We start from the raw sequence: 277,608 nt of genomic DNA, 5'->3' as shown, positions 1-277,608 counted from the left end.
TCGCTGTGGATGTCGAGGTGGGGCAGGAGAGTGAGGAGAAAACGTGAAGAGGGAGGTAGGGCCAGCGAGGGACAAAAGGGGAGGGAAATTTAGAAGGGAAGTGGATGGGTCTGAGGAATTTGAACAAACATTGAGAATGAAGGAGAGTGACCTGAGCAAGTAGTAGTGGGGTAAATGGAATTAGACAAAACGGGAATCAGCAAAGATGTGGAGGACAGACTACAATGAGGGGGCCCTGACCGTCAGTAGCAGAGGGGGCAACAGAAGCCTAATTCCCAAATTCTTTAGATGGTTTTCTGATTTCCGAATTAGTTTCCCTTTTAAATTTGTTGTGTCAGGTTCAGTTTATGAGGCCGCAATAGTTTTCAGTCTTAATTATGTATTGAAAATACTTTTTGTTTAGTAAATACTTTTACATTAATTCAGTGTGCACTTCGTAAGAATATTGATGATTTGAGTTAGTTTAGTTTTCAACATCTTCCTCTATTCCTTTGTATGATCTCTGTATTTAATGACTGTAGGATAAAATTTCCAACTAAGTATAAGTATCAAGTTTTCTTTGTGCTGTTTTCTGCAATTATTGAAGGATGGGCTGAATTGTCCTAGAACTTTGTTCCAACAGATTCCATGTGTCCATAATGAATAAATTGCTCAAAGATATTTAGAAAGCTCACCTTTTATGTTTTTCATTGCCAATAATTACATCGTTTTAATTTTTATATTTTTGGATGACTTAATGTGATGTTCTGGAAAAGACAAATGCTTTTAATCAATATGATTAAAACCGTGAAAGACAAATTGCTGTTACTTAAGAGTGTGAAATTTGATCTCAAATCTTTAGGGGACAGGGATGTTAAGGGAAAACTGCCACTATCGCATCCAGATCATGTCATTCCTGTGAAGCTGGTGTTGGTTACTCTACTGCCTTCTGTTCACCTTTCCACCTGCCCCAAGACATACACATGGTGACATAAGGCAGTGGATAGGGAAAGAGCAAGACTTTTTAAAGTAAGCACAGAACAAAGGTGTCTTTCTAATGAGGAGGAGGTGTTGGTTCCGGGAAGGAAGCTTGGAGGCGAAAGGGCAATAAGATTTGGGTATTCAGGATCCAGAAGTGAGAGAGAGCCTGGGAAGCTCAGGAACCGGAGAAAGAAGAAGCATTGCCCATTCTCCCCCATGACCCTGTGCTCAGCAGGTACTAGCAGAGACTTCAGGCTCTGTGACTAAAAGGGGTCAGACCAGTTCATATACCCACAGCTGCCGTGTAAGAATGTGTGTGGACTTTACTAGGGACGAAGGGTGTTATGAAGGAAGGGGCAGAAAAACTCACCTGTTGGTCTCCTCGTAGAAGTTTATTGTCCCGAATTCCTGGAGGTTCAGTGAAAAGCAGAAGATTGTCTTTTACACATGTTGAGTTATGCCCCCATATATGTGGTTGTGGTAAAGAAAGAGGGTATGTCGATGGGAAGTCCTGAAATGCATGTTCCTAACATTCAGCAAGGACTTCTCAAGACACATCTTGCCTTAGAAAGAAGCTCAGAGAAGAAAAATGGAGAACAATTAGATATGACACTTTCACTGGAAAAAGTCATATCATTCATTGATTGTTTTGTCATCTCCCTCCTTAAATGTTGTTTTTAGGATTTCGTAATCTCTGACCCTGCCTAACACGTTTCCTAACTCACCCATAGCCTTCCCTTAACTTCATCCCATCTTCACAGTATCACACTGTGACCCAGTGATTTCGAACTTGTGAAGTTCCATTCGGGGGATCATATGGGAAGGCCTTCACACCCAGACATGGATTATAGATGGGAAGTGGGCCACATAATGGCAGTGAGGCAAGTATGGATCGTTTAGGGATGACGCACTGTCAGATCTTGTTGACCATGATTAGAAACACTGTGTATATTAGCAGTGAATTAATGCTGGGAATACCTGACAAATCCTGGAATAAAAGAAGATTAATGAGAGGAAATTTGTTCTGCCCAATTGTATAATGCATTTGAAGCCTAAAACAATGAATCAGTGTTGATCTAGCCTCAAAATATTAATGATTTGGATTAGAAGGAAGAGTTTAGAAAATGGTAGCTATGACAAATTAAGGTAGCATTTCATCCACACGATGGAGTGTGTTTTATTCAGTAATTGCTTTAAGAATGGAATCAACCTAAGTGTCTTAACAGGAGGGAGTTTTAGAAATTGTTCACAGCACGTCTGTTCCAAGGAGACTTTGATGTTCATAGATTTGTAAAGAATCTGCAAATGTCTGAGGGTTCCTCCACTTGGGGTAACTTGGGGATTTGATCGCAGAGTAAATAAATGGTACATTTTATATTGTAATATATTATAGCAAGATGCAGCCCACAAACTGTGTAGATACTCTTAACTACCACATAAAGTTCATCTACAGCTTTAACCAGAACTTGATACTGTATGTATGTTTTTTGTAGATTTGGATAAAATGACAATTCATTATTATTTCCAGTTCACAAAGTAATTGTGAGGCTGAATACATTTTATTATTTTATAGATGTATGTGTAAAATGAATTTTTCTGCGTGACTCATTTTTGATGTATTTTAGATGCTATTTTATATTCTGTAGTTTACTTGTATGTACACACACACAAATACACGCTTAGGTGTCTTATTATGTTTCTGCAGCGAAACCAAAATCCTTCCTTCATGCCCTTTGATTTTATGTTTTCCTCAGGAAGGCAGGACATATTTTATATGATAAAATATTATGTTTTATTGAGTCCACTTATGATACTGTTTAATATTATGAATATTTATATGACTTATTTTAAATTTCCAAATAACATAGATTTACATGAAATTTGACATCTTTATTTTTTTCTTTTCACAACTATTTTGACTATATCCTCACCAAAAATCAAAATTGAGACAAAATTGGCTTTTAGACTAATTCTCATTTTTTACATGTGAAAGACTATATGTGACTTTTAAGTCTAGGTTGCCCTGAGTCTGCAGTCACTGGGGTTTTATGTCACTATGTCCTCCAATCTAATAATATTATTTTCAGGCTTTATTCATGTCATTTTAATGTCCTCATTAAGTTTTAAAATTTCTTTACATGGGCCTACAAATTTATTTCAAATGTTCCTCATAATATTTTGCTATTGTAAGTAGATACTGATTTTGTGTGTTTGCTTTGTTTAAAGATTAGTATTACTAAACAGGAAATACTGATTTCAGCATATTCAGAATAGTTTTGCCCACTTTTTAAATGTTCTTATTAGTATTCATAATTAGAATTGATTCTACTTTTTCAGGTTTACAGTCACATCATCTGAGAATAACTACAGTTTCATGTCTTTGACTCCATTTTTGTAGTCCCTCTCCTTTTCCCTCTTGTTTTGGTCCCACCTCATGCATCATGTGCAGTGGTGAATGGCATCAGCCCCAGCCAGCCTCCTTATTCCAGCCTTACCTTTAGTGGAAATGGTCCTTTTGTTAACTCCTGAATATATAGTTGAGATTTTATTGATTAAGAATAATTAGTCCCCACAATTTGATAGGATTTTTAAAGATTTTAAATTATTTTTAAAGATTTAAAATATTTGAAAATGTTTTTTCAAACGTTGGTTGATGTGATTGTTTTTAATCTTTAAAATTACTATGTGAAAGTATTACATTTTCTAGTATGGAATTATCCTTTTATTATTGCAATTAACTCCACTTTACAATGCTCTGGCATTATTTAACCATATTAGTGATGGCCAGGTGACCAAAATAAATAGCTAAATGGCTAAAAGTATATTAATGATTTTTGCAAATATAATTAATGAAAATTGTTGGTTAAAATTCTAGTTATTGTTGCATTTATGTTCATTTTGATTAGCATAATAAACTAATGAGGACAGGCTTATTTTTCTCCTTCAAAAGCATTTACATTACAAAGGAGGTAGAAGTGATTTGACATGTGATAACTCTCACAAGTCACTTTTACAATTAAACTCTGATGTATAACTTAAATATTAAAATTAGCTAATCATATTTTTCTGCTGATTACTGAGGGAAAGTTTTAACTCTATTTTCATGGAAATTAAACAATGTATCATATATTCGTGTTAGAATACAATTGTTCTGATTTCTTAGATTTTAAATTACTACTTTTAAATAAATACAATGTCTTTTATTTACCTGTGTTTTTTCTTTCCACCATGGGTCTTTTCAGTTTCATGATCTTGTTCTCAAAACTTTTTAATTATTGATTTCTGTCAAATCTGTTCATTCATTACAATATTTTATTATTTATTAAATTCTTTTAACTTTCTAACTTTTATTAATATGTACTGCATTTGTACCAATTTGGAAAGTCAAGTAACTCCTGTTTTATTTTTCTTTATCTTGGTTTATGAGTGTTTTTAAAGTTTTACATTCCTTGAAGATCACGGCTGTAGCCCCAATTCTATGCTTCTGGCTACTTTTATTTATCATACTTAACTAATATCATGAATGTAATTGGAATACTCCTTTGATTTTACTGGTGACATATACCCACTAGTGTACTGAGATGGAAAAAAACAAGTCTTTAGAACTCAGATAAATATACAGTTTATATTTATAATTTATGTAAGTATGATCTTGTTATTAAATTCCTCTATCATATTTATGGAATTAGCAATTTCTCTTTGAGTCTAGATGTTTCTAGTTATGTGTATTTCCAACATATGTTTTTAGCCACATACACTTTTTTGAATATCATATTTGGTGTTTAATTTTTGCTAGGATTATAGGCTGGACTCCAGATCCAAACTCAACATGTAGTAGACCCACTAAAAACATACATTAAGCCCCTAGCACTGTTTTAATCTCCGTGGCCTGGCTGAGCTTCTGCCATCTGTCCTCCTAGGCACTGTGAGGTCTGGACATCTCATTTGGCATAACTCAGCTGTGGCCATTGGTGGATCTCATCCTTAGTACTACTCCCTCCTGGCAGGGGTGGCCCAGGCGCACATAAGCCATTGCTGGGCTCCTTGGAGGACTTAGAGAATCCTGAGATTGCCCATGAGGATGGGCATGCCTTACAGTCTAGCACCCCACCTTTACTGATGCCTGTAGAGATTTAGAAGGTCACAGGGGTCTTGGATGTGTTTCTTATACCTCCATTGTCTGCAGTGTGACTCCCATACTCCTAAGCCAAGGTAGAGAATTTTGAGGAAGCTTGTATGGAGGTTTATGGTGACCCCCATGGTTCTGTGAGACTGGTAGAAGGCACAGACCCCTTAGACTTCTCCCCCAGGAGAATATGTGAGACTAGTGGAGGAAAGGAGAGTAATGAAGTATGCATTTAGTGTCCCAGGCTATCAGAGCACAGCTCTAAGGAGAAATACAGGGCATGTTATGGCAACTGGCACAGCTCTGTGAGACTGGGAGATATTGCACAACCTTAAAAAATCAAGGAGAGTGACCCTACTGAAGGAACAAAATAAATCTACATTAATTGACCATAAAGAAATACAGGTTTTTGGCTGGGTGCAGTGGCTCACATTTGTAATCAAAGCACTTTGGGAGGATGAGGTAGGCAGATCACTTGAGGCTAGGAGTTCAAAATCAGCTTTGCCAACATGGTGAAACTCCAGCTCCACTAAAAATACAAGAAAAAAAAATTAGCTGGGCATGGTGACGGGCACCTATAATGCCAGCTGCTCAGGAGGCTGAAGCAGGAGAATTGCTTGAACCCAGGAGATGGAGGTTGCAGTGAGCTGGTATTGTGCTATTGCACTACAGCCTGGACAACAAGAGTGAAACTCTGCTAAAAAAAAAAAAAAAAAAAAGAAAAAAAGAAAAAGAAATGGAGGTTTCTGAATTTCCTGATAAGAATTAAAGATAAATTGCCTTAAAGGAGCTCAATGAGCTGTGAGACAACACTGATAGACAAGTAAAATCTGGAAAAGAATACATGAACAACATGAGAATATCAACAAAGAGAAACCATAATAAAAGAAATGTAGATTCTGGGGCTGAAGAACACAGTAACTGAACTAGATCAATACAGGGTTTCAAGAGCTGACTTGATCACGCAGAAGGAATATCCAGTGAACTCAAAGACTGGTTATTTGAAATTATTCAATCAGAAGAGCAAAAAGAAAAAGAATCTTTTAAAAAGTGAAGAACCTCTGTCTGACTTTGCTAAAAATTTGAGGTTCCTAAGAACTCCTTTCCCGCCCCCCCGCAAGGCAGAGTCTTGCTCTATCACCCAGACTGGAGTGCAGTGTTGTGATCTCGGCTCACTGCACCCTCCACCTCCCAGTTTCAAGCGATTCTCATACCTCAGCTTCCCAAATAGCTGGGATTACAGGTGACTGCCACCACGCCCAGCTAACTTTCATATTTTTAGTAGAGAGGGGGTTTCACTCTGTTGGCCAGGCTGGTTTTGAACTTCTGACGTCAGGTGATCCTCCCGCCTTGGCCTCCCAAAGTGCTGGGATTACAGGCATGAGCCACCATGCCCGGCAAGTACTCCTTTTTATGTTAGATTTGCTAGGGTTTAGCAGCTCACAGAACCGAGGAAAACAGTTTACTTAGCTGATTTATTACAAAGGACATTTTAAATATTACAAATGAACAGCCAGCTAAAGAGTTACATACAGCAAGTTTTGGAAGGGTCTTAGTTTTAGGAGGTCTGTCTCCAAGCAGTTGGGATGTACCATTCTTTCAGCATGTGGATGGCTCTTCACTCATCCAGAAGCTCTTTGAATCCCATCATTCAGGGATTTTTACAAAGTGTTCATCTAGTAGGCATAATTGTTATCAACTCGATCTCCAGCCTCTGCCCTTTACCAGAGGATAGGGGGTGGGACTGTATGTTCCAAGCTTATAATCATGTCTTGGTCTTTCAGGTAATCACCCCCTATCCTAGAGCCCAATAATAATTGTTTTGTTAGAACAAAAGACACTCCTATCACCCATGAAGTTCCAATGCATTACGAGCTCTGTATTGAGAACCAGGGTCAAGGACCAAAAAGAACAAAAGCTTCTCCTAGCAACTTTATTACTTAGGAAATCACAGGGGTTTGGGGGCTGTGTGCTAGGAACTGGGGATGAAAACCAAACTATTTCTTATAAATAACAATGTCACATACATGTTCATATATTCATGTTGTTAGTGTTCTTTCATTTCAACTTGAGGAACTCCCTTTAGCATTTCTTGTAAGGTATGTCACTTGTAAAGTGTGTCTTGTAAGGTATCCACCATCATAAAATGAAATTTGAAGCTGCTTGGTAGATAAATTCATGCTGAATTTATCTAAAGGTCAGACTTGAGGAAGTGGTATTTCTAGAAGCCTCACGTGGAAGAGACAGAATCATTCAATAGAAGTGTATACAGAGAACCAGCGGAAGGGAGAAGGAATGGAGGGAGGCTCATGAGGGCTGAGATGCGTGGAGAAAGCCTGCAAGCACACAAACCAAGAATAATTAAATCTGAGAAATTCCAGGATTGATCTGTAGGTGGAGACCACATCTACATGATTCAGGGATTCTTAGAATTTGGAATCATAGAGGGAATTGAACATTTCAGAATTCCATGGACTAGGTAGCATATGGAACTCCATGATTTTCACATTTCTAGGTCTAAAATCAAAATATTTATATCTTTATTAGCAACAATAGTCATTCTCTTCTTCTGACCCTGGAAGAGGAGAACCACCAACCCAACCCATCCCCCACCCACTGCATGTCCTTGTTGGTTGGGCTGGGGCTAATGGCTTTGGGACAGATGTTAGAAGCAAAACTAGAGTGTCATGGTTTTTTTGTTTTATTTTTTGTTTTTCTCAGAATTGTCTTCTTACTGCTTGGATGGTGTGAGTGAAAACCCAGAGGAGTACATTTGGTGGCTGAGCTAGTACAATGCCATCACTGGTGAGTGGGAAATTCTTCTTTCTACTGAAATTTGTACCCCTGCCACCAGCCTAAGGGCAGATTCATCCTATTAACATGGATGTTCTAAGTGCATTCAAGGATCCAAGCTCCAATTAAGATTTCCCAGGGCTTGGAATGGTTACATTGGCTCAAAGAGTCATCAAGAAGTAATCTCCTTTCAACAGTACAGTCATTCCAGCCTCTACTAAGGCTATGTATTCTTAGAAAAGACGTGAGAGGATTTTGTTTCTCTCATCCAGTCTCGGGGAAATCATTCATTCATTACCAGCCTCTCATGGCCTTGTTGGGGAAATAAATTCACTCATTACCCATGTTATTGGCAGGAGTGGGCTTGGGAGTATATGCGGGTAGGCGGTGAAGATAAGTGAGAGCAGAAGATTATAGCCCTTACAAAGGCAGATGTTTTCCCAGGCAAGCTCAGTTAGTCTGGTGTTTCAGGTGTTAGGGGAGGGCTGTTTAACGTGAAGGGAAAGCAGATAGGTTTAGGACAGAGGAGACAATGAGGAATTATTCATTTATTTTTCCTTTCTAAAAATCTTAATGTCTTGAGAGAATGTATGCTTTTGAAAACTTAGAAAACAAAATTAAAATTCTTATTACCCTTGTCCCCAAATGAACCTCTGATCAAATTTGATAACTGGAAGCAACTGGAGTGTTGTTTCTTTAATTTTGGTTGTGCATTAAGTGGTGGAATATAGGAAACAGTAAATTTAAAACTCTGAGGAAATTTTTGAAGTGGAGAGACCAGGACAATCAAAGGATTTTTTTTAACCCCTAAATCTAGAGACAACATGAAGAAACAAAAGAGAATCATACCTAGTACATAATAGTCGGTTTTCACACCACTATAAAGAACTACCTGAGAGTGGGTAATTCATGAAGAAAAGAAGTTTAACTGACTGACAGTTCTGCAGGCTTAACAGGAAGCATGACTGGGAGGCCTCCAGAAACTTACAATCATGGTGGAAGGGGAAGCAAGCACCGTCTTCATAAGGCAGCAGGAGAGAGATACCAAATCAGGAAATGCCACACACTGTTAAATCAGCAGATCTTCTGAGATCTTACTAGCATGAGAACAGCAAGGGGAAGTTCACCCCCATTATTCAATCACCTCCCACCAGGCCCTTCCCCCAACATGTGGGGATTACAATACAAGATGTGATTTGGGTGGGGTCGCAGAGCCAAATGATATCACCTGGTGTTTGGAGGTCCCAGATAAAACTGAGAAAGGAAGTCCTCAGACCATGAGAAATGGCAGGATGAGACCATCTTTCAGTACTGAAGTCTTAGAGCCCCTGGCTTGTGCTGCTGACCCATTCATCCTTATCCATTAACAGTGAATACCTGAGTTGTGTAGAGATAAGAGGCTGCATCTGCTGATAACAAGTTCTGTATGAAAGTTGTTCACTCAACTGAGTGTTCTCAGTCATTTCATAAATAATGTATTTGTAGCTTGTATCTAAAAAATGATAGATAGGAACCACTTTACATATTACCTCATTGGATCTTTTTGAACTCATAACAGGTCTTTATTCTTGAGGACACTGAGGTCCTGTAGTGGAATATCTACTTAAAGTATTGATTAAAATGTGACAAATTGTGGATACTGCCTCCTTTGTAGTGAGTCTATGGATTTTCTTGAAGGTGGTGGAGAGGAGAATTTTAGTTCTAAATTTACAAGTCCAGATTTCATAATTAGTATCTGGAAGTTATACTTAGAAGTCTATTGGGAAATCTTCAGGTTATATCATGTGATATTTCTCTATGTGAAGTTTTATGTCTTGAGTGTATCTGAAAGCCAGATTCCCAGTTCAGATTTAAAGCAATGTGACAGGAACCCCAAACCCTGTTTGAGTTTTCTTTCATACCACCCACACTTCCTTAGGACAGTCACTTTGATCTTGCTCCACTGAACACTGGCAGAGATAGCCCTGTTTGCAGTAGAATGTCCATAATGTTTTCGGATTCCATGACCTTCGAGGATATAGTTGTAGACTTCACTCGGGAAGAGTGGGCCCTGCTGGACACATCCCAGAGAAAGCTGTTTCAAGATGTGATGTTGGAGAACATCAGTCATCTGGTCTCTATTGGTGAGTCTCTTTATATTTATTATGTATGTAGGTATTTATTCATTCATTCTACATGTTTCTAGAACAGCTTTCTCATCTGTCACTTCAACCTCTGCCTTGATCCTTTCATAACTCTCACAATTACCTGACAGCCATTTATTTCCTTTTCACTTATATTGATTTGTCTTCTCTCTAGAATGTCATCTTTCTGACCACAATTTCACATCCTTCTTGCTCTTCAATCTCCCAAACTCAGAAAAGTTACGAAAATTCACTGCTTTTGAATGCATAAATAAATGTATTGATTTCTTCAAAGTAATTGTTCTATCATAGGGACTGTTCTGCACAGAACCTAGATTGTTCTGGTGGAGCCAGTATTTATTGCATTATTTTTTAATATAATGTCAAACACTATGACAACTTGTAATTTCTCACTGTGAGAAAATACAGTGAAAATACTGAGTGAAAATACTGAGGATTCTGCAATCAGTATTTGAAGTGAGGCATGACCATCAGCAATTATTGGTCTTTGATGTCTGGGAACAAGTTCAAGAGTTTTCCTTTTGCTCATAAAGGACTGTCAGTGTTGTCTTCAAGGTACTCTTCCCAGGCTGACCTTCAGTGGCTAACTTATCCTTCCCAGTAGCCTACCCTGTACCTGATAACCTTGTACATTTGTCAGCACAGAACTCAAAATCCATGTATCTTTTTCCCAAAAACAGGCAAACAGCTCTGCAAATCAGTTGTGCTTTCCCATTTGGAGCAAGTAGAGAAACTTTCAACACAAGGAATAAGCTTACTGCAAGGTGAGCTCTAAGAAGCAGTGCTCAATAGGAGGAGGAGAAACATGGCCAGTGAGTGAGTAGGCCAACAGTTGCCAAAAGAAGATTTCTTCTTTCCCTTTTTTTAGACAGAATCTTGTTCTGTCACCCAGACTGGAGTGCAGTGGCACGATCTCGGCTCACTGCAACCTCTGCCTCCCAGATTCAAGTGATTCTCCTGCCTCAGCCTCCTGAGTAGCTAGGACTACAGGTGTACGCCACCATGCCCAGCTAATTTTTTTCTATTTTTAGTAGAGACAGGGTTTCAATGTGTTGGCCAGGCTGGTCTCAAACTCCTGACCTCAAGAAATCCTCCCACCTCAGCCTCCCAGAGTGCTGGGATTACAGGCATGAGCTACCATGCCTAGCTGGAAGGTTTCTTAAATTTGCAGTGTTTCTGAAATGTAGGCAAAATCCTGAGGGAAACATTTCTCGGATATTGACATTATACTTTGTAGGTATCAATTTTTATTCAAGTATATCTCTGTCATTGTCTTTGGCTTTTGTAAAGGGGATATTTGTGTACTTATTTGAGTTAAACTATTACATAGTAGTCCTTTGTAATGGTCCTCTTCATTGAAAATTTTTCTTTCCTTTACTTCCTTAACTTGCCTTCTTTATTTTTTTTATATGCTGAAAATGTCAGTAGTCAATTTCCTATAATACTCTTCTTCTTAAAGTATCATTAATTTAACATGCCTTCCCTGTCTGTGTGTATTTGAAACACACTCAAATGGGCATTGGAGATATTTAACATTTTCATTCCCCTAATGCCTATATAGCGTCTTTTTTTAAAAATTTATTTCAGGTAGAGAAGGTGACATTAAACATCAAGAGATACCATTCATTCAACATACCTATCAGAAGGGCACATCCACCATCAGCACAATGGTAGGTAAGCTTTATGGATGCAAACCCTGTTCTTCCATATAGAAACCTGGACATTGAACAACTTTGGAATTTGGTACAGGTACCTGACTGTACTTAAAGCCCTCCCAGCAGAGTTTTAGTTAGTTTGGATGTAGTGAAGACATTAACTTCAAATCAAAACCATAACATGAGGCCTTATAACAGGACAATTGTATAAATTTTACTATGTGCTGAAACTTTCAAACAGGATAAAGTCTTAATAACTAGTCAGATAGCTCTTCAGTTGGGATGCTACAACAGAAAAACTCTCTACATACAGTTAGATAATACACTATGTTTATATAACTGATACAGGAACAATTGTAACTGGAATCTACTACTGAATGATTACTCTAGAATTAATATGTAGAGAAATGAATGAAGTAATGAATGAATGAGTGTGGATAAACTTTTAATAGTCTTTCATTTCCTTCCAAAAATCAGAGATCTCATACTCAAGAGGATCCTTTTCTATGTAATGATTTAGGAGAAGATTTCACTCAACATACAGCATTGACTCAAAATGTGATTACTTACATGAGAAAGAAACACTTTGTAAGCAAAAAGTTTGGGAAAACCTTCAGTGACTGGTTATCCTTTAATCAACACAAGGAAATTCACACCAGATGTAAATCAGATGAAGGTCATCTATTTGATTATGCCTTTATCCAAAGCTCTGCCCTTAGACCACACAATGTGACTCATACTAGGGTGATAACATTGGAATGTCATGTGTGTGGGAAAACCTTCAGCAAAAATTCTAATCTTAGGCGACATGAGATGATTCACACTGGAGAGAAACCACACGGATGTCATCTATGTGGGAAAGCCTTTACTCATTGCTCTGATCTTCGAAAACATGAGAGAACTCACACTGGAGAGAAGCCATATGGATGTCATCTATGTGGGAAAGCCTTCAGTAAAAGTTCTAACCTTAGACGACATGAGATGATTCACACTAGAGAGAAAGCACAGGTATGCCATCTATGTGGGAAAGCCTTCACTCATTGCTCTGACCTTAGAAAACATGAGAGAACTCACTTAGGAGATAAACCATATGGATGCCATCTATGTGGGAAGGCTTTCAGTAAATGTTCTTACCTTAGACAACATGAAAGAACTCACAATGGAGAGAAACCATATGAATGTCATCTATGTGGAAAAGCCTTCTCTCATTGTTCTCACCTTAGACAACATGAGCGAAGTCACAATGGAGAGAAACCACATGGATGTCATCTATGTGGGAAAGCCTTCACTGAATCTTCTGTGCTTAAACGACATGAGAGAATTCACACTGGAGAGAAACCATATGAGTGTCATGTATGTGGGAAAGCCTTCACTGAATCTTCTGACCTTAGACGACATGAGAGAACTCACACTGGAGAAAAACCATATGAATGCCACCTATGCGGAAAGGCCTTCAATCACTCTTCTGTCCTTAGACGACATGAGAGAACTCACACAGGAGAGAAACCATATGAATGCAATATATGTGGTAAAGCCTTCAATAGAAGTTATAACTTTAGACTTCATAAAAGAGTTCACACTGGAGAGAAACCATATGTTTGTCCTCTATGTGGAAAAGCCTTTAGTAAATTTTTTAACCTTAGACAACATGAGAGAACTCACACTAAAAAAGTAATGAATATGTAAGAGTCGTCAACCATAGTGTTAACACTAAATACACCCAAGGACTGACATACTACAGGAACATTTTGTCTGTAATCAGTGTGGAAAAGCCTTTATTTGTAATTACCACTTTGCTCAACCTAAATGAATCCAAAGTAGGGAGAATCCATATGTATTTAAGCTGTATGGCACAAACTATGAGAGAATGAAACTATAGATCAAAGGAATGTGGAGGAGTCTTCATCCAAAGCTCTAACTGTTAAACAAACAGGAGAAATCACATCACAAAAATTCTGTACCTGTCATCAATGTGAAAATGCCATCCTTTAAACAAATGAGTAAAATTGACAGGCGAGCAACCATACGTCTGTAATTGCTGTGCACTGTCATTCAGCTAAGCACCAGTTTTGGTGTCTGCAAGAAAATTCATTATCAGGTAACTGATAAAAACAGGAAATTTGTGAAAATATTTTTATTAGGTGGATGAGGCCTTTTGCACAATTCCAGAAATTCATAGTAGAGAAATTATTCAGTGAGAAATCCTTTTCTTAATACAGCAGCACTTCTATAATAGATCAGAATTCACATGGTGTAGAACGCTCAGTGACATGAATGGAGGGCAGTCCTCAGTAAATTACTCATTCCTTAGTCAATACCAGCATTTTTCCACTAAGAAAACAATCTTGACATGATAGTAGAAGAACCTTCAAGCAGCTTTCATGTCAAAAAAGACAGGAAAGAAAACTCTAAAAAGCCATTGAGATGTATAGCTGGGGGACAAGACATAAAGCCATCAAGCACATGCTTGAGAAAAAAAAAGTATAGTTTTGAGCAAAGACTTTCTACTTAAAATACGTGGGATGAAATGTACAACTCTGAAATAACCTGGGAATATTGAATGCAGAATTGTGTAAGAAGTAATAAGATTAAATTAGTACTGTCAAAAATGCAAGCATTAAATGTTGTTGCTGAATAATCTAATAGGTTGATTAAACTCTTATGTTTTTTGTTTGTTTGTTTTTTGACACAGTCTCGTTCTGTTGCCCAGGCTGGAGTGCAGTGGCGTGATCTTGGCTCACTGCAAGCTCCTCCTCCTGGGTTCACGCCATTCTTCTGCCTCAGCCTCCAGAGTAGCTGAGACTACAGGCACCCACCACCACACCTGGCTAATTTTTTGTATTTTTAGTAGAGATGGGGTTTCACTGTATTAGCCAGGATGGTCTCAATCTCCTGACCTTGTGATCTGCCCGCCTTGGCCTCCCAAAGTGCTGGGATTACAGGCATGAGCCACCGTGCCCAGCCCAAACTCTATGTTTTTAATTCAGTTTTAAACACATAGATTTGGGTCAGTTAGAAAATGGGGACGGGCATGGTGGGTCACACCTGTAATCCCAGCACTTTGGGAGGCTGATATGGGTGGATCACTTGAGGTCAGGAGTTCGACACCAGCCTGGCCAACATGGTGAAACCCCATGTCTACTAAAAATACAAAATTAGTTGGGCATGATGGTGTATGCCTGTAGTCTTAGCTATTCAGGAGGCTGAGGCAGGAGAATCACTTGAACCCAGGAGGCAGAGGTTGCAGTGAGCCAAGATCATGCTACTGCACTCCAGCCTGGGCAAAAAAGTGAGACTCTGGCTCAAAACAAAAGGACAGTGACATTCAATGGAACTAATATATGTAGAACATAAAATTACATGTCCTAACTATATTAGTGGTATATATGTACATGGTAATGATTAAATCAAACATGGATTATGAAAGACTCACTTTAAAAGTACAGTCTTATGGTGCATACATTTGCCTTTTTGTTTTTAAACCACTTTATCAAAGTGAATTGACAAAAGCTGTTATTTAATGTATACAACTTAATAAGTTTAGAGATAAGGATAAGCCCATGAAGCCGTCACCACCATCTTTGCCACATTCATCCTCTCCAAAGGTTGCTTCCCTCATTTGTCATTGTTTTCTTTATGATAAAACCACTTACATAACATCAACCTGTAGCAAATTTTTAAGTATATAATATAGTATTGATAACTGTAGGCAATATATTACAAAATTTAACACTGCAAAAACTAATTACAAATGAATCTATTTAAATAAAAATTGGCAGTGCTGGATAATTGCGGTTAAATTTGCATGAATATCTCCCAGAATCAGGTACAAGTGTTGTAACATAGAGATTTTTGTTGCCATGGGCTTTTTTTTCTTTAAGAACCTTTCTGTTCTGTGTGTAAATGTTTAATATTCTCACTTCTCCTAACAAGGACTCTTTTACTTTTGGAATCTTAGCTTATGTCTTCCTCTCTGGCCTTTAAAGCTTACAATTTAAATGAGTCCGGTTTTTTTTTTTTCTATATTTGTTTCATCTTTATTCACTGCATCCTACCCAGAAGCAGAAGCCCCACTATTTTGCACAAAACAAAAATTTCAGCTTATTTTTCCTCAGCCTAGATAGGCTATCTTTCTTCTGGGGCTTTATGTTCCCTTGATGCTAATTTTCAAGTGCTTGAGAAAAACCAGCGTGATACATCATTGACTCTCCCCTTTCTCATGAATTCGACCTCAGAAAATCCTGTCTGAACAGGCTACCCTCATGTCTTAAAGCAGCTGTTTCATGTATTTCATTTCAGTTTTGTTACTGTTAATGGTGGGTTGGTCCAATGAAAGCCACAAAGTCATGATGGGAACAAAAATGTTTGACTCAAATATTTTAAGCCAAGTAATGGTTCAACTATTTTTATGGGTGAAATATTTAAATCAGAATTTTCACAATAATGACTATTTCTATAGGAAAATGTTCTCCACAGTTCACAGCTTAAAATCACATTAAATCCATTGGTGTCACCTACCTCATTTACCACATGCCACCATAAGGCCCTGCTCTTTTGGGCTGTGACAGAAGTCAGTATATTTTCTCCCTGTGCCACATGTGTCCCTGCTCCCAGTCCTGGGTTTCTGTGTTGATGCCAAGGTATCAGATACCCATAGTAAGAGCACACACATGCACAGCCAGATTTCCTTTGATATCAGATTAGTGATTCATGCAGAACTTTTTAGGTCAGGGGTAGTAAGTTTTGAGTCATCAGGTCATTGCCATGGAAAGGGAGGTAACCCCCAGGTGTTGCCATGGCCGTGGTAAATAGATATGGCACACTGGTGGGTATGTCTGGAAAGTTGCTTTTGCTCTGGCTTTGTTTTAGCTAATCCTCGATCTGGTCCAGTGTCTGAGCCCTGCCTCTGGAGTGAAGTTCCACCTCCTACCTCATCCTTTCCTCAGAGATTAGGTATTCCTCCTTAATCTTAAGGGTGCTGTAGAAGGGCAGAGGTCTGTATTCTGTAACTTTCCTGCTGAGCTTATGGGCATAGGCCCTGCCTAGCACTGGAGGAGTAAAAATCCCTGGGTAACTCAACTAAGGGACCCAGAGGCAGGACACTTTTTCATTATCTGGGTCAGTAGACAGGGTGGGTTGGAATTCTTCTGCCAGCATTGTCTTTACCTGGAAGTTTTGTAATCCAGAAGACGCAAACTTTACCAAGAGGTTAAACAAGGAAGTGACAATAGTAATGCGATAGCTATCAAAGGTCCTAGGAGACGTAAAAACCAGGTGAGACTCGGAAGGTGCTTTTGATAGTTGACCAGATATAGTTGGGAGTCAGTGCCCTGATTATGTAACCAGGTAACTTGCTCATAGATCTTTTAAATGTTAATCTCAACTTGTCCAGATTTGTTAATATATGTGCAGCAGGTTTTACTAATAACTTCACAGACTCCTTGTTCAGCTAGTAAATAATTCAATGCTAGTCTCTTATAGAGAATTACATTTGCCAGAATCTAAGGACTTGAATTCCCTTTCATGCCTGACCTGTGATGGTGGCTAGGGTTTCTAAGGGTTTGAGTCAAGTTCCTTAGGGATTATGAGCTTCAATCCTTAAGTGGATTATGAGCTTCAAATGGGCAGTTGGATTTTGAACCTAAATGCCACAGAGAGCAGTGGTTGGTAGAGAGGTGGGCTAAACAAATGGAAGGGAGGGACTGTGGAAGGGAGAAACGGAAGAGGTAAACAGTGCTGCCCAAGGGGAGACCTCAGAGGCCCTGACCTGCTGGAGAACCTATCCAGTAGCAGAGACACTGAAAAAACTACTCACGTGGCCAATTTTCTACCATTGTAGGTGGTTCTCCATTATGCCAGGGGCCTGAGAACTCCCAATTCCTTTGACCAAGAGTGGCTTGAGCAAGCTAGTTGGAAGACAGCACACAGGAAGAGGTTAGCAACTTGCTATTAAAATGCTTCTAACTTATAGGGCAGAAAAGGGCAAGACCAATACTCCCCTAAGGAGAGGGCTATAACTCATATATCCCTCAGAATCCTAGAGGGAATGTCAACACAAATACCCCAGAGCATCCGGAGGGCGGCCAAAATACCAATGCTGAAAACTCAGAAGGGCCACGTTTCAACCAAAAAGGTGAATGCTGGACCAAATGCTGAAAACCCCAGGGCACCCAGAGAGTGGCCAACAGTCAATCCAAGACCAAATTGGGGTCACCGAACAACCTGACTCTAGCACCCCAGAGTGAAAACAGTGGGGACCTCTCACAACCAAGTGCCCTGCCTTAATTGCCCCCAAACAATTAACAGAAAGTTAAAACCAAACATAAGACTGCACACATTTTAGGACTGAAAATAAAATAACTAATGGAACAATACAATGGAGTCTGAAGAGAAAGCACTCAGGGAAGGGGTGACAAGGACGTGGTCTAGCCAAAGGCTTTTATTTCCTAGTTCTCCTGATACTATGGGGTGGGGGCAGAAGGGACACTCACCTGTCCAGCAGGACAGATGTGGTGCTGACTGATTTTCCCCATGGGACCCAGGTGAAGCTCTCCCCAGGATACCTCAGCTGGGGTGGACTTAACTGCCACAGTGGGCGGGGCCTTCACAGGGGGTCCAGTAACCCACTGGTCTGCCAGTCAGAGAGGTGGGTGTCACATAAGGTGGTGACACTATGGCTGCCCTGCCAGTGGGCTCAGCTGCTGCAGTGGGAGGGGCCTGCACTGTGTCAGTGACCCACCAGGCTGCTGGTGGGAGTGGTAGGCCCCACATGAGGCAGTGTCACTATGGCTGCTTGCCCATCTGAATGGCTCCACTGCCTGCCAGGGAAAATGATGGTTCTGAAAAGAGCCTTTGGTTCGTGTTACAGCTCAGATGTTACAGCTAGGCTTTGACGCCTTTCCACTCCTCATCCCACCAACTGCCATCCCGCTGATCACTGTCCTGCTGACCAGCATCCCGCTGATCACTGACTGCCTAGCCTATTGTCAACTGCTGCATCGCAGACTGCTGCTGGCCAATCACCGATTCACAGACTGCTGCTGGCTGCTGATGGCAGATTGCCACTCCTCAATTACCAATTGCCATCTCCCATGACACTGTCTTTTCTTCATGCCATGTTGGGTGCCAAGCTGATGCAAGGTGAGCCCCACAGTGGGGCTTAGCCCAGAGGGTGCTTGGCTCTGCCCAGGAAATAATTCAAGGGCAAACTAGAGGTCAAAGAAAACAACTTTATTGAAGAGCAATGTTACAGCTCCAGCAGGGTTACAGCTCTGTGACTGCTCCTGCAGAGCAGGGCTACTCCATAGGCAGACAGTAGCAGCTCGGGGCAGTTTTGCAGTCAACTTTATATCTACTTTTAATTACATGCAGATTAAGGGGCTGTTTATGCAGAAAACTCTAGGGAAAGGATAGTGACTTTCGGGTCATTAGGGCATTCCCATGGAAAGGTGTGGTAACCCCTGGGTGTTGCCTTGGTAATGGTAAATTGACATGGCACATTGGTGGGCATGTCTGATTGGAAAGCTGCTTCTGCTCCAGTCCCTTTTTAGCTGCTCCTCAACCTGGTCCAGTGTCCCAGCCCCACCTCCTACCTCGATAAGAGGATACAGTAAAGAAACCAGCCTAAATCAACTACAAGAAAGATGGTTAGAACAGCAACCTTCACTGCTCATTATATGCGAATTATAATGCATTAGCATGCTAGAAAACACCCCCAGCAGTGTCATCAGTTTACAAGTGCCATGGCAATGTCTGGAATTTATTCTAAATGGTCTGTGGGGGAGACACCTGATTCCAGGCATTCCCTGCCCCTTTCCTAGAAGACTCATGAATAATCCACCCCTTATTTAGCATATAATCAAGAAATAGCTATAAAATACCCATCTAGCAGCCTGTAAGGTAGCCCTGCTTTGCCTATGGAGCAGCCGCAGTTGTATTCCTTTACTTTTTAATAAATTTGCTTTCACTCTACTGTGGTGGCTCATTCTTAAATTCTTTCCTGCTTAAAGCCAAGAACCCACCTGATCTCCTGTGCTGAGCCTAAATTTTGGGGATAGAGATGGCCCTGCATATCACTAATCATGAACAGAAATAAATGTAGTTAAATCCTTGCCTTTTGTGATATCCATGAATAAACATGGTATGCAAGTGCTAAGTATAAAATTGGAAAACATGAAAACATTCTTTAGAAAATTTAGAATAAAATTTAATTATATCAAAAATCTGAGAGAAAACAAAAAAATAAAAATAAATATAATCAGGCAATTCACAGGTTGGTAACAATATATGGCCCAAAACACTGGCCAAAACAAAGGGGCTACAGGACCCATGCAAGTCCAAAATCCAGCGAGACAATCAAATCCTAAGCTCCAAAATGATCTCCTTTGACTCCATGTCTCATATCCAGGTCATGCTGATGAAAGAGATGGGCTCCCATGGTCTTGGGCAGCTCTGCCACTGTGGCTTTTCAGGATATAGCTGCCCTCCCAGCTGCTTTCATGGACTGGCATTGAGTGTCTGCAGCTTTTCCAGATGCACAGTGCAAACTGTTGGTGGATCTACCATTCTGGGGTCTGGAGGATGGTGGGCATCTTCTCACAGCTCCACTAGGTGGTGCTCCAGTAGGGACTCTGTGTGGGAGCTCCAACCCTACATTTCCCTGCCACACTGCCCTAGCAGAGGTTTTCCATGAGGGCCTCACCCCTGCAGCAAACTTCTGCCTGGGCACCCAGGCATTTCCATGCATTGTTTGAAATCTAGGTAGAGGTTCCCAAACCCCAATTCCTGACTTCCATGTACTCGTGGGCTCAACACTATGTGGAAGTTGCCAAGACTTGGGGCTTGCACTCTTTGAAGCCACAGCCCGAACTCTACATTGACCCCCTTCAGCCATGGCTGGAGTGGCTGGGATGCAGGGCACAAAGTCCCTAGGCTGCACATAGCACAGGGACCCCGTGCCTCGCCCGTGAAACCACTTTTGCTCCTAGGCCTCCAGGCCTGTGATAGGCAGGGATGCTGTGAAAATCTTTGACAAGGCCTGGAGATATTTTCCCCATTGTCTTGGGGATTAACATTTGGCTCCTCATTACTTACACAAATTTCTGCAGCTGGCTTGAATTTCTCCTCCGAAAATGGGATTTTCTTTTCTATCACATTGTTAGGCTGCAAATATTCTGAACTTTTATGCTCTGCTTCCCTTATAAAACTCAATGCCTTTAACACCACCCAAGTCACATCTTGAACATTTTACTGCTTAGAAATTTCTTCTGCCAGATACCCTAAATCATCTCTCTCAAGTTCAAAGTTCCACATATCTCTAGGGCAGGGGCAAAATACTGGTGGTCTCTTTGCTAAAACATAACAAGGGTCACCTTTGCTCCAGTTCCTAACAAGTTCCTCATCTGCATCTGAGACCACCTCAGCCTGGATTTCATTGTCCATATCATTATCCGCATTTTGGTTAAAGCCATTCAACAAGTCTCTAGGAAGATCTGAACTTTCTCATATTTTCTTGTCTTCATCTAAGCCCTCCCAAGTGTTAGAACCTCTGCCTGTTACCCAGTTCCAAAGTCGCTTCCACATTTTTGGCTAGTTTTTCAGCAGCACCCAACTCTACTGGTACCAGTTTATAATATTAGTCTAATTTTAATGCTGCTGATAAAGACATACCCGAGGATGGGCAATTTGAAAAAAAAAACAAAGGTTTAATGGACTTACAGTCTCACATTGCTGGGGAGGCCTCACAATCATGGCAGAAGGCAAGGAGAAGCAAGTCACATCTTAGGTGGATGGCATCAGGCAAAGACAGAGCTTGTGCAGAGAAGCTCCTTCTTATAATATCAGATCTCCTGAGACTTATTCGCTATCACGAGAACAGCACGGGAAAGACTTGCCTCCATTATTCAATTACCTCTCACCTGGTTCGTCCCACAACACCAACCATGCTTGGCTAAGTTTTTATTTTTAGTTTCATAGAGATGGGGTCTCACTATGTTCTAGCCTGATGTCAAATTCCTGGGTAAAGAGACCATCCCACCTCAGCGTCCCAAAGTGCTGGGATTACAGGCGTGAGCCACCAAAGCTGGCCCGTTTTTCTTGATATATCAAAATTATTCCATAAGTCCAGATAACTTTTCATGTGGTTACTAGGAGCCATGGATTTCCCTGTCCAAGGTACCAGTTTTTCGGTTACGTTTCTCTATAACACAGAGTACACTCACAGCCCCGGACACTCTCCACCTGTCTGATGAAATTCAAGTAACCTTTTCACTAGGTTTAACTTCCAGATAATCTAAATGGGCTTCTTATAAACAAAAGCAATCGCACTACAGGAAATTTTTCTTTACCTTTCTCATAACTAGCCTAAAAGACAAAAATAAAGATTGTACATGTTTTCAAGGCAACTCCTGTCTTGTCTTAATAAGGTTTTAGATTACTTAGGAAAACAGAGCTATAAAAGGGTTAATGTTTTTACATCCAAGTAACTTTCTGTATTGCTATTATTTAACGATGACCCCTGATTCTGTTTGAGTGTTTCGAGTCTTCTGACATCTTTGGCAGGTTTCTTCAAGATTAAAAACCTACATTAATTCTTTTTGGCCTAAAACTAACTTGGGGATTTTGAAGGTTGACACCTGGAAACCCTCAAAAATATTGCTTCTTACCTTATAGAGATTAAATGGTTAGACTTATTTGATAAAATATATGGGAGACATTGTCAAGTGCTAAGTGATGGAAGATCTTTCAGTTACACTTATAGGCATGCTATTTTGACATAAATGTTCCAAAAATTATATAAATTCATGAAAATCTGTTATCAGTCATACTTTTGTTTTGTTAAATATCTTCTAAAGTAATATTCATATAAATATGTTATAAATGTAAGTATTCTAATTTTATATACCACTTATAAAGATCTCAGGGACCTGATGTGAAGCTGTAAGACATGATTCTGGTTGTTATAAAATGCTACATGTAATAAATATAACCAAATTTTCTTGTCAATTGGGAACTTTTGTCAGATTTTAACCATGGTTAGGATCAGCACAGTGGCTCATACCTGAAATCCAAGGACTTTGGGAGGTTGAGGTGGGACAACCTCTTGAGCCCAGGAGTTCAAGGCCAGCCTGGGCAACATAGTGCGACCATGGCTCTACAACAGATAACGAAGTTAGCTGAATGTGGTGGCATGCGCCTGTAGTCCCAAGTACTCAGGAGGCTGAGATGTGAGGATGGCTTGAGACCAGGAAGCCATGATTGTGCCACTGCACTCGTCTGGGTGACATAGTGAGAATCTGTCTCAAAAAGATTAAAAAACAAAATTTATAACAGTATTACTGTTCCTTCAAAAGCTACTCCTACAGGAGTGGCACAAGAGATATCAGGGAAAAAAATACCTCTTAAGTGCTATTCCCATTGTCTTCCCACAAAAAATTGCCTGGTTCATTATCCAGTCATGAAAACAAACAAAAAGGATAAACCAGTTCCTTATTACAGACCTGGACTAAACTCTTATGTATAAAATCATTCTAGGCTTAAAATACATAATGGAACAACTGAAGTGCTTTACAGTCTTTTAAATGAATAAACTCTTAACAGAGCTTGGTGACCAGATTAAAAAATATAAGATTGGATAGAAAGTCATTGATATGACCCAACTGGTCACTACGAGTAAGCTCTTTGAAAGACATTTAGAGCAATAAAAAATGCTAAAAGAAAGAATGAACAGGCTAATAAACTAATATCTTTACAAGTACAACAGCTATAGGAACAGACCTCCTTGTATATATTATAACTCAAAACTGAGCTGTCCTAAACAAAGGAACCCTGGGTGAGGTCTGTATCTCGAGATGGCTGCATTCATTGCAAACAATGAGGTCTCTGGAAGACATGTCATCCACTCTTGAAGTAGTCCTCTAATAGGCTGGCTCCCTTTGGGCCACACTGTTTTCCCATCAGAGAAAGTCCTTGAGGGTTTGACAATAATCCACTCTGCAGAGGTGGAGGACCTGAGTAATTATCTGGTGAGGTACTTCCTGTAATACCTTTTTTTGAAGTTAAAAAAAAATGTAGGTACATAGTAGGTATATATATTTATGGGGCACATGAGATGTTATGATACAGATATGCAATGTAAAATAAGCACATCATAGAGAATGGGGTAATGCATCCCCTCAACCATTTATCCTTTGAGTTACAAACAATCCAGTTACACTCTTCTAGTTATTTTTTTTTTTTTTTTTTTGAGACGGAGTCTCGCTCTGTCACCCAAGCTGGAGTGCACTGGCCAGATCTCAGCTCACTGCAAGCTCCGCCTCCCGGGTTCACGCCATTCTCCTGCCTCAGCCTCCCAAGTAGCTGGGACTACAGGCGCCCGCCACCTCGCCTGGCTAGTTTTTTGTATTTTTTAGTAGAGACGGGGTTTCACTGTGTTAGCCAGGATGGTCTCGATCTCCTGACCTTGTGATCCGCCCGCCTCGGCCTCCCAAAGTGCTGGGATTACAGGCTTGAGCCACCGCGCCCGGCCTCTTCTAGTTATTTTTAAATGTACAATTAAGTTATTATTGACTATAGTCACCCTACTGTGCTATCAAATAGTAGGTTTTATTTATTCTATTTTTTGTACCCATTAACCATTCCCACCTCCCCACTGCCAGCTCCCCCACCCACTACCCTTCCCAACCTCTGGTAACCATCCTTCTACTCTATATGTCCATGCGTTGAATTATTTTCTTTTCCATTTGTTTGTTTTTTGTGTTTTGTTTTTTTGAGACAGAGTCTCACCCTGTTGCCTAGGCTGGAGTACCATGGCATGAACTTGCCTCACTGCAGCATCTGCCTCCTGGGTTCAAATAATTCTCCGTCCTCAGCCTCCCGAGTGACTGGGATTACAGGTGCCCATCACCATGCCCAGCTAATTTTTTTATTTTTAGTAGAGATGGGGTTTCACCATGTTGGCCACGCTAGTCTCGAACTCCTGACCTCGTGATCCGCCCCCTCTTAGCCTCCCAAAATGCTGGGATTACAGGTGTGCACCACTGCGTCCAGCCCAATTGTTTTCATTTTTAGATCTCACAAATACGTGAGAACATGTGATGTTTGTCTTTCTGTGCCTGGTTGAATTCACTTAATATAATGATCTTCAGTTCCATCCATATTGTTGCAAGTGACTGGATCTCTTTGTTTTTTATGGCTGAATAGTACTCCACTGTGTATACATAACACATTTTCTTTATTCATTCATTTGTTGATGGACACAGGTTGCTTCCAAATCTTAGCTATTAACTAATATTAAGATGATGAAGATTCTTGTACACTATTTGTGGTTACTGGAGTCACTGTATTCACTTTAATAACAACTCTAATAAATCAAAATATCCCTCTGAGTAAAAAAATATTTCTGTGGTGGGTGTTTCAAATCATATCCAGGGAATCCTCATGTCTCAACCTGTCCAAATCATGCTTGGACCGTTTTAGAAAAACATGCTTTCCTCCTATGTGATATTGCCCCAGGAAATTTGATGGAATGAGATTTACTTTCTCAGTTGAGAGAACACATAACATTCTCTTTCAAGGGAGAAATCATCTTGGAGTTTCCAGATTCGCCAGAACACAAAGTTCTCTGTTCTCTACAGGCAGGAATTGATAACATTGACACTCAGATGTACACAAACCCTCACCTTTCTAAAGTACTCAAATCTTGTGGGTGTTCTCCTCAAATGACATAAGAAAAATTAAAAGTATTAAACCTATAAAATATCAAATAGACTATTCTAAACCATTGCCTAAATTTTCCCAATATCCACTAAAATTGGAGGCAGTTCAGAGACTTTCAACAATTATAGAGGAATTAATTAAATGAGGATTTATAATCTCTTGCCTAGTCCCTACAACATTCCAATCCTACCAGTCAAAAATCTAATGGACAAGTTGGAGATTTGTTCAAGGTTTATGTGCAGCAAACAAAGTTGTAATCCCAAGATTTCCTGTGGCCCTAAATCCAGAAACCAAACAGAGGAAAATTTAATGGTGCCAGGTCTTTATGGAGGTCACTGTCACCACACATGAATAACCTGGATGCAAAATCCGGGGACATAATCAACCTTCCTTAACTGGATATACGCAATTTGCCTGAGGAGAAATGTTTTGCTAAAGAGGCTAGGCTTGATTAGATTTGGCTTAACAGGACCCAAGTTATTCAGCTGGGTCCTTTGGATTATATGGTTGATGAGATGATAGGACTGATTAGCACATATAATTGATGAGGCTATCAACTGCATAAAAAGAGGGTTCACCACTCAAATGGTGCTTTCCTGGGAGAGTGGAAGAAGCTCTGAGCACCGGAGTGTGGTGACGGCGACCTCCATAAAGACCTGGCTCCATTGGATATTCCTCTGTTTGGTTTCTAGTGAGTACTGGAGAAATTTTCGCCAGGGCAGACACACCCCATTTATTTTGGTCAATAAATTTTAATGTGAAAATTATTATTGTTTAATTGGACTACAGGTATTTGGTGGCAAGCTCTCTGAGGGGAGTTTAGGTTACTGTGGACATGTAATTTTTCTCAAATTCTGGTTCATATGTAACGGTCAGAGGAAAACTTATCTAATCTTGGCACACAGGAGTTGATTTTTCTGGGCTGGGCTTGTTGGTTAATGCCTGTAATCCCACCACTTTAGAAGGCTGAGTCGGGAGGATCACTTGAGGCCAGAAGTTGGATATCAGCATGGCAAACATACTGAGGTCCCATCTCTACAAAAAAATTTAAAGTTACCTGGGCATGGTGGTGGCTCATGCCTATAGTCCTAGCTGCTCAGAAGGCTGAGGCAGGAGGACCATCCTGAGCCCAGGAATTGGAGGTTACACAGACCTGTGGTCATACCACTGCACTCCAGCCTGGGGGGACAGAGAGAGACCCTGTCTCGAAAAAAAAAAAAAAAAGTTGATTTTCTGTAATTAGATTAGTGGAAGTATGCAGTACACAAATAAGTACAATAGGCTGAGATCCAGAGAATAGTTCTCTGAGGAGTGACATATATGTTTAGACTGTGGGAAGGAAGAATGAAGAAAAAAATGTGTGTGGATTGGGGTGGATGCACATGTGGATGAAGGGTGATAGTAAACAGGGAACAGATAAAGTCATGCTTAATTGTGATTGTCCACTTCTTAGGAGCCCTGTAAAAGATTGGTTCATGGATGCCTGGTGTTGTCATTAACAAATATTGGCGACTAGGGGGTGTATTTTTATATGGTTTTGTAGGGGAGGTAATGTCCGCAGACATTTCATTGTCTGCAACTATGCAAGTGGAAATGATCTCAGAAGTAGAATCCAGACAAGAATCTGTCACTGTCAGTTTGGAGATAGCAACGGAAGAAATGGAAGCAATTGAATTAAGAGTTCCAAGATAGTGTGCAAAAAGAAGAGAGAAGAGAGTCTAGGATGGAATTCTGGGTCATTTTCATAGTATGATTTGCAGAGAACTCAGGGGAATAGAGACTACAGAGTAATTTTAAAACAGTAGTATGAAAAGGAGATAATAGTTCAGTTCTTTTTTGTTCCAAGTAAAAGACTAAGGATCACCCATTAGGTATTTTATGGAACAATTATTGGTGGTGCTAGCAAGACATATTAATGAACAGACCATTGGTGGTCTTAGTAAGTCAAACGGTGAGAGGGGATGAGGAAATACTACCATTTTCACTTTCAATTTTCAGTTCAACTGTGAGGGAAAGCAAAGGAAAGCAGATACTAGAGAGAAAATAGGTTTAAATGAGGTTTTTATTTCAAAAGTTTCATGATGATAGATTGGGAAGAGTAGGAGAGGGAGCTGGTAAAGGAGATTTATCGTATAAGTGGTAACATGAAGCTCCCAAGGGCAGGAGATAAAGTTTGAGTTTGAATCCATTAAACATGACAAGGGAAGAAAATACTTCAGTTTTATGGGCAAGAAGTAGTAATGGATGGGTATGGATTAAAGTATAACTGTAGACTTCATGGCAGAGAGCTAAGGTAATTGGTGAGAAAATTTAATTCATCTTTGTAGGAGAAGGAAATTCCATCTGTGTAAAGTATGATAAAGATAAGTATGTGCATGATGCAAAAGCCATGGAGTAGATCTGCAGTATTTATGGAGCTACAAGAATAATTTAGATAGCAAGATGCAGTGGGATTGCCAGATACATTTGAGAGTTACTGGGTATTGTGTGTCCATATTAGGCCAGGATCAATCTCCTAGTCATGTTCTCTGTCAGAACTGGCTGCCGAATAGGAAAAAATATGAAGCCACTAAGATTGGTGTTTAGATCCAGAGTAAGATCAGATAGTACGAGGTAGTAAGAGGTCAAATGGACAGATAATTTTTGATGCTGCTGGTCAATATTGAAGAGCATCATGGTGATTAAGCTAAGCAGTGAAAATGATGAACTTCGAAAGCCAATGGAAAGAAACTAGGTTCTACTAACTCTAGGGTCCCTGCAGTAGAAAAATGTGGGCATTGGAAATGATTCTGTGAACATGCCCAAAGGAGAGAAGGTTATGATCATGGGGTGTAGCCTCTGATTTTTTAAAATTTGAAATCAACGGTAAAACCTAGGTATAGGATGTACTTCTCAAGGTGACCATATTTAGATATGTGAGTGTGTGAGTAGTGTTACAGTTAGACGAGAATTAAAATCTTACCAGACATGTGGCACATGTCTATAGTCCCAGCTGCTGGGGAGACTGAGACGGGAGTGTTGTCTGAACTCAAGAGTTGGAGGCTGCAGCAAGATATTGCACCACTGCACTCCAGCCTGAGCAACAGAGGGAGACCCCCTATAAAAAAACAAACAAAAAGAAAAAGATGTACTGGACCCAGTTTGGAGCTGTGAAATTTTGTCATGTTACTAAAGCCTTCTGAGCCCACATTCAGCTCACTTGTTACACTGATAAAGAACCCCAACAGCAGGGTTGTTAGGAGTTATTTAGACAAATAGATACATATATAACTAGGTAAACCTATATCTATATCTATGATCTTCAAGGAGAGGGTCACATGTAATTAAAGTTTAAATAATTTACTTTTTATTTTTGTCTGAACCTTAGGTGAAAGGAGTGAGTTAAGGCTACGTGAAGAACTCTGTCAGAGAGTGCATTGATCACCCACCCGAACCTGGGAAGACGGGAAACTGACTGAGACGCACCACCTCAGATGACACTGACAGGGCAGGATCTTAGGCCCCCACTGCCACATCTGAAACAAGCTCCAGGTCCAGTCTATCACCCAGCACCTGGCCAGTCTCTATTAGCAAAACTGCTGACTGAAGAAGAACAAGTTAGAATAGCTCAAAGACTAAGCCTTCTACAGTGTCTGCCTAAAGAAGTTTATGGCCCTGGAAGAGATAAATCAGAAGAGGAGATGCCAGAGTCTGTGGTTTGTTTACTGGAATTTGTTTGATGTCTGCCATGCAAGCACTCCTTTCACCTTGACTGCATAGACTTGGCTGCTGTGATCTTCCACATGTCCCTGCTGCTGGGGGCCAGTGGATGCAGCGCTGTCTTCCCTGAGACCAACTTGGTGACTTCAAGAGAAACATATTTTTTGATGGTTTTGGTTTTTTGCCACTAAACCAAACAGCCAGGGAATAAAAATTATGATGATGCACAAAAAGTTTTCTAAAATTTTTTAAATAACTATAGATGCTGGGATACAGTAAATGACATTTTAGAAACTTAGAGGAAAAAATAGGGTGATTTTTCTTATGGACAGCTTGACCAAAGTTTTGTAAATACAAATGCATTTAGATTTTGTTTTGGCTCTAGTACATAAGAATTGTATAGTGTTGCAGCAGCTGTATTTGTTTTAATTGTGTGTGAAGATAAGGAAAAAGATTGTGGTCATTTTCACTAAATGAAATAACTTCTCCCAAGTGCAAACCCTTAACTAAAGTTACTGTCATTTACCTTAAGGTTTTTTTAAAGAGCTGCATTTAAATGTTCAAATAAACTCTCACAAGGCCCTTATTTTTTTTCTCCATCATTTTATGAGAGGTTTAACTTTTTAAATGTCTCATAAATCCAATCAAAGTTTTAAAAGGGGAGCATCCCACACAAGAAGCCCAGATAAGTTTGATACCTATGTAATCAGGATATGTCCCCAGGAATGTAGTACTAATTAAGCTTATTTTCTGTGTTCCCTGCTTAAGGAGAGCTTTCCTGTGTAACCTGCCTCTGTGTGTGTGTGTTTCTTTTCTTTCTTTCTTTTTTTTGGTAAAGGGGTCTCACTATATTAACCAGGCTGGTCTTGAACCCCTGAGCTCAAGTAATTCACCTACCTTGGCATCCCAAAGTGCTGGGATTATAGGCATGAGCCACCCTGCCCAGCCTCTGAAATCTGCCTCTGAATCTAATTGGCTCCTGTCTCCAGTTTTGAGTCTTCCACTAAACTAGAAGTGAGCCAGCCTCATTTCATTTCCATTTATTTTATAAATGGCTATATAATTTTGAAACCATTTTTCTACTGTTAAAAAACTATGAGGTCTGTGGGAAGAAAAGGGAGAACTTTATTTTATATTTAAAAAAAAAAAAAACTGGCACGGTGTGATAGCTCAAGCTCTGAGCCCAGGAGTTCGATACAAGACTGGGCAACACAGTGAGACATGCGGCCAGGTTACTTTGGAATCTATTTAATGGTAGGTGGAGCAAGAGACTTTCAACATGCAAATCTAGCACCAAAATCCACTGTGCAAGAAACACGAGCACATGTAATAATGCTACTGTTGTGTCCCACGTCTCCCAAAGGGCAGGTCAGCACATGAATTATAGGGCAAGGGAGTCAGATGTGGAGGAAATTCAGCTGACTCCAGATATCTTTGTGAAATCTAGAGTTTTGCTTTAGTAATTATCATTAGCAGTAATATCCCTTAATTTTCTAATTTATGGATATAAAAAGCATTTGTCAAATTTAAGCACCATATAAGACAACATTAATAACTACAGCATGGGCAAATAACCATGTATCATGTGTATCATGAAGGGTTAGGATTACCACCCTTTAAGTCTGAAGTGCCAGAAAAAGAAGAAAAATTCTAGTACTAGTAATCGAGATCTGGTGACTGTGATTTGCATACATCTGATTTTTTAATACTCACAATAACCTTGCTATTTACAGATCAGTGTCCCATTTATATGAACCAGGTTCAGAAAGCTTTATTAATATGACAAAATTACATGGCTAGAAAATGACAGAGCTAGAATTGTAACGAAGGTCTGTCTCTGAATCTCAAATTTCTAAAAGGGGTTATTTTGAGGAATAGATATCAGACCCAGCTTTATCACCTGTCAGATAAATTATCAGAGACCCTCTCCTTATCACAACCCTTCTCCTTTCATCCAGTTCGCATGATGAGCCCTCATGCCCTCCCACATGGTAAACTCCACTGCGCTGACCCTACTTCCCAAACGTCAGGCCCCAGCTCTCCTGACTGTACTCACACTTACCCATTTCAGCACATACACACCAGACAAATGATTCCCACATCCCTCCGGTATTTCACCACATCTGCTGATCAAGAGCCGAGTCCAAGACGACTCTGAATAGCTCTTCTTTCCGAGGCTTCCTTTCCCAATTTAGAGTTATCATAAAGTCAACATAGCTAGTCACGGAGCTAATGATAAAAAGGGATCTGTGCCTTATTTGTGTAATAAAATCCAAAAGGAATTTTTAATGTTCCTGGGAAATCATGCTACCCCTGAAATGCAACTAAGAATATCAGAAGGAAAATGTTTTCTTACCTTTTAATTGTACACCAGAATTAGCTGACAATGTTTATTTATTTATTTATTTATTTTTATTTTTTTGAGACAGAGTCTTGCTGTGTCACCCAGGCTGGAGTGCAGTGGCACAATCCCGGCTCATAGAAACCTCCGCCTCCCGGGCTCAAGCAATTCTTGTGCCTCAGCCTCCTGAGTAGGTGGGACTACAGGTGCGTGCCACCACGCCCAGCTTTTTTTTTTTTTTTTTTGTATTTTTAGTAGAGATGGGGTTTCACCATGTTGGCCAGGCTGCTTTCAAACTCCTGACCTCAGGTGATCCTCCCGCCTTGGCCTTCCGAAGTGCTGGGATTACAGGCGTGAGCCACCACACCCAGCCCTAGCTGACAATGTTTAATATGAACATATCATAAAGTATGTTCATATTAAATATACAGTTATAGCAGTGGAAGAAAGCTTTATTGAAATAAAATAATTGATATGGTCTAGTTTAAGAAATTATTAATAAATTAAAAACAGATAATGACATAAAAATGCTTTTGGCCAGAGATATAATAATGGACAATTATGACAGCTGCAAAAATGGGTAGAAGCCATCATTTCCCATTTCCAAATTATTAAGCTAAATCTTCCTTGCTCAGCTCATAATTTAATACGTAAAACTTGTTTCTATGCACACAAATATGATAACCACTTAAAATAGGCTACAAAGTGTCTACATTTTTTTGCTAATTCCCTAAGCACATGGGGAATAGACCATGCAAAGATATGATGAGTCTTAAATGCATATTTCTTAATGAAAGCAGCCAATCTGAAGAGATCACATACTGTTTGATGTCACTTATATGACATCCTGGAAACGGCAAAACTACAGAGCTGTAAACAGAGCAGTGGTTGTTAGTGGCTTGTTGGGGTTGGAGTGCTGCAGAGGAGATCCAATGGACAGGCTGAGTCGACCTCCCTTGGTTGACACAATCACGCTGGGCATGTGTGGGAAAGCTGGGATGTGCAGTGCCAGGATGAAAAAGAAGGCCACTTCCCGTGCTATCAGAGGAAGGTCTTCTTCCATCACACATGTAAGGCTGTCAAGGCCAGTTCTGAGAAGATATTTTGCAGATATTTTGTATGATTCCATAAATGATTCTGTACATGGGGACAACTTCACTCTCTGGTATTCAGTTTTTCCTGCGCTGGGCAGGGAAGTTCCTTTATTTCATTCTCTGTGTTCAACTCAATTCCTTTGGTCTCTGTTTCCCGCAATTCAACCATCTTAGGAAATTTGTTCTAGCAGCTCAAGAATGGTCCATGGGCCTTAACCTCCTCTGAGAGGTTTTTGTCCCGACAGGGGACACTTTGCATTTATCCCTGAAGCAGTTCCACTCCTCAAGGCAGACTTCTGTGGCTCCCTGGACTGTGCTCCTTTGGAAGAAGACCTCCAGACCTCAGCTTCTTCCTGTCTGAGATGAGGGAGGCTGGTACTTACATACTCATTAAAAATTCATATTCTAAAGCATTTTCCAGCCAATCCACCCCCAAAAGATAACATTTTTTTTGAGTCTCCCAAACCAATTATTCAGTAATGCGCTGTGATACCCACCCAGTGCAGGCTTGAGTCAAGATGGGATGTGGACTCTCGGGAGGTGGCGGCTCCAGGCGTCCACCAGAGCGGGGCTTGGGGTCCCTGAGACGGCGCGGCTGAAGAGTTGGTTTAGGTTTAATTAGAAATAACTTGGCAAATCTGAAAAACATAATTGGGAAAAGTGTTTAAAAAAGACGAAGCCCAGGAGCAAGAGACAAACTCTGGCAGTTCCCTCTCGCGGCCGCCAGGGGTCAGTGCGCACCTGCTGAGGGGGCGGCCATGGTCAGTGCGCACCTGCGGAGGTGGGGACGGCCGGGGATCAGTGTACACCTGCGGAGGGGACGGGCTGGGGGTCAGTGCGCATTTGCGGAAGGGGCGGTCCGGGCGTCAGTGCCCCCCTGCGGAGGGGGTGGCCGGGGGGGTCAGTGCGCACCGCAGGAGGGTGCGGTCCCGGGGTCAGTGCTCACCTGGGGAGGTGGCAGTCGGAGGCCGGTGTGCACCTGGGGACGGGGCAGTCCAGGGGTCAGTGCACACCTGGAGAGGCAGCAGTCGCGAAGTCAGTGCGCACCTGCGGCGGGGGCAGCCGGGGGTCCGTGCACACCTTGGGAGGGGGCGGCCAGGGGTCAGTGCGCACCGGGGAGGGGGCGGTTGGGGGTCAGTGAGCACCTGAGGAGGGGACGGTCGGGGTCAGGGCGCACCTGCGGAGATGGGGGCGGCCGGGGGTCAGTGCGCATTTGCGGAAGGGGCGGTCCGGGCGTCAGTGCCCTCCTGCGGAGGGGGTGGCCGGGGGTCAGTGCGCATCTACAGAGGGTGCAGTCCGGGGGTCAGTGATCACCTGGGGAGGTGGCAGTCGGGGGCCGGTGTGCACCTGGGGACGGGACAGTCCAGTAGTCAGTGCGCACCTGGAGAGGGGGCAGTCTGGGTGTCAGTGCGCACCTGAGGCGGGGGCAGCCGGGGGCCAGTGCTCACCTGGGGACGGGGTGGTCCAGGGATCAGTGCGCACCTGCCGAGGGGGCAGTTGGGGACCGGTGTGCACCTGGGGACCGGGCAGTCGAGGGTCAGTGCACATCTGGGGAGGGGGCAGTCTCGGGGTCAGTGCGCACTTGCGGAGGTGGGGGCGGCCGGAGATCAGTGAGCAGCTGAGGAGGGGGCAGCCGGGGGTCAGTGAGCACCTGCGGAGGAGGCGGCGGGAGTGGAGAGAGGGGACCAGAAGAGGCGTGTGGGGAGATGGGAGAGGAGCTTGGGGGGGACCCTGGAGTGAGATTTGGGGGGGCAGGGAGTGGGGTCTGAGGGGACAGGGGAGTGTTAGGAGGATCCTGCAGTGGAATGTGAAGGGACGGAGACGGGGGGTGTGGGGGGACCAGCAGGGGATATGGAGGCATGAGGGGTTGGGAGGGTTAGGGGGACCCTGGAGTGGGATGTAGGGCGACCAGGAAGGGATGTCTGGGGAACAGGGGCGGTGGGGTCTGTGGGGAGATGGGGGAGGGGATTGGGTGGGACCTGGAGTGGGACGTGGGAGGATTGGCAGGTGGACTTTGGGGACAAGCGTGGCTAAGGGACCCTGGAGGGGGATGTAGGGGGAACTCTCTGTGGGATGTTGGGAACAACCTGGCTGGGGGCTGGACAGAGTGGGGCAGACTTCCTGTGCTCTTGTGAAAATGCAGCCTGCATAATCTCTAGACCAGAAGACCACAGCACAGAGCAATTTTAGTTGACAGAGCCCATAATGTGATGCTAAATCCATATGGACGTGCTTAGATAGACATGAGATTTTTCTGGAGGGATTCTTCAACTGCTAAGAGTGGGAGTAGAAATAGAAGAGTGGGGAAGGGCACAAAACCTTATTTTTCATTTCTTAACCTCTTAATTTTTTTCTGTTGTGCATGTATTACCATGTAATAAAAATAAAAAATAAAAATTAATTTAAATAAAAATAAAAATTAATTTAAAATACATATAATAAGAGTGTAGAGGCATGAAGGACTAAGGTAAGGCATGAATAAATTACAGTGTGCTTGAAGTCTTCGCCATAGGATGAAAGGACAAATAGAACTAGTGTTGTTTTCCACATCAAAATATCATGACTTGGCTGAAGAAATATATCTAACTGTATCTGAAATCAAAGTTAATGTTATCAAATAATTCAGACTTAGAATTTTCAATAAATGTATAGAAATTGTTTTATTCAAAGACTAAGGGGGAAAGGGTGAGAAATTAAGTCTGGCAGTACAATTATAGAACCTCTGGTGTATTCTTATTGGAAAATTAATGTTTTAGGTAAAATGGAGAGGACAGTAGTTACGATAAATACTATGAAATTACTGACTTTGGTAGTCCAGCCAAACATTTGCTTCAGGAAAAGCATCCAGAAATATAATAATTTAGGGACATCAAGGTATACTATATAAAGCATTGTTGTATGTATTATTTCCTCTTTTCCCTTGAGAGGTAGGATCTGAATTATTATCAGACTCCTAATGAGGAAACACTCTGAGAAGTGAGAAGCCTGCCTTGTGTCAGAGTGGGCAAATCAGAGAGACAAAGGTGTTAGGGCTTGAACTCAGGTCCTCTGACTTTGCAGGGCTGTTCTGAAGTGGCCGCCTTGCCTGAGGCCATAAGGCTGAAGGGGTGGACAGGGCAATCAATACACTGTGGTCATTCACATCTTAAATTATCATCTTACCAAGGAACTACCTTTCCCGATTAGGTGACCAATTCACTATTTATCCTTTTACTATTTCTTAGAAAGCCCGAAGTCAATATATATGCTATCCCTTAGTATAAATTATAAGGTCGGTAATTTATTTAAAAAAATTTATAATTTATAAAGGTACATTGAGTACAGCGTAAACCTAAAACAGCTTGGGTTGGGAGACTTTTCAAAGATTTCGGTGCCAATTTATGTTTTCCCCATTGCTACCCTCATATTCTCTTTGCTTTTAGGCATTTTTTCCTTCAGATATATAGGTTTTATGCACAAATGTTAGTGAAACAGACTGTGAAATGGGAAGTGAAATTTTTATCCAGCAAATTTTAGTTTCCACATGAAATGTTTCACTGAATATGGATAATTTGAAAACAAGAATATATTATTTTATAAATTGTTAACTGTTTTAAATTTGGTTAGGGAAGACAGTGTGGTGATTCCTCGAAGACCTAGAACCAGAAATACCATTTGACCCAGCAATCCCATTACTGTGTCTATACTCAAAGGAATATGAAACATTCTATTAAAAAGATACATGCACTTGTATGTTCACTGCAGCACTATTCACATTGGGAAAGACATGGAATCAACCCAAATGCCCATCAGTGACAGACTCTGGATAAAGAAAACATGGTACATACACACCATGGAATACTACGCAGCCATAAAAAAGAATGTGATCACATCCTTTGCAAGGATATGGATGGAGCTGGAAGCCATTATCCTCAGTAAACTAACGCAGAAACAGAAAACTCAACACTGCATGTTCTCACTTATAAGTGTGAAGTGAACAATGAGAACACACGGACACAGGGATGGAAACAACACACACTGGGACCTGTTGCGGGGTGGAGCAGGGAGAGGGAGAGCATCAGGAAAAATAGCTAATGGATGCACGATTTAATACCTAGGTGATGGGTTGATAGGTGCAGCAAACCACCATGGCACATGTTTACCTATGCAACAAACCTGCACATCTTATACAAGTATCCCATAACTGAAAATAAAATAAAAATACAATTCAGAAATAACCACCCTCCCCCAAGAAAAAAAGAAGGAAGGATGAGAAAAGTAAGAGGTTTGTTTCTGTGCCACCCTGTTCCAGAAAAGATTTGAAATGGTTTACAATGAAATATTTAATAACATAAAACCAAATGAAGATAGAAAATAATTATAAAGTAAAAATGGAATATCAAGACAGGAATATTAGGAGACGGGTAAGTGATGGGCATTGTCACAGATCTTATTAGAGGTCGAGCTCCTATGCAGAACCCATGAATAACTGGACCTAAACTCTATGCAGCTACCTGATAGATGTCATATGCTTAAAAAGATGTCAGCAAGCGGTGGATAGTGGTTGAATCTGAGCCTGAGTGTATGTTGTATAAAGACGATGTATAAGGAGTAATGTGTTCCCTTATCCACATAACACTGTCACTGAACAAAAAGCAAAAAGAAAGAGAGGGAGGGAGGGAAAGTATCTGTCCTATATGTTGACTATAAGGTTACATTGTTTGAATACCAATGTAAGGAGCTCTGGCACCACATTTACAGACTGCCTTGAGTTCACACATTCTCAACCTTAACAACAATGTAATTTTTGCAACTGGAGACTTTTAAAAAATTAGGGCGGACAACTACATTCAAAACAGCAGGCTCTGTCACTTCAAGATCTGCTTTGAGAAAGGCACTGACAATTGAGAGAGTCTCTGCCAAGGTGACTAAAAAAATGAACACAAAGGGTTTTTTTCTGTGAACTGAAATGAGCACTGTCATTTTGAACTTTCATAATTTTAGGAACACATAGTTGGTTTTCATTAAGCTGAGGATGGCTTTGACCACTCGGTAAAGACTACAATCTCACAGAGGTCGAAACCATGGCAGATGCTTTAGACGTAGACATAGTCATGTAAATTATAATGCTTCGTTGAAGTGAGAAGAAATCACACTTACATAGTTTAAAAATATCTCGCTGGATTTTGCTCAAATTTGTATCAAATATTGTACTGAAGCACTATTCAAGATCAGAGCCCCATGGATAAGCTCAGGAGTTATCAAGAAAAATAGGAACAGATGTGTTGATTTTCAGATACATAGAACTCTAGAGAAAGGATGCGATCAAGCAAAAAACCTAACATTTCCAAGTGTCAAAACCAAGGCCCAGAGTGGGGAGGGGACTTACCCAGATTCACAGTGAGCAGTGCCAAAGCTGGGCCAGACACACATCCCCCTGGAGCCAGCCAGCTCCCCGACATAGGACAGATCAGAGAAGGGTATGAGAGAGGAAGCTCCAAGGAGACTAAATCCAGAGATCAGCAACCTGGTACACTGCAGGGAACAAAGAGGACCCTTGGGTAATACTTGAAAATTTACAGTTCACTATGTAGGATTTGTGTTCCTGGAGAAGCAAGTCGGTCGGTGGCGACGGGGAAGGTGGGCAAGTGAAATGTACAAATGAATACTGTGATCCCTAAATACCCGAGGACATGAGGGAACCCAGAGCTAGTGATGTCAGGGGAGTCAGAGATGGCGCCGTGACAGGCTTGAGTAAGGAGGTGGAGCAGATCAGAGTTCCTGGACAGGACAGTGGGTGGGGTGGACACCTGGGTAAATGGGAAAGCAGGAACCAGAGGCCTGGGGGAATTCATGCTGGACTAGGTCACCTTAGGCCATGTGGGCGAAGGGGATCAAATGATTAATTTTAAAAAAGAAACAGATTGTACATCTCCTCCAGATTTAGCACCAGAGATATACAAAGTAATAAGACACAGTTCCAGCCCCTCAGCCTCACCACACAGAGCAGACAACAAAGCCTAAACTGATCAATGCATGCAATGAGAGGAACGTCGCACCAGGAACTCAACAGGGCACTGGGGACTCAACAGGGCACTGGGGAACTCCACAGGGCATGGAAGACCTGTGCAAACTGTTAAGAAAATGAGACGAATTATCTGGGAAAGTGTGGCAGGTTCTGAAGAGCAGCAACCCAAGAGCGGCCATGCGGGCTCTGAGAATGGAGTGAGGGGAGGGCAATGAGAAGCACTGCTGACCAAATCCCACACTGGAGCCTGCAGGCTCCCCAGCTCCAGCTCTAGGCCTGTGTCCACCTCCCACCAAACGTGTCTCCCCCACCCGCCTCTGTCCCACATTCTCACTCTGCAGTCATGACACCAGTTTGCTCTTTCCAGAAACATCTGTAATTCCAAAGGAAAAAATCTAAAAGAATATCTAATGATGAACTTTCTCATTAAAATACCTTTTTGATGTTATTTGCCTTCTAGTGAAAATCATACCATTTTTGAATTAATTTTTTAAATTTTTGAAATATCAAAAGAATATTACATTTTCTAAATTGGTCAGTTGGGTTAAACACACACCAATAGAGACACACACAAAAGAAGCAATACCTGAGGCTTATAGTCAACCGTTACCCAAAATGGACACTCAGAAATTGTTGTGTTACTTATTTTTTACTGCATCCTATCTCCTTTGAATAGTAGTATCTGAGATTGGAGAAGGCAATGAGTTGCCGTTCTTTGAGAGCACTGCATTCCTACAGATATATTTGTTTTGTTCGTTTTCTCACTTACCTTTTTCATTCTTGTTCATCAAAGCCATGACGTAACAGGTCCACAGATCTGGAAAACACCTTATTACATAAGGGGGAAATCGGATTCACACACTGCCTTGACCGTAGTCCAAGCCCAGATGGCAGAGTCTCCTCCAGGGTGGGAAAGTAGCCGTGAGCATCCGTTTTGGTCGCCTCACGTGTGTAATCACTCCACGTGTGTAGTCGCCCCATGTGTGTAATCACTCCACGTGTGTAGTCGCCCCATGTGTGTAATCACTCCACGTGTGTAGTCGCCCCATGTGTGTAATCACTCCACGTGTGTAGTTGCCCCATGTGTGTAATCACTCCACGTGTGTAATCACTCCACGTGTAATCGCTCCACATGTGTAATCGCCCCACGTGTAATCGCTCCACGTGTGTAGTCGCCCCACGTGTGTAATCGCTCCATGTGTAATTGCTCCACGTGTGTAATCGCTCCACGTGTGTAATCACTCCACGTGTGTAATCACTCCACATGTGTAGTCGCCCCACGTGTGTAATTGCTCCACGTATGTAGTCGCTCCACGTGTGTAATCGCCCAATGTGCAATCGCTCCACGTGTGTAGTCACCCCACGTGTGTAATCGCTCCATGTGTAATCGCTCCACATGTGTAATCGCCCCACATGTGTAATCACTCCACGTGTGTCATCGCTCCACGTGTGTAATCACCTCACGTGTGTAGTCGTCCCACGTGTGTAATCACTCCACGTATGTAATCACTCCACGTGTAATCGCTCCATGTGTGTAATTGCTCCACGTGTAATCGTTCGTGTGTAGCCATTCCACGTGTAGTCACTCCACGTGTAATCTCTCCATGTGTGTAATCGCTCCACGTGTGTAATCACTCCACGTGTATTCACATAAGCTGCGGGGGGCCCCAGAGGCCAGGTGGCCACTGGTTCTGGGGCGTGTTTTACAAGAGCAAACACACCAAGTGCCAGGTTTTAGAAAGCTTTTCACACCCTGGCCATCATGTTTCCCCTAAAGCAGACCCCAAAACCCAGCAACGCTGAGCACCCAGGACCGTTTATATCTGTGTTATTGCCTGTTAGAGAATATATGGCATGCAAAGACATTATTAAAGTTGGTAGTGCAAGAACACACAGGAATTCACATCCTGTAGTCTAGATAAAATATTATAGTCTCTGCCACATTTGTGTCACCCAAGGCAAGGACACAGGGACTCTCATTATGATGCATCTGTGCCGTCTGCACACACAGGGCCATTCAAATGCAGCGACAAGCAGGATGGTGGAGTCATTGCCCAGGAAGGGTGCGCCCTCACGTGACCAGGGAGATGGCGCCAACAAATCGTCTGCACACAGGCTTGGAGCTACAGATTCCCCACACTTAGAAGCCATATGCCCCTTCCCAAGGCTGTGAGTGCCTTGGGGCAGGGGGTTTTACCTTATTTATTTATTACCTTTTAAAATTCTGGTAAACTATATATAACATACAATTTACCATCCTAACCATTTTCACGTGTACAATTCCAGCATCTTACTTTCTCAGCCTTGTCACCTTAGTGTCTAGTGTGCGGTCACCTAGCAGGCACTGATTCAATGTGCAATTAACTAACTTTACACATTAAGAAAAGCTGAGAGACCACATGTGCAGAGACCAAGACCAAAGAGTACACATTTAGAGTAAGGACAGGCACACGCTTTATCTGTGACTTCTTGCCAGTTGCCTTGGGTAGCCTTATTTTCCAGGACCCAGGGTGCTTCCTTGTGGACAGCCAGCTTCTGCTGTTTTTTGCAAGCACACAGCTGTTGAGCCTGAGAGGGTTCCCTCCTCTGTGTGTCCTGAGCTGCTTGTGCCACACCGTGGGGCCTCCCAAGAGGAATCCCTGTCTGCTGACTCTAGAACCAGGAAGAGCAGCACATTCCCTGAGTAAGGGCTTGTTGTAATCTTGTGGACTCTGAATCAAGGCTGGCTCATGATGACCCCCTTTTGGCAAATACTTCCAGAAAGCTTGGAACCAGAAGTGCAGCAAACTCACATGTCTATGTCGATGTCATCTCCATTTGAGTTTTATTGCTTTTCTTGCTTAATTACTGTCTACCTTTTTCCCCTTCTTTCATCTTAATTATGATTCAGGCTGCTTTATTCTACTTTTGGGGTGACCAACAAAATCTTTTATGCAGGTGGGCAGAGGGGCAGAGTGCTTCCAGTGCCAGCCCCTTCACTGCTCCTGCACACAAAGGGCATGGGCTCTGATTGCAGGTGCACAACGTCCATTGTCAGAATGCTGTGGCCGGGGACAACTAAAGTCCAAGGGAAGCTGTTGACCTCAGCCTCTCTTCCCTTCCCCAACCTCCTGGTAGCTTTACTCACTGGGGCCTGTGACCCCAGCATCCTGGGAGCTCCACGTAGCCCACCTTAGCGTTGGGGTCCAAAGCACTTATCCAACCCACACCTCGCACTGCTGCCGCTCACAGAAGAGACTGAGCTGCTGGGAGCGTGGAGCCATGCTGACTTTCCTTGTCACTGCCCTGGCTTGAACACAGGACATCCTGCATGGAGCATGGGGAGGGGTGTGGTGGGTATTCCTTGGCTTCCTGCTGCATGTCCCCAGTCATCACATCCTCCTGAGCAGGTGCTTCCTCAGTGAGTGGGATGCTCCATCTGTAGTGAGGACAATTGCATCCTGCAGGCAGGGTGGTAAAGAGGTTGAGAATAGGGGAAGGCTGCCCAAGGGGGAGCTTTGAAGCTGTTTACTCTGAGGCCTTTTGTGGAGCCCGACCACCTCACCCTCTCTCGCAGAAGGAGGCAATTGAGAAGTTGTGGCCCAGTGCAGGCTGGGCTGCTTGCCGTGTGCAAACTCAACAGCAAGAGCAGTGAATGGAAAGCCACTTTATTTCCATGGCTACAGGGGAAGTGGCCAGGTTTACACCTAGAGAAACTGCTTTGAAGGTTGGGCTGAGGGCAGGGGTTTAAGAAGGAAAGCTTGATGTGGGAGGTATTTCACTTTGTAATGGTAAGTGAGTGATGTGGGGTGTGAGATCTGTGTCTCTTGTTTCAGCGGCTATCTCGGGTCACAGTCCTCCTGGAGCATGGACTGATGGACTGGCATAATCACAACAATGACCAGGTTGTGGACTAACGGCTTCAAGGGGATCTCTGGAATTTTGCAGCTGGGTCTCCAGGTTTGGTCTGTCTCAAGGTTGACCCCTGTAACTTCTAAGTAAGCATACAGTTAGATACTGTGGAAAGGGTTTACCGTGGGAGAGGGAGGGATGTGGAGTCTATTTTAAGGTTAAGGGGAAAAGGCTTCTGCAGTCGGCTTGAGACTAGTAAGAAAAGAGAAAGAAAAAGAAAATTTCCGACTGCATTTTGAAGCCAAACTGCTCAGTTACAAGGTTAAGGGTTATGAGCCAAGGGGATCCCCTCACCTCTGCATCAGCATGAAAGTCAACATCATCCACACAGACGTGTGAAGAAACGAGTTCAGAAAGATGGGATATGGCATCCAGGGAGCCCCAAATGGCAGGGCCGGGATTCACTCCCAGGTTTAGTTTAGGCTAAAGACCATGCTTCTTCCAGGGCCATGGACTTCCTTAGCACTGCCCCGCGCCCAGCGCTCTAGGGCCCGGGATCCTGAAGATAGGCGGCGTCCCTGGGTCAGATTTGTCCCATGCCACCCTCCTGGGTGAGGCCTGCAGTAAATAAACCAGGGCCCAGGAAGGCCAAAGGCAGGGCCCTGCCCCGCAGTAAGGAAGAAGGAAAGAAACGCAGGAGCCAGAAGTGGGAGGCACACAGGAGGGAGGTGGTGAGTGTGGGAGTGGGGGGTTGGGGGACTGAGGGGTGGGGGTGGGAACAGGGGTTGGGGTGCAGATGAGGGGTGGGGGAAGGGGGTGTGGGGTGGTATGTGTAGGGTGGGGATGGGGGTGAGGGGTGAGGGGTGGGAGGTGGAGAGTGGAAGGTATAGGATGGGGATGGGGGTGAGGAGTGGGAGGTGGGGGTTGGGAGTAGGGGATGGGAGGTGGGGGTTGGGGTACAGGTGAGGGGTTGGGGCATGGGGCTTGGGGTGGAGGGGGTAGAAGGTATAGTGTGGGGACTGTGAGGTGAGAGGTGGGAGGTGGTGGGTGGGGGTAAAGGTGGGGGTTGTGGGATAGGGGGCTGGGGACTGTAGGGTAGGGTGGGAGTAGAGGGTAGGGTTGGGGTGAAGATTGTGGGACGGGGTGGAGGTGGGGGGCAGGAGATGTGGGGTGTGGGGTGCAAGATGGGAGGTATGGGTGGGGTTGGGGGTGTCAGGTGGGAGGTCTGCCCTCCCCTTGGCTCCCACAGGACCAGCTTGAAAACACATTTCCAGTGCCCTCCCAGGAACCGATGTGATTCAAAGAAGTGAAACAGACTCTCAGAAAGGCTAAGCGGGTTTAGCATGCAGTCTCGGCGAACGCTGGGATTAATCCAGCTGCTGTGAAGTGTGCATGCTTGGGTTTGGTTCCTTTTCAAAGTCAGGTGCTTCTTATCTATCAACTGGGGGTCCCAAAAGGCAAGCTCACCTGGTTAAATAGGGATTAAATGCCCTTTCTATGCAGACTTGAGGCTTTTCCCAGCATGTAATCTGTCAAGGGCCTGAGATAACAAGGGGGTGGAGCCCTGTAGGAAGGCGGCTCTGGGAAGATACTCTGGGCACCAGCAGCTGCCAGCAGAATGGCCGGTCTGCTGCTTGTTTACCCAGCAAATTACACTTTCCAATAACATATCATAACAGATTAAGCCTGAAAAACACATTCTTTCCAGGCCAGCAAGTGCTTCAGAGGATTCCTCAGCCCACAGGGCTCCTGACCTCCCTGCTCTCAAGGTCAGGGGAGCGCAGGTTCCCATCTGCCGCCTCCAGGGCCCAGTCTGAATCTGGAACGCAGCTGACGTCCACATGGAGCTGCCCTGCGGTCACCACACCTGAGAGCTGGAACTCACAGAGGCCACTGAGAGTTACTTTCTCCTAGGAGACGCAGCCAGCTCTTATTTTAAAGCACATAGCATCCACTTAAATGAATGAGCACTTTAAAAAAATTAGTTTGGAATGACTACAGGGGCTAATTAAAGGCCACTTCTTGGGGCTTGGTTTTCCGTCGAAGGAATGCTTGATCGCTTCAGCAGCTGATCCTGGGGAACTACTATATTCCTGCTGATAAAAAAGTAAATCCATTCCCAGGGGAGGTACCCTTGGGGTCCAGTTGCCCCAGGATCCAGGAGAGCTGGTCTTTCATGGAGAGGTCAGGAGAAGCAGGGATAACATGCTGTTCCATGGGTCATGAATCTTGGTGGCAGAGGCTGCCCATGAGTGGCCCATGAAAATTTGGGGTGTTTGTTCCTGAAAGTGATAGTGTGCCTCACTCTACGGCTCTGACTTAACACAACTACTGGACCCCACAGCTCGAACCCAGTCCTGCCCCCTCACTACTGGGGCTCTTGTTATGTCATTGACTGGGTGCCCTCTGTGGGGCAGAGGCTTGCAGAGAGGCCTGCCCGCTTCCCAGTGCCTGTTCTCGTGGCCTGCACATGCGTAAAACCCACACTGCGGGAGTCATTCCTCTGTCCAGGAAGGCACTGCAGCCTCTTCCTCCCTTCACAAAGGCTGCCAAACTCTCACGTAAGAGAGGAACTCATGAAGCCTGCTCCACTGAGACACCGGTGGCAGAATCGGGCCATGTCAGATTTGGGATCATTCAGCAAACACTTACAGAACACTAACCCTGGCCACGGGGCCCAGGGCTCTAGGAGTGTGGCAAACAGGACAGGCAAGGGTCTGGCTTTCAGGAAAATGTATATGAGTGGCAAGAAAGAGCACATGTGGTGACTTGGTGACTACATAGACCAGAAAAGCTCACGGAGCGATGAGCCTGTGTCACACAGTGCATCGTGCGGGGGCTTCCTCCTCCCAGCCCGTTAGAGTCACGGGGAGCCTGGGAAAGTGGGAAGGTCGGGGTGAGGCAGAGCGAAAAGCAAGGAGACGCAGCGGGGAGGGTGCTCGCCCCATCAAAGTTCAGAAAGAAACCCTGAGGGGCTGCCCTGAGAGCCAGGGGGCCAGCGGGACCCAAAGCTGCAGGGAAGGGTTTGGCTTCTTTTCATCTTTCAATGTGGATGCGACTGGCCTCGATCTCCCTCCTTAGGGCTCATTTCCTCTGTACTGCGGAGAGTGAGAGGCCAGTCGGAAGGTTCCGTTGAGAGATGACTTTGGCAAAAGAATCAACAGGACTGCTTTGAGACTGGATACTGGGGATAGGGAAGGAGGAAGGGAAGTGGAGGAGGCAGATTCCACCGCCTGTAGGAGGAACACCCACGCGCAGAGCTTTCCTAGCTCCCTGGTGCTTCTGTCAGCAGCGGACAGCCTAGGCCAGAAGCAAGCCTGGTTTCAGTGATGTCTGGAAGAGGATGTGGGTAACCCCACCTGCTCTTTTGCTGCAAAATTTCCCCAGGGATTTACCCTTAGCTGGAGTAAAGGTCAGACTCTCTCTGATCTTCAGTGAGTGTGGGGAGAGGAGTGGAGTGGGTCAGAGAATGGGCACAGAACAGACGGGAAGAAGCATGAGAGGGAAGAGGCCGCTGGGCCTAGAGGCAGCAGCGTTGCCCACACAGCTGCAGGAGCCGTTAGCTCTGTGTATGGTTACTGTGTGACGGACTCCAGATGCCCCCTGGGAGACCACAAGCCACTGCCCCCAAGGGGGGAATAGAATAGCTGCCCTCTCACCAGAAGCATTTTGCTGAAATGGACTCTCAGGCTCTTCCATATTTAAAATCAAAATAGATAAAGCACCGTGGATGTGATAAAGCATGCAGAAAATGCACATACCTTTGGTAGCTCAGCTTCTGGCTAGGGTTGAGCCAGGAAGACAACCTCTTTGGTGAGGTTTTGGTACAATTCAGATCGCTTTTGTTGCTGCAGAGTGGCACACAAACCCAGTGTCACAGTACGCACATCCAGTTCTGGTCTACAAGTGAGGTTGCTTAGGATTCTGCAGCACTCACAGCCCTGTAGGATGGGGTCCATTCCTGTTCCCTTCCAGATGTGTATGTATGTTTGGCTTTGTACTTATTTATTTTGCTTTTTATTTTTATTATGGAAATTTACCAATATGTACAAAAGACAATAAAATGTACAAGTTCCTGGCTCACAGAATTGTAAGCAAATAAAATGGGTGTTATTTTAGGCCACTGTGTTTTGGGGTGGCATGTTACACAGCAACAGACAAATAAAATATCCACATTTCCTCAAATGCCTGCCAATCATACTCAGAGTTTGTTGGTTTGAATCAGAGGGTCTCAGCCATGATTAATTGGTGTGTCTCTTGCATTTCTTGTAACCTTAGAGTTGACCCTTCCTCTCCTTTTTTGTCCAAGACATAGAATTGTCTGATTTCCCACAGCGTTCCCATGAGCCATTTAACATATTTCTCCACCTCCGGTACTCGGAACTAGAGGTTGGACCAGTGTCAGGCCCACTTTCTCGTTTTATTTCTTGCCGAATGATGGAAGATGCATGTGGATGCAGCAGCTCCTTTCCTCCTTTTGGGAGCTCAGCAATGAGCAATCTCAGCTGGACCCGGCTGCCCTCAGGAGCCTCAGGGTCTTTGGGTGGTGTTGGCATCCCAGGTGGGCACAGCTGTCCGGGCTCCGTCATGGACCAAATGTTTGTGTCTGCCCCACAAATTTCTGTGTTGAAGCCCTAACCCCAGTGGGATGGTACGAGGAGGAGCCCTAACCCCAGTGGGATGGTATGAGGAGGAGCCCTAACCCCAGTGGGATGGTATGAGGAGGTGGGGCCTCTGGGAGGTCTCTAGGGTTAGATGAGGTCCTGTAATGGGATTGGTGTCAAAAGAAGAGGAGGAGACCAGAGCCCTCCGTCCTCCTGGTGAGGACACAGGCAGAAGGGCCGTCTATGAACCCAGTACCACCAGAACCCAACCTGCTGGCACCTTCCTTCGTCTCAGACTTGCGGCCCACAGGATGGTGAGAAAGCAGCCCAGGTGGTGGTGAGCAAACCCTCCTTCCAGATGTCTGCTCCCTCTCCGGGCTCCTGGCCTGGAGCTCCCTGGACAGATCACTCATGATGCAGAGAAACTCGCCGTCCCCACCTCTGAGCTGGCTCTGCCCTGCAAGGGTGTTGGCACACACAAGCCTGACAGCCAGGCCCCCTCCCAAACCTGGTGCACCCGAAACTTCTGCATCCAGCCCATGCTGTGGAAGAGTGAGCATCCGTCACTTCTGTGTGACAAGTTTTGCACATGAAGCCCTATGTTGTATCTGCACATGTGGCAAGAGTGGCTGTTCCTGAGCTCCTCCCACGGGGCAAGCAAGGTCCACCTGCAGCACATGGTGTCTGGTGGCCTTTCCCTGTGGTGTCCACAGCCACTGAAGACCATTGCCTAGATTTACTGATTCATTAGGAGCTATGAAATGATGATATTTCAATTCCAAATTTTTATTAAAGAAAAAATTCCTGATTGACTAGTTGTTTACCTTGAGGCCAAGTTCATATTTTGGGCTTTTTATTTTACTTTGTTTTAGTATCACCATTAACTCATAAATTAATTGTGCTTCAATGCAGTGTTTATTTTTCTTATTGATGCTCACATTCTTACATCATTGGCCAATGGGGGCTTATTTGGGTGAGCCTTTGGAGATAAGTTCGGCGGGCTCTGGTAAGTCTGTTCCTTTGGGTGTGGTGTGCTGTTGCAGGTGCAGCTGGAACGTGCTTGGCTCAGGCCTGGAACTCTGCATTTCTCCAGAAGCCACAGCTCATTTGCTGAGAGAGGCCACGAGCGACCACAGTCTACTCACAAGGTGTTCACTGACCTGGATTTCATGCCTGTTTTAAGTTTTTTTTTTTTTTTTTTTTTTTGGTTGAACTAGTCATTTCATATTGCATGATTCAAATTCAGGAATACAGTGTTTTGAGTTAACCTCATCCGTTGCACAATGATTGCCTTTCAATCATATCAAAAACTTTGATTCTCAATGATATGAAAGTAATACTCAAATTACGCAGCATATAAACGCCCACCTTGCCTCCAGGGGTCTAACTTAACGTTTTTATTTTAACTTGTTTGCTTTCATCATTATTGTTATAGTTGTTAACATAGTGATTTATTTTTAATATTCAGGAAATCTATATTTTCCTGACTTGCTTTTATGGTGGCTGGGATTTGACAATGCTTGTGTGGATTTTCCCGCGGTGGTTTTGTGCTATCCTGAGCGAGTGAGACACGGCAGGAGACTGGGACAGCTCCCCGAGTGCCGCGGCTCCAGAATTTCTATTGTCTCCACAGCAACATCTTGGCCTTGTGCGTTCAGAAACCAGCCTTCCCCGCTCCCCAGTCTGGTGTGAAGTTTCCTCCCTTTGCTGTGTTGCGCTGGTCCTGCTCCTGCTCAACTTGGATCTGAGTCTGCTCCTGGCAGCTTTCCTGCAGGGCAGGGATGTGCTCCATACAGGAGTTTGTAGCGAGCAGATGGCTCCATGACTGTGGGATCCTGTTCCATTCATGCTCCCTGTGGCTCAGCTGCAAATTGTGTCCTTTAAGAGCTCCTGGGCTGGGCTCCCTGTTCATACCTCACTTCCCCATGAATTCCTTTTGGCACCTTGAGGTGCTTCTGCTTGTGGGGCCATCGGAAGCATACTTCCCTTCCCAACTTCCTTCAACACAGAGCTTTGAGCCGTGGTGTTTGTCTCTGCCCTGCCATACGTGGGGGCCTTTGTTTCGCTGTAAAATCTAGTACGTGTATGTTTCTGGGAGAATTTGGGGACATACAAAAGCAACAGAACATTGCTGCCACCTTCACAGAATTCCTCTTAAATGTGCTTTTAATTCTCTGAGGAAACTTAGGACAGGGTTAATAGTAGAAAAGATCAGGTGCATGTTATGTTTAGCTCTACAAAACTCTATGATGTACAGATTCCCATGCATTAAATAGAAATGAATACATCATTGTAAATTGTGTCCAATATAGGCATTCCTCCGACTCAAATTCAGTGTGACTTTCTGGTACCCAGAATTCTCTAGAAATCTCATCTTCTCCAAAAGTTCTTGACTGTACTGTACTTTTGATATTATTTTGCCACCAAAATTATGAAATAACTCTTCTAACCACAAAGCAAATACGTTCACTATATGCCTCCTCCCTCACAGGAGTACTGTGCATGGTATCGGCCATGGAACCCTGAAAGCAGGGATGCTGGAGAGCAGCTCGGAAGAGGAAAGACAGGGGTTCTGGGTTAGTTCCTGCAGCTGCTGTAAAAAGTCGCCACACACTTAGTGGCTTAAACAATTTAATTTTCTTACAGTTCTGGAGGCCCAAAGTCCTGAAATCAAGGTGTGAGCAGGGCTGTGTTCCTCTGGAGCCTCTGGGGGGAAATCTGTTCCCAGCCTTTTCCAGCTTTCAGAGGGGTCCGTCTTTCTGGGCTTGTGCCCATCCTCCATCCTCAAGGCCAGCAGGGCAGCACCTTCAGTCGCCAACGGTGACCTCTGCTTGCATCCTCACACCTTTCTCCTGCCTCCCCCTGTATGGACCTGTGACAAACCCAGATAACCAGATCATCTCCATCTCAAGATCCTTAACCTAGTCACATCTGCAAAGCCCCTGTTCCAGGTGAGATAGAGTATCCACAGACTCTGGGGACTAGGATGTAGGGGCATTTGGGACCTTTGGGGCCGTTATTCTGTGCACTGGCATTCTAGGAAAAACGACCAAGATTCGGGCACTGTTCTGACAGGTGAAGCCAAGACGAAACGTTTCTGAACATCATGATGAACAGCATAAGAAGGAGGAACAAGGCTGCTCCTGAGGCCCCTTCACCAGTGCAGTCACCCCCATTCCCCAGCCTTGCATCTTCAGGGTGCACCCAGGGTCCTCAGTGAACTGCAGGGTGAGAAGAGTGGCCCTGGCCAGAGGATTCCTCAGCCGAGGAAAGCAGATGAATAAATGACTCATTGTAATTTTAGATTGAAAATCAATCATAGGTACACACAATGTGGCCAAGGAGTGCCAGAGAGGAAAAGGCAAACCCTGCCTGGGGAAGTGGGGAATGCTGAAATAAGTTCTGATGCCTACTCAGTGTAGAAAAGAAGACAAGAATTCTAGGCTGAAAAATCCCGGTAAACGCACAAGGACAAATGGGAGAACATGATTTTTGAGAGATCTGTGAGTGGCTGGGTGTGGCTAAAACCTAAAGGGTCCTGACTGTAGGTGAGGAGAAAACAGAGGACGGAGAAGGAAAATGGATTCTGATGGCGAATGTCTCTGTAGGAAGTTGTACGGGGTTAGGTCTTCTCCTGCAGACAATGCGGAGACCTTGGACATTCATAATCAGAGCTACTTTGGAAAGACGCCCCCTCAGAATACCCTGACAAACATTGTCCGCATCATGGCCTTCTGTGCACAAGTATTTCTTCCTCTACTAATTTGTAAACTCGTTGCAAGTCAAGGCTGCGTTTGTCTTAGTTTTCCTTCCCTGTAACTTAAGTTTTCAAAACAATTTTTATAGTTAAATTAAGTTGGACTGAATTGAGACCACCAAATACTATGAAATGATGGAACTTTTATATAATAGGTATATTTATATTAAAGACATATTTAAGACAAATACAATAAAATGTTAATTTACATATTCTATTATGGAATTTAAATAAGCATGTCTTCATTCTAATACCTCATATGCACATGCTTTTTAGAACGCCATACTCAGGCACTCAAAAGCAACCTGAATTTGAAGGTGTGTTCTCATGTGATGGTTAATTTTATGTGTCAACTTAACTGGGCCATGAGATGCCCAGACAGCTGTTAAAACATGGTTTCTGGGTGTGTCTGCGAGGATGGTTCTAGAAGAGATGAGCATTTGAATCAGTGGACTGAGTGAAGATCATGGGCTGGACTCTTCCAATCCTCTGCAGGCCTGAATAGAGCAAAAGGCGGAGGAATGTTGAATTTCCTCTCTGCCTGATGGTGGGGCTGGAACACCAGTCTTCTCTTGCCCTTGACTTTCTGGCTCTCAGGCCTTTGCACAAAGCCACCGGCTTTCCCTGATCTCTGCCTTGCAGATGACAGGCTGTGGACTTTGCAGCTTCCATGATCACGTGAACCAGTACCTCACAGGAAAGCGCACTGTCGCTCTTTCTCCAGTCTTCAGACAGAAGGTTCTCTGTTAGACACAAGAACAAGCTGTCCCAGCTGTACTGTCTGTGCTGGAAAGGGCCTTATTGGAGACGCTCTGTGTTGGAGTCCATACTCCACGTTCAAGCGCAGGCCATGTGTCCTCTTCCCTGTTGCCCCAACACCTCCCCTCAACCCCCAGTCCAATTCTGAGGCTGTGGGGGTCTGGGTGGGGTCACACTGGTGTTGAGTGGGGTGTGAGGTCACTAGCCAGGGGCCCTGCAGCTGTAGGGGAAGCACCTTGCCTGAGGAGCCGTGCTTTTCAGTTTCCGGTTTCTAGGGATCTCCAAACTCTGTACCTTCCAAACAGGCTGCGCATCAGGCATTTTCCAATTTTCTTTGTCCTGCAATCTTCCTTTCATCTCAGACTTCACAGTGGAAAGTGGTCTGCAGAGATTGCCCTGTGAATCTCAGTTCCTGCATCAAACTGAACGTAAGATCAAATTTCTAATCAGTTTGGCAACTGACCACTTTCTCCCAGGACTAACCTGCCTCCTGCATCCCTCTGTTCTCAACTCTCTGCCACCAGGGACCTCGGTCATGTCTCCTGCAGAACCACAGAGCAAGAAAGTGCTGAAAGCTGGATCTGCAGCAGCAATTAAAGGCAGTGCGGTCACAGCATTCTTTATACAGGTGGCATGGGGTCGGGGCATGCATTTATACAGTGAGGCAGCGGATTTTGTAAAACTTTTCCATCTGAGAAGACAGCGGCCTTGAGAAGTAGCAACAGGACTAACCAGTACAACTTTTTACATGCCAATCATGTCTCAGTAAAGTGGTCTTATAAAAGACTGAGGCTTATGACAAAAATAAAGCAAGAAAGCAAAAAAGAAAGAAAAGAAAAAAAAGAACGCAGGTCTGAGGTGGATTCCAGGCAGCAGCAACCGTGGTGGATGGGCTCAGACCAACCCTCGGCAGGGGGGACTGGGGAAGACCCCACAGCTGCCCCGCTAGGGAATGACTGTGGGAAGCTGGCCTAATCCCAGAGTTCCCAGTGCCCTCACGATTGTTAACACAGGACATCCCTAACACACCAGTCTCATAAAAAGAGGCAGGTTCCTAAAGAGCACCCAGGTCCCTCCAGGCCACCCAGGCCCGGGGTCCGTCTGGACCTCCCGTCTCCTGCTTGTCCCCTCCAGGACCTGCCTCTGACACCAGCTGAGTGTGGCCTTTGATGTTTCAGGGCCTCCATGTCATCAGCTGTGAGGTCATCTCTTGTCTTTCTTTCCCTCAGAGTTGGACACTTTCAAATAACATCGCACTCAGAACTCAACTTGCAACACTCCCATAGGGACACCTTTGGTGACGCCGGCCAGCAGCTGCACCCCTCATCCTGTCTGGGCTGCTTCTAGTCCTTTCTTGGTATCTGAATTTTACCCCTAAACTCTGTGCCAGGGGTAGAGGCCACGGTGCATGCTGGATGATGTCCCGAAACTGCACTCAAGAACAGCTCAAGATGGCGAGGCACAGACCAAATGCTGCCTCAGACGGAAGGAGCCACTCAGACTTTAGACAAACCCGGAGAGAACCCCAGAGGTGAGGATGCCTGGTGCTGGCTGGGACCTGTGCCCTTCCCCACGGCCGACACAGCAGGGCCTCAGATACAGGGCAGACACGCCCAGCCCTGCAGGGAGCAGCCAACAGGCTTCTGGCGGGGACGTGGAATCCTGGAATCCGCTGCAGAGTTGTCTGTGTCCTGGGGCACTGTGTTCACTAAATGGTTCACTGAAGTGCTGTCCTGGAAAGATTTTTCAGCTTAGGCATATTTCTCAGTTGCCTTTTAGGAGAAATATCTGGTAGTGATCAAGAAAGCACAGTGGTCATAAATCAATAACTTTTTTAATGGATTTTTTTCTTTTAAATAGACTTTAGTTTTTAGAACAGTAACATTAAGTGGAAAGTACAGAAAGTTCCCATCACTCCTCCCCTCACATGGCCTCCGCACCCTCAATGTCCCCCACAGAGAGCTGCATTTGTGACAGTCAATGGGGCCGAGTAGATTCTTGTCACCCAGAGTCCATGGTTTACATCAGGGTTCACTCTGGGTGTTGTTATTCTATAGGTTCAAACAAGTACAGTGATGTATATCCCCCATCACAGCATCATGCAGGGTGGTTTCACTGCCCTAAGAATCCTCTGCGTTCCCACTGTTCATCCCTCCCTCACTCTAACCCCTGACTACCGCAGGTGCTTTACTCCCCTCTAACCCCTGACCACCATGGGTGCTTTACTGTTTCCATAATTTTGCCTGTTCCAGAACGTCGTATAGTTGGAATCATACAGGTATGTACCCTTTCCAGGTTGACTTCTTTCACTTGAGACCATGCATTTAAGCTTCTTTCACGTCTTTTCATGACCTGACAGCTCACTTCTGCTTAGCTGTGAGTCATACTCCGTTGTCTGATGTACCACAGTTTATCCATTCCACTGGAGGGCATCTTGGTTGCTTGCAAGTGTTGGCAGTTATGAATAAAGCTGCTGTAAACCTCTGTGTGCAGGTTTTTGCGTGGACATATGTTTTCAGTTTATTTGGGTAAATACCAGGGAGCATGATTGCCGGATTTCGTGGTAAAATGTTTTGTTTTATAAGAAACTGCCAAACGGTCTTCCAAAGTGGGCTGTGCTGTTTTGCATGCGCACTTTGGAATGGATGAGAGTTCCTGTTGCTCCACCTCCTCGTCAGCATTGGGTGCTGTCAGGGTCTGGATGTTGGCCCCTCTCACAGGGGTGTGGCGGTGTCTTGCTGACATTTTAATTGCATTTCCCTGGTAACATACCATGTGGAGCATCTTTTTCATACGCTCCTTTGTCATCTTTATGAATTTTACTTCAGTTTCCAACATTCTTAGAGGAAAAAAGAAGATTTTCAGGTAAAGTTTTCTGGTAAATTGAAGATGTAACACATATCTATTCATATGGAAAGTGATGTCACCTCTGAAACATTGGTAATTCTCAAGGAGAAGTTTCCACAGAGGACACAGCACAGCAAGCTCTAAGTATTCTAGCTTTGGCCAATTGTGAGAGGCTCTTTAGGTTAAAGACAGAACAAGGTTATTAAAACCACAGGGAAAAGGGGGCATTCTCCAGTCTCTTCATAAAGAAATTGGAATCTGGAATAAAATGTGCCCCTTTGTTAACAAAATATTATTGCTCAAGAAGTAGAAATATATAAAATGTATATATCATATATATAAGACACACACACACAGAGAGCAAAGAAAAGATGGTTCCAAATTCTTTCAAACTGGTTCCGTACTGTGCGCGCTTCCATTCTCATGTCAGATGCCGGGTTGGAAGGATTTTGGGTGTCGTGTAATCTGAAGCCTAATGATCCAAACAGATTGGATGTGAAGTCAGTAAGAATTTCTTATTGCTTTTTATAGGATGTTTACTGATTTGAAAACAGAATGTTTTTTAAGAGAAAGACGTTAAGTGCCACACATTTCAATTTAAAATGTGAGATGAAGTACATTTCCTTGCCAACAGACACAAAAACATGTAGCTTTTTCTTTTTCCACAGACTTTATAGAGCAGATCCATTATTTCTGTGGAAACCCCTGGTGTGCCTGTTGATGGAATAAACAGTGAGCTTGGGGCACCTCGCGGCTCCCCGGCCACAGGCCTTCCACAGCTTCCCCTGGCTCTGGGGTGTGTCCGGGTCCCGTAGCCCCTGACGGACGCCTTCCACTCCTCAGGCCCCACGCTCGGCATACTGTGTTCCAACTCTGGAACACATGAAAAGCTCGTCTCCTCTTAATTCCACTGACCATGTTTGTCTCTTTCCTCTTCACATTTGTTGCTGGTTCCCCGCACATGAATGCCGGCCCCTTTTTCTCCAACAGTTAACAGATGCCCAAGCTTCCCAGCCACCACAAAGGAGCCCTGCGTGAGGCAGGCAGTGCGTCTACGCTGCCTTGGAATCAGATGACCTGGGCTCAAATTCAGCCACTCAGGAGAACCGTGGAAGCACTTACATTACTTCAGTTCTTCAAGCTTCAATCTACCCTGACAGTGGAGTGGACATAATTTAAGAGACGGCACGTGCCTGGTGCCTGCTCCATGCTGGACACGGTCTCAGCTGCGAGGGATGGCAGAGAGGAAGGTGGAGCTCACCCAGGAGGCCAGGCCATGCAGGACTGTGGGCCACAGTGAGGGGCAGGGGCTTTATTCTGAGGGTGACAGGATTTCACTGCTGGGTTTTGAGCAAGGGAATGCTGTGATGGTATTTACCTTTCACAAAGGGCTCCGGCTGCAGTGTGGAGAGTGGAGGAGGGAGGCAGCTGGAGGCCAGGTCGCACGGGGCTGCCAAGCTCCCGTGGAAGGGACAGTGGCGCTTGGACCCAGTGTAGAATGAGGCGGCCGACAACCTGTCCAGTTTGGAATGTGTGTTGAGTGTAGAGGCATCAAGGCTCACTGGATGGCAGGAGGTGTGGGTTTAAAGACAGTTCCAAAGTCTGGGCCGCGAGCAGCCCGGTAAATGGGGTGTCACTTTCTACAGCGAGGGACAGAGCAGGGAGAGAAGTCAAAAGTTCCGTTTTGAACCAGACTTCCAAGTGGAGATGTCCCACAAGAAGTTGGATATGTGAGCCCAGAGATCAGGGCTGAGGATATAAATCTGTGAATCCACCAGCATCATGACTCCTGGGACGGCGGGGCATGGCCTGGGGAGGAACAGAGGAAAGGCAGGACCGTACCCTGGAGCTTTACAAAATGGACAGGCTGGGAGAGAAGGGTCCAACTGTGTAGCAAGGAGACAGAAGGAAAGTCACACAGGTGGTGCCTTGGAAGCCAAGTGAAAAAACTGTTCACAGAAAAATATTTCGAATGTTGCTTTCTAAAAGGTTAGCAAAAGTGTCCAAGTGAGACCTCATCTCTAAAAAAAAAAAAAAAAAAAAAAAAGCTGGGCGTTGGGGCACATGCCTGTAGTCCCAACTACTCAGAAAGCTGAGATGGGAGGATTGCTTGAGACGGGGAGGTAGAGGTTGCAGTGAGCCACGATCACACCACTGCACTGCCTGCAGCCTGGGTGTTAGAGCAAGACTCTCACAATGATAATAATAAAAAAGTGTCCAAACACTATTGAGAGGACAAAGAAGGTGAAGAGTGAGGCTTTTTATTGGATTTTGCAAAATGGACATTAATGGAAACTTGGTTAAGAGCAGTTCCTTTTGAACCCTAGAGTTGGAGGCAACAGAGAGAGGGAGAAGTGGCTGAACGGAGAAAGGAGGACGGGCGGCTCTTTTGGGGGTTTACAGTGACAGAGGATGGGCTGGTGTCTGGAGGTGGAGGCATGAGCACCAGAGAGGGAAGTCAGGGTTTCTGCTGCTTTTTGTTTGCTTTAGTTTTGGATGGAGAGTAGCGTATTTGCATATTGATGGGTTGATAACTCTGGGTTATGAAAAGATCTCATTAATGAATATGGAATACCTAGTCATGCAAGACGTTTAGTAAATGCTAGCTGTTATTTTCATCACTGTCACCTTTTTCTAAGCCTCTCTTCACACGTTCTGGCTGATCCCGGTTTGAGTTAGAGCACTGAGTATGAGCCACACTTCTGGTTTTATCAAACACTACCTCATTCTACGTATTTCTCACATGGGCCTTTGCTTCTCCGGTTTGGTACAAACTCATGGATGGCAAATTCTGTGCCTTGTCCACTGTCCACCCTGCACTGTGCCGGCTCACAGAGCTTCAAAACTGCGTCCAAGACTCATCTGCGTCCAAGACTCATCTGTTTCTTCTCTCGGGGCGTGCAGACCCAACCTGAGGGAGCAGATGCTCTGTCTTCACCTCCCTCTGTCCCGAGGCCGGGCAGGAGGAGGAGTGGCACAGGCAGCTGTTGTACCTCCCTGTGAACAGGAACCCCAGTGGCGGAGTTCAGATTTCTGTGGCTGGACACGTTCTTGGCCTCAAACTGCACACAAATCACAGTAATTTGGCTCCAAGTTCTGAAAGGGTGGCTTGTGAAAAAAGAACTCTGGAGAAAAATTAAAGCTCAACTTCCAAGGAATTTCTGGTCTGTGTAGTTGTGTTTTGTCCCCAGTTGATGACATCTAGAAGCCCAAAAGGAAGGCAGCTTCACGTCTGAGAGTAAGCACCAACTTGGAAGTCTAAAAGGCACCATGCATGAGCCCGGTCTCCCGTCCTCAAACGCTTGAGGCTCCTGCACGTGGCACCTGACAGCGTCCCCTTCTCAGGAGGAGAAACCACCACATGATGTGCAGACATGGAACACACTTCCCCCAAGTGCGTGCAACGGAGGTCAGAGCACTAAAGCCATAACATTAGAGGCAGAGGTGTTAACAAGACAATGTGAGACCAAAGCCTTCCTAGTCTGCTTTTTCATCTAGTGCTAAATAAAGGAGAATAGAGTTCAGTGCAAGAGAAACTTTGAAGCCAATAAAATAGCAGGAAAAATGGAAAATAACAGCGGGGCAGCCAGGTGATTTAGGATGTATTTTAAGTTTTACGGCAGAAACAGACACAAAAACCTGAGAAAGACAAGTACAAATTTAAATGACAAAATGAAAAGCACATTGTTTGTTTTCAGGATACATAAGACAATGACACAAGCATGCAAATGAGTTCATTTCACAACGAGAACACCTGGACACAGGAAGGGGAACATCACACACTGGGGCCTGCTGTGGGGTGGGGTGCGGGGAGGGATAGCATTAGAGACACACCTAATGTAAATGACAAGTTGATGGGTGCAGCACACCAACATGGCACATGTATACGTATGTAACAAACCTGCGTGTTGTGCACAGGTACCCTAGAACTTAAAGTATAATAAAAAAGAAAAAGAAAAAGAGGAAAATGAGTTCATTTCTACAATTACATGAATCATCCAAATGGGCATTTTTTAATGTCTGCATATTACACATCTTGACTCTTCTGCAGTTCTGTCCTCATTTCTCCACCCTCCTTCAGAGTCTCCATTATTTTCCTCTGGAGATTGGCCTTCAAGGCCAATGGCGGCTCCACGTCAACTCTCTGAAGGGAGTTTGTTTCCATCCTCATTTTTCCTGCCTTATCTTTCAAGAGGCTTCCTTTACCTTCCCTTCTGTGGTTTGTTTCTAAATACGGAGAAGGAATGCAGGCAAGGGAGTACCAAGCCGTCTTTTTAAAAGACAAAAAGGGCACATTCTTCTTCCTTCCTGAGCAACCCATACACCAAATATGTACAGAACACCTGTAAATGGTAGAGGATTCAGATATTTTTAAAGCACAAAACCTACTCTTGAAGAACATACAACTGCTGAGTGGTAACAAAGTTTTGGCTGCTATAGCTGCTAAAAATAAAGTTGTTATATCCTAAAATTAAAAATACAGAAATACATCAATGATCAAACACACTCGATGGCCTTCATTTGCATACGCTCATGACAAGCCTGGTGGGAGGTGTAAGAATGCCTGGGTGTTAGCCCCACCCCCGGGGAACTCACGATGACGATGTTCACAGCATGCTGTGTGTTGCTCACATTGTCGTTCGTAACGCGTTTTCTCACATGCACCTAAACTCTTCTGCAGTGCAGCTGGGGAAGGCACCGCCTTTCTATTTCTCAGGTGTCAAAACTGAGGGTCTCAAAGAGGCAAGCACTTGCCAAACTCATGCAGCAAGCAAGGACAAATGAGAGGGAGGCGTCTCCAACCAGGTGCAGGCTGGCAGACGTGGGCCCGTGAGCGCCACCTACCCTCAGATCGCCACAGGGGTCAGATGAGTGAGAGCCACGTGAGAGGCCGTCCTCTTGGGGTTGAGGAGAAAGGCCACACTCCTCTGGGGGGTCTTGAAGGATGTCTCTGTACAGGGTGGGCAGAGAGGAGAGGGGGACCTTCTCAGAGCAGGGAGGTGCACGCCGTCACCAGGAGCCGGCCAAGAGGCTCGCCAGAGCTGTGGTGGAGGCCGTGCCGACTGTGCGGCAGGGCTGGAAGCTGGTTTCATACAAACAACAGGGAAAACACAGAGTTCTGAGCTGGAGAGGTGCATGGCTGGATGAGCCGCACAGGTGGGTGATGGAGCAAAGGCCACAGTGGTCAGGAAACGCTGTGAGGGGACAGTGAGGAAAGGGGATGTCCCAGGGCCTTCATGCCTGTGACCACAAAGAGGAGATGGCTGGGCCAGGCTCCCCCTTAGCAGGCCTCGTAGCAGTTATGCAGGTGTGATCATCAGTTAATTGAAGAGCTCTCAGGTGAAAAGACACAGAATACTTCCCATGTCGTTGGTGCCAGGGTGGGTTTTTATCTCAAAGAAGGCCCATGCCCTGCAGCTGGGAAATGCCACTCCCTTCACCGCTGCTTCTGCATTTAAAAGTCCTATCAGTGCTAATGGAACTCACAAATGCCTCATGCAGGGGAAAACACACTGCATGAATAGGGATAGCAATTTATAGGACTGATTGAACTCAAAGGCACTGAGATTACATCCTGCAGAAAGAGGCTGGCATACAATCCAAACACTGGCCAAGTCAGGTGGCATTCAGAATGAACGTCAGAAATAGCCTCTATTTTTGCCTCAATCAGCCTCTGCATATTCTTTTTCTTAAAAGCTTAAAGCAAACAGAAGGACACACTCAGTCCTAAAGGTTCTTTGTAGCCCAAGGTATTCTGGCATGAAAACTGCCCTATGCCAGGAGGGAAGTGTTCCAGGAAAGGAGGTGTGGATGGTTTTCAGCCACAGGAACGAGATCCTTGTGACACCCAATCCTGGGGAATTAACTCTGTGACACCAGAGTAAGTATCCAAGGACCGAATGTCTCTTGGGTAACGCAAACCAGTTCTCCAACTTTCGAACACACCTTCCCTTTTCCAGCCTCAGCCAAAGGAGGCTGGAGCTCCGGTCAGGCTCTAGCATGTGCATGGCCTGTCATGGATGCCCACGTGTGCCTGGGCAACAGACAAGGAGGGTGTGTCTTGCTGGCCCCTTTTGTGGTGCCCTGGCTAGCCCAACACCCGTTGTAAGAGGAGGGTGCTGAGGCCTGTGGAAGCTGCTGCAAGGTCACCAGCGCTTGCCTCTGGGGAAATCCGTGTGGTCCCCACTCTCAATCTGCACATGTCATATCTCCTCCTTCGGGGAGGCTTCCCATCCCCTCTGAACACAGTGAAAAGTGAGTGTGGTTGAAAGCACTGGCCTCAGTCCATGTTCCCTGATAGACACAGCCGAGTCTGTTCAATGTTTTTTTTCCTGTCAATCTAACCTTTGGCCACAGCACCTGCAGGAACCCAAGGCCCAGGCTGCAAAGAAAGGACGCGACGGAGCCTGCACACCACGGCCTTCACGGGAGCCTGCGTGAGGGGGTGATACAGATGTGGCTCCTCACGACCTGTGGGTGAAGCTGGAACTCTGAGGCTTCTCCATCACTGGTTCCCCACTACCCCAGTTTCAACGCTCTCCTCTATCCCCACCCCTGCAAACACATCCTATCATCTAATTTAGCATTTTTCAATGTATTCACAAAAGTCATTCATTGCTCACGAAGGGATCAAGGTCCGTTCTCACAAGCATTATTCCGGTTGACACAGCATCTTCTCGCTTCTGTGACAGACTCACTTAGGCTTGTGCGCCTTCTCAGATCGTGTTTCCTTCGGCACACAACGTCCAAACACCACTTCTCTATCTGGTGAGCTCCTAGTCATACGTCAAAGGCCAATCCAAATGCTATCAACTCTGAAACTTTCACTACCCAACCCTGCAAGCAGAGCTGCTGATTCCGCAGCCATTTGCTGTATAACTGATTTTATTTGTATTTTTGTATTATATTTGTATCTTCCAGATATCTGCTCACATCTTTCTCCCACAGTAGGTAGTGTTGCCACAGCACCAGCACCAAGTGTGGCTGGTGATGTGCTTGCCCTTTATCCAAGGAAAGAGACATGAGAGAGGCACAACACTAATGAGCGAAGTATTTCCAGTGGACTGTGTAGTAAAACCTAACTACAGCTGTCCTAGGGAACAAGCCAGGGGAATCTGCCCTCCCTTCCCTCACTTCCAAACAGAACTGGCAACGGTAGGTGCACCCCTTCCTCTTCTTCATAAGAGCCCTTGGTTTTTCTTTGGAAGTCACTCCTCCCTGACAGTCTGAGCATTAATTTGGATGGGGAGGCTCCGACCTTGTGTTTTCAGGGGAGGCACGGAACCTGGGACTACCCTAGGTGAGTTCTCCATCCCCTGGCCTCTGAGATTGGTGAAAGACGGGCCCCTGACCCCAGCAAGACCAGCATGTTACACCCAAATTTGGCCAGAAGTCTTGAGGGAAAGTCCTCTCTGGTGCACTGGCTGCAAAGCATCATGCAGGCCCTGAGCTTTGTTACAGCTGTGCAGAGAAAACCATGTTAGAAATGAAGCCCACACAGAGACAGCAGAGTCAGAGAGGGAGACAGATTTCCAGATGGTGCTGAGCACCTGGATCCAGCCATGCCTGACGCTCACACTGGGACTTTTTGTTACTTATAAGCCGTTTTGAACGGGGCTTCAGCCCCCATTGCCACATAAAATGTCCTGGTCATTCCCCATGAATCTCCATATCAGAGGGGAGCCAGCACCACAGTCAGGCAGCATGGAAGATGGTGCTCAGGGAAAAGAGAGAGGAGTTTCTGCTGCGGGGTCCTTGTCATCCTGCAGACCCAGACACCCAGCACAGTCAGGGCATTCTGGGCAAGGAACCGATCATTAGCCCCTCAGCCACCGCAGAGGGAACGAGTAACAGTCACCAAACAGGAGAAGCAAGAAAGCATCACGTGCCTTTGCCTTCACAAGGCCCAGCCTCCACTCACTGTGACAACGATAATACCGACCTAGAGGAGATGTGGAGAGGACTCTGGCTCCCCTTCTGCTGCTCTGTGCCCATGCTGAGAGGTGCAGCTTCTGGAAGAGCTGCTATTTCCATGCCCCCTTGTTTATCTTTTGTTGTCAGATTACAGTATTTCTGATCGCTGGCAGAAATTGGATGTTTCAGTCTGCTGACTTTTGAATCCAACTGGTAGCTTTCAGTGAAGTTATGATGCTCAGTCTATCATCCTTCTCTTTCTCTCCATCTCTCTGTCAATCATCTATCATCCATCCATCTATCATCTAGCTACTATCTACCATCTATCAACTATCTATCATCCATCCATCTATCATCCATCTATTTATCTACCATCTCTACCTACTATCTACCTATCTACCATCTATCAATCATCTATCATCCATCCATCTATCATCATCTCTATCTACTATCTACCTATCACATTATCTACTATCTACCTATCAATCAATTATCCATCATCATCTATCATCCATCTATCATCTCTATCTACTATCTACCTATCTACCATCTATCAATCATTTATCATCCACCTATCTATTTATAATCTACTATCTACCTATCATCTATCAATCAAGTATCTATCATCCATCTATTTATCTATCTATAATCTATCTACTATCTACCTATCATCTATCAATGATCTATCATCCATCTATGAATCATCTATATACTATCAACCTATCTACTATCTATCAATTAATTACCAATATCTGTCATTTACCTATCCATAAATCACCTATGTTTCTATCATCTATCCGTCTTCACGTGCACACGTGTGCACATACACACATCTGTGTACATGATGTATGTGTGTATATTCACACTCACATATATAAGGGCAATTCTTATTTCTTATTTTCAGTATCTCCTCCCTGATCAGTCCTCGAGCTGTCCAGGAGATGCATGGCTGCTCGATGGGTCTCAGAGCCAGTCTGACTGCCCCTACACTCCGTTCTCTCCACACTGTAATGTAACATGACAGGAGAAAATAGTCATTTATTTTAATGAATTCTCCTCAGCAAAATGAAAGATTACTTCAAAATCGAAGCAGCCAGGGCCAACACCCTGGGTGAAAATAATTACACCAATTGCTATGGGGATGTTAGAAACTCTTACAGAGGGCTGAGAAGAAAGTCAGCTTAGAACGTCCACATTCAAAAGTGAAGTTAGTGCTTACAAAGGTCAGGGAACGGTCTAAGGCCGCGAACCCAAGCCCAGGGGGCCTCTGGGCATCAGCGCCAGGCGAGGGAGTAGAGAAGTCCAGCTCGGAGAGTACAAAACAGGCGAGATGTCTGAAGTGCATCACGCCACTGAGGAGAGAGGCCATTTCTCTTACTGTCTCCTTTCTGAAGAGAAGGAGGAAGTAAAAGTTGAAAAACAACAGGAATGAAGTCAGCGGCAAGACCAGCTGGTGCCACTGATGACCAGGCCTGAGGTTAAAAGATTAACCCCCACTCTAACCACGTATGCTCTCGATCTATCACGACCCTTCCACATGGAACCCCTTAGAGTTGTAAACCCTTAAAAAGGCCTTAAAAAACTCTGTCTTCGGAGAGTGCTGTTCTTGCGACGTGAGTCTGCTGAAGCTCCCGGCCGAATAAAACCAAATCATTCCTTAACCCAGCGTCTGAGGGGTTTTGTCCGCGGCTCGTCCTGCTACACCACCAAGAAGGGCCAAGAAGGAAAAAGGCCTCTGGCCCATGGTTGTTGGGCGGAGTCAGAGAAGGTGGGCAGGAGAACCAGAGGGCCCGTGGCACTGACATTAGCAGGCACAGGGACGGTGTCTCGCTCCTGGAGCCTAGAATAGGAAGGATGATGGTGGGAGCTGGGAGGGATGGAGGGAGGGCATTTGATGTGGACAGGACTTCTGCCTTCAAAGAAGGGCATGTCTTTAAGTTCCCTGATAAGTTAAACTTCTCCTGGGCTCAGCCTCCAGCAAAAAGAAGGTGGGGCCAGGTGCAGTGGCTCCTGCCTGGAATCCCAGCCTTTTGGGAGGCCAAGGCACGAGGATTGTCTGAGCCCAGGAGTCCAAGACCAGCCTGGGCAACATAGGGAGACCTTGTCTCTACAAAAACGTTTAAAAATTAGCTGGGCACAGTGGCGTGTGCCTGTGGTCCCAGTTACTCAGGAGGCTGAGGTGGGAGGATCGCTTGAGCCCCTGGAGATGGAGGTTGTAGTGAGCCAAGGTTGTACCACTGCACTCCAGCCTGGGCGAAGAGCAAGACCCTGTCTCCAAAAAAAAAAAAAAAAAAGATGGTACTGGTGATTCTAGCACCTTCCTCAGGTTTCTTTAGATTCCTGGTTCTACCTGCATGAAGCATTTTGTATGGCAGGAATTTTTTCTTCTTGTAATAAACAGTACACAGGAAATTGTGCAATGAAATGAAGCCCAAGTCATTCTGTTGACAAAGGCAGTGTTTTAGTTAATTTTCAGATAAGATTTCTCAGCACTCTGCTGTGAATTTGCCTTTCTGATTGTTGCAGATAATGAAAGAGGTCATAAAACCTTCTTTATGGGTATTATTTGTCTTCAATGTCATGCAATTCTAGAAATCAAAGCTGAAAAGAAACTAAGACAATTTGTAGGTAATTTCACAGGTGTAGTAGAGGTGTGTTTAATAATTCAGGTCTGCAGTTCTGAAGTGAAGCTAAGATGCCTCCAATAAGAGCCCACACTGCTGGAGGTGTGCGGCAAGGGGTACTTGCAAACACTAGTCGTGGGTTAATTGATGAAAGCTTCATGGAAATCAGTATGTCAATCAAGAACTGTGATACACACTGACCTTTAGATGTAGGAATTTTAGTTTTTAGGAAACTAGACTAAGGAAATAATTAGAAATATAAATATTCTTGTACAAATATATGCACGACAGTATTATTATAATGGAAATTATTGAAAATATGTGAATCCAAAATGATGAAGTAGTTAAATAACAAATGATATATAAATGCAATGAAATGCTATATCGTCATTAAAATCACTGTTTTGACAAATTTTTATCTGCTGGAAAAATGTTTATAAAGAAATATTAAGTGAAATGTTGAGAAATGTATAGAACTTTACGTAAAATATATTAGCCATGCAAATACATGAGTGTACGCTTTTTGTGGATAGATATAAATATTGCATAGAGAAAAAAATAGAAAAGAATCCATCAAGGCATTAACTACACATTTTTCTAAGTTACATGTGTCTTAGTGTTATAGGTGCAGGTTATTAAAATTTCCTTCTCTGTACTTTCTAAAATTTTAATAAAAAGAATGTACTTTTTATTTTATTTTATTTTATTTATTTATTTTGAGATGGAGTCTCGCTCTGTCACCCAGGCTGGAATGTAGTGGCCGGATCTCAGCTCACTGCAAGCTCCGCCTCCCGGGTTTATGCCATTCTCCTGCCTCAGGTTCCCGAAAGAATGTACTTTTTAAATAATTTTTTTTAACTGGAATAAAAAAATTATTCAGGTTATTCACATGATCACCTGAAGTCCCCATTTTCTCAACTTAATAGGGAACTTAACTGACCTCTTCTTACTCCTTTTTTTCTATCCTGGTTCACGCAGTGGATGGAAGATGGCACTGAAGGAGCTCTCAAGTCCTCTCCAAGCCTCACTGTTTACGACGTGATCATGGCAGCGAAGGTACCCGTCTCGTGCTGGGCTCCATTTGATCTGTACTCAGCCACCAGTCTGGATAGGGTTTGGAATGCTGCCTCGGGCCTGCCTTCTCTCCCACGGGAAGGACATTTGGCCCCAAACTAGGAGCTGAAGGGTTTGGCAGAAGCACCCTACGTCTGGCCTATAGCACAGCACGGTGCCCTGGGCGGCTCCCCACTCACCTGGCTCAACACCACCCTCTTCCTTCCTTCCCGCTGGACTGCCCTCTCGCCTGCATTTCTTGTTGTCTATGGAACTGAAACTACATAGCAGCATTTTAGGGCATCTCCCTTAAAACCCGCTCCTCTGTTCTCATCCACATGGCTTGTTACTACTTTCCAATGTCATCTCCTGCGGTGATGACCACCTTCCAGGCCAGCGGCCTCGTGGGGTGGCATCCCCAGCCCCGCCGTTCCCATCCCCAACCCGGAGCACCCTTCCCCTGGCCACACAGTGAAAGGCTGGGCTGTGAGAGCTTCGGTAGAAACCAGGTCTTCACTACTTCGTCTCCCTTTACGCCACACACAGCTTTTGCAAGTTCTGGATACCTGTAATTTTTTAAAAAATAAATTGCCATTTGAGTCAATATCTGAACAATGTATGAAAACAATTAGTTTTTAGACCCACTTATTTTTAAGCCCAAATGACATCACTCACCCTCAACCACTCTCCTTATTCAGGATACTCAGATTGGAACCGTTCAGCTCCTTAGAAAATAAAACACACTCTTCAATGATCAAGTTTTGCCACCAGAGAGTAGATCTTACACCATTGATTATGGAGGCTGTTTCAAAACAAAGAGTTCAAAGAAAGCTTGAACAGCGGTAAGATCACTGCCACCAGTAGGTGGCCTCCAAGAAGCTCCATTTTCAGTTCTCATTTAAAGGCAGATATTTCTATATTTAAAAAAACCAACCTGTGCTGTATAGTCATATCTTATGCACCTGTCTCCCAATTCTAAAACTGACCCCTTAAGAAAAAAAAAAAAAAAAAAAGAAAGAAAGAAAGAAAAAGGAATTGAATCAGCACAAATCACCGGCAAGACAAAGCTCAACTAACATCATATATGGACATTTTCTCTTTGATATTTAAGTTCCAGAAAATCACTAGGGTTTTAAAATTAAACTGACGTTAGTTTTTATATGCTGCTTGTCACAAGCCATGTACTCGGGAATAGTCACAACTAAAATTTTGGGATGGTGAGGGGGAGAGAAAAAAATCAAACAGTGCTTCAAAAACCTTCACTGGGAAGCTGCTCAGGCCTCTCATTTCCCCCCCATGCACCTTTCCTGATCCCCGTGAGTCCTGCCCACTCGGTCACTGCTTCTCATAATTCCTCTCCTTCTTTGGTGATTAGGCCTTTCCAAACGAGTGAACAGTCAGCTTGTTCTCTGTTCATCTTTGCTTCTTGGGCTTTCTCCTGGTAATTCTCCTCAGCCCATAAATAATTCTATTTATTATCTCCCTATTCTTGACCATTTGTTCTGCATTTTCTCCATCGTCCTTTTGATTAGAAACCTCAAACGGAATGTTGGTCATTGGACTCCCAGGCATTTCCTTTGCCTCTAAAATAGGCAGAGCTCCACTCCTGTGGGTCCTAATTGTAATCAAATCGGTCCTTTTTTTCCCAGCCTCATCAGCTTTGGGCTTCCACTAACGGAGTTTTAGGTTGCATGTCTCTATGTGGACTATTGTTGCTGCTGGACAGAGCTGATCGGGAAGGAAACTTATTTTATAAGAATGGGAAGAAATTATCAAGTTAACTGATGTGTAAGGGAGGTGTACCTGGAAGAGACTCTTTAACAGGCAATGCATGTGTGGGGATATTTTAAAATTTTATTGGTAGAAATAAAATACATTGAACACAAATCGAGCAAATATGACTTGGTGGTTAACAACCTCCCTCTGATGAAGCAGGAGTGCTGCTGTGAGAAAGGGTTGTGCCATTCTTCAAGCACACGAAGGTCGCTGGGTTTTAGGGTAGTCTCTATGGAGAATGGTGACTGGACCACATGAGAGAGGGGCTTGAGGCAGGAAGGGGGGCAGACTCCAGAGTTCAAGAGGTGTTTGCACACAGTACCCTCTCGTTCTCCTTACGGTATGGCTGTGGCCAGCATTGAGAACCAAGGGTTCAGCAACCCATGCTGGCCTGCCAGTCCCACCTGACCTGAGAGTGGAGGGCACTCCGCGTTTCAGCAAGCTGCTTCCTTGACGATGCCTTTGGTCTCTTATTGTTGCCGGGGAGGCAGGAGTCCACCCAAATCGAGTGGAAAGTGCTGTCAGCTGCTACCTCACTTACCTAGGAGCTTTAGAGGCTCAAGGGCATGACCGGAACAGACTGGAACCCAATGGAAGAGTTTGGATGCAGTGTCTGTCCTGCTCCACTGAGCCCCAGGAAGGAAGCCTTGGCCACTGGCTGCACTGAAGAAGGTCCAATCTGAGTGTGAGGCAGAGGAGCAGAGGCGTCCTCGAAGAGAAGGCCAGGGCTGCAAACCACAGGAGCAGGGCATCCTGAGAAGCAATGGGAGCAAAATCAAGATGCTCAGAGTCTTGGGGCTGTTTCAGAAACCCCAAAAGCAAGAACACGGGGTGTCCGGTAGGTGGAGTCAGCAGTCCCAGCGCCACTTGGAGTTCAGTCACAGGAAGAACTTGCAAATGGGCAGCACAGCGCCGGGCACTTGACCAGTGGGGGACCCTGCACCCCTGAGGTGGCTCAGGGGACAGGACAGAGGCAGGACCTTGGATCCGGGGATGGGGAGCAGAGCACAGCAGGACAAACCCAAACTCGTCTCCATCGTTCAGAAAATCCCCAGCAGCTGGGGAAGGAAGAGAGCGAAGGCGAGAGCCAGGCAAAGCTGGCAGCACCTGGTGCACGGGCTGCCTCTTCACCCCGGCTTGTTTGGGATGGAATTTAAAACACTTTTTGCAAGATCGATTGTGAGCTTTAGAGTGAGAAAAGTATTTCACAAGAACTTTACTTCATTTATAAAGGAGTAGACACGGAGACAAGGCGTCCGTGGCCTGCAGTATTTAATGCACTCGAAACACATTTAACTTCCAGGGTAGATCTGATGTCCTCCCTCCACCCGTAACTCCCCTGAAATCTCCCTTGTGTTTAGTGGTGCTGTGCGTGCTTTCTCTCACACACACTGCTCAGCCCTTGTGACTCATCTCACACACGCATCTCAATTCTCAGCCTCCCCACAGCCCGGACTTCTGTTCTAACCTCACGGCTGCCCAGCATGATGGCTGTGTCCAGCCCCGCTGATAGACTGACCGTTTCAGTGTGAATCCCAGGCGTGTCCTGGGTCGTCCAGAGCAACAGCTGTTCACAACGACAGGTCAAGTCACCTCCAGAGTGAATATTATCACTAATGTAAACTATTTGAGAAAGAAAGAAGGGTTTATGTTTTTTGAGAATATTTCCATTAGACGCTTAGACAATGTAGATACTTAAAGAGTTTAACATCTAGAAGACCACAGAACTATTAGAGAATCTTCTACTGAAAATTAACCTGTCATTTTATGGCAGGATACTGACAGAGTATTTTCTCAGGACTGCAACATGGCTGCATTTTTTCCTCATTACACAAGATGTATCCAAGACATTTTCCCTGTTTCAGGCCATTACTCATCGTGCGCAGCCACTGAGCAAAGCAGGTTGCAGCGTCCTCAACTGTGAAGTGGCGACGTGAGACACACGACCTCCTGTAACCCTCAGTCTCCAAGAGTCTGGGATTCAGTAGACACAGACTCACTGTGAAGGGTGAGGCCACTCACACAGAGGTGCGCTGCCCGCCTCACCCTCTGAGGGCGACTTTCCACGGCTGGGACTGGAGGAGCCTGGGGCAGATGTAAAAACTACGATCCCAGACGCACAGACCCAGAATAACCGCAGCCTAGCTTGTGTTGCTCGGGGGGTGACAAGCGGCACTGGGCATCCCTGCTGGCTGAGACTCGCCCCAGCCACCTCCCAAGGTTCTAGAATGTTCCAGAACCAAAACGAGAAGCAGACGGCTGCAAGTGAGGGAAATACTATTTCTCAGTAATCATTTACAACCAGCAGCTCCTAAATGCTTTTTTAAAATGTTGATGACGTCACTAACTCAAAGAGACACAGTCCTTCCTGGAGGCAGGGAGAGCAGGAAGAGCTGGCAGGGTGCAGCAGCAGTCCTTGAAATAGCAGGAAAATCCCACTTGCACACTTTGTCTGTGCAGATCCACATCTCCATGGAGAAGAAGCCTAACTCCTATGTTTAGATCTGCCTCTGTTTAGCATTCCCTGCACAGCGTGACGTGAATGCAGAGGGGGATGACATTTGCTGACTGGTGCTTCTAAAGACCTATTAAGGAAAAATGGGACTTGCCCTTAGGCGGAGAAGGCCTAGATACATACATCATCCCTGGCCAGCTCTTGCTCTTGGTGTGCCCACTGAGCAGCATGAGGGCAGCCTCAAAGACTCACTTGCCGAGCAAACACTGCCAAATGTCACTGCTCTGCACCAACTACCGAGTCAGGGTCCTTCTCTGAAGGCTTCTCCGCCTACTGGGCACATAGAAACAAGTTTAAAATCTGCAGACAATTGAGTTCAAGTGAATCTGGCTGGTGCTGAAGTGATCCCAAAGCAGTGAGTTTGGGCAGCCTGACCAGCTGCTGCCATGGGGGGCTACACAGAGCTGCCTGCCCTGAGGGCCGTGCCTGGCACAGTGAGACCTCTTCATAACCATTCTTGGGAATGCCCGGCTCCTCTCGCAGCACTCCATTTTTATGAACCATTTTGAAGTCAGTGGAAATGTGTTTCTCAGGGCCCTTGCTATGGTTTGAACACGTCCCCAAAGTTCATGTGTTATAAATTTAACCCCCAGTACAACCATGCTGAGAGGGAGCCTTTAAGAGGTAATGGGGTCACGAAGGCTCTGCCCTGCTGAATGGATTAATTATCATGGGAGTGGATCTGTTGTGAAAGTGAAACCAGCCCTCTCTCACTGTCTCACACGTGATGCCTTCTGCCATGTTATAAGGCAGCAAGAAGCCCTTGCCAGATGCGGCCCCTTAATCTGGGACTTCCCAGCCTCCAGGAGCATAAGCCAAATAAACTTCTATTGTTTATAAATTACCAAGTCTGTGGTATTCTGTTACAGCAGCAAAAATCAGACTAAGACAGTTGGTCTTCAGAGAGCAGACCTTTTCATATTTGAGGATATTTCATCCTTCAGGGATGATATTTCTCTTATTTTCTCTAAAAATAAGAAAAATAAAAGTCAGATAGAAAGAACAATGAGTGAACACCATGCTTTTTCTCACTCCCCAAGTGGAAAATATATCTGTCTTAAATAAGTGAGTGAACAGTCCTGGATGGCTTCACAACAGCATGTTGTAGAATCAATGCATTCTTCTTAAAACTGCCTACAAAAAGAAAAAACTCTATTCAACAGCCACAATGCTATACTCTTTTATTCCATCCCAATGCCGGAAGTACAAGCACGATTCTCCCTTTGCATCCCTCTTGCATCGACCAAAAGTTGAGTTGTGAAGTGGAGTGAAAACCATTAAATAATCCCTATATATATTTTCGTTTTTGAATATTCACTTTATCTTTAGTTAATCTCCTCTAAAGAAGGTGAACAATAGTCCATGGGAAGTACATGATGAGGCCTCAAAGCGAAGATGCTGATAAACCTCAATCCTTTCTGGTTCAGTGTAAACCTTTCCCTCTTGAACTATATGTGTTAACAAACAATTGAAGTTTTTTGTTTTTGCTGTGAGTTCAGGAGACAGAGAGAGATGGGAACCCCACAGCCTCATGCCGGGCAGAGTGGAAGGGCTGGTTCCTGGTTCGCTGACGTTCTCGGTGTCTGCAGGTCCCTATGTGCAGAGCAGCCTGCTCCCCAACGTCCTCTTTCAAGAGCTGCTTGGACCTGAGCTTTCCCAGGCTCTGACCTCCCTCATGCTTGAACGGATACTACAGCCACTTAGACCAGTGTCATCCCATTTAAGAAGTCACACTCCTCAAAGACCCCAAAGACCTGAGACCTGAGAAATCCTTACCTGAGGGACCAACGTGTAGTTCGCTAAAAAAACACTTTTAAACTGTGAATTAACAGTACAAAAGAGAAGCATTTTCTTTACAGCATTTAACTTGAAAAGAATTCATCATAAGTGCCATGATGGATTTGAGGTGACTGTCAGTTTGGCACCAGAAATGTGTTTCTCAAACACACACAGTTCCCAAGAATATATCAGTGAACCTCATGGGTTCTGAAGACCCCAGTTTAAGAAACACATTTTGATATGGTCACTCTTATATCCAGGTTCATTTTCTCCAAACAACTATACCTTCATTCATTAATGTGTCATTTCTTTCAGGAACTGTTTTCTGAGTCCCAAACATATTTCACAGCACTGTCAAGCTTGAGGTCTGCCTGAACACACCTCTCCTCATTTTCTTTTGTGACTCTTCATTTTATATGGAATTAAACCTGAACTCCTATACATGGCTTTCATAATTATCCAAGAGTGTTTTCTAGACATTTCCAATTCTGACCCATTGCTATAGTCCCAAGAGCACCTCACTAGCACACAGCTCTGCCCATTTACTTGATTTATTCATTTCTTTAGTAACCACTGGCTGCATTCTAATTTCTGCAGAGAACTGTGCCAGGCACTTGTTGGGGTTCAAAGAAAAATTCAGCAGAGGCCTCCTTCACGACGGACCCTTCCATCAACACTGGGAATCTCCCTGCACAGGGCTTATAGTCTAATGTAACACTGTGCTTAGGGCCACAGGGTTTGGAATCAGATCTGTGTGAATTTGAGTCCCAGTTCTGCCACTCAACAAGGAGTCACACAATGACTTACCCACACCTGAGCCCCAATGTCTCCATCTATCCAAGAGTGGGCGAACCCCATGGCATTGTTGCAAGCATCGTCTGGGAACCAAGGTAACGAACTGACTGCCGACCCAGGGCAGGCACTCAACCGCAGGATTTTAAGGGCCACAGATAGGGGAATGAAGAACTCCACAGAAGATAATGATGGAAACTGATAGAAGTGAGTGAGACGTTCGTTCGGAGGGAAAGGAAACCTTCATAACACCCTGTCTTAGCAGGATCACCCTTCCTTCTTTCCAGCCATTCAAATTCCGTGAGGGCCCAGCCCAGGCTGTTCATGTCCTGGGATCCCTCCTGAACATTTCAGACCTGGGCGCATCCTGCACTCACTCTGAGTTCCTACCTTGCGCCAGGTCCTGTCATCAGCCCAGACAGCCATGGTAAGATTCACCATTTCCTTGGAAAGTCTTGTGGGCTGTCTTCCTGTCCTCTCACCTCAGCCTCTGACCTCCCAGATTCAGCCCATGTGCCAGGACTTCTCAGCCCGCTCTGTGGGTAGTGGAGAAACACGTGCCCTTCTCCACCTCACCATCTTGGGAACACAGTCCTTTCTCCTGGCCTCTTTCACTCTGGGGCCATAATCCAAATAGTCTATGAATCTCTATCACTCCCTCAGTGTATTTCAAGGAGCACCAATCTTACAAGATGTTCCCAGAAGAAACTGTTTCTGGGGCCAACTGGTTATGGGAAACATGACTCTCTGTATCATCCTCTTAGAGATTTAAAGTGTGTATTGACTATGAGAAATCTTGCAGTAAGGAAGCCTGTTGATATTTGCCTAACCCAGCATTTCCCAAACTCACTCGTCCATGGAAGCCTCCTGCAAGTGACAGCCGTGCACAATCAACAGGGCCAGGGCTCCACCGGGCATGTTCTGGGAAATGTGCCTGTATGTATCGTTGTTCTGTTTCCACTTTTGTTAGCTTTGATGGCAGCAAGATTGAAGGTGCCTTGAGAGAAGTGACCTTGTTTTGAATTGTTTAGTAACAATAATAGCTAATAGGAAATTTTAAGCAACAGACGGGCATATAGTAGGTTCTTAATAAGTGTCCCTCGACAGCTCAGCCTCCCTGGAGTGATCATTTTTCAGGACTCAGATTTACCTGACTCATACAAATATCACTGGCTTTGGCTGTATGCACGCCCGGCCTCATTGCTTTGGTGTATTTTTAAATAAACTATTTTTAGAGCAGTTTTAGATTCAGAGCAAAACCGAGCAGCAAGTATGGAGATTTCCCACATACCCACCTCCCCACATGCATGGCCTCCCCCATTATCAACATCTCCCACCAGAGTGATGCATTTGTTCCAGTCCATGAACCTCCATTGACACACTGTTGTCACCCAGAGTCCACAGTTCACATCGGGGTTCACCGCTGGCGTTGTACATGCTGTGGGTTTGGTAAAGGGTCTGGTGGCATGAACTCATCATTGCAGTATCACACAGAGTAGACTGGCTGCCTTAAAACTCCCCTGTGCTCACCCATTCACCCTTCCCCACACCACCAGTCCTTATCTCACACAGAGTAGACTGGCTGCCTCAAAACTCCCCTGTGCTCACCCATTCACCCTTCCCCACACCACCAGTCCTTATCTCACACAGAGTAGACTGGCTGCCTCAAAACTCCCCTGTGCTCACCCATTCATCCTTCCCCACACCACCAGTCCTTATCTTCCACTGCGTCCGTAATTCTGCTGTTTCCAGGATGTCCTATAGTTGGAAGCATACGGGGTGTAGCCTCTTCAGACTGGCTTCTTTCACTCAGTAATCTGCATTTAAAGTTCCCCTGTATTTTTTCATGGCTTGATAGCTCATTTCTTTTTGCATTGAATAATATTCCGCTGCCTGGACATGCACCGTTTATCCGTTCGTCTACTGAAGGACATCTTGGTTGATTCTGAGTTTGGGCGATCATGAATAAAAATAAATAAGCTTCCATAAACATCCAAGTGCAGGTGTTTGCAATGGATGTACGCTTTGGTGCATTTTTGGTGTGTGCGCTTGAAAACTGGGCTGACAGTTACCTGAACCAAGCCTGGAGAGCAGGACGAGCCCTGGCTGGCTCCTCACCTGGTTCTGAACAAAGAGAGGCACTTTGACCCCCTACACCTCAGGAATGTGACTTCTAGAGTGAGGCTCAGCCTGGCCTGAGGCTGACTGAATTACCTAGCTCTTAATTTAGCAGTGTCTGAAGGCAAAGAGAGCTAGGAATAGGCAAATAGCACTTTGCTTCTTAACAAGAAATTGCAGCAGGTAAGTTTGGAGTACAGAAAGAGGAAAGATGGTTTTATATATATATATATATATATATATATATATATATATATATATATATTTTATTATACTTTAAGTTCTAGGGTACATGTGCATAACGTGCAGGTTTGTTACATATGTATATTTGTGCCATGTTGGTGTGCTGCACCCATCAACTCGTCAGCACCCATCCATTCATCATTTATATCATGTATAACTCCCCAATGCAATCCCTCCCCCCTCCCCCCTCCCCATGATAGGCCCCAGTGTGTGATGTTCCCCTTCCCGAGTCCAAGTGATCTCATTGTTCAGTTCCCACCTATGAGTGAGAACATGCGGTGTTTGGTTTTCTCTTCTTGTGATAGTTTGCTAAGAATGATGGTTTCCAGCTGCATCCATGTCCCTGAAAGATGGTTTTATGTGTTTCTTTAAGCAACTCTCCAAAGATTACAAACTTTCATGAGAGTAAGTGAATTTTCTGGTTCAGAGATTGCAGTTCAAATCTGTTCTACCTCGTAGGCAATTTGATCCATGCCAAACAGAAATGTAATAGAGGAATGGAAGGGCGCTAGCTTACGTCACGACTTGGATTAAATGGAGAAATTCAGGTCTTGTTGTTAGAAAGTGTGGTTCCCATGTCATAAACCATTCTGAATCTGCAGCCTGCAAACCCCAACCCGGGCCTGTCCTTAAATGAGTTTGTTCCCATCGGAGACTCATTGCAAAGCTTTTGGGGGACATAGCACTTGTGTTCCAAGCGGGCTCTGAGGTAACTTACTGGGTTCCACCAGTACCTTGTGGGCCATTGCTATTCCTGCTCTGTGAGGACCTCACCCTGGGCTAAGGGGGAAAAGCGGCAGGGCCCCATGGACCTATCCAAAAGGAGATTAATCCAGGGTACTCAGGAAAATCTGTGTTGGAAATCCCTGAAAAAATAGGGAAGCAGCATGATGTGTGATTCAGTACAAACTATAAAAGACCTGGAGAAACAAGGCTTCCATGTGAGATTCTTCGGAGCTCTGTGACCTTAGGCCACAAGCTCTAAGCCAGCATTGCCTCACATGTCTGCATACACTTAGTGATAATACTCATTGTAATTTAAATTAATTAAAATAGAATAAAATGAAAACTTCAGGTCCCCAGCCTCGAAGGCTGCCATATCCCACATACGGTGAGGAAGACCCTGCCGGAGAAAGCTCCCCTGGCAGCTGTGGAGAGCCGTGCCTTACAGGAACGCTCTGACACTTGCTACATGAACTGGTGACTGCAGAAAGGAACAGGCTCACGTGGCACACAGGAGGGTTGCTCCAGCCCTTTTCGGCTTTCTTGGTAGCAGGACGCTGATCAAGGTACAGAGAAACCTGTCGGTTCGAATCCACACTGGCAGAACCACCACAGCCCATGCAAGGCAAGGGCCTGAAAGGGGCAAGAGTGTGGGAGAATCAGCCCCACCCTACTCCCCGCAGACCCAGCTTCCTGCTTGACAAACGTATACAGAAGCTGCTATTGCTCTTTGAGATACTCCATGTAGATTTCATTTTTTTTTTTAAACTCAAAACTCACAAGATTCCCACTTACTTAAAGATCACTGTCATAACCTGTTAAGCATAATCACACACAGCATCTGGCCTGCAAAGGGACCAACATCTGCTCAGAGTGAGGGAGCCTGGCCTAGCTCCACTGGCGCAGACACTGAGGGAGCCCTGAACTGCTGAGAGAGGAAAAGTGTTTTAGGGTTCACCTGCTGGGAGGCTCCGAGTTTCCATCTACAGCTAAAGAAACACTTGGAGTTTGCAGAGGGGCTATGGTGCACTCACCTGCACACACGTCTCCAGCACTGGACACCCTTGGGCTGTGGCTGCCGGTAGACGCTGGGCTGTCCCTGTCCTCAGGCTTCACACATCAGCCACCACAGGTGATAGGAGGGCTGGACAGGTGGGATCACTGGAGGCCACATGAAGCCAGTCCGGAAAATGGGAAACTTTGAAGGGAAAGGAGATGAGGGAGGCCAGGAGAGGGGCAGGTGCTCAGGACAAAGGCAGGAGGTGAGACAAAGCAGCTGGGCAATGGGGCCACAGGGCCATGGGGACAGAGAAGGCCACATTCCCCAGGAGCAGGCCCCAGGTAAGACCACCAACGCTGTGATGGGAGAGTGATGCAAGGACACCGTAACCACTGTAGATAGAGAGCAGATTATAAATCTAACACACAAGGTACACACCATGTATCACATGCAGATAATATCTGAAAATATAAACATGGGTGCTGCATACTGTATTTATATAACCATAAATATACATAGACTACAAGTAGATAAATAACCAGAGGCTGAAAAGCAGAGAAGTTAACACTTTGTGACATATTTATCCATGTGGGGCTGGACCAACCCCCAGTGGGATTTCAACTCCTGGGTGTTAGCACAGTTCTTAGGGCACTTTCTTGGTGGAAGGATCCTAGAATCAGACTGAAGCAGTTGAAGCATCACTTTAGATCCTAGGTTAGCTTGCTGGCGCTGCCACAACCAAGCACCATAGACTGCGTGGCTTAAACAACAGACGCTTCTCTCTCACAGCCCTGGAGTCTGGACGTCCCAGATCAAGGTGTGGGCAGGGCTGGTTCCTCCTGAGGCCTCTCTCCTTGGCGCACAGATGCCATCCTCTCCCTGTGTCCTCACACAATCCTCCCTCTGTATGTGTCTGTGTCCTCATGTCCTCTTAGGAGGATGCCAGATTGCATCAGAGCCCACCTGGTGATCTCATTTTATGTTAATCACCTCCCTAAAAAGCCCTGTCTCCAAATCTAGTCCCACTGGGGGTAAGGACTTCAACATAAGAATTTGGACAGGACAAAATTCAACCCATAACAGATCCACACCGAGATGTTCGAATCACCTGGGCAAAATTGGGACATCGTTCTCTCTCACAGCAGGTGTCACAGGGTTCATTTGTTCAGATGCTGGGACGTTCTTCAAGCCCTGTCTCAGAATCTCAGAGTAGGGGCTTCAGAGGGGCCCTCAGTGACATTGCCTGCTTGAGGGCTGCACCTGAGCTGCTGCCATGGGGGTGACAGCCTGGAACTCGCCCCAGAGTCACCCACTTGTCGCTGATGGTGCCTTGAGCGCGGCCTCCCCAGGTAGAGCTAATTTGATCACGAGCATTGACTCCTGTGATCGGCCTTGGACATTTTTCTTACCTTTGCGTTATTTTCCTATTCCTATTTGGTATTCTCTAGTGATTCAAGTAAGAAGGTAACTAAGTTTCCTGTTTTAATGATAAGTTTAGGAAATTCTGATGTCATTTCAAGTGTCTTTAAAAACAATCTACTTAATTGTCAACAACCAAGTGTATGGAAAGTTACATAAAATCCTCTTTATAGATGAGAGAAGGCGGCTGCTGTGGTGACAGCACAGTCAGCAAAGAGGTCCAGAGGATGATGTGCAGAGCTCTCGGTGGCCTGGAGAGCTCCCAGGTCTCATCCCATCTCGTTTTCATCTCAAGGCCCTGGGCACCCGCCTCTTGCAGACCTGCTTCTATTTTCTGGGTAGTTTGGGAAAATCACACTCTTTAATCCTGAACACTTCGGATCACTTCAAAAAAAGATGCTCAGAAAAAGGAAACTCTAATCCGTCAACCAGGGAAAGAAAGTAGCTGTCTAATTGCACAGCATCCCCACGGTGAGCAGCCGCTGGGCCGGGACAGAGCAGACCTGCGTCCAGGTGCCTAGACTGCCCCGCGTCCAAGTGCCTAGACTGCCCCCACCTTCGAATTCAGAGGAAAACAGTCCCCGTTCGCTGCAGCAGCGTTTCTAGGAATAAGGGGAGGGCGTGTGCCCTGATCACTCCTGGTGTGAGCACGGAGAGGGGTCGACTGGTCGGCGCTGCTGAAGGCCGCCCTGCACTTGTTCTGTCCAACATACCCGCATCGGGCAGCAGACTTTGGGCACCCAGAGGGCTGGTAATGGTGAGTGAGAAAGACACACAGAGGCTGTCGGGTGCGGCCGAGGAGGGTGACTGAATCACGGGCGGTCGGAACAGGCAGCAGGAGGTGTTGCAGGAGAGGCGGAGACCTGTGGCTCTGGGAGCCCTTAGGTGGGAGGAAGGATCAGTGTCTCTTCCAGTTAGGTTTGAAGGAGGGTGCAGGACTCCCCAGTGAGCCCGGTGGACATGAACTCCAGCTGCTGGGCCTGTTGCCTGGGATGCATCCCAAGGCACACTGCAGGACCTAACCAGTGTCTTCAGCCTCTGCTAGGAGCTTCCAGTCAGAGTCCACCTGCACATTCAAATGTGTGACAAGCGTTCTCGATGCTTCGCCAATGCCCAGGATTTGACTCCAGCCAATCTTTGCACAGTTGTCCACCTCCCTGTTCACTTTCCTTTAAGTCGTGGATAACAAAGGGTGGAGATTTGATGGTGTTGCTTTCTTCCACCGAGTGTGGTATAGCCCACCAGGGCCTCTGAGCACTTCACCATCCGTTCTTCAGCCATTTCTCTCCGTCCCAGACCCCTCGCCCTTTGATCTGCCGCCAGACAAGAAGACGTGGAACTGATTTTGCAGATCAGGACCAAACACCTTCGGTGGGTGGAACTGCTGGGTGCACGCGCTTCCTCTCCCTCCCCTACTGTCCGGGCCCTGAAGCTGGAGCTGGTGAAGCACTAGGGCTGGTGAGAGGAGGGAAGTTCCTCCTGGGAGGACAGGCGCCCCTACTCGCCTTCACCGAGGCTTTCTTCAGCTCCCAGTGGGTTAGCAGGAGTTCCAGGAAAGAGACGACAGAGGCCATCATATACACAGATGACATTTTTAAGTGAAAGGAAATACAGTCCAAAACTTTCATTTTAGAAACGAAAGAAGCGAGGTCCCGAGAGACCCACGGTCGCGCAGCGTGGGCTGCCGATGGCTGCCCGGGCCTGGTGCGTGTGGTTTCTTGTCTGCTGTGCACTGAGCACAATCTACATACCAGGCTCTGCCCTGTGCTTCTAAGACATTATTTTTCAATATTCGTGGCAAACTTATGACGTAGATATTGATGCCTCCTTTTCAGAGTAGAAAACAGGCTCGCGATGCTGAGAGCTTTGCCCGAGGCAACACAGGACGCTAACCTGTGCTTCCCAGACCCGTGTGCCCTGGGGGTCTTACCACAATGAAGCTTTGGATTCAGTTCGTCTGGGTTGGGGCCTGAGACTCTGAATTTCTAATGAGTTCCAGGTAATGTGGATACGGGAGGCCCCTGGACTGCCCTGTGAGTAGCAAGTCTCTAAACCCTTTGCTTGTCATCACAGAACTGCACAGGCTGATTCTGCAGCCCTCTCCTGGCTGCCGCTGGCCTCGGCGCCCACTTGCAGAGAAAACTGGTCCTGGCTGTGGAGGTTCAGGGCCTCACCGGAGTGTGATTCTCGAGGCCACGACCATCACAGCGGCCCGTGGGTGGGGCCCCCACACACCTTCCAGGTCACCCTTTCTCTGCCCAGGGTCTGGCTTTAACCCTGAGGCACTGAATACTCACAGCTTTTCACAAACGCCTGTCACTGGTGAGATTCCTACAAAACAAGAGGCATCGTTTTTCCTGAAACTGATACCATCACATCATAGACAAAAAAGCAAAAACGCTGAGCATTCTGACACTGTCTTGTTGCTTGTTATTTGAAGAGGCAATAAATGGATTAATAAGACATTTAGGACATGTCAGCTGACAAACTCAAATATTATTCAGCCATTGTTATCAAAAGTCAGATTGCACTTAGCCCATAAAATACTGAAGAAAAAAACTGCGATGAATAATATTTTAAAATTTCTTGGCAAGGGTTTGATATGTACCTACACAGCATCACAAAGTGTGCCTCTGCCTGTGATTCCACCACACCTCACCAATGCGTTCATGAAAACAGTCTGCATGGGCTGTAAATGCTGAGGCCAAGGGAACAAGTAAAAAGGGAAGCTCTATTACCCGGGGAAATGGTTTTACTTGACATGACTGAAACAGATGCTGAACAAAACACATCACCTAGAATCAAGAGTATTGGGATTCATAAGTAAATTCATCATAGAAACGTTTCAGAGTCTTTCAAGGTATTGTGTCCTTGAGTTACTCAATAATTTGTTGTTAAGGCAGGTGGAAGAAAAGAAACTTTAGATTCACACAGACCTGGGTTTGGATTCTGTCTCTGATGAATATTTGCTGTGGATGAATATTTCTGGGGAAGTTATGTAGCTAATTTTGAGTTTCTGGATAACAGCCCTCCACTAAAGACTGGTTTTACAATTATGTACACAAAATTCTATTCTTCTTTTCTTTTGTTCTTTTTTTAACACTTCAATGGTTGTTAGTACATTCACAGAGCTGTGAAATCATCACATTTTTGTCATTCCCTAAGGGAAACATATGCCCATTAATACTCATTTCCTTCTTTCTTGCACCCACATCGCAAGCCCAGGCGACTGTAAATCTACTTTCTACCTCTATGGATTTGCTATTCTGGACATTTCATGTAAATGGGATTATGCAGTATGTGGCCATTTCCTTAATCCATTACAGTTTTTTCCATTTGCCTCCTTTGTACTGTTATTGTAACATATATTACATTTCTGTATGTTATGGGTCCAATAATACAATTCCATACTTATTGTTCTATGCAGTTGCTTTTCAAAACAAGAGAAAACAGGAGAAAATATATGCATTTATACTTTTTAAAAAAATTACATATTTACCTTTACTAGTGCTCTTTGTTTGTTTGTGTGGATTTGAAAATCGTTTGAGTTCACTTGGTTTCAGCCTGAAGAATTCCTTTAGCATCTCATAAGGCAGTTCGGCTAGCAGCAAATTCTCTTGGTGTTTGCTTATCTTGAAATTTCTTCATTTCACCTTCATGTCTGACAGATGGCCTTGCTGGATGTAGGATTGTTGATTAATAGTTTCTTCCCTTGAGCACTTTGAGTGTGTCATCCCACTGCCTTCTGGCCTCCAGTGTTTTACAGAAAGGTCAAGTGTTAATCTTACTGGGTTCCCTTCTTTGTGGCGAGCTGTTTTATTCTTGTTCATTCACGATTTCTCCTTGCCTTTGTCTTTCAACATTTTGATTAGGATGTGTCTAGGTATGTATCTCTTTGTGTAGAGTTTGTTGGGCTTCTTGGATGTGTAGGTTAACATTTTTCAGCAAGTTTGGGAGCTTTCCAGCTATTATTTCTTGGACATTTTTTCTGCTTGGAATGTTTTTTTTTTTTCTGCTTCTTTCTCTCTCACATCTCCTCTGGTACTCTCATTAAGGGTGTCCCGCACTTCTATTCATTTTCCTTAATTATTTTTCCCTCTCTGTTTTTCAGGTTGTATAATCTCTATTGATATAACTTCAGGTCTGCTGGTTCTTTCTTCTGACTGCTCCCATTTACCCCTGGGCTCCTGAGTGAATTTTTCATTTCAGTTATTGTTCTTTTCAACTCCACAATTTTTTGTTTTTTAAAATAACTTTTATTTCTTTATTGATATTCCTCATTAGAAGAGACATTGTCATCATAATTTCTTTTAATTCTTTTAACATGGTCTCCTTTAGTAATTTGGATGTGTTTCTATGGCTGTTTTGACATTGGCTGTCTTTGTTAATCTGATGTCGGAACCTGTCGTAGACAGTTTCTGTTGCCTTCTGTTTTCCTGAGCATGGGTTTCACTTTCGTGTTTTCTTGCATTTTTGTGGAAACTGGGCATTTTAGGTAACATATCATAGCAAATCTGGATTCTGGTCCTGACCCCCAGGGGCTGTTATTTCTGTTTGATTGTTTGCTTGATTATTTGATTAGGGACGTGGCTCTGACATTGCTCCTCAGAGGGCACAGCTTTGGACTTGCACAGAGTCTCTCTGACCACCTGTGGTATCTGTGGTGTGTTCTGGGCTCTCTGTTAAGCTTCTGCTGGTCTGTCTCTCGTTGGTGTCACACACAGGTGTTAACATCCACTAAATGTAAGTGCTCTATCATTTTTAAAAGTTCCTGGGGCATAAATTGCTCCACAGACTGATTCAATAAACATCAGGCCCTTTTGCAGGGGCAGAGTGTTGCCAGCTTTTCAAGTCTGCTCAGACCCCTGGAGCTCTTCTCAACAATCTCCCTTCCTGGTTCCCTCTGTTCAAGTTCTAGCTAGCCTGCCATTTCACCCACTCTTAATTGTTGATCAACAAAATCTCCACTATTTTTGCCAACTCCCTTGGGCTTGAACTTCCCCATGCTGTGTTCCAAATAAAGTCTGTCACCTCAGGGACGTGCTTTGCTCTTAGTCCTACCTCTGCTCCTGGGGACCGTGATCCAGTTCCACCAGAGTGACACCCTTGCTGCACGAGCCGGTAGCTGGGTCGGTGTGGTAGCCCCTCATCTTCCTAGCTGGCCCCTCCAGACATAGAACCTCCACACTGTGAGTGACTTGGTGTGGGGCCATCCAGGCACATGTCCTCAGTCTGCCACGTCTGGGATGGGGCTCCCACCCTCTGAGGACAAGCACAGGCTGAAGCAGGGTCCTCTCAGTTGCAACCTCCTGGAACAGTGCTTCTGCAGTGCAAACTGAAAGGGATGAGAGATGCTGGTGGCCTGCCTTCCTGGGGAGAAACCACAACCCCAGACCAGGAGCTGGGGAGACAGACCACAGCATCTTGTTAGCTGGAACTTCCTGGAGCAGAGCTTTCATCACACTGTGCTTTGGGGGTGAGAAAGGGTGGATTGTGGCTCTGATACCACTGATTCTTACCGTTCTTACTGAGATTTGATCAATTTATTTGAGTAAATATTTATCCACCTGCTGGATGCCTTTAGGATAATTTCTAGTTTTAAAAAAATTAATGTTCTGTGGTTAAATGGTTATTTCCCCGCATAGAGGGCCTGCCATGCTCCTCACACCACCATTCCGGAAACTCTCCTCCACTGCTTCTTTCTGTAAATAAAGTTTTATTGGAACATCCAGACATGCTCATTCCTTTACATATTGCCTACCCACGCCTTCACCCTTCCACAGCAGAGTTCGTAACTGCCACAGAAACTGTTGTTTAAAAGCTTAAAACAGTTATCTGGCCCTTTACAGGATTTTTATTCCAGTGCTTGCCCTAGATAATAATTTGATACAAATTTGTGTTCATTTGTTAATTCAAAAATATGTAACTATTTATATGCTGGGATAAACCAAAGAGACACAAAGTTTCATCCCTCAGGAGATTTCAGGTTGGGAGAAAAGATCTTTTTTTAAGTCAAAAAGACCACAAACATAGGCCAGGCTTGGTGGCTCAAGCCTGTAATCCCAGCACTTTGGGAGGCTGAGGCAGGAGGATCACTCGGAGTTTGAGACCAGCCTGGGCAACTCCGGGTTCAGATCTCTCTCCCACGGCACTGCCCTCTTTCATCCCTCTGCTCAGAATCAAGTCTGAAAACACTGTACACAAATGGAAAAAGCCAGGGCATACCTGGGCCTGAGTTGCCGAGAAAAGCTTGGAAAGCAGTTCCTGAACTCTCCTTAGAGAGGCAAGATTCATAAGGGAATAATTCCCCCAAACATAATAGAGACTTGCACATGTCAGTAGGTGAACAGTGGCATTACAAGTGATGGTCACATCAAGGAGAACGAGGGTGTCCTCCTCTGCGGATCACAGCAACTCAGCTCTGCGCACGATGCTGTATAGGGTCATTAATGCTTTTGCCAATGTGTCTGTTTCCTAACCCTGGACTCTGACTCCTAAAGAACAGATCCAGGTTTTCATCATATTTGCTTCCCTTGTGTCTAGGATGGGACCTGGTACATAGGAGGTGCCGAATGCCCAGTTGCCGCATGGTGGGTTGGGAAGCATGAGATCTCAGTGCAGCGCAGCACAGGCTCTGCCTCTGCGGTTACACTTCTCTTGGGTGTGTGTTGACGACTGAATTAACTCTCTCATGTTCCCAACCCCAAGGTTGCTTATACATGAATGCGTATGCTGCATGTCTCCAACAACAAGTTTGCAAAATATTTAAGACTATTCCTGTTGCTTTAAAACTCTCACCACATTAATAAATATAGCATCTGAAAATGTTCTTGCTGGGAAATGTGACCCTCTGGAAAGCATTCAAAGCATTTTCTGTGTTTTGTGCCTGGATTTCTAAGGGGACCACAAATGGGTTAGATGTTCTTAAAATATCATTACATATGATTTTGCATCTTGAGTGGAAGATCCTCAGACATTACAATAACTCACTGTGACCATTTTAAGTATGCAAATGTAGCACAAATTTGTCTGCATTTCTACTTAAAGTTTTCCTGAAAATGTGTAACGGATTTCACTATTCAGAACCAAATACAACTTAATATATGTTTATAATTGGAAGTGTGGAAACGAAGTCTGTAAAGTGGTGTGAATATTATGTGAAATTAATGGCATAAAATATTTACTATTTGCCTTTAGCACAGGAAATGTTATTGATACAGCTGGAGACATTTTTAGGACTTCATAGGAAACCAAAAATTCTAAGCTTACTAATGACAATAATACATAAGTCTTTCTTTTTCATGAAAAATAATTTGTTTGGGAAAAGGAATGGTTTGGATCTCACTTTTAAGAATGTATGAAATGGCTAAAAGAAACCTTTAGCCTCTGTCTTGCATTTGGAGAAAACTAGCTTATTCTTCTAAAAAATATATGAAATATTTTAAATAAGTATTGATTTAATGAAATCAAATTTCCAGTGTACCTTGTTGCTATCTAGCGTCCAGACCAAGATGAAAATGGGACTTGGCATCACTAATATCTTAATATCAAACCATCTTTTCAATCTGCTTTCATTTTTTCTGACATTTCCCACTATCTCCTTTCTGGGATATGCCTCCTTGCAATTTTTGTAAGCCTTTGTCCAGCTTGATCTTTCCGTTGGTATCTCCACAACCACTCATCAACATGGAATGCCCAACATCCGGCATAAGAACTGAGGAATAACCAAACTGGTTCTGATCCAGGATCCTTCCAGACATGCACTCCAGCTCCCAAGACCGGATTCTGTGAGGCCTTGGCTGTTCTCCTTGAAGTCAACCCCAAGTCTAGAGACCACTCCTTGGGGATGTTCTGGAAGAGACAGTGTGGAGGAATGGCAGCAAGGCCCTTTGCACGGAGGCTCTGGGAGCCCCTCACAGCTGAGCTGAACACTGGTTCATTCATCTTCTATTATCACACCCTTCCCACTGCCCACAGCGGGGCTTGGAGCCACCTCCCATCCATGTTTTCTGCCACACACTCAGGGGAGCTTCAACTCCGCAAGGTTCGGCATTTGTCCCTGAGGGACATTTCCATTTCTTTCCAGAGAAGCACCTGTTTACCCTTACCTCGTCTTTCTCATCTTTAAGTCAGGTTTTTGCGCTTGCTTTTAAATCTGATATAAATTACCAACAGCCATGCCTTTTATCCCTATATATGCATATGCTGTGGAAAATCTACATTGCTCAAGCCACCTTCTGCCAACAGAAATAATGCTGCCTTTCAGCAAGGTTTGCTTTTCTGAAAGTTTCAGTCATCCCACCCTCTAGAAGGAATAACTTTAGAGAATAAGACTGGCCAATATGCAACTCCCAGAATTTTCTCAGGAATGTTTCAAAAATCTATTGTTATTCTGGATACTGAGAGAGCTCATAGGTCCCCTTTATCTGAGGAGGATACCTTCCAAGACCCCCAGCGGATGCCTGAAACTACAGATGGTACCGAGCCCAACTGCCGTCAATCAGAACATGATTCTTTTCCTGTCCTCCCCTCCACCCCCAAAATTTAATGGCCTTTTTATCTGAACCAAGCACTTACTGTGCACCGTGGCTGTACCTTTTGCACTCTGAGGTGTGACAGCAAAACTTGGATGCATTTCTTTTTCCTTCCTCACAAGCTCATGCATAGAAGATTCATTCTTACCATAGACATTAGGAACCTCAGCGCAGGATTTTCTCCTTGGTAAGTCAAGAACTTTCACCTGTTTACTTAAAGGAGTCACTTTGCAGCATCTCTTTCATATTTCTGAATTACAGCACCACCACTCTGGCACTCTGGGGCCATTATTAAGTAAAATGAGGGTTCCTTGAAAACAAGGCATGATATCATCAAGGTATCATGACGATCTGACGACCAAGAGGGCCACTAAGTGGCTAACAAGCAGGTGGTGTAGACAGGGTGGGTCTGCTGGACAGGCAGGTAGTGTAGGGAGGGTGGGTCTGCTGGACAGGCAGGTGGTGTAGACAGGGTGGGTCTGCTGGACAGGCAGGTGGTATAGACAGGGTGGGTCTGCTAGACAGGCAGGTGGTGTAGCCAGGGTGGATCTGCTGGACAGGCAGGTGGTGCAGACAGGGTGGGTCTGCTGGACAGGCAGGTGGTGTAGACAGGGTGGATCTGCTGGACAGGCAGGTGGTGTAGAGAGGGTGGGTCTGCTGGATAAAGGGAGGAGTCACAACCCAGGTGGGGCTGAATGGGATGGTATGAGACTTCATCACGCTACTCAGAATGAAACACGATTTAAAACGTATGAATTGTTTATTTCTGGAATTTTTCATTTAATGTTTTTGGACCATGATTGATGGAGAGTAACTGAAACCTCAGAAGGCAAAACAGTGGGTAAGAGTGACTTGCCGAACTTAACAAAGTTTGCTCCTAGAAGATGTGTGTGGTTGGTTGTCTGATCTGTGACTTCGTTTAATTCACTTCTCTGAGTTCCTTAAAGGTAGGAATCATGTTTCATTCATCTCATGGCCATATTTCCTCAAAAAGTAATTGGTGAACGGTGGAAAATCTAGATTGCTCAAGCTGCCTTCTGCCAACAGAAATAATGTTGCCTTTCAGCAATGGTTTGCTTTTCTGAAATTTTCAGTCATCCCACCCTTTTTAGAAGGAGCAACTTTAGGGAATAAGATTGGCCAATATGCAACTCCCAGAATTTTCTCAGGAATGTTTTAAAAATCTGTTGTTATTCTGGATACTGGTGAACAGATGCGCGAGTGGCTCAGGCTCTGCCACCGGCCTTCTCCATGACTGTGTTTGTAGGGACAAAGCATGGTAGCGAACAACCTCAAAACCTCCGTGGCTTGAAAACACAAAGCTTAATCACTTGTCCATGCTTCTGTTCCACTGCAGGCTGGGAGTAGCTCCCGCATCCTCAGGCCCAGGTGAAATAATTGTACCATCCTGAGCACTGCCAGGCTCATGGCAGAGGGGGAGGGTGCAGGAACGTTGTGCGGCTTTCAAAGTTTCTGCTAATAAGGGGCAGAGTCACTTCCATTCCCGTTCCATTGGCTGGGCCTGGCCACGGGATGAGTAGCAGAACCTTTCCAGCCAGGAGAAGCAGAGAGTGTCTGGAGGAAGAATACAAACTGCCCCCAGCTCCCAGAGTTAATCCTACGAATTCATCAACACAGTGATATGCTTGCCTCATTGGCTTCTTTTCGAATAGACAGAATCACAGAGGCTAGTTGTGCTGGGAGACTTGTAGGTCTTGCAGTCCAAGGACACAAAATTAGAAGCCAATGATGAGGTGCAAGCCTGACAGAGGAGGCAAACGGAGTCCAGAGGGCGGGGGCTGCGGGCTGAGTACACACGCCCCACTGGGGAGCAGCCATCTCCGCGGCAGCCAACGTTGCCCCAGAGAGATGAATGCAGGCGCAGTGTTGGCAGCTATTCCAATGTGAAAGAAACTAAAAATCCAGATTTTTGTGTAACAATATTCTAATCTTTACAACATTAATCAACTGGGGGAAAAAAAGGTCCACAGAACTTTTGCAGCCTGTGAACCACCCATTTCTACCCAAATTTAGCCCAAACCTCTAACCGTGCACAAGCTCACACAAATATAGCAAAGCCAGAAAAGTATCCAGAACTCCAGACGCACTTCACTACTAACAGGCCTCCAACCTGGGTAAGCGTCTGAACCGTTTATCTAAACACTGAGGTGCCCTGCCAGGCCAGTGAAGCGCATGCTGCTCGTGTGTGACCCATTTGTAACCCCTCAAGGCATAATACGTTGACTATTGTGATTTCAGTTAATAAGTTGAATTTACACCAGTCCTTCCTGATACAGCTGAATCAGGTCTTTCCCATTATTCACTCCTCAGTATATCACCCCTTCTGTTGAACAGAATTAAGTAAATATTTAAAATCTCTTACCCAGGGGTCAGCAGATTATGATGCAGAGGTCAAGCCGAGCCCATCTGCTTTCGTGTACAAAGTTCTCGTGGAACAGAGCTGTGAGCCTGCCATGTGTGGTCTCTGGCTGCCCCTGGACACAGCTGCAGAGCTGATTCCAGCACAGACCTTGGGGTCCACAGAGGAGGCGCCTTCCCTCCATCATCCCCACAGAGCACCAGCCACCGCAGCCGCTAAAACCTGCAGAACACACTCCATGTCCCTTGTTGGCTTTCTTCACATCAAGTGGATAAAACTGGGTCTGTACAGCCTAAAGCAGCCCATGCCAAGGTGCTCCTCTGGGACTGAGCCTTAGTCACAGTCCTTGTGACTACAGCACGTCCATAGATGGGAGCTGGCTGAGGAATCCATGTGTCTCCAACTGCTCAGAGTTGGGAAGAATCCATACTGGAAAAATGTTCCGTCAGTGCTCTTCCTTCTGGGAAAAAAACTCGGGGAGCTAGGTCAACCTTGAGGGTTGATGTTGCTTGAATATAAGCATGATAAATATTCAGCATGTCTCCTAAGACCTGGAGTAACATCAGAGACCAAGCTTGGAAAACCACAAGGAATGACGCCCAGTTTCCGAGAGTCATTCCACGCTTTACAATCAGCCCACAACCAGTGAGTCCCAGGAAGCCCAGCGAGACTGCGGCAGGTCCTGACACACGGCATCAGCCTAAGTCTGAGCCCAGAAGAAGCCTCTGCTGCCACAATCACTGTGTGTGGTCACGGCTCGGGTGCAGGCCCAACAACAGTGGACCAAGGGCAGGCTGGGATGTGGCCTGGACTGGACGGCTGGCTCAAGGGGGATGGCTTGAAAGAGAATAGAAAGGAAAAGGGAAGAATGCAAGTGTCCAGGTGGTTCCCAGAGCCAGGAAGGAACCACGTACCACAGACAGAATTTCGCAGGTGCGACGGCCGTCCTCCAGCCACACCTGACTCCTAGCTGTGCTGCCCACTTCCTCCAGGGCCTCGAGGGCCCAGGATGCTGCTTCCTTAAAAGGAGTGATTTTCTTCCAGAAACCTGGTTCTCTCTCTCCAGGTTCCAGTCACTCCTGAAGTTCAGTTCCTTCAGGCTTGTGGAGGAAATTCCCGCAACAGCATGGCTTCTCGGGCATGCAGTAAGTCAGACGCTTGGCTTGGCACACATCAAGCACTTAATAAAATCTATTGGAAAAGGAGGAATGCCTGGCTGACTCCAGATCACAGCCACAAGGGGCTGGCAAACAAAGCTCTGGAGGGTCAGCACCTGCAGCTGGAAAACAGGGACTCAGGCATGGTGAGGCTCCATCCACCCCTCGGCTTCTCTGATGGTCTGACTCCCCCAGCCATCCTTGCCCCTGAGCCTTGTGCACAGAACATCCCTGGGAAGATCCAACCAGCTTCACCGACTTCCTTCCCCGTCTCAGCCCCATAGACACGTAACTGAGAGGGGGGCGTGAAGAGTGAGCTTCCAGCACGTGGCACAGGAAGCCTGGACGCCGGCAGGAGAGGAAACTGCGGTGTCACTGCCCGCCGGCCATGGAGGCTGCAACCAGCGCAGCTCACAGGGTGTTCTTCGTATCACCAGCCTCCACATTTCGTTCTCTCCAGGCCAAGCGCACACGGTGGGACCATGAATCTGTGCACATTTTTACTGCCATCATGTAAGCCGCTCTGACCAGAACAATTTTTAATTTTTAGAACTATTTTCAAATCTTTTCATAAATTTGAGAGAAAGAAACATTTCAAGCAATTCTTGCTATAAAATAATGGCTATAGCATTTATGCAGCACTGAGCCTCACAAAGCACCCCATTCACATTGTCTCACTTCACCATCCTAACGGCTTCTGAAACAGCCATCGCCAGACTTCACTGCATCCAAGACAGCATCTGTTGAAAAACACGGCAATATGTTATGTGTCACTGAGAAAGAAAATAACACTGCTGTTTAAGCCACAATACGTGGTGACTTGCAAATGATGAAAAGCAGCATTTCCCACACTTTTCAAAGGAGGAGAGGGAGGTGACGAGGTCATCCAGAGAGCAGTGGCTAGAGCTAGGTTTTCACTTGAGCCTGCAGAGTCTAAATGATGCACAGTGCACTCTGCAGCTGGTCCCTGACTGCACACAGCAGGTGGACACAATAGCTTCTCGCTCATGCTCCTGGGATGCTGGACACAACCAGGACCCTGGGGCTAGAACCGGAATTCCCAGTGTGGGGAGAGGAAAGCCTCCCCTCCTTGCCTCTGGCATCTCCCCTCCCAGCCCATCTCCCCACATGTCCTGCCAAAGCAATGCCCTTCCTTGCAGCATTTCTGGAAGCCGACAGCAGCTACATACCTAGATGAGCAACAGGCTCCTCCCAGTAAGACTGGGAATCGTCTACTGTCTGAGACAGTGGAATCCATGTTTACAGTCTCCCAGGCAGCGTAAAGTGGAAGATGGTCTTCCCCATTCTCTGAAAGTCAGACTTCCTGGCTGGGTGGGCACTCCCCGGGCTGCACTGTCCCTGGGCTCCACGTGTGGGGTGCGTGATCCCCACTGTAGCTCGGAATGGCAGGAAGGAGACCCCCAGCAGGAATACACGTTGCAGGAACCCCACAGCCGAGGCTGGTTGCTGACTCTCACGCGGGCACTCCATGCCGGTGTCCTTGTTTCCTGGAGAAAGCAGGGCGCTGCGGCAGGTGTCCTGGTGGCTAGAACGGCCCTCCCATGCCGGTCCTCTGGCATCTGCCATGTGACTTCCTCCAGCCGATGGAACGGAAACAGAAACCAGCACATCAGCTCCAAGTGGAAGCTTCTGAGCCTGCGAGAAACCTGTGTCCAGTGTCCGAGCCCCCACCTGGGTCCTGGGGGACACCACAAGCAGAACCCCTGGGTCAAATTTTATGTACACGTGACAAAAACAAAAAAGAATATTTTTTTCCTTCAAATCACTGAGATTTTCAAGCTGCTTGTCCGCATGGCGTAACCTGTCCTGACTGGACGCACACTCCGCTCTCCTGTGCCAAGCGTCAATATCGATTTTTGGTGAAATTTTTCCACATCGGCAGGGCAAGCCCCTGCATGTTTCCTCAAGTGGAGACAATGACAGCACAAGCAAACATTTTGGATCACACACAAATATTTACAAATAAGATGTGTTTAATGAGCATGATGCTTCATGCAATAACAGCAGTGGCAAAAACGGCCGACACCTACATTCTTATTATGTTCCCCGTGCTATTCCCAGTGTTTCTCTGTCACTGTATTTGCTGGTTTGCTGAGAGCACTATGAGATTCAGTGTTCCCCAGTGACTTTTCACATTGGCTAATTAATTTGGCAAGACACTTATTGGCGACTTCGTATGGCCTCGTTGTGGCAATAACTTAGTATGACTAAACTTAATCAAACACCATGTCAGTAAATGACATCATGTCACTCCACCGATGACATTCATAAACAAAATATTAGGGACCAGACGTTCCTTGAAGTAACTTTCCAGGACGCTGCTGGTGGTGTGTTCACAAGGTTACATAATCAGGAAATTAATCGTACCTCGTGCTCCACAATTTGGAGCAAATCATCCACCTGAGACCTCACCAGACTCTCCCATCAGCAGCGGCTTCTACCTGGAGGCTGCAGACAGGAGCGCAGAGGCCAGTCTGTCATTCCACCTCCACGCCCTAAAATCCAGCCCTGACTTCTTAATCCCAAGCCCAGTTCTCAGATTCAAGGCCCCGTCTTCTCTCGCGTTGCCATTGCTGTATTCTATAATGTTATTTAGACCAACAACTTAGGAACAAAGACACGGATGATGATACGACCCAAAGTGCAATCAATGCTGAGCAGGGGTGCGGGCGCAAGGAAGGCCCACCAGGAGCCCGGGCTGAGTAGATTTTCCGATAGGAGCACAAACTTCCATTCTGAGGTTCCTGTCAGCAAAAAATTCATTAAATGAGAGAACACTGAGGGCTACACCGTCACAGCTAAGAAAACATGTTCATCTCTTTAGAGAGAGCTTCCCCACAGCCCTAACTGCTGCAGACCCCACTCCCCGCCACTTCCGCATCTGTAAATCCTGCACACTCGGGTGGGCGCTGTCTCCAAACCTTCTCCATGGAGAAGGACGAGTCCTCCTCACTCCAGTGAGAGACCACCACACCCGTGGCCAGGCACTGGGGCTGGCATGAGGCTGCCCTGAACACCAGGAACAGGGTCTTGACTAGTTCAAATTAGGTCAAGATTTTGCACTTCCCAAAGCAGGCCTTTGCTCTGTTTCTCCAGTCCCAGCGGCTTCCTGAAACGTGGGGGTCCTTCTGTCACCTGGGCTCCCACTTCTCTAAAACTCCCCCAGGCTCCCACTTCTCTGAAACTCCCCCAGGTGTGACTCTCGCCTGGGAAAAGGACATCTTCTCCCATTACCTTTTAGCTTGTTACAACCGGAGAAACTCACTCAAAAGGCTCTGGACTTGTACCTGCCCCCGAGAGGCCAGCGGGGAAGGCCCCTACCTTGGCCCTGAACCTCCGCAGGGCCTCATCTCCTCCGCAGCTCTCCCGCTGCTCTGATAAGAGAACCACCCCTTAGACCCGGCACTCTAGCTCCCAGGAGACTGAAACACGGGCGTTCCCAATGTTGGCTCCTACGGCCTCAGCATTTCTTCCTCAATGAGCAACGTATGCACATTGAGAGCCGTCTTCACCTCGAATTTCAAATTTGCCCATTTTACTTCTCCTCACTCTGCCCCAGCTCTGCTCTCCTGCCTCAGTTTCCCAGAGAGTGTGGAATCCTCTGAGAACACAGTCACCTTCCCAGCCTCTGGACACCATCACAGTCTCTTCTTCCTGACTCTCCACAAGGCTGCCTCTTCTGCCACTACTTTCTCAAAACATAGCAGGAGAAGGAGACAGGCAGCTTCAGACAGTGAGAAAGAGAGGCAGACGTGAGCCGCAGACACCTCTCCATGCCCAAGGTGGGACGCTGTTCTTTCCTCTTTTAAGTGGGAGCAGCTCCCCACTCTCTCTCCTGCAGGTCTTCTGGGGGACCCTGGCCCTGCTCCCTGAGGAACCTGCAGTGGGGAGGGAGAGAGTCCCAGAGAGGTAGAGACAGAGACAGGGACAGAGAGAAAGACAGAGACAGACAGGGACAGAGAGAGGGAGAGACAGGGACAGAGACAAGAACAGAGAGAGAAGGGGAGGCAGAGACAGGGACAGAGAGAGACATAAAGAGAGGCAGAGTGAGATAGAGGGGACAGCGAGCTTTGAGCTCACACCACCCACTGGCACATATGGAAGGTCAGAGGGACACTGCCAGCCTGAGGGGTGGCTGCGTTTACCAACTAGAAGACGAATCTGCTAGTGAATATGGAGGAAAGCATGAATGTTCAGGCTTGCACACACATTATGACTCAGAAATTCCCATTCCTAGATATTTTCCCTAGAAAACCTCTTGTGAGTGTTCACTGAGAGGCAAGTGCAGACATGTCCCTATCAGCACTGGTTGAACGAAACACAGCAACATGGTGGGATCTTAGAAGGGTAAAAAGAAGAACAAAGCAAGCCACAGAGAACACAATAATAACGTCGTAATAGATCTCAGAAATGCTAAAATATGTATTGTACAGATATTGAAACTATTTTTTTTTTTTTTTTTTTTTTTTTTTTTTTTTTTTTTTTTTTTTTTTTTGAGACGGAGTCTCGCTCTGTCGCCCGGGCTGGAGTGCAGTGGCCGGATCTCAGCTCACTGCAAGCTCCGCCTCCCGGGTTTACGCCATTCTCCTGCCTCAGCCTCCCAAGTAGCTGGGACTACAGGCGCCCGCCACCTCGCCCGGCTAGTTTTTTGTATTTTTTTAGTAGAGACGGGGTTTCACCATGTTAGCCAGGATGGTCTCGATCTCCTGACCTCGTGATCCGCCCGTCTCGGCCTCCCAAAGTGCTGGGATTACAGGCTTGAGCCACCGCGCCCGGCCGAAACTATTTTTTAAATGAGGGAATACTTTGTTTAATGCCGGAGAGTGGCCACATCTCCCAGGTAAGCAGGAACGCAAGGCCAGGAAGGAGCCGCAGCAGCTTCAGAGGTCTGGGGGGTTTCCATAGATTGAGAGGGACGGCCTCTCCACAGGGGTTCATTTCATCAGTAAATTTCAACGCTTCCACATACTATTATGTATGTTCTATATTTACCACATTTTCTTAATAAAAAATAAAGAGTATTTTCCCATCTTAATATCACCAATACCTTAAATTGAGGTAACATTCTCCCGAGCCCAGTGCAGCTTTCCAGTCACTGAGTGAGGACAGGAGGCAGCTTTCCCCAGCAGCCACGGAGGCCCCAGTGGGGGCGGGCAGGAGGGTACGTCCAGGTCCCTGAGAACCAAGTCGGTTCTCTTCTGATCAGAAACCTGAGCGATCTTTGTGGTCTTCCAGCAGCTGCTACTGCACAGAAGCTATCCAAGGGCCACCCCAGGACTCACCAGCCTCCTGTGGGAGGCGTAGATCTCCAGAAAATTTAGACTTGGAATCTGATCTTCATCAGCAACCAGACCACTGATGCTGGGACCCCACGTGGGACTGGGACTTTGCACCCAGAAAGTCACTAAGTTCCAAGGAAATTGCCTGGTTTACTTTGCAAAATTGAACCTGGATCCATCCAAAGGTGGTTTATAGAGCACAGATTCCCTGGATTAATCCAGTTGGCCATGGCCACTTGAACCCCAATATCTCAGTGGCTGAGCAAAGCAAGGCCTTATCTGTTGCCCACACGGCACACGGATGACTACAGTCACCACACGCCTTCTTGTGCCAGGGCCCAGGCTCCAGGAGCAGCTCCCATCTGGAAGGCACCATTCTTACGCAGAGCAAGCAAGAGTCAGCCACAAAATGGATTTTAATTGGTTTGCTTAGCTTTGGCACATGCTTGTCTGTGCATGTCAGTGGTCTGTGCATGTCACATGTGAGAGCAAGTCCGTGGCCCGCTGACCATCACAGGGGCAGAACATGATGGTCCCCGCAAGGGACACACGGCGGGGCGGGCCCTTCCCCGACGGAAGCCAAGTAGTTGGATTTAATAACACAACTATTGCATCCTCACACCCTAACTCTCTTCTCTTAGTGTTTGGACTAACTTTAAATTTTTCAAAACATGTTTAATTAAAAGCAATTATTTGAGATAGGGTCTCACTGTGCTGTCCAGGCTGGTTTGGAACTCTTGAGTTGACACAGTTCTCCCACCTCCACTGGGACTGTGGGTGCATGCCCCCGTGCCCCCATGCCCCCGTGCCCCCATGCCCCCGTGCCCAGCTGATTTTAACTTTGATCATGCATGAGACCGACTGGTGCTGGGAACCTTCCGTAGAATGGACACCTGTGGGATTCCATGGACTACACACCTGGCAGCAGGGCTCTAACCACCTGGGCTCCAATCCCAGCACCAGCACTGGCCAATTGAGACTGATTTTCACAACGAAGACCAACTGTACTCAGGAACTGGGCGAAACAGGCAGTTGTGATTGTACTAAGGGACCAGTGGGTTTCCTTACATGTGAACTTCAGCTTTTCCACTTCCAGCTTTTCCTGTCTTTGTCTGCAGACCTCCTGGGGCTCTTGCTGGCACTGTCCTCCTCCCTTTAGACTGTACTGTCTTCACTGACTGCTCCCAAGGAGGTGTTAAGACACACAGTGGGCTTCCCTCTGAAAGACCTTTTTAAACAAACACCTTTCTCCCCTACACTGCAGCCCTGGGAGGTTTTGTCAGGATGTTCAGCTAATTGGCAGGTTCTGCTTCCGCGGGGGGAGATGCACCATTTAAGAGGATTAAACGAGGTTTGTTTAAGTCTCTCGTATATACGGCTCAAATAAGCTGTTGTGTTTGCTTTAGACTTCACAAGATCCTTCTTGCATGTTTAAACAGATAGTCCAACAGGTAGTTTCAGCTGCCAGCTGCTTCCTGCATTTAAATCCCAGCCTCACGGAGTTTATTTATAGAGGATGTTTTCTGAACCAATGAAGCACATCCCTGAACGCACAAGAGAAAAGTGATGCTTGCTGTTAGTCTGCAGCTTTGTGCAGCCAGTGTCCTCTCCATGAGCTGTGCCACAGGACACATTTCCCGGCCAACACCACACCCTGCGACACGGTGCGATTTGTGCTGACTAATGGAAAAAACACCAGATGCTGGAAAGAGATAAAGGAGAGCGTTACTACAACACTGTGTAGAAGAAAGGCCATAGATGAGAAAATACAAACCAGTCTTGTCACCCACAAAGACACTGGAGCCCCGGACACAGAGCTCGAAAAGCCTCCCGTGGACAATCCTCAACTCCAGGCGTGGCATCCAGGAGAGAAAAGAGGTGAGAGAAAGGTCCTTGGAGGCCAGCCCAGCAACGAGGGCACAAAGGAATGGCCCCACATCGATACATGACACACGCACATCGCCGACACACAACACGTGCATGCGTATTACATGTATGACACATGTATGTAACATGCACACATCACACTTGGACGCCTGTGGTACATGCATTAGGTGACACACACAGGTATGGGACACGTGTAAAATGTACCCTACATTAGACTGTAATATATGACAACCATAAACAAAATTTCTGAAATAAATGAAATGTTTCATCTTCCCACACAGAGTGGACGCGGCGTCCCAATAAGCCTGCACTGAGTCCCTCTGGCAGCTAAGCGGCGCTGGAGCCGTCCGTGAGGCGGTGGGTCCCCGCCCAGGACTGTCCTTAGCGCAGAAGAGGCGAAGCGGCCCTGCGGTCCCTCAGCGCCCGGATGCGGGTGTGACCCACAGGGCTGTGTCCCTCAGCACCAGATGCGGGTGTGACCCGCAGGACTGTGTCCCTCAGCGCCGGGATGTGGGTGTGACCCGCAGGACTGTGTCCCTCAGCACCAGATGCGAGTGTGACCCGCAGGACTGTGTGCAGGGCAGGGTGAGCGGCTCCGAAGCACGTGCCACCTGGTTGTGAAGCAGCCTGAGCTGCCCCCAGGGGCAGGAGACCCTCTCTGGCCCCCAGGCTGCCTCCCTGGTGCTGGCCTCGGAGAGGACGTTCTCCCACCCGTCCGTGCAGCAGCCGTCACTTCAGACCTGGCCTTGAACCTCTGCCCGGGGTCCAGGTGCCTCAGACCCTTCGTTCGTGGGCGGAAGTGCAGGCCTCACTCCTTGTCCTGCACCCAGGCTTGGTCCCCGCCCAGTCTCTGGCCTGAGGACACTAACACGGGCGCCGTCTACGTGGAGGCCAGAAAGTGGAAGTCAAACACATGTGCCTGCTAATTATTTAAATTTATTTCTTATTCTTCCTATTTATTTATTCAGAGAGAGGATCTCACTCTGTCGTCCAGGCCAGAGTGCATTGGCGATCATGGCTCACTGCACCGTTGACCTCCCAGGCTCAAGCAATTCTCCCACCTCAGCCTCCTAAGTAGCTGGGACCACAAACATGCACCACCACACCTGGCTATTTTTTAAATTTTGTAGAGATGGGGTCTCATCGTGTTGCCAAGGCTGGTCTCAAACCTCTGGGCTCAAGCAATCCTCCCACCTAGACCTCCCAAAGTTCTGGGATTGCAGGAATGAGCAACTGTGCCTGACCACAGTTTTCTTTGTTAGCAGTCAAAATGAAAAAGAAGAGGCAGAAAGAAGATGTTCAGCTGTAATTCCTAGGAAAAAAAATATGTTTGGGCCAGGCACAGTGGCTCACGCCTGTAATCCCAGCACTTTGGGAGGCTGAGGCGAGCGGATCACGAGGTCAGGAGATTGAGACCATCCTGGCTAATACGGTGAAACCCCGTCTCTACTAAAATTATAAAAAATTAGCCAGGTGTGGTGGCGGGCACCTGTAGTCCTGGCTACTCGGGAGGCTGAGGCAGGGGAATCGCTTGAACCCGGGAGACAGAGGTTGCGGTGAGCTGAGATTATACTACTGCATTCCAGCCTGGGCGACAGAGTGAGACTTCATCTCAGAAACAAAAAAAGAGAGAGAGAGAGAAAGGAAAAAAAGAAAAAATATGTTTGCTTTCATTATGATCTTCTTGAACAAAGATGAACTGAAAAAAAAAGAAAAGGAAAAGTCACCGGAAGTAAATTAGAAGAACAAAACAACAACTCAGGAGGCTGGGAGAAAAAGCCGTGTTTGGAAAACACAGGAAACTGTGAGGCTTTTCTGCCGCATCTGTGTGATCCTACCCAAGCTCTGGTGTGGGAAGCGTCCACGCGGAGGCCCTTCTAAGTGGCTGAGTTTGGAGACATTGGAAGACCCAGATGTACAGAACGTGCCTGAACATAAACACAGATTCTTGCACTTGAAACAAAACACTGAAAATGAAACTTAGCAGAAAACCAAACGTATCAACGTCCTTTGAGAACGAATAAGCATAGGGGTGTGGAAGAGAGCCAGGCCAGCCTCAGACTCAGCCTCCCTGGAGCCTGAGACGTCCACTTCTGTGTGGTCCCAAGGGAAGGGGTGTGGTCCTCTTCTAGCCAGCCACGTTTTCCTTTAAGTAAAAAGGCAACTGACAATCTTTTTCAAGCCATCAAAAACCCAATGAAAATCCATCCAAACAACGACAGAAATCAACCAAAGAAATAGGCCAAGAACAAGGATGGCAAAGTTAAAATTCACTTCAACAGGCCGGGCACAGTGGCTCACGACTGTAATCCCAGCACTTTGGGAGGCCGAGGCAGGCAGATCACCTGAGGTCGGGAGTTCGAGACCAGCCTGACCAACATGGAGAAACCCCGTCTCTACTAAAAATACAGAATTAGCCAGGCATGGTGGCCCATGCCTGTAATCCCAGCTACTCCGGAGGCTGAGGCAGGAGAATCGCTTGAACCCGGAAGGCAGAGGTTGTAGAGAGCTGAGATCAGGCCACAGCACTGCAGCCTGGGCAACAAGAGCGAAACTCTGTCTCAAAAAAAAAAAAAAAAAAAAAAAAAAAAAAAAAAAAAAAAATTCACTTTGACAGAGAAACTAAGACTCAACTAATGTGAGCATTATAAATAAAGAGAATGTAAATGTTATGAAGTTGAAACATTAAGTTGGAGTTTACCGAAGAGAAAGCTTTTTCACGGCCCATACCTCTCCTGCCTTTACAGATTTTCTTTTCCTCGAGCTACCAAAAGATGCCTTTGTCCTTGAGGTCTGGTTACAAATCAAGGGACTTTACGACATTCATCTTTATCACTTGGAACAGACGATAAACAGGTACAAATGTTTCATTTTTTTTTTTAAGATGCTTTGTGTTCTCAGATCTTTGATTTTTTTCATTTCTTCAGTCTTCTTTAAGAGCACCAACTGCGCACATGCTATTTCCCGTCGTCTCCAAAGCTACCGTCTTCTCGGAGGTCACTGCAGTCACATTGCTGTTTTTCGTGTCACCCTGTGTGACTTCCTCAGATCTGTTCCACGCGTCAAGGGCTGTTTCCTGTCAATTTATTCTACTTCTTCGGGCTTCTTTGTCAGCTTACATCTGTTTACATCTGGAAGGTTTTCCTCTCGTGTTTATTTCCTGATTCTTTCCTCACTCCACAACCTCCCCCGGCCCTTACACCCTTCAGTTCTTTTCCCCAGAAGGGTTTAACTGGACTCTTATTTTTGAGCTATTTTGTTGTTTCTTTGGATGATTTCTTCCTTTTTTGCCCTTTTCAGTTTTGCTTTTTTTTTTTTTTAAGATCCCAAAGTGCTAGGATTATAGCCTGTCACCAGGCTGGAGCGTAGTGGTGAGATCTTGGCTCACTGCAACCTCCGCCTCCTGGGTTCAAGCAATTCTTCTGCCTCTGCCTCTTGAGTAGCTGGGGCTACAGGCGTGTGCCACCACGTCTGGCTAATTTTTTGTATTTTTAGTAGAGATAGGGTTTCACCATGTTAGCCAGGATGGTTTCAATCTCCCGACCTTGTGATCCACCGGTCTCAGCCTCCAGAGTGCTGGAATTACAGGCATGAGCCACTGCGCCCAGCCTTGAAACATTTTAAAGACAAAAAAAGAACAAATAATTTTATAAAACAGTCATATTCCCACAACCAGAATTAACAAAATATTTTGTCATGTTGGTTTCTAGTCCTTTGAAAAGGGCTCCAGCGAGGTGGAGGGAATCCTTAAAATAACACAGGTGCAGCCTCTCCCACCCCGGGCGGCCAGTTTGAGGTGTTTGGTTTGTATTTTTATATTATTGTCTTTTAAGTTTCACATATCTATATATTTGCATTTATCCATTACATAAGCCTGTCTTTTGAGCATGTTACTGACATAAAGGGCACTGCATGGAGTTGATGACTCCGCTCCTTCCTCTTTTCACTGTGCTAGTTATCACAAAACCCATTTGGTCTATTTCATTCACTAGTTTTTGGCTGTTCACACCTAGGCTTTATCTAGGCTATTTATCTAAAGTAGCCTTTTGAGGGTAGAATGAGGCAGGCGCCCTGTTCCGCAGATGGAAGCCCAGTCCCCGGGCTGTGTGCTGGGTGCCTTCTTCCCCGACTTGGGAAGCTGCCTCCTGGAGTCACAGACTCCCCTGCTAGACTCTGCCTCTGAGCTCTGCACTTTTCTGCTGACCTGTTAATGCCACACTGTTTTCATTACCATACCTTTGTATACCTTTGTATATATTTGCTTTCTCTTCCAATTTGGCTTTTTTTTTTTTTCCAAAAAAGTGTTTTAACTGTTTTTTCTCCTCAAACCTTTTAAATGCTATATTTTAAAAAATGTTAAAAAACAAAAGTAGATGGGACAGGAGAGTCAGCTCCTATGTGTCTGTCCTCAGCATCAAAAAATCACCGAATCAGGCCCAATTTCATTGCCTCTGCTCCCCCACCAGGCTCTCCTCCTCCCCCAGACTCTTTTAAAGCCAATTACAGTTTTAAAGCCAATTGCTACACCATGTCATCTGGGAGCATTTCTGAAGGCATTTATTCACGTATATTCTTCTATATGTGCTCTAGAATCAGTTTGTTAAATAAAGTCCCCCTATATTTTCATGAATCTTGATGGAATGTTCACTGAATGCTAAGATGTTGGAGAATTCACTGTTATTCAAAGTGTAACATTCCTGTCCGAAACACTGGTGCTTCTCCTCCTCAAATTCTTCCTTTGTGCCTTTCAATAACATGTTTATAGTTCTCTAAAGGAAGGTCTTGCACATATTTTTGGATTTTGCTGCAACCCTGACTGTCACAGATTTTACTGTAGCCATGAGTGGTCCACGTTTAGGGTTCTATTCCCCGTCTGGTGACTGCAGAGTAAATAAATGCTAAGAAATCCTGGTATGGCTCTTGTTCTCTGCAATCCTGCCGAACCCTTGTATTGATATTAGTAATTTAATCATAGATTCTCTTTAATTCTATCTGTATAGAATCATAGCGTCTGCAAAAAAATCAATCTTTTGCTTTACTTTTTTATTGTTATAGTTATTCTTTTTTTTTTTTTTTTGTACTTTTAAATTATATGGCGATGGCTTGGAATTTCAATGTGTTGCTGAATAAGAGCAATGATAACTGGCAGCATTTTTGTGTTCCTGATATTTACGGGCAGTGTATGCTTTCCATCTGCCTAATGTCTTTTTCCTGCCTACGTGTTTGATTTTTCCTGGTGTCTCTGTGTAGCCCTGTGCCATTCCTGGCTGATGTCGTTCCTCTGGGGAAGAAGGCAGCTCTGCTGAACCAGCTACATCTCCCCGGCCCGGCAGGAGGCAGGACGAGGGAGTGAGCTGCGGAAAGAACACGTCCACCTGGGCTTGCTCCTCTGAACACCTTCGACACTCGCACCCTCCTCTTCCACTCCGTTCTCCTCTGAGCTTTCCCGAATCACCAGTGGGTGGAGGCGGCCTCTTGCTCCTGTCCACCGCATCACAGGCCGACACCCTAATCACGGACAATGGAAACGGCTCCTGGACTCAGGTGCATTCTCACCCCCACATCTCCATTCCTCCTTCCCAGTGGCCCCTCAGCCGTGGTGCCCGTCTGCAGCCAACACTGGGGCAGAACCTGGCTTTGGGGCAACGAGTCCTCCACAGAGTGGGTCGATGGGGTGGGGCATTCAGGCAGAGTGACACGCGGGTTTGCCCAAACTTCACCTCCGGTAGGGGGTTCCTAGGTGTCCTACAAAGGCTGGCAGGGATCAGAGGGCAGGACTCTGCCCTGGCTGGGCCTGTTTCTGTCTGCCTGCTCTTTCCCTCCCCTGCCCTGCTCATTGCCAAGTGTGTGGACATGAGATGCAGCAGGGACAGAGAGCTTGGACGTCGGGGGGGCCTGTGACCCTGGGGACTTAGGGAGCCTGCTTGGGTCACACCGTACCTCCTCTCTGCCCTGCGCCTGGCACTGAGCTGTCTTTCAAGGCTGATAATGTGGGCTCTATTTTCCATCTGTCTGCATCATTTATGTTGAGAAGCTCGCAGTCGTCTGATTTGCCATGTTATCACCTCAGGACAGTTAAACAATTAACGGTTTAGCAGCAGGAAGGTAACTGCCACATACACAGTAAGTGTCCTGGTTAGAAAACAAGCAATCAGAGAAAATACACTTTGAAAAGAATGAGTGGGCAGCTAAGTTTCCTATCTTTCACCTGGTAGATTAATGGCTGTATGTCGACACAGCGACAGGCTAACATTTTCAAGTAGAAAGACATATGATTAAATCTCTCTCTTGATGTTTTCTGCAAATTGCTTCTCTAAGCTCTGCTTCCAAAGGGCAGCTCTCCAATTAGAGTCAGAGATTATTATTACGGGGTTGGCAATCACTCCGCTCCCGTAGCTGACTCATTCTTTAACGTGCTAATTAGCAAATATATCCCGTGCCTTGTATCATATTTGACCTTCAAGTTGTGTTCTTTTCGAACTGGAACCATTTCATGCCATTCCAATGAAATGGAGACATTGCTCTGAGGTTTCTGACCCCTCCCTCCAAAGGGCCCCGTGATCGGCTGCGAAGCCACGCATACACCCCTCTCTGGATCATTATTTTCCAGATGTTGATGACTTAATAAGTTCACTTTCATTCTGCAAGTTTACCATCACTCTTCTTAAAGCGATAGTTTGTGTGCTTGTGACAATTTGGAATTGTTACTGAAGTGGACCTCACACTGGGGTCTGGAATCCTAAATTGCTACCTAACGGTCACTGTGAAGAGAGGGTGCTGTACCGACCGCGTCTGCACCCCACGGGGTCCAGAGAGGACCAGAGGCCTGGGCCCCACCAGCTCATGGAGTTGGTCACGAATTCCCCCTCTCCTTTCTCTCCTTACTTCACGTAGTACATTCTTTCTAAACAGATAAAACGGCGTCGCATAAAACTGATACACCCGCTTCTCGCTCTTTCAGCTTCCAGAGGCTCCAAGGCCCTCGGTCCTGGCCAGGCCCCTCCATGGTCACAGCAGTGATGGCCTCATCCTTCCCATATGAGGGCCCCGAGGGTGGCCCCGGATAACTCAGCGTGATCTCCCACCCACGGGCCCTGCCTGGAGCCCGAGTCCGCCTCAGCTGGGTGTCCTTTCCCCCAAGCCCAACACGCTCAGTCTCTGGGGATCAGGGTCTGTGCGTCTCTGGTGAGGGCTCCACCTGCCCCAGCAGGGCGCCGCGGCTGCGTGGGTCCTGTGCCAGCATCTGCCTGGCTGTCACCGTGGGCGTCTGCCTGAAGGCAGCAGTTCTCCGCCTTCCCGCCTGCTGGGAACCTGGTTTCTGCTGCCTGGTTTCTGCCTGGCTCCCACGGAAAAGATCACCACATTCTCTGCTTCTCTCCACTGTCTGCCCTGCTCCGACAAGCACGGCCGTTTCTGTCGAGTGCCTCTCAACCTCAGAGTTCCTGCAACGTTTGAGGTGAACAGAAAGCCCAGGTCTCTCCATTCAGGGCGGGTTCGCAGACTCTCACAGCCCCCACACTTGTCGCTCTCAGCAGCTATCTCAGAACCTGTTATTTATTAACCAAGTGATGTGATTGGTCTCTCTTCTCATTAGACCATGACCTCTATGGGGACGTGAACCTGTTTGTTCCCACACTGAGGCTTCAACCCAGGGCCTACACTTAGGAAATACTTGACATTTTTGAGTTTGTGAACAGACGAGCACGTCCCCCATTAAATGAAGCTGAGTGAAGTGGAGGCTTAGAGGAGAGGGTGACAGCGGGAGATGCAGCTGTGGGGGCAGATTCTCCCTCTCAGTGACGTTGTCACCAATGCAGCAGCTGACTGGCAGCTGACTGTGTATTGGGGTCAATTGGGCAGCTTCGGTCTGTCCCTCTGCAGAGATGGCTCATGGTGCAGATATGCAGCGAGCAGGCCTGGCTCTCCTGCAGGCCAGTCCTCACCCACCTGTGCCTCAGTTTCCTCTTTTATAAAACAGTGACAAGGCAGTCCTCCCCTCGTAGCAATGTGGGGGTGGCTGAGGGAGCTGTGAGCCCTTGTCCCTGGACTTAGGACAGGGTCTGGTGCCCTTTGAGACTGGGCCACCCTGTAAGCTCCAGCACTCTGGTGACTCCAGCAGCATCAGCTGTGCTCCACTCCCACGAAGATGCTCTAGAATGTAGACACACCATTGCTTTCATGGAACCAAGAGAGGAAAAACCCTTCCAATTAAACTATGACAAGCCATGTAACTAAGATACATTCTGATTCCTGAAATGTGAGGCTGTGATCACCATGTGTGCCCCAGCATCTCGAAGACACCAGGGTCCCGAGGGAAGAGACTGAGGACTATGCTGGGGCGGTGCCCAGTGGGGCACGATGGCTGAGCAGGCTGGTGGGGGCCAGCTGCCAAGCCGGGTGGGCTAGAGCCCAGGTCCCATAGCACCTCCCGGCCCAGGAGCTGGCAGAATGCGCCTTCACGTGGTTTTTGCTGTGGCTCCTGACTCTGCCAGGATGAAACACATTTATCTCAAAATTTCTCGCGAACACAAACTTGATATTTTTGTTCTCGGAATATTTACTGGGAAAGGGCATAAGGACAAAAAGGCACTTTGTTTGGTAACATTTTACTGAATTCGTATTTAATTCATCACAAAAGCATCTAAGCGCCTTGGTGGACCCAAAACCACACCTGGAGACGTGTCAGTCTCAGATCACAGTTGCTAGAAGGGCCCTTGTGACACCTCAACATGTTCCCAGGGGTCCCAAGACCTCAGCCTGGGACTCTGCACCCCAAAATGAGGTTTCAGCCCTTAGTCGGGTCTGCAAGTTCTTAGCTTCTACAGCAGCCTCCAAGATGGGCGCTCATTTAGCACGGCCCTGTACACCCTTGAGCACCCCAACTCTGAGCCTCCCCAGCAGCCAGGTGTTGTCCTGCTGTGCAGAAGCACCTGACTGTTTTTAAGCTGGTGTCGACACACTTCCCTGTCATTTACCCTCGTTGCGCTTGTAAACTGTGCCTGCGCGATTCAGGTCTGTGTTGCTGTGGGGCTTGTGAAGACCCTGCTGCAAGGTGGGCTGTTACCCCTGAGGCATCTTCTTCAAAGCCTGGATTTCTATTAGTTCATTTTCAGGGGTGGAATGGCTGCATGCATTTCCCACCCGTGCACCCAGCCCATGGTAGACCAGAAGGAAGATTAGGAGGAAGGAGTTTGCAGCAAAAGAAATGTTTTTCTTAATCTCTAAGCAGACTGTACAGACTGTCCTAGCCTTATCTCACAGCCAGTAGTGAATTAATCAGAACCCAGAAAGCTGCTTCTGCAGGAGGGATGAGCACTGCTAAGAAGCTGCTGCTAATGTCCTTCGGGTGATCCTCTTGTTTTTTTAAAACATAGACTTGTCTCCATTGGATTATTTCCCTTCTCTGAGGGCCCCTGCAGTGGCTCATGCTCAGATCAGCATGAGCCCAGATGCTCCAGGGTCCAGCACAGTGACCACACCCAGCCCCTCGGTTACCTGAGGTGAGGACGGGTGAAGGGGAATGAGGAAGGCCCTGCTGCAGGGCGGGCAGCGCGGAGGGAGGGGCTCGAAGGGGCCGGGAGTCTGCTTTCTCGGGGAGGGGCAATGGGTGCAGGCGACAGACACACCTGAGTACTTGGGGAATCATCTTCCTGACTTCTCGGCTCTGGGCTCCAGGGTCCAGTCCGGCTCCCACCCACACAGAAGGAAAAGGATGAACAAACTGAAAATCAACAACTCTTCTTCACCCGTCAGAGAACTGAGTCACCGGGCAAAGCACGGCCCCCAAATCTGGAGGCACAGACAAGCGGTTTCCGAGAACCTCAGCTGACAGGAGCAGAACCTCTGCGGGGCCAGCACCAGGGCCCTGAGCTGCCCCGATGAATCTCTGGAGACGCCACCTGGACAAGTGAGAGAGAAAAAATCCAGGGGGACCCAGTCATGGGGGACCTGCACTTGGTGAATTTTACCTCTGAGAGCTCGACCAGGTTCCCACAGTAAAGAGGAAAAATCGGCCGGGTGCGGTGGCTGCGCCTGTAATCCCAGCACTTTGAGGGGCTGAGGCGGGCCAATTGCCTGAGCTCAGGAGTTCGAGTCCACCCTGGGCAACGTGGTGAAACCTTGTCTCTACTAAAATAGAAAAAAATTAGCCAGACGTGGTGGCGGGTGCCTATAGTCCCAGCTACTCGGGAGGCTGAGGCAGAGAATCGCTTGAACCCAAAGGCTGAGGTTGCAGCGAGCCAAGATCGTGCCACTGCACTCCAGCCCAGTGACAGAGGGAGACCCTGTCTCAAAAAAAAAAAAAGGGAGAGAGGAAAATCCCCTCTTACTTACAGCTGGGGGAAAGGGATTATTTTGAAATACACCCTGTTCTCATGAGGGTTGCTTCAGGGGGAATTATTTCACCAGAGTCTAACAGACCCGAGTTCTTCATCAGTCTAACCTACCTGGGGAAAAGCAAACCCCAACTCCAGCCCCCTCTGGCCTTTCCATCCCACCCAAGGGGGAAGGGGAGATACAAACTCAGCAGCACTTTGTGAGGTCATGGCACAGGGCACAGGCTCTGGAAACTCTGGTCCTAAATCCTAGGGCCGTGTGCACACCTTCCAACCACCACAGTTCCCTGTCTGCAGGCCCCTCTGCAATAACGGGTGCTTCCCAGGAAGAATGCTCGTTTCAGGCCTGACTCTAGGAGAACTGCCTTTCTGATGTTAAGGTGTCAGAGGGCTCGCTTCCAAACCCTGGGTTAAATCATTTAGTGGCACATTTAGCCATTACCCTGTGAGAGTTCAGAGAGAACGAACGTTCACATGCAAAGAAACAGTAAACAGGCCGGCACCGTGGTGCACGCCTGTCATCCCAGTGCTTTGGGAGGCTGAGGCAGGCTGATTGCTTGAGCCTAGGAGTTCGAGACCCGCCTGGGCAATGTGGCAAGACCCCTCCTACACAAAAACTACAAAAATTAGGTGGGCGTGATGCCCCATCCCTGTAGTCCCCCCGACTACTTGGGAGGCTGAGGCAGAAGAATCACTGAGCCTGAGAGGTGAAGGTTGCGGTAAGCCGAGATTGCCCCGATCCACTCCAATGTGGGCTGCAGGAGTGAAACTCTGTTTAAAAAAAAAAAAAAAAAAAGGTAAAAAGAAGAACAGTAAGCAAGTTTGCGTCTCTACTCCTCCTCGAGGAGAAGCAGCCATTGTCCCGTAATATTCATAAACCTGCTGTTGAGGGTTCTCAGGGAGTCTTCCCTTTCTCTCCTGTGTATGTGTAACGGCCTCTCCTGTGCCCTGCTGACGTCTCCCTGGCATTGTTTCTGCTCTAAGTGCCAACTTGGGGTTCAGGTCTCACCGTTACCAGCCTGGTGTCTGCACCATCCCTTGTGGTTTTCTTAAACTCTCCTCACAATTTTGTCCACAGTCCTTTTATTAAACCCTCCTTAAATGATCCTAACTTGAATGTTTCTTTGTTTCTTCTCTAGTGGGACTCTGACTGACACCCCTGAGAAGGCAGAGGAGGATCAACAATGTAACATAGACCTCTTTCCATCCCCTTTGGCAAATACACACGTCATGTGGTTGCTGTTCTCTGTCTTAATTTGGATGGTGGAAGTACTTTGCCACTTCACTGATCTCTCCCTCACCTCCTCTTGGGAGAAGGGCAGAGAAATGTCGACGCCACAGCAAACCACAATGAGTACCCAAGCGCCTGCAGGAGCACGGGGAATTCTGGGCACCACTCTGCCAAGAATCCTTCCTACCCCCTATTTTCTCAACCAAAATGCTGTCTAATATACTTTCCTCACTTCCCTGTACCCACATGAAAAGTGCTCGGAAACTGACATTGGGTCAAGTATATAGAAATAGTCAGTATTTAGTTTTACCTCAGAAATTGTGGTCGTTCTGTTATTTATAGCGTCTGCGGAAAACGCTCATTTGCTCTTGGAATCCAACGTTCTTCATAGGATGTCAAGCCATGTTTTCCAGGCACGCAGGGTTTATATAGTAGAGCCAGGAGCGTTTCATTTGTCCTTCTTGCTGGCACCCACCTGGGCCGCTCAGCACAGGAGGAGCAAAGCGTGAACTGAATATTGGCATCCAGCTGGGCCACGTCTGGAGGTTGGCAGACATCCCAGTATGTCACGCTTTGCTCCTCCTGTGCTGCATTTGTTCCACGAATGTTGATGGCACAATGACCACACCCAGACCCTCTGTTATGTCCCCTGTGGGAGGTCAAATAAATGAAAATGACTTGGTGCTGTCTTCAGAGAGGCTGCAGTTCAGCCCAGCCACGTGAGGTCACCATCAAGACCACCTTTTACCCAGAGCCCCTCAGGACTAATGTGGAGATTTGGGGAGCCTGAGTCTGCCCGGATTCTCTGATTTGAATAGAGCAATAACACTTTCATTTGCTTTACATGTTAAGTGAAAGCCCAGTCAGTCATTGGAACAAAGAGTTTGAGGGTTTAAAAGTCAGGTAGGAACGCACGGATCTGTAGCAGGGTTCCAAGCCTGTCTACCCAGGATCAGCTGGAAAGATGTTTGATAATGGAGGGTGCAGGTTTTACCACCATTAAAATGAACGACACCTGGTGGAGGTATGTTCCAGAGCTTTAGCAAGCTCTGCAGGCGAGCCCGGGTGCACAGCCTGGCAGACTTGGGCACCATGTGTCTAGACCCGGGGTGAAGGTGGTGCTGTGCATTAGGGCGACAAGCTGCTTGTTTATGCCCAGACCCCATCCCAGAAAAATCTGTGTGGGCATGACAGGGCTTGAGCATCCATATGTGAAATAAACAGTGCAGTATTGCAGGTGTCTCTAGTGCAAGCAGCCTGGGGACCACAGGCGGAGAAGCATGGTGCAGAGGACCCCGAAACACAGGAGCACAGCGCCAGCACATGTGCCGTGGCTGGGGTTCTGCACATGATGGCTTCAGCTCCACAGATGGCGGTTTCCCTTAGAACCATTTGAGGCTTCACTTAAAAAGAACAGTGGCTATTTCTGAGCGGTGGAATGATGGGTGGTTTGTAAATGTGTCTTCCTATGTTTGTCTGAACTTTCTGGGTTTTTTTTTCTATCTTCATCCATTTATTGATGCAATAAATATTAAGCATATAGTATATGCCACCTACTATATTGTGTCAGCAAAGTGAGAGTGATTGATAATGTAACAATATACTAATTAATATAGGAGCACAACTAATAAATCTGTCTGCTTTCTAAGCAATAATTTTGGAGAGGTATTTTTATCCTCCATAGTTTGGTTCTTGGCCTCCTCATTCATAGAAATCATATTATATACACTACCCAGGGCCTTGTCAAAGCCTATTTAATCAATAGCAAGCTGACATATTTTATTTGCTCCCTTTGAGTTGACTCATCTATTTTATAAACGTGCGGGGTGAGGCTTTCTCTTCTTCTTCGGGTTCCTTTCCCTTATCTTTTTATTTTCTGCAACCTCTTATTGTTCATAACCACACTTTTCTTATTTGTCATCTTCCCTGCTTTGAATCTCTAGTTAATATAGGAAAAGCTTCATATAAAGTACTGACAACAGTAGCAAATCAGTATCCTAATGTTCTACAGCTGTATTAAGCAAGGAGCCTGTCAAACTTCAGTAAATAAAACAGCAACAGAATCTGCAAATATCTCCCTTTGCCAACCTTCTTCATGCATTCTTTCAGTTACACTGTGTAATGAATAGACTCTTCTGGCCCAGAACAATAACATCCATAGATAAGACTGCTTATACGAGAAATGTGTTCTGTAATTTGTCCATTCATTCATTTATTAACCAAGTATTTGTTTAGTGTCTGCTATGTGCCTGGACCTTGGATGCAGTAGACAAAAGAGACAAAAATTTCTGCCCTGGTGAAGCTTATGTCTTGCGGGTAGAGACAGACAGAATAAATAGGTAGAAGACACAGTATGTTAAAAGTTGGAGAAATAGGCACGTGTGAGGCATCCCTGAGTGTGTGGAGTGGCAGTTCTAACTGAAATAGTCAAGGGAGTGCTAATAAGCAGTGGCTTTTGAGCAAACCCTTGATGAGGTGAGGAACCACTCATGCCGTAAAAGACACCTGCAGGTTAGGGTGTCCTCAGGCTGAGAAGTGGCTCATCTCACACCACCTTTTCAACTTGAAAGATACAGTTTTTGGATGATACTGCACAGATACTGTCTTACTGGGCAACTTTCCTTCCATTAATAAAAGGTAAAACCAGAGGGCACTTTACACATCACAGCAAGAATCACAATGAATCTATGTTTCCTTCTTATAAGTGCTCTTTTAAAGTTTGATAGCTCAACAAGTATTGTAGACTGTACAGCTGTCCTTCAGTGGAAGGAGAAACATCTACACAAAGTATGTCATTTCTTCTCAAGCTCTTTCTTTAAAATACCTGCCATTTGCCATGGACCTCTAAGGCTGTCTGGCTCATAATGTTAGCAGGATCTTTTCCACTTGTGTAATTTGCTCCCGGTAGGGCAAAAAAATCTCAGAATAATAATATTCTTGCATTTCTTTCCTCTGCTTCCTTCTACATGACTCTGCACTCACTAGTTGATTACAGCATCCACATTGCCTTGAAAAGAAGTAGGATTTTTTTTTTTTGAGCTGAAATGAAAAGTGGAAGAAAGAGTAAATGTTCCTTTTTTTTTTTTTTTTTTTTTTTTTTTTTTTTTTTTTTTGCTTCCCAGACAGGAACAGTACAACATGAGGAAGTGGAATCAATGCACAGAAATTAAGCTAATATCTTCAGTCTTTGTAACATCACTTGAGCAGCTTAACAAAGTCACTCATGCCTAGTGGCCCTATTAGTTGCTCTTCTCCCATCAATGTGCTTTGGAATTTCCATCAGTAGCTGGCTATGCATTACTCATGGATCAGAGAGCAGAAAGACTCAGACCTTGCCAAGTCCCACCTAGGTAGCTACACAGGGAGCCCTCTATTGACCATGGCCCAGAACATGTGCAAGCTACTTCCCATATGAGAGGGAGGGGCACTGGGTTAAGAACCTGGTGACTGAGAAGGAAATATCCCCACCAGTGCTTTGGTGGGAGTAGAAAATGGAGCCCACTCCTGACACCAGGAAGTGCCCATCTGAAGTTTAATTGAAGACAAAAACCCCAATTTTGGTGCCCAAATGTCTCTGCCTTTTGAAATTATCATGTAAATTCACTGATAATTCTCTTAGATTCATGTGGAGACATTAGTATTTTAACTGTTATTCATGCCTTTTAAAGTGATCTTTAGAAGACCCTACATTGTGTTCTACTTGCTTGGCAGGGCTCCCTCCTAGAAGCTGGGACAATAAACTTATGCACATGCGGACTGCAACATCAGAGCCCTGGTTCTGTTGAGTAAAAGTATAGAGAATTTTTCGGAAAACAGGCAGAAGTGTGGGTATTTTTGCTATTCTTTGCTCCACTTATCTACAGAGGTGGATCAAGACACCTGGGAAGTGGAAAATGTGGGTTAGCAAATAGAGAAGAGGCTGCTACTAGGCTGGGAAGTGCCTCCCTCATTTACAACTAGCCGGAGACACTGAACTTGGCTGTCCAGGCAAGCCTGGCCTGGGATATACGAAATAAACCTTGGCCTTTATACCGACTTATTCCTTAAGCCAAGTTGTTTCACCAACTTGGTTCTGAAGATCCAGACCCCAGTTGGCATGAGTCCATCCCCCTTGCCATCTTCAGCCCTCCCAGTGGAGCAGAGGTTCTCACCTAAATAGAGAAGCTAAATTCTACGTCCCGATTTTACCTTTTCCATGTGTGCATCAGGCATTTTTCTCCAAAAGATAGGAATCATTTGTGTTGACATCTTCACTTATTCAATTCCACTTTCTCTTCTAACTTAGTAAGGATCTCTGCTAGTTGAATTGGCTTTAATTTCTTTTTCTCCCAGAAGTTATTGGAAGAATGCCCATTAACCATTTCATCATATTGTATCTATAAGCCAAATTAATTTTCCAGAACGTGCAGCATATCACCATAATGGTTTGCTAAGACCAGTTGCATTAGAAAATATTGCCTTTCTATTTTTTCTGTATTTTTAAATTCAATCAAAAAGGAATAAACTTCTGCTGACAAAACTGCTTGGAAAAACCCATGCTGTTTAACACGCACTTTTCCAATCTTCAGTTTACTAGCTTCTTTGCCGAAACCCTGCTGATGCGGCATCTGTGGCAAGTTGTCATCATTTGTACAACTAGTGGCCCTAACTGGAAACTTGGAAAATTCCCACTCCTGGACAGTCTGGCACATGGAAACATTCTTCTCAAGATGTGTTAGAATGAAGACTCATTAATGAACAGAAAACACCAACAGCTCTCATAGTTTACAACAGGCACAGGCCCAGTGCGGGGCTGGCGGTGGCTGGAATCGGCTTGGGGGAGTGGACCAAGTGCAACCCTTCCTGGCTTCTCATTCAGTGTTGTCTCATGGGCAGTGTGAAATTAGCCATGGTTGGAGTCTATACATAACAGAAATTAGCAAACGCTACAAATAAGGGCTACCTCACACGCCTGCTCCTCTTCAGAAGAGCTCACCCTGGACATAATGCACTTGGCTACCTGGGCCATGGCCAGGGTCTGAATGTTTGGTTCCCCTCTAAGATTCCTATGTTGAAATCCTAATCCCCATGTGACAATGTTAGGAGGCAGGGTCTTGAGAGGTGATGAGGTCACGGAGAGGAGCTCTTGTAAATGGGATTCATGCCCTTAGAAGGAGACCCCAGAGAGCTGCCTCTCCCCTCCAGTCACGGTGGGCAGGAGATCTGGGTGAGTGAAGTCAGAGGCTGTCTGAGGGCCAGCTGAGAGGTCCTGCTGCGTGGACACCCCGCCACCAGTGGCCTCATATTTGGTGGACATAGGGAGAGAGCTCTAGGAATTCCAGGCTCAAATGACAACAGAGACAGACACCACCTGTTGTATGAGCAAATTGCAGCCAGGAGTTTGGTCTGGGTCTGAGTTCTGCCATCCCTGCCTGGGCTGTGATCTCATTGCTCGGATCTCATGTAAGGCAACAGAGAAACAAAAAAGCCATGCCACCATGGAAATAACCATTAACATGATGAGCAAACACTGATACCACATCTGACATGACTTTGTGGCCTTGGCCCCTCCCGGCATTTCAGCAAAAATTGTGCGCTTTGGATTGTGCATTTCCAGCTAGATCTACAGCCTGTCTGTTGCACCTCTCTTTCCATTCCTTCTCCACCATTAGAGGTAGATATTCAAGGCTCCAAAAAGTATAAGACTTTCATCTCAGCCTTCAGAGGGCTTTCAGTCTCCATGGGGAAGTGAGTTTTTCTTTTTCTTTTTTTTTTTCAGTAGAGAGCAGGGCTGGGCTAAGATTTAAATAACTGAAACTAATCATAAGATGCTGAGTTTCCTGGAAGACAACCTAGGCCATACCATCCTGGACACAGGAAAGGGCAAAGATTTCATGACGAACACACCAAAAGCAATAGCAACAAAAGCAAAAATTGACAAATCGGATCCAATTAAACCTAAGAGCTTCTGGACAGCAAAAGAAACTATCAGCTGAGAAAACAGATCATCTATGGAATGGGAGAAAATATTTGCAAACTATGTATCTGACAAAGGTCTAATATCCAGCATCTATAGGGAACTTAAATTTACAAGGAAAAAAAAAAACCAAACCACCCCATTAAAAAGTGGGCAAAGGACACGAACATACACTTTTCAAAAGAAGACATACATGTGGCTAACAAGCACATTTTTGAAAGCTCAGTATCACTGATCATTAGAGAAATGCAAATTGAAACCATGATGAGACACCATCTCATACCAGTCAGAATAGCTATTACTAAAAAGTCAAATAATAACAGATGCTGGCAAGGTTGCAGAGAAAAGGGACACTTATATGCTGATGACAGGAGTGTAAATTAGTTCAACCATTGTGGAAGGCAGTGTGGTGATTTCTCAAGGAGCTAAAGGCAGAATTGCCATTCAACTCAGCAATCCCATTACTGGGTACATACCCAGAGGAATATAAATTGTTCAACCATAAAGATGCATGCATGTGTATGTGCATTGCAATCCACAGCTCACTGCAAGCTCCGCCTCATGGGCTCAAGCAACTGCCCCACCTCAGCCTCCTGAGTAGCTGGGACCATAAGCCCACACCACCCTGTTCACAATGGCAAAGGGAAGAAATCAACCTATTGCCCATCAATGATAGACTAGATAAAAAAGAAAAGTGCTACATATACACTGTGGAATACTATGCAGCCATAAAAAAGAACAAGATCCTGTTTTCTACAGGAACATAGAGGGAACTGGAGGCCATTATCCTCATATCCTAAATTGTGAGAACACATGGACACATAGAGGGGAACAATACACACTGGGGCCTACTTGAGGTGGGAGGGTGGGAGGAGGGAGCAGATCAGAAAGAATATCTGTTGGGTACTAGGCCAATACCTGGGTGATGAAATAATCTGTACAACAAACCCCCAAGACATGAGTTTACCTATGTAACAAACCTGTACATGTAGCCCTGAACCTAAAATAACAGATGTTTTTTGAAGATCCTGGGTTTCTGAAGTCCCCAGGAGGTCAGGAGGAAGAGTGAACGTATGAGACCGGCGTGGTCAGTGAGGAACTTGCAGGGATGGCAGAGGGGCAGGGAGCAGCAGAGTTTGAGGAGAGGAACCAGAAGCCCAGCCCTGGGCCCACCTCTGCCTTCCCGTGTGTGTGCCTAACTCAGCTTTCAGGTGAGAGCTGGAGCTCAGGAGGTTATGTGCTCACTTGGAGTTGCACATCTAGGAATCCAGATGATGGTCCCACGTCTGCTGTGCACCTGCCCTAGTATATTGCTAGGACAGTTAACCTCCACTCAGGGGCTGCAGCTGGCCAGCTGGCATCTACCAGGCTCAGCTGAGAGGGGTTCAGAGCCTAAAGGAGCTGTGGTGCGCCAGGTCTAGGCTGCCTACTGGCTGCTGTCAGGATGAATCCTGTTGTAGATTGATTTCTTTTTAGCAACCGGAGACTTTCAAACGTCAATGGCCATACAGTCTCCATGTTATCCTTCCCATCCTGGCACCACACACTCCTTGTGCGGCAGCCACCATGGGTGCCTGAGTGAACAGCCCCCAAATTCTATTCTAACTCCTTATTTAAAAGATAAGGAGACCTAAGACTGAGGAATTTGAAATAAATAAGCAAACCGGCTTGCCTGAGTTCACTATAGCTGCCTGATGGCCTGTGACTCTCACAGCTAGTACAACCTTCCAGCACCTTCCACAACTGGTTTCTGTAAGAGGGGATTGTTTTTCTCCCAGTCCCCCTAAACATTCTGTAGGTAATTACAGCACTCATGGCCCCATTTTCTCACTGTGTTATTTGCCACCCTGGGTCTGTTCAGATGGCAATCTCCTGAAAACCAGGCTCCTCCTCCTTGTACCCATGGCACCGTCGTGGTGCCTGGCTGCTGCATTAGCTCTGAGAGTTGCCCTCCCAGTTCCACGTCAGGTGGTCGTGTTTTGTTTTGGTGGCTTGGTTCATTTTTTCTTATTACAGTACTATCACTGCATGGAAAGCAGACGTGGTCTTCCCAAGTTGTGTAAAGACCCCATTAAACAGACGCCACATGCTTCAGAGAGGCAGGAACAGGAAGAAGGAAGGGATTCCCTGTGCCGGAAGGAAACCAAGTCTACATTGTCCTGAGAGTCAGGGACTACACCTGTCTGTGCAGCATTTGGGAATGTCAGAGAAGACAACTGTGCGGTGTGCACTGGAGAAGCGTGAGGCCCCTGTGCTCACCACCACCCTAAGCCCCTGTGAGGCAGGGGGCACCTGGTACACTGTGACCAGCACTCTCCCAGCTTCCTGCCAGGAGGAGCTCTAACTCTGGACAGTGGCCGTAATGATGGGCTTACATTTCCCCAACTCCTTAGATACTGTAAGGTTTGACTTAAAGAAAATTTTAAACTATGATTTTTCAACAAATTGATTGCCAAAAAATCTCTGTGGTTAAGGAGGCACCTCCCTACTGGTCATTGCTTCCCCATGCCAAGCCTTCTGCCTGGGCAACTGCTCCACAATCTCCAGCTGTACCACGTTTACAAATGCGTTTCTCCCCACCCCTCTGGGGTTTTTCTCCTCCTCCAGCGGTGAAATTTCAGAGGGCATTGAGTGGGTTACTCTTCACAAGCACAGAGTTAAGCCCAGGCCTGGTAGAAAGCACACAAAGAAGACCCAAGACCATGCATATGCTGACCCACGTTGGACGGAGCTGCGGCATGGCCTCCTGCTGTTACTCTGTGGGTTCCTGATCTTGTTCTGTAGGTTTCTGCTGTTACTCTTTGAGTTCCTGCTATTACTCTGTGGAATCCTGCTGTTACTCTGTGGGTTCCTGCTGTTACTCTGTAGGCTCTGCTATTACATTATGGGTTCTGATGTTACTCTGTGAATTCCTACTGTTACTCTGTGGATCTCTCTGAATTCCTGCTCTTATTCTGTGGACTTCTTTTGTTGCTTTGTGAGTTTCCGCAGTTAATTTACCTCTTTACCATCCAGACAGGAATTCTTTCACTAGGAATTGTGTGGATGCTGGCCAATTGGGCTAAGTTTAATATTACTATGTCCCCTATTGTGGTGGTGGGGCCTTGGCTTGGCAATTTCTACTAATACCCCATATGCAGTTAATCTTGACCCATTAGTGAAAGAAAAATAAAATCTCAGGCCTCCAAACTTACTACGCTAAAAGGAAAAGCACACACACACACACACACACACACACACACACAGCCTTTTGTTCCCTAAAGCTTACTTTATCTTATGTGAAATGTAGATCTACTGAGTATGAGATAGATGCATAACCCTCCCCCATACCTGTCTTTCCACATGTGAAATTTAGATTTGCTGTACTCTAATCAGAGCCTCAGAAGAATGTGACCGCTTGCCTCACAGCCTACTCTCCCCTCTTTCTCCTCCTGCTGGCACTTTTCCCTTTAAATATTTGGAAATATGTACAGGCCATAAATCCTACTGTAACCTGTGTTTCTTCTTCCCCAGGCACGTCCACAATTTTGGCAAAATAAACCTCTAAATCGATTGAGATCTGCCTCAGACACTTTTTGGTTTACACAACAATCCAATCATAGATTTATTGGTAAATACACCTTCACAAGTTAAATCACAGAGCTACTGAGCATTATTTATAATGGCAAACTATTGCAAACATTCTAAAGCCCATGGTAGACGTCATAGAGACTATTAGAATAAATTCATACATTTATATAATGGAATAATCTGCAACCTTGAAAGGAATGAAGGAAGGAATAAAGAGAGAGGGAAAGGAAGAAAAGAGCGAGGGAGGGACACACAGGTGTTTACATTGGGGATGTACAAGCAATATTGCCTACTTCATTGCCTTCACATTATTTTAAAACATGTGGTCAAGAAACACTATTATAATAAGCACATCAGAAATAACTTCTAAAATTACTTTTCCAAAATATGAATCCATACTATACACTTCCTGTAATGTGCACCAAATGTAGATGCACACATTTTTAACAAGGAAAAGACTAATACTCATATTTGCTTGCTACACACCAGACGCTGTTTTAAATGTTTTGCACATGCTAACTCATTTGTTCTTATAGAAATCCTGTAGACCTCACCGCCACCTCCATGTTTCTGGGAGGAAACTGAGGCACGGGGGCTGCGGCTCCCGGAATCACCTGGCCTTCTCGGCCACGCCTGCCTCTCCCCCTCCAGCCGCCCCACATTCTTTTTTCCTAATTGGAAAAAACTATTCACGCTGCTCCTCCAGGGCATTTCAACCTTCTAGAAAGATCTGACAAGATTCGAAACTGTTCTTATAAAGAGAAGGTGCCTGTGCCTGAATGCTGAGTGTGAGCGCGCAGTGATGCCCGAGAGTGCAGGCACCCCAGGCTTGGCGCCCAGCCGGGTGGAAACAAGGCCGCAGGATGGAAACGCGCCGCGGGGCTGCCCAGGCTTCTGTGGGACCCGCGCGGCGCGGGCACGCGCATGCTCTCACGGGCACGCACATCCTCGGGGACGCGCGTCTTCAAGACACGCGAACGCCTGAAGGCCCTGGCCGGCGTCCTCCCGTGAAGACCTGGACCGGCATCGTCCCCCGCCACGCAGGCCTAAATCTCAGGTCTTCACCATCATCTCCCGGCGATCGCAGGGATAGCGGGCACCGACCCCGTCCGTCCCTGCCCACTCAAGCCCCACCCTGCGCCTCCACGCCTCTACGCCCTGCACTCGGGACACGCGTGGACAGAGGGGCGGTGCCTACTACGCAGGCTCACGCTGCTGGCGTCAGGACCTGGCAGCAACACTGCCACGCGCATCCGCGCCGGCCAATCAGCGCGGCCAGAGGCGGGGCTTCCCTGCGGCGCGCCGGGAGTCCGCGGCCCACTTCCGGCAATAATCGCCTCGACGCCGTCAGGTGCGGGCCCAGGTCGCTGGCGCGCCAGGTGGGCAGGGTGGGCCGCGGGCGCGTCAGGTGAAGACTGGGGGCCGCAGGCGCGCTAGGTAGGTACAGGGGTGCCGCGGGCGCGTCAGGTGAAGACTGGGGACCAGCGGGCGCGTCAGGTGGGGACGGCTGGCCATGGGCGAGTCAGGTGAAGACCGGGGACGCCGGGCGCGTCAGGTGAAGACGTGGGGGTCTCGGGGGCGTCAGGTGGGGACGGGGCACGTGGGAGGGTTAGGTGGGGACCGGGGACCGCGGGCGCGTCTGGTCGGGACGGGGTTGCCGCGGGCGCGGCAGGTGGGGTCGGGGTTGCCGCGGGCGCGTCAGGTGCGGACGTTGGATCGCTGGCGCCGCAGGTGCGGACGTTGGATCGCGGGCGCGGCAGGTGGGGTCTCGGGGCGGCCGGCGGGTGTGGAGGGTTCGAGGAGCCGCGGGCGAGTCAGGTGGGCACGGGGGCCGCCTACAGGTGCACCGCGTGTCTTCAGCCTCTTTCCCTGCCCACCTTCGGCCACCCCTTCACGCCCCCACCCTCCTAGGCCCTTTTGCGGGCCCGAGCTTGTGTCCGCCTCGCTGGGCAAGGTGTTTCGGGGACTCCTCCTGCCGCGTTTGCCCTCCGGGCCCGGCCCTTGCCTCTTCGCCGGTGGACACCTGCCTGGGTGTGACCCGGCGTTTCTCCAGGCCACTCTGCCCCGTCTGCTGTTTACCTTAACTTACTTTTCTTTTTCCCTACTCCTGGTCTGTGGCTCTGGCTCTGTCTCCTCCCTTTAATTCTTTTCCATGCTTGTTTTTCTTGCAGCAGACACTAAGTTTGCATCCTTCCCCCCACAGTAAGAGCTCAATTTGACCTTTTTCTCAATTAGATTCCACCTCTATCGTTGGGCCTATTCAAACTCATTTTGAAAACTAAAGAATCTAGAGAACAATTTCTTCCCTTATGAAGCTGTCTCTTGCTGCCTCCGAATCCTTACCATCGGGCCCTAATCAGAAAAGACGTTTACTCTTTCGTATTCTATTTTCTCCTCGTCTTTACATGTTTTCCTTTCCCATGAGGAATCTGTGATTATCTCTGCGTCCTTCTTAGAGTAAATCTTATTTTTGACTCTCGGCCCTCAGTTTGCCATTTTTTTGACGTCCTTTTTGGATCAAATTTGTACACACTTATGAGCAAAACAAATAGGGAAACACATGTGGTCTTTTGAAATGGACTGGAGTTTTCTTTCCTATCTTGTTTTCCTTGTTTTAGTGTCTTTATATTTAGATTCATCATTACTTGAGATCATATTAGTGATATGTAATAGACGATTAAAAAATGTTAGAAAGCTTATAATTTAATGGCATCTGTTTTTATAGGGTTTTCAGGAGCTGCTATTATAAACATATAGTGGTTAGAAGCGTGGATCCTGGAGTGAGACTCCATCAGTTTGAATCCCAGCTCCACTAAACCCTTTGCCTCCGTGTCTTCGTCTATAAAAGAGGTAATTAAACTTTTAAAACAAGAATAATGTTTTCTACCTTGGAAGACAGTGTGAGGATTAAATGAGACAACATATGTAGATTGTTTAAAGTAATGCCTAGCCTACAGTAGGCTCTAATAAATGTTTGCCATTATTATTATTCAGAAAAAATCTGCTTGTTGAAGGAAATACCTTTTTTTGTTCTGAGTCTCTCATGACAAGAGTTTCCACCAGCAAATGAACTTCATGAAGTCCTTTTCTACTGAAGTACCTCACCCACATGTCCTACCACATGAAATAGAAATTAAGGGAAGATTTAAAATAGTTCATCATTGCAGGCTCTCTGAAGTAACTTGGCATAAAATGTGCCTAAAATTTGCAAATTATACAAGCTACACCCTTTGAGTGCTTGCTCTTAAAAATTTAATAATTTTCAGGAGTAATTTCTAGTTTTTTTGTATTTGCAGATTCCCAAAACAAAGGTAATTTTAATTAAGCGTATAAAGCTTTAGCAATTCACGTTTTTTTTTTAGCTGAACAGATACATTCCCATTAAAAGCAGTGGGTCATGATCATTCTATAAAACTTTAGTAACATTGTTTTCTGATTTATAAACTCAGATGCCTCAGATTGGGAGTATTTTTGAAATTTTGAGATCCAGACCCCAGACCTTTTAAATTGCAACTTGTCTTTTTTTGTTGTTGTTGTTGTTTTTTAATCTGCATCCAGAGTTTGTGCTTTAGTTCATGAGCTGTATAGATTATGCTTTAAGATAAAACTTCATTGTGATCCAAAGAGCATACCATGACAAATCTGTGAAGTACACGTATCTTCAGAGACACAAATCTTTTCCTCTGTGTTGAAAATAAAGAATTTGGGCATGGACTGTTTTTTTATTTCCATGGCTGCATTTCACTCCTTTCAATCCTTACGAAATCAAACTTAGCAGCTGAGAAATTCAGACCAAACTATTCATTTCTCACTGAGTTGCTAAAATGAATTACCTGTAGTGTTTAGGTAGTTGTAAAAGAATTATAGTAATGGAAACACTAGGCAGGCTCTTTATGTAAATATTATAGAGACTGTTTGTGAAACTAGAAGATAAGCGTATTAAATGATAAGTGGGCATAGTGTCCCAACAGATAAGTACGATGTTTGTGTGTCATCAAGTTTTAAAATATTTTGTTAGGATACCGGGATGTACATAGGACAGTCATCTAGATAAGGTTCTGTTGGCAAGATGTATGTTGCCTAGTTATTTTTTCTGTCTCCATGTTTTTCATCTGATCTATCCTACAAGCCCTAGAACATATTTATTCTCAGAACAACACTGCTCACACTCATCTGTTGCTGAAAAACTCTTACTTACTTACAGAGTAAAGTCTAAACACCTTTGATATTCTCTGATATTCTTCTATGATCTGGCTTCTAGTCATTTTTGCAGCTTATGTACCAGTCCTCCCATAAACTTTCTCCATTTTATCCAATCTTTTCTGCTTATTTTTCTCAAATCGTGGCACACATTTTGACCTTTATACTTATTCACCCACCATTCCCATGATTGATATTTTTTGCCTTGCCTCTCCATTCATTTGAGATCTAACCATACTTTAGGGCCAAGATCAAGTCCTAGTTTCTCATCAGAGCTTTCCCAACTGATTTGCTTTCTGCTCAAATTTAGTTATTCTCTCTTTACCACAAGTTACAAGATTGTGGACATAATGTGTATGTATGTATACATGCACACGCACATATCTACACATAAACATACTTTATTATATTACATTTGTATGGAATTTGTGTGTGTTTTGCTATTGTTCTTTGTTAGTTCCTTAGCTAAATTGCACACTTTTGAGGGCAGGAATACCTAGCATAGTAACATTTAGTTGGTGCTCAAATGTTTGTCATTGAAGTAATCCTGTATTTGGTCTGTTAGCAGTATTTTTTCAGGATTATCCACTTGATTTTTTTTTAAACATAGATTTCTGCATCCATAGTTTCAAGCTGATATTGAGAGATAATTTGATAATTATCAGAGATGTTCTGGCAGCCATTTTCTGTTATATGTGTTTTATGAGACTCAAGGTGCTACTTCAAACAGTTATCTGCTACTTCATGGTCTTTGCTGCTTTTGGTGGGAATGTTCTTGAAAATCATAAAATCAGCTGTATGCTATTAGAGACGGTTTTAGATAACTCTAGGTTGACTGAACATGGGCATTGAGTTTTGCATTTTAGGATGTTCAGTAGTTGTGAAGCAGGTCTGTGAGACAGTTTATCAAAATCGTGCTGAAATTTAAGGAATATTTAAAGTATTTTCTAAAGCAAGAATTTAAATCATTATGTGACTGAAAAAGATATGTTCTGACTATAAGTCAGTTTAGCAAGGTTTGAGATTTTCTTCGTGTAAAGAATAATTACTTCATCATACATTTCCTACACCAGTCAAGAATTAAGCATTTGTAGTTGATCCAGGAATATTGTTGAAGTCTATGTAATTTCCTTCTTCTTCTTTTTTTTTTTTTTTTTGTGTCTTCTAGGATTGTATAAGTGCCCTTTTAATAGTTTGTTTTTTGTTTATTACAGTAAATATAGTTGGGAGGTGGTGTTTGGAGATGTTCATCTCTCATTTATTCTCCATGACATAAATATTCTACATTATTCTCTAGGATATAAATATTCTACATTATGAAATACTCTTAAGTCTGTTCGGGACATGAAATTAAAGTAACACATTACAGAAACCACTTTTGCTTGAGTAATTCAGCTACCTTTCTGTAGCTAAATTCAACATATATTTTGAACTCTTGCCATGCTTGGCTTTTTTATAACATTTTCATTTCTGTCGATCATTTCTTTCTTGAAATACATTTTTCTCCTGACTTCCTACTTCTCCCTCTACCTTTTTGTCTATTCCTTTTCAGTTTTCCTACTTGGCTTTTATCTGCTGGTCCCTTAAATGGTGATATTTCTTAGGGTTTTTTAGGGTGATATTTCTTTTCTCTCTTGATTTCCCTCTCTACATACTCTGTGATATTGTTTGTGTGGTTTTGATTAGTATCTAAATGCTCATGATTTTCCTCTCTCTCTCTCTCTCCAGTCTAACTCTCTTCTGAACCATGGATCTATATATTTATTCATTCAGGAAATAAATACTTATTGAGCTCCTGTTGTATTCCTGGCGTTGTTCAAGGTAATGAAATACACAGCTGAACGAGACATTGCATTTTCTTGGAGGAAAACAGATGATAAACACACTAATCTTTTCAGACAGCCCTTACAACTATGCAGGCAGTAGATAATGGCTTAGGCTGGTAGGGGTGGGGTTGAGGCAGCAGAAGGGTGCTGTTTGGACAGGGAGTCAGGGAGCCTTTGTGGGATGTGACATTTTCAATCAGCAGTGTGAACATCTGAGGTGGTTTTTAGCCTCATGCACAGTCTCACTGTGTATGAGAATCATCTGTGGACCTTTAAAAACTACATAAACTTAGCCTTCACCCCCAAATATTCATATTTAACTGGAACAGGATGAGACTAAGCACTTGAATGTTTAAAAAGCTTCCTGCGATGTTCATGGATAGCAGTAGTTGTAAATCACTGACTAAGAGGAGCAGAAATCAAGTCAATGGGAAGAACTACCATTCGAGGTCTTGCTCTTATCAAATCGTGAACTTCATGAAGTCAATCATGAAGTTGCATCATTTTTTAAGTCATAATTTTTATACTGGAGTCTAGTATTTCAGACTGAACAGGCATGTCCAAAGCTGAAATTAATATCCCTTATCTCTCCTCCCCTAATAAAACCTTGCTGTTCCTTCTGTATGTCTTATCCCAGAACCAGAAGCTACAAAACAAAATCTAGATAACTTCCTTGATTTCCTCCTCATCTTTCTAGCCAGTCATCAAGTGCTGTTTGCTTCTGTCTCCTAAATGTTTCTGCAGTCTCTGCTCTTCTGTTTCTTCTACCACTGTACACTCTCACCTTTTAAAGGCCAACATTCAGAAGCCTCCAGTCCTAACTCCTTTCCTCCAGGTGACCCTCACCCCATACGTTCTTAGTGTCATACTGAGTTCTTTGTAAGCCACAAATCTAATTGAATCACTTACCTGCTTACATCCCTTTTTTGGCCCCTCAATGCCCTCAGAATAGCATCCAGCTCCTCTGACTTGATCAGGCTTTAAATGACTTCTCCATCCTTAATTCTGGCCCGCTCGCTGTCATCTATTGTAAGCTTCAACCAAACTGAACTACTTGGAGTTGCTGAACATGAATACATTTCATTTTCGGTTGCTCCTAACTTCTGGCAGAGAGAGAATACTTGTTTGGGATTGTATTCCTTATTCCACACTCACTGACCCCTGCTTGTTTTTCAGGTATGAGCTTGGATGTCACCTCTAGTAAACCTTTCGTGGCATATGCAGTATTAGGCCAGTAAAACCACCTTTACTTACCCCATTTTATTACTTTAGTACAATCAGAGTACTATGTTATTGTCACTATCACTGCTGTCCAGCCAACATTTAATTAATGAGCAGATATTTAAATGTTAAGAACTTTAGTCTTTAAAATAAATGAATAAATGTTCTAAGTGAAAAGAAACTTGTGCATTATATATACTTTTTAACATAAATTAACTTTTTTATAGGAGAACTATGCCATTTTTGGGTCAGGACTGGAGATCTCCTGGATGGAGTTGGATTAAGACAGAAGATGGCTGGAAGAGATGTGAATCCTGTAGTCAGAAACTTGAAAGAGAGAATAACCATTGTAACATCAGTCACAGCATGTAAGTTACAGCTGAGCAGAACCAGTCATTTGACAGTGTAGCATGTATGGCCTTACCTATTTTTCAAGTCCCTGCAAAGCTCCATAACTTTTGAGACTTGCCCACCCAGAAGGCTGGTGTGAAGAAACAAGTTATTTAGCTAAAAAATGAGGCTAGTAGATTGCCTAATATTCATACATAGATGCTTTTTTCTTTTTTTTAATTTAAAACATTTAATTCTCATGGTAATCTGGGAGAGAGGTATTATTAACCACACATTATAGCTGAGGAACCTGAGGAAATTAAAATATACAGTTTTGGTGGCATATATCACAGATGTAATAATAGTGGCTTACACAAGACAAATCAGTTTTTCTCCCTTGAAAACCTGAGTTGGCATGATGACTTTGCTTGTAATGTTGTCAAGGGGCCAAGCACAGTCTGTCTTGTTGCTCTGCCATCCCAAGAGTGCGGTCTTACCTGCATGATCCAAAACGGTGTGTTTATTACCTGCCACATTGGTGTTCAGGCCGAAGGGTAGACACACAACCTGTGCTTCAGTGGCACAGTCCAAAAGTTACCTGCATCGCGTTCTTGCCCATACCTTATTGGCTAGAGCACTAGTGCAAGGGAGGCTGGGGGTTGTGGCCCAGCCATGTGTCCAGGTAAAAACCAGAGACTGCATGAGCACAGAACCAGGGTAGGTGGGTATGGTGTGATGACTGCAGTGTCTACCACAGTAGCGTGTGAGAATTTGGAGGGCCAAGAAGGTGTTGAGATAGCCTTCCTGGAATGTCATGGGTCTAGTCATTTATTGTATATTATTTTACATTTGGGTAATTATCAACTGTGTGCTTGGTGGGCCATTTGTTTTTCTGACAGAAGTTTAGTAACTTTAGACCAGCGACTGGCTTTTGCAGTATATGAAGCAGAAATTAATTTTCTATGTTATTGTGAGGATAACACATAATATTTGTTAAATTTATATTGTAGCAGTTCTCTGCCATGCTAAGATTTATTTAGTGTTGATAGCTGTAAAACTTATTTAAGACTTGTAATTATGCTCTTGGTATTGCATAATGTTATATACAGTTATGAATTTTCTAGGTCATTTTTACTCTCATAATTTTTATGGCAATTTTTTTTTAAATTTAAAGTTGGTTGGCTATATCTAGAAATGTTAGGTGTCTCACATTTACTCCCAATAGCCACTATTAAATGTGGATTTTAGGATGGGGAGATATATTACAGAATATCAGTTTAAAAAAAAAGCTGTAATGCTTGAAGTACAGTGTTACTGCTGCATCTACAGTAAGGAATTTGTGGAAATTTGGTTTTTTCCCTCATGTGTTCTTTTTCCCATCATCTCAAACACATTTTAAATGTCTGAGAATTGTTTTTTTTCCTCTGCACACATAGAATTGGAGAATACAGTCGAGATATGTTTTCTTTGCGTAACTTGCTACCCCTCTGTCTCCCTTTCCCCTTCCCCCAAACTTACCTTCAGATCCACCCCTTTGAACCAATGGCTGCTGTTAACACAAGCATCCCTGTGCAAAAAGGCTTTATGACAGCAACCCTGGCTGCCCCCTTTGGGGCACAGTGAGCGAGAACTAGTCAGCACCACACTTTACCCCACCTAGTTGCTTTGCGGTACTGGGACCCCTCCCCCTTTCCTACTCTGCCGTCTTGTTCATCTTCCTCTGACTTCTGTTCGTTCCTGCCAAAATGCAAATCCAAACCTGTGGGTAGAGGCTATTGGTGACCTGAAACTGCAGGAGATATAATCCTTTCTCTGGAAGGAAAAAACATTTAACTTTGAACCTAAAATTGATTTTAAAAAGATAAGACCATATGTAACCACCATTTAAAATTACTATGTAAACGGCCTTCTCTTTCCCCCACGTGTCTTTGAGAAACATAGTGCTCCCAGTTCTTTGATTTAAGGTGGGCTTTCTAAACGTGGAAAAGGAACTACAGTAAAAATAATTCAGGTAATCAAGATTCTACCTAACTTTGTTAATTTTCTTTTTTGTGAATGTGCATGAAAATAGAAGGCCTTTAGTATCCTTCTGCTTACTTTCAACTCATTTTAGTATTAAAAGTTTAGATAATATTGGTAAGAAATTAAGCAATTCAACATGGTTGATCTGGGGGCAGCCAGCCAGTTCATACTCTGAATCCTTGATTAAGCTGCTCTTTCAAACAACATTCATGATATTACTGAGGTTTAAACATAGTTTGATGGACAGAGGATTCATCTTGAACCTGACCTAAGGAAGCCTTTTATTAGGCTGTTGATTCAGAATAGAAGGTAGGTCGGCTGGGATCCAGATTGAAGAGAGGACAGCCAGTGAAGGGTTTCAGTAGACAGGTGAGAAATGTTGAGTGCTGCCTTTGGTGATGTCGGCACAGCTGGACAGAGGGTCAGGATCAGTAAAAGAGTGAGTCACAGATTGAGTGGACAAGCCAAAAGGGTGGCCCTGAGAAGGACTCTGAGGGTTCAGCTGGAGAAATGTAAGTAAATAATTTGGCTGGGTCTTCTCTCCAGCATGGTGTTGCTGCCACTCAGTTTTATGTTTGACGACAGAAATTGTATGATTCCTATAAAGGAAAGATATTGAAGAAGAGTGTCTAAATACTATATATCGTTAAGAATTTCTAACTTTTTCTGTCAGCTTTCAGTGTTGTTATGGGCACTGTAATTGCCTATTGTTATTTCAATATAACTAGAGGCATTGTTGCGGATATATAAGAAGTTGTTCCTGGTCTTTTGTGAAGTTGACATTTGACAAGGGAGTGTGTAGTCAGATGTAACACATTCAGCTCAGTTTTGGCAGAGGTGCTTCTGGGGTCTTTGCATTGAATTTACTAAATCTTTTTTATTGCATTATTTTTATTTATACCTCATAAAACATATTTTCTATTCAAATTTGAATGTCTTAACATTTATTTTGGTAATTTGGTTCTCAGTGGGCTTGGCAATGGGAGCCATCATAAATTTAAGGTTCTACCAAAATTATCTTCAACTCTAGTAGTTCCCAGGATATCCCAAGATAATGGAATTCTGTAAAAAGCATTTTTAAATTGTGCATCCCCCAAGGAAACAAGATAGAAGAAGCTACATTTTTGGTTCCCTTATGAGAATGTGTACATAGTCTCTGGTTACCATGAGGGATAGAGAATTCAGGAGATCCTTCTAGCCCTTGAAGTATGTACTGGGCTCAAAAGCCGCTGTACCTTAGAGAGCAGACATCCTGTATCCATTTAAGTAAATATCCTTGTTAGCACATTGACATTTTCCCCTTAGGATGTTTAGAGTATTGTTACAGGTTTCAGCAAAAATCCAGATGACCTTCCTTATAGCCTTTCTTTAGTGACAGGAAAGAAAAAGAAAATTAATTTCAGTGTTGGACTCAGCACTAACTGTTTCAAGCAGTATTTGTTGTTAGTGCTTCTTAAATTAATGATTTTCTCTGGATCATAAACTCTTGACTCTGACTTTAATATTATCTCTTCCCCAAATTTGTGGGTTTTGTCAATTATAAAGCAACATGTGCTCATTGTAAATGAAAAACAACAAAAAATTCATGTGTCCTAAAGCATAGAACGTGAAGGGTGAAGTTCCCTTTTTCTAGCTCAGATCCTGTTCTGCACAGTACCCCCCGCATGGTCATGCTCACCAGATGTCAGAGTCTGCAAAGAATTACGGTCATTTTCTCCACTCCAGTCCCTGCTGTTGCCTGGTGGTTTCAGTGTCCACCTGTGGTACTCACAGCCTCTGGCCTTGGTACTGTCCTCTTTGTTCCTAGCATCTCCTTCTGTCCTTTCCTCCCATGGTGCAAACCCATGAATTTGGGCATCCCAGTCCTTAAGCATAATCTTCTCACCTTCCAGATTTTCTGACTACCACCTCAACTGTTGACTTATTTTTTCTATCCTATCCATCTTTTTTTCATGTCTCCTTTTGTCCAGCTTATATTCCATGATCCATTGTTTCAGTAACACTCTTGCCAATACCCTAAACTCCATCCCAGTCTTTTTTTAAAAAACACACTCAAATGGCATATTCCCAACCCTAAATGAACCAACACATGAGCAGCTAATAAATGTAAGAAAGAAGATTCCAACCAGAGAACACAGTGGGGACATCATCCATTCACTCACTTGCTTTCTCCTGAATTTATTCTCCCATTGCTTGCTCCTCCTTGTTCACCCACTCGTTGATTTGCTCTTTTCACTTGCTCACTCATTTGTTCTTCCACTCACTCTGTGAACTGATGTTTCTTGGTCATCTGCTATGTGCCTGCAAGGCCTCCATGCGGCCCACAGCCCCAGTGTGTTTGCTTGGTTGGCCTGCTCTACTCCTCTCTGTGTCATCAATATTTCAAACCTCCTTCACTCTCCTCTGATGTTTGGCTCCCTACATGCCTCCTTCCCCATCTTTCCAAAACAACCAGATCTCTTGTGTCACCAGGAAATCCAGAGCCATCAGACTTTTTCTCAGAACCTTAAGTTGATTTAAAATTTTCATCTTTATTAACTTTATCCTGAATCTTTATTTTCTGTCCAGAACACCTGAACAGAGGCTCATTTTCGTTAATTATCTCACAGGGAACAGTGAGTGTGTTGCCCTTTGCCTGTTGATTACCCGCAGGGGTAGAGTCCTAGGGATTTTTCCTACGTGAGGGGTAGTGGCTTTTCTCTGCTCTTGATGGGAAGGACACAGCTTTCCCCACCCCTCCAGAAAGGATTTCCTTAGAAATGGAATGGGCCAGAGTCCTACCTCTACTCCTTTGTTGTCAGATAAAATCTACCCAGGAGCCAGACATAGAGATGTCTCTGGTCTTGTTATCACACATACTGTTACACCTGTTTAGTCCAAATGTACTAAGGATTTACCTATGTGCTATGGTGTCAGGATACAGCGATAAAGGAAACGTGAAAACCCATGTCTGATGGAGCTTGCATTCTGGTGAAACCGATAGGCAGTGGACAAGATGAGTTCCGTAGTGTAGTGAGTGTGGTAATATGTGAGAGATAAGAAATGCTCAGGACAGGTGGTGTTGGAGGAAAATCTACAGAGAGTGGCCTCTAAGAAGGCATCTGTGGAAGGAAACTTCGGCAATGAGAGCAGGATGAATGGATGTCTGAGGGCAGGGCCTCCCCAGCAGGGAAAGAAAAAGTGCAAAGGCCTCAAGGCAGCAGTACATCATCTGTCATATTCAGGGAGAGCAGGGTTCCAGCATTGGGGAGGGGAGCCCGGAAGCGGGGCCAGTAGGAGACAAGATCCCAGCCTTACTGGGTCCCAGCTGTGAAGCAGCTGTTGTCATGGTAAGGACTAGGGCTTTTCTGAGTGAAGTGGGGAATCAGGGTTTTGAGCAGAGGAGTGATTTGTTCAGGCCTATGCTTTAACAGGATTGTTCTGGCTACTGTGTTAAAAACAGACTTCCAAGAGGCAGGACAGAAGCAAGTGGACCAGTTCTTAAGAGGCTTGGGTTAACCCCCATGGGAAATGATCATGGCTTGGAGAGAAAGGAGGTGGTGGGTGAGGAAGGGCTCAAATCCTTGCTGTATTCTGCAGGTGGAACTGACACATGGAATGTGTACGGTGCACTAAGAGGGTTGAGGGTGAGACTAACGCTTTGGCCTGAGCAGCTGGAAGGTAGAGTTCTATTAACTGAAATAACATGTAAATCCACATTGTCTTGCACAGGGTCCCTGGGTCTGTGCCTAGAAACAGAACTGCAGGGTCACAGGTCATGCACCTCTTTCCCTTTCCAGTGAGGTAGTGTCACCGTGTTCTCCTAATGCATTGCGTGTTCATCCTTTTCTGCCACTTGTATTTCCTGGAAGTTAGTTGTTCGATGTCAGTGCATGTTGAGTTCCTCATTCATTATAATGATGGCATTTCATTGTTTAGGTATACCATAAATTATTTGTCCAAGCTTCCAGTGACATCATTTTGGCTATTTCCCACTTACCATTCTTTCTTTTTTTTTTTTTTTTTGAGACGGAATCTCATCTTTTTGCATACTTGTGTATTTATGAAATCTAAGTTCCTAATAGAATTATATATTTAAAATTCTAGTATTGCCACATTACTTTCTGTAATTTTGCACGAGTTTATACTCTGAATAGTAGTGTACACAAATTCCCATTACTTCACACTTCACCCAAGATGTGTGTGTGTCAGTGCAGGTTACACACTGCACAAGGGGAGGGTTTCATCATGAGGGAATAATGGCTGAAATGCATCTGTGTGCCTTGTGTGGCTGCATGTATGTCTTCATCTAAAGATGCTGTCTGCTCCATGCCATCTGCTTTTTGGGGACAGTGCACAAGATGTTTACAGCAGCCTTGTCTTTGTAATTACTTTAGCTAGTTTGGTGGGCGAAAAACATTAGACATTTTATTCCTTTTCTTTTCTTTCTTTCGTTTGTTGGTTCTTTTTTTTTTTGGGAGGCGGATGGACTCTCGCTGTGTCACTCAGGCTGGAGTGCAGTGGCGTGATCTCTGCTCACTGCAACCTCCGCCTCCTGAGTTCAAGCAATTCTCCTGCCTCAGCCTCCTGAGTAGCTGGGACTACAGGCACTCACCACCACACCCGGCTAATTTTTGTATTTTTAGTAGATACAGGGTTTCACCATGTTGGCCAGGATGGTCTTGATCTCCTGACCTCAGGTGATCCACCGGCCTTGGCCTCCCAAAGTGCTGGGATTATAGGCGTGAGCCACTGCGCCCAGCCTATTTCTTTATTAAGTAAGAGAACCCTTTTAAAAGAAATTATATTTTCTCTGTTTACACTTATAAAAAATTGAGAAGATAAGAATAGTTTACAAAACACTAGGATGCACAGTGCAACAACCGGAGAAAGCAAAGCTTTTCAACCAACATAGTTCAATTGGGAAGGGAAGGATTTTTCAACTGGATAAACATGTGAGGAAAAATGAACCTCTACTACTAACTCTTATTGTGGATATAGCATTAATTTTAGATGGATTGTAGAATGAACTGTAAAAGCTAAAACTGTAAAGTTTTAAGAAGAAAACAGGATATTTTCACAATGTAGAGTAGGCAGATTGCTTACACACAAAAACCACAAACTGTGAAAGAAAAAAAAGATGAACTTCTACATATTAGAAACTCTGTATCTAAAGTCATCATTAGAAAGGTAGAGCAACGGCCAGGTGCCATGGCTCAGGCCTGTAATCCCAACACTTTGGGAGGCCAAGGCGGCAGATTACCTGAGGTCAGGAGTTCAAGACCAGCCCGGCCAACATGGTGAAACCTTGTCTCTACTAAAATTACAAAAAAAAAAAAAGATTAGCCGGGCATGGTGACAGGTGCCTGTAATCCTAGCTACTCAGGAAACCGAGTCAGGAGAATCACTTGAACCTGGTAGGCGGAGGTTGCAGTGAGCAGAGATCCTGTCGTTGCACTGCAGCCTAGGCAACAAGAGCAAAACTCCATCTCAAAAGAAAAAAAAAAAAAGAAAAAAAGAACAAGATTTACTATAAAATATAAAATCACCACAATCAAGAGAGTGGTATGTGGTATTGGTGAAAAGATAGATACACGGGTCAGTGGAACAGAATAGAGGACCCCAGATAAGTCCATACAAAAGTGGTTGGTTTATTTTTGACAGAGGTGTAAAGGCACCTCTTAATATATTCCATGGAGAAAATGTAATCTTGTCAACAAATGGTGCTAGAAGACTAGATGTGTATATGCAAAAAAAAAAAAAAAAAAAGAAATTGACCTGTACAGCTCACATTTTATACAAAAATGAACTCAACATGGATCATGTATCTAAATGTAGAATGCAAAAACTGTAGAGCTTAGGGAAGAAACCCAAAAGAAAGTCTGCATGATCTTGGGCAGAGTTTTTTGGATACGATACCAAAAGCACAATCCATAAAAGAAAAAAAATCTATATTTGCATTTTATTAAAATTTTAAAATTCTGCTCTCAGAGAAAACATTTGTAAGTCACATATCTGACAAAGAGTTAGTATCCCGAACACATAAAAAACACTTAAAACTCAACAATAAGAAAACAATCCAATAAAAAATTGGGCAGTAGGTTTGGTGAACCTGTACTTCACCAGACGACTTGCATGGATTGCAAAGAAGCCCATGCAAATAAGCAGAGAAAAATAAGCATGTGATGCCTAACATAATTTATTGTTAGGGAAACAGGTGCAAGCAGTCCGGAAGATAAACACTGCAGCTAGCCTGAGGCCACAGTACCATTTGGGGCAAGCAGCTGACCAGCTAGAAATGTAACAGTATGTGCTGGGGAATGAGACTGCCCAGTGGGCCTAGTGATTTGGAAGGCTGTGCACCTTCCTCATAAGGTACCAGCACAGGCCTACCTCAGTAGCTAAGATGAAAGAACAACCACAAAGCATCCGAGTGCTGGCAAGGACAGTGCCAAGTGCTGGCAGGAATCTGCTCTCCAGCCCTGCTACTGGGAATGCAGAGTGGCACAGCCGCTCTGGAAAACAGTGTGGCAGCTTCTTACTATGTTACACTGCCTTAGAACCCAGCAGTCTCACTCCTAGGTGTTTACCCAAGGTAAGTGAAAATTCATGCTCACACAAAACCTGCATGTGACTGTTAATAGAGTTTTATTCAGTAATTGCCAACACTCAAAACCAGATGTCCTTCAACCGGTGAATGAATAAACAAATTGTGGTAACATCTCTACAACAGAATACCAGTCAAAGGTCAAAAGGAACAAACTGTTGATTCGCACAACATGGATGAATTTTAAATTCGTTTTACTTAGTGAAAGAAACCAAACCTAAAAGGCCTCCATACTGTATGATTCTATTGAAAGGATGCTCTAGAAAAAGCACAACCGTAAGGAAGAAGAACAAATCAGTGGTTGCCAGGGGTTAAGAGTTGGGGAAAAGGAGTTGATTACAAAGAGAGTGAGAGGTAGTTTGGGGAGTGATGGGACTGTGTTAGATTTGACTGTGTACCTGTCAAAACCCATGGAACTGTGCACCACAAAATTTAACTAAAATCAACAAGGATGTTTGTGTGTGTGTGTGTGTGTGTGTGATTGGGGGGAGTGCCCAAATGATACAAACTGTGACAGATGAATCAAATGGTATTACAAACTTACCCAATAATCCAGGGGTCCCCAACCCCCAGGCCACAGATCGGCACCAGTCCGTAGCCTGTTAGGAACTGGGCCATGGAGCAGGAGGTGAGCAGAGGGCAGGCAAGCATTACTGCCTGAGCTCTGTCTCCTGTCAGGTCAGCAGCAGCATTAGATTCTCATAGGAGCATGAACCCTCTTGTGAACCGTGCATGTGAATGATCCAGGTTGCGCACTCACTCCTTATGAGACTCTAATGCCTGATGATCTGAGGTGGCACAGTTTCATCCCGAAACCATCCCCCGCTCCCCGCCCCAGTCTGTAGAGAAGCTATCTTCTAAGAAACTGGTCCTTGGTGCCAAAAAGGTTAGGGACTGCTGTGATAACCATAGTGAAGTGGATGTGGAATTAGCTGACTTATCAGTAACTTTGGAAAACAGTGTTTTGACAGGATGCTGTAAGGCTGAAGACAAAACCTCTAGTTGGTGCACTTGTTTCTCATAGGGGCGTGAGTTAGCAATCTCAAAACTGTATGTTTTAGGAAGACATTACAAATAAGGAAGGATGGTGCTAGAGTTATCTTGTGGTTCTGGATCAGGGTTGGAGGTGTCAGCGTGAACTAGGGCTGTTGGTTTTTTCAGAGAGAGAGAAATGGGGGTCTATGTGTGTATAACACATCTGTCCACAGAGGGCCTTAGAGCAGTGACACCTGCATCAGTGACCAGAGCCAGGCTGAGATGCTGGATCCTACGGGCTCCTCAGGGAAGGGGTTGGTTCCAGGGCTGGGGTAGGGCAAGTGAAAGGTGAGTGATGGGAGCCTGTCAGATGTCAGGAGGGCAGATGCCCACCAAAAAGTGCTCCGTTGGCCAAAGCTGGAGCAGTTCGAGCCACAGGATAAACAACAGTATTAATGGATTATAACCTAAAAAAGAAAAGAAATGGCCATCCATTTAGGCTGATATCAATACATAAATGAATGCATAAGTGAGGGATAAGGAACAGCTCTTCCTTGCAGGATAATTCCAGTTAATAAATGTAGAAAGAATAAGGGAAATAGAAAGCCACCGTGATAATTGTTATAAGCACAGTCCCTTGACAGATGCAGCAAGGTGAAATCTTTCTAATTGATGAAAGAATTAGGAGAAGTAGAATATCTGCCAAGTCTCCCCCCAAATAGCTATTCATTACAAAGGGAACAATACTTTACAGTGGAGAAACATGGCAGACACTGCCCCAACCAAGAGCTCAAAGGTGACATCATATTGGCAGCAGGTACCTGTGGTGCTGTGTGAATGGCACATCACCTGTGGTGGTTTTCCCTAAGTTGAATCAGGAGAAAACAGCAGACAAACCCAGTTTGAAGGACATTCTACAAAATAATTGACCAGTACTCTTCAAGGTGATGAGAGGAGACTGCAAACTCTTCTGGCATGGGGGGCCATGGAAGTGTGTCAGCTAAGCACAATGTGGATGCTGGACCGGGCCCAGGAGCAGACGGGCTCTGGTGGGCAGCCTGGCAAAACAACAAAGCCTGTGGTTGAGCTGGGAGTACCATGCCAGAGTTCCTCTTATGATGTTGATCCTTGTTCTGTGGCTGCACGAAGGTGGGTAGAAACTTGGGGACACCGTGTGCCCTGCCTCTGAAACTTGTGCAAGTCTAAAATCATCTTTAAAAGTCTTTTTAAGTTATCACTAAGAAAATTAAAAGGCGAGCCAGACATCACTTTGTCTGACTGTGCTGTCAGTCGTGTCTGGGGCCTGCATCAGCACAGGGCTCGCAATGGTGGCTTACCTCTTAGCTCCCAAGGAGAGGCAGAGTTGAGAGCCTCCCTGGTGATTGACTTAACAGCTGTACGGAGCTTTCTATGGTGTCTTGATTGGGTATGTGTTACAGGAGGTACACAGGTCAGGACTCCCTGAACTGTATTTAAAAGTCTGTTCTGCTGTGTATGAATTATGCCTCAGGGGAGAGAGAAGAGAACTTATGCTCCATTTGGAATTTATCTTGGAGCGTGCTGTGAGGAACAAATCTGTTTGTGTCTTTGTGCAGTAGCTGTCCAGTTACTGCAGCAGTACCACTAACTGAAAAGCCCCTTCCCTGCTGTGTTGAGATACCTCTTTTTCCCACACTAAATTTCCACGGGCAGTTGGGACTACGGGGTTTTCTCTCTGTCTTCCTGGACTTCCCTCATTACACTGATGTAAACAGAGAGGCTTTATACTGTGTTTTCATGTCAGCTGGGGCTAGAGTCTTCACCACTGCGGTTCTTACTCAGAGTTGTCTAGTTATTTCTGCTTACTGGTTCTTCTTCACCTTTTTATTTTAGATACAGAGAGTCCATTTACAGATTTGTTACATGAAAATACTGCATAAGGCTGGGGTTTGGAGTACAGATCCTGTCACCTAGTTAGCGTAGTACTCAATAGGTAGTTTTTTTAACCCACCCCTACTCCCTCTACCTTCTAGTAGTCCCCAGTGTCTGTTGTTCCCATATTTGTGTCCATGTGTGCTCAATGTTTAGCTCGCATTTATAAGTGAGAACATATGGCATTTGGTTTTTTGTTCCTGCATTAATTTGCTTAGGATTAAGTCAAGCTCCATCCATGTTGCTGCAAAAGATGTGATTGTATTCCTTTTTTATGGCTGTGTAGTATTTCATGGTATATGGGTACCACATTTTCTTTATCCAGTCTACCATTGATGGGCACCTGGGTTGATTCTGTGTCTTTACTATTGTTAATAGTGCAGCGATGAACATATGAGTGCATGTGTCTTTTTGGTTGAATGATTTATTTTCTTTTGGATATATACCCAGTAATGGGGTTGCTGGATAGAATGGTAGTTCTATTTAAGTTCTTTGAGAAATCTCCAGACCACTTCCCACAGTGGCTGGACTAATTTACATTCCCGTCAACAGTGTGTAAAGCATTCTTTTCTCCTCAGCCTTGCCAGCATCTGTTGTCTTTAGACTTTTTAGTAATGGCCATTCTGGCTGGTGTCAGATGGTATCTCATTGTGGTTTTGATGCATTTCTCTAGTGCTGTGTGGTACTGAGCCTTTTTCATGTTTGTTGGCCACTTGTGTATCTTCTTTGAGAAGTGCCTGTTCATGTCCTTTGCCCATTTTTTAATGGGGTCATTTGTTTTTTTGCATAAGTTCCCTGTAGATTCTGGATATTAGGCCTTTGTCAGATGCATAGTTTACAAATAATTTCTGTCATTCTGTAGGTTGTCTGTATTCTCTGTCTATAGTTTCTCTTGCTGTGCAGAAGCTCTTTAATTAAATTCTACTTGCCAATCTTTGTTTTTTGTTGCAATTGTTTTTGGGAACTTAGCCAAAAATTCTTTGCCAAGGCCAATGTCAAGAAGAGTGTTTCCTAGGTTATCTTCCAGGATCTTACATTTTGAGGTCTTATGTTGAAATCTTTAACATATTTTGAGTTAATTTTTGTATATGGTGAAAGATAGGGGTCTGGCTTCAATTTTCTATATATGGCTAGCCAGTTATTCCAGCACCATGTATTGAATAGGATGGTCTTTTTCCACTGCGGTTTTTGCTGGCCTTGTCGAAGATTGGATGGTTGTAGGTGTGTGGCTTTATTTTTGAGTTTTCTGTTCTGTTCATTGGTCTATGAGTCTGTTTTTGTACCAGTACAGAAGCTGTTTTGGTTACTGGGGCTTTAAAATATAGTTTGAAGTTGAGTGTGATGCCAGTGTGATGCCTCTGGCTTTGTTCTTTTTGCTTAGGATTGCTTTGGCTATTTGGGCTCTTTTTTTATTCCGTATGAATTTTAGAATAGTTTCTTGTTCTTCTTAAATGCATTTTACAATTAATTTGTTTAGCTCTAAGAAAAAAACATGATTTTATATTGCAATAGCATTAAATTTAATGTTTTTTAAAAAAATATGTTTCATCTACTTCTAACTTATTGCAAAGAGTTTTATAAAGTTGCCTGTAATGATTAATGTTTTTCTTCATTTTTATAAATCAGACATCCTTGTAACCACACCCAGGTCAAGGAATAGAACTTTATCATAATCATCCTAGAAGCACCCCCCACATGTCCCATTTCTATTATTATTATTATTATTATTTTTTATTTAGCATTTATTAAAATGTTAAATATAGGATTTAAAGATTTATCAGCTGTCAATACAGAGGCTCAGTAAAAGTAATTTCAATAATTTGAAAAGTAAGAAGATACATATATACACATACACACATACATATATATGCATATTTATTTATTTATTTATTTTTCTTTTTTTTATTATACTTTTAAGTTCTAGGGTACATGCGCATAACGTGCAGGTTTGTTACATATGTATATTTGTGCCATGTTGGTGTGCTGCACCCATCAACTCGTCAGCACCCATCCATTCATCATTTATATCATGTATAACTCCCCAATGCAATCCCTCCCCCCTCGCCCCTCCCCATGATAGGCCCCGGTGTGTGATGTTCCCCTTCCCGAGTCCAAGTGATCTCATTGTTCAGTTCCCACCTATTAGTGAGAACATGTGGTGTTTGGTTTTCTCTTCTTGTGATAGTTTGCTAAGAATGATGGTTTCCAGCTGCATCCATGTCCCTACAAAGGACTCAAACTCATCCTTTTTTATGGCTGCATAGTATTCCATGGTGTATATGTGCCACGTTTTCTTAATCCAGTCTGTCACAGATGGACATTTGGGTTGATTCCAAGTCTTTGCTATTGTGAATAGTGCCGCAATAAACATACGTGTGCATGTGTCTTTGTAGTAGAATAATTTATAATCCTTTGGGTATATACCCAGTAGTGGGATGGCTGGGTCATATGGTACATCTAGTTCTAGATCCTTGAGGAATCGCCATACTGTTTTCCATAATGGTTGAACTAGTTTACAATCCCACCAACAGTGTAAAAGTGTTTCTATTTCTCCACATCCTCTCCAACACCTGTTGTTTCCTGATTTTTTAATGATTGCCATTCTAACTGGTGTGAGATGGTATCTCATTGTGGTTTTGATTTGCATTTCTCTGATGGCGAGTGATGCTGAGCATTTTTTCATGTGTCTGTTGGCTGTATGAATGTCTTCTTTTGAGAAATGTCTGTTCATATCCTTTGCCCACTTTTTGATGGGGTTGTTTGTTTTTCTCTTGTATATTTGTTTGAGTTCTTTGTAGATTCTGGATATTAGCCCTTTGGCAGATGAGTAGATTGCAAAAATTTTCTCCCATTCTGTAGGTTGCCTGTTCACTCTGATGGTAGTTTCTTTTGCTGTGCAGAAGCTCTTTAGTTTAATTAGATCCCATTTGTCAATTTTGGCTTTTGCGGCCATTGCTTTTGGTGTTTTAGACATGAAGTCCTTGCCCATGCCTATGTCCTGAATGGTACTACCTAGATTTTCTTCTAGGGTTTTTATGGTATTAGGTCTAACATTTAAGTCTCTAATCCATCTTGAATTAATCTTCGTATAAGGAGTAAGGAAAGGATCCAGTTTCAGCTTTCTACTTATGGCTAGCCAATTTTCCCAGCACCATTTATTAAATAGGGAATCCTTTCCCCATTTCTTGTTTCTCTCAGGTTTGTCAAAGATCAGATGGCTGTAGATGTGTGGTATTATTTCTGAGGACTCAGTTCTGTTCCATTGGTCTATATCTCTGTTTTGGTACCAGTACCCTGCTGTTTTGGTTACTGTAGCCTTGTAGTAGAGTTTGAAGTCAGGTAGCGTGACGCCTCCAGCTTTGTCCTTTTGACTTAGGATTGTCTTGGCAATGCGGGCTCTTTTTTGGTTCCATATGAACTTTAAAGCAGTTTTTTCCAATTCTGTGAAGAAACTCATTGGTAGCTTGATGGGGATGGCATTGAATCTATAAATAACCTTGGGCAGTATGGCCATTTTCACAATATTGATTCTTCCTATCCATGAGCATGGTATGTTCTTCCATTTGTTTGTGTCCTCTTTGATTTCACTGAGCAGTGGTTTGTAGTTCTCCTTGAAGAGGTCCTTTACATCCCTTGTAAGTTGGATTCCTAGGTATTTTATTCTCTTTGAAGCAATTGTGAATGGAAGTTCATTCCTGATTTGGCTCTCTGTTTGTCTGTTACTGGTGTATAAGAATGCTTGTGATTTTTGCACATTAATTTTCTATCCTGAGACTTTGCTGAAGTTGCTTATCAGCTTAAGGAGCTTTTGGGCTGAGACGATGGGGTTTTCTAAATATACAATCATGTCATCTGCAAACAGGGACAATTTGACTTCTTCTTTTCCTAACTGAATACCCTTGATTTCTTTCTCTTGCCTGATTGCCCTAGCCAGAACTTCCAACACTATGTTGAATAGGAGTGGTGAGAGAGGGCATCCCTGTCTTGTACCAGTTTTCAAAGGGAATTTTTCCAGTTTTTGCCCATTCAGTATGATATTAGCTGTGGGTTTGTCATAAATAGCTGTTATTATTTTGAGGTACGTTCCATCAATACCGAATTTCTTGAGCGTTTTTAGCATGAAGGGCTGTTGAATTTTGTCAAAAGGCTTTTCTGCATCTGTTGAGATAATCATGTGGTTCTTGACTTTGGTTCTGTTTATATGCTGGATTACGTTTATTGATTTGCGAATGTTGAACCAGCCTTGCATCCCAGGGATGAAGCCCACTTGATCATGGTGGATAAGCTTTTTGATGTGCTGCTGAATCTGGTTTGCCAGTATTTTATTGAGGATTTTTGCATCGATGTTCATCAGGGATATTGGTCTAAAATTCTCTTTTTTTGTTGTGTCTCTGCCAGGCTTTGGTATCAGGATGATGTTGGCCTCCTAAAATGAGTTAGGGAGGATTCCCTCTTTTTCAATTGATTGGAATAGTTTCAGAAGGAATGGTACCAGCTCCTCCTTGTACCTCTGGTAGAATTCAGCTGTGAATCCATCTGGTCCTGGACTTTTTTTGGTGGGTAGGCTATTAATTGTTGCCTCAATTTCAGAGCCTGCTATTGGTCTATTCAGGGATTCAACTTCTTCCTGGTTTAGTCTTGGGAGAGTGTAAATGTCCAGGAAATTATCCATTTCTTCTAGATTTTCTAGTTGATTTGCGTAGAGGTGTTTATAGTATTCTCGGATGGTAGTTTGTATTTCTGTGGGGTCGGTGGTGATATCCCCTTTATCATTTTTTATTGCATCTATTTGATTCCTCTCTCTTTTCTTCTTTATTAGTCTTGCTAGCGGTCTGTCAATTTTGTTGATCTTTTCAAAAAACCAACTCCTGGATTCATTGATTTTTTGGAGGGTTTTTTGTGTCTCTATCTCCTTCAGGTCTGCTCTGATCTTAGTTATTTCTTGCCTTCTGCTAGCTTTTGAATGTGTTTGCTCTTGCCTCTCTAGTTCTTTTAATTGTGATGTTAGAGTGTCCATTTTAGATCTTTCATGCTTTCTCTTGTGGGCATTTAGTGCTATAAATTTCCCTCTACACACTGCTTTAAATGTGTCCCAGAGATTCTGGTATGTTGTATCTTTGTTCTCATTGGTTTCAAAGAACATCTTTATTTCTGCCTTCGTTTCATTATGTACCCAGTAGTCATTCAGGAGCAGGTTGTTCAGTTTCCATGTAGTTGAGCGGTTTTGATTGAGTTTCTTAGTCCTGAGTTCTAGTTTGATTGCACTGTGGTCTGAGAGACAGTTTGTTATAATTTCTGTTCTTTTACATTTGCTGAGGAGTGCTTTACTTCCAATTATGTGGTCAATTTTGGAATAAGTGCGAGGTGGTGCTGAGAAGAATGTATATTCTGTTGATTAGGGGTGGAGAGTTCTATAGATGTCTATTAGGTCCGCTTGGTGCAGAGATGAGTTCAATTCCTGGATATCCTTGTTAACTTTCTGTCTCGTTGATCTGTCTAATGTTGACAGTGGAGTGTTGAAGTCTCCCATTATTATTGTATGGGAGTCTAAGTCTCTTTGTAAGTCTCTAAGGACTTGCTTTATGAATCTGGGTGCTCCTGTATTGGGTGCATATGTATTTAGATAGTTAGCTCTTCCTGTTGAATTGATCCCTTTGCCATTATGTAATGGCCTTCTTTGTCTCTTTTGATCTTTGATGGTTTAAAGTCTGTTTTATCAGAGACTAGGATTGCAACCCCTGCTTTTTTTTGTTCTCCATTTGCTTGGTAGATCTTCCTCCATCCCTTTATTTTGAGCCTATGTATGTCTCTGCATGTGAGATGGGTCTCCTGAATACACCAAACTGATGGGTCTTGACTCTTTATCCAGTTTGCCAGTCTGTGTCTTTTAATTGGAGCATTTAGTCCATTTACATTTAAGGTTAATATTGTTATGTGTGAACTTGATCCTGCCATTATGATATTAACTGGTTATTTTGCTCGTTAGTTGATGCAGTTTCTTCCTAGCCTCGATGGTCTTTACATTTTGGCATGTTTTTGCAATGGCTGGTACCAGTTGTTGCTTTCCATCTTTAGGGCTTCCTTCAGGGTCTCTTGTAAGGCAGGCCTGGTGGTGACAAAATCTCTAAGCATTTGCTTATCTGTAAAGGATTTTATTTCTCCTTCACTTATGAAACTTAGTTTGGCTGGATATGAAATTCTGGGTTTAAAATTCTTTTCTTTAAGAACGTTGAATATTGGCCCCCACTCTCTTCTGGCTTGTAGAGTTTCTGCCGAGAGATCTGCTGTTAGTCTGATGGGCTTCCCTTTGTGGGTAACCCGACCTTTCTCTCTGGCTGCCCTTAAGATTTTTTCCTTCATTTCAGCTTTGGTGAATCTGGCAATTATGTGTCTTGGAGTTGCTCTTCTCGAGGAGTATCTTTGTGGCGTTCTCTGTATTTCCTGAATTTGAATGTTGGCCTGCCCTACTAGGTTGGGGAAGTTCTCCTGGATATCCTGAAGAGTGTTTTCCAACTTGGTTCCATTTTCCCCCTCACTTTCAGGCACCCCAATCAGACATAGATTTGGTCTTTTTACATAATCCCATACTTCTTGCAGGCTTTGTTCATTTCTTTTTCTTCTTTTTTCTTTTGGTTTCTCTTCTCGCTTCATTTCATTCATTTGATCCTCAATCGCTGATACTCTTTCTTCCAGTTGATCGAGTCGGTTACTGAAGCTTGTGCATTTGTCACGTATTTCTCGTGTCATGGTTTTCATCTCTGTCATTTCGTTTATGACCTTCTCTTCATTAATTAGTCTAGCTGTCAATTCTTCCACTCTTTTTTCAAGATTTTTAGTTTCTTTGCGCTGGGTACGTAACTCCTCCTTTAGCTCTGAGAAGTTTGATGGACTGAAGCCTTCTTCTCTCATCTCGTCAAAGTCATTCTCTGACCGACTTCGATCCGTTGCTGGCGATGGGCTGCGCTCCTTTGCAGGGGGAGATGCGCTCTTATTTTTTGAATTTCCAGCTTTTCTGCCCTGCTTTTTCCCCATCTTTGTGGTTTTATCTGTCTCTGGTCTTTGATGATGGTGACGTACTGATGGGGTTTTGGTATAGGTATCCTTCCTGTTTGATAGTTTTCCTTCTGACAGTCAGGACCCTCAGCTATAGGTCTGTTGGAGATTGCTTGAGGTCCACTCCAGACCCTGTTTGCCTGGGTATCAGCAGCAGAGGTTGCAGAAGATAGAATATTGCTGAACAGCGAGTGTACCTGTCTGATTCTTACTTTGGAAGCTTCCTCTCAGGGGTGTACTCCACCCTGTGAGGTGTGGGGTGTCAGACTGCCCCTAGTGGGGGATGTCTCCCAGTGAGGCTACTCAGGGGTCAGTGACCCACTTGAGCAGGCAGTCTGTCTGTTCTCAGATCTCAACCTCCATGTTGGGAGATCCACTGCTCTCTTCAAAGCTGTCAGACAGAGTCGTTCGCATCTGCTCAGGCCTCTGCTGCTTCCCCTGTTGTTTTTTTAGCTGAGCCCTGCCCCCAGAGGTGGAGTCTATAGAGACAGGCAGGTTTCCTTGAGCTGCTGTGATCTCCACCCAGTTCGAGCTTCCCAGCGGCTTTGTTTACCTACTTAAGCCTCAGCAATGGCGGGCGCCCCTCCCCCAGCCTCGCTGCTGCCTTGCGGTTAGATCTCCGCAGACTGCTGTGTTAGCAATGAGGGAGGCTCCGTGGGCGTGGGACCCTCCTGGCCAGGTGAGGGATATATTCTTCTGGTGTGCCCGTTTGCTTACAGCGCGGTATTGGGGTGGGAGTTACCCAATTTTCCAGGTGGTGTGTGTCTCAGTTCCCCTGGCTAGGAAAAGGGATTCCCTTCCCCCTTTCGCTTCCCAGGTGAGGCGATGCCTCGCCCTGCTTCAGCTCTCGCTGGTCAGGCTGCAGCAGCTGACCAGCATCGATTGTCCGGCACTCCCTAGTGAGATGACCCCAGTACCTCAGTTGAAAATGCAGAAATCACCGGTCTTCTGTGTCGCTCGCGCTGGGAGTTGGAGACTGGAGCTGTTCCTATTTGGCCATCTTGCTCTGCCCCTATATGCATATTTATTATCCCCATTTCTATTATAATCCACTTCCTCTCCCAAAAAATAACCACTTCCCAAACTCTTATGGTAATCATTTCCCTAATCTTTATAGTTTTATCACCAAGTGTATATCCCTAGACACTATAGTTTAGTGTTGTTTTATTCTTAAAATGTGATATGTTTTTAAAGTCCCTTTTAATCTACACATTTTTCTTTCTATCCCTTTCTTTTTCTTATCTTGTACAATTTTTAAATTTTCTTCTGTTAGCACTTGTAACTTTTTTTTTCTAATCAGACAGATACTTAGTGGTTTGTTTTGATTATTTTCTCTTGAGAGCCAGCTTTTGGATTTGCTTCTTAGTTCTATTCTTTTTCTACTTAATAATATCTGCTTTTATTTGTAATAATTCCCCCCTTTCTTTTGGTTCACTAATCTTTTTCTGGCTTTTTCAGTTATATGTTTAAATAATTTATTTTTATTATTTAAATTTGTATTGATATAGGTATTTAAGCTATAAAGTTTCTTGTGACATTTTCTGAGTCCTATATATTCTCTGTATATTTTCCCAGCCTTTTATAGCTGTATATCTTATATGCAGTATGGTGCTTGATTTTGCTTTGTGAACCAATACAAGACTGTTTTCCATTTAATAGGTGATCCAAGTCTGTTTTTTACATGACAGGTAACAGGGAACCACCTTGTTCTATTTTATTTGCTTTTACCCTTTTGGTATTTAAGAGGGCTTTCTTGTTTTCTTTTTTTCTTTCTTTCTTTTTTTTTTTTTTTTTTCACTTTTACCCTAATGCCTTTATAGCAAACCCTTAGATGCTTTTGTTGGCTCCCCACAGTACCTGATACTGCAGTTAGCTGATGGACACCCCACTCCCGGTTGGCCCTGCACATCTTCTCCCCATCCCTACCACTTCTCTGGTGGTGGTTCTTTGTCTGCATTGTCTGAGCTGGTAACCATGGCATGCTGCACCTTTATCACCATCATGTGCCAGCAGCTCCACAAATAAATACCACCCGGCAGCCACACCTTTGCCTCTGCCTCTAGTCATTTTGGTTTCCGGAGCTTATTCTTTAGTGGGTCATCCCTCAGCTGCTGGTCATCGTACGTCCTGTGTGTGTGTGTACTCATAAAAATATGTGTGACTTTTATCCTTGATAGTCACTATTTAGATGCTAAATCTTTGGCTTGTATTTTTTTCCCTTGAATATCTTAAATATGTGACTGAACCTGTTCTGTTCTGGACCTGTAATCCCTACTGCAAAGCCACTCACAAGTCCAGTTTTCATCATTTCTGATTTTACAGCCATGCATTCTTAAGGGGGAGGAATTTATAGAACTGAAAACCATGTGAATACGCTAGTCATGAGGTGGCTGATTTTGTCTGTCCAGGTAAGATGGTGCAGGTAGGGGCTGTGGTGGTCCAAGTGGCACACGTAGGAAGTCACAGGATGTGGGAGGCGTTGTTCTGTGTGCCCTGTGCACAGAGTGTGTGATGCCCTTTGACGGGTTTGCAGCCTCATCTGGTGGACTTCCTGGCACAACCCTTCTTGAAGGTTGCTGCATCTGAAGCTCTTTAAGACGGCGTTTCCCTTCGGCCAGACTGCACTCTGTGCACAGTGCAGATGCTGCTCCCTGTGGAGTGAGAGGGGCCCACATTGTCTGTGGCTCCACCTGGCCTTGGTGCTTATTGCTCTCTGCTCTGCTGCTCCCTTCATGTAACGCGGGTGTGTTAAGAGTCTGTAAGTGTGTTGTGTTAGATATTTAGGAAGGAAATGTTAATCCTAAAAATAGGTTTCACATCTTTTTTTTAACTTACATAAAATTGACTGGACTTTTTCTTCTGGATTATCTTTTTTGTAATCAGAGACTAATAATACACTGATATGAAGTACCTTTGTATCAGGAAAATGGATAAATGTAAACATTCGCCTACCAGGAGAAAATAATATGACCTGATTAGAAATGTATGGATAAAAAGCTAGGTTTAGTAGGTAGCCATTGATGAACAGAGTAACTTAAGACAACCATTGGGGATTGTTAGAGCAGAGATTGTAGCTCCCTTCTGAGGAGGAGCTGACCAAAATGTAGTCCAACTCCTGCTTGACAGAAGAGGTACAGCCAAACTGATCCAAAGGAAATGTCAGAGGAGGCCAGGTGGGAATTATCAACAATTGTGTTTGAGGGTTTGTTCTACTTTGTTTTGGTTTTGGTGAAATTATCACATTTTGCATGTTATATTACCTTGGCACTTGGAATCATGGCATTTATGCTGAGATTTTTTTCTCCCTAAAGTCTCTTCTGTTTGATAGCATGTATGTACCTTTCATAATCAATATCAAACTGAAGTAACTTAAAAAGATAGATGATTGTATTCATTTTCTAGGGTTCCATAACCACAAACTCAGTGGCTTAAAACCACAGAAATGTCTGTCCTCACAGTTCTGGAGGCCAGAAATCCAAAATCAAGGGCTGGGCAGGGTTGCTTCCTAATGGCAGCTCAGGGAAGTTGAGGTGATGAGTATGTATTATCTTTTACTACATGTAGTATAGTACTTTAATAATTATTAAAACTTAAATCATTCACAAATATCATTTTTCTTACTGGTAACAAAAGTTTTCTGATATATCTTACAGCAATATAGTTAAGAACTGATGCCCTTGATTAGCAATTTTAAAAACCGGAGGCTTATGCTAGCCTGTCTTACTTTCCTAGACTTGTGTGGAAATGATTTGAAGATAATGGCCCATAACAGCACATTCCTGTAAAGCCTGTGCTTAGAACCCTAGAGTGGTCTGGGAGATGAAGATTAAGACCTTGTTGTCCATCTCTTAAGGAAAATATCATCAGAGGAAAAGGCAAATCTTATTACAGGTCATCGCGAGAATGAGAATGAGGATTATAATGTATAGAAATTGGAACTTAATTATGGGAAACAGTTCTGTTCTTGGCTCTAGTTTACTTCTATTTGGAGTTGTTTTGTTGATTCTTCTCTATTCTCTTCTCTTCCTTTTCTTGAGTGGAAAGGAACTTGGAAAAGTCATGCGCTGGCCTTGGGTTGTCAGAGGAAACTTGGAGTGTCATTGCCTTTTGGGCACATTTGCAAGCAAGGGAGTGATGTATGCTGTGGTGCGGCCTGGGTGTGGGGAGTTAACGGCTGTTAGCTCCATCATTCAGACATGTTTTAAGTTTATGGAAACTGTGTTTCTTACAAGTGCGTTTGTGCCCTGTATTTTCAGCTTGTGTTGTATGAGGTTCTATTCTTTGTTTTTAACGCTTCCGCCCCCACCCCATCCCTCCGACATGCACCTCAGACAGCATGAACAAGACAAGCTGCTACTTCCTCTCCTCTCTTGCACACTGTCTCTTTATCTTTAATTACAACAAAATACACATAGCATAAAATTGCCATCCTAACCATTTTTAAATGTACAAGTTCAGTGGTGTTAAGTACATTCACATTATTGTGCAACCATTACTACTATCCATCTCTGGAACTTTTTCATCTTCCCAAACTGAAACTCTGTCCCCATTAAGTGCTAACTTTTCATTCTCCAGCACCCCCAGACCTGGTAACTGGCTTTCTACTTTCTGTCTGTATGATTTGACTTTTGAGTACCTCATATAAGTCAAATCAGACACTGTCCTTTTGTAACTGTCTTATCTCACAGCATAATGTCCTCAAGTTTCAGCCCTGTTGTAGCATGTGTCAGCATTTCCGTTTTCAGACTGAATAATATTCCGTATTGTGTATAGTGCACACCACAGTTTGTCTATTCGGCCACTGATGGACGTGTGGGTTGTTTCCATGTTTAGCTGTTGCAAGTAATACTGCTGTGACCGTGGGTATACAGGTATCTGTTATTCTCGGCTGGGTGTACAGGTATCTGTCATTCTCCGCTGGGTGTACAGGTATCTGTCATTCTCCGCTGGGTATACAGGTTCTTTCATTCTCCGCTTTCGGTTCTTTTGAAAATATACCCAGAAGTGAAATTGCTGGATCATATGGTAATTGTATGTTTAATTTTTTGAAGAACCTCCATGCTGTTTACTATAGCAGCTATACCATCCTCCATTTCCACCAACACCACACGAGGGATCCAGTTTCTCCACATCCCTGTCAACACTTGTTTCTTTCTTTCTTTCTTTCTTTTAATTTGCCAGTAGCCTCATAATGTGTGTGAGGTAGTATCTCATTGTAGTGTTAATTTGCATTTACCTAACAATTTGTGATATGGAGCATCTTTTTATGGGCTTGTTGGCTGTTGTATCTCTTCTTTGGAGACATGTCTATTGAAGGTGTTTGACATTTTTTAATCAAATTGTTGGGCAGTTTCCCTTGTTTTTAAGTCAGAGTAGGTGATGTTCGTCTTGCTCATGAAACAAAGGTTATAAAAAAGGAACATGTTTGCTATGAGATGTAGTTGGTACATGCAGAATGGAAAGATTTATAAATTAAATACTCCTTTATTAACATTTTAGTGTGTTGAATTTAAATTTCAGAGGCATTCATCTTTCTTCTCTACTTGTACATTTTTGTTTACCTGACAGTGTAAAACCCACAACCCCAAAATAATGGTTTTTTCCCCGTTTAAAATACTTTGTAAAAATAGTAGCCTAGTTACTGGTTTCTCTAAAGTAGCCATTTTCCCTTGGTTGTCATTTGTGAGCCCAGGCTTAGTCCTCAAGTCTAACATAGACTCCCCAAGGCCCTAACACTGAAGTTCTCTGATCCCTACCACTGCCCACGTGGGCCCACGAAGTGTCCCAGCAGTACCCAAGAAGGTCACCTTCACCTGTGGAATCCACAGTGTGGGTAGCCCCCAGGGAGCCACAGCCATCTAGGCCCAGATTCACAGGAGGACGCGGTTACTGCAAGTATCTGAACCTGGCCCCACCACCTATGGGCAGAGTTGATTCCAGCTCAGTGGTCCATGGGATGTCTTTCGGTTCAGCTTGCTGTTTTGTCCACACTGACGTGCTGGAGCTCAGCTGCATGGAGTGTTCTTCTCCCTGGACGTGTGAGATTAGTCAGCAGTCCTCTCTCCTTCCATATTCTGTCTTTATTTCTGTGACACTATTTCTGGAGAACATCGTATCTGTGCTTTTCCTTTGATAAGTTTGTAATTTTCATTAGAAAAGCCCTTTTAGATTCTAAAGCTTCTGCATTCAGTATTTCAATCAATGATAACAAACTGGTATAAGACTAAATATGAAATACAAACATCAACACATTTCCATAAATTGGTGTTGTAATGTCTGCCACAAAAAGTTCAGTTGTTTGTATGTTTTTCAAATGCGCTTTGCTTGTCTTGATGATTTACAACTGTTGGCAGTGCTGTTTAAGTCTGTTCTGACAGTGAGAAATTGACTCATTTGGCAAAGTCAGCTGTTTTTACTAAAAGTGAATACTGGTGAGTGGAAAGGGGCTTGTATACAATTTTCTTGTCAAAGAACAGTGAGCGGGAAATAAGCAATCTTAGTTCCTGGGATTTGAGCATCACTCTTGCATGCTTCCACCAACCAGCTTGTCTCCACAGAGCTTCCTTCCTCGCTTTAGACTGAAAATCTGTTATCAGTGTGTGGAAAATAAAAATTTTACACATCTTTAGTTTTGAGGATGTGGATTACTATTTACAGTTTTTTTTTTTTTTTCACTATAAGGAAATTTTTTAAAAAAGTAAAAGGTGTTCACATTGTCTAGTTATTGCCTTATGATTTGATTTTCTTGTTTCACGAAGAAGAAAAACTTTTAATTAAATGTGTTTAAATAGTAAAAATATACATGTCACTTCTGCTTCCAGTTAAGTGTGTTAACATGTATTTGGTTGGTGCTTAATAAAAAAATGTTCAGTGAATAATTAACTTCAGTTAAACCCTTAAAAATATAGAGAGTAAACAGAAATATTGAGTGGTTGCTCAGCATGGGGTAAGGGATACAGCAAGTCATTGGTCAGTATCGGGTATCATCATATTCTTACCATCTTTTTTTCTGGAGTTTTAATAGTTGTTTTTTAAAAATCTCTATATTTTAATAAAGCATTTTGATGTTTGAAACTCTCTTGCATAAGCATATCAAGACCCTTGAGAGATTCTAAGACATGTTCAGCACTTTCCAGTATAATATTCTCAAAGAACCAGGACACATCTTATTTCTCAAAATGAAAAAAAAGTGTTAGACATTACCCTTGTAATTTCAAGCCCACAATCTGTCACTTTGAAGTGTTTGTATCGTTTTACAAAAGAAAAGCCAAATGAAGATCTCCCTGAAAAAATATTTTAATAGAATATGTCTTTATTTCAGTATCTTAAATAGTGAAGATGGAGAAATATTCAATAATGAAGAGCATGAATATGCATCCAAAAAAAGGAAAAAGGACCATTTTAGAAATGACACAAATACTCAAAGTAAGATCATTCTCATTAATTTTATTTTGTCGATTATGTTGAAATACTAAATTACTCTGACAATGCTATCTTATGAAATAAAAGGTGATACAAATATGTAAATAACAGCCCAGTATCCAGCATCGCCCACTTATTTAGTGGTCAGACTTTTGGCAGCTCAACCGTTTCAGTGGGTAAGATGTGCAAAAACAAAATAAGAGATGGCACAACCCACAAAACAGCCCATGCATATGATCTTGAATTCAACTCATTCTTGAGCAGTGAGGCCAAACTGAAGGGTGTCCTGACTTGAGTTTTGAAGTCACTGAAGATTCAGAGCAGGAGACAGACATTCAGAGCTGTAGTTTAGGATGTTAGATGGCAGCAGGGGAAGGCTGGAGGTGGGACCTGTCTGTGAGAGGGCGTAGGGCTCTATCATGGCACTGCCTTGCAGTTTATCTGTGAGTTACCAAGACACATGTTCATCTATAGTAGGCTCCCTTACCTCAGGGGATAGACCTCCAGTGGATGCCTGAAACTGTGGATAGTACCGAACCTTATGGATACTATGGGTTTTTTTCTGTGTATACACACTTATAATAAAGTTTAATTTATAAATTAGGCACAGTAAGAGATTAACAACAATAATAAAATGAAACAGTTATAGCAAGATGGCCGCCATCACTCCTCTTGCACTTTGGGGCCATTATGAAGTATGATAAGGGTTCTCTAAACACAAGCACTGCGATACCTCAACAGTTGTTCCGATAACCAAGACGTCTACTGAGTGATCAAGGGGCAGGTAGTGTAGGACTCGCTTGACAAAGGGAGGATTCCCATCCCAGGCAGGACAAAGCACGACAGTGTGAGATTTCATGACACCACCCAGAACGGCACAGAATTTAAAACTTAGGAATGGTTTACTTCTGGAATTTTCCATATAATGTTTTCAAGCCAAAACTGACTGTGGGTAATTGAAACTGTAGAAGGTGAAACTGTGAATATGGGGGAGACTACTTTATGAAGAAGATAGGGTCACATGGAGAATACAGTTAGTGTGATTCTTGAAACTTCAAGATTTATCTGAAAAATGTGTTTCTAGGGAGTACCATACAGAGCAATAGAAGAATAGAACTTTTTATTAGGGTACATAGGAATTTAGTAATGTAATTGCATTTTATAATCAGTTATGTCTTCATATGGCTTCAGTCATTAATAATACTAATTTTCTTCTAAGTTACTAGGACTTGGTACTGTCTGAAATCATTGTTCATATCTTAAACTGATTTAAGAAACAAGGCAATTCTGTTTGCATTGAACCAAGTAAAAGCATTTCTTGTGAATATAGTAAGTCAGATAACTTTGTTAACATGTCCAATTATTTAAATTCCTTTAAAATCTTCATTTTTGAAATGATTTGCCAGATTTAAAAAACACAGTTAATTTTTATTCTAGGTTTTTATCGTGAAAAATGGATCTATGTCCATAAAGAAAGCACAAAAGAAGTAAGTATTCTATTATAAATAAGAGAGTATCTTGGATTGTTTCTGTTCAATATGGAGTCACATTAAATACATTTATTAATAAAGTTGCATGAAACACATTTCTTTTGCAATATCAGATCTATGGTTCAAATTCTGACAGATAATAGCATATGAGGAACTTTTGAGGTAGTGATTCTCCATTGTGTGTGCTTGCACTTGCGTGTGGTATGTGACTGTGTATTTGTGCATACATTGGTATGTGTTGTATATATGGTGTGTATGTATGGTTGTGCATGTATTTGTGCACACATTGGTGTGTGGGATGTATGGTGTGTTGGTGTGTGGGATGTATGGTGTGTGGTGGCATGTGGTATATGTGTGCAGTGTGTGGTTCCTGCCTACCTGTACATATCTGAGTCAGCAGCAGGTCTATTTAAACCAAGCATGGACTCCTGCAGTCACACGCATTTTCTCTGTGTTAGCATGAACCTCTGGTGCTGATGGGCATGTGTCCTCCCTGTGGTGTGTTTTGGAGTGTAGGACATCTGTGAGCCTCCTCATTCCACGTAAAGAGTGGCTAACATGAAATTAGTAATTGGGTTGGGTTTGTGCAGAGCCGTGTGAACTCTTTCCCTGCCTTTCTTTTGTCAAGTTAGGCTAAAGCTTTTTCATGAGCCATAAGACAAACCAGAGAGCTTCAAGCTGTTTCCTGTTTCTTTACTAGGATCAGGGAAGTTGAGTTCCTTTTATAGTCCAAGAAACTCTGCATTTGCATATTTTGCAACAATTGGGGAAAATAATTTAGGGAACTATTGTCTATCATCTGTTTTTTTTAGGGTAAGTTAAATATTCCAGAAATGTTTGTAGATGCTCTGAAGCTAATCCAGCTTCTGAGAAAGAAAACTTAAATCTATTCAGTTATGGTTAGTGGGTATAGAATGAATCAGATCCTTAATATACACTCTAATACACCATTAGAAGATTGTTTGACAGAATCTAACCTAGTTTGTAAAAAACGAAATTTAGTGCTCATGAAAGACCATTAAATATTTCATCTGCTCCGTTGCCATACTGATTACAGAGCAGAGGATCCCATCCAAGCTAGCATATGCAGGAAAAGAGGATCTTATTGTGAGGCTGTGGGGATGTTCCCTGGAATCCTAGGAGCCACGACTTAACCAGGCTGAGAGGGACCAGAACTAGGACTGGGTGCTGGTGTCCCTGCACCACGTCATGTCTCCACACTGTCACCTGGTATAGAGCAAGTGCCTGCTGCTTATCCATGCTGGCTGGTGTCTCACCACTCTGAGGTTACATGCTGTGGTTCTAGGTCCAGACATGCTCTTTGTGGTCTGCTCTGTGAATCAGATTTAATTTTCGGTTGTGAGATGGGTGGTGACCTTGGAAAGTGCCTGCTGCACCATCATGTAGAATTAAGAGAGAGAAATAAAATAGGAATATCAACTGTGAGGGATTTCAGATAATTATCTGTATCAAAATTAGCATTTCCTTTCCCCCAGAGTTCCCAGGAAAATGTTTTCTGCATAGCAGGCACTCAGTCAACATATTTGCATGTTTTAAATGAATTTTGTTGAGTTGTGCACACAGTAGGGCAATTGGGGTTGACGCACAGAAGCACATGAGCCTCTGAGTGTATCAGCTATCAGAGACAAAGATGCTATGACTCCAGCTGCTTTCTCTAGGACATCTCAAGTCACCTGTTTGGAATTTGAGATCGATCATCTCATGTTTTTTATTATTGTTCTCCAGCTTATTTATCTCTACAACTTTGAAATGAAAATCTATAGATTTTAAATATTTCAAATATGGAGGATGGAAATGGAGTTTAAAATGACTTCTGAAACCTAATGTGCTAATCTATACAAACCAGTATAGGATAAGGGTGTATCATGGAAGAAAAACATCTAAGAGAATAGCAGCAGTGTTTACAGTACTGAAAATAAATTGTTTCATTTTCTTCCTTTGGTTCTTGGACCTGTGGGTCTAATCACCAGTTTTTTTTTGGTGTTTTGGGTTCTTGGCATCCGTGCTTCCAGCCTGAAAGCTGCCCATGGTCACAACTAGCACTTGCCTTCAGCCCTCTCCATCCCAATGCTGGTTTTCAGAGGCACCTTCTTGCTGCCAAAGCGCCTCTCCCAGCTGTGATCCTTGTGGTTGAGCATACTTCCAACCTGGGCAGTGTATGCCTCCCCCGCAGAGAAATCCTGTGTTTCAACTGTATATTTATAACACTTACATCCTTACAATGCAACTAAGCACAAGATTTATGTATTTTTAGTTGCGTAGCCTAGAATAATCCAGTTTTTTTATGATCTTAGCCTTAACATCATCCACACCCCAGTTTGTCCCCAGCAAAACAAACCAGCAAGATTTTTTTTTAAATTTTCTATTATACTTTAAGTTCTAGGTTACATGTGCACAACGTGCAGGTTTGTTACATATGTATACATGTGCCATGTTGGTGTGCTGCACCCATTAACTCATCATTTACATTAGGTATATCTCCTAATGCTATCCCTTCCCCCTCCCCGCACCCCACAACAGGCCCCGGTGTGTGATGTTCCCCTTCCTGTGTCCAAGTGTTCTCGTTGTTCGATTCCCACCTATGAGTGAGAACATGCAGTGTTTGGTTTTCTGTTCTGCAAACCAGCAAGATATTTAATATACATTTTTCTTTGTCATTACTTCAGCAGGTGGTAAAAAATGTCAGTTAACGGTGTCTCAGTTATACATAAACAGCTTAAATTATTAGCATTGCTATAATTTTACTATTCTCTCATCTAAATCTAAAATCAGTCTTCAGGATAAAAACAAATGTCCTTTGCCAAATTTTTTTTTTAATTGCACAATTAATTGACATTAACTGCCAGTTGTTTTTGGCTGATTGACTAATTTTAACTTCTATGTTGCTCTTCCAGAGGCATGGCTATTGCACCTTGGGAGAGGCCTTTAATCGGTTAGACTTCTCAAGTGCAATTCAAGATATCCGAAGGTTCAATTATGTGGTCAAAGTAAGTGTTCTGTATCAAAAACTACTTTGATGACTCTTTTGAACAATTATATTTTGAAGTTTGTAAGTGTACAATGTTTAAGATGCTTTTGGCAGCTTGAAGGTGTGCCTGTTTGCTGCGTGTAATCGAAAAACAGAAGGGAACAAGTTCAGGAGAAAACAGTGAGATTGGAGGATTTCTCCAGTGTTGGTGGCAGAGGTTGCAGAACCTCAGTGGGAGCAAACACTCATCTCCCTGTGGCTCTGTGGTTGCTGAGGATGCCACAAAGTGGTCCCCTGGGGGTTGCACCATGCATCTACGTACCATGTCAGTGATAGATCGGTCATGGGATCTTTACCTGATGATTTCGCAAATGTTTTCTGCTTCACATTTTTCACAAAGAATGAGCCTTACGTCACAGAGGAAGAAGTAGCTAATAGAAAACAGGAATTTCATACAAAATAGATCTCCACAAAAACCTTATTGCATTAATGATATCCTTTTGGAAGAAACTTTTATCTTGGGCCACACTCAAAAAGAAAGGATCATAGCGATATATTCCATTTATTGTTTGCTTTTGTCTAAAGATGAATTACTATGTGATTTATGCACCTTCATTCTATGGATAAAATAGAAGCTATAGTTTATGAAGCTATTAATTTTGTGTTTCTAATGGTTCTGTGAGACATTGGAAAATGTTTCTTTTAATTGCTTTTAGGCATTTAAAAGTGCTACTGGGAGGACAAAAAATTCAGGGAATTAAATAACTAAGTCTTAGATAATTTTATTTGTTATGTTTGGTTCTGAGCAGAATTTCCAGGGCTTCTTATGTAACTACTACTTACAACTCCTGTTGTGCTCCATTCTTCACTGAAGCCCAGCCAACACATGCAGGCTGGACTTCCCCGGTGTTTTCTGAGTCCTTCTTTAGATATTTACACGCTGGCCAGCAGGGTGTTCTCGATAGGTACTTTTCTTGTAGACGATGAAACGCAGATTTGACTCAGCCTTGTGGAAATTTTCAAGACTTAAGTAGGCAGGAAAAACATCAGCAGAGAGGTCTGTTTAGCAGTAACTAGTTCTCCATGTAGCTCTCTGATAGTTCAGACCATACTGAGTTGCTTTATAGTAGCAATTCTTGACCATCTGTCTACGTAAAAGGATTTAATTCTTGATGCGAGTGAGAGAGTAGGATGGGGCACAGGAGGAAGTCATTGGCTCCTGGTGATTTCTGTGCTAGGTGTCATCTTTGATGATGATCTTTGGTGATGTCTGTGCTCTGTCATCTTTGGTCACTGAGTCTGGAGAAGGTGCGAGTGTTCTGTGCTTTGTCAGAGCAGGAGTCCATAGACCAGGGCCAGTATTTCATCAGTTTCAGTCATTTGAACGACTGCATGATTTTTTTTTTTTGTCTGTGTACCACATACTACTATAATTTGCTGGGTAGCTTTTCTTCAAATTTACTTTTTTAAACAGAAATACCTACTTTAGCCTCATCGTGAACACTAATACCTGTGAAATGGTAAATTTTCTGTCGGTCGTTTGTCTAATACATATAAAATAAATGCATAACTATAAAAATTAAAATGTGCTATGCACTCATGTACCAACTAAACTTACCTTGCAACCGTCTTGAGAAGGGCTGTGTTTCTCCAAACCACCTCTCAGAGGTGTAGCGAGGGAACTGGTGAGCCTAGGAAGCAAAAGGGCTGCATTGTTGCATGACTGTCCCAGCAGCCTCACAGGTCTGTGCATCTCTGTTGATTGCTGCCTTCGAAGCAGAGCCTTGCTTGGCTCATCTGTGCTCCTGCTCTGTGGGAATCCCACCTTCCCTATCCTGCAGTCGCTCCAGACCTTTCACAAGTCCAGCAAAGTTACCTCTAAGTTACCTTTGTGACTATGGGAAAGCCTGAGCCTGTTTGTTGCCTTGGATTGAGGTCCTCCATGTCCCCATCCTAATTTTTGCCCTCCCTGGCCCATGCCAGTACCCTCTTCCGCTGGCTTTCTTTCAGTGTGTACTATTTTTTAACTTTATCATGTGCATTTATCATGCATGCTGTGCAGGTATTTGGTATTTGTTTGCTGTTTTAAATGTTTATAGCAACACTTACTACAACAACTGAGAGGATTCTCTTGCAGTTCTTCTAAATAATATGATTTTCCATAATTTAGGCTAAGTTGTCCATAATGTCACTCAGTATTATTAGAATACCTATAAACTAGAAATGTAGAAGCATTTTTTTGAAATGCTTGATCAAAGGTTTCCTTTTTTTCTAACAGCATTTAGTAATATCTGCCCTTAAGAATTTGTGTGCAAAACTTAATATGTATCTTTTTGTTTTTGTTTTTGTTTTTGTTTTTTTTAGGTGGAGTCTCACTCTGTTGCTCAGGGTGGAATGCAGTGGCATGATCTCTGCTTCCTGGGTTCAAGTGATTCTCCTGCCTCAGCCTCCTGAGTAGCTGGGATTACAGGCATGCACCATGATGCCTGGCTAATTCTTTTTTGTATTTTTAGTACAGATGGGGTTTCACCATGTTGGCCAGGCTGGTCTCAAACTCCTGACCTTAAGTGATCCACCTGCCTCAGCCTCCGAAAGTGCTGGGATTATAGGTGTGAGCCACCATGCCCAGCCTGTATCTTTCAACTAACATTTTGTTTTATGTAAAATCATTTTGTCCATCTAAACTTACGAATTTTAAACTGAGACTAATCAATGATTACTACATAGTCTTAGGATAAAAGCTAGCATAGAATATAGTGTTCAATTACAGATTGTTTCAGTTGTCAAAATAAAGGTAAGTAGTTTGGAATGGAAATTTCGTTTTTACTCTAATCTTTGAAGTTGAGTTTGAGCCAGGTGTGTTGTTGGAGGCATAAAATGGCCCCAGCTTTTGTTCACTGTCCAGGGGCAGATGCTCTTCACTCAAGGCAGGAGGAGCCCGTCAGTGTTGGCATCGCTGAGCACCTCCTGTGTGCAGATCAACGTACCTTGTAATTTTCTAACTAATCCTTTCAGGAAACTTTGAAATCCAATTCTGTTCACACTCCCACCATGAAATCTTGTGTGCCAGTGATCACAGGGTTGTGGCAATACCAATGCAAGCCTACCTGGCTGGGACCTTGGCCTCGCCACCCCCATGATATCAGCAGCACTTCCCTGGCCCTCAGGTGTAGTGGTCACGTGTTTTAAGTTGTCTGCATCCCCATCCCAGTTGAGCCCCAGGAGCAGGGGCTTGGTTTGTTCACTGCTGTTCACCCACTGCTGAAAATAACACCCCCTTTGTCAAAGTGGAGTAAGTGTGTCCCAGCTGCAGTGAGGAGCTGCACTTCCGTGAACTCAGAGGTGCCCAGCAAACCCAGGACGGCTGTAACACAGAGAGGGAGACCAGTACCCAAAAGCTGTCTGGAGGAAGTAGAACTGGGTCCTGAGCCTGTAGGTTAATGTGACTGTGGGTTTTACACATTTGTTGTCATTCCCTTGGAGTCCTGGGCTTGCTTATAGCACTGAGAAGAACAGCCTGCTCCCTCACCCCCCTGGCAGTCAGGAGGTGGCTTCTGACAGCCAGGCGCGAACAGCCCCAGGCTTGGGAGGTGCATGCAGGGCAGTGCACAGCATGAAAACTTCCTGAAAGCTGCACGATGTGCAACTGAAATTTATAAAAATGTTAAATATGCTGTGTTTGCTAAAGTACACACATCTGTAGGAAAAACGTTTTCAGAATTGTAAAGTTTATATATCTAATTTTAGTTATTTGGTAAATTATCTGAAGTACTTCATTCTCTGCCTATGGCTGGACCAGTCATCAGACAGTACATCCAGTGTCACATACTTTCAGGGGTAGAGTATTTTTAGTTTAGTGTCTTGCCACCATTTATTTTTATGTTTTCATTTGCTTTAGATGTAGGCAAAGAGTCGATCACTCTTGTCTTTATTCAAAAATTTCTGTGTTCCTGGGCGTTGCTCTGCCCCTCTGAGACTCCCCAGTCCTGTTTCCTTTAGCCCACCTGCTCCTCATGTCTGGAGATGGACTTCTGCTTCCCAGTATCCCAGGGATCTGTTAAATGGGGAAAAGTGGCCAGGTGCAGTGATTCACACCTGCAATCCCAGCACTTTGGAAGGCCGAGGCAGGAGGCCAGCCTGGGCAACATAGGGAGACCCTGTTTTTACAAATAATAATAAGCAAGTAAGGAAAGACATCTCAGGCTAGAATCTCTGGCTATATCAATTTTTTTTTCAATTTTTTTCATAATTTCTACTAATGACTACTCCATAGCAGCAAGTTAATAGCAGCAGCCTCACAGCAGCGCATGGGAAAGATGCTCAGTGAGTGACCCTCAGCCCTCCCTGGTGTGGACTTGAGGGTGAGGCAGGGAGGGAGAGAGGCTCTGCAGCCACATGGCCGCTGTTGGAGTTCTGTCTCTTTCTTATTTATTTACTCAGGGATCTCAAGCGTATGACTTCATTATCTCATCCATAGTATCTGGTAGATTTTAGCATCTACCTCAGAGCACTGTTACGAAGATTAGATTATTCCATCATAGGAAGCTCTTAGAACAGTCTGTACTCTGTGTTAGCCACTATTTTTATTTTCTTTTGAGGAGGATGTAGGCAGAGGGATGACAGCTGCATGGAGATCCATTTATGACCCAAGAGGTAAAGATGAGAAAATGGGGCCCAGAGAGACGGGCTGAAGGTCACAATGGAATCAAGGACAGAGACCAAAAGTGCAGTCATCCTGACAGCCGTAAAGAGCTTTTTCATTAAGATGTCGTTTTCTAAGTCTGTAAACTTTGATTTTCCTCTCATGTAAATTAAGTGACTCTCTTAAATGTGTCATGACTTTTTTTTTTTTTCAATTTTTTTTTTTTTTTAATTATACTTTAAGTTCTGGGATACATGTACAGAATGTCAAGGTTTGTTACAGGTATACACATGCCATGGTGGTTTGCTGCACCCATCAACCCGTCATCTCCATTAGGTATTTCTCTTAATGCTATCCCTCCTCTAGCCCCCGAACCCCCGACAGGCCCTGGTGTGTGATGTTCCCCTCCCTGTGTCCATGTGTTGGCATTGTTCAACTCCCACTTATGAATAAGGACATGTGGTATTTGGTTTTCTGTTCTTGTGTTAGTTTGCTGAGAATGATGGTTTCCAGCTTCATCCATGTCCTTGCAAAGGACATGAACTCTTCTGTTTTTTATGACTGCATAGTATTCCATGGTGTATATGTGCCACATTTTCTTTATCCAGTCTATCACCGATGGGCATTTGGGTTGGTTCCAAGTCTTTGCTATTGTGAACAGTGCCACAGTAAACATGTGTGTGTGTGTGTCTTTATAGTAGAATGATTTATAATCTTTTCATCATGCTACCTGACTTCAGACTATATTACAAGGCTACAGTAACCAAAACAGCATGATACTGGTACCAAAAACAGATATGTAGACCAATTGAACAGAACAGAGGCCTCAGAAATAACACCACACATCTACAACCATCTAATCTTTCACAAACCTGACAAAAACAAGCAGTGGGGAAAGGATTCGCTGTTTAATAAATGGTGTTGGGAAAACTGGCTAGCCATATGCAGAAAACTGAAACTGGACCACTTCGTTACACCTTTTACAAAAATTAACTCAAGATGGATTAAAGACTTAAACATAAGACCTAAAACCATAAAAACCCTATAAGAAAACCTAGGCAATACCATTCAGGACATAGGCATGGGCAAAGACTTCATGACTAAAATACCAAAAGCAATGGCAACAAAAGCCAGAATTGACAAATGGGATCTAGTTAAACTAAAGAGCTTCTGCATAGCTAAAGAAACTATCATCAGAGTGAAGAGGCAACATACAGAAAGGGAGAAAGTTTTTGCAATCAATCCATCTGACAAAGGGCTAATATCCAGAATCTACAAAGAACTTAAACAAATTTACAAGAAAAAAACAATCCCATCCAAAAGTGGGTAAAGGATATGAACGGACACTTCTCAAAAGAAGAAATTTATGCAGCCAACAAGCATATGAAAAATGCTCATCACTGGTCATTAGAGAAATGCAAATCAAAACCACAGTGAGATACCATCTCACACGAGTTAGAATGGCGATCATTAAAAAGTCAGGAAACAACAGATGCTGGAGAGGCCGTGGAGAAATAGGAACGCTTTTACACTGTTGGTGGGAATGTAAGTTCAACCGTTGTGGAGGACAGTGTGGTGATGATTCCTCAAGGATCTAGAACCAGAAATACCATTTGACCCAGCAATCCCATATGACATTTTAAAATAATGACCTGGTGAATTAGATGGAACTGTCAAAAAGGGCTGTCTTTAAAATTTCAGATCGTGTTGCTAATCAGGCTTTTGTTTGCTCTGGTGAGTGTTGTTTTAAGTGACACAATCCAATGCTGATTTATTGTTGTGTAATAATTTATTCAGTAGGCCCTGCTATATCCCAAGCACCTGGCTAGTAGTAGGCACTTGTTATTCCTAAAATGAATGAGTGACTGAGCATACAAACCAACTGTTGTATACGTAAATGTTTTCTAAGTTACTCCAATTATATTTTTACCACAGTTAAACTCCTCCGTAAATTCTACTTGAAGAACTATTAAGATACTCTAAGATAATTACATTTTTGCTGATTGTTGTACTGAACCTACAGGTTGCTTTTCTGTTTTCTTCCTTCAAACAAACTGCATAGTCAGAAACAGGAAGTTATTTCCACTTTTTTTTTTTATTTTTGTATTTTTTTGAGACAGAGCTGCTTTGTCGCCCAGGCTGGAGTGCAGTGGCATAATCTTGACTTACTGCAACCACCGACCCCCGGGTTCAGGAGATTCCCCTGCTTCAGCTTCCCGAGTAGCTGGGATTTCAGGCACTTGCCACCACGCCCGGTTAATTTTTGTATTTTTAGTAGAGAGGGGGTTTTGCCATATGGGTCAGGCTGGTCTCAAACTCCTGACCTCAGGTGATCTGGCTGCCTCAGCCTCCCAATGTGCTGGGATTACAGGCATGAGCCACTGCACCCGGGCCTATTTCCACTTTATAAAAAGATTCTACACAAAGATGTCCTCTAATTTCCTAAGTTAGCAGGACTTGACTTACACAGAAAAAGATATATTTACATATATATTTTTCAATTTTCCTAATTGTTGATTCAAGAATTGGTTGTAGGCTATTTAATTCCAGGTACTTCCTATAATTGCCCCCTTAAAAATGCCAGATTAAAGTGTATTAACAAAGTATGTTAATGCTCCTAAGAACAGATTTGTTAAAGAAAGTCCAAGAAATGACGGTGTTGTCACCATTCAGAAAAGTCCATTTCCATTGAAGGAAGTGCTACTCGGCTCGTCTGAGAGTCTGACCTCAGTTGAATTAAATTTGACCTTGTAGCTCTGATGTTTTTAAGAAAAATTGAACATAAATTGCTGACGATGATGGATAGGTGGTGTCAGGCAGTTTGAGCACACTGGGAATATAAGGCTTCTCATTAGATGGCATGCCAAAAAGAGCTTGTTCCCCAGGCAAATATCCAAATTATATTGGCAGTTTGAAATGCTGGTATTAATAGTACTCTGCAAGTATCCACTGCCATCTTCATTTTTCTTTAATTCTCACCATATTTATCCTATCAACAAGATAATTTGTAGAGTATGACTAAACGCAGCAACTAAGAATGCTTTTACCAAAATAAAATTATATGTTGTGTAACAGTTCAGTTTCAGATGAAGAAGCAGTCTTTCTGCCAGTGCTAGAAGTCAGTGAACATTTGACAGAGAGTCAAAATGGTTCCCAAGAAAAGCAGAGAAAAGGGACAACCCCCAAAATAGAATCACCTCTCACAGACCACTGCTTGAGCAACTTGTGAGTTGTAGGAGGGGCGCTGGTTCCTAAGCCTGAAGTGGAGGACATGTTTCAATCCAGCCTGCATGAGGTTGTGGTGTGGTGCTTCCTTACCTCGGGGCAGGGGCGGGCAGGCAGTCCACACATTGCTAAAGGACTGGAGGAAAGTGGCTGGAGCTTCCAGAGAATTGATGAAAACTACAAAGTCTGCATGGTTCTGCATTGGCTCGCTAGATTACATCGCTTTTTTGTAAAAGACAGTAAACTTAAGAAGTCTTTTTAAAATTAGATAATCAAAGTTGAGATCACTGAGGGCTGTTCCAGGTTATTAATTCTGTCTGGCACACACACTAGATGGGAAGCAGCAGAGCAAGAAGGCACAAGCACGGATTGTGGGATCCCCCTGCTCTCCAGGTCTGGCCTCTCCCTCCTCAGTGATGTGGCCTTGGGGCCAGCTTCTTCTCTCCCTGCCTCAGTTTTCTCATCTGTAGAGCGGGGATAATAGTAAGACCTACCTCACAGGGGCATTACCGGCATCAGAAGGGCATCAGCTACTTCAGATGGTGCCTTTATTATAATCACTCAGTAAATGCTTACAGTTAATTATAAATCTAAAGGAACCCAAAGGTGAAGACTGAGCAAAGTTGATTTGGTCTGCCCAGTGAAGAATACTTTCTGTGTTCTGTAGTAAGACTGACTTTAAAAATAGAGGTCGCGGACATTGTTTCTCTTCCCTTCCCCATGTACGTGAGGCCCTTCAGGATCACAGGCACACATGCGGTGCCAGTTTGCTCCCAGATCCAAGAGTGTTCAGGAATGGACCTCGAATTTCAAATAGCTGTGATTTTATTTAACTTTATCGAATTCTAGTTTTATTATATTATCACCAGAGAGCTTGGCCTTTAAGATCTCTAATTCTTTGAAATGATTAAGTTTTCCTTTGTGGACTTCTTTGTAATTGATTTTTATAAAGATTCTACTGATGTGTGAGAAAAATACAGATTCTCTATTTGAAGGATGTACTTTCTTTCTGTTTATCTAATTCTTCCACATCTTTACTTATTTAGAATTGTCAGATTTGAGGAGATATGCAGTCATGCACCACATAACGGGGTTTTGGTCAGTGACCGACCGCGTGTAGGGTGGTGGCCACATAAGATTATTTCCTATTTTTACTCTACCTTTCCTGTGTTTAGATAGATTTAGATACATAGATACTTGCCATTATGTTACAGTTGCTGTTCAGTGCATGAACATGTTGTCTAAGGTCTGTGGTCTAGCTGTGTAGGTGTTGTGTAATACACTCTGTGATGTTCACACAGTGACGAAATTACCAACAATGTGTTTCTCAGATTGTAACCCCCTTGTTAAGCGACCCATGACTATAAAAAACTTCCTACAGTATTTGTGTTTTTAACAAATATTCATTAAATTCCCAACAGACTTTGCTTTATAAAAGCTAATTAGAGGCTTGTGAATGATGATGGTTTCTTTGTTAAATGTCTTTTGCTGTGTTATCTTAATTACCATTTTAACTGGAAATGCAATCTTTTCAACTATGAACACAGCCCTTCTCACCTCTATGCTTACGTATGCCTGGTGGTGTCCATTTTGTAGTCCTGTGTGTGTAACTAGTCTAAACTGACCATGCTTCTGAAGGATCAGAAGGCTAATCCCATGCCTTCTGTTGATGAGTTCAGTCTTTTTAAAAGGAATTTTAAAACATGATATTAGAGAAATGTAGAAAACTTACTTCGATGATGGGAGGGGGGTGGTCGGGAAGGCTTACCTCCCAGGGGACATGTGTTCTCTGTTCCTGGTATTTCCTCCCCTAGTGGAGCAGCAGGTCCAAAACCAAATGTCTCCAGGGTCCTTTTCACTTTTTAAAATTACTGAGGACCCCAAAGAGATTTGGGCCATGTGAGTTATATCTATTAATGTTTGCCACATTAGAAATTAAAATAATTTTTAAAATATTTCTGCATTTATTTAAAAGTAAGGATTGGGCTGAGTGCAGTGGCTCACACCTGTAATCCCAGCCTTTGGGAGGCCGAGGTGGGCGGATCATCTGAGATCAGGAGTTTGAGACCATCCCGGCCAACATGGTGAAACCTGTCTCTACTGAAAATACAGAACTTAGCCAGGCATACAAAAAATTACCCAGGCATGGTGGCACGCACCTGTAATCCTAGCTACTTGGGAAGCTGAGGCTGGAGAATCGCTTGAACCCAGGAAGCAGAGGTTCAGTAAGCCGAGATCACGCCATTGCACTCCAGCCTAGGCGACAAGAGTGAAACTCCGTCTTAAAAAAAAAAACAAAAACCAGAGGACTAGCTCACACCTTGGCACACCCTCCTGGTGTCTGATGTGATGGAGGGGATTATTCCTCATCTCTGCTCCTGAGTTCAGTCTTCTGTAATGTAGCATCTTGGGGCCTCTGGAGCACTTCACTGCACACTAATGAATGTGAGGGTAGAAAAGGAAAATCCTATCTTAGTGAAACTGTGGAAATAGTTTAGACCTTGGGCTCCCTTAAGAGGCCCATAGACGATGCTTTGGGAACCGTGGTGGTAGACCTGTCTCCCAGATTCCCTCTGCCCTGACCCCTCTTATTGGTGAGAAACAGACATGTGTAACTCTTCTTTTTTCCTTTGAGGAATAAAAGATACTTGTACATTTTCATGTTTCTTTCATGTCTTCAGTGTTGTAGGGCAAGAAGCCTATCTGGGGAGGCTTTGGTTATTAAGCAATGCTTAGGGCTTGCTGGCATCATCTCAGTCTAGGATTCAGATTAGGAAGTCCATTGCTGTGTGAATCTGAATCGCATCCGCCAGTCCAGCTATTATTAGCAATAATGCTGATAACCTCAGTTGGCCTGAATCCTTTGTCTCTAAATTGATTCTAAAGTGAGGCAGGGAAAAGAGGTGCTATTCAACATTAAAACAAGGAAGAAATTCAATAACAATGTTCAGTTAATTTGAAAAGATAAAGGAACAGGATTGAAATTTTAACAATGGTCTTCTCAGCTTTACTTGGCGTAACCTGATCTTATCTCTGGCCAGTGCCCTCAACTGGTGTATTTTAGTGTAAGATATTTTTATGTAAATATGTTAGAAATCACAGAATGTTTTTCCCCCAAAGATTATCATGTAATTGTCACATTTATAATGTTATTTGGGACTGAGTATACGACTTAGTGATTGCTCATTCTGGAAATCAAGAAAGGCTGGAAGAGTTGGAAGGAAGGGATGAAAAACTCCGTTTTCAGAGAAATAAGAGGCAGATGCCATTCACAGACTCTAAAATGTGCATGAAGCTTACCAAAAGTAGCTAAGCTTGGGCAGCGATAGTATAGGCAGAACTGAGCAGAAGGGCTCAGGCTAACAAAAGCACTTGTCAGGGCCCGGTCTAGAAGATAAGCCCCACATGCCCTGTGCACTGAGAGCCTGAGTCGCAGATGTTCAACTCCAGCTTGCAGAGTGCAGAAGTTCCAGGCAGGACCACTGACAGCAAAGGGCTTCCCGGATCCAGTTTTACTCAGAGACATGGGCTGGGGGGTCACCCAGGGATTCACATACATGCAGGTAGCAGCTGGGGGACAGAGCGCTGGAACTGGGAAGGCTGAAAGCTGCCGTTCTGCCTACCCTGAGGGCCTCTGCAAAACAGGCACCTTGGAAGTTCCACCTCACTCTGAAATGCCTGTTAAAGAAGGTGATGTCACTGCATGGATATTCTCTAAGGAAATTGTGGGAAATGTGTCTGTGAAGCAGGATGGAATCATGACCAGACAGTTCATCATGAATGAAAAAAACCCAGGAAACTCACGAAGCAGTTCTGTAGCAGAAGATCCCAGTGCAGGAATGCCACAAAACAGAAAAGAGATTTTAATGAGGTTGAGTATCCCTTATCCCAAATGCTTAGAACTGGAAGTGGTTTAGATTTTGGATTTTTTCAGGTTTTGGAATATTTACATATACATTATGAGATATCTTGGGGCTGGGATACAAGTCTAAATTTGGAATTCATGTATGTTTCACATACACCTTATATACATAACCTGAAGGTAATTTTTTATAGTATTTTTAATATTGTGCAGCCCTCACCTGAGGTCAAGTATGGAATTTTCCACTTGTCAGTGCTCAGAAAGTTCCAGAGTTTGGAGGATTCTGGATTTTGGAATTAGGGATGCTCAACCTGTATAACCAAGTGAGACAGCAGGAGACAAAGCCAAGTTGGCAGAAGGAAGATGGCATCTGCCGGGAGAACCACCACAGAGGCAAAGGTGGGATTGGAAGGGCCCAGGAGAAAACATGTTTTGGGAAACACAAAAAAAGGTGATGGAAATAGTACGAATGAGAAAATTAATAAGAATGAAACCATAATCATGAGTTTAAAAGGAACTAGAAAGAAAATTACAGCTGTAGAGAACAGGGAAAGGGGTTCCAGCATATTTATCATTGGAATCTTCAAACAGGAAAACAAAACAAAAGGACAGAACAAATATTTAAGGATAATGTTCAGGAAAATTCTGCTCAGGTAAAAATAGATGGAAGCGTACATTGTGGGAGGGCAAATTTTATGCTGGGGAAGGTTGACTGAGAACAGGTCATGAGTGTGCCACATCCTACAGGAATTATTAAACTCTGAAGATGAGGCAAGAACCTCCCAATGGGTAAACAACGTGTCATCTCTTACCAAGGGAAAAGATCAGGGTGGCTTCAAATTTCTCCAAATTCTTCAGATAGTGGAGTCATCCTTGCTTATGGGATCCTGCAGGAAGAAAGGATGGCCCATGAATTTTATGTCCAGTCAAACTGTCTTTTGTAGCCAGGCTGCAAACAAACAGTATTGATCATGTGAGAACTCAGGGAATACTTATTTGTTCTCATGAGCATTTCTGGCTGGAGAAACAATGTCCATCAAACTGGATGTCAGTGAATCTCCACAGCATCAGCTGTGTGGCTGAGGGTGGTGGAGCAGAGAGTGAGTGGAAGGCAGAGGAGAAAAGGTCAGTGGTTAGAGATTTGTTGACTGTCTCACCTGTAATCACAGGGAGGCACTAAGATGTCATTCACGAAAATCAAGTTGTACAGGAGAGGGATGGAAGGAAGGAGCAAGATGAATGGCAGTTTTATCACAATGTGGAACAGGAAACTAACAACGCTAAGATGTGTTATATGAGGATTCCACAGGAGAGGGAATTACGTAGAGTTACAATTCCAAAAGTAACCCCTAGGACAAAGTAGTGCCAACATTTCTAAGTTTCAGAAGAACTACAGAGAGAACGAACACTTTTTCAAAAAAAGCTACAAAAACATGTCATAAAATTAAGACCAAACATGTTGTATCTATACATGTAAACACATAACCTTATACACATAACCTGAAGGCTGGTAAAAGATTTCAGATTGGATCAAAAAGTGAAACCCAACTCCAAGTTGTATGTAAGAAGCACACCTAAAACAGTGATTTATAAAAGCTGAAAATAAAAGAATGAAAAGATATATTAGGCAAAAATAAAAAATAAAGTGGGACAAAAAGCATTAAAGGAAAGCGGCAGCCCACTTTTTCCTGCCATGATGCACATCAGAGTAGGGGCAGCTGGAAGAGCAGAGCGTCCCAGGAGGGCTTTGGTCGTCATTCTCACAGGAGACCTCTGCTTCACAGGTCCTGTCACAGGGATTTGTTACTGTGGCTTCCTAGAATACAAATTCTACAGTATTTTATTTTAATGCAATTTATTTGCTATTTAATAATGAGTTTTTAAATACAAAATGCTATTTAATAATGAGTTTGGTGGTGTTTTTCCTTTTTAATTTCTGCATGGAAGGGCTGTTTGATTTTCTGATTGTCTGTTCAGCAAACAACTGCGAGTATGGGCTTAGGTTGTGAAAATATTTGTTAGTGCCCAACCATTCATTCTAGCCTCTTTCTGGTATGCCCTTGTGCAACAGAGACTGGAAAGGTAAAAGCTCCATTTCAGACTCTTGCAGCCTGGGCTCTGGGAAGAGATATGCTTCCACTAAGTAAATGAATGCCTGCAAGACTAGAAGACAAGAGTTGCAGGCCGCAGCTGCCTCAGCTCCCTTGTATGAAGGTCTCTTCAGGTTTGCACGGGTAGTGACTGTTTCCTGTACCCGGACTCTGATACAGTGGCTTAATTTAGGATGGCATGTTAGAAATCTCCATGCACATGTGTTATATCGCTGTGGTTTGTAATTCCATATTAAATAGATTTATATATTGCTCAGCTTTTTTTTTTTTGTCTTTCCTTTAAGCTATTGCAGCTAATTGCAAAATCCCAGTTAACTTCATTGAGTGGTGTGGCACAAAAGAATTACTTCAACATTTTGGATAAAATCGTTCAAAAGGGTAAGATGATCACTGTATTTTTAATACTCTAAATCTTAATTAGAAATTTGGTGCAGGCCGGGCACGGTGGCTCAAGCCTGTAATCCCAGCACTTTGGGAGGCTGAGGCGGGCAGATCACGAGGTCAGGAGATCGAGACCATCCTGGCTAACACGGTGAAACCCCGTCTCTACTAAAAATACAAGAAAATTAGCTGGGCGTGGTGGTGGGCGCTTGTAGTCCCAGTTACTCAGGAGGCTGAGGCAGGAGAATGGCGTGAACCCAGTGGGGCGGAGCTTGCAGTGAGCCGAGATCGCGCCACTCACAGAGCAAGACTCTGTCTCAAAAAAAAAAAAAAAAAAAAAGAAATTTGGTGCAACGAGATGGGATTTTTCTTTTATCTTTACCTAATACACATGCTGTCAAAAACAGTCGTGTAAATAATGTGATAACATCAGAAATACAGGTCATCCCTCTAGTTCCCAGTGTTCTGTTACTGCTGTTTACTTTTTTGAAGTTGCTTTTGCATACAAAGCGATATACTAGGAAAAATAACTAATCCCAGAACTTAAAAAAGCTATTTTACCTTTTCATGGTTTTAGCTAATCACAGTTCATTTTAGATGTATGCTTCCAAAATTAGCAGGATTGTGACTTACTCACTTAGGCATCAGATAAGCCAGTAATTTTCTTTTTAATTAGCTTGCCTTGGTAAGTTACTGGCTGTTAGTAAGTGGAACTTTAAATTTTACACCATGACTTTATACATACATAGGAATATATGACTCTATATTTAAGCCACTTCAAAGTAGCCACTTTATGATAAGTACAAAAGAAAGTATAAACTAACCATTTTAAAGGCAAAATTGTAGACCCAACTGAAAATTTATCAGATAAAATTTTAAAGTTTTAAAAAATGTCATATTTGTGATATCTCAAAAATGATGTCACTTTTCGGTTGCAGTGAAATTACATCTTTTTTATTGTGCTAAAATACACATAACATAAAGTTTACCATTTTAGCAGTTTTTAAGCATCCAGTTCATTGGCGTTAAGTACATGTATATTACTGTGCACCCATCACCACCATTCATCTCCAGAACCTCTTCATTGTCCCAAACTGAAACTCTTGTCTCCTTAAACACTGAGTCCCATTCTTCCTCCCTGCCAGCCCCTGGTAATTATCATTCTACTTTCCGTCTCTATGAATTTGACTACTCTAGGTGCCTCATATAAGTGGAGTTATATATTTGTCCTTTTGTAACTAGCTTATTTCACTTTGCGTAATGTCTTCAGGGTTCATCCATGCTGACTATGTGTCAGAATTTCCCTCCTGTTTTAGACTGAATAATATTCTATTCATGTATAGATCACACGCTGTTTGTTCATCTATCAGTGCACATTTGGGTTGTGAAACCAGATTGTTTTTTAAAGTGTTGCTTAACTGTGTCAATCCATAGTTTTATTTTTATGTATTCCAGTTCTTGATGACCACCACAATCCTCGCTTAATCAAAGATCTTCTGCAAGACCTAAGCTCTACCCTCTGCATTCTGATTAGAGGAGTAGGGAAGTCTGTATTAGTGGGAAACATCAACATTTGGATTTGCCGATTAGAAACTATTCTCGCCTGGCAACAGCAGCTACAGGATCTTCAGATGACTAAGGTATAAATATCTCGGCATAAGAGTTGTTACACTCTGTTTTTGTATTACGAAAGTTGTTATCTTTTCTAAGCATACATGAAAGACTGCTATAGCTTTTTGAAAGATTTTCTAATGCTTTCCTAAGTATTCATTAAATTGTTTTAAAACAGAAAAGGACCAAAGACCCCTAATGGCTTATAATTGCTATTGGAAAGGCAGTGGGAATAGCAGTCATTAAACCAGGCTGATCCTGTGGGTGATTAGATATAAACAAATTTACCTTCATGGGAAATTGAATATTTCAGTTATTAGAATAACATTCAGTAAATTAAGGCTAAATTGTATTGCCAGTAATTCTCTATTTATTTAGTTGTTGCTTCTCCCGAGTTAGTAATTTTTTGTCTCCTTCCTTACTGTCTTTTTTGGGGATGTGTTTATAGTTCTTGGCAACAATGAACAAGGCCAAAAGAAGGTGCAAATCACGTCAGTTGTGTTTGATATTTTTTCTTAATTCTGGTAACTAGTTTCAGCAAGAAAAATGTTCACACCAGTGCCCCAGGTATTTACATAGTGTTTTATTTAACTCTAGTACTAATAAGAAAAAGAATAAACTGAAGATATATCTTAGTGGTGTGACTTATGTAGCCTTAGTGGTATAAATGATTCTGCAGATTGTACTGGGAGGGTCATAGGTAACCTTTTATCATAGCACCCCAGGTTCCACATAAAGGAATGGTTTTCAAGTGCCCTTCAAATGCCTTAACTTTTGGCTGTTTATTTGCCATCTGAATATGGGACTTACAAAAAGAGTGATGATTGCCTAGTTTTGAGTCTGAAATTATCATTAATAATGTAACATTCAGCATGGGTAAGAGTTAAGCAAGTTTGTTATAAACGTTGGACTCTGTTCAGTTGTCTTGGTGTGACCCTATAGTCGTTCAGAGCTTTGGACAGGCTGGCTCTTCACTGCCTCTTTTACTGCGTTCCCCATGCATAGGTGAGTTGTACTAAAAGTCCATCTGTAAGACACGCATGGCACGGGTTTGCTGTAGAAGTCCTGACATGAGTGGCCAGGCCACATGGCCAAAGTCCCCTTTCTCCTGATGAGATGGATCCATGGTAGTGATGTCCAGCGGGTGACCTTCTCGGGGAGAGAATAGGGTGTGTCCTTGTCCGTGGTGGGTTTTCATGGTCAGGATCCCAAGGAAGGGGGTGTCTGGGAAAGGCCAGGAAGCAGCCTTTCTGGTCTGGCTGGGAAGTTCCAGGTGGGATTAGTGGCTCTCCATTCTTTGGAGAGAGATGTGGAGCCACTGGGGAGATGTGGACCAGTGGAGACAACAACAAAGCTCCAAGGATTGGGCCACACCTCACCAAGAGGAGAGAAAGGAGAAAGCAAGGGAGAAGCTTGCATCTTTGACTGGGTGGGCCGAGACAGAGCAGGAAGGCACAGCTGTATGCTGAGCTTCCTTCTGGATCTTCTTTCCGTTCATACTACCTGGGAAGAGGCATGGGCTGAGGGATAACAGAAGTGCATGTGGCCCCAGCTTGACCCACTCAGGGCTGCCCATAGCCAGTGAAGGAAGACACTCTGCTTTTGGCCTGGGATGGTTCCCACAGCCCTGGTAGGCAGAGCACACTCACATGGCAATACCTCTCTGCCTCAGCACAGAAGGATAGGTGTTACCATAGTGCCATTTTGATCAAGTGGGAAAAATAAGGCACAAGAATGAAATTAATGATTAATCTTTGAGGAACAAGAAAGCAATAATAACACAAAGGTGCCAGTTTTTGTCATGTCCGCTCAAGTCTTACCATCAAAGACCTTGAACTGGTTTCTTTTGTCTCATTAGTGGTTGCATGCTGCCTGGCATCTCTTCACCTCAGTCCCTGAGTGCTCTCTGAAGCAGGAAGCTTGGCATGTGCCTCTGTGAGGATCTTGGCTTCTGGACCCTGTGCCCTGCTTCCAGCCTCGAGGAGGGTCAGGTTCCTTTGTAGGAGTTGGCCAGAGGAGTTTTACCTCTCTGGGAATGTTACTTGAAACCAGTAGAAAGAGCACTTTACCAACTCAGTTAACTGAGCTGCATTTGTGGATGCCAGACTCAGTCAGCCAAATTGGTCTGAGGCTGCTTAAGGTAAAGATCTGGTCTCCTGACCTGCTGGCTGATGCTGAATTGCTACCTCACACTTACTCATGTGAATTTTGAGGTGACTCGAGCAGATGGGGTTAGAACAGAGCAGCTGAGAGCCTTCCCGGATCCCTGACAGTGGAAGTCCAAGCACACCGCCTGAAGTTCCGCCATGTCAGCCTCACAGGATACAGGGACCAGCTTTCTCCAGTGAGCTGACAGTCATCTTTGTCTTCTAGATTATCCCAACAAGAAACACCTTGACACCTCTGGCCAGGCGCAGTGGCTCACACCTGTAATCCCAGCCACTCTGGGAGGCCAAGGCGGGTGGATCGCCTGAGGTCAGGAGTTGGAGACCAGCCTAGCCAACGTGGTGAAACCCTGTCTTTACTAAAAATACAAAAAGTAGCCGGGTGTGGTGGGAGGCACCTGTAGTCCCAGCTACTCGGGAGGCTGAGGCAGGAGAATTGCTTGAACCTGGGAGGTGGAGGTTGCAGTGAGCCGAGATCATGCCATTGCACTCCAGCGTGGGCAACGAGAGTGAAACTCCGTCTCAAAAAAGAAATACCTCGACACCCTTTAAATCTAAATTCTCATAGTCCCAAAAGTAAGCAGAAATTTAGTATATATTATGTTGAAAAGCTCCTAAGAACATCAGAAATTTTTTTCTTGAAAAACAAATATACTTTGCGTTTAAGCTGCATTTGAAGATATGGCAGTGCTGATGAATTGGAAGTGCTTTCATGTGCACATCTCTGTGACTCAGTCAGAGTGGACACACAGGTATGTGTTCACATGCTTCCTCACCCAGTCGGCACTTCCTGGATGCCCCCATGTGCTTGCTAGGCCCATCGGAGGTGGGACACATGGATCAGCAGGTGTGGCCTTTAGCATGGGGCGTCCAAGGGCCCAGGGAGGTGAGCCCACGATGAGTCACAGAACTCAGTGAGTTATAACAGATATGCACATAGGGCTGTTGACATTACATTGGTTCACTAGTGATGTGATGTTTTAGGTAGAGCTTGAAGAATGGGCCGGGTACGGTGGCTCACACCAGTAGTCCCAGAACTTTGGGAGGCCAAGGCGGGTGGATCACAAGGTCAGGAGATAAGAGACCATCCTGGCTAACACAGTGAAACCCCGTCTCTACTAAAAATACAAAAAATTAGCCAGGCATAGTGGCGGGGACCTGTAGTCCGAGCTACTTGGGAGGCTGAGGCAGGAGAATCGCTTGAACCCAGAAGGCGGAGGTTGCAGTGAATGGAGATCACACCACTGAACTCCAGCCTGGGCGACAGAGCGAGACTCCATCTCAAAAAAAAAAAAAAAAAAAAAAAAACAAATGAGGGGAAAGTGTCCAGGTGGTGGCCTGTTGGTCAGTGCTTAACAACTGGCTCTCCAGGGGCAAGAGGTTTGATTTGTAGCATTAGTCACTTTTCCACTATGACTGACTTCAAGCCACCAACGAAAAGTAAACTGGCTAACAAAATTCCCAGAAGTTGCAGAGTTGACTCCTGTGAGAAGGTATGGGAACTTCTGCATCTAGGCGCTGATAGAGTGTGGTATGCCAAGTGTGTGTACTGCTTGGAAGAAGGTGCAGGGTATTAGGATCAGATTCACGGCTTTATGGGCATTGCAGAGTGTTTGCTGCTCTCTGCCAAGGGTCATTGAAAGGTCCATGTTTAGAGGTACCCCTTCAGTGCCAGGCAGGGACCAGCCAGGTTGGAGGGAAGCAAACCCTCATTGCATTCATGAGGAATGACAGTTAAATGGGAAGGATGAAGTTGGGGATACTTTAGCAAAAGACTAGACTGGTGACTTTGAAGTGGGTGCGAGGGAAAGAAGAATTGAGGGAGACTTCAGTTACTCACCACGTAGTGAGGGGATGGGCCTCCCATGGAGAAGGGCAGAGCAGTTGGGAACACGGACTTGGGACCAGGCAGACTGGGCTCGAGGCTGGACCCTGATCGAAGCTGGACCCCAATCTTGGGCAAGCCAGTCAACTCATCTGTATCTCTTGTTTTTTTTTCTGTGTAAAATAGAATGATAATAGCAACACAGGTTTCTGTTAGCAGAAGTGCTTCCACAGAGAAATGGGAATCATTAACAGTCGCATGCAATAGCTGAGATTATCCTAAAGCAAGAGAAGCAGACAGCAGCATCGTTTCTTCCTTCCATTGCGGTGTAGGTGTGAGAGATTTCATAATGGCAGAGAGCATGTAGCTAATCAGTGGAGGAGGTGTGGCAAAAAACGCAGCGGGATTTCTGACATGTTCAGCAAGACTTTTGTGCCTTGTCACATTTTGAGATTTCGTTTGGATGAGAAGTGCTGGCATTTCTGCTACACCCTCTTGTTATAGCCATTAACAGGGCTGTAAAACCAGACTCTGCCAGAAATCCCAAATGCCGAGTTGTCACACCAGACTCTATAACTCTACTAATCAAGGATTTTTTTTCTTTGTACTACCTTCATACCACCACTTCATACTCCCTTTAAACTTTGTAATTTTAGCAGCAGAATATTTGTAAACTCCTGTCTGCTACAGAAATTTTTCTCAATAGGAATTAGAATGAAGCACCTGGAAGACATAATTCTTGTGAGAGTGTTAGACTTTTAGTTGGGGGTTAATTTACATGCACGTTATCGTTTTGTTTTGTTTTGTTTTTGTTTTTGAGATAGGGTCTTGTTCTGTCGCCCAGGCTGGAGGGCAGTGGTTCAGTCATAGCTCACTACAGGCTTAAACTCCTGGGCTCAGGTGATCCTCCCACCTCAGCCTCCTGGGTTGCTGGGATTATAGGTGTGAGCTACCCAGCCTGGCCATTTTCTCTTTTCTATGTGCTCTCTGCCATATGCTAGACAATAAAGATGGAAGGATGGGCTAAGACTTGAATCAAATGTGTCAGACTCATCAGTAATGAACAAAGAAGTTTGCTGAGAGCCTGCGGGCACCATGCTGGCTCCTGGGGAAGTGATATCTCTTGCACTGTGCAGCTCCATAGCCTACAACAGGGTGCAGTGGTGCAGTCCATGAAAGCTTCATGATTATGTCCAGAATGTTAGAGCACTTCACAAACTGTCAAGCAGTGTTGAGGCCCCACTCGTGTCTGGCAGATGCATAGTGCTTGATGAGGTGAAGGCTGGAGTGCATCACTGGCGGTCCATCCTCGTGCTGCCCACTGGGATGCACGAGAAGCGCCCTGCAGCAGTTTCCATTCTGAAGTCCTAGGAAGTTGCTTCCATCGCGAGGGCATTATAGGGGAGCAGGAGAAGAAAATGGGGTGTCAAGGCACGGGTGCCCCAGTCACCCCTCCCTACACTCCACTGTCCACAGAGGTCAGGCAATTTCAAGAACCAAACTCATGGAATTAGCTCATTCTAGCCAAAAATAGATGGTCACTGTGCTTTGTGTGCAGCAGGATTATAGAAGGGCACGACACATCAGAAGGAAGCCAGCTCTCCCTGTGGCCAAGTACATATATCAACCTATCGGGAACAAAAGAAAAATACAAATCAGAAGCTCACGGGTGAGCAGACTGAGGTCAGGAACCGAGGCGGGACCAGGTAGCCTCTGTCCCGCCCAAACAAACAGCCAGAACCCCACTGTCAGGAAGAGGTGCTTCTAGTGAGAATGAAGGGAATCATTTAGATACAACTGAGGCCCGAAAAGTCTGAAACAGTATGAGCTCAATCCACAGCTTTCTCAGGTCAACCTCAGAGCAGAGGTTCATTTTTGAACTGATTGAGCCCACTTCTCGGGGCCAGGGACAGCCACCCTTCCTCACCTGGCGCGTGCACACACGTGTGTCTTCTGAGGGCAGATGCGTTGCATTTACTCGTGTGTGGGGGGGAGAAATGGTTTGTAAACTTGAAGTCATAGAAATGTAAAGCTGGAAGGTTGGGGGATGTTGGACAGAGGGTGAAAGGTTTCTGTAGTGCAGGAGGAGTCCACTCTGGAGGTTGTCTACACAGCATGATGACTGCAATTAATAATTATACCTCCTTCACTTCAGATTTGCTAAGAGTAGATCTTAAATGTTCTCACCACAAAAATAAAAGGATTATGACTTGAGGTGACGGACAGTGAGCTGGGCTATGGCCACTGGTTCATAACGCATACAAGCACAGAACACCACGTGCTGCCAGTATAGACAGATTCCATTTATCACTTACACCTCAATAAAGAAAAAAACCCCACAAAGCTAGAAGGGGCTTTGCAGATGATGTGGTCAGCCTCCCTCATCACTGGGGTGACCAGCTGTGACCCATCCAGGCCACCCAGACAGTGGTGTGGCGCAGGCCCTGCCCCCTGCTGGTGATGGGTGTCATGTTGCCCTCGTGGTGCGTTGGACTCATCTGGGCAGCAGTGCCACATCTGCAGACCCTGCTCTTCTCCAGGTGTGTATCGATGCCATAGAGGAGTACTGACCTCCTGATGCTGACAGACACCTGGTGCATGGGGAGGTGCAGCAGTAGGGCCTCACCCAGGAACAGCCTGGTTCTGTCCTGCTGTGCAGCCCTCCCTTGCCCTCCTCCTCCAGCCCTCCCCAGGGTGGTGGATGCAGGCCCCTTGATGCCTTGCAATGCATGACCTGGAGAGCTCCTTTTGTGTTGCCATGTTTTGAAGCATTCATTCCAGCTTGACTCTTCAGTTACTGTGTGAACAAACACTGGCCATCTTCTCAGTGAGATGCTGTTGTGTTTTCCTTTCAGCAAGTGAACAATGGCCTCACCCTCAGTGACCTTCCTCTGCACATGCTGAACAACATCCTCTACCGGTTCTCAGACGGATGGGACATCATCACGTTAGGCCAGGTGACCCCCACGCTGTATATGCTCAGTGAAGACAGACAGCTGTGGAAGAAGCTGTGTCAGTACCATTTTGCTGAAAAGCAGGTGAGTGGGATGCAGCAGTGTCCCCTCAGGCTGGGAGTTTAGTAGACTCTGCCTAGGGGTCATACCTTATAAACTCACCTGAAGAGAAAGAATGGCTGAGTGTTTTCCACTTTGAAAGAACCAGGAACAATCAGAATTTATTGAGATTGCTGTGGTTTCTCTCCTATAGAATGTAAGGTTTATTTTTCCTGTTGAAAAAGAACCATGATTCTAAAATAACCCAAAACTGAACAGCAAAGCATGAGCTGAGTTCTTTTCTCTCCTGTTGATAACGAGGTGTGTAGAGTCCCTGGCTCGCTGCCTTTTCTCCTGATGTGATGAATCAGATTCCAGTTCTGCTTTTGACCAAGCTGCATGCACACAAGGGCAACATGAGGTGTGTTCTGCTGTCAGTGCTCGAGGCCTTTCCAGGGTGGTCTGCTCATTCCTCATCCATGAGGAGACCCTGTGGTCCCTGTTCCTGGGCCTCTGCAGAAACTGGGGGTTCCCCTCATCACCCCACAGATGTCCAAGGCACCTGCTCTGCCCGGGGCTGGGCGCAGCCAGGGAAGGCAGGTGGCCGGAGGGAGGCGCGTTGTGTTCCTCATGGGGTGGGATTGGAACTGTGGTCAGCACTGTGAAGACCTAGGATGGGACTGGGTGCCTTTCATGAGGAGCACAGTCTACCCTTGGAGTGCAGGGCAGCGGACAGGGCCTAGGCAGAGAGCAGGACCCTACCATGGGGAGGGTGCTGTGTGTGTGAGTGGTGGATGGTGAGGAAGCACAGCAGAGGCCAAGCCACATGAAGAATCTTTGTCTGTGTCCTGTGAGCTCAGGGGAGCCAGCAAAGCACATGGAATTGCAGCTTTCAGAAGAGCTTCTGTTCTTGTTTGAGGATATAAGAGGATCCATCAGGATCCTGCCTCAGGAAAATAAGAGTTATGGGCAAGGAAGTGCACAAGGGCAACAGGGAAGACATCAGAAGATGACCCTAAGGGATGGGGGCTCCCACAGGAAGGCGCTGGCCTGGACGCAGGCCTCATGGAGTGTTTCTGAGAGGTATGTGGAGCAAGGGCCTGGACAGATGCATATGGAGAGGACAGGAGGCAGTGGGATCAGCCTAAGCAGGGCCTGAGGGCACCAACCCCAATGCTGAGTGATAGATGAGGTGCCTCAGAACCTGGGGGGAGCTGGACCCTCAAAGCCATGGACAGAGAGATTAATAGGACAAAGAAAAGCCTGTGAGATTTAGCTGAGCAGAGGTTATGGATACCATGGGGAGAACTGTCTCAAGTGGAGTTGTTCGAGAGAAGCAAAAGAATTCCAATATTAATTTGAGTAGGAGAATAATGGATCGAATTTTAAGTCAGCACTGGGCATGGGGGAGGGGGTGGATAGACTTTTGTGGGGAGGACTTAGATCCTAGGAAAAGAGGTAAATGAAGGTCATCTGGGATGAGCCCTCTGCCTCCCAGTTTGCCCTGGGACACTCCCTATCACGTGCAGGCCTGAGCTGTTCCCAAAAGGCGTTAATGAGAGTGCCTGGCAGGTGTTGATACATCTAGACCCTAAACATGCTTAAGGATGTCTTTTGGCCATTTCTGTGGTCATTGCCATTCTTAAAAGAGTTGCTTTAAATAAGTTAAACGTCTGTTCTGCACTGATATCCTAGAATAGTTAAGTTGCAATTAGCACCTGCAGGTGCATCTCATTTGTACACATTTTCTTATCTGAATCATAAAAACACAGCATCAGAAAATAATGATCTGTTCTTCAGGCGTCAGTAACTAACATTAAGGCCCTGAAAAAAACAAAGCGTATTAGAAAGAGCTTTTAGGAGAAAGCACAGATAAGGAAGCATCCTCAAAGTAAAACTAGATACCTGAGAAAGCTGGACTGGTTCAAGAGAGTATGGAAGGAAAGTCAGCTGAATGCTCTTGACTGAAGCATCTGGTGGGATGTTGCATTTGAGTTCAGAAAAATCACAGATCATTATTTAGGAGAAAAACCATGGGAGGGGATTCTCCCCGTGAACACTGGTATAGCACAGAATTCGTAAGAAGTAGAAATGAGACAACAAATGGTTGTTTTTAGTCTCTGGGAACTAATGTTTTAACAGTGCCTGCCTAGAGGACACAGAAATTAATACTAAATACAAACAGGCTGATAACTACTTCTTTTTATGTTGCAAGTAGTCTTCTTTTCAAATTTTATTAGAAACAGGATTTCCTCATTGACTCCATGATAATTTCCAGAGTCCTCAAAAGCCATGACTGAAGTATGAGTATGTTATACAAGTGATTGTTTTTAGCTATGAAAAGTAAAACATGCTCATTGCAGCAACAGCCTTAAAGACTAGTACAGTGTTGTGCGAACAAGTTAAAGGCCCCCACCCCAAGGCATCCCTGTTTCTCCTTTAGCCCATGCATTTTGTTTTGTTTCAGGCTTTTATGTGCACTCAAACATACACATTAATTTATCTAGTTGTGCACTGGTCATTTTCAAAACTGTAATTGAAAGTCACTCTGTAACACTGATGTTTTTGGTAACACCTTTATTAAGATACCCTCCACTTTATCAGCCATCACTACAGTCAATGTTAGGATATTGACATCTGTATTAGTCCATTCTCCGCTGCCAATAAAAGACATACCCGAGACTGGGTAATTTTTAAAGACTCACAGTTTGACATGGCTGAGGAGGCCTCACAATGCTGGTGGAAGGCAAAAGAGGAGCAAAGCCACATCTTACAGGGCGGCAGGCAAGAGAGCATGTGCAGGGGAACTGCCCTTTATAAAACCATCAGATCTGGTGAGACTTATTCACTATCACAAGAACAGCATGGAAAAGACCTGCCCCCATGGTTCAGTTACCTTCCACCGGCTCCCTCCCACGACACATGGGAATTATGGGAACTGCAGTTCAAGATTTGGCGGGGGACACAGCCAAAACATCAGCATCACCTCAGGAAACAAAAACAAAAACAAACCAAAAAACCCGTGCCCTTCAGCTACCATTCCCAGCCCTAAGCAACCCCTGATGGACTTTCTGTGTCTGTGTTTCCCTGTTCTGGACGTGTCATATAAGAAGAATCTGTGGCATCTGCTGTCTTGTGACTGGCGTCTTACCCTTTGCATGATGTCCTTACGACTCCAAGTTGTAGAATAAATCAGAGCTCCATTCACGATTGAATAATATCCCACTCTCGATATCCACATTTTGTTTATCCATTCATCAGCTGATTGACATTTAGTTTGTTTGATAAAAGTTTGTGGCTTTTACAAATAATGCTGCCATGAACATGTTCAAGTTTGACATTTAGTTTGTTTGATAAAAGTTTGTGTCTTTTACAAATAATGCTGCCATGAACATGTTCGAGTTTGTGTGTAGATGCCTGTTTTCATTTCTCTTGGTTGTAAACCTAGGAGTAGAATGACTGAGTCCTATGGTGGATTCTCTTTAACTTTTTGAGGAATTGCCAGATTGTTTTGCCAAGTGGCTACACCATTTCACATTCCCCCAGCAGTGTGTGAGGTCTCTCGATTCTCCACCCCTCCCCAATGCTTCTCATTATTTCACTTTTTGATTAAAGCCATTCTAGTGGGCATGAAGCGGGTCTCATTCCATTTCCCTGATGCCTGGATTCTGAGCATCTTTTTATGAGGTTATCATCCATTTCTGTGACTTCTTTAGATAAATGTCTTTGCAAGTCCTTTGCCCATTTTTTTAAATTGGGTTATTTGTCTTTTTATTATTGAGTTTTAAGTGTTCTTTATGTATTCTAGATATAAGTCTGTTATCAAATATGTGTATAGCTTATTTTAATAACATATTATGGACATTATTCTGGATTGGAATATTCAAGTCTCTTTAACAGCTGCTTGGTATTCCATTATACAGGCATAGCATAATTTATTTGATTTGTCACTTATTGATTTAAGCCAAGTGAATTTAATTTCAAATAATTGTTTTATGTACTACACTGCCTTTGAAAAACAATTTCAGATAGAACTGGAGGCTATTATTCTAGGTAAAATAACTTAGGAATGGAAAACCAAATACCTTATGTTCTCACTTGTAAGTAGGAGCTAAGCCATGGGTACACAAAGGCATTCAGAGTGAGTATAATCCACAGTAGAGGCTCAGAAGAGGGAAGGGTAGGAGGGGGAGCGATGAAACACTACATGGTGGGTCAGTGCTTACTTCTGCAGTGATGGGAGCACGAAAATCCCACACTTCAGCACCGTACAGTTCATCCATGTGACCAAAACCCACCTGTACTGCTAAAGCTATTGAAGTTAAAAAAAATTAAAAACTAAAATAAAATGAAAAAGTTTTACACCTAATATTATGCTTTGAAAGTCATCTTATGCTGATTCTGAATGGGGTTTTGTTTGTTTAGTTTTGTAGACATTTGATCCTTTCAGAAAAAGGTCATATTGAATGGAAGTTGATGTACTTTGCACTTCAGAAACACTACCCAGCGAAGGAGCAGTACGGAGACACGCTGCATTTCTGTCGGCACTGCAGCATTCTCTTTTGGAAGGTACTGATTTCAATACGCTCTTGGAATTTCAGCGTTAAAATTTGGTGAAACAAACTAATCACTTATATTCTAAGTGTAAGACTAAAAAGTGGAAAGTACTGTTATAAATAAGTTAATGAGATATATTTTACCAAATATTGGGGTAGGGGAATAGATGTTCATTCAACTTGGGCTTAAACCAGAAATGCTGAAAACCAAAACGCTTCTCCTTTTTGCAGAAGTTAGCATGTAGGAGGGCATCGCAGGTGGCTTGCGGCCACTGGCTTTTCCTGGCAGCAGCTCCAGGTTCCCTGCTGACCCCCAGCCTGAGGCTGAAGGCTGAAGTGTGACTCCTCTGCCCATCTGAGGACAAGTGCACCTTCCTCGTTTCCCCAGACAGCCCTTGGCCCTTTATGTCCCCACCGTCTGTGTAGGGCCAGGACCAGCTTAGGCTTCATTTCTCAAAGCCACATTCTTAGAGAAAAAGCGTCCATAGAGAAGTCCCAGATTTTAAAATCTGCATTTTTCTCATTCATACGATCAGAACTTAACAAGACTATTGTTACTTATCTGCAAGTTTCTTCCCTTCATCCAGTTACTTCCTGTTCTCACCATCCAGACTGTGTGTCTGAAAAGAATGTTTTTCACGGTTAGAGGTTACTGCTTACTTCTTTTTTTTTTCTTTTTTATTTTTTGAGATAGGGTCTCGCTCTGTCACCCGGGCTGGAGTGCAGTGGCATCACCATGGCCCGCTGCAGCCTCTACCTCCTGCCTCTCGAGTAACTGGGACTACAGGCAGGTGCTACCATTCCCAACTAATTCACTTCTTTTTTTTTGTTTTTTTGAAGCAGTGTCTTGCTCTGACACCCACGCAGTTCTGGGTGCAGTGACGCAGTTATGGCTCACTTCAGCCCCGACTTCTGGGCTCAAGTGATCCTCCCACCTCAGCCTCCTGAGTAGCCGGGACCACAGGGGCGAGCCGCCATGCCCAGCTGATTTTGTTGTTGTTGTTGTCTGTTTTGTTGTTGTTGTTAGAGATGGGGTTTCACCGTATTACCCGTGGCTGGTCTCAAAACTCCCAAGCTCAAGCAATCTGTCTGCTCCAGCTTTCCAAAGTGCTGGGATTACAGGCATGAGCCATGGCACTCGGCTATTATCCACTTCTTTCTTAACATGCTAATATTATTTCACCCTGGAGTATGTTTCCATGGTCTGCCTTGCATTTGAACATGTTTGATGTTGTGAGATTTCACCATGGGGGAAAAAAAGTGTTGAAACTAGGCAGAAGCTGGTCCTGGAGTGACCCTGCTGAGCTGCTGGCTGCTCTGCGGAGGGAACCCCCTGACTGTCCCTGGTCTAGATGAGGCCCTGCCTCTTGCAGGAGTGGGCTGTCTCTGCCTCTTGCCTTCTCTAGGTCTAGGGAGATGAGGCTTTTGCCTGATAGACACCGTAACCTGTTGTGATTTTACCTTTGCTTTACATTTATCTAAATTTGTTATCAGATAGGTCATAAGGCAAGCTCTAGGCTGTTGGAAAGAGACAACTGCTTTTCATTTCAAATTACATTTATTCTAAGTGTGGCTTTAAAAATTAATCCATGATTGAGCAAAGAATGTAAAGATGTGTTTTTCTTGTATTATTTTAATAGTTTTATTTGGTTTCTCAAAGGTAAACAGCATCATACATGAATATGAGATTTTATTTCTGATTTATTATTTTATATTTTGGTATGACTTCTCTCCTGAAATTAAAAAGATGCAAGTTGTGTTATGTGTTTCTGCAGTAGTACAACTGTCTTGTAGAATATTATCCCTCAAGAGCAGGGAACATCTTGATTCCAGTTTATTCTCAACTTGGTGAGGTCAACGAATCAGTTCATCAGTAAGATTAGGTTATACAGGAGAGAGCCCTCATTCTATTCTTTTCTCCCCAGTTATACGGCACAAAAAGCACAATATGGGGGTGAGTTGTCTGCAGTAGAAGCCACAGGCAGATGCTTGTGGACTGAAGGAAAGCAGTCAACTGAGTGAAGTCCAGGTTCTCACCCAGCTTTGACATCTGACCCTGGAGGGAACAGGGCCCCCTTCTATGTAGTTCCTTCTAGGACTGACACCTGTTCTTCTCTGAAATATTAACACTGAAAACATGTGGCTGTGTCTTCAGTCACAGAGTAAGAGTAGACACAATACTGTAATTTGTAAGTTGAGTGAGTGCTTCTCCTAAGAGTTACTTTTCTTTTTTCTCCTGAGCAGATTGTTTTGTACTATAGAACTATTAAAAGCAATGATATTTTTATGGGGAAAATACCATTCACAGAAGGGGTAGAAGGCTTTCAGTTTTGTATGTGATAGTGTTTTTCTTAGAACAACATTTATGAATATTGGAGCTCTCCCTGTCTGCTAAGCAACTAACAAAGAAAAACACTCCTTCGCTTCTACATTGTTGGGCCGTACAGACCAACCTCCCTTATCTTATGCCTGGGACTTGAAATGTTTCAGATTTCAGATTTTTTTCATCTGTTTCATTTACACAGAGCTTGAAGATAATTTCATACAATGTTTTAGTAACTTTATGTACTTGTTAATGTGCAGTTTTCCACTGTGGCGTCATGTCAGTGCTCAAAAGTTTTGGATTTTGGAGCATCTCAGATTTTTGGATTACAGGTGTTCCATGTATATAAGGATATGTTGCCTTAGTTTCCTGAAATATGTAAGTTCTGATTTTTTAAAATTGAGAGATGGTGTAGCCTTCCAAAAGAATTTGCTTTGCCATTCTTGTCTTTAGTGAACCTTATCATACTTGATCAAGTCATGGAAATTGAGAACAAGTCTTTCCTAGCAAAGACAGCTGCCCATCTCTTAGTTCTGGGAGGTTCATGTCTTGCCCCTGGAGGCTGTGATGTCCACTTCACTGCAGCTACAGTAAGTGGCCCCATCACAGCTTCTCCCACTGAGTATCATTCTAGAAGGCAGTCCACGGTTTTAGTTCTGAATCCATGCATGGAAGTATTCAAAAAGAGCCATCCCTCCTAATTTAACCCCTGAAGGTGTCAGGTACTTCTTGCCCTGTCTCCCGTCTGCTCCATCAATGTGGCTAAGCGGAGGTGAGTGGCCTGGTGGGCCAAACCCAGATTGGAGTCAGGCAGACCTGGACCTGCCTCCAGGGTCTCCTGAGCTTGCTGCCCTCCCAGGGTCTTGGTTTGATGCCATGACCTGTCACACAGAGGAGCTGTGACTGTCCAACAGTCCTGTACCTGGAAACCTGGTACATAGCTGGTACTCAGAAAACGGCACTTAGGGTTAGGGTGACTGCTTGTTTTTTGTTTGTTTAGCATCCCAGGAGTTTGTGTTGATTGAGAAACTCAAGTAATATCAAAGCTAGTGAGAAAATGAGACTGGGTGTTGGTGACTGTAAATTCTTACCTGGCCCTGGGACTTGGTCATGAGCCGACACCATGGTGCATCTGTCTCAGGTCGGCATCTGGTGTTTTATCATTTCCCACAGTACATAAAGCTTGGAGCTCGGCAGTCAGCAGTGCTGTGGAGCTGCTTCATCTGCTCCCAAGCTGGTTTCCCATCTGTTCTGGCTCTGCTATATTGGAGTTCTTTTTTAACTTTTCTACCTGCCTTAGTCAGCCTTTCACACGGTCTGTACGTAACTGGGCTGAGTTCAGCTCTGGAGCCAAAGACTGACTTCGATGGCCCTGGGAGGGTACACTGGTGCACCCTGCACTCAGGGTCACTGAGAGGGGTGGCGTTATCTTCTGGCTGTACAAAACCTCAGTTAAAAACTGTAGACTTGTCGGCTGGGTCAGGGAAGCCAGGATGAGAGTTTGGCATTTTTATGTCCTGTTTTTTCTTGGTGTATCAGTTGCCAGAATAGAGGTCTGGACACCTGACATTCACCCCACAGGCCTGTGTGGACATCAGGAGCAAAGTTGGAGCCAGAATCTAAAATGAGGTCTCCATGGTCTGGTGGTCCTGGTCTTGTGGGGGAACCGCTTCACTGGTGCGGCCTGAACCAGCGGGGGAGGACAGCACAGGAGGGCAGCAACTGAGGCTTAGGTTTGTGTTGGAAAGTGGCATCCACTGGTCTGAAGAAACAAGTGTCAGAGGTGAGGGCTGGCTTAAAGTGTGGAATTGACTTAATGTGCATTATTTAGCACAGAGCAGACCCTTTGGACATTAAATAACAGAACTTTCCCCCAAAAAACTTATAAAATTTTAATATAAACTGCACATGGTAATAGCATCTCTTTTTCAGTGAATAATTTTGAAGGTTATTTAGCACAGCAACCTCATTAGTTGCCAATTTGAAAGACTTAAAGGTAAAGAGATGTTTGTCTTAAGCCTGTCTTCAAGTAGTTTGGGAATTTGGGTTATCTGATGATGCCTTGTTTGCTTGCTTTAAATAACCTTGTACTGTCCAAATTCAGTTACCTGATGTTTTTAATTATTTTCGTTAATAATATGAATCAAACCTGAATTCCTACAGTCTGGCTCTTTCTAATCTTTTTTTTTCCCTCCCTTCACTGCATTCCTTCCTGATTCTTTCTTCACGATCTCAAAGGACTACCACCTTGCTTTACTATTCAAGGTACTTCCCTGTCTTGCCACACATCCCATGTTCGGGATGAAAACGTTCCATTGTGCTGCATCTCGTGTACGTCATCCTGGTCACTGCCCAGCTCGATTCCAGCTCTCGCTGACTTGAGCTTTCTCAGGACCCTGAGCAGGGCTTAGTGGCCACTTTGATCACCTCAGCAAGGACGAGAGTGTTCATGAAATATTTCGCAGAACAACACCTGAGTGCTGAGGGAGGGTGCTAGATGTGCCCATAAACACTTCACCACACAGCACCTGGGTTGGCAGCACTGCCAGGGCATGCCATGGAGAGACCCAGCACTGACCTCAAGGCCTCTGGTCCCATCTACGTACGTTCCTTCTAAGATTCTGCCAGCCTTCATTCACAAAATTAATTTTTTTTCATCGCTTATCATATTAAATAAAATTCTGGATCCTTAGGTATGTGAGCATGGCCAGCTCCCTTGGAGCAAGCAGGAGCCTCAGGGGCTGAGGCCATGTGTCCCCACGCTCATGTCCTGTGCAGGGAGCCCAGGCTGATTGAGGGATGAATGGTGGGAGGAGGGAACCCTGTGCACCAAAGTGCACCAGGAACAGGACAGGACAAAGGAATGGCTGGGACCAGAGGACAGAAAGTCCCCAGTGGTTTCTTCTGTGGCCTTGTAGATTCCCAGGCAATGCAGGGTGGTGTCAGCAGCTGGCTCCTCTGACTCAGTACCAGATTCGGCACTGGAAGGCTGACCTGGGGCCACCGTCTCCTGCCCTACCTGAGCAGGAGTTCCATGGAAAACCTCTGCATAGAATCGGCTGTGGCTGCCCTTGTGTTGATCATTCTCATCCAAGTTCTCTCTCTTGTACCTCTGAGGTGGGGCCCAGGGTCCTTGTCAACAAGCAGCTGACGACCCCCCAACCCCATCACTAGAGTGTGGCTGGTGGTGGGCCTCCTCCTAACCATGTCCTACCTCCCCGCAGGACTCAGGACACCCCTGCACGGCGGCCGACCCCGACAGCTGCTTCACGCCTGTGTCTCCGCAGCACTTCATCGACCTCTTCAAGTTTTAAGAGTTGCCCCTGCCATCCCTGTTGGAGATTGTGCATCATGCTGTCTGTGCAGGGCTCGTAGTGAGTGTTCTGTGAGGTGGGTGGAGGCTCCTGGGGAGGCCCCTGCTTCCAGAAAACCTGCACAGGGGGTGCATGGTTGCATTTTCATCATTGAAGGTCAGAGGCCAAGGAAATCATTTCTACTTTAAAAACTCTTCTAAGCATATTAAAATGTGAAATTTTGCACTATATATATATATATATATATATATATATATATATATAGTGCAAAAATGTTTCAGGTGGTCAGCTCCACATTCTTTGTTAACCTGACACTAACGGCCAATAATATGCTTCTTAACTGTCAAATTACAGTTTCCCAATTTTATACTAATTGGGGGTGGGTGACAAAACAGTTGATCCTTGTAAATACATTGTACAGAATATTTATTTTTTCTCAAAATGCATTTTAACTACTACATTGGCTGTGCCCAGATGAGTCCTCTTTGAATAGAAAGTGAACCCAGGGCAATGATAGCCATTCTTGTCTTAGGGCTTATGGATCGGGGTATGAATTGTGCACACAGAGCCCAACAACGGGCACTGGTCTCTGTGGTCCTAAGGCATCCAGCACAGGTTCTGGCAAGGGTACCCCTGCTGGGGGTGTGGGCTGGTCTGTGCACAATCCCAGACTGTGATGGCAACAGCCCAGTGCAGTCTGAACTTCAGTTGTGTTGAAACTACTTTAATAGACAAAGTAATAAATCATGTTTACCTATCGATATAAACTTCATCAGTTTTGCATCCTACTGAGAAATGTTGTTAGCGATTTTGATATTTAAATCCTTAAAAGATTGCTTTGTTTTTAAAATAACGCATGTGTCCATTTTAGAAAATTAGAAAATCAGTCCCACCACCCAAAGATTATCGTGCATGCTGAAAAGAATATGAAAAATCCCCTCAGCAGGCATAGGATAGAAATGCATTGTTGTGTATTTCCATTTTCGAATAGGATCAAGGAACCGAAGCAAATCATTTCTACTTTTTTTTTCCTCTAAGCATAATAAAATTATACTTTTATAGCTTTATAAATAGGACTAAAAAAAGATTCTGGATTTTTCAGCCCCACTTCTGTGAACTGACACAAATGGCCAAGAATGCATTTATTTGTCAAATTATAGTTTCTCCTGAGGCGATGCAAATACCTGGGGCCTCCATGAATGTATGTTAGTTTTTCATAAAACCATAAATGGTCCTGTATCCCACTGTTATTTCACAACCCCTCCACCCCACCACCCCACCTTTTTTAGAAACATAGAACCATATCCTAAATGTTATTTGGAAACTTGGTTTTTATTAGCTCCGTAGAATCACCCAGATGGAACAGGCTTTATCATCACAGCATCCTGGGGTTCCCGAGTGTCTCGCTGTTAGCATCAATAACTGATTAGCATCATCACACATAACAATGTGGCCGTCTCCTTAGAGTAAACCAGTAGTCAACATCATGAGTCAAACATATTTTAAGGCTTTTAAATATATTTCTAGATTGTTTATGAAAAAAAAATTTTGTGGAGTTTTCGAGACAGGGTGTTGCTCTGTCATCCAGGCTGGAGTGCAGTGGTATGATCTTGGCTCACTGCAACCTCTGTCCCCCAGACTCAAGTGATCCTCCCACCTCAGCCTCCCAAGTAGTCAGGACCACAGATATGTACCACCATGCTCAGCTGTTTTTTTGTATTTTTAGTAGAGATGGGGTTTCACTATGTTGCCCAGGCTGGTCTCAAACTCCTGAGCTCAAGCAGTCCACCTGCCTCAGCTTCCCAAAGTGCTGGGATTACAGGCATGAGCCACCACGTCCAGCTGAAAAAAGAAATTGTTTTAATCTAGGAAAGGGAGTAAGTACATGGAGTTTCCATTATCCCTGAAGCACAGGTATTTCTTTTTCTGTTGGTGCTGTTTTAATAAGTGAAGAATTTGATGTGTGATAAATTGTGAGCTTGAATATTTCCATATATTTATTGTCCATTTGCTTTTCTTGTTTTTGGTAAATTACTTAATGTGTTATTTGCCTGTTTTTTGTGGGGGGGGATGTTAGTCTTTTTTCATATTAGTTTCTTCTTAAAAGGAAACTATCCTTTTGAAGTTGTGGTTCTTTCCCCTAATTTGTCATATACTGTTATTGTCATTTAATTGTTAGACATTATAACAGTTCTCAGCTGTGCTATCGAATCACAGATACGTGCATTTAATTTGTATAAATTGCGCAGTACTTGCCTGGAAAACATAACCATATTAATAGTGTAGGATTCCAGCTGTTCTGCTGGGCTGGCATATTTCCACAGGCCATGGATACAGCTAGCCGCACTGCCAGTGCATGAGTCACAGCCTTCTGCAGGTGCATTCGAGGAGTAAGTTGTGGGAGCTGGGCAGGTAAGCAGGGATGGTTTACATTGCTGGGGAGAGATTGAAAGGTTAATGGAGGGTACAAAGACAGAATAAAGACAATTTTGAGGCACTTACAGAAGATCAGACAACACCAAACAGAGATGAGAAGAGGAATCATAAATCTCCACATTGGAATGGTATTTTTGAATACAGTTTCTCTCACAGGGCCTTCCAAAAGTAGAGATGCCACTCCTGTGAGACTAAATTACATTCTGATGCCTTCATTGCAATGAAGTAGATAATTTAGGACACCAAGAGCCTAAAGCCAGGCAGTAAGTTTCACTCACCCATCGTTCCTGCAAAAGGCAATGCCAGACACTGTCAAGATAGAATCTCCAGTCATTCTCGGACTTGTTCCCAGTCTGCGCTGCTCACTCAGGGTTGGGGTCTGTTGACACCCAGTTACAACTTCCTTTTGCCTATTTTGAGAGTCAGAGTGTCACATTCCTCACCTAATTTATGAATACACACAAATTGGAAAGGCATGCAGTAGCCTCTCAGGAGCAGACCGAGTTGTAGCTGTCATGGTTTACTGCGTGATGTACAGGATCTCTGTATGCACTGTGTGTGTGTCCTCTACAGGGCTGTAGACAGCAAACTGTGTCTACTTTATGGAAAAAATTTAACGATCTATCAACAATTTTTGCCTTAAATGCTGCTTTTAGAACCAAACTGTCATATTATAAGATTTATCAGTTCTTTAACACCTTTGTAGATTCCTGATACTAGGTACAAAATCATGTCATCTGTGAATAGACAGTTTCACTTCTTTCTTTCAGCCTAGATGTCCTTTATTCTTCTTTCTTGCCCCACTTCGCTGGTTAGAATCTCTAGTACGATACTGAATAGCAGTGCAAGGGTAAACATCCTTGTCTTGTTCCTTATCTTAGGGGAAAGCTTTCAGTCTCACCATTAACTATGATGTTAACCCTGGGTTTTCCATAGATACCCTCTGTCAGGTTGAGGAAGTTCCCTTCTATTCCTAGTTTGTTTTTATCATGAAAGGGTGTGATGGATTTTGTCAAATGCTTTTTCTGCATCTCTTGAGAAGATAATGTGGTTTTCAGCCTTCATAAGATCAATGTGCTGTTACTACATTGACTGATTTCTGTATCTTGAACCAACCTTGCATTCTTGGGCCAAAACCCACTAAGTCATGGTTTATGATACCATTTATACATAGCTGTTGGATTTGGTGTGTTGGAACAGCCAGCCCTCTGTATACACAGGGGATGGGTTCCAAGACCTCCCACCCTGCCTGTCACCCACCACCTTGTGATCTCTTGGGTTTTGGTGTCCATCTCATAGGATAAGCTTAGAAGTGTTCCCTCTTCTGTGTTTTGGAAGTGTTTGTGGTGGTTTCTTGTTGATTCTTTAAATGTTGGAGAGAACTCCACATAAGATTTGAAGTCACTGAGAAGCTTCAATTATCTCCCCTTTTGGAAATTCATTTGTCTTACTATCCTTTAAGAGGATAAGACCATTTTTTCTAGCAATGCCTTGTAATGGTTTTTCTTTTCATTGCGAAGGCCTAACCTAGTAGATAAATGGACTATGAAACCTAGTCTGTTCTGCTTATCTTCAGGATTATCAAAAGGAAAGGGTGCTGCCCTCTGAAAAAATCAGAAGCGAGCTTGGCTTATGAAACTTGACTTTTTAATCTCCCTCTCTTCATTATGATGTATGCACGTGGTGGACACCACTCACCTCCCTTTAGTCCCTATCTAGTGCAATATTGAATGCCACCCAATGACAAAGCCAAGGGATTAGCAACAGGTAGGAGGAAAAATAAGGACCTGCATACATGACTAACCAGCACCAGCCATTGGGGCCTTCTGATGGCTGACACCAGCATCCACCCTGCTCTCAACCTCCCTGTACCCATGTCTATCTCAACAGAATTGCTGCTTTTGTCTTCACTCAAGCCCCACTCCTTGTCCCTTCCTGTTGTTTCTGCATAGAGGAAGCAGACACTCAACTTTGGAAAGCAGTGTCCCCCCGCATCCAGTGGGCTAAGTGCCACTGAGCTGGTAGGAGCTGCTCAGGTGTAGCCTCTGCCTCCAGAATTCCAGCAGGAACTGCATCACTCTGTGCCTAAAAAGCCCTGGCTCACAGCGTGAGTGTGTGTTCTAGGTGCTAACGTGGCACCTACACACGCACCCCCAGCAGAGTCCTCTCTAAACTCAGGCAGTGCATGGCTGCTGCCATTCCCACCCTCAGCATCTGTGAGATGAAGGAGTTGCTCCCCAGGGCATCTGCCCCAATACAGGCCACATGGATCTGCCATTGCTTTTCACACAAATGCCTAGGAGAGGCTATTAACCCTCCTAGTTGTCCTTTTTGTACTTGGTCCTCTCCCTTCCAATCCTCACTGTCCACAAGAGTGACAAAAAACAGAGATGACAAGTCCACAGAGTGACAAAGAACAGAGAGGCCAGAGCACCAGCTGGAGGGACAAGCGGGAGAAGGCACTGCTGGTGCCACAGGGGTCTTGGACCATAACCAGGGTTCACTGAGGATAGGGTTCCTTTGAAATGCTCTTGTTCTTCCTGTTTAAGGGAGAGCAAAAAAACTGAGGTCATCTGTGTCAAATAGGAGAAACACCTCAACTGTCTCGTTTTTGCGTGGAAATTTCATTTTTATTTGATAATCATTTGAGAAAGTTGCACAGATGAAGACAAGTTGGCTTTTATTATCTACCTATGTAGTCAATTCTAATGTCATTTAAAAGAATTTGATGTGTTAAAATACACAGGAAATTTACCATCTTATCCATTTTAAGTGTGCAATTTAGTGCCATTAAATACATTCATACTGTGCAGCCTTCTCTACCATGTATCCACAAGTTCAAGTTTACAAGACGAACTTCTGTCATCTTGTAAAACTGAAGCTCTGTACCCATTAAGCACCAACTCCCTATTCCCCATCCAGCAGCCCCTGGCAGCCTCTGTTCTACTTTGCCTCTCTGAATTTACTGCTGTCGGGACCTCGTATGAGTGGAATCAGAAGGGATTTGTCCTTTTGTGGCTGTTTTACTTCACTTAGCATAATGTCCTCAAGGTTCATCCAAGTTATAGCAGGTGACGTGATTTCTTGTTAAGGCTGATACTCTGCTCTGTGGGTAGACCACATTTTGTATGTGCACTCATCTGTTGATGGACACTTAAGTTGCTTCCACCTTTTAGCTATTGTGAATACTGCTGCTGTAAACATGGGTGTGCAAATATCTGAGCCTCTGCTTTCAATCATATGGCAATTCTATGTTTAATTTCTTAAACTGCCATAACTGATTTCCATGATGGCTGCACCATTTTACATTCCCACTGAAGGTTCCAATTTCGCCACATCCTTGCCAACACCTATTCTTAATCATTGTCATTCTAATGAGTGTGAAGTGGTATCCTGCTATGATTTTGATTTGCATTTCCCTAATGACTAGTGATGCTGAGTATCTTTCTGTTTGTTGGCCTCTGTCTTCTTTGCAGAAATGTCTATTTGGGCTCTTTGTCCTTTTTCAGTCAGGGGTGCGTTTTTGTTAAGCTGTAAGAAGTCTTTATATGTTCTGGGTATTCACCCTTTTCAAATATATCATTTGCAAATAGTTTATCCCATTCCGTGGATTGCCTTTCACTCTGTTTTCTTCTTTGATGCACGGAAGTTGTGTCTTTCTTCTAGTTACCTGTGCCTCTGGTGTCATATCTAAGAAATCACTGCCAAATCCAGTGTTGTTAAATTTTTCCCTTATATTTCTCCTAAATGTTTTAGTTTTAGCTCTTAGTTTAGGCCTTTTGTCCATTTTAATTTTTATATATGGTGTGAGGTAGATCTAGCTTCATGTGAATGTCCACTTGTTTAGCACCATTTGTTGAAAAGACTCTCCCTTCTTCCTTGGTCTTGGCACCATCAAAAATCATTTGACCCATATGTGCAAGGGTTTATTTGGGGATTTGCTATTCTATTCTATTGGTCTATGTGACTCTTTGTTTCAATACAACACCATTTTGATTATTGTAGCTTTGTCATAAGCTATGAAATAAGGAAGTGAGAGACCTCCTACTTTGTTCCCGTTCAAGATGATTTTGGCTGTGTCAGGTCTCTTGAGATTCCATATGAATTTCAGGATGGAGAAAAGAAAGCCACTGGGATATTTTGATAGAGATTACATGAAATCTGTAGATTGCTTTGGACTATGGACATCTTAATATTAAGGCTTCCAATCCATAAACATGGAATTGCTTTCTATTTATTTGTGTTGACCTTTCTTTCAACAATGTTTTGTGGTTTTCAGTGTACAAGTCTTTTACCTCAAGTTCATTCCTAAATATTTCAGTTTTTTGTTACAATTATAAATGGAATTTTCTTAAATTTCCTTTTGAGGTTGCTTGTTATTGTGTAGAAATATCATAGATTTGCTGTGTTGATTTTGTAAACTGCAATGTTACTGAAATTGTTTTTGTGTGTGTGTATGTACGGATACCAGGATTTTCTACATATAAGATCATGTCATCTGCAAACAAAGATAATTTTGCTGCTTCTTTTCCAGTCTGGATGCCTTTTATTTCTTTTTCTTGCCTAATTGCTCTAAGATTCCAGTACTGTGTTAAATAGAAGTGGTGAGACAGGGTATTTCTGTCTTGTTCTTGATCTTCAAGTAAATGCTTTCAGTCTTATTGAATATGATGTTTACAGTGGGATTTTCATATGGCCTCTATTTGAGGTTGTTTCCTTCTATTCCCAGTTATTGAGAGTTTTTATCATGAAAGGGCATGACATTGTCTCTAATGCTTTTTCTGCATCAGTTGGTATCACATTTTTTCCCTTCATTCTGTTAATGTAATATGTATTACATTTATTGACTTGAGCATGTTGAAACATCTTTGCATACCAGCTATAAATCTCACTTGGCCATGATGTGTAATCCTTTCAATGTCCCCCTGACTCGTGTTGGCCGTATTTTGTTGAATACTGATAAAAAAAAAATCTTGATCAGGAATACTGATGTGTGGTGTTCTTTTCTTATAGTGTCTTTGTCTGGTTTTGGTATCAGAATAATGCTGCCCTCATAGAATGCATTTGGAATGTCCTTTCCTCTTCAGTTTTTTGGAAGAGTCTGAGAATTGATTTAATTCTTCAGGTGTTTGGTAGAATTCCCATATGGCCCTGGGCTTTTCTTTGTTGGGAGGCTTTTCATTACTAATTCATTCTCTTGACTAGCATAGGTCTGTTTAGATTTTCCATTTCTTCATGATTCAGTCTTGATACGCTGCTGTGTGTTTCCAAGAATTTGCCCAGTTCATCTAGGTTATGCAATTCATTGATATATAATTGCTCTTAGTACTCTTAGTTGTAATGTTCCCTCCTTCTGGTTTTTGGTTGTTTTTCTTAGTCACTCTTGGCCAGAAGTCAGTTTTGGTTATCAGCAAACTCTTGGTTTCATTTATTTTCCTCGATGACTTTTCTGTTCTCTATTTTTTGTCTCTGCTCTAATCTTTATTATTTCCTCCATCCTGCTGGCTTTGGGTTGATTGCTCTTCTTTTTCTAGTTCTTTCAGATGTAAATTTAGGGTTGACTTGAGATATTAATTTTTTTAATATTTGTATTTACAGTTATAAATTTCCCTCCTACCACTGCTTTCACTGTGCCTGTTTTTTGTATGTTATGTTTAATTTCCCTTGTGATCTCCCCATTAATCCGCTGGTTGAGAGTGTTGTTTAATTTTCACATAATCGTGTACAGGTTTTCATCTAGTTACTGATTTCTAGTTTCATCCCACTGTGGCCAGAAAAGGTATTTTGTTTCTTCAGTCTTTTGAAATTTCTTGTTTTGTGGTCTAACATACTGTCTATCCTAGAGAAAGGTCCATTTGCACTTGAGAACAGTGTGTATACTGCTGTTGTGTCTGTTAGGTCCAGTTGCTATGATGCTGTTCAAGTTCTGTCTTGCGACTGATCCTCTGTCTGGTTGTCCTGTCCATTACTGAAAGTGGGCTATTACTGAAAGAAGTCTCCTACTCTTACCATGGAACTATCCATTTCTTCCTTTGATTCTGTCAATGTTTGTTTCATATACTTTGGGGCTCTGATGTTTGGTGCATATATATTACATCTTGGTGAATTTTCAAACTTTTTAAATGTCAACAACATGAAGATGAAATTATAGGATGTCTGGGATTTCCTTTGAATCCATGGGACTGGGAGTAACTACAGACGAAACAAGGCTGGCTGGTAATTTGAGGCTGCAAGGATAGGTACACATTGGGGTGTAAAGCAGGGCTCAACACTTTTTCGGTAACGGAGCAGATGGTAAATATTGTTGGCTTTTGTAGCCATATGGCTCTCTTGCCACTTTGCAGTAGCGGCATGAGGCAGCCACACCACGTACCAGTACATGTGGCTATGTTCCAGTCAAACTTTTTGGACAATAAAATCTGAATTTCACATACTTTTCTTATGTCATTAGATATTACCCTTTCATCTCTTTTCACTGTTTAAAAATGTAAAAATCATTCTTAACATTTGGGCTGTGCAAAAACAGATGGTGGACCCAATTTTGGCCTGTATTTTGCTTGCCAACCCGATTTATACTTTTGTATCTATTTGACATTTTCCATTAAAAGTTACATAACATTACTTTTTTATACCTGTTACTTTTTATTGTAAAAATAATGTATTTTCATTGTAGAAAGTTTTTTTAAAAAGCCAAAATACACACATAAAAATGTTACCCATGAATTATAAGAATTACTTCAAGGTAATTATTCTTATTTCGAAATAGCTTTCCAATCTTCTATATCGCTTTTTGAAGATGCATAACATGATCCCAAATAGTTAACTAAACACCACCCTCCTCACACCTCCTGCCCAGAAACCCGCCCATCTGGAGCTGCATCTCCCAGGAAAGGAGCCTCTAGAGGGAACTGCCTTCTTGCAGTTCTCTAACCTGGATTCCCAAGGGAAAGATGTGCATCTTCATGCTGAGCTTTGAAGATTCTTACAGAATAAAAATTCTCACCATATCCTTCTGTCTTAAATAGCACCAGTTTTAAAGTCTCCAGGGAGAAGAGATTTCTAAAACTCTAGTTTCCAAAGAATGAAAAAAAATCACTTCTCAAAACTCAAATGGTATTTCCCGTCACCCCCACGCCATCCAGATTTGTTCAGCTTTCTTGAAAATAAATTTTTAAAAATATTTTCCTAAAACTCTATAATGCCAAAGGGATCGATATCATCATTTGTTGTGAAAGCTAAAACTCTACCCCTTTATCAGTAAGTGAAAATATCTGCAACTCTGAAAAACCATGCTGAGACATTAATTTCTAAATACTTAAATGGGGCCCAGTTGCAGTCCCTCACACTTGTAATCCCAGCACTTGGGGAGGCCGAGGCCAGAGATTGCTTGAGCCCAGGAGTTCAAGACCAGCCTAGGCAATATAGCAAGACCTCGTCTCTCAAAAAGCCAGGCATGGTGGCACAACACAGTCCCAGCTCCTCAGGAGGCAGATGTGGAGGCTGCCGTGAGCTGTGATTGTGCCACTGCACTCCTGCCTGGGCAACAGTGTGAGACCCTGTCTCAAAAAATACATAAATATTTAAGTGTATCCACCCAAACTGATAGCCACCGAGGGGGTGGGAGTGGTCACTGTTTATTACTGATAGACACACTTGAAACCACTCACTGCTCACTGGTAAGGGAACAGTTGGTCACCAAAAGACAAAGATGCCAGCATGTTGATAATAACCTTCAAACATAATCAGAAACCTAGTGGATGGAGATTTGCCAAGAAACAGCAGGTCTTGGAGATACAGTAACCAAACCCCAGAGAATGGAATACCTCATAAAGGTGACAAGCCCTTCAGTGGGGATGAAGCCAGTCTCTGAGTCAGAGAAAGGCGCAAAGGAAAGCATCATGTTCCCAAGGCACACATGCCAGGAGAAAACAAGCCCACCAGCAGGAGGCCTGCCTTTAACACTCACCTGCTGGTGTGAGAGGAGACGAGGCCGCAGCCGCATCAACCCTGGCTCTCCTACGTAATATTCACTCGGGACTGCTCATGCCCCTCCAACAGGCTCAGCACCATTCATGCTCCTTATCTGTTAACCCCCTCCCCAAACCCTGCTCTTCCAGCAGACGGCGCACACTGCCACACGTAGCTGAAAGGATAGCCACGTGTGGGGAAAGCCGGAGGTGCAGTCACTCCCCAGTGACTTATGTTTTCCCTCTAAGAAGTTAAGTGTCACATTTCAAAACACCAGCTTATTTAGTAAACCGGTTTTTCTGTACGTAACCCAGACAGGCACCTCTTTGGGGCCCCCATGTCTACACAGAGTTGGGCACTGCCCTGGACTCTGATCTACCTGATGGACAGCTGGTGCAACTTTATCAGCTGTCAGCCTTAAATGAAGAGGCTCAGAAAATACGGGACGTGTCGAGTGCATTTGATCACACAGCTTGAGGACGGCCACCTGGGGGATGGGCCCCATACCAGCAGGGTCAGCGTCCACAGTGGGAAAGTTAAGGCTTCACTCGTACAGGCAGGAGCTGAGATGTCAGAGTCATGCTGTTTTCCACAGACCAGTGCGCGCTATGGCGATTTGCACCATTACAGATGGCTGCACTCCACCAAGTGAGAAGCAGTGATCTCAGGGGCCTCGTCTCTGGTGCATCTGGTCATTTATAGGGAAAGAAAGGCAGAGGTTGCAGCTGCATGCATCATGGCTCCAGCTGCATAGCTACATTTCATCCAACACTCAAAATAGTTTTTTAAGTGCTTTTTAAAATTTTAGTTTCAGGGGGCACATGTGCCGCTTTGCTGCATGGATATGTTGCATGGTGTGGGGTTTGGGTTACTTTTGAACTCATCACCCAGACAGCGAAGGTAGTGCTCAGCTTTTCAACCCTTGTCCCCCTTCCTCCTTCCCTCTTCCCTTTCGGAGACTCCAGAGTAAAGTTCCAATGGCTTTAAGTTTGACTTACTCAGTTTCACACAGCTTTACAACCAAAGGCCACACAATCATGTTACCCCTCAGGAAAGCAAGGGGCTCTGTAGCGTCTTGGCTGTTGTGTGAGCGACATCCACTAATGCAGCCTTCATTTCAAGTTCTCCTCTCTTTCCTCCTCAATTCAGGATCTATCAAGGGGAAGGCGATGGGCTGTGACATGAGTCACACAGGATCCCTATAGCGTGGAAACAACAGTGTCTTCTGTTCTCAAGGTGGTTAGCATGTTTCTAATTTCCATGGAAATCAGTTTGCTAGTGCCTACCACAAAGCTGCTTATATTTGCGGGGGGCGGGGGGATCAAATGATCTCACCTGCATTTTCATTGCTGTGACCTCTTTTCTGGATCTGAGAGGGAGGACAGCAGGTACCTGTCCCACGTCGTGGGCCACATCCGTGGCTCTCTGCTTGCAGAAGAGGTACTAGGACACAGCCCTCGAGAAGCATAGAGGGCACAACTGAGAGACGCTTAAGGAATAAAGGGAGTCAGGTTGAAGATCCAGTTGTTACCACCTGAGCCTATGTTACCACTAATGGTGGATGTCAGACACCATGTGACCCTGCTGGGCACAGGGCCCAGGAGCTACCCGGAAAGAAAGCAGCAGCTTGGATTAACCCAGCCTTTAGATCCAACTTCTGGTTTGTAGGAAGTACTAAGGATGGAGGAGTGAGTTAAACACCTCAAACAACAGTGTGTTCAGGAAAAGCTGGGAGGGAAGGGACACGGGGGCTCCTGTTTCCAACATGAAAAGATTTCAGAGACAGAACCACCAGATATGATGCATGATCATGGTTTTAGGGGAAAAACAGCTAAAAGGTATTTTCCAATTTTCCAGACAACTGGGAACACACGCACACACACATACACACACTAGATGATATAGGAAATTAATTTTGTTAGGTGTGCCAATGATACTGTACTTACGCAGACAGCATCTTTTTTTTTTTTTTTTTTTTTTTTTTTTAAGAAATACATGTTGAAGTACTCGGGGGTGATATGGTGTCTGTAATTTACTTTTAAATGGTTAACTAAATATATGTATGCACACACAAAGCAAATATGACAAATACAACCATTATTGAATTTCAGTAGCTGAGTTTACGGGTGTCCATTGTACTATATACTTTTGCATAGATTTTTTCATCATAAAAAATTTAAAAACTGAAATTGTCAACCTCCCCCCACCCCGAAAAAGCCAAATTAAAATACACACAGTTAATTATGAGAATTAACCACTATTTGAGGATTAAGTGACTCTTCCTTCACCCCACTGGCCTCAGGAATGAAAAACACTTTAAAGGGAGAAAACGGTAAGACTCTGACCACGATCCTCCAACCCATCCTGTCCTGTCTGCTTCTTGTGTCAGAGCCACTGAGGGAAAAATCACTATTTAAATTGTCACAATGGCTGGGCGCAGTGGCCTACACCCAGCATTTCGGGAGACTGAGGCAGGAGGATCACTTGAGCCCAGGAGTTGGAGGTTATACTGAGCCCTGATCCTGCCACTGCATTCCAGCCTGGGTGACAGAGCAAGACCCTGCCTCTAAAAAAATTTTTTTTAATAAAAAATAATTGTCACACATTCCCAAGGTGCATTAGGCTTTGCTGGGAGACGGCCTTTCTAGTTCACCATTGAGCTTAGCATTTCCTGCTGTTAAAATTAGAATAACTTTTATTCAGGATGTGTTCCTCCGAGATGAAACGGATGTCCGATCCTGGGAGCTGGAGGAACATGCTGCAGTGCACTTCCAGACTCTGGGAGGAAGAGTGGGCAGGCACACAGAATGTCAGGAAGACAGTCCCGGGCAGTGGGGACATTCATTGTGTGTTTACCGTCAGTTCTGACAGCCCGGCTTGAAGCTTCCTTCTAAGGATAGAGACTGAGCAGAGACTCCAGGTGTCCTGGGCCCCAACAGACAAAATCAGAATGTGCAGGAGCCTGGGCAGCTGGCAGACTTTAAAAACAAATTCCAGGTTCAAGCCTGTCTTTTTAAATATCTGCCCAAGGCTGCCATGGACCAAATTCCTAAAGATACCTTGTTGCCCTAGAAATGTCTCCAAAACGCAGTCATCCACTAGTTTTCCCACTTTGTCCAGAGACTTGGCTCCCACCTCCCCCAATATGACCTTCCATCAAATCCACACTCCACACAAAGAAAATAGCACCTAATTCTGATGAAAACGTCTGCCCATGGGACAAAGCCCTGCAGGGCCCAGCCCTGGCCTCCAGGGAAGGCGGGATTGGGGGTATGACACTAGCCCCCCCGCAAAAGCTATGCCTCACCTCACACAACCTCCCTGGTCCTCACTGGGTGAGGCAGAAATGCCACCAGCTCTACTTCCCATTGATGTGGGGACATTGATCCTCTCTAAGACTGAGAACCAGCATTTAGACCCAGAAATGGACTTCATGGCATCAAGGGAGAAACAAGCAAGAGAAGAGTAGAAAACGAACAAAACGAACAAAATGAACGGGAGGGGACCGCAATGGACAGTGGTTCACAGAAGAGAGCCTGTTTTAGAAGAAAGCAGCAGCCTCTTGCGGGTGGCAAACAGGTGAGAGGAGCCATGGGTCAGGGCACCAAGGAGCCAGCCAGGTGAGCTGGACCCTTGGTGGCACAGGGACCTCAGGATCTGCAAGAGGATTCTGTGAAAGCGCATGATTAAGAGGCCGCAGGTGAGCCTGCCCGAGAACACCTCCCACACGAGTTGCCCCACGCTCTCCAGGCGTGGCCCCTCCACTGGCTGTTCGGCAGTTCCAGCCCTGAAGCCCCTCCTCACAGGGCCTCCCACAATCCCCAACCCTGTCCTCACCCACCAGCTTCCTCAGCAAGCAATTTTTTAAAGTGAATCAATTTTAAAGAGTATTAAGTATGTTACAGAATAGATGGCACTCGTGTGACAAAAATGAGAAATCCAAGAACTGAAGTTCAGAAGGCGCAGCCCCAACCACACCCCTGACTTTTCTCATGTGAATGGAAGGGTGTTGCAGAACCCCAGTGGTACATGCTACCCGGGCAGGTCTCCCTTCTGCTTCCAGTGCCTTCTGCTCCCCGGGCCCAGGGCTCCGCCATGGGAGGAGCCAGTGCAGCTGTCACGCGGGCGTCTCCTGTGGGTGTCCTGTGAGGGTGGTTGTCATGCGGTGGGTGCACAGGAGGCAGCCATGGTATCTGGGGCTGGGAGGCAGCAGGCACGGGACCCAAATCTGGGCCCTACAAACCCTGGGGACCATGTCCCAGTGGAAGCACCACCCTGGGCCAAGACCCTGAAACTAGAGCAGCTTTGGGAAGGTGCTTTCACGTAGAATGGAGAGAGACAAAAGTGGCTTCCTGGCATTTGGGCGGGAGGTGGCAGGGGCTGCGTGCAGAGCTGGGATGCAGGCCTGAAAGCTGCATCTGCTCCCCTGAGAGCACCCCAGACCCCGACCTGAGCAGCAAGCCAGGGTTGGGAAGGGTGCGCCTTCAAGCTGATCATGTTTTGAGTACTTCATAGAACGTGCTGCAGTCGGTCCAGGCTGAGGCTGGGCCCACAAGTGGACCCCACAGAGCACAGCTCAGATCAGTAGAGAGAGGACCGGAGTAGGGAGTTACCCAGGCTGCACTCATGTTGCTGGCAGAGGCCACGGCCTCCTGAGACAGTACTCGGGCCACCACACACCTTACGAAGGATGCCACCCACCTGGCCAGGGGAGGCCCAGACTTGACACAGAGGCCCCAGAACCACACAGCACCAAACCCCATCAGGGCCCAACGGCTTCAAAACAAACTCAAGGCCAAACAGCTGCCTGCCTTGGTGCAAAGATCCCAACTTCAGCATCTGACCCCAAAACCCACACCAGAGGGGGACCCCCCTAGGGAAACACCAGAGGTCATGGTAGCGGGAGGCGCCTTCCAGAAGGGAGCCCCAACACTCTCACAGTGGCTCAGACCTCACGCAGGCTCAGCCCTTTCCTGCTCAGACTCGGGACGTGGCCTTGGCCTCGAGCCTGCCCATCCTGAGCAGGCTGTCGCTGGTGGTCTGTGTGAGCTTCTCTGCACCTGTGATACTTTGCCTCATTCCTGGGAAATGCTGCATAAATACCCACAACTGAATGAAGGTTGCCCTTCCTCCCCACCTCAGCCTGCAGTCTCCCATCATCAGGTGTCATCCCACCTGCAACAGAACAAACTCATTCCAGGCGTTCAAGAGTGGGACTCTCAGACCTCACTCAGCATCTATAAAATGGGCACAGCAAGGCCAGCCTTGCAGCACCGTGTTAAGGCCCCAGAGGGAGGCAAGGGCAAAGCACAGGTGTGTCACGGGTGTGGTGCACACAGGTGTCAGTGCCTGCTGGGACCCAGCAGGGCAAGGCCACAGGCTGGTGTTGCTGCTCTAAGCCCTTCCACCTGTCCCCTCCCTAAAAAGCAACAGGAGCTCAGATAGATGTCGCCTGAGCCTATCCCAGCCGACTGCAGCAGCAGAGGCAGCCGAGCCTCCTTCCAAAGCCCACAGGAACAGGCAGGCAGCATGGTCAGGCAGCCCTGCCACTTGTCACTGTTTAAAAATTAGATAATTTTTTAATAACCTAAGAACAAGTACATAAACAACCTAAATAATAAGTAAAGTTTTCATTTTGCTCACTTCTAATTTTATTTCTCAGCTGAGGTTTTTTGGCAGAAAGTTTAGTTGAATCCTCAAACACAGCCGTATGAGCTGGAGTTTTCCACTTCAGGGAACTGAAATATATTAATTCAATCAAAAATAGTTTACTTCCTCAGGGGAAGTAAACTGATTTTGTTTTGTTTACCTCCCTCCCACCTCAGCCTTTCACTGTGCCAAGTCATTGCCTAAATTTAATAGCCTGACATTCTGGGAGGCCAGTGGCCTTCACCTGGGGAGGGAGCGGGAGGTCAGCAAGGGGTGCATTTTCAGCTCACCGTGCTCAAGTTGAGACGGAAAAACGCCCCCTAAGGCTTTCAACCCAGTGGAGTAGAAAGCCCCAGACACTGCAACATTCCTGCCTGGCAAGCGGTCTCCTCTATGCCTGGACTGCTCTGAGCTGACTCCACCCCAGGCTGTGCCTGCCTCAGTTTGGTAAATTATGACTTTTTTCCCATGACGCCCACATGGAAGCCGCACCTCCTCAGGGTGAGCAGGGACATGATGCACGCACGCAGCCAGACAGCAGGACACGCACGTGAGGGGCAGAGGCGCTTCAGAGACGGCACCAGCAGGACCCCAGGCTTCCAGCTGCTGCCTCGCTTCCCCGCGATCCAAGGTGGAGCTGCTGAGACAGCGGATCGTGTATCTAGGAAGCACCACAGGTATACACGCACCGTGTTTCTTTGTGAATAGTCGGTATTCTTTTCTAATATTTTTTGACATATTCCAGAAAGATTAAGAACAGAGGTAATGGCTCAAGCCTGTAATCCTAGCACTTTGGGAGGCCAAGACGGGTGGATCACGAGGTCAGGAGATCGAGACCATCCTGGCTAACACGGTGAAACCCCGTCTCTACTAAAAAATACAAAAAACTAGCCAGGCGATGTGGCAGCGCCTGTAGTCCCAGCTACCCGGGAGGCTGAGGCAGGAGAATGGCGTGAAACCGGGAGGCGGAGCTTGCAGTGAGCTGAGATCCGGCCACTGCACTCCAGCCTGGGTGACAGAGCGAGACTCCTTCTCAAAAAAAAAAAAAAAAAAAAAAAGAACAGAGGTAAAATTCACCCCATAACTCTTTCATTTAAACATAACTATTAAAATGTATCATTTATCACGTCTTACTGTGCTGCTTCACAGCAGCAAGGGGGACACACTCCAGCTCCAACGGGAATGTGTCCGCATCACCAGATGACCCGTGCTCCTGAGGCAACGTGGCAGCAAAAGGTGGGTTTGCCTCATCAAAGGCCACCAACACCAGTGTGCTAACATCAGATTGTCTTGTGTTAAAAAATACAGATTGCCAAGAAAAAGTGGCTTTTAAAATAAATGCATTGTTAAATCTGATGTTCTCAGAAGTCAACATAGCAGAGAAGTAAAAGTACAGGGTACTGACGATAGATAAAAGCACCAGGTATCGACAACAAGGAGATAAAACCCACATCCAAGAGCTCAGACATCCTGGCCCAGGAGGGCAGGTGGAACCGGGGATGGAAGTCCACAGACGGTCCCTCACCTGCCAGCAGCGTGATCAACACTTACCTACCTGCTGATGCCATTTAAAGGTAAAACCTTCTCGGCTGTCACTGCTGGGGGAGGTGTGAATGAAGCCTGTGGCTTCCCAGGTAGAGTCAGGGCTAGCCGCAAGGCTGGATCAATTAGGCTGCCAGTACTCAGCATGCTGCCCTTAGAGGGAGTCCCCGCCCCCCGCAGGTTAAGAACTCCCAGTAACAACAACAGGTGCTGCGCTCACGACCTCAGAACGTGGCAGGCTCCTGGGCCATCACAGTGACTCACAGCAGTCCTAAGAGACAGGCCTGCTGCTTCCCGTTGTGCAGGAGGAACAGGGTCTCTGAGGCAGAGTTGCAAACAAACACCCACACGGTGGTGAGTTCAGGACAGGGCCTCACACGTGGCATCACCACAACCTCAGGATGGGAGAGGGATGCATGGCAGGCAGGCACACTGGATACTAGTTGTGACCTTCCAGTTGTCAGGACCTGTACTGGAAATCCCAGTCAACATCACCTTCCTTCCATAGCAGTTGATCTTGGCTCCTCACTACACAAGGGTCCCTAGCAGTGTGCCCTGGGGTGTGGCGTCCCTGCTGTCTCAGGGCTGTCAGCCCTGCAACGAAGAGACGCCCCACAGAAAGAACACCTTGAACACCGCCACGACGAGGACAACCAGGAAGCTCGGTGTGAGCATCTGGGCTTAAGGGAGGGCGGCTCCATGGAACCGTTCCACTGACCTCTAAAGACAGAGAAAAAGGGTCATGGACAAAGTGGTGGTGATCAGCCCCTGACCTGGAAACTGCCACAGCCAAAGAAGCTACCGGAGAAACGTGTGGTGCCAGTTGCCTCCCACTCTGGGCCACTCAGCCCAAATTCTCAGTGGGCTTCAGGATGCTCCCGGTGGGGGTGGGGGGGGTGATATGGCTCTGAGCACAGACCCATCCCCACCTGCCCGCCTGCTGCCTCACTCCCAAGGCCCTGCATTCCTGCCCAAACCTCACTAGAAATGTCACTGTCTACACCACCACCACCATAAACACCCAGCATTGTCTTCCTGGAGGTGGCAGCTTTTATAGCAACTACATCAGTGAGTCCTGAATTCCTAGCAGGGGCTGATGGGCACCAGCTGTATTCCGCAAGGCCCCTCACCTGCCCAAACCCCGTGCCTCCTGCCTTTAGCTCTTTATAATTAAAGTGTTTAAACAGACAAGAGCCTTTGGTTATAGCTATTCAAGACTAAGATGCAGAAAACCTAATCTAAGATTAGGAAGTATTCAATACTTCACAGATTCACCAATATTCTTCAAGCTTCACTATTTTCTCCTCAGAGCCCTCTGAGAACACTCTGACTTTATAAACAGAAAAGAGCCTGAGGTCAGCAGCCGGGACCCTTCTCAGGGCTGGTGCTGCGGGCCAAGGCCTCAGTGAAAGGGTCACACTGAGCAGCCTCAGGCACTGCCGGGCACTGCAGACTGCGTGGTTCCCAAACAACACAGCTCCAATGTTTGAAGTACTGAGCTGTCTTCTTTCAGTAGAATTTTACACTTTTGGACAACGGCCAAAAGCTAGTTCACTTTTCTGTTATTAGCTAAAAGCTTAAGTTTTCATTTCCACATGATTCTTCCTTCACAGTAGGAATCTCAGAGGTTCTCAGGTAACAGAGTAGTGCTTTTTCTTAAAAAAGTGCAGTCAACTGACTGGACTTGCAGCTTCCCTAACAGCAGACCAGTCCTGAGCCCAGCAGCCAGTGAGAGGTGGTGGCGGTGGCCTGCCCCTGTCCCCCTCAGGGCTGCCAGCAACAACCAGATGTCAATGCACAATGCCCCAGTGGCAGGGAGAGGGCTGGCGGCCACTGCCAACCACTGACAGAGCCACCACAGCAGCTCTAGTAGGTATGAAGAACTAGAAAACAATAAATCACTGAAATCTGAGGCTGAATTGAGCATAATTTCATCTGATTCAGCCCTCGTTTTGATGTCTCATATCCACCATTATGAACAATTTGGGGATGACAGAACCGCAGGCCAAGAGGGGAACCACTTGTTGCTGCAGTTTAAATCCCCAGGTGTTGATTCTGGCTGGTGCTGGGTCAGAGAGTTCATGGCGCAAGTCGCAGCCCCAGGCAGAGACACTTCTACCAAGCAACACAGCACCTGGATGAGGAGAGCCACTCTGTTTCCACCGAGGCCAAGGCCGCCCACGGTGCATTCCTACCTCATCAGCTGGGCTAAAACTTTTTTTTACCAGAAGGAAAAAAATAGCCGCAGCAAACTATCTCAGTCATTCAGCACTGTTTAAACAACCTTTGGACTACCCTGAGCATTTTTTTTTTTTTTTTAACAGGGCCTCACTCTGTCACCCAGACTAGAGTACACTCTGCAGTTGAGGTTTTTTTGTTTTTTTGTTTTTTAAATGATCAAGTTAATGCTGATCTGGAAAAATCATCTTAGCCAACTGATCTCTTCAGAGCTGACTCAAGTGTGCCCTACTAGCTGGTCTTTTGGTTGATCAAGCAAATATCAACTGAAGAATGACCAAAAAAACTCAAAAGCACATTCATGGCTAAAACTAAACCGGGAGAGTAAGAGAGGGCAGAATGGTTCACCTGTGAGACAGCCAGAGGACGATCGGAATTACATGGCAGGTGTGGGTGAGAAGCTCAGGCTTAGGCTCTGAGGGCACCAGGCAAGGCTGGGGGGAGCAGAGTGGGCACCAATGCCATCCATGTTCCCCAGCGAGGGTGGAGTAGGTGACAGTGCAGTCCACACTCACCCATGAGGCCAGCGAGGAAGGCCAGGGAGGCCACCTGCTCAGGATGCAGTCGGAGAAGAGGGATCCCACACGGCCCTGCACCTCCCTGCAAAGCATCTGCACCCCAAAAACAGCCTCAAAGGCACTGCAGACTCCAGGGTCCCGTTCCCACGGGAAGTGAAGAGCATTCTCTAGAACAGGCCACTGCTTTCTAAAAAACTTATTTCTAAGAGATAGTCAATTTTTTTAAAGATAAATAGAAATGAATTGTTGCTACTATGTTCATGTTTCTCCACTTGAAGGAGTAAAATCTTGCTTAAGGACATAACTCATGAAATAAAGAACCAAAAACAGCAGCCAGGGTGCCCCACCACACTGTTGCCCTCCAGAGTGGAGGGCCCTGCGCCAAGGACGCAGTCACACACAGGCCATTCAAATACGCAAAAGACACATCTTGAAAACCAAGGTTGAAGTTGCTCATTTATTCATGAAAAGTCCACATGTGTTTACTGCATTCTAAAATGAGGCTAAATAGGAAAGGTGCCATTAGCTCTGAGTGATTAAAGCCATCGTAAGCAGATGCCAATAATCATGGAAACCAATAATGAAAGAGGTTAGAAACAATATTTTTATTTTTAAAAAGCCTCAGCACTAAGGAGGAACCCTTCTCTGAATCCCATCACTTTCCTATTAAAAAATTTTAAAAGTACAGTAGAAGGAGCACAGGACAGCTGTCTTCACACAGGGAAGCTGTGTGTTTACACAATTCAAACACCCAGAAGAAAAACCACATTCTCCCATTGACTTGTGAAGATAACAAATTTGCTTTGGTAAGTTCTTTCAAAAAAAGATATTTTTTCTCCCAAAGCACACCAATAAATATTTATATTAAAAACCATAGTTAATCAGGCACAGAAGAAAAAATCATTTTTACGTGAGTCTTTGTAGATAAGAAAAATTTGATTTACATGCACATTCCAATCCCAATCTGGGTTTGTCCTCACATTTTGAGAAATAGCATAAAGAACTATTTTGCCAACTGTGCGTCACAATTCTATGATTGACGTGAGTTGCAGGCACTTAGCGTTCCAACAGAGGCACAGCAACTGCTGATGCCATCACACCACAGAGCTCCCCACTACGTGGGCAGCGTCCCCATCTCCCCACACACGTGTGATTTCCAGAGTTTCAAACACAGTGTTTACATTCCTGCGCAGCAAGACCATGTTAGCCAAAAACAAGCCTACACTGACTTCCGCTTGAAAGTATTTGCAGAAGTCATGGAATGGTGAATGTTTTTACTACCCCGGAAAGCACTTCTCTAGGGAGAAAGACAGTTACGACTGTTTACCTGAGGAAACTTAGAATTTGTCAACTTAGCTGTTACACTAAAAATTATGAACTTGTCTCTGTATTATGGAACAAAGAAAACCTCCACAACTTCACCATTTCAAGGTTCTAATACGAACTGGAATTTTTGTTTGAACACCACTTGAAGCATGTCCCCCTTTCAAGACTTGGTAAGTAAACTTCTTATTCTATTAAAAAAAGTAGATGATTGACAGAAGGCTAGATGGATGCAGTCTGAGAGATGACAGACATAGAGGGTAGGTGAATAGATACAGATGATTGATAGGTATAAGTGATTGATACAGATTATAGATTTAGCTAGATGAATGGATGTATTAGGTTGATGCAAAAGTAATTGCTGTTTTTTCCATAACAGATGACAGATCAAGTAAACCTGTTCTATTAAAAAACATGCAGACACTGATAACACTGCAGTGTGTTCTGCCATCAGGCACACTCAGTTATTCCACAGGAACAAGCGGAAGGAACATCCACACGCATGAAACAGCACAGAAGTGCATGCCAAGCAACTCAGGAAAGGGTTTTTGTCTTTTTTTTACGTGAGGGGAATGCACAGTGTAACTGGAGGTTTTATTTTGCTTTTAAACAAAAAAGAAAAATATACCTTTTCTTTCAAACCACTTTTACCTAAGATAGATATCTGCAGGACTTGCTGATAAGCGCCAACCTGCCAGGGACACATAACTGGCACCTGATATTGTGCAGGATCACATTGTCAAGGACAGTAAAACAGACAGAAAAAGAACGCGCGAGATGCTCTCAAACTGGCCGTCAGTTCTTGTGGAGAAAACACAGCTTCTTACAGATCTAACACCCATCACAATCGGCATCTCGCTTTGCAAGAACAAACATATGAGCCTAATAAAAAAGAGGCACTTCAGTATTTTATGCACAGTCTTCACTCGGTAATGAGCAAGACAATGTTTCCTAAATAAAATTATCATCATACTTCTTTAATCTGTAAACAAAAGAGAGAGCAAATGTTTTAAGAAAATAAAGGAACTGATTTAGAAGTTCAAAAGAGGTAAAAATAAAATTCCAAAAAAGAACCATGGTTACTATCCAGTGCACACACAAGAGGCTATTCCTCCCTCAGGAAAAGATGAACATGCATTTTAAGATACTGACATTTTATGCCCAAATATAACCTTTGCTTTTCCAGTATTTGTTTAAATATTTGTTTAATAAGAACAAAGTTTAATTTGTCAAGTTAAACAAAATTTAACCTAACTTTGGAAGATTCATCTTACCTCCTCACTGTAATTTTCTGGCAAAAGAAAAGAACTGCATGACTGCTGCGTTTGCATGTGCTACATACAAGAAAGAGGTATAGAAGTCCTGAAACAGAACTACGACAGAGAGCAGCATGAAGATAATTTGTGGCAAACTGCACATCATTACTGCTGTACTATGGGACAGCATCAAAAATTCCCATCTCCAGTTTCTGCAAAACATGGACTGATGGGTATTTCTGCAATAAGGCAATCAAATGTACAATCCCTGCATGTGTTCACCAAGGAGTCACAGTGTGTGTGAGAGAGTTCATTAAACAATGAAACAGAGGTCCAAATATGAAATATAGGCAAAAAGTAGACTCTATTCTTTCTAACAGAAAAGACTCAACAACTACATGGTATACTAATAAAAGGCCACCACGTCGGGGCACACTTGCCATGCAGCCCCCCTCACTCCACCTCCTCCGGGCTGTCCGTCAGGTGGCCTTTACTCTGCCGTCGGATGCTCACCAGCCTCCCTGCCGAGCGCAGGCTCCACCTGGAGCTGTTTGCAGAGCTGGCCAGGCTGGTATACTTGGTCGAGCCCTTGGCGTCATCCTCCCAGCCTGACCAGGATGGGTGGCCACCCACGGTGTCCTCAGGGTCAGCTGATATGTCTTCAAGAGCAAGTTTTGGAGGCTCCCAACCTTCAATTTCATCTGGTTTTTTAGACTGTATATTCTGTTTTAAAACCAAATTGTCCCAAAATCCAGATTTCTTCTCTGCCTTCAACTCTTCTTTTAATCGTAAGTTAGTTCTATAGGAGATGAAAGAGTTAGGTGTTGGTGACCCAGTGGTCTTAGGGCCTCAAGCTGTATCCATTTTACAAACATAAAATTCTTTCAAATTTAAAAAAAATTGTTTAGAAAACTAACACAAGTCTATATGAAAATTTTCAAATATTAAAGTTAAGGAAAAATTAGTCACTACATGTTGTTAATGAAGTGTGTAAAAGCTGTATTTTAGGACACCACTTGGCAATACATAAGCAAATAACTAGTTCTGACAAGAAAGAAGTATTATCACACAAGAGAGGTCCTCAAGGAAATAGGAAGGTAATACTCAAAATTTTGAGCAAATCAGATCTATGAGAATCCAGGGTCTAGATTAAGAAACAAGGAGGGAAATCTATTCAATTTTTCAAATAGGTTTGCAATTGGATTATTAATATAGCAAGGTTGTGTCAAGCATTTAGTAGGTAATTTACTCAACAAAAATAAGCATTCAGAACACCATCTACTATAAAAAGGAAATGGCAGGGAGCGACAGCTACTGAAGAAAGATCTTCAACTACTCTTCACCCTGACTGTCCATGAGCATCACCTGGGAACATTTTTAAGAACACCAGTGCCCAGGCCCTCTCCTTCCAGATGCTGATGTATTAGCAGGTCACCTGACCGGTTCATTAGCAGGTGAACCAGTCTACCCGTCTTCTACAGATGAGGATTAAAGGTGAAGGCACAGCTCCGCCAAAGCACGCCAGGCCACGTGTCTGTCCTCAGTGCACAAAAGAGCAGAGAGGCAGACCAGAGGGCCCACAGTTCTCAAACAAAAGCAAACTCTGTACTTGTAGACTCACCAGGATTCATCTTCTAATCAAACAACTGTCCATAACACGGAGTAAATATGCCATTGGTAATATCATTGGGTAGTCACTGAACTTACATTTTCAACTTTACACTTTTTAAAATTCTGAAACACTGATGATAAATTAGCAAGGTCAGTTTAAATTTATTAAATTTTCTAAAATCTTTTACAGTTTACCAGTCAATCCTTTGCATTTTTAACAGTCATTTTGTTGTTGTTGTTGTTTTGGTTTGGTTTTTTTCTGAAACTACTAAAAATCTTAAGTGTGGCTACAGGCTGCTTTAAGGCTAATAAGTTCAATTTATAATTCTAAGTTATTTTCCACTTTTCCATAACCTTTCAAAATGCCAACAGAGACCCTCATGACCTTTTATCCAAAGTATAGTTTGTTCTTTTTTCATCGAACAACACAACTCATTTCTGGCTTTTTTTTTTTTTTGAGACGGAGTCTTGCTCTGTCGCCTCTGCCTCCCAGAGGTTCAAGCAATTCTCCCACCTCAGCCGCCCAAGTAGCTGGGATTATAGGCATACGCCACCATGCCCGGCTAATTTCTGTTTTTTGTTTTTTTTTTTAGTAGAGACGGGGTTTCACCATGTTGGCCAGGCTGGTCTCGAACTCCTGACCCTGTGTTCTGCCTGCCTTGGCCTCCCAAAGTGCTGGGATTACAGGCATGAGCCACCGTGCCCAGCCCATTTCTGTTTATTCACAAGGGCGATGTTAACTCCGAAGCACACATCACAAAATCCATGACCGTCTGCCACTCAACAGGGACAGACGGAGTGGGGAGGGAAACAGGGACTTGCCACGCCCCACAGAGTGTCCAATTACACTGTATTTATGCCATCAAGTTTTCATTTCCACCTCCTCAGTGACTTCCTCCCTCTCCTGAAATGATCATTTTCTTACACAATTGTGACTTACCCTTTGGACTTGGGAGATTTACATCTTTCCAGGAGATGTTGCTCATCATCTTTATTAAACAGTGAAGTCACTTCTTTCCAACCTCGGAAACTTGCTCCCTGAACCTAATAAAAGGTTAAGAAAAATGTCAAATCTGATGTCATGAATCAATAGAACTCCACTTTCTACTCCAATAACCATGGAGTTGAAATTTAGAAAAAAGAATTGGCAGAGCTTACATCTTAGGTTTCCATACCTGTGTGTACAGTTTTCTCCCATTAGCTACTAGTCATCTCAGCTGTTTTGGTAGTATGGTCATAACAGCTTAACAGCTTATCAGTGATGCTGAGTAATCTAAATTTAGTAAGACTAGTCAATAGTTGTATTTTGCCTAAATAGCTTATGAAAATGATGCTTAAAATCAGATGAAGCTTCCCTCACAATTAAGAATTAGGTCTCCTTAAAACTTGGGAGATTGGGCTGGGCATGGTGGCTTATACCTGAAATCTCAGCACTTTAGGAGGCCAAGGCAGGAGGATTACTTGAGCCCAGGAGTTCAAGACCAGTCTGGGGAACAAAGTGAGACCCCCCCCCACCGTCTCTATAAAAAATACAAAAACTTAGCCAAGAATGGTGGTGCAAACCTGTAGTTTCAGATACTCAGAAAGTTGAGGTGTGAGGATCATTTGAGCCCCAGGAGGTCAAGGCTGCAGAGAACTGTGATCTCACCACTGCACTCCAGCCTGGGCAACAGAGCAAGACCCCATCTCAAAAAACAAACAACAGCAACAACAACAAAAACATGTAGGAGACTGACCTTTGAGAAGGCTGTTACGAGAGGTCCCCTAGAAGGGGGACTTCTCCAAGGTCCCCGGAACAACTCTGCCACTACCTTTAAGCGTCAGCACCTCCATGGAGACAATGACCTTTGCCCTAACCTCTACAAGTGTAGATTTCTGAGAAGAAATAATTTTGCTGACTGTAAACAAATGATTTTGTACAATTTTTTCATTTCTGCAATCAAGATATCTTATAATGAACAGCATATTGGATACAATGAAATCCATTACTAAGAAGAAAGAATGGAGAAAAACATCTGACAACCTGGTGTGTGTCGAGGGCCCTTCATACTCACTGATGAACATTTCCCAGGGTTTATCATCACATTGCTAGGGCTGGGAAGGGTCTCTCATAGGGTAGAGCTAGCTTTTGAATACTTTGCATTGTTAAAAATATAATACAAAAACAAAGCAATCCTGAAAGCTGAAATGAGGCTGCGGGATGACATTGATCCGAGATAAAGATAATGCATGCAATTCAACCAACCCTTCGAGGTAACCCAGTGATTGCCAGGTGCAATGCCTGGGGGTCTCCGGGGTGTAACACAGCCTCAAGAAGGGGCAAAGGGCAGAGATGACCCTGAAAACCAACCAGCGACTAAGGGGTCCCACTTTTACTTCCCATAGGCCAGACCCTCAACTCCCTGTCTGGGCATCTGTAGACAGGCGGACAGGCCCTCCAACAGCTATGACTGGAGAGGTGTTTATGAATTAGGTCGTGGGATAGGAGCATGACGGCAGTACCCATGCCAAAGAAACCATCACAACAAAAACACTCGGCATCAGGCATCAGCTTTCCACATCACGCACTGCACAAAAACCTATCACACAACCCATGTCATGCTGACAGCTTTGGCACACTTGCATGTACATCAGGTAAAGGATTACGTCTGATGCTCAGGGCCCATGGCATGACAGAGCATGTGGCAGGATCCTATCAAGAAGTCTCAAGAATGTAATTCTAGAGGCTGACCCGTCCGGACTCTGGAGGAAGGACCAGGTGCAGTCACTATGTGCCCAGCACTGTGTGATGCAATCCCCACCCACCACGTCCCTCACTCTGAGCAGTGCCCCATGGGACACAGTGAAGCTTCATGACCTTGGGGAACTTGGCTCACGCAAATGGCCAGGAAGCAAAGCCAGGGCTTGAGCTAATGTCTCACTGCCAAGTTGTTATGTTCACCATTCCCAGGCCTGCCCTGTCCCAACACCACTAGGCACAAGCCTGTGCCTCACCCCTCCATGAAATGCCCACCCCTTCCCTTAATCTGTCATCACTACCTTCAGATGCTATTTGCTCCACACACCACCTGCATGTCCTAAAGGTGTGATATGCTGTGGCTCTGTGTCCCCACACAAGTCTCATGTCAAACTGTAATCCCCATGTGTCAGGGGAGGGACCTGCTGGGAGATGACTGGATCATGGGGGCAGATTTTCCTCTTGGTGTTCTCATGATAGTGAGTTCTCATGAGATCTGATCATTTAAAAGTGTGTGGCACCTCCCCTTTCTCTCTGTCCTGCTGCCATGTCAGATATGCCTTGCTTTGCTGCCACATAAGATGTGCCTTGCTTCCATTTCTTCCATGACTGTAAGTTTCCTGAGGCCTCCCCAGCCATACAGAACTGTGAGTCAACTAAACCTCTTTTCTTTATAAATTACACAGTCTCAGGTAGTTCTTTATAGCAGTGTGAAAACAGACTAACGCAGAGAATTGGTACCAGAGAAGTGGGCCACTGCTATAAAGATACCTGAAAATGTGGAAGTGTCTTTGGAACTGGGTAATGGGCAGAGGTTGGAATAGTTTCGAGGGACCAGAAGAAGACAGGGAGATGTGGGAATGTTTGGAACTTCCTAGAGACTCGTTGAATGGTTTTGACCAAAATGCTGACTAATGAAGTCCAGGATGAGGTAGTCTCAAATGGAGATGAGGAACTTATTGGAAATTGGAGTAAAGGTCACTCTTGCTTTGCCTTAGCAAACAGACTGGTGGCATTTTGCCCCTGCCCTAGAGATATGCGGAACCTTGAACTTGAGGGAGATGATTTAGGATATCTGGCAGAAGAAATTTCTAAGGAGCAAAGGGTTCAACATGTGGCCTGGGTGCTCCTAACAGCATACAGTCATATGTGTTCACAAAGAGATGATCTGAAATTGGAACTTATGTTTAAAAAGCAAGCAAAGCATACAAGTTTGAAAATTAGAAGTCTGACCCTCCAAATGGTAGAAAAGAAAACCCTTTCTCGGAAGAAATTCAAGCTGCCAGCTGCAGAAATTTGCATAAGTAATGAAGAGCCAATGTTAATTGCCAAGACAATGGGGAAAATGTCTCCAGGGCATTTCAGAGACCTTCATGGCAGCCCCTCCCATCACAGGTCCAGAGGCCTAGGAGGGAAAAATGGTTTCCTCAGCCAGGCCCAGGGTCCTGCTTCACTGTGCACCTCTGGACATGGTGCCCTGTGTCCCAGCCACTCCACCTCCAGCAGTGGCTAAATGGGGCCAAGGTATAGCTTCAACCATGACTTCAGAGGGTGCAAAGCTCAAGTCTTGGTGGCTTCTACATGGTATTGGGCCTGCAGGTACACAGAAGGCAGGAGTTTGGGAGCCTCTGCCTCAATTTCAGAGGACATATGGAAATGCCTGGACATCCAGGCAGAAATCTGCTGCAAGGGTAGAGCCCTCAAGAAGAACCTCTGCTAGGGCAGCATGAAGGGGAAATGTGGGGTTGCAGCCCCCACACAGAGTCCCCACTGGAATACTGCCTAGTGGAGCTGTGAGAAGAGGGCCACTGTCCTCCAGACCCCAGAATGGTAGATCCACCAACAACTTGCACCACACATCAGAAAAAGCCACAGGCACTCAATGCCAGCCTGTGAAAGAAGCCGAATGGGGCTGTACCCTGAAGAGCCACAAGGTCCGTGGAGATGCCCAATGCCTTGGAAACCCACCTCTTGCATCAGCATGCCCTGGATATGAGACATGGCATGTAAAGGGATTATTCTGGAACTTTAGGATTTAATGACTGTCCTGCTGGGTTTCAGACTGTAGCCCTTCGTTTTGGCCAATTTTTCCCTTTTGTTATGGGTGCATTTACCCAATGCCTGCACCTCCATTGTATCCTGAAAGTAACTAGTTTTTGATTTTACAGGCTCATAGGCAGAAGGGACTTACCTTGTCTCAGATGAGACTTTGGACTTGACTTTTGAGTTAATGCTGGAATAAGATTTTGGGGAATTGTTGGGAAGGCATGACTGGTTTTGACATGTGAGAAGGACATTACATTTGGGAGAGGCCAGGAGCAGAATGATGTGGTTTGTCTCTGTCTCCCCACCCAAATTTCATGTCAAACTGTAATCCCCACACATCAGGGGAGGGACCTGGTGGGACGTGACTGGATCATGGAAGCAGATTTGCCCCTTGCTGTTCTCATGATGGTGAGTTCTCACAAGATCTGATCATTTAGAAGTGTGTGGCACCTCCCTGTTCTCTCTCCTGCCACGATGTTAAGATATGCCTTGCTTTCCCCTCGCCTCCTGACATGATTGTAAGTTTCCTGAGGCCTCCCCAGCCACGTGGAACTGTGAGTCAATTAAACCTCTATTCTTTCTAAATTACCCAGTCTCAGGTAGTTCTTTACAGCAGTGTGTAAACAGACTAATACAAGGTGATTCCCCTAAGATTCCATTTTGGATATCATAAGGAAAATCAACAGGAAATGAGATTTATTGAAATATAAATCATTACCTATTGTTTCCATTGAAATTATTAGGAATAAGATGCCAAAAAAAAAAGTCTCTAGTTTATGAACTTCAAACAGAGATCTTTTTTTTTTCTTTCTTTGAGACAGGGTCTCTCTCTGTCACCCAGGCTGCAGTGCAGTGGCATGATCACAGCTCACTGCAGCCTCAACCTCCCAGGCTTGACTGATCCTCCCACCTCAGGCTACCACCTACAGGCATGCACCACGATGCCCAGCTAATTTTTGTTATTTTTTGTAGAGATGGGATCAAACAAATGTCACTGAAGAAGAAAAATCTACAAATGTACTCAGAGAGAAAAGTTTTCTAGAAATGAACTAAATAGTGAATGTGCACAACAAAAAAGGTAAGTGGATGGTCTTCACTTAGATCCAGAAGTACAAATGTACGGCTGCAATATCTGGGGGCAGGGGAAGGTGAAACACACAAAGTTATGGGATTACAAAGAACTGGCCAGTAAGGCTCCCAGCAAGCCTCAGCGCACAGAGCTCTTGCTGTTCCCGCTCACCGGCCAGTGTCCCCAGACTGAAGGTTCTCCTCTGAAGAGCCCTTTGTGAAGCTGATGGCCTTTCAGCCCTGTGTTCTGCAGTGCCTGGCTTACTACAGCAGGCACCACTGGCATCTGATGTCTCCAGACGGAACTGAAGCACATGGGGCACCAATGTTCCTTTGCAAGGCCAGAGATGTGCTATTTCCTGTGCACTCTTGGCCTCCTTATCCTCTTCCACCAACTTCTTCACTGTTTATAAACTGTTCATTCATAAATTTTTAGTCTTTCTCACACATAAGCTTCCCAAAAGTCCCATGGGAGCTGTGGGACTTCTACGGTTTCCTGGACCATTCTTCAGTAATGCTCTTCTCACCAGGAGCCAAAGAGTTAACTGGCTCATTCTGTGTGACAGTAAATCTTCTCAGGTGTAAGGATCTGTCAGAGATCATTGACTTGGTACATTCCACTAGATTTTGGTGGCAAGGAGGAGTGGTTTCCTGATGAGTGATCAGTGTTTCTCCTGGGAGCCACTTTCTGTTCCTGGCCCTCAGAGATGTCATCGCCAACCTGCCTTGAGCACTCTCACCTGCTGGCTGAGCAGAACAACAGCCACCCACCCAAGAACTAAACACAGGCCACAGAAAGTGCTCCGGAGAGCACCCGATGCCGAGAACAAAAGTCACGTAAATGTCTCAGTTTAATGAAGACGACAGTGATGGCAATGGCTCAGACTCCCTGAGCTTCCCATGAATTGAGATGCAGAGCATCTTGGGCCACAGGCCATCTCAGAACATAGGCAAACAAGGCACATCCATTTAGGGACACCAGGTGACCCACACCCTCCCCACCCAAACCCCAGTGACATGTTGTCAGTCATCTATTCACACAATGAGTATTATCAAACCCATGAGACTGGAACTCACTCAAAGCTAACACAGCACTGCTACAGTGTCTCCCCGGCCTACAGGCCAGAGATTTAGGCCTCAGACCTAAAGGCAAATCTGTAACACACTAGCAAACAAAACCACCACCCAAAGAAGCATCTTAAAATGTGATCTTCAGAAACCCCAACGCACACCACACACGCTCTCCGGAGAGTCAGTGCACGTGGCTTGAACACAACTCACCTCTGCACGCCAACACCCCTGCTGCTTTTACGGGTATCTGCTGGCCTGCAGGGGCTCGCCCTTCTCCCCACTTCCTTTGCCTTCAAATCTCTCTTTTCTGTTTTGTTCTTACTGTGAGATACAGAAATGCCCTAATCCCCTAGGCAGTGCAGCAATGTGCAAAGGCAACAGCTTCCTCTCCCTTCTAACTTCACTCGCCCTCGGGATGAGGAAGCCTCAGGCCCACCCAAAGTCTGAGCCCCACAAACCTCACACTCAAGCATCTGGCCGCCTGCTAGGCAGGTCAGCCACCACCCACAGCACGCCAGCCCTGAGGAGGCCAGCCTTCCTGACAAGCATGCCTTAATCTCCCATTTCTGCATAGAATTTTTTAGGAATTCCACCCTTTGAACACCACACTGGGCTGGCAGTAGAACCCACATTTTCAGTTGTGTGGTCTCCACTAACCACACCAGTGTCCCTGTAGCACCTGGCTGGCTGCTGCACATCCCATCAGATGACCCTGGAGCTAGGGCTCCATCCCACCACCAGCTTCCTGAGCCCCTGCTCTCACATGCGCCTCCATGGAGAACCAGCAAGGGAATCCCTCTCTACTGCCAGGTGAGCAATTAGAAGAGGCTGGAGTCCTAGAAGGTACACAAACAGACATGATCGAAGTGTGAGCATGAAGAGTGCTGCGAGGCCACCACTCATCCACTATGCGGGCAGACAACGGCCACGTGCAGCTGGGAGTAGCAGCAGGTTTCAGAAGCACCTCGGGGTCCCTAAGCCCAGGCCAGGCATGGTCCTTCTGGGGCCAAGGTCATCACAGCTGGACTTAATAATTCAGAAAGAATCCATCAAAACCAGACACCTGCCTCTTCTGCAGGCAGAGCCCTGCAGAGTCTGTTCTATGAGAAGGCACAAAAAACCCAAACGCCTCTTGGAGACCAGGAAGAATAATGGTAAAACATTCTTTAAAACTAGGATTCAATTCAGAGAGAAAGCGACATCCAAAACAATGAAGACAGATGAGGTGTGCTGTAAAACGCTGGTGATGACCAAGAAGTTAGGTCACAGAAATGAGAAAGTTTCCGCACAAAACAACGAAAAATGATTTTTCCTGTTTTAGCTATACCTTAGTTGTAAAAAAGTGCTTCGTGTTTCATGAAGAAAATTATGAAATATTGTAAAGAATATTAATATCCATAATTTACCAAAATTATTCCTGTTAGAGAGGTTAAATGGCAGTGTCCTATCAAAAATGTGCAGAGAAGCCGGGACCTCTGGCCAGCACTGAACACACAGGGAGTCGTAGACCTCGTTCGCAGGCCCCACCAGCGCACACGTCCAGATCCTGTACATGAGCACAGAGCTTGAGTATGGCAACCCTGAAGGCTTTGTTTAGAAGAATTGAACCTGCCAATCTTCACCTCCTGTAATCAGAAAACAGACCCTCATCTAACCAAGTGACACTCTCAGAAGTGCCATCCTTCATACTTAATCTCACAATTTGTAATCTTGAAATCTTAAAACAAAATGTCCAAGATACAGTGTCATTTGCGTTTTCTACTATTTTTCATCAAATGTAAAATTTGAGCATTAACTTTTGAATTATCCCAATAAAGCAGATGGAAATTTCTCCTTTTGCCACAGGAAGGGCAGGTAGACTGGACCCTGGCCCTGGGAGAAAACCTCCAGGCTGCTCCCTGCAACTCTGGGTCCTGACAACCAGGGCAGGAAAAGCACAGCAAGGCTGAACCACCGGTGACACCTAAGACCATCCCAGTAATGTGGGCAAGATCAGGAAGTGTCACACCAAAGTACCCGTGAAGGACAGAATCCAGAGAGAGGGTTAACAAGAACGTGAGCATAATGCTCGGGAAGGACAGAATCCAGAGAGAGGGTTAACAAGAACGTGAGCATAACGCTCGGGAAGGACAGAATCCAGAGAGAGGGTTAACAAGAACGTGAGCCTAACGCTCGGGAAGGACAGAATCCAGAGAGAGGGTTAACAAGAACGTGAGCCTAACGCTCGGGTCAGCTCAGTGCGTGCCACATAACCTGCACCTCCCAGTTCAGGCCAGAGTCCATGTAATTTTAATATTTTAATAAAACAAATTTCCTGGTGTACGTTGTTTTGTTTTGTTTTTTGGAGGCGGAGTCTTTCTCTGTTGCCCAGGCTGGAGTGCAGTGGCGTGATCTTGGCTCACTGCAACATCCACCTCCTGGGTTCAAGTGATTCTCCTGCCTCAGCCTCCCGAGTAGCTGGGATTACAGGTGACAGCCACCATGCCTGGCTCACTTTTGTATTTTTAGTAGAAACGAGGTTTCACTATGTTGGCCCGGCTGGTCTCGAACCCCTGCCCTCAAGTGATCCAACCACCTCAGCCTCCCAAAGTGCTGGGATTACAGGCGCAAGCCACCACGCCCGGCCCTTTCCTGGTATATGTTTTAAAGGTATTTAAGTTCATACGTCAGGGCAATAGAAGAAATCTTTGTTAGGCCAGGTACCCCAATTTCTTGTCAGGAACACTCTGCATCACAGCGGGGTGAGCGTGTGCAGTGCCAGCATGGGACACAGTACAGACGGTTTGCTGGTATCAACCACAGGGCACTGGCATCCCTGCAGTCATGGGCACACAAGCCAGCTCTTTGTGAAGATGAAAAGAGGAGAACGTGGAAGGAGCTGTACACGACCCTGACCCACCCTCTCCAGAGCCCACCCCCAGAAACAGTTCTGGACAAAGGCTTAGCGCTGGCATTCAGTGTCTTGAAGCTGTTTTGGGGGTGGTGATGTGGTGAGGGAGGACTCTGGGAAGAGTGAAAGCACAAGCCCCAGGCCTCTTCTTGGCATCACCACTGGCTACCACCGCCCGTCTTCCTGAATACCGTGGAAATGCTGTGATCTTGGGAACACAAAACACAGCACACCCCAGAGGCGAAGATTTCAATTACGTACAACAAAAAGGCACAGAACGGCTTAGTCTTCTTTCATCCCTTCTAAATTTTGAAACTCACAGCGAACTTATCTTTAAACACACTGAAGTTATTGAGAAACTGGCCATTCTAGAAAACATTGGTTGCTGAACCCAGTCCTGACATCCAGGTCAAACTGTGACACCAAATCCCACATTCATCAGACGAGACCCATCAGGCTACAGGAAGAACCACAGCCATGTTCACCAAACTGCAGGGTGCCAGGCAAGGACCCTTCAGGGTGTGGTGGGGCTACGCGGCCATAGCAAGACCAGGCTCCCACCAAAGGGGATGCTGATCTGACCCCCAGCCTGCCTGAATGCAGTCTGACTCAGAAAACTGGCTTGGGTGACCTAGGCACACCTCAGCACACACAAACATGGAGCCCAGAGCCATGCACTGGGACCTACACCCACCTCAGCACGTGTCAACACGCAATCCAGAGCCACACACCAGGATCCATGCCTGCTTCAGCACACACCAACACAGAATCCAGAGCCATGCACCAGGACCCATGCCCCCACCTCAGCACACACCAACACAGAATCCAGAGCAACGCACCAGAACCCATGCCCAACTCAGCATGTGTCAACACGCAATCCAGAGCCACGCACCAGAACCCATGCCCCTACCTTAGCACGAGCCAACAAGGAATCCAGAGCCATGCACCAGGACCTATGCCCGCTTCAGCACATGTCAACACGAAATCCAGAGCCACACACTGGAACCCATGCCCATCTCAGCATACGTCAATATGGAATCTAGAGCCACACATCAACCAATGCCCACCTCAGCATGCACCAACACGGAATCGAGAGCCACGCATCGGAACCTGTGCCCACCTCAGCATGCATCAACATAGAATCCAGAGCCATGCATCGGAACCTGTACCCACCTCAGCACACACCAACACGGACTCCAGAGCCAGGCATAAGAACCTGTACCCACTTCAGCACACACCAACACGGAATCCAGAGCCACACACTGGAACCAAAGCCTACTTCAGCACACACCAACACAGAATCCAAAGCCACGCACCAGAACCCATGCCCACCCCAGCACATGTCAACACAGAATCCAGAGCCACGCACCAGGACCCATGCCCACTTCAGCACAAGCCAACATGGAATCCAGAGCCACACACTGGAACCCACGCTCACCTCAGCACGCGTCAACATGGAATCAAGAGCTACACACTGGAACCAAGGCCCACCTCAGCACACACCAACATGGAATCCAGAGCCACACACTGGAACCAGTGCCCACCTCAGGACACGTCAACATGGAATCAAGAGCTACACACTGGAACCAGTGCCCACCTCAGCACACACCAACACGGAATTCAGAGCCACGTGTCGGAACCCAGTCCACCTGAGCCTGCCCTGGGCTCTGACGGCAGCCCTGTCACTGGTTGCTCATCTGTCAGACGCCAGCTGTGTGACCTCCAGGAGATGTTTTTCCTCCTGTTAATTTCTGCAAACATATATTTTAAGAACAAAAGGAGGACTGGCCTCAAAAAAGGCCCCGCTGCAGCATTGGGTCTTGTGTTTCCTTTGATATGCTCCAGAGAGCATGTTTGGGGCAGCGTTTTCTTTTTCCCTGAGTTTTAACCTGGGGGCGCAGCAATGACGTATTTATTTCAAGAGTCCTGAAGTCAGTGGGGGGAGGCAGGGGGATGGCCAGAGCAGTCCAGGAGCCCCTAACAAAGCCACTCACCAAGTGAAGTGAGAACGGAGCCCCCTTCCCTGCAGGAGGGATCCAGTTTGCAGCATGTTCAAAAAGGCAGACTCTGGGCTCTGCCACAAACCCTGATTCGCACACAGATGGTCCAAACCTTCAAACCACTCATGCTCAATACCTGCAGTTTTGGGAATAAGAAGTCGCCACTCCAGCCCTGTTTGGTGAACTGGCAATTCCTGTAAGGATCACCAGGTTACAATCTGGGTCAACAGACTTTGCCATTTATTTCAGAACAGTCAGTCTGAAGATCTTGATGCCAGTTAAGTCTGAACACACCAGAAACTGGCACCACTGAGACAAACGAACCTGTGTTCTCTGCTCATTCGCATTTCAGAACCCAGACTTACAAATTCATTCTAAGCTCACGAGGGGCACTATTAATCATTTCTCATTCTGAAAAACTTTACCTATGTCCTTTTTAAGATACATATTTGGAAACTAAATGACTAAGTGTATATTAATAACCGTTATTACTTATATGGAGAAGGATTTGGGGACTAGAGAAAGGGGAACTTTTACTCCCCACACTGTTTTAAACAAAGTATTTTGATGAAATAAAAATATTTCATACATGATGGCTTCATATTCAATTTACAAAAACAATACACATAACCTTCACATAATTTTGTATTCCTCATAAAAACAAACATTAATTAACACATTTGGAATTACTGATGTAATCTAAAACCAAAAACTCTCAACACTGCCTACCTGCAAATGGACCCACAGACCTAAAACGGCTATAGCCACCCTTGGTACAAATATTCTTTTCAGCAGGCTTGTAAAGAACTAAAAATGATTAATTCTGTAAGTGCATTAACTGTACAAGTCCACAAATACCTCTGCCACCAAGTGCTAAAGCAGTTTTAATAACAGGTTCATTATGAGTCCTGTGAAACAGGGGTGGGAAGGATCTTTTAAAAGGATAAATATTGTTTTTCACAATATTGAAGATGTATAAAATTTCTCTTCTGTTTTTGTAAAACTAGAACGAGCAATCCCGATGAGGAAATATAATCCATGACTACTGTGAACCGAAATCCAGACTGCAGGTGCAGGAGGGTTGCTAGAAATACCTCAGATGGGAACTTAACCCATGGCCAGAAGCCAGTGTCAGCTCCCATCAACTTCCAGCCATTTCCCATGAAGGCCCTGAAGATCTCCAGCCACAGCAGCGGGAACGCGTGGCCAACAGAAACCAATGCCACCTGCCAGTGCTTTATCAAGGTTTTAGGTTGAGAACAGTAAGAAAAATGATTATTCGCACAGCCCAGGCTTGTGTGTACCAGAAGGGAAATCGTGAGCTGCTATATAAACATCCTCCGATGAACATGAAAAACTCTCAAACTGCTAGGTCCAGAGGCAGCCACACAAACCCTCAGATCACACCCAAAGTCAGCACATAGATATCAACTTGCTGGCTTCACCCAGTGCCGGCCAGGACAGGGTCCCTAAGCAGCAGGGTAGTGGGAGCTGTCTGGAAATGTGGGCGTGGACACCGCTGTGGCCTAACGGCTGAGGGTCTGGGTTTCCTCCTTCTCCTCACCCATTCAGCCATGGCCGCTCTCCCTGCCACACAGACAGAGGGGCAGAGCCACAGGAACGCTATTTTTTCAAGAAATGAATACTCCAGATTTCCCTGTTTTTGCTCTATGAAAATTGAAATTATTTAAACAACAACAACAAAAACACATGTGGGACCTCTGGAAATGCTCCTAAGGGCAAACAGTGAACGAAATACTATTCAAGAAAATTCTTAAACATTTGGTACAAAAGACGAGCAACCAAGACCACTCCCTTTTCACCCTCCCAGCTCAGGGGTTGGGGAGAATCCACTCAGGAAAGCCACAGCTAACAGCACAGGTTCCCTCTCACTCCAGCTCCAAGTGGGACGACTTTCATCCCAGGAGGAGCTGGACATCTCACATGCTGTCCCCAGCTGCCTGTGGCTGACGCTAAGCCCCAGCTGAATGCTACAGAGAGGTGAGGACTCCCTTCTTCCAGCTCCACTCACAGGAAGGAGGCGTTGCTGTATGTGTGCTGCACTGAAAACAGTGGAGCCCTGATCACCCTTCCTGGGCTCGAGAGGTGATGGTTCCATCCCAGGAGAAGCAAGCTGATATGACTCCCCATTACAGCAAATCTCAGTTCCCAGAGCAGGACTGTCACTCAGAGAGCAGCTTGCCTTTGTCCCCATCCCCAGCTCCAGAGCCTTGGCAGAGAGATGTCCCTGGTGGAGAAGCAGGACATACAGCAGATAGCTATGGACCAGCACTAACCTTCAGAGCTGTGGAAGACAATCTCTTTCCAAAGGAGCCCACTTCATTTGCACAGAGTGTGGAGAAGTTTAAACATAAAGGAGTTCCACCACCACTGGAGTCTGTGGTGAAGTGCAACTGGGAGGTATTAGTCCATTCTCACACTGCTATAAAGGATAATACCTGGGACCGGGTAATTATAAGGGAAAGAGGTTTAATTGACTCACAGTTCTGCAAGCTTAACAGAAAGCATGGCTGGGAAGCTTTGGGAAACTTACAATCACAGCGGAAGGCAAAGGGGAGGCAGGCACCTTCTTCACAAGGCAGCAGGAGGGAATATGAGCGTGCACGGGAAGAACTGCCACTTTAAAACCATCTGATCTCATGAGACTCACTCATTACCATGAGAACAGTGTGGGGGAAACTGCCCCCATAATTCAATCACTTCCCTCCCTCAACACGTGGGGACTGCAATTCTAGATGAGATTTGCGTGGGGACACAGAGCCAAGCCATACCAGAAGGAGATTTGAGACACAGGCTAACCTGTAGGCTGCTGGCTTTCAGGGAAGAACTAGGGAATAAGACAGCTGGAAGTATCCTTCTTGGGTTCAGAGCAAGTATCAAGCAGGGACCTCAAACTATTCCTTCAAAGAAGCCACAGTTTGATTGGATTCATTTGTAGAGCAATGTATGCCCCAGGACATTTTTTAAACCACAGAGCAATCAGCAGCAATTACTGGAATTTAGCAGCTGCATGTGGTCAGGGACAGAGGAAGAAAGGCTGCCACACCTCCCTCATCCCAGGTAAGAGGGGCCACACCCAACAGTGCCCTGCCCCACCAGGAGCCACATCAGGAGTTAAACACCACTGGGGGCAGGGTGGAGAACTGACTTCTCTAAAATAATCCAGCCAATCACTAAGCAAATAAAGAGACAAACAACAACAGCAAGAATGGGAAAGGGGGAACAGTCAGTACCCAGAGTTGCTACAATGTATCATCCAAAATGTCCAGTTTCTGACCAGTGGGCACTAGGCTTAAGGGTGACAAAATAATCTGTACAACAAACTCCCGTGACATGAGTTGACATATATAACAAACTTTCACCTGTAGTATTTAACTTAAAGTTAAAAAATAAAAATAAAACATATAAAGTGTCCAGTTTCCAACAAAAAGTTTTGAGGCAGCCAAAGAAAAAGAGAGGCATAACCCATATATCAGAAAACAACAGCAGGCAACGGAAACTGCCAGATCTGTGGATTTAACAGAAGAAGACTTCAAAGAACCATTATAAATATGTCACCAAAGCTAAAGGAAAGTATGATAAAGGAAAGTATGATAAAGAAAGTATAATAAAGTAAAGTATGATAAAGTAAAGTATGATAGTAATGTTGCATCAAAGGCAGAACACCAGTAAAGAGACAGAAATTATCAAAAAGAACCAATTGGAATTTCTAGAGATGAAAAGTATAATACATGAAATAAAATTCACTAGAGGGGCTTTACAGTAGACTTTAGAGAAGAAAAAATTAAGTGAACTTGAAGACAGATTGCTACAGATAATATGTGTATTAGTTCATTTTCACATTGCTATAAAGAACTGCCCAAGACTGGGTAATTTATAAAGAAAAGCAGTTTAATTGACTCAGTTCCACATGGCTGGAAAGGCCTCATGAAACTTACAAAAACGGGGGAAGGCAGAAGGCAAAGGCACGTCTAATATGGCAGCAGGCAAGACAGAGAGCAAATGAGTGAAGGGGGAAGACCCCCTTATAAAACCATCAGATCTCATGAGAACTCACTATCACAAGAACAGCATACAGGAAACCATCCCCATGATCCAATCACCACTCACCAGGTCCTGCCCTTGTTACATGATGGGGATTATGGGAATTACAATTCAAGATGAGATATGGGTGAGGACACAGAGCCAAACCATATCATTCCACCCCCGCCCCTCCCAAATCTCATTTCTTTCACTTTTCAAGACACAATTATGCCTTTTCAACAGTTCCCCAAAGTCTTAATTCATTTTAGCATTAACTCAAAAGTCTAAATCCAAAGTCTCATCTGAGACAAGGCAAGTCCCTTTGCCTATGAGCCTGTAAAATCAAAAGCAAGCTAGTTATTTCCTAGATAAAATGGAGATACAGACATTGGGTAAATGTTCCTGTGCAAATGGGAGAAACTGGCCAAAACAAAGGGGCTAGACACCCATGCAGGTCCAAAATCCAATGAGGCACTCATTACATCCCAACCCTCTAATTGTGTGTTTGTCTTTCTGGTAACCAGCCCCCATCCTCAGGCTATCTAGGGGCTGGCCTCAAGTCACTTTATTAGCATAAGATGAAACTCTTCTCAGGAAATTCCAAGAGTTTTTGAACCTCTGTGCCAGGAACCAGAGACAAAAGATCAGAGGTAATCTTTATTTTAACACCCAAAGACAGGGAGATAATCTTGAAAGCTGCAAGAGAAAAATGACCAATAACTTATAAAGGAAGCCCCAATAAGATTAACAGCTGACTCTCAGTAAAAAAAAAAATGAAGGCCAGAAGGCAGTGGAGTAACACAATCAAAGCACTCAATGAAGAAAAAAAAAATTCTCAACCAAGAATCCTATACCCAGCAAAGACCATCTTTCAAAAATGAAGGTAAAATACAGACTTTCCTAGATGAATAAATCTGAACTTCTTGCTAGCAAACCCACCTTATGAGAAACACTAAACGAACTTCTTCAGCTGAAAATGAGGAACTCCGTACAGCAACTCATATCCCCATGAGAAAACAAAGGGCACCAGTAAAGGTAATTATATAATTTTAAAATACAGTACTGATGCATTTTTGTTTCTTCCCAGAACTAATTTGAAAAGCAATTGCATAGAAGAATAGGGATATACTACTACATAGAAATATAATGTGTATGTAATATATTTGCCAATAACACCACAAAAGATGAAGGTAGAAGCAAAGCTATATCACACTAAGAAATTGGCTATAGATGGTAAGGTAATAAATGAAAATGTTACATTTAAAAATATACACATATACACAATGCAAAAGAAAGCAGTAAAAGAACAAAATGAAGGCATGAGACATATGGAAAACAAAAAGGGAAATGGCAGATGTAAATCCAACCCTACTAATATTAAATGTGAATGGATTAAAACTCCAATCAAAGACAAATATTACCACACTGGATTTTTAAAACACAATCCAACTAAATGCTGCCTAGAGGGGACACACTTCAGAATCAAAGATAAAAACAGACTGAAAGTGAAATGAAGGAAATAGAGATATGCAAACAGCAACCACAACAGAGCTGACGTGACTATGTAAACAAAAGAGTTTTAAAAAATTTTTTTAATGTTGCTAAAGAGAATTTCATCAAAATAAATGCAACAGCCAATCAGGAAGATACAACAATTAAAGACTTACATGTACATAGTAACAGGGCAACAAAATACAAGAAACAAAAATGGACAGACATAAAGGGAGAACTAAAAAAAATCCAATATTCACAGAGATTTCACCACTTTCAATAATGGATAGAAGATTAACAACAGAAGATGTGGAAAAACACTACAAACTAATAAGACCTAACAGATAGTTACAGAACACTCCAACAATGGAATGTACATTCTTCTCAAGTGCAAATAGATCAGTCTTCAGGACAGATCATAAGCTAGGTGATAAAACAAACCTGGATATATTTAACAGGATAACACTATTCAAAGTCCATTCTTTGACCATAATGGAATGAAATTAGAAATGAAAGCAGGAAAAACTCACAAATAAGTGGAAATTTCAAAACTCACTCTTAAATTACCAATGGGTCTAAGAAGGAAGTCAGAAAATACTTGTAAATAAAGTGCAGACACAACATACAGAAAACATGGGATGCAGTTAATGCAATGCTTAGGAGGAAATTTGTAGCTGTAAATGTCTACAGAGAGAAATAAAGATTTCAAATCAACAACTTAAACTTCTACCTTAAGGCAGTGGAAAAAGAGCAAACTAGACCTAAAGGAAGCAAAAGGTAGGAAATCACAAAGATTAAAGCAGAAATTAATCAATGCAGAATAACAGAAGAGAAATAAAACAAAAATTTGGTTCTTTAAAAACACAAAATCGGGGCCGGATGCAGTGGCTCACACCTGTAATCCCAGCAATCTGGGAGGCCGAGGCAGGTGGATCACGAGGTCAAGAGATTAAGACCATCCTGGCCAACACAGTGAAATCCCATCTCTACTACAAAAAAAAAAAAAAAAAAAAAATTAGCTGGGCATGGTGACACATGCCTGTAGTGCCAGCTACTTGGGAGGCTGAGGCAGGAGAATCACTTGAACCCGGGAGGTGGAGGTTGCAGTGAGCCAAGATCGTGCTACTGCATTCCAGCCTGGCAACAGAGCGAGACTCCATCTCAACAAAAACAAAAAAATCAGCAAAATTGATAAATCTTTAAACTGACCAAGAAAAAAGACTTAAATTACTGGAATCAGAAATGAAAGAGGAGACATTACTATTGATCTTATATAAATCAAGAATATAAAGAAACATTATGAACAACTGTCCATCAAAACAAATAGGTAACTTAGAAGAAATGGACAGATTCCTACAAAGACACAAACTACCAAAACTGACTCAAGAAGAAACAGAAAATCTGAACAGATCTATAACAAGTGGAGAGGCCAGGCACAGTGGCTCATGCCTGTAATCTCAGCATTTTGGTAGGCCAAGGTGGGCAGATCACCTGAGGCCAGGAATTTGAGACCAGCCTGGCCAACATGGCAAAACCCCGTTCTAATAAAAATACAAAAATTAGCCGGGCATGGAGGCACGTGCCTGTAATTCCAGCTACTCAGGAGGCTGAGGTGGGAGAATCGCTTAAACCTGGGAAGTGGAGGTTGCAGTGAGCCAAGATTGTGACACTGCACAGCCTGGGTGACAGAGCGAGATTCCATCTCAAAAAAAAAAAAGTGGAAAAATTGAATTAGTAATCAAAAGGCTACCCAAAAAGAAAAGCACAGGCCCAGATATGTTTGCTACTAAATCCTACCAACTATTTAAAGAATTAATACCAATTCTTCACACTCTTTCAAAAAAAAATAGAAGAGCAAGGAACATTTTCTAATTCATTTTGTGATGGCACTATTAGGCTGATACCAAAATCAGACAAAGACACCATGAGAAAAGGAAATTATAGACTAGTATCTCTTATGAATATGGACCAAAAAAACTTACTCACCAAAATGTCACCAAACTGAATCCAAAAACAGTAAAAAATGAAAAGAATTATGTACCATAATCAAGTGGGATATATCTCAGGAAAGAAAGGTTGGCTCAACATCTGAAAATCAATTAATATAGCAAATGAATAAAAAACAAAAATTATATAAGCATCTCCATATATGCAGAAAAAACATTTGGCAAAATCCAATACTCTTTCATGATAAAAACATTCAACAAAGTAGAAAAAGAAGGGAACTTCCTCAACCTAATAATGGGTGTCTATGAAAATACCACAGTTAATACAACATAATAAATGGTTAAAGACTGAAAGCTTGCCTCCCAAGATCAGGAACAAGACAAGGATGCCCACTCTTGCCTCTTCTATTCAACACTGTGCTGATTTCAGCCACAGCAACTAGACAAGAAAAGTAAAATGCATACAGAAAGGAAAGAAAGTGAAACTATCTCTATTTGCTAACATGATCTTTTGCATAAAAAATATGAAGAAATCCACTAAAAAGCTATGTTAGAACCAATAAAAGAGTTCAACAAAGTTACAGGACACATCATGAATACACAAAAAATCAATTGTGTTCTTACACACCAGCAAGGAGCAATCCAAAAGTGAAATTAAGAAAGCAATTCCACTTACAATTACATCAAGACAATAAAATACTTAGGAATATGCTTAAAATGTTTAAATGATCTGAGTAAGTGGAAAATTATTCCATTTTCATGAATCAGAAGACATAACATTATTAAGATGGCAATACTCCCTAAACTGATCTACACAATGAAACCCCTGTCAGAATACCAGCTGATTCTTTGTAAAAACTGATGAGCTGACTCTAAGATGCATACAAAATAACAAGGGATTCAAGCCAAAATAATCTCAAAAAAGATCAAAGTAAGAGAACTCACACTTGCCATTTCAAACTTACCACAAAGCAACAGTAATCAAGACAGTGTGGTACTAGCACATCAATGGAATCAGTGGCATTAATCAATGACAGATCAATGGAAAAGAATTAAGGGTCCAGAAATAAACCTACACATGTAAGGTCAATTGATTTTCAAGAAGAGTGCCAAGATAATTCAATGGGGAAGGAATAATCTTTTCAACAAATGGCTGTGTGACAACTGGAAAACCACATGTAAGAAAACGAAGTTGGATCTTCACACCTTCCTCCCACCAGGGGAACTGCCACCCATACAACCACAAAACTGAGGACAGGACGCTGAACGCAGACTCTAGATCCACATTTGCCTCGATGCAGTGACCGGGACACCACTGCCAGGTCTGTTGACCTCAGAAACCCATGACCTTAGCTCTGTGTATGGAAACACGAGGAACCGTGTGGCCACAAAACCACCCCATGACTGCCGGACCCACATAAGTCAAGGAGCCTGAAGCCCTCTCTCCACTTCCAGTCACCTCAGTGACTGAGTGGGGATGCAGCCCTTCCCCGGGACACCGGGAAATGTCCATTTTTGCGTTCCAGCTCTATAGGGGAAGGCCCACCTGGGAAGCAGTGGGAACATGTGTTGAGTGTGCCAGTTTACCACCTCTCAGCCTTCTCGCACCCCAGTCCTCCAAGGAATGGCACCAACAGGCAGGAGAGTTTTCTTTCAGGGGGAGGGCTATTTTAAAATTAAGATTCTCACTTTGTAAAATGAAGGAATTGGATCATGATGGTATTTATTCTGCAAAAGATAATCAGGAAAAGTCAGACAATTCAGACTTTATTCCAATTCAGCTAATATGTATGATTAAATATTCCATCAATACTGGAGACACAGATCAGGTTTCAGGGCTCCACTCACCAGCTCTGCAACCTTGTGGGAATCACACAGAGCCTCCTTGGCCTGAAGTTCACTAAACAGAAGACAGCACTGACATATGTTCTGTGCACAGCCAGAGATCCAAGTACACGCTCACTGTAGGATCTCTTCCCCTCATTCTCAGTGTCTTTTCTGCTCTGTATTTATTATGACTTGTAACTGCTCACTTATCAATCATTCAGAGAGAAAAAAAGTGTAAAATTAGGAAATCTCTCTCTGATTAAAACTATGAGTATATACATTATGCATGTAAAGTACTGTCTATATTAGCACACTGAAAGTACAGTTTGAGTGCCCCTTATCTGAAATGCTTGGAACCAGAAGTATTTCAGATTTCAGATATTTTTGGATTTTGAAATATTTGCATTATACCAGTTGAGCATCCTGAATCTGAAAATCCAAAATCCAAAATGCTCCAATGAGCATTTTTGTTGATCATGTCAGCATTCAGAAAGTTTTGAATTTTGGAGCATTTCAGATTTTTAGAGATGCTCAACCTGTACTATCAAAATAAATGACATTCTAGTTGGCACAACCCACTGATGTCAGGAAGAGGACTGGGCAGCCTCTAACATTACTACTTACTGACAATTAATCGTTAAGTTATAATCAAGACAAGGCATAAGAGAGAAATAAAAGTTACAGTTACTGGAAAGGAAAATAAAATTTTTATCACTATATAATTAAATAAGTATGTGCTAAATATATATACTGAATTACAGATTATATAATTACTTTTAGACAATGACTAGATAACTAGAAAATGGAAGAGCATCAAAGAACGATTAGACCTAATACAAAATGGCTGGATATAAAATATATAAAAATAGCTTTATTACAGTTAGACAATAGAAAAAGAAATGCCATTCACAAGAACAATAGTTAAAATGTCCAAAAGAACAAGTTACAAGTTTCCTTACTAAATTACATTAAAAAGAAGATTTGAATAAATAAAGAGAAAAAGCATACCTGAATGCCTGAATGGTATGGCTGAACATTAAAAAATATATAATTTACCCCGAAATTACTGCACTGGTCTGGCAGAACGGTTCCTAAATGTGGAGGTGTGAATGGAGAAGAAAACATACAGGTCTCAGGAGGTTCACATCTAACCTATTCCCTCTTCATAAAATCTCCCCAGACAGAGTGAGCTACTATCACCACTGGGACTATGGCATGTCCCTCAGGAATGTGGAATACAAATAAAACATTCAGAGAATGAGAGGAAAAGCCATAGACTTGCAGAAAATATTTGGAAAAGGCACATCTGATAAAGGATTGTTGTCCAAAATATACAAGGAACTCTTAAAACCCAACAATAAGAAAACAGCCCTATAAAAAAGACGAGCAAAAGACTTTAACAGACACTTCACCAAAGACGACACGGAGATGGCAAATAAGCATCTCTCCACAACATTTGTCATCAGGGAAAAGCAAATTAAGACAGCAACAAGACAGGGCCACACACCTATCAGAATGGACAAAACCCAGACCACCACCACCAGATGCTGGCAAGGACATGGAGCAGCAGGAACTCTCATTCACTGCTGGTGGGAAAATGGTGCAGCCATTTCGGAAGACAGTCTGGCAGTTTCTTATAAAACTAAACACTCTCACCATGCAAGCCAGCAATCACGCTTCTTGGTATTCATCCAAATGACTTGAAAATATGACTTGAAAACTTATGTCCACATAAAAACTTACATATGGATGTTTATGGCAGCTTTATTCGGAATTGCTAGAACTTGGAAGCAATCAAGATGCCCTTCGGTGGGTGAATGGATAAGCTGGTACATCCAGATCATAGAATACTATTCAGTGCTAAAAAGAAATGCGCTATCAAGTCATGAAAAGACATGAAGGAATCTTAAACATGTAAACCAACTAAAATTCTAACCTCCTGATGGACTGAATGGACCCCGCTCTTGGCCAAGGGGATTCCAAAGAAACCAGAAAAACTAGTTTAGGCCATGATGGGAAGGAGGGAGTCAGATGTGCCTCATTATACTTTCCTCCCTTTGGCATTCAGGCAAAACTGAACAGCATTAACATTAAAACAGAGACCTTAAGACGGACAGAACCAACTCTTTGTATCAGTGAGATACTCAATTCCAACCTAACTCTGGTACAGCATCACATGACAGCAGGCCCTAAAGGAAATACAAATATTTTACCCCAAACTACATCTGACGTCTTTGGCATGGCCTGCACTGCTGTCTCCTGGGGGGAAAATTCATACTCTACAGGGCCCCCCACCCTCCCAGGTCTTTTCCTGAACAAGGAGAGGTTAAACGAAGCATCGGACACCTTTTCAGGTCTGCCAAGAGACCTTCACCATCTATTCTCTCTAAAGCCGCTCCCTGGAGGCCTCAAGAACCTGAGCTTCCACAACCTCCTTTATCTTAACCCCGAGCATTCCATTCCTTTCCAACTTCAGGCAGAGCTTAACCCTTCAACTGCCAATCAGGAAATCTTTAAATCCACCTACAACCTGGAAGCCCCCACTTCAAGATGTCCAGCCTTTCCAGGCCAAACCAATATGTACCTTACATGTATTGATTTATAACTGTAACTTTTGTCCCCCTAAAATGTGGAAAATCAAGCTGTAGCCCAACAACCTTGGGCACATGTTCTCAAGATCACCTGAGGCTATACAGCGAAACTGTCATTTTGTCTCAGAATAAATCTATTCAAGTAATTTACAGAGTTTGGATTTTTCTGCCAAGAAATACATCTTACTAAGTGAAAGAAGCCAATCTGAAAAGGCTACACACTGTGCAATTACAACCAAATGACATTCTGGAAAACACAAAACTATGGAGACAGTGAAAAGATCAGTGGTTGCAAAGGGTTCGGGGAGGGACGGATGAACAGGCGGAGCACAGCGGAATTTTAAATCTTAGGGCAGTGGAACCACTAAGCCTGATACTATACTGGTGGGTACATGCCACTGTACACTCATCCGGACCCACAGAACAGACAACACCCAGCGTAAACACTAATGTGAACTACAGACTTTGGGTAACAATGATGCATCAGCGAGGTAACAAAGGCACCGCTCTGGGAGGGATGTTGGTATTGGGGAAGGTAGGGAATGTGTCGGGGCAGGGGGCATGTAAGAACTCTGTGCCTTCCCTTCAATTTTGGTGTGAACTTGACACTGCTATAAAAAAAGAGTCTATTGAAAAAGAGAAGATGACAACAATAACTGGCTCAATAACACACACAAAAAAGCAAACAGGCATGGGTACACATATTTTTAAGTCTAATAAAAGGCAGCCTGCGCTACCAGTTATTAAATGTATTAGAAAACTTCACTAAGACAACTGTAGAACTGGAATAAAAGTATACAAAAGAACAAAGAAAACAGATGGAAAGCTCAACAAACCCCTGTATATAGAGATTTTAGTATACATTAAGAGGCGCATGACAAAGGAAAAAGAACAAAGGTCTGGGAAAGCTGAGTAACTATTTTGAGAGAAAAGGATCTTGTTTTCACAGCAAAATAACTTCGACACAGTTAAAGAGTTATTCCTTTTAAAAGAAGCCATAAAGGAACTAAAAGAATCTGATCTCAGGGAAAGAAATTCCTTTCTAAGCCTCAGGGCAAAAGAAAAAAAACGGAAAAAGTAAATAGATTCCACCATTTCTTTTAGCTTAAAAAGTCATTTACATTAATGTCTTAATAGAAAGTCTAATTTGAAATTCATACAAATTTATTAACAAATCAAATACTGGAATACAGTATAAAAAATTTAATGTTTAGTCTTTATCCTTGGTTCCTGACACAGAGTTCCTGAAAGTATTGGAATTTACTGTCTTTTGTACACTAATGAGATGATTAATGAGAGGAGAATAGAGAGCTTCAGGATGGGGGCAGTCACCAGAAATGCCAACACCATGATTTCAGGACTAGAACTTTTAGCCCCACAGCCACCTCCTCCTCTGACCTCCAGAGACAGGAGGAGGGCTAGAGATTGAATCCAATCACCAATGGCCAAAGATTTAATCAGTCATGCCTAAGTAATGAAACCTTCATTTAAAAAGCTAGACGACAGAGTTCTGGAGCTTCCGGGTTGGTGAACCCATCCATGTTCTGGGAGCATGCGTGTTCACAGAGGGGTGGAAGCTGTGTGCCCTCCCTATGCCTCGCCTTTTGCTATGTCTCTTCTGTTGAGCTGTTCCTCTGCTGTATCCTTTCAAGTGACCAGCAATCCTGAAAATCGAGCTTTCTGGAGTTCTGTGAACTACTGGACATGACGGAGAGTCATGGGAAACCCCCAGTTTAGAGTCAGCTGAGTAGAAGCAAGGGTAGCCTGGATACCTAGAACATCAACTTTACCATCTTAACTACCTTTAAGTATAGAGTTCAATCGTGTTAACTACATGCAAACTGTTGTACAACAGATCTCTAAAACTTTTTCATCTTGTAAAACTCTGTACAGACTGAACAATCCCTCTTTCCCCCACCCTCAGCCCCTAGTGACCACCATTCTACTTTCTCTAAGAGTTTGCTGTAACCCTCAAAGGGTTGGGCTGCTCACTGCTTGTAGAAAGAACCCAAAATAATAATGAGGTGTGACTAAAAGAGAGTGAAAAAATCCACTCTTCAATTTGTGGAGGAAACGTACTTTTTTTTTTTTTTTTTTTTTTTTTTTGAGACGGAGTCTTGCTCTGTCACCCAGGCTGGAGTGCAGTGGCCAGATCTCAGCTCACTGCAAGCTCCGCCTCCCGGGTTCACGCCATTCTCCTGCCTCAGCCTCCCGAGTAGCTGGGACTACAGGTGCCCGCCACCTCGCCCGGCTAGTTTTTTTTTTTTGTATTTTTAGTAGAGACGGGGTTTCACCGTGTTAGCCAGGACGGTCTCGATCTCCTGACCTCGTGATCCGCCCGTCTCGGCCTCCCAAAGTGCTGGGATTACAGGCTTGAGCCACCGCGCCCGGCCGGAAACGTACTTTTTAAAGAGGGTTATGGAATGCAGAGAGGCAGTGGGGCGGGGAGTTGTCACGTGGTACGTGACCCACTCTGATGGCTCATCTTGAATTATTGCTCCATCTGGGGAAGGGGCTGGCGCCATCGTGGCCAGAGGTGTCTGGTCCAAATCAGCATCTGGCCCCTGAAGCTTCTAAGGCAATATGTGACCAGAGAAGTGGGCAATTTGTGTGCTTTACCGGCATCCAGCTAAATAAATGTGTGTAAGGCACAGAATGGGAAAGAAACGGAATGGAGGTCACAGCACATTCAGAGACTATATTTCAAAATGAAACACATACGCAGTTTGTTTCAAAGTTACATCCTGTGGCTGGGGAGAAAAGTGGAAAGAAAACGTTTTAAAACACGGTTTGAAGCCTAGCTGCTCAGTTACGTGATGACTTTCAGTACCTCACCTAAGTAGAACCATGCATTTGTTGTTTTTTAGTGCCTGGCTTATTTCACAGGGCATAATATTCTCAAGTTCATCCATATACCAGCATATTTTCAGATTTCCTTCTTTTCTAAGGCTGAATAATATTCCATTGAACATATGTACTATATTTTCCTTATCTATTAATCCATCCACAGACACGGAGGCTGCTTCTCCTCTTATCATAAGTGGTGCTGTAATGAACATGGGTGTGCAAATCTCTTTGAGATCCTGTTTTCCTTTCTTTGGGATATATACACAGAAGTGGGATGGCTGAAACATATAATTCTATTTTTAACTTTTTGAGAAATCTCTATACGGTTTTCCACAGCAGCTACAGCTTATTACAATCTTGCCAACAGTGCACAGGTGTTCCAATCTCCCCACATCCTTGGTTACACTGGTTATTTTGCTTTTTTGTTTGTAGCCATACTAATGGTTGTGAGGTAACATCTCATGATGGTTTTGATTTGTATTTCCCTGATGATTAGCAATGTTGAACATCCTTTCATACGCTTATAGGTGATTTGTGGATCTTCTCTGCACCCATGTCTACTCAAGTCCATTGCCCATTTTTAAATCAGATTTTTTGTTATTGTTTGGTCACAGGAGTTCTTTACATATTTTGGATATTCACCCCTTATTAGAGATATGGCTGACAAATATTTATCCCATTCCAAACGGTGCATTTTCACTTTATTGTTTCCTTTGTTACACGTAAGTCTTAAATTTTGATATGCTGCAATTTGTCTATTTTTGCTTTTTCCTGTGTTTTGGTGTCATATCCAAGAAATCATTGCCAAATCCAATGCCCTGAACGTTTTCTCCCGTTTTCTTCTAGGAGTTTTATAATTTCTGATTTACGTCTTTAATCTATTTTGAATTAATTTTTGTACAGGTGCTAAAGATCCAACTTTAGCCAAGCGCGGCAGCTCACACCTGTAATCCCAGCTCTTTGGGAGGCCGAGGCGGGCGGATCACGAGGTCAGGAGATTGAGACCATGGTGGCCAACATGGTGAAACCCCGTCTCTACTAAAAACACAAAATATTTAGCTGGGCGTGGTGGCAGGCACCTATAGTCCCAGCTACTCAGGAGGCTGAGGCAGGAGAACGGTGTGAACCCAGGAGGCGGAGCTTGCAGTGAGCCGAGATCGCGCCACTGCACTCCAGCCTAGGCAACAGAGCGAGACTCCGTCCCCCCCCCAAAAAAAAAGATCCAACTTTATCTTTTGCATGTGAATATCCAGTTTTCCCAGCATCATTTGCTGAAGAGACTATCTTTTCTCCACTGTGTAATCCAAGCAGCCCTGTTTAAGATCATGTGAACATATACATGAGGGCTTATTTCTAACTCTCTATTCTGTTCCATTGTTCTATATGTCCATGTTTATGCCAATATCATACTGCTTTCATTACTGCAGTTGTATGTTTTCAAGTTGGAAAGTGTGAGGCTTCCAGTTTTTTCTTTCTTTCTCAAGATTGTTTTAGCTATTCAGGTCCTTTGAGATTCTATATGAACTTTAGAATTTTTTCTACTTCAGCAAAAAAAAAAAAAGCCAATGAGATTTTCATTGAACCAGTAGATTGCTGTGGGTAATATGGACAATTTAACAATATAAGTCTTCCAAACCATGAACACAGGGTGTCTACTTATGTCTTATTTAATAATTTTCAGCAATGTTTTATATTTTTTCAGTCTTTCACTTCCTTCGTTATTTCTAAGTAATTTTTTCTTGATGCTATTATAAGTGTTTTATTAAGTGTTTTCTTAATTTCCTTTCTGGATTTTTCATTATTAGTGTAAAAATGTGGCTGACTTTTCGTGTTGATATTGTGTCCTGCAACTCTGCTGAATTTGTTCACTAGTTGTAACATTTTTTGTGTGTTTGGGATCTTTAGGGTTCTCTACATGTAAGGTCAGACAGTCCCCTATTTACATTGTGCTACTGTCTATGTCTCCCTTCAATCCTCTAAATGTTTGTCACACATTTGAGCACTCTGTTGTCAGATGCAGATATAATCAATATATCTTCCTGGTGAACTGGCTCCTTTGTCATTATGGAATAGGAATTAAAAGAAATTAAAGACTGTGTAAGCAAAAACTCAGTTGTATGTAAGAAAACCCAGTTCCACTTGAGGAAAAGAAAGGGCTGGAGTCCTTTAAAATTAACCACCTGTTTTTCTCTCTGTGGCTAGTAAGCCTTATCTCTCCCTTTCCCGGTCATTGTGAAGACTGTTTCTCTAGCTGTGCAGCTACAAGGTCACTAGACAGATAATCTCAAGTCGTAAAACATGTTGCTCCTTGAAAAGTAAGAAATAATGTAATGCATGTCTTAATTAAATACTGTCTGTTTCTCGTTTGTGTAACACACTTCCGCCTGCACAGATCTCCCCCTGCCCCATGAAATGCTTAAAAGGCAGTTTGACTCTTTGTTTGGGGCTCAGTCCTGTCGATGTTAATCTGACTGAGTCAGTGCACCTAAATAATTAAATAATTCCTCCTCAACCCCTGGGTCTCCAATTCCTCGATTATCCCACAGCAACTACATAGTCCTTCTTTGTGTCTTGTGACAGTTTTTGACTTTTATCCAATAGAAGTAGGCCACTCTTACTCTCTTTTAGTAGAGAACATGGAATACCTCTTGCATGGAATCTTTTTCCATATTTTCAGCTTATGTCCTTGTATCTAAAGTGAGTATCTTGTAGACGGCATGTGATTGGATCTTTTTTTAATTCATTCAACCACATGTGTTTTGGTTGGGGAGTTTAATCCATTTACATGGAAAGTAATTACTGATAGGGTAGGACTTACTATTGCCACTTTGTTAACTGTGTTCTGTAAGTCTTGTAGTAATTTTGACCCTCTTTTCCTCTCTTGCTGCCTTCCTTTGTGTTTGATTTTTTGTAGTGAAATGTTTTTATTCCTTTCTTTTTCTTTTGTGTATCCCCCAGGCATTTTCTTTCTGGTTACCATGGGGATTACATAAAACATAATAATCTATTTTAAACTGATAATTTAATTCAACCCAACACATAACTGTAATACTTTATGTATTCCATCACAAATTAATTTTTTGGGGGGATTGGAGGTGGAGTAAGACGGCTGAATGGAAGCCTCCACCAATCAACTTCCCTGAAGGAGCACCAAATTGAACAACTATCTACACAAAAATCATCATCATAAGAACTAAAAATCATCTTGGGTACCAGCTCAGCCACAGCAGGGTACAGCAGCAATTGAGCTCCTGGGGTCCCTGATGCCAGGCCTTGCCACTTGGATGGCATTTCTGGACTTGCCCTGGGCCAAAGGGGAACCCACTGCCCTGAAGGATATGTCCGAGGCCTTTCAGCATTCACGAGCTGACTGAAGAGTCCTTGGGCCTTGAGTTAACATTGGCAATAGCCTGACAGTACTCTCCAAGGGCCTGGGGCAGCAGTGGCCAAGGGGAGAGGCTCCTCTGCTTGTGGAAAGGCGAGGGAAGAGTGGCAAGGACTTTGTCTAGTGGCTTGAGTGCCAGCTCAGCTGCAGTAGAACAGAGCACTAAGTTGATTCCTGAGGTTTCTGACTCCAGGCCCTGGCTGCTGGACAGCATCCCTAGATACACTCATGGACCAGGGGGAACTCATTGTCCTGAAAGGAAGGATATAAGCCTGGCTGACTTTGCCACCTGCTAATTGTAGAGCCCTAGGGCCTTGAGCGAACATAAGTGGTAGCCAGGCAGTGGTTACAGCAGGGCCTTGAGCAAGATCCAGTGCTGTCCTAGCTTCAGGTCTGAACCAGCACAGTCCCAGTGGCAGTGGCCACAAAGGTGCTTGTGTCACCCCTCTCCCAGTTCCAAGCAGCTCAGCAGAGGGCCTCCATTTGTTTGGACAACAACAGTTTCTGCCTGGTAATCCTGGGAATTCTCCTGGATCTTAACCAAAACCGAGTTGGTACCTCTAAAAGTCTGCAAGAGTCACAGCGTTACTGGGCATGGGGTGCCCCTAATACAGTGACAAAAAACTTAGATCACAACACCCAAGTCCCTTTGAATACTTGGAAAGCTTTTCCAAGAAGGATGGGTACAAACAAGCCCAAACTGCAAATACTACAATAAATTACTAACTCTTAAATAAATACTTAAATAAATTACTAACTCTTCAATGCTCAGACACAGATGAGCATCCACAAGAATCAAGATCATCCAGGAAAACATAACCTCACCAAACAAACTAAATAAGGCACCAAAGGTCAATCCTGAGGAAACAGAGATATGTGACCTTTCAGACAGAGAATTCCAAGTAACTATCTTGAGGAAACTCAACAAAATTCAAGATAACACAGAGAAGGAATTCAGAATCCTATCAGATAAATTTGACAAGGAGATTGGAATAAGTGTTTTTACATCAAGCTTTTATATCAAGCAGAAATTCTGAAAAATTTACAAGCTGAAAAATTCAACTGACATATGAAGAATGCATCAGTCTCAACAGTAGAATTGATCAGGCAGAAGAAAGAATTAGTGATCTTGAAGACAGGCTATTGAAAATACACAGTCAGAGAAGACATGAGACAAAAGAATAAAAAACAACGAGGCCTGCCTACAGGACCTAGAAAATAGCCTCAAAAGAGCAAAGCTAGGAGTTATTGGCCTTAAAAAAGGAGTAGTGAAAGACAGAGGGGTAGAAAGTTTATTCAAAGGGTCAGTAACAGAGAACTTCGCAAACTAGAAAAGGACATCTATATTCAAGTACAAGAAGGTTATAGAACACCAAGCAGATTTAACCCAAACAAGACTACTTCAAGGCATTTACTAATCAAACTCCTAAAGATCAAAGATAAAGAAAGGATTCTAAAGTCAGCAAGAGAAAAGAAAAAAATAACATACAATGGAGTTCCAATAGGTCTGGCAGCAGGCTTTTCAAAGTGGAAACATTACAGGTCAAGAGAGACAGTGGCATGACATAATTAAAGTGCTGAAGGAAAAATACTTTTACCCTGGATTATCTGGCAAAAATATCCTTGAACCATGAAGGAGAAAGATCTTCCCAAACAAAAGCTGAGGGTTTTCATCAACACCAGACCTGTCCTACAAGAAATGTTAAAGGGAATTCTTCAATTTGAAAGAAAAGGATGTTAATTAGCAAGAAGAAATTATCTGAAGGTACAAAACTTACTGGTAATACTAAGTACATAGAAAAATAGAATATTATAACACTGTATTATAGTGTGTAAAGTACTCATATCTTATGTAGTTTATTTCATGAACCAATTAAAAATAACTTAAGATGTAATACAGTAAGATATACATGGAAACAACAGAGAAATCAGGGGGATGAAGTGAAGGATAGAGTTTTTACTAGTTTTTGCTCGTTTTTTAATGCAATAAGTGTTAAATTGTCATCAGTTAACAATAATGGGTTATATTATTTGCAAGCCTCACAGTAACCTCAAATCAAAAAACATACAATGGATACACAAAAAATAAAAAGCAAGAAATTAAAACATACCACAAGAGAAAATCACCAACAGAAAGACAGGAAGGAAGGAAAGAAGACAAGACCACAGAACAACCAGAAAACAAATAAGAAAATGGCAGGAGTAATTATTGATCAGTAACACTGAATATAAATGGACGAAACTCTCCAATTAGTTTGAGTACAATTGCCATTGGTATTTATTTAAATGTTAGGTGGAATTCAGCAGTGAAGCCATTAGGTCCTAGGCTTTTCTTTGCTGGAAGTCTTTTTATTCTGGCTTTGATCTTATTGTTATTGGTCTGTTCAGGTTTTGGATTTCATGGTTCAAATTTCACAGGTTGTATTTATTTCTTCTAGATTTTCCAATTTATTGGCATATAGTTGCTCAGAGTAGGCTTTCGTGAGCCTTTGAATTTCTGCAGTATTTGTTGTAGCCATTCCCAGCTAATTTCGCTATGTTGGCCAGGCTGGTCTTGAACTACTGGCCTCTAGTGATCCACCCATCTCAGCCTACCAAAGTGTTGGAATTACAGATGTGAGCCACCGTACCCATGCTCTAGTTCTTCAAAATGCACCATTGGGTTGTCAGTATGATACTAACTAAGAATCTGTTGCATATGGCTATTATTATATGGAGTTATGTTCCTTCTATACACAGTTTTTTGAACGTTCTTATTATGAAGAGATGTCGAGTTTTATCAAGTGCTTTTTCAGCATCAATCAAAATTATCATATGGGTTTTGTCTTTCATTGTGTTGATATGATGTATCACATTGGTTGATTTGCATATGTTGAACCATCCTTACATTCCTGGGATAAAAAGATCATAATTATCTTTTTAGTATGTTGTAGAATTTGGTTTACCAGTATTTAGTTGAGAATTTTCACATCTATGTTCATCATATTGGCCTGTGGTTTTCTCTTTTTGATATGTCTTAGTCTGGTTTTGGTATCAGGGCAATACTAGCCTTGTAGAATAGCTTTGGACATATTCCCTCCTCCTCTATTTTTCATACTGAAAGGAAAAATGAAATCCTTTCCTCTCAGATCTGGTACATGACAACATGCCCACTTTTACCACTATTCAACATAGTACTGGAAGTCCTTGCTAGAGCAATCAGACACCAGAAGGAAATAAAAGGCATCCAAACTAGAAAGGAAGAAATCAAATAAACATTTTTTGCAGACATGATCTTATACTTGGAAACACCTAAAGGCTCAACCAAATAGGCCCAGCACAGTGACTCACGTCTATAATCCCAGCACTTTGGGAGGCTGAGATGGGAGGATGGCTTGAGGCCAGGAGTTAGAGAGACTCCACCAAAAAGCTATTAAAACTAACAAATTCGAAATCAACAGACTTTTATTTCTATATACCAAAAGCAGACAATCTGAAAAAAAGTCAAAAAAGTACAAAGAAAATTAAATACCTAGGAAGTAACTGAACCAAAGAAGTAAAATATCTCTACAATGAAAACTATAAAACACTGATGCAAGAAATTGAAAAAGACATAGAAATGGAAAGATATTTCATGTTCATGGACTGGAAGAGTCAATGCTGTTAAATTGTCCGTATTACCCAAAGCAATCTACAGATTCAATGTAGTCCTAATCATACCAATGACATTCTTCACAGAAATGGAAAAAACAATCCTAAAATGTATATGGAATCACAAAAGACCCAGAATAGCCATAGCTATCCTAAGCACAAAGAACAAAACTGGAGGAATCATATTACCTGACTTCAAATTATACTACAGAGCTAGAGTAACCAAAACCACACGGAACTGGCATAAAAAGACACACAGGTCAATGAAAGAGATTAGATAACCCAGAAACAAATCCACACATCTACAGTGAACTCATTTTTTACAAAGATGCCAAGAACATACATTGGGAAAAGGACAATCTCTTCAATAAATGGTGCTGGGAAAACTGGATATCCATATGCAGAAAAATGAAACTAGACTCCTATTTCTCACCATATACAAAAAAAAAAAAAAAATTAAATCTAAATGGATTAAAGACTTAAATCTAAGACTTCAGACTATGAAACTACTAAAAGAAAACATCAGGGCAACTTTCCAGGACACTGGAATGAGCAAAGATTTCTTGAGTAATATCCCACAAGCACAGGTAACCAAAGCAAAACTGGACAAATGGGATCACATCAACTTAAAAAGCTTCTGCAGAGCAAAGGGACCAATCAACAAATGAAAAGACAACACACAGAATGGGAAAAAATATCTGCAAACAACCCATCTGACAAGGGATTAAGAATCACAATATAAAAGGTTCTCAAACAAGTCTATAGGAAAAAACCTAATAAGCCAATTAAAAAATGGACACAAGACCTGAGTAGACATTTCCCAAAAGAAAAAATATAAACGGTAAATGGGTATATGAAAAGGTGCTCAGCATCAGTGATCATCAGAGAAATGCAAGTCAAAACCACAATGAGATATCACTCACATCAGTTAAAATGGCTTTTATCCAAAAGACAGGAAATAACAAATGCTGGTGAGAATGTGGAGAAAAGGAAACCCTTGTACACTATTGGTGGGAATGTAAAATAGTACAGCCACTATGGAGAACAGTTTGGAGGTTACTCAAAACACTAAAAACAGAACTACCATAGGATCCAGCAATCCCACTGCTAGGTATATACCCAAAAGAAAGGAAATTAGTATATCAAAGAGGTATCTGCACTTCTAATGTATACTGCAGCACTGTTCACAATAGCCAAGATTTGGAAGCAACCTAAGTATCATCAACAGATAAATGGATAAAGAAAATGTGGTACATGTACACAATGGAATACTATTCAGCCATAAAAAGAATAAGATCATGTAATGTGCAACAGCATGAATGGAAACGGGGGTCATTATGTTAAGTGAAATAACAAAACCCAGCCAAAGAAAGACAAACTTTGCATGTTCTCACTTATTTGTGGGAGCTAAAAATTAAAACAACTGAATTCATGGAGATAAGAGTGTACAAGGATGGTTACCAGAGGCTGGGAAAGGTAGTGCCAGGGGTAGAGTTGGTGGTGAAGGGAGCATGGTTAATGGGTACAAAAATATTGTTAGCATAAGATCTAGTATTTGACAGCACAATAGGATGACTATAGCCAATAATATTAAATAATTGTACTTTTAAAAATAAGAGTATAATTGGATTGTTTGTAATACAAAGGATAAATGCATAAAATGATGGATACCTAATTTATCCTGCTGTGATTGTTATGTATTATATGCCTGTATCAAAATCTCATGTACCCCTATACCAGTCAGGGTTCTCTAGAGGAATAGAATAGAATAGGAATAGAATTCTCTAGAGGAATAGAATACATATATATATATGTGTGTGTGTGTGTGTATGTGTGTGTGTGTGTGTGTGTGTGTGTATATGTATATATATATATATATATATATATATATATATATAAAGGGGAGTTTATTAAGTAGTATTAACTTACACAATCACAAGGTCCCACAACAGGATGTCTGCAAGCTGAGGAGCAAGGCAGCCAGTCCAAGTACTAAAGCTGAAGAACTTGGTGTCTGATGTTTGAGGGCAGGAAGCATCCAGCACAGGAGAAAGATGTAGGCTGGGAGGCTAGGCCAGTCTAGCGTTTTCATGTTTTTCTGTCTGCTTTATATCCTGGTTGTGCCAGCAGCTGATTAGATGGTGCCCACCCAGATTAAGGGTGGGTCTGCCTTTCCCAGTCCACAGTTTCAAATGTTAACCTCCTTTGACAACACCCTCATAGACATACCGCAGGATCAGTACTTTGCATCCTTCAATCCAATCAAGTTGACACTCAGTTTTAACCATCACACCCCCTAAATATATATTCCTATGATCCCATGAAAATTAAAAATTAAAATTTTAAAAACCAAATCATATATTTTTATATTTTTATCTATTAACACAGTTTTATAGTTATTTTTATGCTTTTATCTAATTCTATACCAGAATTTAAAGTTGTTTCCTCACCACCATTACAATATTATAGGATTCTGTTTTTGTCCACATATTTCCCTTTACCAGAGTTTTTTCATATGCTTTCATATTGTTGTTTAGCATCCTTTCACTTCAACTTCAAAGAATCTCTTTAGCATTTCTTATAAGGTAGATCTAGCGGTTATGAACTTCTCTGGCTTTTGTTTATCTGGGAAGGTCTTTATTTCTTCTTCATTTTTGAAAGATGGTTTTGCCAGCTATAGTATTCTTGTCTGGCTGGATATATATAAATATATAAATATATATATATATTTATATATTTATATATTTATATATATTTATATATTTATATATTTATATATATTTATATATATTCATATATTTATATATTTATATATATTTATATATTTATATATATATTTATATATTTATTTATATATTTATATATTTATATATATATTTATATATTTATATATATTTATATATATATATTTATATATTTATATATATATATTTTTTTTAACAGCACTTGAACTGTATCACCATACTCCCTTTTGTATTGTAATGTTTCTGCTGATAAATCTGCTGATAATCTTATGGGGGTTCCCTTGGTACATGACAACTCACTTTTCTCTTTATTCTTTCAAAATTCTCTACCACTGACTTTTGGCAATTTGATTCAAATCTTTCTCAGTGTGGACTTCTTTACCCTTTCTTTGGTTTCATCCTACATGGAGTCCTCTGAGATTCTTGAATCTGGATGTCCATTTTCTTCCTCTTATTTGGGATGTTTTACACCACTCTTTAGTCAAAAAAGCTATCTACTCCCTTTTCTTTTCTCCTTTTGGGACTTCTATAATGTGTATATTGGTCCACTCAGTGGTGTACCATAAATCCCTTAGGCTTTACTTTTCATTTTTTTTTTTTTCTGATTTGATCAATTTAAATGAGCTGTTGAGTTTGCCGATTCTTTCTTCTGCATGATTGGGTCTGCTTTTTAATCCCTCTAGTTAATTTTTCAATTCAGTTATTTCTCAGATCCAGAATTTGTTTGGTTCTTTTTTATAGTTTCTGTCTTGTTGTTGATATTCTTGTTATCGCATTTTTTTCCTGATTTCATTTGGTTGACTATCTGTTCTCTCATAACACACTGAGCTTCTTTAAGATGATCATTTTGAATTCTTTGTCAGGTAATTCATATATCTCTATTTCTCTAGGGTCAAATTCTGGAGATTTATTTTGTTCCATTAATTGGGCCATGTTTCTCTGTTTCTTCATATGTCTCATTATTTTTTGCTGGGATTTGTGGCATCTGAAAAAACAGCCACCTCTCCCAGTCTTTATGGACTGGATTGCTACAGAAGAAGACCTTCACCAATCAGCTCAGCTAGAGATTCTGGGGCCTCTCAAACCTTTTCTGGGGATGAAACTTCTCTGGGCTTGTACATGTAATGTCCCAATTAGAGAGGTCTGCCAGTGTCTTTTAGAAAAGTTGCTTGTAATCTCTCGATCCCTCTGGTGTTTGTGGCACTGCAAGTTGTCTGGAAGGGCAACAGGCTGTGAAGCTCTCACTTGTTCTCAGCAGCCCACAGGCATTCAACGTATGCTTGGTTCTATCAGCGCTCTGAGTCAGGCAAAACAGGAACCAGTCTCTTGGGCATCCCCCTGAAAAGCCAGGATGTTGAATGCACTTTCCACTCTTCCCATTCCTGCCTAAGAGATAAGCCAAAAACCACATGCTCTCTCCTAACTACGCTGAACTGTCCCGACCTCCATCCGCAGCACTGCTGGGTCTCTGATGCTACAAAAAGCCAGTTAGCTCTTTTTCTCTCTGAAGCCCCTAGGCATCCAAAGTATGCCAGTTCCTGTTCAGCACTGAGTCAGGAGAGACAGAAACCAGTCCATCAGGTGACCCCCCAAAAATTTAGAATGGTGGACTTCCATTCTTCACTTTCCACCCGGACCCATAAGGTCTGTGCTAATTCTGGGTAGGGAGTGTCAGAAGGAAACTGAATTGTAGGACACCCAGCTGGTAATGAAGAATTGGTTGGTGTTAGAAGAAACCACACATACGGACACTCTTTTTTAATCTATGACAAAAATGAAAAGGCCTGAGGATGCCATCCTTAATCACAGTTCCAGACTGCCTTTTCTCTAAACTTTCTTGGCATAACTTCTTTCCACATCAAACAAATGTCTGAATTATACTGTGGGGACAAAACTTCATTTTTTAAAAATATCATTACTATAAAACAACTTTATTTTAAAAAAGAAATATTAATCATCTTCAGTCAACAAGCTTAGTATTAACCATACTCAAATATCTGGCAAAGAACAGCTAAAAGGAGATGTAAGTAGTTACAAGAAAACACTAAATCACACCGGATATTATTTCAACCTAATATTGTATGGTTTAAGAAACTGGGACAGGAATGGGGGGATCTGAAGCAGCACTCTGACAAACAGTGTGCTCCTGCAGTGGTTGCGTAATAAAATCTCCTGGCTGTGATACAGTTTGCTGCTATAGCAGAACAAAACGAACAAAAGACATGGTTTATATTTTTCTCCTAAGTCCAGGAGAACAGTTAGGTGTTCAACAGTGTCAGAAATCCAGGTTCTTGCCTCTCACTCCTCTGCCACCTCTGGACACTGCTCTCATCCACAGGGTGAAAGAGTGCAGCACATCCACTAACCTCTGTGAAGGGGAAAGAGAGGCAGCAGCACACATCCAGGAAGGTGCCTGTGTTGCGTCTACTCACATGTGGTGGCTAGCACTCAGTCATGAGCCCTGCAGGGTGAAGGATGCTGGGACTTCAGGCTCTGGGGCAGCCATGTACCCACTGAAACCTGCTATTGGGGGAAACGTGCATTCTGCCTCAGAAGGGCACATATTAGCCCCCAGGCTCCCCAGCAAGACACATTTCTTGCTGTCTACAGAAATGCACTCCAGCTCTTCTAGCTTCTATACTCTGTCAGGGTGAAGACCACAAATACAATCACAACTGTTCTAAATGTCTTCTCCTTGAATACCATCTTACTCATTTTATCACAGGACAAGGACCAAATAAGACCATTTATGCAAAAGCGCTTAAAACTATACAAATGCACACTTACTAATAAAATGGAAGCTCAGGAAGAATATAAGTGAGCTTCGTGACGATGCTATTTGAGTTTAGCATTAAGACTTCCTATTTTTACCCTAAATCACAACAAATTCTGTGTCACAAACTCTAATAAGTTACCTTACAGTCAGAAGAGATTTCAAAGATCCTTTAGTCTAAACTAAGGGTCAGCAAATAAGGCCTGTGTTTGTAAATAAAGTTATACTGGAACACAGCCACGTCCGTTCATTTACATGTTGCCTATGGCTGCTTTCACCTGCAACTGCAGAGCTGAGTGGTTCTGACACTGCATGGCCCACAAAGCCTAAAAAAGTTACTATCTGTTCTTTTACAGTAAAAGTTTGCTGACTCCTACTCTAGAGCCCTCACTTAAACAGGAAGTCTGGAGAGATGAACTCATTTGCCCCAACGTCCCAAAATGAGTAACAGCGCTGGGACCCAGACCTGCCTCCAGACCACTTGAGACAGGCTTTTCTAGCACCATGCTGTCTCCCTTGTTCTTCCTGGTCTCAACCACTTATCAGCCAAATTATGAGTTCTGAAATGGAGAACCAGGTTCTTGTACATTTTTTACAGTGTCACAAGCCAGAAGCATGAAAGGCTCTCCCTTCCAACCCCGTGTCACTGCTGGGCTCCTCAATTCTGTACAGCAGATATCATTTCAAAGCCAGCACATCCATCAGCAGCCTCATCGGGCTGCTCCCACAGGCCACCCCAGGCCACCCCAGGGACTTCCTTGGGACTCTCAGGGCAAGCCTTCTCCGGACCAACCTAGCTCAAAACTTTCACCTGCAGCTGCTTTTCTGCCTTCATCTTCACATCCAAAGGCACCAGCTCTCATCAGCACTCTTTGGCAAGCTCACCTTTTCCTACCTGTCCTGACAAATCCTCCATCAGAAACTCAGGTTCTCATTTCACAGCTGACCTCCCTGACTAGAACCCCAGCTGTTTCATCGGCATCTTGCCCCCAACCTCTCCTCCTCAGACAGGTAATCTTTACAAAATACAACCAAGGTGTTACTCAGAATTCTTCAACATTCAGCTAAGAAATGAAGTCTCCACTCCTTAATGGGATTTTCCCAGTTCTCCCCTGTACAGCCCTCCTGTGTCAGTTCAACTGCTTCATTTTCTACCCCCCTCCCCCAATCATTAAGTAAAAAGGGAAGTATATAAAGCAGAGGGTAGGCAGATGTACACTGGTTCTCTTTTCTCGCAATGTTCTCACGCTTCTCACTTGCTAATTTACCAGAGAACTGTTTATCTCCCATAGTAAGACTTCCATCAAGAAACTCTGATACAAAACTCAAGCATGACAAAAATTAAAAGTATACTGTCATGTTTACGGTATTGGAATTTGACCTAAAACACAATTTTATCAGTGTTTTCCAAAGGCACTGACTGTTGAAGCCTTATTTTTTAATATTTAAAAAATTGGAAAATAAAGAAAACCGGTATCACAAATTTATCATAACCTATAAGGTAAGAAAATGCAACAAAGAATATAAACCCAGAGAAACTTGGATTCAAATTCCTATTGGTGGCTACTAACACAAATTATTTATAAGGCTGTAACTTTACACGAGTTATTTAACTTCTCTAAGATCACCGAATGTAAAATACAGTTTAATCTCATTATTCACAGTAGTTATGTTGTATAAAGTTGCCACAAACAGTCAATTAGCAAATACTGAATTATTGCTATTATGGGAAACCCGAGGCTAGGGCTCCTGTGAGCATGACCTTGTTTTACATGCATTTGTTTAAAGATGCCTGATTTAACATCTGCTGTTGATTCATTCACACCAAACTCAAAGCCACCAGCCCTGTAACTCATGCCTGAGCCATCTCTAACACAGGTGCTCCCTACGGAGGAAGGGTCACAGCCTACTTGTGCTTGGGAACACTACACAGTGCTTCAGCACTACACTTGGGGGCTGTGATAAACAGTGAAATCATACGCAAAAACAAAAATGTAAAAAAAGGTAGTTCTCAATAGACTGCATGAAAGACACACGCCTCAGTTGGGAAGGAGCTTGATGGGTGACAATGAATGTTTGCTGCTCTGTAAGTCTGTGGACGACTTTGAAGGCACTGTGAGTACTGATTTGGGGATTACAAATAAATTTTAGCAAGTAGCTGAATTTGCAAATGTGGAATCCACAAATAATGAAGATGAACTGTAACTACTTTTTGGGCTATTGTGAGAAGCTGCAACAGCTGTAAAACACTCACTCCAATGCCCAGCACACGGCAGGCACCAGTACCATCATCCAGGATTCTATCCTCCAAACCAAGACACGCTCTAACTAAAAACAAAACAACACATTCTAAAATGCATTCCATTCTCTGCACACAACAGCAGTCGTCATAAAAGGACTCAAGTTACCTTTCAAACGCTAGAACTAATATCTGCCACCTAGTTTATAACGTTTTTGCACAGAATATTGTACTTCCATCTGAAAGATTATAAAGCTACATCATGGTTTATAAAGCCACACCCAGAGCCCCGAAGGCCTCTCCTTAGATTCAAACTGGTCTGCAGGTTGTCCACACACTCGCCTGGTTTCCAAGTCTTTGGGAGCAGCTGCACCACCCTAGCTCACAGGTCCAACCATTTCTAGACAAAGCCAAGATGAGAGCAGGCAGTCTTCCCTCACAGCAGCCCCCACGGGACGCCCAAAGCAGAAACTGTGGTTCGCCTGGTTACACACAGCACCAAGACAGAACGCCAGCTAACATGGGGTGAAGGATCAAACGAACATAAAACGACCGCCCTGTGCTGAGCTGACAGGAAAACAAAAGGAAGCATCCCTCGTCCGTGGACTGCATCTCAACTCACTCTGAAATAACAGGTAAAATCCTCTTGAGCTTCAGTCTTTGGCTTTTAACTCCTACAGCAAGGCTGATGAGCCCCACACGTACACCCACTCCCCAAATGCAGACGTAAAGCCAAGTCGCCCATTCCTCCCAACGGGTGATCTTAAAGCAGAAGACAGACTGCAGGGCCTTCCATCGTATGGACAAGTGCCCACCTGAGGCAGGTCTGAGTGTAGGGGTGGAGCCCACCCACCCTGGCTCAGCAAGCTAGGTTCCACATTCAGTGACGTTCAGTTTTCAAGACATTGACTGACTCACAAAGTGAAACCCACAGCCTAACTCTAATGGTAAGAATAGCAGCTTTTAGACACACTAAGTCATGCCACCTTAAGTTCTTGCAAAAATCAGTAAAAGTACATCTTATCAATTAGGGTTTTAAACTCTCAGGAATACAAATTTCAACCTATTATTAACATTTACAGGTGAAGATTATACAGAGTAATATGCTAAGGCCTGAGAGGCAGATATTTAAGCCCTCACCATTCTACCATTCAGTGGCTTACTAAAAGGACACAGTCGAGACACCTGGAATTTACCTAGCTAATTGCTTGAGGAGTTCCACAGGCCCACGCAAGTAGAAGAATCCACCGCTGTCTTTAGTGAGCTGATCTGAGTCTGGGAGAAGATCCTAGAGCTGTGCTTTCCAAATCAGTTGGCATTCACTAAAAACACTACTGAGGACCTAAAATAGGGCTAGTAGAAATGAGTTTTTAATTATTCAAATTTCAATTTTAAAACATTTCATTTCAGTTACTGGAAAACGTTTAAGTATGTTTGGAACAACTCAGATAAAGCAACCTAGTCTCTCACGTGTACATTTTATAAACTCTAGATACTGACCAAGTATTTCTGAAGAAAACTTAGCATCCAAATTGATACACATTTATTAATATCTTGTGCTGGTAAATGTAAAATACACATAGATTTGAGACTGAGTATGAAAAAAATGTAAAGGATGTCAGTAACAAATTTTATATTGATTACCTATTGATGTAATATGCTGAATATATCAATTTTAAATATTGAATTAAAACTTTTTAATGTGGCCACCAGAAAAGGTTTTGCTGTGTTTCAGTGGAGGAAAGCACCCCTCTGTTCCACAGGCAGGAGCTCCCCAAGCATCAGTTAAGAGGAGCCAGCTGAATCCAGAGCACATAAGCAGCGCACAGGATCCTCCTTCCCTTCTAGAATATAACTTGACCCTTCCTGCTTCCTCTCAAGTAATTACCCACAGAGACTTGACTCAAGTGCTTCTGCTGACTGAATATCTGACTCAGCTCATATGAGAGTCCAATTAGACTAATCCTACAACTATCGGTTTACCCAAGAATGAATCTGCATCGAGATCAGCTCCCCTGAGGCTGGAGAACTCCTGCTCCCCCCTCCAGACTCCAGAGTTCCCACCCTGACTCAATTCTGCAACTCCCATCGGGTGCCATAACGTGGAAACCCCACACCAGGTACACTCCTCTCACGGGCACTGCTGAGCCCCACGTGGGCCTGGCTCCCTTCCTGGTCTTGGGGATAGAGCAGTGAGCATTCAGCCTAGGATGAGATGGTCCTCCGAGAGGCTCGCACTGTCTGAATGTCTGTCGCACAAGTGAGGAGTACTGAATGTGGCTGTCCCAGGACCCTCCTGCTGCACCGCACCCCACTCCACTGTCCACATCAACTCGGCCAACGAGCACGTTCCAGAGCAAGGCACATCAGAAAGCCAAATCCTAAGTCAGTAAAAAGCATTAACTATTTCTATTATTTAACAACAAGACCTACTTTTTCTTCTTTGTGTCTGTTTGCCAGAGAAAAATATTAAGGGCTGGATATGGATGATTTCATTTACTTTTCACTTTTTCATTTCATCCCAGGGGCAGGACAACCTGGTTTGCACATACTGGCCATGGGGACTACGAGGTTTTTAGAAGTCTTCATTAGGCTTATAAACAAGTAAGAATTTGCCAGGGTTTGAGAATTATGACTCCTTTAAAGTCAAATGCTAAATTAGCCTCCTATCAGTCTCACAACTACCTGAAACACAAGAGGACATTTCCCAGAGAAGAAGGGCCTAACTTCAACTGTCACCTGATTCCAAGTTGCAAATCCTGCCTCCCTGTAAAGATAGGATAAATTTAGCAATTTTATCTTGAAAACATGAATACAATAGGTTGTACCTACTTGACTATATAAAGAGTAATATCTCTTTCATCTTCACAATCTGTGCCTATGATGTGTCCCATCCTAAGTGCTCCTTCATAATAAAACTATTTTCTTTCTCTTCCTATATTGTTAAGTTTTCTTCGTTGGGAAGAGGTTTTGTTTTTAAAACAAAATGTCTGCAACCTTTCACCACTGATAAAGAAAAAGCTTCTGCGGCATTGTTAAAACAGGGAGACTCTAATCAAGGCTATCTCAATAGAGGAGAGAGGTTTGGTTCAGCTTCCAACAAGCAAAGACAGCTGTGATTTGCAGCCAACCGCAAAGGGGTCTCAAGATGGAAAGTGACCAAGAGAAGACATCAAGGGTGGGGGATTCTTGCTACAGGTGGGCCAAGAACTCAGACATCAAGGCCAGGAGATGAGGAACTCAATCAGACATCAAGGGTATGAAGGTTCTCACTGCGGGGACTTCTACTGAGGCTGGGCAGGACAAAAGCGAGGTCCTGACTAAAGCTGGGTCAGCGAGAGTCTGTTGGCAGCCATGTGGCCTTCCCGGTCCCTCCTGCTTTGTGCCCATGTGTCAGATGGTGGCACCAACCCATATCAAGGGCTTATGAACAGGGGCTAAGCACCGCCTCAATAAACACTAGTGATAGCTCTATTTATCCCAATTTTACAGCTAAAAAAACAAAACTGACACTTGACTAGGTCAAGTGGCTTAACAAAAGGCAGAGATAGGGTGTAGATTCAATCATGGCTCACCAGAAACCAAGTCCAAATCTAAACTACCCAACTGTACTTTCATGCAAACACAGTTATCTTGACTACAGTTCCATACATTCAGTGACATGGTAACGGGTCTGGTGTAGAAGTCTTTAGAGGTCTTTATTGTAAACATATAAGAAGCTATTGAATATAAATAAGAGAAAGGCAAATTAAAATCACACTAAGATGCGACTTTTCCCCCATCAGATCTAATATCTTGAAGACATGTGCATCACACCATGCTGGTGAGAAACATTCGCACAGGCTGCTGGTTGGAATGTAAACCAGGATGCCTCTTTCAGAGGGCAATTTGGAGACATCAAAACCACAAATGCATGCATCCTTGGACAGCTCCACTTCTAGACATGTGAAATAACCATGCTGCAGGCCTGTAATAGAAACAGACTAGAAATAAGCCCCAAAGGCATCAATGGGGGACTCATTTTTTAAATTTGTATTTAAAAACCTGTATATCCATGTAAGGAAATGCAATTACTGTGGACTGAATGTTTGTGTCCCCAGAACTCACATTCCCTCACGTGATGGCATATGCAGGTGGGTATCTGAGAGGTGATCGGGGTGAGATGGGAGTCGTGAGGGTGAGGCCCCCACGATGGGATGAGTGCCCTAATATGGGGGTAGGAAGCTGGAGCTCCCTCTGCCTTGGGAGGATGTAGTGTGAAGGCAGTGCCCTCTGCAAATCAAGCAGCCGCCGCCCCCCACCAAGAACGAAGCACCCTGATATAAAACTTCCAGCCTCTGGAACTGGAGAAATAAATGTTTGTTGTAGAAGCGGCCCAGTTAATCCGATTCTGTTACAGTGGCCTGAAAGAACTAGGATGACTATATAACATTTAACACAAATACAGACTAAAGAATGAAGAAGCTCTTCATGTACTGGTAAGGGGTACAACTTACTGCAAATGGGAAAAGGCAGGTGTGAAGGTGTTCACTGCAGGTTCAAGTCTGCATAAGAAAAGAATTTTATTTTTAAAGAGAAATAATGGAAAACAGTAACAAAATGTTAGCTATGCAGGGAGAGAAAGGCCTCTGCCTCCCCACATACCCGACCTCCAGTAGAACATCAGGCCTTTTCTAGATTTCAGAGCACTCATCAACACCAGCTATTGAGTTTACTCCACTCCTTTCTTCCCAGACACCACTAAAGCAAAGGTCACAGAGCCTCACAGTGCCATAAAATAGTGACTTCGTGTCATCTAAACTAAGATTTACTATTCCTTGGCTCTCCCCATCTCCAAGCATGATTTTAAAACACCTGAAACAGTCCTTGATTTCTTTCTTCCTTTTTTTCTTTGCAATGTCTATAGAATATGTCTAAGCCTTTTAAGTTTGTAACTGAAAATATGCCAAAAATTCTGAGTTTTGTTTAGAAAGCCATTAGTTAAGGCTAGCCAAATCCCTATGCAATCCAGTTTAGAGGCAACTGATGAACTTGTCTACACTGTCCCTGTTAGACCCATCTAAACCATCCAAGTTGAACAGTTCTCTGCACTTCTTTGCCTACTATTTGCATAAAACTTTGAGGGGCAGGGATTAGAAAACAGCTCAGCAACCTTTATATCCACCATAAGACGCCCAATGAAATAAATTTTGTCACAGAAATCTAATACCATTTAGTATCACATAGCCTTAAAATGGATTTTTTCCAGCTAGCAGTGCTGAAATGGGAAGCATTCCATGAGACACATACTACGAAGAGAACAACTCAAGGTACAGAAAAATGTGAACAGTGAGACAGCAAATCTTTGTTTCTGAACATACACTTATGTATCTGCATAAATGTTTTATGGACAGATACACAAAAGAACTTAACAATGTTTCCCATGGGGAAGAAGACCTAACAATCTCAAGAAATATTTTACCATATGCATTAGCAGTTCTTTAAGTAACATTAGATTCATCAAAACTTGTATCTTTCTGTTGAAGGATTGCAATGAATGATTCTCCTTGTAAACCTTGTGGTTATATTTTAATACAAAATAGGTGTGTATTTATGACTGAAAAAAAGGCCCATAGCCTAAAAGATGCTCAGAGAAATGTACTTTCTAAAATGTTAAAATTATTTTAGTAATAGTTAAGTGTCTCTTAAATCCAAGTAAGTTTGAATGCTTCACGTTTCAAATTTATTAGAACCAAACATGATCTACTTTTTCATTAAAAAAAAAAAAGGGGGGGGGCTGTGTAACCTGATGTTCAAGAAAGGCAACAGGACAGGTACGATTGCAAACTGAATGCTTTTCTAGAATCAAGCAAAATGTGCTCTCAACCTGCACGTTCAATATCACACTGACTGACAGATTTGGAGGGTAGGACAAAAGACTAAGAATGAAACAGAACTGAGAACTTCTAACATGACAGTGAATTTAACAGATTCAATAAATCCTATTTGCATATTAATTCCTACTTCTCTCAACTTTAAAATTTTGTAGGCAGAAGTTTTATGAGACTTTTCATGAATTTTAAAATTTAATTCTAATTTAATTTAAATTTAAATTTAATTCTAACTTGTCTTAATTCTAAGTTAGTTTTGCAATAAAGATCAGTCCTCTTGAAGAAATTAAATTTAGAATATGACTAACCTGTCATAATTAACACAAATTTTCTCTATTTTTATATAGCAATGTTTTTCAACACAAACTTTAGATACCCTTAATAAAGTAACATAAAAACCACAGTCAAAATTCACAACTAGCAGATAAATGGGAAAACCTTCGGTACAGTGATAGCTTTTTAAATATAATACCAAAGGCACATCCATGAAAGAAATAATTCATAGTGAAGCTTCATTAAAATTAAAAACTTCTGCTCTGAAAAAGACACTGTCAAGAGAATGTGAAGCCACAGACTGGGAGAAAATCTTTGTTAAACACATACATATAAAGGACTAGTATCCAAAACATACAAAGAACTATTAAAACTCAATAATGAGAAATCAAACCACCTAATTAAAAAATGGGGTGAAAGATCTAAACAGACACCTCAACAAAAAAGGGACACAGATGACAAGTATGCATCTGAAAAGATGCTCATGTCATTTGTCATCAGGGAAGCACAATTCAAGACAAAGAGAAACCACCACACACCTACTAGGATGGACAAAATCTAGATACTGACAGCACTAAAGGCTGGCAAGGAGGTGGAGCAAAAGACAATCTCATTCATTGCCCATGGGAGTGCAAACTGGTGCAGCCACTTTGGAAGAGAGTTTGGCAGTTTCTTATAAAACTAAACACTCTCACCATGCAATCCAGCAATCAGGCTCCTAGGTATTTACCCAAGTAAGTTGAAAACTTACATTCACATGAAAACCTGCACCTGATGTTTACAGCTGGTCTATGAATAAACTGATGTTTATTCATAATTGTCAAAACGTGAAAGCAACCAACATGCCCTCCAGAGGGTGAAGGGATAAACTGTGGTACACCCAGACAGTGGAATAGTATTCAGCGCTAAAAAGAAATGAGCTACAAGCCACGAAAAGAAACGGAGGAACCTTAAATGCATCTTTCTAAGTGAGAGAAGCCTACCTGAAAATGCTGAATGCAACCGAATGACATTCTGGAAAACTATGGGGACAGTATAAAGATCAGTGGTTGCCAGTGGTTCCGGGGAGGGAGGGGGCACAGAGAGTCTCTAGGGCAGCAAAACTCCTGTGTGATACTATAATGGTGGGCATACGTCAGTACACATTTGTCCAAACCATAGAATGCACATCGTGTGAGCCCTCCCAGGTGAGGACCATGAGCCCGTGTAGGTCCACAGATTGTAACAAACGCACCACTCTGTGGGGGATGATGATACCGGGGGGCTGGGGATTCATGAGAACTCTCTGTACTTTCTGCTCAAATTTGCTGGGCACCTAAAACTGGATACCTGAAAAATAAAGTCTATTAAAGTTCTTTCCCCCCCAAACCTATACACACTTTAGACGTATAGATGACAGGCAGGGCGCGGTAGCTCACGCCTGTAATCCCAGCACTTTGGGAGGCTGAGGCGGGCGGATCACCTGAGGTCGGGAGTCCGAGACCAGCCTGACCAACATGGACAAACCGTCTCTACTAAAAATAGAAAATTAGCTGGGCGTGGTGACAGGTGCCTGTAATCCCAGCTACTCAGGAGGCTGAGGCGGGAGAATCACTTGAACCCGGGAGGCAGAGGTGGCGGTGAGGTGAGATCACGCCATTGCACCCCACCCTGGGCAACAAGAGCAAAACTCCATCTCGAAAACAAAACAAAAAAAACAGTATAGATGACAATTCTGTAAAGAGAAAATCAGAAAAGGAGCTTTATCGAAGGCACTGCTACTGATTGAATCTAGGTGGAGGGTATGAGGAAGAATCTCCTATTCTACTTTTCTGCATGTTTAAAATTTTTCCAAATAAGAACCTAAGGCCAGGCGTGGTGACTCACACCTGTGGTCCTACTACTTTGGGAGGCTAAGGCCCGCAGATCACTCGAGCCCAGGAATTCGAAATCTGCCCAGACAACATAACAAGACCCCATCTCCACAAAAACGTGTTTTTTTAATTAGCCAGGTGAGGTGGTGCACGCTTGTAGTCCCAGCTACTACAGAAGCTGAGGGAGGAGAATCGCTTGAGCCCAGGTAGGTTGAGGCCATAGTGAGTCGAGATTGCGCCACTGCACTGCAGCCTAGTCGACAGGGCAAGACCCTGTCTCAAAACAAAAACTTAACAAAAAAAAAAAGTGGGTTTCAGGATTCATTAGGAAAAATGGGAGAACATAGGAAGGCTCAGTTTAAAATTCTGAAGGCTCTATCCAGAAACAATAATGTGGCTCATCTTTGACCAACATTAGTTATTTACAGTTTCTTCAGTTAACTCTGTAGCCACATATAAATTCTCATTACATTCAAGAAGAGAGCTGTTTAGAGTAACCATAACATTTTGAAATTTTAAAAAAAGGGTAGGTAAGCACTAACGCTACCTAAAAGAAATTTCTCAGACAAGTTCAGATAGTGACCATATTTAAGCGCTTAACATAATCGGCTCCATTTTCCATGAGTTGGGAACAGAATTTAACTTTTATAGGAAATGTCTATCAAGAAGAAACAACTCCAGTCCCTAAGAGAAACTCTTCTGCTCGGAAACTATTTCCAAGTCCTTGGAAGAAAGGTACAAATCCTTAGCTTCCATTCGGCCCTAATAGCATCAGGAGGAAGTTGCCAAACGTTTAACAGAAAAAGATATTTTATGACCCTCATTCAAAAAAAAAAAAGCTGGATTTCTGACCTAAATTTCATTGTACATGAAAAAGAGCACTGCAATGGAAAAAGGGGGACAGGGGTAGGGGGCGCACATCTAAGGCACACAGGGCCCACCTGGGAGCACTTTTAATTAAAAAATTCTAGACATACCAAACATATCTCTACACTCGTCAGGCAAAGGCCTTTCAGTTTTCAGTATAAGGGACTTCTGCCGGCTTCCTTCAGAAAAATCAAGGATTTAAGAAAATACTTGTTATGCAAACAAATATTTAGCCCACTTAACATTGAGCTGCGGTCGTCCAAAGCTGCTTAGTGTCCGCGAGGAGGCCGTCCGGGTGCGCGATGATTCAGGCCTTCTCCGCCAGCTCCGCCCGGGACGCGAGCACCCGGCGTGGACCTCTGCGTCCTGGGCCCATGAGCCTAGCTTGCGGGGTGCGCGCCCCCCGTCCCCATTCTCCTGAGGCTGCGCCCCGAGTAACACGCGTGGGGGGCACTGGGCCCCCCTGCAAGCGACGAGAACGCCGGCAGCCTTGGCCAATAACGAGGGGAGGGGGTCCACGCGGACCACAGCAGCAACTCAGCCCGGGACCAGCCTCGGGTCAAGTTCTCCGACTCCGCACTCGGGCACCTAGCGGGCCGCGCCCCGGAGCTACGCGGCCCCAACCTCACCTGCGCGCCCAAACTGTGCCCCTAACTATCCGCACCTCCACCTGAGCGCCGCCCACCCTCGCCCTCCACCTGCGCGCCCCGGGCCTATTCGCACTCCCCACCTGCGCACCCCCTCACCTGCGCCTGGGCGGCGGCAGCGGCCGGTGGCGGCCCCCCACGCAGGCCGTCCTCCTCCTCGGGGGGCTCGTCCAGCAGCACCCGGCCCCGGCCCAGCTTCCACATGGTCGGGCGGGCTCCGGCGTCCCTCCGTCCGTGCGTCAGGCTGTGGGTCCGCGTCCCTCCCGGCCACCGGACGCTCTGTCTGCGGCTCCTGCGGGACGCGGGCCCAGTGGGCCGGGCGGGGCCAGGCGGCGGGTGGGGCGTCCCCCAAAACTAGACCCGCCCCCTCCCCACCACGCCCGCCCTAAACCCTCCCCAGGCCCCGGCCCGCCCCCAAACCATCCCCAGAACCAGGCCGGCCCCAGGCCCTCCTCAGGATCAGACCCGCCCCCCGCAACCCTCCCCAGGCCCGCCCCCAATCCTCCCCAAGACCAGGTCCGCCCCCGAACCTTCCCCAGGACCAGACCCGCCCCCAAATTCGACCGGGCTCCGAATCCCATCCCCCACAGACAGGTCAGCCTCGGTCCCCTCCTCCCAGTGCCGTCCCCGCCACTGCCCCGGCGAGACCCTCGCCCCTCGCTGCTCTACTGAACGACGTCCTCGCCCCAGGCTACCCCGTCACCTGGTCCCCCCACCTTGGCCCCCACCTACCCCTAGCTGCTTCCTCACCCGGGAACCCCCCCCATCCTGAGCCCTCACCAAGCCCCTGGCCCTGCCCTCTCCCCGGTTCCCTGGGTCCTCTACCCCCCCAAGCCCCCACCCGGCACCCACAAATACCCCTCAACAGGTTCCCTCCTTCCCCCGCACCGACCCCCACTCACTCCCGGGCTGCCCCCTCCCCCCACCCGCTCCCCGACCCTGGCCGGAGGGCGTGGCTACGTCCGCCCGGGTCACCAAGGCAACGGCCGAGAGGCGCAGTGCGCACGCGCGCCCCTGACGCTCAGGCCGCCGCTGGGCTGAGGTGAAGGTGGAGGGCGCGGGGTCCGCGGAGCTGCGCCCATACCCCAGCGCTTCAGGGCATCCCTCGGAGCCTGGGCGCCGGGCCTCCGGGACTCGTCCCCTCCGGTGCCCGAGGTCGCAGGATAGCGGGGGACGCCGAGAGGAGGCCGCGCCCAGCCCGGGTGGGCGGTGGGGCCCCTGGGGCCTGGAGTTCCGCTGACTCGGCCCGGACGGACGCGGTGGGGGGCGGGGATGGGGTCGGGGTGCCGGGCCGCGCAGACACCCTGGGACGCCCGCGGAGCCTGGGGTGGGGCCCAGGGCCCGGAGAACGTTTTCCCGCGTGGCTATGGCTTTGTCAGAGTGAGGAGCGGGAGAGGCGCCCACAGATTCCTGAGGACAGAATCGCCTGGTTCCCAGGCCGAAAGGAGCCGGCGAGGCGACCCCCGAGCCCGGACGGAGTCGCGGGAACGGGGCACTCTGGACGTCCGGATCTTCTTGGGCGTCCGCACCCGCCCAGCAAGTTAATTTTTGCCGCGACGCGCTGCGTATCGCTTCTTTCTCACACCAAATATGTATTCATGTGTTCAGTCATGTAAAAGCGCATTTTAAAGGAGGATCCAGAATTATGAGCTCCCTTGAAAAAGTGCAAGCTTCGTAACTTTACAACTCTTAAAAAAATGAAATGTACCTTTAGAGTTTCCCAGAAGTGATGAGCAGCAAAGCTTTTAAGATGAAAGGAGCTCTGAATTGTCTTTGAGAGCTGCCGGCCAGGATCCCCGAGAACCAAGGGGGTGGCGCCCGTGCCCAAGGCTTGGGGGTCCTCGGGACCGTGCGCGGGACGCACAGGGAGGGCAGGGACTGGGCCTGGCAGGGGCCACTCAGCCCAGTGAGAAGAGCCAGATACTAACCTAATGGTACTAACCTAACTATACAATCACCCGGAGAGGAGGGCAGCACCCCCGCCCACACCGCTACCCAGTGACCGCTAAACACACCAGCCACAAACATCACGAAATAGAATAAAACACGGGCGCCTACTAAGGACCACTGCACCCAATACAAACTAAATTTGAGAGTTCCTCTTCATGCAAATGTTAAGAATGTTAAAAATGTATATATGCTCCTTTCAAACAGGCCTAATAGGCCAGACCTCCTGGGCTAAAAGGCTTAGAAAATTGCAAATGCAAGATGGCATGGTGTTTCTCCCGGGTGCTGTCAAAATAAGCACACTGCAAGCACAAACTGATGAAAGTCAAAAACTATCAAACAGAGGTTGCAAAACAAAGCTAGGATCCAAACACAGCCTATTCAAAGACGCTACAATTTAAAACCAACTCAGAACGCTTGGACAAATAACACAAATCCCCCTGGCTAATGCGAAGGAACACAAGACTTATGCCCAGACAGCTGGCTTCCTCTCAGTCTGTCGACATCCACTCCATGAATTGTCATTAAACTGTAAGCCCCTGCAAATCCATGACAATCTGGAATAAGGAGAGGCTTGTTAAATCAAAAAGCTAACTTGTTGAATATTTTAGACATTTAGCTTTCGTCTGCAGAAGAGCACAGCTGATCAGGATATCTACAACCTAAAGGCCTGACACAAATGAGAGGGGAGGGGGTTGGGTGGGAGAGAGAAACAGGTGAAAGGGCTGTTACTGAGCAGCAGGCATTTCTGGAATTTTGAGAAGAACTTCCCCGAGTTCGATGAGTTTGACTCAGTTCATTACCTCCTCTATGAGTTTTATATAATTAAATCATGCTATTGTTAAAGTCCATAAGAGGCATACTTTACACAATCCGGTGTCATAAAAATAAATTGTTACCACTAAAAATCCATTTGGGATCAAGAAAGTCATGGTTAAACAATCTTTTCATTTATTGAGGCCTCAGTTGGAGGGAGGTATTCATTTTAAACTGAATTGCCCTTATTGGCTAATTTGGCCACTGAAAATTCGCTGGTGCAGGAACTCTAATTTTTTACTAAGTAAAGATCAAGTGTGTCATCAGGCTCTGAATTCAAAATGCATAAGGCTCAACTTAGTGAGATTTTGCTCTGGCAAACTTAATTTTAAATAGGAGTGGGGTTTGGAGTGCCATATAGAACTTTCTAGCAACCAAAGCTGTTTAAAAACTACAACAAGTTTCTTATCCGTGGAGGTAATTAGGCAGAGGCTGGATCTGAAGACAGTTGTACCCTCAGTCCTCTCTGACTTTTTTAAAAAATGGATACAAAATATTTTACATATTTGGGGGTACATTTGATATTTTGTTACAAGCATGTAATGTGTAATGATCAAATTAGGATATTTGGGTATTTTTCAATTCTATGTGTTGGTAATATTTCAAGTTTTCCTTTCTAGCTATTTTGACCTACACAATGCATTGTTGCTAACTATAGCTATCCTACTCCGCTATCAAACATTGCCTTCTAACTGCATGTTTGTACACATTAACCAACCTCACTTTACTTCTCCCCCAACACACACACCTTCCCAGCCTCTGGTAACTACTATTCTATTCTCTACCTCCAGGATATCAGGATTTTTTTAGCTCCCACATATGAGTGAGAATGTGTGATATTTGTCTATGTCTGGCTTATTTCACTTAACATAATGATCTCCAGTTCCATCCATGTTGCTGCAAATGACAGGATATGATTCCTTTTTATGACTGAATACTATTCCATTCTGTATATGCACCACATTTTCTTTGTCTGTTCTTCTGTTGATGGACACTTAGGTTGACTCCATATCTTTACTATTGTGATTAATACTTCAATAAACATGGATATGCAAATATCCCTTTGATATAATAATTTCCTTTCCTTAGATATCCAATAGTGGGATCGCTGGATCATACTGTAGTTTATTTTTAGTGGTTTTTTTTTTGAGAAATCTATTGCTGTACTAATTTATATTCTCACAAACAATGTATAAGCTCCTTTTTCTCCACATCCATGCCAGCATCTGTTATTTCTTGTCCTTTTTTTTTTCTTTTCTTTTTTTTTTTAGATGGAGTCTCACTCTGTCTCCCAGGCTAGGGTGCAGTGGCACGATCTCGGCTAACTGCAACCTCCGCTTCCCGGGTTCAAGCAATTCTCCTGCCTCAGCCTCCCGAGTGGCTGGGACTACTGGCGCATGCCACCATGCCCGGCTAATTTTTTGTATTTTTAGTAGAGACGGGTTTCACCGTGTTAGCCAGGATGGTCTCGATCTCCTGACCTCATGATCTGGCTGCCTCGGCCTCCCAAAGTGCTAGGATTACAAGCATGAGCCACCACACCTGGCCTATTTCTTGTCTTTTTAATAACAGCCATTATAACTGGAGTAAGATGATATTTCACTGTGGTTTTGATTTGCATTTCCCATATAATTAGTGATGTTGAGCATTTTTTCATATACTTGTTGGCCATTTGTATGTCTTCTTTTGAGAAATGTCTATTTATGTCCTTTGCCTAGTTTCTAATGGGATGATTATTATTTTTTTTACTGTTTAGTTGTTTTAGTTCCTTGTATATTCCAGATATTAGTTCCTTGTCAGGCGAATTGTTTGCAATATTTTCTACCATTCAACAGTTCGTCTTCACTCTGTTAATTGTTCCCTTTGCTATGCAGGAGCTTTTTAGTTTGGTACCACTTGCCTATTTGTGGTTTTATTGCCTGTGCCATTGAGGTCTTAGCCATAAAATCTTTGCATAGACCAATGTCCTGAAGTGTTTTTTTCTGCATTTTCTTCTAGGAGTTTTATAGTTTCAGGTCTTACATTTAAAGCTTTATCCATCTTGAGTTGATCTTTGTATTTTGGGAGAGATAGGGGTCTAGTTTCAGTTTTCTGCATATGAATATCCAATTTTCTTAGCACCATTTATTGAAGAGCATGTCCATTCCCCAATGTCTGTTCTTGGTGCCTTTTCAAAAATAATTTGGCTATAAATACATAGATTTATTTCTGGGCTCTTTATTTTGTTCCATTGGTGTTTGTGTCTGTTTTTATACCAATTCCATGCTATTTTGATTACTATAACCTCGTAATATATTTTAAAGGCAGGTAGTGTGATGACTCCTGATTTATTCTTTTTTACTCAGAATTGCTTTGGCTATTGGGGCTCTCTTCTGGTTCCACATGAATTTTAGGATTTTTTCCTGTGAAAATTATATTGATGTTTTGATAGGGTTTTCATTGAATTTGTAGATTTCTTTGGACAGTATGGTCATTTTAACAATATTAATTCTTCCAATTCATGAGCATGTGATGTCTTTCCATTTGTTTGTGTCCTCTTCAATTTCTTTCATCAGTGTATTGTAGTTTTCCTTGTAGAGATCTTTCACCTCCTTGGTTAAATTTATTCCCAGCATTGTTTTATTTATTTGTTTGTTTGTTGTAGCTTTTGTAAATGGGATTGCCTTTTTTATTTCTTTCTCAACTAGTTCATTATTGGTATATGGAAATACTACTGATTTTTGTATGTTGATTTTGTATTCTGCAATATAACTGCTTTTATCAGATCTAAGAGTATTTTGGTTTTTCTTTAAGTTTTTCTAATGTAAGATCAAGTTATGATCTTTAGGTTTTTCTAATATAAGATCACGTTATCTGCAAAGAGTGAGAATTTGACTTCCTCTTTTCCAGTTTGTATGCATTTTATTTCTTTATCTTGCCTGATTGCTCTGGTTAGGACTTTCAGTACTATGTTAAACAGGAATGGTAGATATGGTTTTTCTTGTCTTGTTCCAATTCTTAAGGGAAAGGCTTTCTGTTTTCCTCATTCACTATGATGTTAGCTGTGGGTTTATCACATGGCCTTTATTATATTGACGTATATTCTTTCAGTGCCTAATTTGTTGAGAGTTTTTATCATGAAGGGATGTTAAATTTTATCAAATGCTTTTTCTACATCTATTATCATATGGTTTTTGTCCTTCCTTCTGTTGATGTGATGTATCATCTTTATTGGTTGATATATGTTAAGCCATTCTTGCATCTCTGAGATCAATTCCACTTAATCATGGTATATCATCTTTTTGATGTGCTGTTGGATACATTTTGGTAGTATTTTGTTGAGAAGTTTTGCATCTATGTTTATCAAAGATATTGACCTGTAGTTTTCTTTTTCTGTTGCATCCTTGTCTGGTTTTGGTATCAGAATAATGGTGGCATCATAGAACGATTCAGGGAGAATTCCTTCCTCTTCAATTTTTTGGAATAATTTGAGGAGAATTTGTGTTAATTCTTCTTTGTAAGTTTGGTAGAATTTGGCAATAAAGTCATCCAGTTCTAGACTATTCTTTGTGGGGAGACATTTTATTACTGATCCAATCTCATTATTGGTCTGTTCAGATTTTCTGATTTTTCCTGATTCAATCTTGGTAGCTTGTATGTGTCCAGAAGTTTATGCATTTCATCTAGGTTTTCCAGATTGTTAGTATACAGTTGTTCATAAGGGCCTCTAATGATCTTTTGTATTTCTGTGTTATCAATTGTAATGCCTACTTTTTCACTTCTGATTATATTTGGATCTTCTCTCTTTTTTTCTTGGTTAGTATAGCTAGGAGTTTATCAATTTTCCTCATCTTTTCAAAAAAACACCTTTTCCTTTTGTTGTTCCTTTGTGTCTTTTTTAGTCTCCATTTCATTTTGTTCTTCTCTGATCTTTATTATTTCCTTCTTCCAATTTTGGGTTTGGTTTTTTTCTTGGTTTTCTAGTACCTCAAGTTGCATCATTAGACTGTTTATTTGAAATACTTCTACTTTTTTTTTTTTTTTTTGTGAGAGAGGATCCCACTCTGTTACCCAGGCTACAGTGCAGAGGCATGATCACAGCACACTGCAGCCTGAAACTCCTACGCTCAAGTGGCCCTTCCATCTCAGTCTCCCAAGTGGCTGGGACTACAGGTGTGCACCACCACACTGGGCTAATTTTTTTTTTTTTTTTGAGATGGAGTCTTGCTCTATGGTCCAGGCTGCAGTGCAGTGGTGTGATCTCGGCTCACTGCCACCTCTGCTTCCCAGGTTCAAGAGATTCTCCCGCCTTAGCCCCCCAAGTAGCTGGGATTACAGGCACCTGCCACCAGGCCTGGCTTTTTTTTTTTTTTTTTTTTTTTTTTTTTTTGTATTTTTAGTAGAGACAGGGTTTCACCATGTTGGCCAGGCTGATATCAAACTCCTTACCTCAAGTGATCCTCTTGCCTCGGTCTTTCAAAGTGTTGGGATTACATGCATGAGCCACTGCGACCAGCCCACTCAACTAATTTAATTTTTTTTTGTAGAGATGAAGTCTCACTGTGCTACCCAAGCGGTCTCATTCCTGTCCTCAGCAATCCTCCCACCTCTGCCTCCCAAAGTGCTGGGATTATAGGAATAAGCCACCATGCCTAGCCTTTCTACTGTTTTGATGTAAGCATTTATTGCTGTAAACTTCCTTCTTAGCACTGCTTTTTTTGTATCCCAAAGGCTTTGGCATGTTGTGTTTTGATTTTCATCTGTTTCAAAACCTTTTTTGATTTTCTTCTTAATTTCATCCTTGACTCAATGGTCATTCAGATTTATGTGGCTTAATTTCCATGTATTTGTACAGTTTTCAAAGTTCTTCTTGTTATTGATTTATAGTTTTATTTCATTGTGGTCTGAGAAGATATTTGGTATGATTTTGATTTTTAAAAATTTGTCAAGACTTGTCTTGTATCCTGACATATGGTCTATTCTGGAGAACGTTCTATGTGCTGATGAAAAGAATGTATATTCTGTAGTTGTTGGGTGAAATGTTCTCTAAATGTCAGTTAGGTCGATTTGGTCTAAAGTACAGTTTAAACCCCCATACTTCTTTGCTAATTTTCTGTGTAATGATTTGTCTAATGCTGAGAGTGGGGTGTTGCAGTGTTCAACTGTTATTGTATTGGAGTCTTGCTTTCCATGGAGATCTAATATTTGCTTTATTTACCTAGGTGCTATGGTGTTTGGTGCATATATATTTAGAATTGTTATATCCTCTTGCTGAATTAATCCCTTTATCATTATATAATGACCTTCTTTGTCTTTTTTTTTAGTATGTTTCACTTAGACTGTTTTATCTGATATAACTACTCCTGCTTACCTTTGGTTTCCATTTGCATGGAATATCTTTCTCCATCCCTTTGCTTTCAGATTATATGTGTCTTTACAAGTGAGGTGAGTTTACAAGTGAGGTGTCTTTACAAGTGAGGTGTCTTTACAAGTGAGGTGTCTTTACAAGTGAGGTGAGTACAGCACATAATTAGGTCATATTTTGTTCGTTTGTTTCAACAGTTGTCTATTGTAGACTTAAAGATTATTTTTAATCCATAAAACGTATTTATATATTTTATGTGAAAAGTTTAATCCATTACATTGAAGGTAATTATTGATATATGAAGCCTTATCTTTGTCATTTTATTAAATGATTTCTGGTTGTTTTGTATATTCTTTGTTCTTTTCTTTTTCTTTTATTGTTTATCTCTGTGGTTTGGTGGTTTCCTGTAGTGATAATATTTGATTCTTTTCTCTTCCTTATTTGAATGTTGGTTCTACCAGTGGGTTTTATACTTCCATGTGTTTTCATGATGACAGACACTGTCCTTTTACTTTGAGATGTAGGCCTCTGATATGGTTTGGCTCTGTGTCCCCACCCAAATCTCATCTTGCAGCTCCCATAATTGCAACGTGTTGTGGGAGGGAGCTGGTGGGAGATAATTGAATCATGGGGATGAGTCTTTCTTGTGCTGTTCTCATGATAGTGAATAAGTCTTATGAGATCTGATGGTTTTAAAAACAGGAGTTTTCCTGCACAAGCTCTCTTTCTTTGCCTGCTGCGATCCGTGTAAGACATGACTTTCTCCTCCTTGCCTTCCACTATGATTCGGAGGCTTCACCAATCACATGGAACTGTAAGTCCATTAAGCCTCTTTCTTTTGTAAATTGCCCAGTCTTGGGTATGCCTTTATCAGCAGCATGAAAACAGACTAATACAGCCTCCCTTAAGTATTTCTTTTAGGGCCAGTCTAGTGGTGATTACTTCCTTCTGCTTTTGTTTATCTGGGAAAGACTTTATTTCTCCTTCATCTACGAACTATAACTCTGCTGAGTACAGTATCCTTGGCTAACATTTTTTCTTTCAGCACTGTGACTATATTGTCCAATTATCTCCTGACCTATAAGGTTTCTGCTGAGAAATATGCTGTTAGTCTGATAGAGTTTCCCTTATAAGTGACAAGATGCTTTTCTCTTACTGTTTTCAGAATTCTATTTTTGCCTTTGACCTTTGACAGTCTGACTATAAGGTGCTATGGAGACCTTTCTGAATTGTATCCATTTGGGGATCTCAGAGTTTCCTGTGTCTGAATATCTAAACCTCTTGTTAGAGTTGGGAAATTTTTAGCTGTTATTTTGTTTAAAAGGTTTTCTATCCTTTTTGCTTACTTTTTACCCTCATGGACACTGAAAATTTGAATAGTTCGTCACTTTGTGGAGTGCCATTTGTCATGTAGTCTTTGTTCTTTCCTTTTTATTCTTTTAATATATGACTGGATTATTTCAAAGGATCTGTCTTCTCGTTCTAAAATTTTTTTCTTCTGCTTGCTCTCTTGGGGAAGCTTTCAAATACATATTTTTTTTCATTCAATAAATTCTTCAGTTTTAGAATTTCTATTAGGTTGGTACAAAAGTAATTGTGGTTTTTGCATTGTTGGAATTGCCATTTCATATTGGAATTCCATCTTAAATAAATGTGGAGGGGGCGGAGCAAGATGGCCGAATAGGAACAACTCCAGTCTCCAACTCCCAGCGCGAGCGACACAGAAGACCGGTGATTTCTGCATTTTCAACTGAGGTACTGGGGTCATCTCACTAGGGAGTGCCGGACAATCGGTGCTGGTCAGCTGCTGCAGCCTGACCAGCAGAGCTGAAGCAGGGCGAGGCATCGCCTCACCTGGAAGCGCAAGGGGGAAGGGGGATCCGTTTTCCTAGCCAGGGGAACTGAGACACACAACACCTGGAAAATCGGGTAACTCCCACCCCAATACTGCGCTGTAAGCATACAGGCATTCCAGGAGAATATATCCCACACCTGGCCGGGAGGGTCCCACGCCCACGAAGCCTCCCTCACTGCTAACACAGCAGTCTGCCGCGATCTATCCGCAAGGCAGCAGCGAGGCTGGGGGAGGGGCGCCCGCCATTGCTGAGGCTTAAGTAGGTAAACAAAGCCGCTGGGAAGCTCGAACTGGGTGGAGCTCACAGCAGCTCAAGGAAGCCTGCCTGTCTCTGTAGTCTCCACCTCTGGGGACAGCGCACAGCTGAAGACCAACAGGGGAAGTAGCGGGAGCCGGTGCAGACGCGAACGACTCTGTCTGACAGCTTTGGGGAGAGCCGCGGATCTCCCAACGCGGAGGTTGAGATCTGAGAACGGACAGACTGCCTGCTCAGGTGTGTCCCTGACCCCTGAGTAGCCTAGCTGGGAGAAATCCCCCACTAGGGGCAGTCTGACACCCCACACCTCACAGGGTGGAGTACACCCCTGAGAGGACACTTCCAAAGGAAGAATCAGACAGGTACACTCGCTGTTCAGCAATATTCTATCTTCGGCAACCTCTGCTGCTGATACCCAGGCAAACAGGGTCTGGAGTGGACCTCAAGCAATCTCCAACAGACCAACAGAGAGTCCTTCTGACTGTCAGAAGGAAAACTATCAAACAGGAAGGACACCTATACCAAAACCCCATCAGTTCGTCACCACCATCAAAGACCAGAGACAGATAAAACCACAAAGATGGGGAAGAAGCAGGGCAGAAAAGCTGGAAATTCAAAAAATAAGAGCGCATCTCCCCCTGCAAAGGAGCGCAGCCCATCACCAGCAACGGATCAAAGCTGGTCAGAGAATGACTTGGACGAGAGGAGAGAAGAAGGCTTCAGTCCATCAAACTTATCAGAGCTAAAGGAGGAATTACGTACCCAGCGCAAAGAAACTAAAAATCTTGAAAAAAGAGTGGAAGAATTGACAGCTAGACTCATTAATGCAGAGGAGATCATAAACGAAATGACAGAGATGAAAACCATGACACGAGAAATACGTGACAAATGCACAAGCTTCAGTAACCGACTCGATCAACTGGAAGAAAGAGTATCAGCGATTGAAGATCAAAAGAATGAAATGAAGCGAGAAGAGAAACCAAAAGAAAAAAGAAGAAAAAGAAATGAGCAAAGCCTGCAAGAAGTATGGGATTACGTAAAAAGACCAAATCTACGTCTGATTGGGGTGCCTGAAAGTGAGGGGGAAAATGGAACCAAGTTGGAAAACACTCTTCAGGATATCATCCAGGAGAACTTCCCCAACCTAGTAGGGCAGGCCAACATTCAAATTCAGGAAATACAGAGAACGCCACAAAGATACTCCTCCAGAAGAGCAACTCCAAGACACATCATTGCCAGATTCACCAAAGTTGAAATGAAGGAAAAAATCTTAAGGGCAGCCAGAGAGAAAGGTCGGGTCACCCACAAAGGGAAGCCCATCAGACTAACAGCAGATCTCTCGGCAGAAACTCTACAAGCCAGAAGAGAGTGGGGGCCAATATTCAACGTTCTTAAAGAAAAGAATTTTCAACCCAGAATTTCATATCCAGCCAAACTAAGTTTCATAAGTGAAGGAGAAATAAAATCCTTTACAGATAAGCAAATGCTTAGAGATTTTGTCACCACCAGGCCTGCCTTACAAGAGACCCTGAAGGAAGCCCTAAACATGGAAAGGAACAACCGGTACCAGCCATCGCAAAAACTTGGCAAAATGTAAAGACCATCGAGGCTAGGAAGAAACTGCATCAACTAACGAGCAAAATAACCAGTTAATATCATAATGGCAGGATCAAGTTCACACATAACAATATTAACCTTAAATGTTAATGGACTAAATGCTCCAATTAAAAGACACAGACTGGCAAACTGGATAAAGAGTCAAGACCCATCAGTCTGCTGTATTCAGGAGACCCATCTCACATGCAGAGACATACATAGGCTCAAAATAAAGGGATGGAGGAAGATCTACCAAGCAAATGGAGAACAAAAAAAAGCAGGGGTTGCAATCCTAGTCTCTGATAAAACAGACTTTAAACCATCAAAGATCAAAAGAGACAAAGAAGGCCATTACATAATGGTAAAGGGATCAATTCAACAGGAAGAGCTAACTCTCCTAAATATATATGCACCCAATACAGGAGCACCCAGATTCATAAAGCAAGTCCTTAGAGACTTACAAAGAGACTTAGACTCCCATACAATAATAATGGGGGACTTCAACACTCCGCTGTCAACATTAGACAGATCAACGAGACAGAAAGTTAACAAGGATATCCAGGAATTGAACTCATCTCTGCACCAAGCGGACCTAATAGACATCTATAGAACTCTCCACCCCAAATCAACAGAATATACATTCTTCTCAGCACCACATCGCACTTATTCCAAAATTGACCACATAATTGGAAGTAAAGCACTCCTCAGCAAATGTAAAAGAACAGAAATTATAACAAACTGTC

The 277,608-nt window shown here is 43.9% G+C and overlaps 3 protein-coding genes across 12 annotated transcripts; 2 read left to right on the top strand and 1 right to left on the bottom strand.

Moving 5' to 3' along the window:
• The first annotated feature begins 6,453 nt into the window (after window positions 1-6,453).
• Window positions 6,454-14,392, top strand: ZNF596 (zinc finger protein 596). Of its 3 annotated transcripts, XM_030938124.1 has the most exons (5): window positions 6,454-7,891; window positions 9,798-10,002; window positions 10,704-10,787; window positions 11,611-11,693; window positions 12,156-14,392. In XM_030938124.1, the coding sequence occupies exons 1-5, from the start codon at window positions 7,880-7,882 to the stop codon at window positions 13,362-13,364; spliced, it is 1,593 nt and encodes a 530-aa protein (XP_030793984.1). In that variant the 5' UTR covers window positions 6,454-7,879; the 3' UTR covers window positions 13,365-14,392. The 3 variants fall into 3 exon arrangements, with proteins under 3 accessions (XP_030793984.1, XP_030793985.1, XP_010361482.1); XM_030938125.1 differs by lacking the exons at window positions 6,454-7,891; window positions 9,798-10,002; window positions 11,611-11,693 and having other exon boundaries at window positions 10,754-10,787; window positions 12,156-14,391; XM_010363180.2 differs by lacking the exons at window positions 6,454-7,891; window positions 9,798-10,002; window positions 10,704-10,787 and having other exon boundaries at window positions 11,624-11,697; window positions 12,156-14,391.
• A 105,424-nt stretch (window positions 14,393-119,816) lies between these two features.
• FBXO25 (F-box protein 25) lies at window positions 119,817-190,742 on the top strand. 8 transcript variants are annotated; one of them, XM_030937539.1, is made up of 12 exons: window positions 119,959-120,075; window positions 121,364-121,488; window positions 124,567-124,659; window positions 126,113-126,253; window positions 152,084-152,187; window positions 153,622-153,671; window positions 156,590-156,682; window positions 170,788-170,881; window positions 172,340-172,524; window positions 179,341-179,523; window positions 183,904-184,047; window positions 189,582-190,742. In XM_030937539.1, the coding sequence occupies exons 4-12, from the start codon at window positions 126,120-126,122 to the stop codon at window positions 189,669-189,671; spliced, it is 1,077 nt and encodes a 358-aa protein (XP_030793399.1). In that variant the 5' UTR covers window positions 119,959-120,075; window positions 121,364-121,488; window positions 124,567-124,659; window positions 126,113-126,119; the 3' UTR covers window positions 189,672-190,742. The 8 variants fall into 8 exon arrangements, with proteins under 8 accessions (XP_010361436.2, XP_010361448.1, XP_030793399.1 ...); XM_030937541.1 differs by lacking the exon at window positions 119,959-120,075 and adding an exon at window positions 120,175-120,193; XM_030937540.1 differs by lacking the exon at window positions 124,567-124,659.
• A 19,710-nt stretch (window positions 190,743-210,452) lies between these two features.
• Window positions 210,453-266,298, bottom strand: TDRP (testis development related protein). Its single transcript, XM_010363122.2, has 4 exons — window positions 266,136-266,298; window positions 265,151-265,343; window positions 215,153-215,256; window positions 210,453-213,400 (listed from the first exon to the last, which is right to left on the bottom strand). Exons 2-4 carry the CDS (start codon window positions 265,253-265,255, stop codon window positions 213,055-213,057), a joined length of 555 nt encoding a protein of 184 aa, XP_010361424.1. The 5' UTR covers window positions 265,256-265,343; window positions 266,136-266,298; the 3' UTR covers window positions 210,453-213,054.
• Between the last annotated feature and the right edge of the window lie 11,310 nt (window positions 266,299-277,608).

Source organism: Rhinopithecus roxellana, chromosome 9 (assembly GCF_007565055.1).
Source record: "Rhinopithecus roxellana isolate Shanxi Qingling chromosome 9, ASM756505v1, whole genome shotgun sequence".
Lineage (NCBI taxonomy): Eukaryota > Metazoa > Chordata > Mammalia > Primates > Cercopithecidae > Rhinopithecus > Rhinopithecus roxellana.
The sequence above is the reverse complement of the archived record's forward strand: the minus strand, read 5'-3'. Positions and strand labels throughout refer to the sequence as shown.

Bases quoted from the DNA above. Each gene is read 5' to 3' on its own strand.
- ZNF596 (XM_030938124.1), top strand. The intron at 10,788-11,610 runs GTGAGCTCTAAG...AATTTATTTCAG, and splicing joins AGGAATAAGCTTACTGCAAG to GTAGAGAAGGTGACATTAAA. The intron at 11,694-12,155 runs GTAGGTAAGCTT...TCCAAAAATCAG, and splicing joins CATCCACCATCAGCACAATG to AGATCTCATACTCAAGAGGA.
- FBXO25 (XM_010363134.2), top strand. From the start codon at position 126,120: ATGCCATTTTTGGGTCAGGACTGGAGATCTCCTGGATGGAGTTGGATT. The intron at 152,188-153,621 runs GTAAGATCATTC...TTTTTATTCTAG, and splicing joins AAATGACACAAATACTCAAA to GTTTTTATCGTGAAAAATGG. The intron at 184,048-189,581 runs GTACTGATTTCA...ACCTCCCCGCAG, and splicing joins GCAGCATTCTCTTTTGGAAG to GACTCAGGACACCCCTGCAC.
- TDRP (XM_010363122.2), bottom strand. From the start codon at position 265,255: ATGTGGAAGCTGGGCCGGGGCCGGGTGCTGCTGGACGAGCCCCCCGAG. The intron at 215,257-265,150 runs GTGAGGGGGTGC...ACCTTTTATTAG, and splicing joins CTGCCGCCGCCCAGGCGCAG to GTTCAGGGAGCAAGTTTCCG. The intron at 213,401-215,152 runs GTAAGTCACAAT...CATCTCCTATAG, and splicing joins AAATCTCCCAAGTCCAAAGG to AACTAACTTACGATTAAAAG.